The sequence below is a fragment of the Parasteatoda tepidariorum genome, chromosome 9, assembly GCF_982258835.1.
Source record: "Parasteatoda tepidariorum strain Cologne lab strain chromosome 9, Ptep-v5.0, whole genome shotgun sequence".
Classification (NCBI taxonomy): domain Eukaryota; kingdom Metazoa; phylum Arthropoda; class Arachnida; order Araneae; family Theridiidae; genus Parasteatoda; species Parasteatoda tepidariorum.
The window spans coordinates 83,721,958-83,962,653 of NC_141763.1; the positions used below are offsets into that span (position 1 = coordinate 83,721,958).

At 29.4% G+C, this 240,696-nt stretch overlaps 2 protein-coding genes across 13 annotated transcripts; both read left to right on the forward strand.

Annotated features, from left to right (window-relative positions):
- The first annotated feature begins 4,567 nt into the window (after positions 1-4,567).
- Positions 4,568-183,370, forward strand: fat-spondin (extracellular matrix protein f-spondin). Of its 11 annotated transcripts, none has more exons than XM_071186217.2 (18): positions 4,575-5,172; positions 136,926-137,047; positions 141,153-141,286; positions 142,409-142,482; positions 145,423-145,548; positions 146,530-146,681; positions 148,335-148,589; positions 150,379-150,601; positions 152,627-152,792; positions 155,399-155,585; positions 156,914-156,988; positions 158,718-158,913; positions 163,469-163,642; positions 166,156-166,248; positions 168,195-168,437; positions 170,894-170,917; positions 177,181-177,369; positions 181,531-181,557. In XM_071186217.2, exons 1-17 carry the CDS (start codon positions 4,929-4,931, stop codon positions 177,357-177,359), a joined length of 2,667 nt encoding a protein of 888 aa, XP_071042318.1. In that variant the 5' UTR covers positions 4,575-4,928; the 3' UTR covers positions 177,360-177,369; positions 181,531-181,557. The 11 variants fall into 11 exon arrangements, with proteins under 11 accessions (XP_071042323.1, XP_071042326.1, XP_071042318.1 ...); XM_071186220.2 differs by lacking the exon at positions 4,575-5,172 and adding an exon at positions 14,990-15,341; XM_071186219.2 differs by lacking the exon at positions 156,914-156,988.
- A 9,510-nt stretch (positions 183,371-192,880) lies between these two features.
- LOC107437897 (spondin-1) lies at positions 192,881-237,779 on the forward strand. Of its 2 annotated transcripts, none has more exons than XM_043045876.3 (16): positions 192,881-193,747; positions 202,028-202,137; positions 204,762-204,895; positions 207,837-207,910; positions 210,112-210,237; positions 211,470-211,621; positions 213,490-213,744; positions 215,504-215,750; positions 218,556-218,721; positions 221,721-221,916; positions 225,140-225,338; positions 227,322-227,495; positions 229,745-230,017; positions 231,109-231,132; positions 232,298-232,526; positions 237,592-237,779. In XM_043045876.3, exons 1-15 carry the CDS (start codon positions 193,519-193,521, stop codon positions 232,519-232,521), a joined length of 2,583 nt encoding a protein of 860 aa, XP_042901810.1. In that variant the 5' UTR covers positions 192,881-193,518; the 3' UTR covers positions 232,522-232,526; positions 237,592-237,779. The 2 variants fall into 2 exon arrangements, with proteins under 2 accessions (XP_042901810.1, XP_042901811.1); XM_043045877.3 differs by having other exon boundaries at positions 192,899-193,747; positions 215,504-215,735.
- Positions 237,780-240,696: the final 2,917 nt, after the last annotated feature.

The following is a 240,696-nucleotide window of genomic DNA, read 5'->3' on the forward strand; positions in this document are numbered from 1 at the left end:
AAAATAAGTAAATAAAGGAAAATAAATAAATAAATAAATGAATAAAAAATAAATAAAAATAAATAAAAAAAGGAAGAAAGAAATTGAAAATAAGTAAATAAAAATAAATGAATTTGTAAATAAGTAAATAAATTGAAAATAAATAAATAAATAATTCTTTTAGGTCGATTTAGAACATGTAAGACGACAACGTCTTGTGAAGTCAGAGTCAACGATGACAAATAAATAAATAAAGAAAAATGAAAAAATGGATAAATAAAAGAAATAAATTGATATAAATAAATAAATGAGAATAAATAAAATCAAATTAAAATAAATAAATGAAAATATACAAAAACAAATTAAAGTAAATGAATAAATAAATCAAAATAAATAATTAAATGAAAACAAACAAGTAAATAAAATGGAAATAAATAAAAATAACTGAATAATTTTCCGAGTTTGATTAAGAACATGCAAAACGAAAACGCACCCGCAATCACGAAAAAATTTATTAAGGTAAATAGATAAATTAAAAAATGAATAAGTATAAATAGTTACTAAATAAATAAATGAAAATAAGCAAGTTAATAATTAACCTTCGTCAACTTAGAAATTGTTTCCTCTGAAAAATTTCGAAATTGCTCAACTTTTAGTGGATCGTTTTTATGGGATCAATATATAAGGGAAATAAAATAAAAGGGAATGAGTAAACATTATCAGAGAATACAAATGAAGATTAAGAATCACCAGCTGAATGCTGAACAAGAAAAGATAAAACGATCTCATTAGAAATGTCTAATAGTATTTTCTGAAGCATATATTTTGGATATCCAAGGAAATCGCATCTGATCCTACAGTAACTGTTATTTTGAAAAGTTGGTTAAATAAGTCGGTTAGTTGTAAGTCATGATTCGATTGTTTTGTCAATTACTTATTGACTTTGTTTTTGTTTTACTTAAACAGTCTTGAATTAACGTTTTAACAGTTTTAAATAAATAAAATAATTGTAGAATCAAAAGACATCATGATTTTTCTTCCTGTAGCTGTTCCTAACAGTCTAATACAGTCGAACTAATAGAACTAACTATTCCTGTTGAAAAAAGTAAGAGAGCTTTTTTGAGATTTGTATTATGTAGGTAGGTACTTAACTTACGTCTCACTAGAGCTGTACAATGGGCTATTGGCGGCGGTCTGGGAAACAACATCCCTGAGGATGATTGAAGACATGCTATCGTACTTTTGATCCTCTGCTGACGGGATGGCTCCCCTGCTTTGGTAGCCCGATGACCTTCTCGAAGTCGAGCACTTTACGATAGAACAGTTAACCGCGGTCCCGACGCAGGCTGATCAAAGTGGTCACCCACCCGCTTACTGACCACAGCCAGTGATGCTTGACTTCGGTGTTCTATTGGGAACCGTGTCTTTACGATCAGTCCACTGCGGGACCAATCCCAGAGAGAGATTGTGGGGAATAATAATAATAATAATAATAATAATAATAATAATAATAATAATAATAATAATAATAATAATAATAATAATAATAATAATAATATTAATAATAATAATAATAATAATAATAATAATAATTGAAAAAAGCAGGAGAAAGAAGACAGTTAGGTGAAAGGAAAATTTGGTAAAAATATATGGGAAAAGTCTATGGGAAGAAAATCTATGGGAAGAAAAGTCTCTCTGAGTCTTGTAGAATCTGTGCTTAGACGGTTTCAAATGGTTATTGATGCTAAAGGAGGAAGGAGTAGCTACGGATTTATCTGTATAAATTTGTATAAAGAAAAGACTTCTTGAAATGTTCTTTAATTTCGAAATTTTATTTTTATTTACTTAAATAAATCAATTTTTAAAAGTCTCAAATTTTTTGTTCCATTCTCTAGTCTTGATAGATAATATTAAAAGGCAAATTTGATCTCTGAAATTTAAAAGTTCTATAGCGAACCTGGGGAATAGGCTAGAATTTATGTGTCTTATAACACTCTAAAGTTCTATACCAAATTTTGTTCCTCACAAATTTCAACTCATTCTTTTGAAAAAGTAAGTACTTTTACAGTTGAGATCGGAACGTTTAAAAGAACCCTCATAAAGAAACAGTTGCGCCCGGTCGTTATGGACCTTACGGGAGTCATGAAAGTTTTGTGTGGGATTTATGACTCCAAGTATTGGGTCATCAATGACTCTCTTCAGGGAATTTTGGAAAATAAAGGAATTTTTATATACCTTTGAAATAAAAAAAAAAAATCCCTTTAGTGTCATACACGTAAAATCGTCTCCTTTATACAACTCACTTTACGAACTAAAGTTTGAAATGAATTTATGAGAACAGGTTTGTTTTTAGATATAAATGCGAATTCAGTTTATTGACGAATTAAAACAACTTAATCAATTGAGTTAATTTTTCTAACTGTATGAGTTTTCAGCCGACCTATATTTGTATAATAACTAAGGGACACTGCCGTCTGCTCGCTTAGCTCACCAACCACTACAAATTCTTTACAAATATCTTTATTCCTTGAAGATAAATAAATTGCTGCATAAGAATTAAAAATATGCAATTAAAAGATCAAATTTATTATTTTATCAACACAGATATAGTTCAAGAGTCCATTTTAATAAAATTTAAATCTAATTATAATGATCAGTTATCATTAAAACTTCATCTTAATGCTTTTTTACATTCTTATTTGGTTTTTGATTGTTTTAAAAACTCTAAAACTCTCTCTCGCCCAGTCTCCCCCCACTACCTGATCCTACCCCTCTCTCCCCCATACATCCTGTGAAATCTTGAATTTATAAACTTCTCACTCAAATTCTTATCACGATATATTTTGTATTATTTAGAAATTACATTTGAAATAGATAACTCATAGAATTTCTCAGAGTATACAGGGTTATTCATAATTCCCTTCGGGGTTTCGAAGCGTTATAGTAAAAAAACGAAGACGAATATGGCAAAAAAGAACATATGAAATTATTCTGAAAATATTCAAGTTTTAATTTAAGCAGTTGCCGGTAGATGGCAGTAACATGTACCACTGAAGCCAGTTGTAGTAAAGAAAAATGGCGTTTACCGGTGGATGGAATTATGAATAACCCTGTATAATTATAGCTTTTAATGTGTTTAGACAGAGGATTTTTAAGTCTATTATTTTAACATGAAGTCGTAAAAAAAAAAGAAGAAAAAGTAAGAAAAAAAAGTAACAAGGTGAGAAAAAATGGAGGTAGTATAACAGATTAAGTACTGGCAGCTCCGCGTCAGGTTGTCCACCCAACCGGGACATCTTCTCCTGCACCCCAGAGCCCAAGGTCAAGAAAATTGAGATGGGCTCTATGGGCTGCCGAGCCACTGAATTTAGTATGACAGATTAACGAATGAGTAACGTATTTCTGGACGATTTGAAATTGATAAAACGCATGTCTTTCTTGTGTTAATTATTAAGTATCACTATATCTGAAATATTCTAAATTATTATGTTTACTCTGTTAATAGTATGTATTATTAAGTTAAGTAAAGCTTAACTGTATAGGTAAACTGCTCATTTTTAACCTATTATTTCTGTCTATTTCATGGCGAGAAAATAATTAATAAAATAATACATATTAATAAGAAATAATGCTCAAACTGTAAAATTAATATTAACTCCTTGAGGCAGATGAGACACTGGTGTCTCTTATACATAATTTTTTGCTGACGCTCTAATTACAAGCAAAATTATATTTTGATATTTTTTAATCATGAAAAACTGTCTAATGGTTACATAAAAAATTTGTTAGATTATCGGAATTATATTTATACCAGAAGTCCAAAAAAGCAGTTTTGAAAAATTTTCTTTGAATTCAAAATAAAAAAAAATTATCAATAATTGATTTTGTAAACTAAAGAAAATTCAATAATGAACAGCTGTTTATATTAGATCTAAATAACTGCAAATAAGTAAAAATTTGAAAAATTATTGTTTAGAAGTGAACAGTGTTCGGAAGATTTTACTTTTAACGCAGAAAAAGATACGGTTGTTTTATGCTGTATTTCATAACCATAAATTATTAAAATGCTAAATATAATATTTTTTCTCTTATTTTGACCTAAATTAATGCAAAATAATGAAAAAATATGAAAACTATGTCTGCGTCGAAGAGTTAAATGTTTTTTCTTTTAAAGATTTATTCCTTTTAAAGTTCAAATGGTGAAAATAATTTTAGTATCAACGTATATTATTATTTCACTCATATTTTTCATATTAAAACCACAATATTTCACTTATGACTGTCAAATTCTTGATTTGTAAAGAAAAAAAAATCTATCGATACCCCCTCTCCCCTCTCACACCTTATTTGTAAAATTGCTGCGTATCGGAAGAAAATTGGTCAATAATGATTTCTTTTCTATCCTCTTCCTAAGATTAAAAAGAGGTCCATGGAAAAGCTTTATTCTCTACAACGCCCTCTAGCGAGACTTATCACTCTCTGACAACTATCAACAAGCGAAGAAGAGGGGGGAGTGGCAAAAGTGACGCAACAACCTCTCATGGAACACCCTTTCTCCCCTATCCCTCACCTAACCCCTCATCCTCGTGTTCCGCAGACTCGACTCCTACATTACACCCATCACTCTGCCAGATTTCGTTCGGTTGGAAGGGAGAAAAATCGTCTGCTAAAGAATTTCCATAAGAACAATATCATTTCACCACGTGGTTTCGGACGCTGGTACTTGATATCCGCTTTGTGTTAATTGCAAGTTCCATAATTTTTAAATATTTATGGAACACGTATTTGGTTCGTTAATACAGATTAAGAAACAAATATAAACAAACTTTTGCAAACGATAAATATTTTCGTTTATTGTAAAATCGTTTGAATTGAATTGTTTTCATATAGTTGTTTGAAAGTTGCTGCCAGTGGAACAATTATAATTTATAAAAAAAAACTGCTGAATTATGCGGTGGATGTTTTTGAAAGTATTATTTATTTGTTTAGTGTTGTTGCAAGTCAAAACTATATTAACATCGGAATTGACTAGTGTTACAGACATTGAACCTAGAGTATTTCCTCAAAACTTTATAGGAAGGTGCAAAAGGACACCACCTGGTGTTACAATTCCAAAAGTACCAGGAGATAATGGGTTCTACATAAAAATATCAGGAAACCCAGTAAAGTATCAAGCAAATGAACTCTACACAGGTAAGTGCAGTTGTGTTTTACACATTATCAGAAAATACGGATTAAATTGTAATAAAATTGTCTTTCAACTTTTATAAAATGAAATGCGAACTGCTTATTTTGCTGAAATGTCTAGCCGTATATTATTAAATACAGTTTCATTAACCACTGTATTTGCTTATGTTAATGTATACTATGAAGGGCTTACATTATTAGATTATGAAGGGCTTACACTATAACATTATGAAGGGCTTACATTCGCAAGTAATGTTGCGTCAGATTTATTATTGTGAAGAAATTACCATCCACATATGTTATTCAGTAATTTTCTCTAAAATACTTAACTTTTACATTTATGAGCACTCTGGAGAATTCAAAATTGTATAATGATAAGCCACATATTCAAAATTGTCCTGGTGAACATTTTAGTGAAAAACACATCATTTTTTATGTGGGCCATAACATGCTTCCGCGTTTGCTGTTGTCTGATCGAAATTCTAAGTCCTGTGGATTACTTATCTTGTAGCAATATTAAGAAACTGTTTTGCATTTTAAAATGACCGAGTCCTTTTGTTTGTTAATTTAAATTCTTACAGTGATTGCGAGGCGAATGGCTGCCAATTTTTATTCGCCATTTATATTATCTAGTCTCCCAGTGTCCGGTGGTGACCGTTAGTTTTATCCCATATGTGGTGGTCGAATTTTTTTTGTTGTTGTTGAAATGAAATACTTTTCGTTTGTTTTTAGTGTGGCAGTCTGAACCCACCTCTAGTAGAACCAGCTATTCTAAGCAATGAACCAAGAAAACATTGTACACTGGGAAAAAAAAAGAAGAACGAATTGCCCTGAATAACTTTTGATTTAATGATCGGATCCAGGACTCAATGTTAATGGTTGAGGGGGGGTGACCTCAAATATGCTAATTAATTAACGCAGATGATTTTTAAGTTACAAAATCAGACAGAAAAACACAATTCCTCCGAATAAATATACCTTTTTTTCAATGGATTTGGTTTTCGGACCCTCAAAATGTAGGGGGTAGCCGCATTCTGGAAAATATGGTTACAATAGGTTTTTTTTCAGGGAAACAGTCCAAAGTTTAGACCCCTTAATTTTAATTCACCTATTTCACCATTTCTCGAGAAATTTTCAATCGAATTAAAAAAAACTTCGCAAAAAATTTATTATAACTGTTATAAAATTTGTTCTCTCAAAGATAATACTATGCGAAACAAAGATAAATAACTTTTAGTAAATATTTACTACTTTTTATCATTTTATGTAATAATGGTCGAAAACATTTTGAATTATAAGGTTTACAAAATTTTAACATCATTTTAAAGAATGCAATTTTAAATAAAAAAATAGAAAATTATAGTGAAATCGGTCGATAAGTTTCTGAGAAATGGAATTTAGAAAAAGTCGTATTTTTAAAATTTGATTTCTCAGGAACTATATAACCGATATCATTCAAATTTTGCATTTTTCCAATTGCATTACCGAAGATGATTTCTTACAATTAAACATTGCTTCACTATTAATAATTAAAATAATAAACATTTGCAAAAAGTTATGTTTTGCGTGGAGATCTCTTTGAATAAGCGAATTTTATATTTGAGTGCAAAGTGTTTTAAGTTTGCTTAATAAATTATCGAGACATGACGAAACACGAAAAAAGTAAAATTAACATTAAGGGGTCCAAACTTTCTCATCTCTCTCATATCTCCTCTATTGCGGCTACCTCGTATATATTTTAGGGGTCAGAAATACGAATCCGTCTAAGAAAAAGGTATGCTTAGTCAGAGAAAATTCATTTTGGTCTCTGATTTCGTAAGTTAAAATATTGTCTGCACTAATTAATTAGCATATTTGAGTCCTAGAATGTGAAGATTCGATCATTAGATTAAAAGTTACTTACAGTGATCAGTTTTTTATTTTGCGCACTGTACATTAGATATCATTTAAATATTACAGCAATTGAAGATATTTTAAAAAATACTGTTTCTTAACCTATAACTGAAATAAAAACTCAATATAATTTCAAATAATTCACCAATTTTCCCTCCGATTTGATTGATATTTTACTATAAAAGCAATTAGAAAGTTTAAAAATTAAATTTTGCAGACCATACTTCAAACTAGAGCCTTTTATAACAGCACAAACTAGTATTTTTTTATATTGATCCTCTTTTTTTTGCTATTTTTTACTTAAGTTAAAAAATTCTCAAGGAAACTATTTTGAAAACTTTAAAACATATTTGTATATTTTTGACCATAAAATTTAAAAGAGTGTAAATCTTAGATAAACCAGATTAATTTCAATTGAATATATTACTGAGTAGTTTATATAGCGTATTTCACCCTTTAATGCATGTATCAAAACTTTTCAATAATATTTTATGTATGAATGCTATATTATGCAGTAATGAGTAGAATTTTAACTTTTCTTTTAAAAAAAAATCCTGTCTGAAATGTTTTTTTCTTTTAATCAAAGTGTTTCAACGACCTTCAAATTTATCGATATTATTAAAAGATCAGAAAGCAATCAACATATAAAATTAAGTGAATTTCCTGTACGAAAAATATTTGCACATTTATACTTTCTAAAAGCATGCTAATTAGGATAGTAATTACACAAACTCGTTCTTTTTTTCCGGATGTATTCGCAAACTTTATGCATTGACAATATTAGTAAATTGTTGGCTCGAGCCAATAAATTAAATAATTATATCAAAAACTAACAATTTTTCTTCTTGAAAAAATATTCGAAATTATCAGACATTTTGAAAACAATATGAATGCGTGTAAAAGCAAATAAATGAATGATTATACAAGATGACTCTTTTCAGCTATGACTGTAGACATTGAATTGCAAACACTTCATGTTTTCTAAATGCGACAAATTACAAAAGCAATCCAATAAATTAATAACTATAAAAACTATTTTTGAAAACATTATGTGTCCTAAATGTTAGTCCCTTTTTAGTAATCAATTAATGATCATACAAACTTGTCCTTCTCTTCTAAATAGAATAATTAAAAAAAAAAAAAAAACTTCATGTCTCCGCAATATGATTGGGTTGTAATAGGAAGCCATTAAATTAATAATCATGTAAAATATCCTTTTAGTTCTTGGCGGACAAAATTTTGAAAACAAGATTCGTTCTAAATGTCAGCACATAGTTGAGTCCTTTATTATTAATTAGTTAATGATTTTACAAACTAGTCCTTCTCTTTTAAATGGAAGAATTTTTTAAAAAACTTTATGTGTCCTTAATATGATCATATTGTAATAAAAAGTTATTAAATTAATAATCATGTAAAATATCCTTTTAGTTCTTGGCGGACAAAATTTTGAAAACACGATTCGTACTAAATGTCAGCACATAGTTGAGTCTTTTATTATTAATTAGTTAATGATTTTACAAACTAGTCCTTCTCTTTTAAATGGAAGAATTTTTTAAAAAACTTTATGTGTCCTTAATATGATCATATTGTAATAAAAAGTTATTAAATTAATAATCATGTAAAATATCCTTTTAGTTCTTGGCGGACAAAATTTTGAAAACACGATTCGTACTAAATGTCAGCACATAGTTGAGTCTTTTATTATTAATTAGTTAATGATTTTACAAACTAGTCCTTCTCTTTTAAATGGAAGAATTTTTTAAAAAACTTTATGTGTCCTTAATATGATCATATTGTAATAAAAAGTTATTAAATTAATAATCATGTAAAATATCCTTTTAATTCTTGGCGGACAAAATTTTGAAAACACGATTCGTACTAAATGTCAGCACATAGTTGAGTCTTTTATTATTAATTAGTTAATGATTTTACAAACTAGTCCTTCTCTTTTAAATCGAAGAATTTTTTAAAAAACTTTATGTGTCCTTAATATGATCATATTGTAATAAAAAGTTATTAAATTAATAATCATGTAAAATATCCTTTTAGTTCTTGGCGGACAAAATTTTGAAAACACGATTCGTACTAAATGTCAGCACATAGTTGAGTCTTTTATTATTAATTAGTTAATGATTTTACAAACTAGTCCTTCTCTTTTAAATGGAAGAATTTTTTAAAAAACTTTATGTGTCCTTAATATGATCATATTGTAATAAAAAGTTATTAAATTAATAATCATGTAAAATATCCTTTTAGTTCTTGGCGGACAAAATTTTGAAAACACGATTCGTACTAAATGTCAGCACATAGTTGAGTCTTTTATTATTAATTAGTTAATGATTTTACAAACTAGTCCTTCTCTTTTAAATGGAAGAATTTTTTAAAAAACTTTATGTGTCCTTAATATGATCATATTGTAATAAAAAGTTATTAAATTAATAATCATGTAAAATATCCTTTTAGTTCTTGGCGGACAAAATTTTGAAAACACGATTCGTACTAAATGTCAGCACATAGTTGAGTCTTTTATTATTAATTAGTTAATGATTTTACAAACTAGTCCTTCTCTTTTAAATGGAAGAATTTTTTAAAAAACTTTATGTGTCCTTAATATGATCATATTGTAATAAAAAGTTATTAAATTAATAATCATGTAAAATATTCCATTACTTTTAGACGGACAAAATTTTGAAAACAAGATTCGTACTAAATGTTAGCACATAGTTGAGTCCTTTTATTACTAATTAGTTAATGATTATACAAACTAGTCCTTCTCCTTTAAATGGAAGAATTTTTTTAAAAAACTTTATGTGTCCTTAATATGATCGTATTGTAATAAGAAGTTATTAAATTAATAATTATGCAAAATATCCCATTACTTTTAGACGGACAAAATTTTGAAAACAAGATTCTTCCTAAATGTTAACAAACAGTTGAGTTCTTTTTTCGTTGATAAATATTTATGTAAAATTTAAAAAGCATTATCTTTGGTGTCATCATTAATAAAAGAGGCACGTGTTGTTGATGTCACGTGTTCGGATTTGTGTATAAACTACACACCTAAAAGTAAGCGCCGAGGAAAAAAATAACATAGATAATGATTATGTGTAATGGATTGAAAATAGAATGGCAAAAAAGACCAGCAACAAAGACAAAAAGATGAAAAAACCCCGGAATAACATGAAAAAAAAAGTGAGAAGCCTTAAAGTTTGCTTTCTAAAAATGAATTGAATAAGTAACGTGTGTCGACTTTTGTTGTAAATAGCTCAAACAGCTGCGTTTTTCAGTAAACAGTAAGTTTCATTCAGTTTTTCAGCAAACAGTAAGTACTACAGAAAGTATCTTTAACTGATATAAAAGTTAACCTTAATAACTTTTTCATTTCTTCTAATTTTTTTTTCTTTCAAGAAAGGTTATTTGATGATCATTTTTGTTAATTTTAAACGTGCACGTGAATCTATTTTATTGTCATAAAAATAGAAAATATATAGCGATTCTACCATTAATGAGTTTCATATTTGTAGATTCTAAATGCATGAATGTGAGTTTTAAAGGAATCAAGCAGTTCTAATACTTTTTTAAGCAACTTATTGTGTCATTTACACTTTCTCCAATTTTAGCAACTTTTCGAATTTAAAAATTGTTTTGAAAATTGGCTGTTATGGACTATAATGTGACATAAGTCCGTGTTACCCAGTTTTTAATTTTTAAAAAATATTTGAATCGATGAAAAATTGGAGTAAATGTAAATGACACCAAGAATTGCTTTTAACAAAAATTGTTAGAACTGTTTGATTTAAAGAAAAACTGGGTCACTTGTTTTCAAAGTCTGTATATAGGGAGGAATTGTCCTTACATGCATTTTTTTAAGAATTGAAACAACTATTTCAGAGTGCTTTGATATTTGCAAAAATGTCTTTTAAGGCGATATGAAAGTTATATTCTATACCTATATCTGCGTTTTTAGTTTATGTTTAAATTTGCATTTTTTGTATTTTTCAAAAAAGCATCCTTTATTAAAAGCTACGTAGTAACTTTGGTTTCACAAAATCCAAAAGAAACAGAAATGTAGAAATCTTTTAGTAATGATTTAAAAGTATTTCATTTGGCCTTTTATTTTCTCACCAGATATGTCACAGGGTAAAAATTGACAGAAAGAAGAAGATTATTTGACCTACATTTTGGTTTGTTTACATCTGGAAAATTCTGGAAGGATTTAAAACTTACAACCAAAAGATATCACGATGAAAAGCTTGGCTTATAGCTTGCATAGAGGGATAAATTAAAATTTTTAAATTGGAAATTAACTTAATGAAAGTAAAAATTTAAACATGAGTAATAGGTAAAATAAGGGAGGAAGAAAGAGAAAACGCATACTGAGCAACACTACAAGATATAATGATAAACTATAGTAATTGATAAACTATGTAATTTTTTAATACGTATTTAAATGAATACACATAAATTTTATTATTAAGAATAAAACATTGCAGTAGATATTTTTACAGTTCTATGATAATTAAGACCCATATATATGCCCCAGAAATACTTTCTTGCATGATAGTTTTTAAAAACAAAATTATGAAGAAAACCTTTTTGCATTTTCTTTAACACTCGTCCATTAACAGACTATTAGTAACTGGTTTTTATTCATATTTAAGTGAATAAAAATTTTCAATCTTGCAGTTTCTTCCAGAAATTCATATGAATCTTTTAATAATATTAATTTATTGTCAAATTTTTAATAATACTATTATTTTAAACGCTTGGATTATCGGTCACGCAGTATTGCCTTAAAACATTCCTTAAATCAAAGATTTCTACATTAGTTGTAATTCAGTCTATAAATTGAAACTTATGCTTTGAAACCTTTTTTGATGCACAAAAACATGCTATAAACATACTGTTTCTAGATCAAAATAGAAAGCAAATTTATGGTTTGATTATCTTAAATGGCAATGTGAGTTAAGCATCAGTTAGTTATCATGGTAATTCGCTCGATTTTTTGGCGACGCTCTAAAATATAACTATAGGTAAAAAAAAAAGTAGTAAATTAATTCCATGGGATCTAAGAAAGAAATTGTCAATCTTTTTTTTTTTTTTTTTAAAAATTGAGTATTGTTCAACTTTGGCACCCGAACAAATATTTTTATATCCTAAATAAATATGGATACTAATTTTATTAAAAACTTGGATACTAATAAACATAAAATACTAATTAGTCTAGGACTGAGAGTTACGAGAAAATCATTGCAAACATACTAAAGAATGGGATTTTACGTTTTTAAATGCGATTTTTGGCGATGATTTGAAAAAAGCGTCCTTCATTTGATCTCAGAAACATAAAATTTATCTAAAAGAAGCATTGAATTCATAAAATTATTAGAAAAGGTGTTTGAATATTATACTATTCATATTCTTAGCTTCATTGTTCTTGAAATGCTTATCCGCAGACATTAGTATTAAATTTATAGCATCAAATAGTTGCAGCCGAGGCAGTGACATTCAACCAAGTCTAGCTGAAGGTCTCGAATTCGCTCCCACATCTATAATTAAAGGGTAGATAATTACTATCGATATATTTCCATGCAATCATCGATGAATAATGGCAAATATCGTATATAGATCACAACTTTAAGAGAGTTTTCAAGCGATTGGTAGCAACAAGTAAGATATCGATATCTTTATTAAGATTAAAAATCTTGATTGTTGCGTAATGAATAAAAATTTATGTCGATTAAATAATTCTATTTGAAGAAATGGTTATTAATTGATTTATAAATATGGTGTTAAAATAAGTAATGCTGTTGAAGTGGTTAAGGAAATAATCTATATGGTAATACAGTTAATAATTTTAATTAAGTGGTTAATGAAGAAAAACATTATGATGATTAAATTATACATTTTAATAATGTAGACTTAGTAATAATTTTTACAGTGATTAAATTATTAAATTCTACAAAGTGTTTATATTAGAGGAATTTTTCGGCATGTAATATTTAATTTGGAAAATAAAAAAATGTATAATAGAAAGATTTTTATGGTGATTAAATAATTACTTTTGATGAAAAGAATAATAGAAAAATCTATCTAGTGAATAAATGTGAAAAATGGTGAATTGGTGATTTAGTTTGCTGTTTAATACAAGAACAATTATCGCTAGTATGTTGTGGAACTGTATATTGTCCATAAACTATCCTAAATTTTAGTAGAGATTAAGGGAAATCGGTTGGTCATATACCAATAATGCTAAAAATGACCTTTTTCAATGTATCTTTAAACTACTTCTGATATCAGTTTGAAATTTTTAGGGGATATTTGAGATTATATTAGTTGCATGCTGTGATAATGATTTGGAGCTAACAAGAGTAATTTCTGAGCAACAAAAGATTTTTACTCAAAAATAATATTTTTTTTTAAGGAATTAAATGTTTTCAGATCAAAGTTTTTTTTTTAAAATTTCTGCCGCAAATATGTATTAACTGTTATCACAGTGTAAACATGTATATTTAAATATCTTGTGAAAAAAACTGAAGTAATAATGATTAAATGCTGAGAAACAGTACATCGAAAATAGTCAGTTTTAGCATGTTTGGCATATGCCCTAATTAATTTTAAACTTTAATTAATTAATTTGAAACTTTGAGTAGTGAAAAACTAATTTTGCTCCTCATAAATAATAAGAAGAAAGATAGTTTCTAGGATATTTATTGCAATTTGTTTCGTAAATGTTGGTAAACCTATTGTTTGTTGGGACATTGAAGGAATAAATAGCCAAATAACGTTAAACTATGAGTCCTGAAAAATATTTTTCGCTCCATATAAGTAATCAATTCAAAGATTGTATTTTTCCATTTAAAATTAATAAATTTGTATACCTCATAACTCAATTTTTTTTACTTTTAATAAATAAAATTATAAAAAGTTAATAATTATGGGAAAATTAATACGTTTAAAAAGTTCTCGAGTAATGGCAAAATACAAATTGTAAAATGTAACATTCTTATCGTAAATCTTAATGTTCCTCTTAAGCCAACCGGTCTGTGTAGGGGGCAGGGAACTGTCCTTGCATCAGAAAGGTTCTGGGTTCTAATCCCGGGCAAGGCATGAATGTTCTTTCCTTCTCTGTACTATCTGTCCTCACTGTGGGAACGACATTGGCCCTCCTAATATGGTGCCCCTGAAAGAGAGGCCAACAAAAATCGCCCTGTATATGCCTGAATTGACGGATGTTAACACAGGTGGGCATTGGAAAAAATGTTCCTCCTAATGTAAAATTAACATTAAGAGGTCCAAACTTTCAACCGCTCTCCTGACTGAACAATTGGGACCATATTTCCCAGATTGCGGCTACTACCCATACGCATATATTTTGGGGGTAAGCAAATTCGTAAAAAAAGGTTTGCTTATTCAGAGAAAGTATGCTTTTGTGTGTGATTTCGTAATTTAAAACATCGTCAGCACTAATTAATTAGCATATCGACTTGACATAGACTCTCGAACCATTGAGATTGAGTTTAAGTATGTTAAGATCAGATGATGACAAGTTATTCTGAGTTTTCTGTTTTTTACGCTCTTTGATAATCCCGATTTAATTATACGGAGTGAAATATTTGAGGTTGTAATCCTTATGGCCATTAAAATATTAACATTAAATTTTAGGCAGATAAAAATATTTTTGTTGTATATAAATAAGTAAAAAAAAAAAAGGATTATAGTTTTAGGATGACAGCCAGAAATATTTGCCAGTTGGAATTGTTTTGTTCGTTAAATATTCCAGTCTTGGATCTGTATCAGAAATAGGGGCAATTATCTCTCATAAACGTCAAATAAAAAAAAAAGAATTTTTTTTTGATCCTACCGAAGAGGTTTATGTTCTTAATTTTTTTTTCCTTCGCAAGAACACGTCTTCAATTAGCTCGCAGTCTCAGTTTAGTATTAAAAATCTGCCCGGGGTGGTTGTCGAAAATAATTCTTTCCAGTAGAACAAAGGTCTTAAATAAGTTGTTGCTTCCGAAGTTTGGCCATGCACAGAAGTCCTGAAATGCAGCAAAGATTTTTGTCTTGGAATTTCCGATATGTGTTTTGCGTTTGGATCCTTTTTAGTGTTGTTTCCAGTATCGAAATGCCTGCTTCTGATAAACGGACACCACAGAATTATCCCGGAATGTGTCGAAGAGAACCGTTCGATGTAAACGTTCCAAGATCTCCAAATATTTTCAAATTTGAAATAAAAGTGTCCAACTACATTACGACTTATCACCCGGGAGAGACTTACGCGGGTAAGAAAATCTTTTGCAAGCATAATTTTTTAAATTCTAGTTAAAAGATGCTGCATTAATGCACTAAGCTTCGTTAAAATGATCGTTATTTAAGATGAGTTTTGGATTCGTTAGCTTTTAAGTAAAAATGTTGTGTAAAATCATTGATGCATTAAGCCTAGTTAAAACGAACATTATTTAAGATGAGTTTTGGATTCGTTCGCTTTTAAGTAAAAATGTTGTATAAAAGCATTAATGCATTAAGCTTAGTTAAAACGAACATTATTTAAGATGAGTTTTGGATTCGTTCGCTTTTAAGTAAAAATGTTGTGTAAAAGCATTAATGCATTAAGCTTAGTTAAAACGAACATTATTTAAGATGAGTTTTGGATTCGTTCGCTTTTAAGTAAAAATGTTGTGTAGAAGCATTAATGCATTAAGCTTAGTTAAAACGAACATTATTTAAGATGAGTTTTGGATTCGTTCGCTTTTAAGTAAAAATGTTGTGTAAAATCATTGATGCATTAAGCCTAGTTAAAACGAACATTATTTAAGATGAGTTTTGGATTCGTTCGCTTTTAAGTAAAAATGTTGTATAAAAGCATTAATGCATTAAGCTTAGTTAAAACGAACATTATTTAAGATGAGTTTTGGATTCGTTCGCTTTTAAGTAAAAATGTTGTGTAAAAGCATTAATGCATTAAGCTTAGTTAAAACGAACATTATTTAAGATGAGTTTTGGATTCGTTCGCTTTTAAGTAAAAATGTTGTGTAAAAGCATTAATGCATTAAGCTTAGTTAAAACGAACATTATTTAAGATGAGTTTTGGATTCGTTCGCTTTTAAGTAAAAATGTTGTGTAAAAGCATTAATGCATTAAGCTTAGTTAAAACGAACATTATTTAAGATGAGTTTTGGATTCGTTCGCTTTTAAGTAAAAATGTTGTGTAAAAGCATTAATGCATTAAGCTTAGTTAAAACGAACATTATTTAAGATGAGTTTTGGATTCGTTCGCTTTTAAGTAAAAATGTTGTGTAAAATCATTGATGCATTAAGCCTAGTTAAAACGAACATTATTTAAGATGAGTTTTGGATTCGTTCGCTTTTAAGTAAAAATGTTGTGTAAAAGCATTAATGCATTAAGCTTATTTAAAACGAACATTATTTAAGATGAGTTTTGGATTCACTCGCTTTTAAGTAAAAATGTTGTGTAAAAGAAAATTATGAGGGGAGAATATATGTACTTGAAAGTGTGTCAATGTAGAAACATTTAAATAGCTTTGTTATGTCTGATCTACTATAAGAAGATCTACTAAAACCAATACATACACTGCAAAAAATTCTGGATCAATTAATGGTAAAAAAGTACCGGTACTCATGGTGCCGGTACTTTTTATCATAGAATTGATTTTTACCGGAACATGTAACGGAACAAAATTTCTGATATACTGTAATTTTTACAATAATAATTATCCTAAATTCATTGAATCATTCTAATCAAAAGAGTTTTACGGTAGAAAATTCCGGCAAATTATTTTACAGTGAAAATGGATTTCATGGATGATGTATTCGGTACTTAATATCGTAATTTGATTTGGAATTTTTTACATTGTGTTTTCATTAATACTATCCGTTAAAAAAGGTTCCCAAAACTAATGAAAAGTGTACTTGTTGGCCGGCTAATGGGACATGGAACAATCATCAAGTTTTCGAGACAAAAATATCTTTGTTTGAAAAATTATTATAGGTTTATCAATAAAGTAGACTTTAAAAATACATTTACAATCTCATTCGCAATTTTTAACTAATTTGCTTATACGTTATACTTTTATTTAAATAAAATATTTCTTCAATAACTCTTAATTTATTTCTTTTAAATTTTATTTATTCTTTATATTATGATTTAATATATTGTCCTGTCGAATAATCATTCCGAAAAGTTTTTGTTGCGTGTCAGAGTAAAGCATCAAGAAGCATAATTTTTTTTAAAAAAATGCGCCAAAAGTGATTTTTAAATATTTTTTCAAACTCTGCTAAATCAAATTTTATACATCATGGCAATTTATATATTTACTATGAGTAGGTAGATAAATTTTTAAGATTGTTTTTGTTCAAATTTGAGATGCGATTAATAAATTTTCCATTTTTACATTGATAAATATATTTACACACTTTACGTCAAAATATAGGATAATATAGGATAAAAACAGGATATGTCAAAATAAATTTTTTAAATTGTCATATACATGGATTTGGCAAAATTTTGGCCACGCTTCTATTCTAACTCTATGCAAACAACATTTCTTTTAGAAGCAATTGTTTTGAAAGATTTTAGATGGCAAATCATGCTTGAAGCGTTTAGAAATATGTCATATTTACGCATGCAACATTTGGATCGAGCAAAATGAAGAGTGCAACTTAATAACTTCTTTTTAACTTTAGTACCAGTAATTTTGAAATCGTTCTATAAAATCACAACTTTTATATTAGAACGCTTTTATAATTATGGTAGTATTGAAAAAGGAAAAAATAAAGCTTTTAACTTCTTATACTCATTTTTGTCAATACAAATTTATCATTTGATTGATATTTTTCCAATTCTTGATAAGTAAAAATTATCAAGAATTTTATATCTGTTTTTAAAAATGTTATTAAGTTGAAAAAACCCCGTTAACCGTAGTGTAATTTTATAAAAGGATAAACATTTATTTACAATACAGATATATTTACCAAGAGAAGGAAAATTTGTTCTTTGTTATCAATTATTCAAAAATCAGTAAAGGCAGTTAACATCCATCACAACTGATACTAAATACCTCTGTACAAATGTTTTTATTTTGAATCAATTTAAGGGCATATAATAAATTTATGAAGCGTTGTGTACTTATTTCCTAAATTTTTACAGATAATTCATTTACATTTAATATGAACTTTCGTGATGCTTTTGGCTTAAATGAAAATAAGTGAATTATATGTAGATATTTCAGTTGGATTTATTTTAAATTTCAACTACACTTTGTGTTTAAAAGAAAATCTGCCAATTACACTCGGGTATTTTATTTAATTTTTTTTTTGAAATTTTTATTCTGAACTTTGGCTTTGTATTTAGTCTATGAATTGTATTTAGATAAGTAATTTATGTTTATTTAAGCTCAAATCAATTATTTTTGCTTTAAAGAAGAATAAGAGTCACTATTTCCTGCTAATTTTATAAATAGGTTTCCCGCTATCTCACTTTTCATCACTTCTCTTGATTATTTCAAGGAGATGAAAAATTGTTTTATGAATTTGTTTATCACATCCTTGCATTGATAAAATGCTTCTCACAATTATGCAATCAGAAAATCGGCTAAGTGTGTCGTTTCCTAATGTTCAAGTCTACGGAATTTCTACAATAAAAATATAACAAAATGAAATTGTTAATTTAGTACAATTTATAATCTATTAAAGTAGTATTATTTTTGTATCTTGATTTGACTTATGTCCTTTATTTAAAATATTAATTTATAATTTAAAAAATCATAAATGTTTTAGTAAATAATTCTATGGATTACAGTTTTTCGAACTAGTTTTCCAATTTTTAACTTAAACTTATTTTGGGGAATAAAACAAACATGTTGACTTCTTTTCACCTAAATTGTTTTGTTTTTGTGTTTTGTTGTTATTTAGACCAGTGTTTCCTAAACCTATGACTTCTGTGTACCCTTTCTTAATTTTTCGTAACGCTGTGTACCACTAATAAAAAAATGAATGTATTTTTCACAATAAAAAAATTGCTCAAAAGTTAAAAATCACAACTGACTGTTGATACCACTCATTATTAACTGGTAACTCTGCAAAAAATGGTGAATAGTAAAATACGTAATGGTTAATTTTCATTGCTAGCTTTATTTTTAAATAAAAGTTTTTGAAATTTTCGTTTGCTGCATGATATTTCGCACAAGAACGCGTACCCCCGCTAAACTGTTCCGCACTTTGGGAAACACTGATTTAGACCAATACTAACATTAAAGATAGGTATTTAAAATTTCAATTCCTCATTTAAGCACTTTTTTGGATTTTTCTTGTAGCAAAGTAATTAAAAAAAATTTTTTTTGAACATAAAAGAAAAAAAACGGAAATCTAAGCAGAAAACAAAATCTGGTACAGCTACCGTATTATATAGTAATGGCATTTATGGTTAGAAAGCACAATTCTAGTAATAAAATCAAAATATATATGGTATTTAAAATGCTCATTTGGTAATTTGTTCGTTCAAATTAAAGTTACTATTATCGCATATTTAGTTGAAAATACAAAACTGAAAGCATATTTAACAGATTAATTTGTTTTTCTGCAATCATCTAAGTTATTATGATAAAAATACCAAATTTTTAACCTATTTACTAAATTTTATCACATAATATTAAACCGTATTTTCTTGTTAATTTTGTTCAAAGTTATTAACGCTTCGATAAAAATTACCGAGCTTTTTGGTATTACCATAGATCCAGAAATACAATAAATTTTACCTTATTATACCATACTTTTTTCTCAGTTTAATAGTAAAAAAAGAAAAAGTAAAAATGGACAAAAGAAACGTCCAAGAGGTGTCTAACTTAGAAGACTATTTGTAGTTACACTTTTGCAAATCTAGCCTATTTTTTATGTAAAAAACAACGCAAAAACCGATCCTTGGAGGATCAATGTTGACAATAATGTTGTAATAATCAGTCGACAATAATGGGGCACAATATGAAAATGAAATCCCTCAAAAACTTTTTTTCTCATTCAATAACTCGTAGTTACGCTTTCGCAAATCATTAGTCTATTTTTTATTTGAAAAATAACGCAAAAACCGAGCCTCGGAGATGGCAGTTGACACTAATATGGCACAATATGAAACTGAACATGCAAAAGCATTTTCTTATTCAATAACTCGTAGTTACACTCTCGCAAATCACTAGTCTATTTTTTATTTGAAAAATAACACAAAAACTGAGCCCCGGAGATTGCAGTTGACACTAATATGGGACAGTACGAAAATGTACACGCAAACACTATTTTTTAATCCAATAACTCGTCGTTACAAATCACTAGTCCATTTTTTATTTGAAAAATAACGCAAGAATCGACCATTGGCGATTGTGACACTTATGGGGCATAATATGAAAATGTACACGCAAAAACAATTTTTTTCTTTCAATAACTGTATGAAAAGAATTTTTTTTCCTGATATATTTGATATATTTTAAAACAACTAATTTCGTCATTTTAATTACATAAATTTTTGTTTTGAACACATTTCTAAAATAAAATAAGCAGCGTTACGCTCTGTGAACTCAAAATTTTTCTTATTAAACCTTTTTTCAGAAGTAAAATGATATAGTTTTATGGAACACTTTCTTAGATTCTCTTCAACATTCTCTCTTCCAAAGAAACCTCCCCCCATCTCGCCGAAGTCATCCCTTTAATGTTACGTCTATTATTAGCGCAACATAATGCTCTCAAGTCATAAGGCCGTAAAGAAACAGAGGACTTTCTGAGTATTATTCTCTCTTGTGAATAAAATTATGAAGGCACAACAAATTATTTTCTGTTGTTTCATTCGCATTCTATTACGAGATGTGAGTAATTGGGAGGTGGTAGCCAAGCGCAATTGTTAATTCTGCCTTAGATCTAAATGACAAAAATATGTTGAATATTTATTATATATGAGAGTCAAGTTCAGCAAGGAAGCAGATAGATATAAATGTGGAATTTGATAAGGCATTTTATTGTTGTTATAAGAAGAAAATGAACAAAAATATGAATTAATAACAAGAATACCTTAAATTGCATAGTTCAGTTATGCTGTTGTATGTTTTTTTTATATTTTATCTTTATTACTCTTTTAAATTGCTCATCTTCTATATTCTCAAGGTATTTTTGCCCCGCAGTGGACTGATCGTTAAGACACGATTCCCAGCAGATCACCGAAGTCAAGCATCACTGGCTACGGTCAGTGTGCGGGTGGGTGACCACTTGGATCAGTTTGAGTAGGGACCGAGGGTGTGCGGTATTGGTCCTCGTTAAACTGTTCTACCGTAAAGTACTCTACTTCGCGTGCAGGTCGTCGGGCTACCGAAGCGGGGGTGCCATCCCCTCCTCAGAGGATCAAAATTGTGATGGCATGTCTTCGGATCATCCTCAGGGGTGTTCCCCAGACCGTCGCCAATAGCCCATCGTGCAGCTCCAGTGCGATGTAAATTAACTACAACTACAACAACAACTCAACGTATTTTTTAATGAAAAATACCCAAAACTTTTCCCCTTAAATATTCAAAAACGTTTTTCAACGAAATCTTCCTGCAGCGCAACACTATGTGCTTACTTTTAACCCTTTGACGCAGATGGGGCATCGGTGTCCTTTATATATATTTTTTTCTGACGATTTAATTGAAAGCAAAAATATATTTTGGCATTTTTTTATTACAAAAAACAGTCTTATAGTTGCGAAACAAAATCTGTTATTTTATCAGAATCAGGTACTTGCCCTTCAAGAAGAAGAAGATCATGGATATCCACACATGTGACCTATGAGATCAGCCCCAGCTGATCATTTCTTATTTCTTATCCGTCGTTGAACAGCCGACCCGATTTTTTGGGTTTACGACTACCAATGTTCAACTCGGTGGCCGTGAAATTTTGAACCTAATCCAGAACTCAAGAGAAGTATTGAGAAAAATTTGCTTCCGTGGAGGACTTTTTGATTGAACTAATCCTCATTTGCGTTACATGGAGAGGAAAACTACGAAAACCTCCCACGGTTAGCCTAACGGCAAGGGAACTCTAACCTATAATCTGTCTACCACTGAGGATATTTTATGTCAGCACTGTGGTCGGTGCAAGCCGGATGCTGAAAGCTGAACATTTAAGAGCAAAATGGCGTGTTGCCCTCATATATTAGAATGCTGATTAATGTGAGCTAAATTAAATGCAGGGCAGTATCGCACATCAAATTTGCTGAAATATAATTATTTCTCGTTTACGTCTTTTACTTAATTTAGACTTATTATTTTTATATATACTTTATTGTTACATTGATGCATTTTTGTTTTGTGTACCTGACAAATTCGATGTTAGTTTGTATATGTTTTACATAGCTCCGCTCCTCTCTTTGTGTTAAGTAAGAAATACATAGTGAAAAAATTGAAATATTTGTGAAAGGATCATTGTGAAAGAATATAGAATGTGTCACTGTTGAGAATTGATACTTGATAGGCTTGGGTTACTCAAAATAGAATGGAAAGAACAGCTGCAAACGTAAGCAAACGTCACTTTTCAACAACCAATCAGGATCAAGATACCCGCACTACGTCACTTGCAGATCTTCCATTATATTTGTACTAAAATGAAAAATCCAAAGAAGTGGTTCGAATTTTTTTCACTAATATTCAGAAATTTATCAATAGTTGAGTTTATAAATTAAAGAAATTTCAATGATGAATAATTGTTTCTCTTAGATCTAAATAGCTGCAAATAAATACAAATTTAAAAAATTATTGCTTGGAAGTGAACCATGTTTGTAAGATTTTATCTTAAACGGAGAAAAAGACATTGTTTTATGCTGTTTTTCCAAACCATAAATTTTTAATTTTTTTAAATATAATATATTTTACTTATATGGACCTAAATTAATGAAAAAAAAAGTGTGAAAAATATGTATAGTAAAAATTTTGCGTCAGAGGGTTAAGAAACAAGACATTTTGTGTAAGAGCATGATCTTATATTTCGCGTCAACTGCGAATAAAATTATTAAGGCACAGAGTCTTCTTTTCTGTTTTTTTAATTGCATCCTATTAATAAATATTTTACTGATGGTTGTGATATTTGTAAGTGAAAGTGTGCAATAGGATGTGGTAGCCACATTCAGTTGTTGATTTTGCCTTACTTCGAAGTGAGGAAGCGAAACATATATATTCATCCGCTTAAGAAATCTATATGTTAAATGAGAAATATTAATATGCTAATTAATTAGTGCAGACGATATTTTAAGTTACGAAATCAAACAGAAAACACGTGCCTTTTTTTCTACGGATTATGATACCTGACCCCAAAATATAAGTGGTAGTCCCAATGAGAATTGATATCAAAATAGAAAATTTATGCAGAATCGGTCGAATAGTTCCCGAGAAATTGAATTAAAATAAATTCAGATTCCAAATTCGATTTTTCAGTAACAACTCAACAGATTTCTTTCTCATTTCGTATTTTGTCATTGAAAATTACATTATTTAAAATGATATAAATATTCCTATAGATTACTATTATTATTCACGACTATTATTAAATAAAATAACAAAAAATAATACGCAATTTTTAAATTTTTTTTTTACATGGAATTTTCTTTGGATAAACTAATTTTATAATTATATGTATAAAAACGTTTTCAATTCGCTTAAAAAGTTACCGAGATATTGCGAAATACTCAAAAAGTAACATTAGCATTATAGGATACAAACTTTCGACGGCTTTCTTGATCAAATTGCTGGGATCATATTTCCCAGATCGAAGCTACCCCTTATAATTTGAGAGTCCTAAATCATAATTCTCTAATAAAAGGTATGATTATTAAGATAAATTACGTTTTGTGCTGGATTTAGTAACTTAACAAACTGTACTGACTAATTGGCATAATTTAGATGACCCCTTCGATCCATTAAGATTAAACCCTAATACGTGAAAATCCGATCACTCGTTCAAAAGTTATTCAGAGTGCTTCGTTTATCTTTTTGCGAACTGTACACCTTTTAGTAAATCTGCTGTAGTATATAAGTTTTGGAAACTCTAGAATTTTTTGAAATTGATAAAAAAATGATTAAAAATTTTAAATTAAAAATCTCAAAGTGTAGAAGTCTCTTGTTTTTTTTTGTTGTTATTTGTTGAAATGAGAAATAGCCTTAGGCTAAAACCATTTTTTGTGGTATTTATATTTTAATTAGTAATGCCATTACAAAGCTTATAATAAATGAACAAAACTTTTTTTTACATTGCTTAACTATTTATAGTCTATTTATTACTGTAAATTTTCCGAGCGCTTACTACCTCTTGATGTTATTTAGCATTCATATCAAAACATAAAAATAATTTAAATAATTCAATTATTATCTAATGCAAAATAAAATTTGTGCAAATATAATGTGAATTATTGCTAAGTTTTTATGTGTTAGGAGTAGCGGCAAATTACATCGACCCCCCTTATATTCAGTGGGATTAAAAATTGTCCCTATCTCCTTTAACCAGTTAGTTTTTCTCTGGTGTTTAACACCGAATTTTGACTGAAAAAAGTATCCGAAAAAATATTCATGAGTATCCGTCTAGAATATTCTTTTCCATAAAAAAATGCAAACGAAAGTATTGATTTCGAACATTTTACGCTTTCTTGTAATATATTCCATTTTTAGTTCCACACCTTCCCTTTTTTCCCCGCCGCGAAAACTCTTAACCATGCATGGAAATCGTAGATTCAAATCGCAAGGCCGAAAGTTGGAAGATAAAAATCGTCCCTTTTCTGGCTCGGTTAGGGAGCAAATTGGAATATTTTTCGCTTTTCGGTGGCTGACGAACGGTAAGATGGAAGTATTGATCCTAGCCTTTTCAGTAATGACGTAACGTCATTGGGGAAAAAGTTTTTGAGACCACGGTAAAAAACTTTTCCTTGTGGCCGTTAATTCTGACGTTTATACTCAAGTTACATTTTGTGTTTAATTTGTCTAGAAAAATGAGAGGATTTAGAGAAGAATAGGGAAAAATCAGACATTAAGCAAATGCGGTCTTGGTTTAAACTATTACCAACTCCTGTTTCTTCTTTATTCTTGTGGAAATGTTATTTTCAAGCCTTTCAGGAAAGAATTCTTCAGAAATAATTGGAGCAGTTGCTATTTTACCTTTAAAAAGGAATCGTTATCTATTTATATGATATACTATATATATTTTTTTGAAAAATTAGTAGTTGCTTCGTACCCTCGTAATTGCTTCGAATTCACCATTTTTTCCCTCAAATGTCAATATTTTCCTCAAAAACACATAAAATTTTGCTTTCAAATGTGTTTTTGTGCAGTTTATTTCTATCTTTATGTAAGAACTTTTTGTTAATACAGTTTTTTTTTTTGTTAACAGAGATCTATTTATTTGAATCGTAACTAAACAGACGATTACTTGGATTTGAAAAATAATCATCTGTATTTAAAAACAAAAAGAAAAGAAAGCTTATGAATACCGATTGCGTGACTAAATAATAACTAATTCTACTTATTGACGAAACTGAGAACGGTATTTTATTGCTCTTTATAAAGTTTCTTTTTAATTTTTATAAATTTCTGAGTAAATGTTGAGATTTACATCTGGGCAACACTTCCGGATCAAATTTTGGTATAAAGTACCGGCACTTAGGGTGCATCCAACGTAAAATCTATTTTACTGTAAAATCATAGAATCCCTCTTCCTAATTAAATATCACTTTGAAATTTGAGGCATAATATGTTACGGCAAAAATAGATTTTACGGTAATTATAACTGTAAAAACTATGGTATATTAGATTTTTTTGTTCCGTAACATGCTGTAACAAAAATGGATTATATGGTAAAAAGTACAGGTATTCTGAGTGCCGGCACATCTCACCGTAATTTGATCCGGATTTTTTTTTTTACAGTGTAATTTAATTTGCTTCTAAATTTAATTTGCTTCTAAATAATTTGCTTCTAAATTAATTTGCTTCTAAATTTTGAAATTAAATTACTTCTAAATTTTACTAGCGATGCTTATTTTCCTACTTCTTCTCTCACTCCCTAATTTTCCTGAGAAGTTTATCCTTTACAAAGTCAAAATCCAATCGTAAATTACAGGAAATGTTTCTGAATGAAAAGGATCAAAGGCGAAATCTGAATCTCCCTACCTATCATACTACGTACCATCTTCCTACCTAATAATAAGAGAGTTTTAAAATAGTTTTAATTGTACTGCTTCTCATTAGCTAACCAGCAGTTTTGTAATACTTTACCATTCGCACAGGAAAAAAGACAACGGTTTTAATCCTGCATTCCCCTTCGATGTGATATGAAACAAGGCAGAACCAGAATGATTTTAAAAATATAACCAGAACCTTTAAAATTATTTCTTTAACTCAAATAATTTAGTTGATAAATTGCTCGGCATTGGTTAAGAGATTTAAAATATTATACTGTCAAAATTTTGAACTATTTGTGGGTATTATTATTTTTAAACAATCCTTAGGGTATGAAAGTATAATATGAAGAAGTATGAATATCGACGTGCTAATGTCGAAATACTTTATCGTCAAATTATCGAATATATATACAACCGTGTTAGCGTCGAAATACTCAAGCTATGACTCGAAGGATGCGTGAGATGTGGGTGGGGAAATAGTACCAAAGAATATAGAAAGAAGTACATGTATGTACATTCTTATATACTTATATTCCTCTTATGTATATTCTTTGGTAGTACAGAACGTAAGGAATCCTTGGGATGAGTTTTCCAACTTAACTCACCAGATGAATGGAAATAATTTTAATACTTTTGCTGCTTATAATGCTGGAAGTCCCGTATTCTTCCTACTTAAGGTGGTTTTTGAGATTTAATGGGTGTCGGACAGATTTTAAACTATTACTAAAACTCAATACGTAAAGAATTTTGACAATATCACGGACATTTCTTAAAAATAGTTCAATCTGAAATTAAAATACTTCAGCACGGCCAATACCGCGAGTAACAGCTAGACGGGGAAAAATTTGGTTAATATATTGTTCAAAACCAATTAAGATGTTAGAATTAGAGGAGGGGTTGAAGAATTAGAATATTATAATACAGTTATGCTGTGCATTCGACTTGGTTACCTTTAACGTTTAAAGTCGGGATAATTTTGAAAAGGTGACAAGGCTGGTCGCTAAAGGCGGCCATTATTTTAAAATTTTCCTAATTTTCTTGAAGTTTTCAGACTATTAAGACTCTTTTACAATAGTTTCTCTCCTTAAATACTGAAAGAAATTTCAGTTTGGAATTTCAGGAATTTACCAAAATTATATCTTATAGTTACGCTCACATTACCTATTTGAAATTATCTTCTACTATTTCTCCGTAATTGAAGTAAATGATGGAAGCCAGATTTTTATTTAAGCCGAAAAAGCTAACAATTAACTACTCCCCTCAAACGATGCAAACACTTAAAATAAAGCTAAGATAGAACTATTGACCCCTTGACGTAAACTGCGGTGGTTTGGCGGCAAATTTTCCAATTAAGGCATCTTGGCTGATTTTATGTCACGGCAATTATCTTAATTTTATCCCACAAACACAATCACCCTGTCGTTAATGAGAGCCGAAAAATGTATAAAGAAAAAGCTAAAGGTGACAGCTGGAGTGCGTCTTACAAGAGCAGGCATTAATAACTTCTGTTACGGAACTCGTGCCGGCTTTCGTCTCTAATGCTACACGAATCGTCTGCCGTCTTCCTATAGAAAACCGATAGCTTAACAGCGTACAAAGTAGGTATTGACTTATCGGAAAACGTGTTTTTACTGAAAGCTGAAGAAAACCGTCTTTCCAGAGAATAGTTCAAGGGAGAATTCGTGCTGGTAATAAAAGCTATAATTTTTGCATTGACGCAACTGCGTCTTATGCTTTAGTAAATCTAGTCGTGAGTGTTTGTTTAGGGGGAAACTTTTGGTAAAACTTTATTGTTAGCAACTACATGAGCTTGCACAATTTGTAAGACAGCTATTTGTTAAAAGCTAAGATCATAATTGAAGTAGAGATAGCCAAAATTTCTGTTGGAAAAACAAATAATGCTTTTGTTGAAGAAGATTTGAGTGTATATAAGAACCATTTTAACGATATATTTTGCTATTTTATTTGCTATTTATTTATTTTTTCTTAAATTTTTTACTGCGATAAAAAAAAACTATATAATAGTTCCGATATCTGCTTCCACAGATTGAAGTGAGGGAAAAAAAAATCTTTCGAAAATTGAATTCAAATTTGTCCTATTTAAACCTACATTGCGTTAGCATAATAAAGTAGGACCAACCTTTTTCCCATTTCAGAAATTCTTTCATAAAGGAAGAGGGTATCTACATTTCATTCAGTTTTCCTTTTAACTATTATAAATTTTTATATTCGATTTAAAGAAAAAGCATATGTTATAATATATATATATATATATATATATATATATATATATATATATATATATATATATATATATATATATATAAAATTTCAGTACGAGTGACTAAGATTAATATTTAGTATTTAAAATAATTTTTTTCAACATGAAGTGGCACTGTTGAAATACTGATAATTTTTTTCAATATCAAGGGCAAAACCTCAAGAAAAGTACTGTTAAAACTATTTTTTTTAAAAAAACAAAACAGCCTTGTAATCTTCCTTTTTTGTTATATTCATAATCTGCTAAATTTTTAAGAAACTATCTTTATTGCTATTTTAAGCAAACAAATTTGTTTGTTAACGAAAAATACTACACTTAGGAAAGAATTTTATGTTATTTCACCTCTTTTATAGATTCAAATGTTTTGGAAATGTTTAAAATGTCTATAAATTTTTGTATAGTTAATTTTCTAAATTTTAAAAATTATGCAATTTTGTATTGAAATTTTTTTTAATATGAACAGATAGATCCCCAAAAATTTATCTATGATGAAATAACCAAAAGCTTTGAAATTCAAATTTCGAAGTGTTAAAGGTATATATAAGCATATAAACGATTATAATATTTAGATTTTAAAAAAATACTTCAAACAAGTCAGGTTTAACAAAAAGAATTTTTTCTTGTTACATTTATAATTTTTTGAATCAGAAAATCTAATATCTTAACAGCTAATCTTAACAAACAAATATGCCAAGATTTTGATAACAATCATAAACATTTTTATATATAATAAAAATATTCTTTTTAAGTACAGATTTCTATTAATAATTATTTTAATCTAATATAAAATTATCTTGCTTAAAATTTATATTTTTCTTAGCTTCAAACATGAACACAAAATTCCTACGTTAACAAAATAACTTTTAAGAAAACAGAGTTACAACATTCCTTTTTTTAAAAAAATATATTTATAATTCCCCTAACAATAAAAGCTTTTTTATCTTAATTGTCCTTCTTAACAAGCAAATGTGCTTATGCCAACGGAATATAGATAAACCTTCATATCAGACGATTTTTATTTCCTTTTTGCCAACTTTTATCCTTTCGGCTTTGATTCATTCCATTATTCCAAAGAAATCGAAAAAAAAATGTTTTTATATCTGGCAATTCATTCAAAACCTCTTCTCTAAATACAGAAGGGAATGGGTTAAGGCTAGGCGATAAAATCGTCGCAATCATAAAGACCAAAAGAGCTTTTATTATTCAACTATCATTACAATCCTAGAACATTTCTGGAGGAAAGCTAAGGCGAAATAGCTGTTGTGGTTCGATTAAACATAGAATGGAGGGTCGTAATTTCGAACTTTATAGATATCCATTTACAGTTAAGTAAACAGATGGCCGGATGTTTACGATTACTGCCACAGTTTGATATTGCAGAGGCCAGTCTTGGGCGAGTTTGGACTTCGCCATATTGAACTTGTCTAAATAGTTGTAGTTAGGGACGTCCAAGCCATATTTGAAAAGCCGAAATGACGATTTTCCGATATTAAAATGTAGGGATTAAATATTCATTTGTATTGAAAATTACGATAATGGTTTTCGAGAACTAGAAAGTTGGATATTAATGAGTTGTTTAATATTTATAATGTCACAACATAATGTGTATAGTTTTAGTTAGCATAAAATGATGTTTTGCCAGCGGCTATAATAATTGTTAGGGTTGGGGAGCTTATTTTATGATTATTTGGTAATCGGAGAAATATTAAAATGTTATTAACGTTAGGAAATGTTTCCCCTAAAGCTGCTGTCTTTGAAAGTTAAAATATAGGAGAAATTTACTGAGCTATTTTATTTCAGAAATATGATAAAAAAGATCTCTGAAATGTTTCCCAAAATTGAAATCGATTATTGCAAAATAGACGACCAAAAATTATTTTCAAGACTTTAAATTAAAACACCCTCGACACGCATTTTTTTAAGAAATGATATTATTTCACTAAAACATAGAAGAAGTTTAGAAATATCATTAACAGTAGAAAACGTTATAAAGCTATATTCCATGGGCGTCGTTGGAGGGGGGGGGGAGGAGGTGCGTAGATGGCTCCCTTAATAATTAGGAATCTCTTAAAAATCCCCTTAATATTTCAGATACATAAAGAAAATTTTCTTGAATTATAATCGATTTCAACTCATGAAAGGTAAAATCAAGAAAGAGATTAATCTTTCTGCAAATGTTTAGTAAATTAAAGAATAATGTGTTTTATGTGTGAAGTTTAAAGAGCTATGTGACTGTGTATTTATTTTAGTCCCTCTCAGAAATTGAAGGCCAATGAAGTCAATGCTATGGTCTTTCAAGTTGTTATCCTAAGACTATTGCTATTGGTATCTAAGGCTGATGTTTTCTGAAAACTATTGCTCACAATGCTATTGGTATCTAAGGCTGATGTTTTCTGAAAACTATTGCTCACAATGCTATTGGTATCTAAAACTGTTGTTTTCCTAAAACAATTGCTCATAATGATATTGGTATCCAAAGCTGTTGGTTTCCTAAAACTATTGCTCATAATGCTAATGATATCTGAAGTTGTTGTTTTTCCTAAAGTTGCTGTTTTTCAATGCAAGAGTTAGAAATTGCTATTACAGTTTTTCAAGAAATAGATTAAAACACATGCTTTTAAATTTGAAAAATTACAATGCATTTTTTGTAGAATATTTCACTACATAATAAAATTTTGCAATGAATTTGATTTACTTTATTAATCAATATTATTTTTGTAAAACAGTTTACTAAGTTTATTGTGAAATTTTTAGAAACATTATTTCTAGGAATTATTATTTCTATTCAGAAGTATTACCGTTTCCCACTGCTTGAAATTATTTGGTAAAATGGTAAAATAACAATTTATTTAATTGTTTTTTAACCATATTCAACCAAAACAGTCAAATATCCATAAATTAGATGGTATCCAAACTCTTAATTGTGAGAAAAACCAGTTACTAATTGCTTTCACCTAATGCTTTTAAAATACCAGAATTAAATCGCACTAACTATGTCTACCTCATAAAGACATTTAGTTTCACTCACTCAGCTGGTTTCATATTATAGCAGATAGGGCTAATCTGGTAATCTCATAACGGATAAAACAGGATTCAAGTCTCAGCGCTGACACCATAATATTTCCTCCATTCCTTTCAGCACGTGAAAAATTTACAGTGTCCCGTACTTCTCCATTTGTGACACTGGAGTCTGGACCATTAGAATACGATACTCTCATTCACGCATAGATGGCAGCACCATAAAGTCACTCAACAGAAAGAGTAAAGGGTTTCCCATTTCATAGTACATGTAAAACAACTAGAAATACTAAATAAAACACAACTCAACCACAACCTAACTCCAATATCCATCACTTAATGAAAAGCCTGGCTCTAATGTCCATTTAAATTTATATTTGGACGATTTTAAAATCATTCTAGATGTGAATGGTTAAAAAAATCGGCATAGTTTTGTATTCACGGTCTTTTAACCATACTAATTTTAAAAGGTTTCAAAACCCTAAAGGTAAAATATGTTTTTTACCGTAAACTTTAAGGTTAATTGGATGGACAGACTGCTACCGGTTGTTTTACAGTAATTTTAGAGTGAAAATTATAAGAGTGTACGTCTTGTTGTATTATTTATTCGATCGTCTGTTAAGTCCGAACGTCAAACGTTCGAATATATTTCCCAAATGGTTATAACTGATTTCCTCTAATGAGTGTTCGAGGCAGGAAACATCGAGAAGGACTGCCAATCGCGGCGTAGTCATAATCTAGAGCTTTCGTCATCTAAACAATCGCATGCATGATGGATGATTTTGAAGAAGTTAAGACTTCGCTAAATATGCATTGCAATTTGAAAAGACGTTCGTTAACTCTATTGTAGTTGCAGTAATGAGGTCATTGACTTTATAGACAAGAATAGAATCCATAGATTTATGCAGAAGAAATTTTATATGTATGATGTGCAATTTTAGAAGATTTATAAATTTTAATAAATTGTTTGCTAAATAATTTCTAAATTGTATGTAATCGGTGTTCTATTAAAGAAGAAACATTTTTTACATAACAATTTTTAAGGTTAATATAAAATTAAAAATTTTGCATAACTTCCAAAATGTTCCTATAAAATAATTTTAATTAAAAAAAAATACCTTGATTTTAATAACAAAGAATATTTTTTTCCAGTAAACAAATTCTACAATTACAGATTCTGAGGAAAAGATTCTATAAACCATTTTTTTAAAAATCATTTTCTAAATATGCGTTCAAACGTTTTGTTTTTGAATAAAGAAAGATTTTATGAAATATTTATTATAAATGATTGTATGCCAATATTTCATTGTTAATTTTTGACTTGATATTGTGTTTTCTTAATAATATTTGTTCTTATCTTCTATTAATTTTAAATTCGATTCAAAAGTTATCTTGTTTATCAATTACATTGAAACTAAATTAAGATACACAGTTAGAACAAATAAGGCAAGTTTGGAATTAAGAGTAATTAACCCCAAATTCAATTGTGTGAATTGCCTGTTTATTATAAGTATACGTTAACAAAACAAAGCAAAATATAATAACAAATAAGAATTAAAAAGTTCTTTTGCAAATTTAATTTTTGATAAAATTGAATTATGTGAAAGAGTTGTTTTTATCAATATATCCTGCTTAAAAATAACGCTTAATATTTACAATAATAATTATCATTGAAGTCTTTAAATTTATATTATAAACCATTCACAATTAATTATATATATAAATTATGTTTAATAATGGCTATTAAATAAATAATAAACTTAAAAATGTTTTCATTCACTCTAAATTATTAAACCGCACATTAAAAAAAATATTCGAATAGGTTTGGTTTTAAAATTCACTGTAGAGTTAGCTTGTTTACTTGCATCGATACAATAAATTCAAGTAAAATATTTGATAAAAATTATAAATTTCTGTCGCAAAATTATTTTCTTGAGACTATGTTCTTACTAACTTTATTTCGCGTTTCGTGTTCGAATTTAAATATTGACCATTTTCAAATTAGCTAAAAAGCTCAGCTTTTAACTGAGATTCCTAACCCAATGACAAGTTTTAATTGTTTTTTATACGATACAAGTAAAATTTTAGTTCGGTTATCAAAAAATCGAATTTATCGAATTTTTTAAAACGCTATTTAACTGGATGACAATACAAGTTCCCATAATTTTTTGAAGGATACAAGTTCAACCACTCTTCAATTAGCCATAGTACGTAATTTTTACGTAAAGTTCCATGTTGGATGACATAAAAAGCTGTAACCCTTCCTGATCTATAAAAAAAACATAGATCACTTTGTCACCAAATAGAATCTAACATCCATCATCAAATTTCCGATCATTTTCCGACGCACTAAAGAGCTCAAATTGTGACTGCACCTCTGTTCTCGACTAAAAGTTTCAACCGTTTCCTCACATATACAAGCAGAATTCATCCACATTATATCGTTTCCACAGATCTAATATTTTGGGTTTACGACTACAAAAGTTCAACTCCGTAGCCTTGTAATTTTGAACCCAATCCGGAAAACATGGGAACTCCTGGATATTGAGAGAAATTTGCTTTCGTGGAGGACTTCTTGATGGAACTAACCCGTATTGCGTTACATGGCATGGAACACCACAAAAATCTCTCACGGTTAGCCTGATGACAATGGGACTCTAACACATGATCCGTTTACCACTGAGGATATTTTACGTCAGCACTGTGGTAAGTGCGGAATTCGCATTGACCAACCATCGCTGGGATTCTAACCCAGTTTACCTCATTGGAAGTCGAACGTTCTATCCTTTGAGCCGTGGTGGCTTAGGGGATAAGCAGTTAGCAAAGCTTGAGAGAAGTTAGCAAAACTTTGCTTCAACCTAAGAGGGAGACTTAATGTAACTTTGGCTGACTGAAATTATTCTAATTAACGCTGCTTTAAATGTCGCAATTAAGACATATTTTATTGAACTTCCATGCTGTTTTATTGATACCAAGATTGATACTAATATACTACGAGAAAGATGGATGGCTCAGGGGTTGGAGCGTTCGCCTCCGAATAAAATGACCCAGGTTTGATTCCTAGCGGTGCCTGGTGGATACGAATTCTACGCCCGACTCGCATCGATCACAGTGCTGATGAAAAATATCCCAGTGACAAACGAATCATGTTTTAGAATCCCCTTGCAGTCGGTCTAACCGTGGGAGGCTTTCTTGGTTTTCCACTCCATGTAACACAAATGTAGATTAGTTCCATCAAAAGTCCTCTACGAAGGCTAAATTGTCTCAATGTTTGACCCGAGAGTATCCTTGTCTTCTGGATAGGCTTCAAAATTACAAGGCTACGGATTTGAACATCGATAGTCATAAACTCGGAATCAGGTAGGCTGCTCAAGATCGGTTACAAAATATAATATGAAATAAAATATGCAAGAGAGGTTCGATTATTAACGGCAATAAAAACTAATAAATAAAAATTGGAAAATTTTAAAGAAACTTTTTAAATTCAGAAAAAAAATTTTTTGTTCAGAAAAAAATTATTTCGTTAAATTTTTTTTGTTAAGAAAAAAAATAAGATTTAAAGAGAATTATGTATTCTAAGAGAGCGAGGTGTACTTTTAAACTATCCCTTAGAAACAATGTTCATTTAAAATTATTATTTTAATAATTTTGATATTAATAACACTAAAACTTTCAAGCACCATCCATAATTAATAAATAATTTTTCAGTGAATTTTGGTTAACAATTATGTATGTTGAATAAATAAGAAAACAAACAGAATTAGATTATTTAATTCCATAAGAAATAACAATATTAGTCTATGATATGAAATGTTTATGTTTACTACGAAGAATGATTTACGATAATCGAACCGTAATTACCATAAATCACGTGCACCAAAAAGAAAACGAATGTTTATTAAAATGGCATATGTACTTTCGGAAAATAAATTTTGTTTCAGAATTTCCTAATAAATTCTTATATATTAAGGCATGCTGTCCTACTTTATTTAAGGATATGGTTTTATTCGAGTTTAATTGTTTTTTTCCAGTTAATTAAAAAGAAAATGTTCTTTCTTTCCCCGCTAAACTACAACAAATAAAAAAAGTACCTAAATTCAAATCTTCTTATTTCTAATCATTAGGTATATGATTTAAAGGGGGAATTATTCTAAGATAATCCCTGTCGAATATTCTTTATGTGTCTTCTCCATAATGATGCACACAATTAGCAGAACTAGCAAAGGATTTAAAATTCCAATATTGTTTAATTTACAAAGCATTCATTAGTTGGCGGTTTTGGCGAGATTTTTACTCCCGCAACGTAATCAGCCATGAGCGGAGAATAAAACAAGCTAGTTAAAGAATCTCCATCAATTATTTGAAAGTAGTAATCAAGACTTATTCACTACCTAAGCTGGTGTCTAAATGTAATTGTGGCTGAAACTGAAGTTGGAAAACTGAAAGCGACCATTCCTTTTCATTCTCACACAACTCGTGCTAATTAAATTTATTCTAATTAACGTTGTTTTAAATGGAGCAATTAAGAAATATTTGATTAAATTTGCATAATTTTAACTTTTATATATAACGAGATTGATAGTGTTTTCAGCTTTGCTAGTTTATATTATTGATTGGGATTAAAATATTCTTTCGTCTGTTTGAAATCGCTTGCTTTGAACTGACAGTTGAAATAAATTCCTTTAAGAATAATATTTTTTCAATAAAAATATTCTTCAAAATACTTTTGTTCAATCATAATTAAAGACTAACTTTTGTCTATAAATAAAATAAAATCTTAATATGCTCTTATATATGTTCTAACAGATTCTTAGTTTAACGTATTCGCAAGTAAAATAAACAAATTTGCCTACTACAATAAAATTATACAGGTATTTACTCAACACTTCAGAAATTTGAAATTCATAGTTTGATTAGCATTTTTATGCTCTCATTTGTAACTTAATTTGTATTTGTAAGAAATTAATAATATTTGACTTTAAAAAAAAAACAAGCTTATGTGTTATGAATTTTTTACGTATTCTTATGGTAATGTAGGAACAAGCACATCATTACGCAGAGAATATTATTCAATGCAATTAAATACCATTGGACCATGCTACTCTAACCTTTGCTGCATCGGGCAAAACATTGTCGGAATCTTGCCGCGCATTTTTGGGACCTAGAGCATATAATTAATTTCAATATTGCCGAAATTCTTTCTACCTCTGCTATATCACTTCATCTTGTGGAATCTTGTTTCAGAACCAAAACCCCAGTCAAAATATACACATTCATCAGAGACTGCAAATTATTATTTAAGCAAAAAAAAAAAAAAAAAAAAAAACACTATCAAAATATTAAAAAAACTCTAATAAAGGCAAGATTGTAAGAACCTGTTTGATTATCAGAGCAATCAAAAAGTTATTAGGAATTATTAGAAAAAATTAAAGCGAGTATTAGCTACATTTTCATGTTAATAAATTGTACTGGTAATAATTTTTTCCATCCCGCCTTTCTCACAAGTATTTAGATACATTTCGATAGTGTTTTGGTTTCTTACTAGCTTTAATATTGATTAGTGACTTAAGGCAGTGTTTCCCAAAGTGTGATACGCGTACCCCCAGGGATATGGGAACAGTTTAGGGGGGGGGGGGTACGCTTTCTTATGCGAAATATCCTGCAACAAACGAAAATTTCAAATTTTTTTATTTAAGAACAAAACTAGCCATGAAAATTTACGATTACGTATTTTTCTATTGGTTATTTTTTTGCAGAGTTAACAGTTAATAATTAGTGGTGTCAACAGCTAGTTCTGATTTTTAACTTTTGTGCAATTTTTTTTATAGTAAAAAATACTTTAATTTTTTATTAGTGGTACACAGCGTTACGAAAAATTTGGAAAGGGTACACAAAAGTCATAAGTTTGGGAAACACTGACTTAAGGTATTTGACTAGAGGAAAAACATGAATTTGGGCAAAATTTTCGAAATTTAGTTTACTTTTAATTTAGAATACCTGTACTCTTAGTTTTCTAGAATTACTTTACATTTGTTTGTGCTCTTAATTACTTACAAAGTTTTTAGCAGTTTTTGTGCAAGGCGATAACAGTGGATAGACTAATGATTTTAAGTCTTTAAATGTTTTTTTTTTTAAATCTCAAAATGAGATTTTTTCACATTTTACACCTTCTTAAAGATGATATCTCATGTTGCTTTTAAAACAATTGTCTACACTTTTTCATGAGTGTTTATGATTACAGCACGCGTGTTTTGAACTGCAGACTAAAAGAAAAAAGTAGATTTTCATTCTTTATGCAAGTTTTTTTTCCACAGAGACAAATGCGGAATCTTTTAAAAATATCCTTTATTAACTTCACTTACCCCTAACCTAAAAGTATATGAAATTGCTTTTAAGATAATAGTTCAAAACAGAGTCAATAGCCTTCTAAATAAAGTACTCTAAAGGATTTTTTGCTTTAGGAGAGAGAATTTTTTACATATGCAAAAAAATCCTTTATTTTCACCTAAAAATGGCCATTTGAAGTAATAATAATAATTCTTTTGCTAGTTTCACAAGGCTTTACTCATGTTAAAACAAATAAACTAGTTTTTTTTTTAAAATTCTGTATTATTATTTAAAAAAAAGTTGTCGAAAGTAATCGTATTCCTTAAAAGTGCATACTTTTCTAACTTTATTTTTAGCAACCATTCTAAAAATACAACGCATTCACAATTATACATTATTTGGCAGATAATTTTTTTCTCAAAGAAATCATCTTCAAATCTACTGAAACAAATTAAATTAAAAGAAAAATCAGCGTCTATTATTTGAAATTCAGCTAAAGCAAAAGAGGATTAGTTTGGGCACCCCAGAACGTAATTGCTGTCTTAATTTTTCAAGAAAACGGGAATGTTCCCACTCCTTTTCCGCCCGAGAGTTGTTCTAATTAAATTTATTATAATTAAAGTTGTTTTAAATGATGCAATAATGAAATATTTGATTAAATTTGGACAGTTTAAACTGTTTTTCGTGACAAAAGCAAAAGAGATTTCATACCTTAATTCAGATGTCGAGTTAAAATTAATATGAAGAGCGTCTGTAATTAAAACGCATTTCGAAAACTCTGAAATAATTGAATCTAATCTGAATTAATGTAATGTTTTTTTTTTTGTGAACGTTTTTCTGGACTAAATTAGGAAAGAGTCATATGGTTAAATTAAGCTGCATTATGGGCACATAGATTGTTTTTATTTAATTCTTTATAAGATAAAAAATTATTGATTTTGCAAAAAAATACTTGAAATTAAACAAATTATTGCTAAAACAAATTAAAGAAATATCCACATTCGATTAATATCGTTTCAGACGCAAAAAATTTTACCAAATTATAAATTTTTGCATAATATAATTTGTCTAAAGTAGAACTCCTCTAGCACCCCTGGCTGACACTATGGTGACGAGGTATAACTATTTTAAGTAGGGGTATGGGCTCTTTAGGACAGGTTTTGGCTCGAATCGGCTAGAGAAAAGAAATCTTTTTCTTCGGTCTATTGTGTCAGCCCTAGAGTGAAGAGATGCTACCTTTTCTTAAATGCGCTATTCTAGTTTCCATAGCAGCAGACGGCCTCCAAATTTGTGGCGGGGGGAGTTTTTACCGTAGACAAACTAAACAATTTTTGCAAAAAAAGCTTGTAGTGGAAATTCAGTCCATTGTGTACACTCTCGATGCTATTGTGAAAGTCCATTTTTCTTAAGTTCGGGGCCATAGTGGTTGATCTCGGCAATGACAGAGTGGACAGATTGGCCAAAGACGCGACTCGCCTTGATAATGACCTTTCAAAGCCTTACCCGTAGTCAAGCTTGAAGCATGTAGCTTGCGAAAAAACTGTCCTGGACTGGAACACTGAATTCTTAGTGTGAGGAGGTGTTATGGACAATGTCAACCTTCATCTATGAAAAGGTACCCCATCATAGAATCAAGTTGAAATGTCTTATCTACTAGTGAATAGGGATTGTATTTTTGTAGTGGTAGGTACACTACAGTATCCACCAGAATTATAGCTGTGATAGAATTCGATGAACAGATACCACTAGTTGAGTCATTGCTGTTTTGTGAGAAGCCGTGAGAGCTGTATTAAGATCACCGTACTTTTTGAGTTCTGATCGTGAGAGCTGTATTAAGTTCACGGTCGTGGTCGCTCCTATGTTGCCTTTAGCAGTCGAGTGAATACTTTGTACGTTATGTGTGATCGAAACTGAGTAGAAACAGCACGAGGAAGTGGATAATGTCGCAGTCACAAGTAGCAAGTCAACTGTTCAATGTGGACCATCTATCGAAGTCGGTGTGTTCATATCGAAGTGGGCGTAACTGCCAAGGTAGGCGCGTTCACATCACGTCCGAAGGTCACCAATGTGGAGAGAGTTGATATCGACAATGTCAACCTTCATCTATGAAAAGGTACCCCACCATAGATGCAACTTAACATGTCTTATATGCTCAGTGATTCTCAACCACTGTGCCGCGGCACTTTTGTGTGCCGCCAAATTCTTAAAATGTGCCGCCAAATATTAGAAATGATGCAATAAAAATTATAATGCTTTTTTTTATAATGAGTAAAGTTTAAAATAAAGAAAAGTGTATATGTATATACTTTTCATAATTTTCCCACGCTTTAACAGCGTGAGCATCTTCGTCGGCGATTTTATTGTCTCTGACAATCTTAAAATAAGATGGAAGTGTTTAGCACACAATTTTAAAAAATGTTGTAAGAGCTGATCAATGAAGTAAGCTATGCAATTAGTAAGCAAACTAACAAAGAATAACTAAAAAAACAAATATATGAAAAACAAATTAAGAAAGGATAATTAACAAAAATTAAGCTAACAATTAATAATTAGCAAAAAAACTGGTCAACAAGAAATAAAAAAAAATAGTTAATAATTATAGAAAACAAGCTAACAATTTATAACTAGCAAAAAAATAAATAACTGTTACTAACTAATAAAAAATTGGTCGAAAGAAATAATTAATCACTTAATAAATGTAATTTTGTAGTGCATATTATTTTATTCCACATTCAAAATTATTATCACAAACTATTTAACACAGTGTAAAATAGGTAATTAAACAACTTTTAATCTAATTTTTTCATTGTGTGCCGTCAAATTTCGAAATCGTTAAAAGTGTGCCGCAACGAAAAAAAGGTTGAGAATCACTGTGCTAGTGAATAGAGATTGTATTTTTGTAGTGGTAGATACATTACACTTAGCTTCATCAAAATCTGTGCGGACTGAAGGATTTTTTCCACTATTTTTCTGTGGTTGAAGTGTCGGAAACTTTTTTCTGACTTTAAATTTACTGAGATTCTTACAGGACATGAAAATTTTAACAGTTACTTGTTTAGGTTTAGTTCAGTAATTTGTAATTTTTGTTTTTGTGGTCAGGATATTGGTACTGTTGAACACATAATACTGTAATTTATATTGAAGTCGAAGAAAAAGCTTAATGAAAGAACTGTGACACTAAGGGTCACCTATTTTTTCCTTGTTTATTAAATGCACTGATAATTTAATTATTTCGCGCAATTTTGTTAACAACTTAAACTTTCAATTTCGTTTTGTTTCTTTTTAATTTACATTTGTACATTGACCACTTACATCTGTAAGTGGTCTTAGTAGAGCATAAGGTGTTGTGTAATAACTTTAAATAAAAAAATTATAAATTTAGGAAAATACTATTTTCTTATCCCTCTATTTATTAATATCAAGCAGAAAATAATTTTTAACAATTCATTTAATAAAATTGGAAATTTTTGTTTGGATAGTTAAGGTAAATATTTAATATATTTTTTAAAAGGCTAGTCTTAAATACTAAATCTAAAATTTGAATGTCATCGGCTATGACAGTTTATGAAGTACAAACAGTTTATGAAGTACAAATTTTTAAGAACTCATACTTCAAAATTTTATTTTTCGTAAATTAGTTAAGAAACATTAAGAGTTCTAGAAAATGTTTCATCTGCTGAAAAACAGAGAAAATATGTTTTGGGTTTGGGTTTTGCTACTTAATTCAGAAATAGCGCTCTAACTATTCAAAATAATACAAATATATGCCATTTTATTTTCTCAAGCCTTTTCGAACATAAAATGCCACTAATTAGATCGACAGCTAGTAAGTATTAAATATGAATATAATTAACCATATCTCAGTAATTAAAGACAATGTGCGGATATTCTCTCTAAAATTATGTTTAATTTCAGTTTGAGAAAATATTGTCCTGCCTCTCAAAACTTTTGCAATTTTATCTTTTCGAGATAAGATTGTGAGAAAAAAGTTCGTACTTCCTTTTTCAATTACAGACCTAAGAACATTGAAAAAATTTATAGGATTTGTCTTTCCCGAAAAAAAAAATATTGTAAGAAATACACCGTAGAGAGATATACTGGAACTTTCGTTGTAGCTAACTTTTGTATGAAGCAAAAAAATTTCAATTTAAGGAACTTCTGGGCTTAGACTTTTAAGTTTTCTTATTCATTCTTCAGAAATATTATTTCGGTATCACCTAAATGAATTAAAAGTAAGGTTGTTGATTACGTCTTTTTTACAAGTTGCGGAAAAGTCATGGACATAAGATTTGAAATCATTTTCAATTTAATGTTACATAATTGTATTACAAAAATTCTTTTTTTAACGAACATTCATGTTCAATGTTAAAAATGTTAAGTAAAAGCATTCGTGTATAATATTAAGCATCATAAAGTCAAGAATAATTTTAAAATTGATATAAAATAACTATATCTACATTAGAATTTGTAAAAAAAATCAATAATGTATAATATTAAAAACCATAAAGATTTTACTTTTTTCATTCTTATGCATTAACGAATAATAAAAAAATTAAATCATGAAGCAATCGTTTATCAAAAAATCAGCAGTGGACTGATCGTTAAGACACGGTTCCCAGCAGATCACCGAAGTCAAGCATCACTGACTGCGGTCAGTGTGTGGGTGGATGACCCACTTGGATCAGCCTGCGTAGGGACCGAGGGTGTGCGGTATTGGTCCTCGTTAAACTGTGCTACCTTAAAGTGCTCGACTTCGCGTGCAGGTCGTTGGGCTACCGAAGCGGGGGTGCCATCCCCTCTGCAGAGGATCAAAATTGTGATGGCATGTCTTTGGATCATCCTCAGGGATGCTTCCCAGACCATCGCCAATAGCCCATTGTGCAGCTCTAGTGCGACGTAAATGAGCTACAACAACAACTTTATCAAAAAATCGCTGTTTAGATAATTTATATGAAGTGCTTAAAAAAGGAAAATAAACAATAAATAAATAAATCGCTCTGAATAATTTTTTGTTCTATTGGTTGGATTTGCCTTTAATTAAATGGTTTCCTAAGCAGATTTGTTGGCATTGGCAAGTAGCAATAAAGCAGCAAGAGCAACAAAAGCTTACGACCGAAAAAGAGAAGTAGGTCATGTAATATTTATGGAATTTCAGAACTTTGATACATTTGAAATCAATATGTTCGAAAAAGTTTCAGTTTTGAGAATTATATCTGAAAAATAATGTTTATAAAAGAAACAAGTTTTAAAATGAATGTATGAACAAGTTTTAAAATGAAATGAAGAGTTATTTAGATGGAATTAAATTATATACGTAAATCCTATTGTTTTTTCTTTCGATACGTACACCCACCTAACTAATGCATATTTTATACACTATGAATGCTTTGAAAAATATTTTAACTTCATTATTTAAATTTAAAAAATATATTCATGAAGAAAAAAAATATAATATACAATTTTTTCTGAAAACTAATTTTGAAGTTACCATTAAGTAAAGTTACAAATAAAGAAAGAAATAAGTAAAAAATCTCCCTAATCTACGCATTTATTAATTTCAATTTCAACAAATCCAAATCCTTTACAGTTGTGCAAATATTTCAGACTTTTGATTGCCTTTTTACAACGATGGATATTGAAAATTACAAATGAACTCTTTCATTAAATAAGACATGTTTTATTAAAATTTTCTTATAATTTCTTTTTCATTTTGAAGTACTGGTCTCTATAGTGAGTGGTGCTGGAATAAAAATATAATAATAAGCACTTCTAAATTTATATTTGAAAATCGTATCATTTTTCTAATCTGAATTGGCACAAAAGAAAAAACAGGAAATTTAGCGATATTAATTGAATTTGTAAGAAATCAGATAAAAATGAGAAATGAGCTATGAAATTCAGCGAAATCGTTTGAAAGAAATGATTATTGCTATCAGATTTTAATCAAATGTAAAAATGAATTAAATTACCTGTTATTAAGATGTAATACTTTTTGTTTTATTTTTTAAATGTTTTTCATTTTTAAAAAATAAAAAACGTTACCTGGTTTTGTACTAGGATATTATTTTTGTGAAAATGTTTAATTTATTTCATACAACGCACGCGAACTATTTTAAGGAGATAATTCTATAAAAATAAATTTAAGTATGCATATTTGTGTTTTCTTTAATAATGTTTGATCAAGTGTTTTACAAATTTTGATTTTTATTTCTTTTTTATTATTTTTTTCGAAGATTATTCTATAATGAATTGTATTTGTTGCATACCATATATAAATTTTTTTTTAAAAATAATTGATTGGTAAAATAAATCTGATTGATTTCCTTAGAACTCCCAATTTACTAAAAAAAATACATCATTATTTAGGCAGTTTTACTTTATTAGTTCAACATAAATATAGAGTTATCTGCAATAGGTGTGTTTAAATTTATGCATTGAACTTTGAAGATTAATTGAAATGTCTTCAAATCGTTGCTTACACAGGGTGTTCAAAAATAACTTTAAGAAAAAAGTTCTTAGAATTCCTTTCAAATGTGAATAAAAATAAGCAGGCACTTTTATTTTAAAAGAAATCTTAATAAAATTGCCGTACTGTATGGTAAAGACATTTCTAGCAACCCCTCCCCCATAATTTTGGTAATAAAATCCAAAACATGCGATATTTAAACCATTCATTTGGTACTTTTTTCGTTCATATGTTAAAGGGCTATTTGGTATTGTTTTTCAAAATTATAGTACTTATAACAACACATTTAGTAAAAAGAAACAAAACTGAAAAGTAAATTCTCCACGAATAAATGGTTTTCATGCCAAGGTCTGAGGTATAATGGAAAGGTCACCAAATTTTACCACATTTATTAAATTTTATCAGACATTATGCAACCATATTTTATTATTAATTTTACTAAAATTATTAGGACTTAATCTTGATAGTTCAAGGGAGTGACTTCAAATGCTAATTAATTAGTGTAGACAATTATTTAAATTACGAAATCAAACACAAAAGTCTACATTTTCTGAATAAAAATACCTTTTTTTTTAATGATTTGGATTTGGGTTGTATATGGGTAGTAGCCGTGATCGGGAAATATGAAAATATGGTAAATTTCAAATGATAAGGTATGCAAGTTTTTTTTAACATCATTTTAAAGAATGAACTAAATGCAAATTTGAGTAATATCTGTCGAATGGTTCCTGAGAAATCAAATTTTAAAAATACTACTTTTTTAAAATTTGATTTTTCTGGAACTATTCGACAAAGTATAAGTTATTCAAGGTGTACGGGTTTTTTGCGCCCTGTGCATTTAAAAAGTCAATAAGTTCGATGATTAAAGAAAACAATCTACCTTAAAAACACTTCACAAAGTAAGTTGATACTCAATACAAACTCATCAGATCATGCTTTATCTAATTAACATGATGTACTTATTAGGGAAGAAGAAAGAAAATTCTTTTCTTGCTCTTTCGGGAAGAAATATGAATTTCATATTCATATCTCAGAAACTTGTGAACTGATGTTAATTCGATTTAATTTTATTTTTAGTTTATTAGAATCGTGTAATGCATTATATATTTTTTTCATAATGTAAGTGACAAAACGTAATTTGTAATTTTAATAAAATAATTTAAACTGTATATTCGAAACAAGTTAATCATAGGTCACAAAACTTGAGTTTGTTACGCTATCAAATTGAGTATTGTATCAAAATTTGCTTATAGCTTTCTGAGATAATTTTACAGATTTCTGAAATGATTTTGCTTTTGTTTTCCTACATTTCTCTAATAAAGTTATAATTTTCTTAAATGCAATCATTACAATGCATGCAATCATTTTCTTTCAATAACGTTTATTTGGGAAATTATTATTTGTTCTTTTGTTTTTAATTCCCACTATATTTGGCATTATATGTCATCGAGATGCTTAACGGACGGTATTGTTGATCTCTTTTTCGTACGCACCATATAGGTAGATCAGCATCACTCCAATAGCAAAGAGCAGACAGCAGAGAGAGTGAAATTACATTCATTGAAGTGGGATTCGAATCCTGGAACTTTCTGACATAACTTAACTCTCTGATCACCATGCAGATCGGTCGGTGTTTTGGGAAATTATTAAACCATCCTAAAATTCAGTTCTTAACGTCAATTCTTTAAATGGACTTCTTTTTTAGAGGAATTCATTAAAAAATGATGATGTAATTGCTTATGTCAAATAATAATGACCAACAACAATATTATAAGTAGTATCAAATAATAATGTCGAATAATAATATTATATGTCAAATAATAATAATGAAGATTACATCTGAAAATCAACTCAATTCAGTTACTATTTTATTGTAAAATGCTTAGCAAAACTGAAGAATTATTTCAGAAAAAAATGAATTTCAGTTTTACAGTTTAGAACTATAATGGAAACTTAATGTTATTTCCGGGTGTAAGAAAAAAAATTAATTCAAAAATACTATAACATTAAATTGATGAAGAGTATTTTGATTTGCGTTTACCTTCACTTTGAGTTTTCTCAAAACCAAACTAATTTCTTTTTCTTCTGTTAACTAAGCTCTAAAACTACTAACCGTATTTATCTATAATAATTAACTTGGTTTAAAACAACTCTATAACATATTGTAATATTTTTAAAAGGAAGGGTTAAACCCAAGGGGCTCTCTCTTTATTACACTTTACGAAACTTTTACGTTATCTTTGTTTCAACGCCTGCGAGAGGTCAATGAGGGAAACCAAACAACTGTCTTCACTTCATTGACCCAGAAACTACTCAATTTTTTTCAGTTTGTTGCCATCGAAATTTCTCTATATTTTACTTTCTCTGGCGAAGTAATAAGATATGTAATCGTTTTAGAGCATCGTCGCGCAGACGATAAGATTAAAAAGACCAAGTCGTTTTTATTTTCTTTGTAAATAAAACGTTTTTGGTGCACTTGCAAAAAGTACTTAAAAAAGAGGAGATATTATTTGACTTTTTATTTATTAAGGAAATGATTTTATGAAAGTTTACTTTAAAAAAAAGTTTAATTATAAGTTTAATTAAAAAGACCAAGTCATTTTATTTTCTTTGTAAATCAAAAGTTTTTGGTGCGCTTGCTAAAAGTGCTTAAAAAAGAGGAGATATTATGCTTTCTTTATTTATTAAGGAAATGATTTTATAAAATATTACTTTCAAAAACAGTTTAATTATAAGAAATAATATTTTTTCATCTTTTATAATTTATTATTATTGCCATCGTTTCATAGCTATAGATAGTCAACAATATCCAAAATAATTAAATTATAATTATCCATTTTAATTTAATGAATATTATGCTATACAATTAGAAACTTTGAAGTCAGTTGACGACATTAATGAACAAATTTAGTAGAACCTTAGTGTGGTGCAAACTTAAGATCATATTAAACTTGAACCATATAAAGCCATATTGAACTTCAGTTATATAAAACTTCATTCTAGAAAAAAATTCTGAGATAATCACAGTACGGAATAGTAATACCATTTCTGGTAAAAAAACAACATAAATCTGGTTAATGAAACCCAAATAAACGGTATTTAAATTATTATTAATTTTTCTCGATAATTTTTTTGGCAATTTTTTCGTTCTTATAGTAACGGTATACTGGAAATTCTGGTGTATAAAACTAATGTTCTTATTATCACACACTTAGACAAAAATGCAAAACTGGAAAGTAAATTTTTCTCTAAACCATGCACTAAAGTATCATGTTTACCACTTTCATTAAAAATCATTGCTTGTCACAAAACTATACTTTATTGTTAATTTTACCAAAATCATTACCTAAGCGTTCCAGTAAAAATTGTCGACGTTTTTGGTGTTCATAGAAAAGCATGAACACGTTAAATTTTACCATACTCAGGTAGCTTTGATTGAACATTTTTCTCAGTGCAGGACAACTGAATCATTCAACATGAACAGATTTAAATCATTCAATCATTCATTTAAATCATTCAGCATGAACAGATTTAAATTAGCGCTTCATAAGCTAATAGTAACAATCAAACCACGTAAACAATTTAGAGGTCCAGATAACTTAGCACGCTTTTTGTTTTAATATTTAAGTAAAGCGCTGAAAAATGCTATAAGTTAAACCAATTTTCCTGAAATTATGCATTTTTTAATTTTAAGAAACAACGCGTTTTAAATGCTTAACTAGACGGAACGTGAAAAGTTTCAAAGAGGAAATAATCCCATTATTAATTAAATTTTTTTAAAGCACCCTAGCAAATTATGAAATTATGAAAATGAAAAAGTAGCAACAGTTACAATGTAAAATATTCCGATTCAAATTACCGTAAAAAAAATACCGGTACTCAGGTTTAACCGTAAAATCCTTTCTTATAGTAAAATTTTACAGAACAAGAATCTGATTTGTTGTAATTTTTACAACAATATTTACTGTAAAGTCATTGATTCACTGTAATTTAATAAATGCAGGAAAAATTACGGTGCAAAAATAGATTCTATGGAAAAATTAATATTACATATTTTGTATCCATGGTGTCAGTGCTTTTAACCGTAATTTTATCTATAATTTTTTACAGAGTGTATGCAAGTAATTGAAAAAACAACCAAAAAGAAAATAGTTTTTTTAGTTATGCACTGATTGTGTTCAGAAAGCGATATCCGATATTTTAATCCGATATTTTATGTTATCCGATATTTTAAGGAGAGTTAAAAAATTCTTGTAAAATTACCATACTGGATGATAAGAATATTTCTAGTAAAAAAAATTATAATTCTGGCTAATAAAAAAATGTACAGGATTTAAACCACTCCTGTGGGAATTTTTCCGCTCACATGGCAACAGTTTAAGGGAAATTCTGATTTAAAAAATTATAATTCTTATTACTACACATTTGGTAAAAAATACAAGGCTGAAAAGTAACATTTATCGAATAAATGGTTTTTAGGCCATGTATACTGAGGTTTTATAAAAAAAATTACGCCAAGTTTGCGAAATTTTATCTCATGTTATAGAACCATATTTCATTGTTAATTTTAGCAAAATCAATGCCAAAGCGCTTTGGTAAAAAATGCCTAGCTTCTTGGTGCTTCCACAGAGTTAGAAACACGGTAAATTTTACGATATTTTAGTAGTTTTGAACATGTTTCTTTTATCAGTACAAGTTCGAATTCAGAACTATTTTCAGCTTATTTTGTCATTCCTTTTCAGTTTCAAACTCTAAAAAAATACTTGAACTAATGAATAATTAATTAAGTAATGGGGTTATCTATGAAATAGTAGAAGAATCACAGAAAAAGTCAGTAAAGTAAATTCATTATACTAAATAAAGCAGATTTAAACCGAAATTCACTGTAAATGAAACAAAAAATATTAAAAGCAAAACTCACAGTAAATGAAACAAAAGATATTTACAGAAAACTTCGAAGTAACTAAAACAAAACAATGAAATATGCGCATTTTATCATCTTTTTGTGCTATTATGCTTTAATTAAAAAATCTAACTGTAAAATGAAAAATTAAATAAAAATGTTAATTGTTTAAACCTCAATCCCATTATTGGAAATTCCCGTCTTTCTCAGAAAAATCAGTTTAAAGCTCCATATTTTCATATTTCTGTTCAACTTGAAAAAGTTAAAAGGTGTACACATGGTCTCTATCTTAACACCATACTAAGGTTGTAAGAAATTCGAATGGTTTTGAGGGTTAAAGACATCTTTTTATTGATTTTGGTTAAATATAATTCTTAACTTAAGGTTAAAAAATTAATCATTTTCATCTAGTGAAATTATTATACTCTTTCTCAAATAAATAGTATACGAGTAAAAACATAAGGTTTATTTGCTGAGGTGCCAACTAAGTTATCTTATTGGAGTAAATTAAAAATCTAATTTTTGCTATTCCGTGAATCTCAAACGATTTTAATTACGATGATTAATTTCATTATTTTTCTAATTTTTCTCTCTTTATTACATAAGTTTCATAATTCCCTGCATTTAGTAACCTTTATTTATCATCATATCGTCTTTAATTTGCCTTAATATTATGTTTTTTTTCATAAATAAAATATAACCGAAATAAACAAAAATCTATCCCTTCTCAAATAAAAAGAATCAAAAATTAATTCCCTCAAGTATTATTGAGTTGAATTTATTTCACTATTCATGAATATCATCTCTTGAATCTTAGAATTTTCGATTTGCTTTGGCAAATGTATAATCATAAATTGTAAAAGTATTCCTTTTAAAGCAATTGTTATTAATGGAATTCAATGATGTTTATGATAATGTTAGTTTGCGTGGAATTATTTATTCAAAGAGAATGTTAAACCTAACGACGTTATCTTTAAAAAGGGTAATTTTCTATCCAGTCTTAAATCTGTAATTTGATCTTACGCAATTTGGATAACTTTCAAAATACGTTGAATAATTTAGTTTATTATTGATTTGATTTGATGTAGAATAAATTATTAGAAATATGTCCGAAACGCTAAATGAATTAATTTAGATGAGAAGAATCCTGATATCAGTAAATTAAGTTCAAAAATCAATCTCAATAAAATTTTTAAAAAAATCAATGTTACGTTATCTCTAAAAGGGTAACTTTTTATCGAGTCTTTAATAAGTTTATAATTTGATATTAAGTAATTTGGATGATTTTAAAAATACATGAAATCCTATATTTTATTATTGGTTTGATTTTATGTAGTATAAATTATTAAAGTTATGGTGCAAATGTTGAATGACTCCCATTAGTAGTGAATCGTGATATTATTTGTAAATTAAGTTAAATTATTCATAAATAGTTAAAATTCAATAATAGGTTATCTCAACGAGGACAATTTTTATCGAGTTTTAAATATACTTAGAATTTGATTTTAAGTAATTTGGATAATTTTCAAAATAAGCGAAATCCTATATTTTATTATCGATATGATTTTATTTCCTATAAATTATTACAATTATGGCGGAAGTGTTGTAATAATCATTTAAGTTGAGAATCATATATATTATTTGTAAATTAAGTTAAAAACATCCACGTGATAGATAGTTTTGAAAATTTAAATTATGTACATTATAACAGTAAATATAACAATTTTAAGAGTTACAATACAAGGAGATCATGCCATTTTTTGAAAATCAAAAAATTCACAAATGTTGAAGTTAATGAACTAAAATTCCATATTAGTGAAGGACTAATTTAAAATTAAAAAAAAAATATTTTTCCTCTTAGACAAAATTTTTTATTTTCGTTACTTTTTACTAACTCATAAACTCTAGTTATTTATTCTATTTTGAAAAACACTGAAAGGTATTTTCGACAGTTTCAGATAACAGTTGAGTATCCTTCTTCAAATGCTCTCAAAATACAATCGAGGGCAGGAGATTAGAAACTCTCTATATATTTATTGCAACCTCATCCATTCCAATCATCGCTAGATTGGCAGCTTAGCCTTCTCGGCCAAGTTTGATTGCCGAAAAAATCGAAAAGAATAATAATAAAAAAAAAGCAATCATTATATGCATGTCATAAATTTTTCTGGAAATCAAACGTGTTTTGATATTTTATACATCCGCCTTTCTCAATAGTGATCTATCAGATATAATAGTAGTACTCATTCTTTTTTCATCGAGTAAAAATAATTGTTACATTTGCATATATTTTTGGTATTTATTTGTTTCGGGTGGCATAAAAAATCGCCAACTTACTATTCAAACAATAGGTGTTTAGATAGGGCAAAATTAAAGCTATTAATCTGTCATAGGTCAACTAATTATAGCAAATGGTAATAAATAAATTGTTTGATAGTCGCCACCAGATCGCCTCTTTTTTCAACGAAATGGCTCATGTGAAACTCAATTATTATTAAAAAATTCGAAATCATTATGAATTTTTTTATAATATTCAAAAATTACTTTATACACTGTTTCTAAAATTTTTTCTTCATTTTAAAAATGAACCTTGTAATTTATCATATTTTGAGAAATGCTAAAAAATGCTTTACATCATTATTATCAGCAGTTTTTCTGACTCGCTTACAACATTCAATTTTTGCAAAAATGTCCGCTTGTATTATAAAGTGGCCACTGGTAAAACTGTTACAACTGGCTACGAAATAATGGCAAAATTTCCTAACGTTTCCCTGCATACTATTTCAGAGCCCGCTCTAAGCATTCGCCAGCGCGGCAAATGCGATAAAATCGCTTTGACAAATAAAATTGTGTTTTGGAGAAATTATTGTCGAATGATTTTTTCCACTGGAAAGAAAAATATATATTTAACTCGATCCACAAAATTACGTCAAAGTTAATTTTTCTAAACAAATCAGTATTTTTTATTCAATTACAGTAATTTTCGGCAGACAAATTAGAATTGGGTACAAATAATATAAGCCTGAAACAAACTACCGTAAAATAGATTTCTATGGCAAAAATATCAATCGTAAGAAATTGCTAAGATTTGCATTTGTCGAAGACTTTCGAAAATTGGCGAATACTTTTGAAATTTGGCTAATTTACTGCCTAATAACTTGAAATCCAGGTTCCTGCTATTGGTATTCTTGTAATAGTTATTGAGGTAATAGGACTCTAAAATAATATGGTTATACGTTTTTTTACTGCTCCTTGAAATTGACACTTACATTATTTTTTCATAAAAATGAGTTTTTGGGTGTTTGTGTTTTCATATAATTATTACATACCCATACTTTTTAAATAAGGAAAAAATTAAAATATTCATGCAGGTAAAATATGTTTGAAAGTGTTTTTAAATAAACTTAAAAATTTACAGCAATATATCCTGTCTAACCAAATACATACATCAAAGTTATTGATGTATCTGTATTTTTATGGAGAGATTTGAACAAATAATAAGTCGAACATAAAATATAAAGGAGGCATAAAAACTTAAGCTAGTGATTTATGAGTGAATAAAATAACGTTTCTTTGCGGCTATAAAACTCTACTTATTTCTTTAAATCAAGATGACGGTGAGAATTTCATACATAAAGCATGGAAATATTTCTTATTAAAAATTGGCTATAAAAATAATCTTTGTATAAAACCTCCAGAGAAAAATAACTCAGGAAGCTTTGACGTCAAAAACTTGTATGAAGTTATCTTTCTAGGTTGAAAAACTGAATTTTATTAACAAAATTTCATTTTTATATTGAATAAAGTATATGTGTCATTGTTACGCGTTCCTTCAAATATGATTTTTTAACTTACATTTACATGGAGAAAAAAATTCTGGTACTGTATGGTGATAATATTTCAGGTAAAAATAAAAAAAAATTACGGAATTTAAACAATTCATTTGGTAATTTTTCCTTTCATATAATAAAGGTTTACCATAAATTCTAGCTTTCAAAATAAATTATGGAACTCATTACCACACTTTTAGTAAAAAAATATATAAGTGGGAAATAAATTTTACCGAATAAAGAGTTTTTATGCCGTGCTTTAAGTTATCATGTTAAAAATACCGAACTTTACTTTTACCAATGTTTATGACAGATTATAAAACCATATTTTGTTGTTAGTTTTACCTTAATCTTTACCAAAGCACTCCGGTAAAATTTATCGATCATTTTGGAGTTCTCATAGAGCTAGAAACACGGTAAATTTAGCCATATTCTGGTAGTTTTGACCATACTTTTTTCTCAGAGCATGAATTAAATAGAATAGGAAAGATGTCTGCATCTTTTATTAGGGAAAGACATATCTTTAATTGCCCCGTAAATATATTTAAAACATTTAAGTTGGAACATTATTTTTAAGAAGGATTATGGCAAGATTATAGCATGCAGATTGAATGAAAATTTCTTAATATTTTAACAAATATGTAGAATGAATATTTTTGAAATTTGATTACTTTAATAATTAATCATTGGGTTATTTATGCTGATTTTTACCATGATTTTACTAGCTGTACATTAAATTTAAAATGTCAAACTAATTATGCAACAATGTTGCCAGATGCACAAAATAAAAGTAGCCATGTAATATTAATATTGTACATAATAAAATACGTAAACAAATTATAAATATAGGTTAAGGGGGAATAACGCACTAAAATTTTCAAAAAGCGAAGAAAAAAAACTGCATTTTTTGATAGGTTATTCTTATTAAATTATCGAATCAAAATGCCGAATTCGTTTTCTTATAAATGTGAAAGTTACAGCATAATATGCCGAGGGCGACGCGCGACGCAGGACAAGACATGAATTAACAAAGAAAGCTTTTTTTTAAAAAAATTTTTAAATTTCATATTTTATAACCGTCGTTGAACAGCCGACCCAATTTTGGGCTTACGACTACTAATGTTCAACTCCGAAGCCTTGTAATTTTGAACCAATCCAGAAGACAAGGAAACTCCTGAATCAGTACTCCCAGAGGCATGAGTTGTTATGGGAACAAGGAGGACTTTGTGACTCGACAGATTTAGCATGCATCTGTCACCATTTACTACACGGGGAGTCTTCGGCCGGTGGGGATCGAACCCACGACCTCTTGGACATGGGCCCAATGCCCTACCAACTAGGAGTAGTATATGGGGGGGGCTAGAGGACACTTTTGCCCTTTCCATATACTACTATTGATTTCCTATTTTTATATTAAAAAAAATTAAAATAGGCCTATATTTTACATTTTTTATGAAATATTAAAGAAAATCAGCATATTTAAAAATTCTTATTTTTATATTAATAATTTTTATTTTATTAAAACCTTATTGAAAATATCGTTTTTTATTTTACATGCTATCTCTCTTACAATCTTACGACTGGGAAAAATAAATCCCTGACTGTAATCTTATCCATTTATTTAAGAACATTTTACTACCTATAAATGGAAAGTATTGAAAAAGAGAGAAATAAAAAGTTGTTAGAGCAATTAAAAAATGATCTAAGATTAGTTAAACTACAATCAGAAATTAGGAAAAATAATGAAATAAAATTAGAAGAAGATATAGGAATACAAAAATCATTGGCCGATTTCCACGAACCTGTACTTCATCAAATGGAAAAACTAGAAACTTCTAGACAACAAAACTTGCTAGGTATAAAAGATGCTGTTGATAATTTATCTTTCACTATGAATGAGACCTATAGATCTTTACCTCAGATAGAGAATCAGTCAGAGGAAGATTATACTGAAGATGTAGGAAGTATGTTTTTAAAAATAGATATAGACAAAAATTTAGATAAAGAATTATTAGAAGAATTAGAATTTGAATTACCTTCAATAATGTGGAATAAAACTGATGAAGATATTGAAGAAGTTATTAAAAGGGCAAAAGCAAAAAGAGATCAATTTAAAAGAGAAAAAGGAAATGAAACCAAAAATAGAAATTTAACAAACAACAAAGATGAGTATCAGAAAAGGATTGATAATGCTGATTATAAAATGAATATGATGAAAAGATATTTAGAAGCTTTATCAGCTATTAAACAAGGTAGACATTACACAGGAAAAGGTTTAGAAGATAAACTGAATATCTTAGTTGATCTGACAGATAAAATTTGTAAAGGTTCTAAAAGTAAAAAATTGTATAATAAAACTGTAGATTTGTTGGATTTACTTTTAAGAGAGGGAACTATGACAAACGATCAGGTAAAGGAATACTATGGAAAATTTCTTAGTAAATAAATGTATATTGTGAAAAAGGTATACTTGAGCGACAGTCAGATTTCTAAATTGAAATCAGCTTATAAAAATGGTGAAGAACTTAGTTTACAAATAGATAAAAGTAAAACACCCAATTTTGATTTACATTTAACAGCTACACAAATTAACCAAATTGATAAAGGTAAAAGAATTAAAATATCAAAGACTCAACTGAAAAAGAATGGAGGGTTTTTACCATTTTTAGTACCTTTACTTTCTACTTTAGCATTAGGAGCAGCTAGTGGAGCAGCTGGTTGGGGTACTAAAAAAGTATTGGACAAAATTTCTGGATCAGGTAAAAAAAAAAAAACTTGTGGAAAGGGAGTCTATCAGCCATGGGAATATCCAACAAAATGATTGAAAACAATATGAAAAATGAAAAAGGATTTAGAGGTATATTTACTATAGATATGTTACCTAAAAAGATAAGAAAATTTGAAAACGGAATTATAAATTTAGATGTATCTACAGGTCCTGGAACTCATTGGGTTTGTTATTATAATGATCCAAAATATAATTTTGTTGAATATTTTGATCCTTTTGGAGAATATAAATATAACAATAGAATAATAAAAAATGATTTTCTTCCTCAAAACATACTAAGTTATTTAAATACTTCTGGAAAAGAAATTAGATATAACGATAGTTTTTTACAAAGTCCGAGTTCTGTAAGATGTGGTTTCTATTGTATGAAATATATAACTGAAAGAAATAAAAATAAATCTCCTATTGAAGTTTTATATTCATTTACTCAAGAACCTAGTAAATTAAATGAAAAAATTGTTCTTTATAAATGAAGTATATTATATTAGATTCGAAAAACGTAGATAAATCTGAAGATTTCACCATTGAGTATTCGAGACCTTTTCATTTTACAGAGATAGCTCTTCAGTCTTTTTCAATGTATATTTCATGGAATAATATTACGGAGAAAAACAATAAATTTTCATATTTTGATGGAGTCAAATGGACAGATTTCATTATTCCTCATGGTCATTACAATATAAGAGGTTTGAATCGTTATATGGTAAAATATTTTGGAAATGATTCACCTATATTATTTGGAATAATAGAAGAAAGACAAAGGTTTAGTATTAAACTTGAGAAGAATTATAAAATTGATTTATCTAAAAGTGAATTGTACAAAATTTTAGGATTCGAACCCAAAATATATGAAGAGGAAGAGCAAGAAGGTAAATTTATTGCGGATATAGCTAATGGTAATGATAATATTTATATTCACTGTGATATAGTGGATGGTGCTTATATAAATCAGTTTCAATCTCAAGTTATTTATTCTTTTACATCATCAAATCCTCCTGGAAGTTTATATGCTAAAGAATTTGATAAACTAATATTTTTTCCGGTTAAATCTGATTCTATTAATCGAATTAGAATGAGAATTACAAATCATAGAGGTGAACTAATTGATTTAAATAAACAAGAAGTACAGTACAAATTTATTGCTAAATAAATGAATAAACAAAGATTGTACAGAAAGAATAAAAAAATACAAGGAAGAGGCTTCTTTTCAGACCTTATAAGTCCTATTGTCGAAGATAAATCTAAGGAATTTGTAAGAGAAAAATTGAATGAAATATTTTCTAAAAATAAAAAACATGGTACTGGATTGAAATTTTTTATTCCTAAATAAATGGATAAAATTTACGATTTGAAAGACACTAGTTATTATTATAATAACGACGTTGAAAGTTTTGAATATAGAGAATTAAAAAGTGAAAATAGAAATAATATTCATGAAAATGCTACATATAATTTCTTTATCAATGATACAAATGCTAATATTTTATATTCTGCGGGATATCTGCAACAAGAATTAAAAATTGTAAAAGGAGATGGAGGTGTAATAAGTAATGAAAATGTTACTCTAGTGAATGGAGGAGGTCTCATTAATTCAAACAGGTTGATTATAGGAAATACTGAAGTTGAATCCACTATAAATTATAAAGCCATTATGAATCAAGTATTAGGGATGATACACTTCACCCCTGATTATTCAACATCGGAAGCTACTAACATGTTCTTTTATGTAGATACAACTGATTCTGTAGATAGAAACAATTTCAAATATAATGGAACTCTGATAGATACTACCAAAATAACTGATTTTTTTAAAAACCTTAAACTAAATGAAAGTTTTAACGAAGGATTTTCAAAAAGATGTAAATTTACTAAAAATAGTCAAACAGTAAAAATATGGATTCCTTTAAAGTATATATTTGATTTCTTTAACGAATATAAAAAAGTAATGACAGGTTTCCAAGTTAAAATAGAAATTCAAAGAAATGATAGTAAAAATATGTTGTATACAGATATTCAAAATCCAGATTTTAAGGTTCTTGTTGAAGATTTATCACTTTGGTTACCTTATGTTAGATTTAAAAATTCCGCATCTGTAAAATTCAATGAATTAAAATTATCAAATAGTCCTATAGAAATAAATTGGGATCATTATAACATTATCAAATCAAATGTATTTTATAAAAATTCCAGTGGGTCTTATTCTATTCCTGCTACATCTGATGAAGTTTTGAGTTTATATGTCATTCCTCAATATGAAGATAGAAATGAAAACATGAATCAAAATAATATGATGTTTGATCACTTGGATATGATAGAATGTTGGTTAATGATTAATAACATTAAAGTTCCCACTGTAAGTTATATGATGGACTTTAATAAAAATGATTATAATCGATTATATTATGCTCTTTTAGAATCAGGAATGAATAATATAAATTCTGAAACTGGTTGTATGATAAACTATTCAAATTTCAGTAAGTATCCTATAATTTGTTTCAACTTGGCAAACCATGAAAATTATACGAACTTGAGTAATTTAATGATTGAATTCAATTGGAGATTGAGAAATAATACTACTAAAAATTATGTTTTTTACTTTATTTTGAAAGAGAGAAACAAATGCTCCTTGAATATGTCAACTCAGGATATAAAAATGATTAAAACTCTGAAAACATAAAGGATTTTTTCTATTTTAATAAATGGCTGCTTATTATCCACTTTACGACAATGAAATAAAAGAAGGACCTTTAGGACCACCAGGTGTAGGATTTAAATTAACGAATGATGGTAATTATGATATGGAAAGTAAACTATTAAAAAATGTTTTACATCCTCAGGAAGATAATGATTCTTCAACTAAAAAATATGTAGATGATTTAAAAAATAAGTGTTTGATTCGTAATAACGGTTATTTTAATGCTAGAAATAAATGTATTAGAAATATAGCTACTCCTCTAGAGGACAATGATGCTTCAACTAAAAAATATGTCGATGACAAAAGTTTAATACATGATGAAAATAATTTTGATGCTAAAAATAAAATCATATCAAATGTAAAAGAACCTGAAAAAGAAGGCGATGTGGTTACCAAAAAACATCTTGATTATTATTGTATACTGTGGGATAAAATTAATAGAAGTTATTATGCTCACAACGAAAGAATATCGAGTGTTAAATGGCCCATAAATGATACTGACGTTGCCAATAAATATTACGTTGATAATAAAACTTTTTGCGCTACCACAGATAGACTTGTTCAGTTTACAGGTGTGGGTTACAAGACTTTTGAATTCAACGAAACTACTTCAAAACTTTTAGATTCAAACTTGAAATTATCACAAAACATGTATATGAAAATTACAATTTTTTTAGCCTGTGACAAAATGAATGAAAAGCCAAAAATACGTTTAGAAAAAGTGAAAGAAGTACTTCTTGATAAAGAGATAAATGTTAATGAAGATTCAATAACTATGTTTGCGTATGGAAAGTTAAATGAAGTTTTAACATTATCAGTGCTAACAGGAGGAGGTTGTAAATTAAAGCCTTATTTACATATTGAAAAGATAAATTTTTCTTCTTAATAAATGGCCAATGAAATTAATTGGAACGACTTTTCTAGAAAGAAACTTTCAGAAGATGTAATTATAAGTTTAGCAGATTATTTAAGATGGGAATATGTGTTTCAATTTTCTGAATTATCTGAAGTTTTAATCGAACGATATGTACAGCCAAATGATTGGTATATTATTTCTCAATATCAAAAACTCAATGAACCTTTTATTGAAAAACATGCCTCTGATGTAGATTGGGAAAAAATATGTAGATACCAAACCTTATCTATCCGTTTTATTGAGAGACATTTAGATAAAGTGACTTGGTATGAAATATCAAGATTCCAAAAATTGGATTTAAGATTTATAGAAAATTATTCTGACCGTTTAAATATGAATGTTGTATCTAGATATCAAAAATTATCAATGAACCTTATAAGAAAATTTCAAGATTATGTAAATTGGGATTATATTATACAATATCAAGATATTGATAAAGACTTTGTAATAGAATTTGTTTCTAAAATAGATTTCTGTCTTTTAATAAAAAATAAAAGTAATATATTACCAGAAGAATTTTATAATTCAAACAAAGAAAAGATAGTTTGTATACTTCTTGCTGAAATTTGTCATAATACACGAGTACCGCTATATGAACCATTAAAAGAATAAATTATTTAAAAAAAAATATTTTTATTTTAATAATAGTTTTTACTCGTAGTAGATTATTTTTTACTCGTAGTAGATTATTTTTTAATTAATAAATGTATTCTAAAATTGTAATTAAAGACTATAATGAACCAGATGAATTTAAAGATCCAAATCAACATCCTCTATTGCCTATACATCCCTTTAGATTAATCATAAATGGTTCTTCCAACAGTGGAAAATCAAACTTATTAATCAATTTAATTTATGACTATTTACACTTTGATAGACTTTACATGTGTACAAAAGACATATTTGAATCTAAGTATGAAAAATTACAAGAAAAATACATTCAATTTACAGATGTAGAATTAGAAGATATTCAAAAATGTAAAGGTTTAAAGAATAAAAAAGAAGTTTTGAAAGAATATAAAAAATTTAAAAAAGATCAAGTTTTGTTTTCTTCCAAACTAGATGATTTTATTACCGTAGATGACTTGGATCCTTCCTATATGAATTTAGTTGTATTTGATGATTGTATATGTGAAAAAGATCAACAATCTATAGAAGAATTTTTTATACGAGGAAGAAAGAAAAATACATCCCTTATCTATATAAGTCAGTACTATTATAAAATACCTATAACCATCAGAAGTAACAGCAATTATTTTATATTTTTCGATATGAAACAAAAAGAAATTAAACAAATAATACGAGAAATAGATGGTCAATTAACAAAAGAAGAATTTAATAAAATGTATAAGAACTGTATCAAAAAACCATATGATTTTTTAGTTTTAGATTTAGTCAATCCTAATATGAGGTACCGAAATAAAGAATTTATGTATATATAAATGGAAGAATATTTAGAGAAAAGAATTTTTATTCACAGAAAAAGTTATAATTTCTATCAAAAGATTAGTATCGCACTATCTATGAGTAAGTTTTTATTTAGTGCGTCTGGCTTATCTGGTTTTATTTTAATCCCTTTATCAGCTTTGAGTTTAGGAGCTGGTGTTATTGAAGTGGTTGACAGATCTTTAAATATATCCGAAAGAAAAGAAGAGTATAAATATACTTACAAATTTTATAAACAACTACTGAATTTGTTTAAAGCTAATACATTAACTGAAGAAGAAATTCATAAAAAAGAGGCTGATTTTATTCAAAGTTTGAAATATTTTCCTTTAGAGAAATACGTTAAAAAAACTCAATTGAATGGCTATAAATACATATAATTTTTTATTGCCTATAAATGACGTGTAAAAGTAATATATTCAAAGTTGGAAAATTAAGTAAAGACGGAAAGTTCAAATTTTGTTGTAAAGAATGTGGTCAAAAAGGATCTGGCTTTATCAATTCAACAATTAATAATTTACCCTTTGAAATGCATTTACCAGGACATCAATTTACAGGACCTGGAACACAATTATTACATGGAAAGAAAAGATTAAACGATGATTTAACATATAAAGAATGGAGTAAGCCCATTAACAGAGTAGATGAAATTGCATATAAACATGATGTTTGTTACCTTAAAAATAAAGATACTAAAACTAGAAATGATGTATGTGATAAAAATATGATAGAAGAGTTAAATACAATTCCAAATCCTACAATCAGGGAAAGAATAGAAAGAGGAATTGTTAAACCTATTATCAAAGCCAAAAGAACATTTGGTATGGGTATGATTTATTGTTTAAAATGTAAAAATTTTACTAATACTAAAGATGTTTATGAAGAAACTTCTAAAAATGGAAGATTGACGAGGAAAGGTATATGTGAAGTTTGTGGATCTAAAAAAAGTACTTTTTTAAAGAAAACGGGGTCATAAAAACAGTTTATTATGATCCCGAAAAAGGTTATTGTGGTATCAATGAATTAAAAAGAAAAACAGGTTTATCTCAAAAACAAATTACAGATTTTTTACATGAACAAGATGTTTATACTAGACATAAACCAATTATTCGTAAATTTAGAAGAAGGAGATGTTACGTTTCACATATTGATGATCAATGGCAAGCCGATTTATTATTTATAAAACCATTTAGTAAATATAATAGTGGAGTTAATTATATTTTAACAGTTATTGATATGTTTAGTAAATATGCTTGGGTTATTCCAATAAAAAGAAAAACAGGCGAAGAAGTATCAAATGCTTTCAAGTTAATATTTAAAGAACGAATTCCAGAGAAACTACAAACGGATAAAGGTACGGAATTTATAAATAAAGATACTCAAAAATTATTCAAAGATAATAATATTCACTGGTTTACTACTGAAAATGTTGAAATAAAATGTTCTATTGTTGAAAGATTTAATCAAACAATTAATGGAAAAATAAGAAAATATATGGCAGCAAATAATACAAATAAATACTTAGAAGTACTAGATAAATTAGTTTATAATTATAATAATTCTTATCATCGATCTATTAAAATGACACCTTCACAAGCCAGTCGGACAGAAAATGAAAGTATCGTATACAATAATTTATTTTCTAAAAAAGAAATAAAGAAACCAAAGTTTAAAATAGGCGATAAAGTTAGAATTTCAAAATATAAAGAAACATTTACCAGAGGTTATCATCCTACATTTACAGAAGAAATTTTTATCATATCTGAAGTATTGAAAACAGATCCTATAACTTATAGAGTGAAAGATTTAAATGGTGAAGAAATTAAAGGAACTTATTATGAAAAAGAATTAGTAAAATATAATAAGAAAAATGAAACATATAAGATTGAAAAAATAATAAGAAAGAAAGGAAATAAATTATTAGTGAAATGGGTTGGTTACCCTGAAGAATTTAATAGTTGGATAGATGAAAAAAATATTATTCTAATTTAGGAATCATTTTTAAATCTTTCAATATCATAATCTTTTAATTTTAAATGATTAAATTTAGTATAATATTTTCTTTTATTCTGTTAAATAAATTAATAGCATTCGGATTATATTGAATTTCATGAGCTATTTTTATCTAAATTTTAAATCTCGTATAGTTTTATTATATAAACCTCTAATAACATAATAATGATAATCAGAATCATTTTTATTCTTTTCTATTATTGTAAACATTGTTTTTCATTTTTTATTTTTAAGTCATTCATTTTAATTTTTATTATATCTAATTTCTTTTGAAGTTTATCATTATCATTAAATTTATTAGCATAATAATTAATTACAACATCGTTTACTTTTTTAGAAAATTCAGGTGAAATCCAACATTGTAATTAAATCCTTAGAAATCCCATTATATTTTAATTCTTCTACCTTTAATTTCATAGTCTCTAGAGGGCCCGAATTCGGGCCTTCTAGGAATTTAGTTAAATATAAAATTAACTCTTTAGATTCTTTGTTTTCTAACCACTTTTTAAATCTTTTACCTCCTGATTTACATAACTTAGAAGCATTGAAATATCCAGTATTTTTATCTATTATTAATTTAAAATCTCCAAACAATCCATAATAATAGCTATCTTTAATTTCGTAACTAAAGAGCTTATAAAGAAGATTATTATCAGATAAAAAAATCACACCACTCTGCGGTTAGAATCCCACGAAGCGGTCAATTTTTATCGCAAAGTGGCATGAAAAAAGTTTCTTCGATTTTCCTCCCGCTGATAAGGTCAGAGAGGAAAGTGTTTTAATTATTATTATGTAAATAAATGGAAAGTCATTATTTCGAAATATTTAATCAGATTAAAAGGAATAGCCATTCAAATTTAAAAATTACATTTGATAAGGAGGAAGAAAAATATTATTATGATACGAAAGACTTTGACCAATATTTAAAACAGAGATACAATTCGAGAATTAGTTTTTTTAAAAAGTTAAAAAGAAAATTGAACTTGATTTTTACAGTTGAAGCAGATGAAATGTTTTTAAACTTTTTAGATTATATGTATTTTAAAAAGAGTTTAAATTATAAATATTTTATGAAAAAGATATGTGATTATTATAATATTCCTAATAATATTAAGTTAGGTAGTCCGAAAAAACAAAACATTTATGATGAAATTTGGAATTCGTTTCTTAAAGAGACAGAAAAGTATTTATAAAAACTCCATTTAATAAATGGAAGATAAATTTTGTTGCGATTGTAAGACTTTGAAATCAGCTGACGAATTTTACAAATATAAAAAATATTTATTTAAAAGATGTATAGATTGTGATCTTAAAAGAAAATATATATATTATGAATGCGATTGTGGTAAAAATTATACTTATTCGCATAAACAAAGACATTTTAGAAGTAATTTTCATATAAAACGTATGAACTCCTTTTTATAAAAGTATTTATAAATTTTCTTCCTTATAAATGAGTAACATGACAAAGGAGTTCAAACACTTGAGTAATGTACTCTCAACTTTCAGTATTAAAAAACTAAGAGAATTGATAACTAAACTTAAAATTCCTGTCCTGACTGATAAGAGATTAAAATCAAATATTATTGAATCAGTAGTTTCTTATATCAAAAGTACAGGAAATTATAAATCTGTTTTATCAGATTATTTAGGATTAGATGCTACTAACTATTTAGATCGTAAGAGGAAAATATTTATAAATCATCCAGAAAGAAGAAAGAGAATCAAGAATTTATTTGATTCTTATAATTTAAAATATAAAGATGGTCAATTTATACCTAAAGAAGAAAAAAAATATAATAACTGAAACTAATTTAAATGCTTTGTATAGGCCTCAAAAAATAAAAGATAAGGTAAAAGTAGAGGTAAATCTTAAAAATTTCTTTAAACCAGATTATAAAATTATTGAATTCAGAGGTCAATATATTGAAAAATATAAAGTTTATAGAAAACAATATAGAGTGGCAGGATCTAAAATTTTACCTGAACAATATTATAATATTTTAAGAAATATATTTAAAAGGGCTATTGGAAATATTACAGGAAAAGTAGATGTAATTATACATAATCCTAAATTAAATGTACCTTTTCATGATAAAATGATGTCAACTAAAACTGCTTTTAATGAATACATTGATAAATTATCCAACCAAATTGAATATAAAGAACTCGATATAACAGAGTGTATATTTGATTTTAATGTCATCGAATTACCTCATGGTGGTAGACACAAGGCTTTAAAAATGTATTCTGAAACAGATCCAGCAAAAAAGAAAAGTATTTGTCAAATAAAAAATGATGATAATATATGTTTGGCTAGATCAATTGTAACAGCTTTAGCTATCCAAAATCCTGAACTGTTAAGTGATAAATTATGTACTGAAAAATTATCAAGTAATGAAATAATTTATATTAAAAAAGGTCGTGTTTTACAAAAAACATTAGCTATAAAATTACATGATGTATGTAAAATTCCTTTAGAAGTGTGTAGTTTAGAAGAAGTTAAAATATTTGAAAAATGTTTAGACATTCAGATCAATATAGTTTGTAGAGAAAATGGTAATGAAATTATATATAATGGTGATTATAAATCAACATGTATTTTTATATATAAGAATAGAAATCATTTCGATGTCATTACATCAATGACAGGATTTTTAGGTAAGAATAATTATTGTAATTATTGTAAAGTGGGTTATAAACGTTCAAATCAACATAAATGCCCTTTAAAATGTGATAGGTGTTTTGTTGAAGAATCTAATTGTGAAGGAGAGGAAATATTTTGTAAAAAATGTAATCGGAAATTCTTAGGAGAAAATTGTTTTGATAATCATAACAAGAAAAATTCAGAAGGTTTTACTGTTTGCAAATTACTATGGAAATGTCTAAAATGTAAAAGAAATATTAATAGAAATGAAAGGAAAACAGAAGAACATATATGTGGTGAATATCGTTGTAATAATTGTTGGAAATGGGTTATGAAAGGTCATGAGTGTTTCATGAAATATGAAAACAGTAAAGGAGGTGTATGTGAAGATAATTGTGTAAAAAATAAATGTAATAAAATAGATTGGTGTAAGAAATGTAAAACAGGAAAATACTTATTTTTTGATGTTGAAACCAAGCAAGATACAGGAATTCATGAAGTGAATCTAGTTATATGTCATGATTTTGATGGAAATGAAACAGAATTTAAAAATGAAAACGATTTTTGTGAATGGTTATTTAGCGAGGAACACGAAGGATATACAGTTATAGCTCATTATGGAAAAGGATTTGATTTTCAATTTTTAGCTAAATATTGTTTCAAAAAGCATATTAAAGTATTTACAATTTACCAAGGAAATAAACTAACATATATGAATGCTTATGGTTACTATATAAGATTTATTGATTCTATTAATTTTACAATGTGTGCACTTAAAAAATTTCCTAAAACATTTGGTTTAAATGAACTGGCCAAGGGTTATTTTCCTCATTTATTCAACAAACAAAAGAATCAAAATTATATTGGTAAATATCCAGATAAATATTACTATGGTTATAATTATATGGTTGATGAAGACAGGAAAAAATTTGATAAATGGTATGATTCCATTAAACATGAAACTTTTGATTTCCAAAAGGAATTTATAAAATACTGTAGATCTGATGTAGATATTTTAAGAAAAGGTTGTTTAGAATTAAGAAGATTATTCTTAGTAACTGTGAATATAGATCCGTTTAAATATGTAACTTTAGCTGGTCTATGTATGGCCATTTACAGAGATAAATTCTTGAAAGAAAACACAATAGCTATTGACGAAATTGTCATTCAAAAAGATCAGTGCAGTAAAAAATCAATAGCTTGGTTAGATTACATATCAAAAAAGGAAAATATTAATATACGCCATGCTTTGAATGGAGGAGAGAAAAAATTACAATTAGGTGAAAAATGTTATAAGGTAGATGGATTTTATAAAAATACAGTATTTCAATTTAATGGATGTTTCTGGCATGGATGTACCAAATGTTTCACTAGAACAAAAGTAAACACTGTTAATCAATTGCTCATGGAAGATTTATATAAACAAACTAAGAAGATCAATAAAAATATAATTGAAGCAGGTTATGAATTGGTAAATATCTGGGAGTGTGATTTTGATAATAATAAGGATATGAAAAATTACATGAAAAAAGAATGGAAGAGAGATTTTATAGAACCTTTGAATCCTAGAGATGCTTTTTATGGTGGAAGATGTGAACCTACCAAATTAAAATATGAAATGAAAAGTAATGAAAAAGGCAGATATATTGACGTATGTTCTTTATATCCTACTGTAAATTATTTTGATAACTATCCAGAAGGTCATCCAATCAAAATATTTAATCCTAAAAAATACGATGAAAATTGGTATGGATTAATAAAATGTAAAGTACTTCCACCTAGAAAATTATATCATCCAGTATTACCTTATAAAGAAGAAAAATTAATATTTTCATTATGTAGAACTTGTTCTGAAACAATAAAATGTAATCATTTCAAAACCACTTTAGAAAAGAAAAAATGTAAGCAGTGTTATGAGATAAGAAATTCTGAGTGTAAACACACTGATAACGAAAGATGTCTAATAGGAACGTGGACTACCGATGAGATCAGATTAGCTGTTAAAAAAGGATATAAAATATTGAATATATATGAGGTTTGGCATTTTGAAAATAAAACAAATGAATTGTTTAAAGAATATGTTAAAACGTTTTTAAAGATTAAACTAGAAACATGCGATAAATGGAAAAACAATTTCAAAAATGAAGAAGAATACAGACAAATAGTTAAAGAAAAATTAGATATAGAATTAGATAAAATTGAAGAAAATCCCGGTTTAAGATTTATAGCCAAGATATGTTTAAATTCTTTATGGGGTAAATTTGGTCAGAGAAATAACATGAAACAAACTGAATATGTGATGGAAATTGAAGATTTTTATAGAATTATTCTAAATGATACTATTAAAGATTTGAATATGAATTTTTTGAATGACGATTGTGTGGAAATGAGTTATAAAATGAAAGATATATTTGAAAAAAATAACTTCAATACTAATATATATATAGCTGCTTTTACAACTAGTTCTGCCAGAATTAGATTATATGAAATGTTAGATAAATTAGGAGATAAAGTACTTTATTATGATACAGATAGTGTAGTATATATAGACGACGGAACCAATAAAATTGAAACGGGATGCATGTTAGGAGAATGGACTGATGAATTGGGAAATGATAAATATATTACATCTTGGATAGCTGGAGCCTCTAAAGATTATGGGTATAAATTAAATGATAAATCTGTATATGGAAAAGTAAAAGGATTTAAAATGTCTTATCAGAGTGAAACCATATTAGACTTTGATAATAGGGCTAAAATAATAACAGGTGAAACAGATTATTTGGATGTAGAAATCAATCAGTTTAAAATCGAAAAAGATAGAAATATTTCAAGTATTAAAACAAATAAACGTTATACCTTTGGATACGATAAACGTAGACTTTTAGATAATTATGATACTGTACCTTTTGGCTTTTAAAAAAATGTTTCTTAATAAATGGATAAGATTACAGTCATCCTAAACATTCAGGGATTTATTTTTCCCAGTCGTAAGATTTTAAGAGAGATAGGATGGGTTCATTTAAATTTACCAATCGGTGAATATATTGGCGTATTTACACCTAATTGTGAATTGAATGATCAAGAATTGAAGATTGTACGTAAATGTACTTCAGAAGTACACGGATTAAGATTTAATAGAAATAAGAATAGTTTATGGATAAATCATCAAGACGTAAAAAATTATATAAATAACCTATATCAACTATATGGTGGTATATTTGCTTATAAAGGAGGTATTTTAGAAAAAGAGATATTAGATGAATTGAATATACCATCGATTGACATTGATGTACCTAAATGTACTAAAATTTTAGGACCTGGATGTTCGTTATACAAGTGTATGTATTATAGAAATTATATTACAAAAAATGTTCTTAAATAAATGGAAGAATTTAATGACCTCAAACGATTTCCTGAAACATACAAATTAAATGAACTCGAGATAGGTAAATATAATTTAATATCACTGAGAAAAATAAATACAAAATACGGTGACTCTATTATAGCTAGATTAGAAGTAGACAATGATGAGAAAGATTTTTATCTCTCGAAATGTCATGGTGAATTATCTGATAAAGCTATAAGAAAAATTAATAGTGGAAAATATATTTTTGATTTTAAAGGTAAAAATAAATATTACGATTATGAATTGCATGTAAAATAAAAAACGATATTTTCAATAAGGTTTTAATAAAATAAAAATTATTAATATAAAAATAAGAATTTTTAAATATGCTGATATTTCATAAAAAATGTAAAATATAGGCCTATTTTAATTTTTTTTAATATAAAAATAGGAAATCAATAGTAGTATATAGGGAAGGGCAAAAGTGTCCTCTAGCCCCCCCCATATACTACTACTAGGCTATCCCGCCCTCAGCATTTTTTTGATAACTTTAAACAAAATCATAATTATATATATTTAAATAATATTCACCCTTTATAAGGCCATAGCCTCACCTATGGTATGAGCGGTTAGCTGCTGATCAATTCAAAAAATTCAAATGCAATGAAGTACTTCATTTTGTTAACATAAATGGGAGTAAAAGTAAAGGTTTGCGTGAGGTAAAGAAGAGATGTTAACCCTGCTGGGCTATTTTTCACTCATGTGTCATGTGTTCGTTCATTTAGTCATTTCTATTCGAGTTTATTTGTAGTTTTGAAAAAAGCATTTATAAATTCGGTTATTTAGGCATAAAAAAAGTTTTCGGCAAATTCTTTACAGTAGATGAAAAATTAATGATTTCACCCACCTTCCCACTACAAAATAATGGTTCTAAAAATCAAAATAGTTTTAAATAAATTAAGGGCTTTATAAGTAGTAAGTAGTAGTAATTAAGTTGTCTTTTATAAATGAATCTTAATCCAAAACATATTATTGAAAGAAAAAAATGGCCTTATAACGAATTAATACAGCAAACAAATTAGGGAATAAAGTTTTAAGTTTAAACTTATTTGTTAAAATCTTTTTTTGCCTAACAAACTAAAATAGTTCGGTTATTTGAAATTATTTTTACATGGTTTATAAATATAAATAAGAAACACCAAAATATTTGGGACAATACTTTTGACTGAATTTTTTCAGCCGAATTCAGTCTATTTCAAAATAAATAAAAAATTGAAGTTTTCATACTGCTTTTTCTTCCTGTTCTGAGAAAACTTTTTAAAGTTACTGCATTAAATGTATTTTTCATTTTAAATTTGAACTGACAGAAAAACTTAACTTGAATCCTTAAGTAACTCAAAAAGTCAACTTTAATAATCTCAAATAGCATTTCTCCCAAGCATCAAGAACAAATGTGAACGGCATTATTTTTCTCGCCAATGACATCAAAAATTGATGCCAAATATCAACTTTTACATTTATTCCAATTTTTAGTTAAAGCTCACGTCAATTGAGGGGAAACTATATAAATGCCACATTAGCGAAACTCAGGAATGAAGGAAGAAAAGACAGAAATATCTTCCCTTGTCCGAGGGATTTTTCACGATTCTTCCAATCATTAGGAAGCATTTGGGAAAGGAAATTGCATTTTGGTTCTGTTTTTTCCCGTCCCAGTCATTTAGGAATGATCCTGATTTTCCGGGAGCACATTCTTCAGCTATAAGATGTTTCTGCAGTAATGGCCCTTTTTTTCCGGGAAAGAAGAAAAGAGGGAAATTTTGTACGAAAGGGACGTCTTGCACAATTGGAAGATCGCAGTTGATGCAATTGAGGTTCCTATCAACGATATTAAAATAGTTTTGTTAAGGAATTGTTATTTATTCAAACCATTGTTATTCTTCACTCTTTAATGAATTACTATACGTTTTGTTAAGTAACCATAAAGAAGTTTGTACACAGAAGTTGCAGTACATAATTGGAGAATTATAACTTTAAAAAAAGTACCGAAAAGTTAACTCCTTGCTAATTAATAAAGTTTATGTAATTTATTTTTATAAAATGAGAAATTTTTTTGCCTTGAACTAAAATTTCTAAAAGGTGATACGAGCTTCTTAGTTATAAAACGTTTTCGGCATCACATTGACAGTAAAAGTTTTTTTAACCGTTTTGATTTAATTTAAGCTTAGGAGATTTAACAGGATTTTTGGTTTAAAAATTCACAGTTTTAACATTTCCTATTTATTTAAAGCTTAACAATGGTAATAGTTCCCATTTAATTAAAGTTTGACCTTTTCTAAAATCGAAATTTTACTGCTATTATTTAATGAAAGCTTGTTAGAGATATTATAAGCTTGGTAGTTTAAAGAAATTTTCAGGATTTTATTGTCTCATTAGAAGTAAAATAATTCTAACAGTTTTCATTTAATTAAAACTTAACAGTAATAACAATTTATATTAAAGTAAAACTTAGCAGCCTTAATAGCCTTCGAGTTAAAGCTAAATAATTTTCGTTTTATTATGGCAAGAATGGACTATTAGAATGATTTTTATCTTCATTTTTGATGATAGATACTTTATTTTTGGTATGTTGGCTATGCATGTAAAACATAACTAAGGTACTAAGCTTCAAAAGAAAATATTAAAACATAATGAAGATAATTGTTAAAATGTACTTTTATTTACTTCTGTTTAAAAAAAGGATTCTTGCACTACAAACCTTTAAAAACAGATAATTTTTTTTATAAATTTGGTCACGAATTAGGTTTGAAACAAATATTACTTAAAATAATTTCAAAAATAAAAGTTTACGCACATAAAAAATAATAAAACTTTAAATTTTCATTAATTCCTTTTTTTTGAAAATTATCTTATTTTAAAAAGTTAATCAAAATCAGTCTCGTAATCAGTTAAGAAGTCAGACACAAAAACTTTTTATCACTAAATAAACAGATTTTTTCTCGTTGGATTTGGATATCTTATCCTCAAAATATTGGGGTAACGCAATCTGGGAATTATTATCCCAATAATTCCGCCAGGAGAGCAGTCGAAAGTTTATACACCTTAATATTACTTCGACTCATCTCAAGAACTTTTTAAGTGAAAACATTTTTGCCTTCAATTTTAAAACTTGTTGATCTAAAGATAATTTCAGGCAAATTTTTAATGATTATTAATTATTTTTATTGTTTTATTTAATATGAGTCAACAAATTTTGAATTGTAAGGCATACACGTTTTTACCTCGTGTTAAAAAAAGTTATATGGCGAAATACAAAATTTGAAAAAAAAAAAATAGGTTGTACAGTTTCTGAAAAATATTAATTTGAAAAAGTCGTACATTTAAAAGTAAAAAGTCGTTTTAAAGTTAATTTTCTGAAAGTTGACGGTGACTTTAATTTATATAGTTCTCGTCGTTCAAAATATAAATCCCTTAAATAATCTGACCAATGTGTCAGTTGTTTTCAATTTAATTTTTAATTGAGTGCATGTACTTCTTTATTCTCAGTGTTGTTGGTTGCTTGAATGTTTAATTTATGAATGTATCATATAACTTTCACGTATTGTGTTAGTTATTAGAATTATTCATCCTTCGACAGGTCAGTATTTTTCACATAGTGTCAAAAAGTTGAATATCATTCCCAATTAAAAAAAACGAATATATATTTAAAGTTAAACATGAAAAGTTTATCGAAATAAATACTTGAAATCTTAAAAAAATCTTTTCAAACGCTCTGAAATATCAAAATTCATTCATTGTTTCATTTTCATTTCATATTGCTTTCTTAAAAAGTTAATCCACAAAATTGATAAATTTCTATAAACGGGCAAACGTAACGTGATGTGTCAGAATTCTTATTTGTCTCGCTCTCAAAGTAACTATTGTAAATATATTTACGAAATGCATTATTTTTTTAACAAAAAAAAGAAGTTGGACACACTGTTCCTGAATAGTGCTTGGAGTCATTTTATTTTGTTAAAGTTTAAAGTTACCTTACCCTGGAGAAAACCGGATAGGTTCCATTTTCAAAGAGAACAACTAGAATCTGAAATGGGAAGAATAGGGAAAATACGTTATTTACTGATGGGCTTTGTTAAAACCTTTTCCCTATCATTTTATGAATAGAAAAGCCGAAAGGGATTTTTGAACTTCAAAGTTCGTGTGAAAAATTACATCTGGGATAAGGATTCGAATTCAGTGAGACATAAAAAACGGAAACCTTTTAAACTTTTTTGAGAAAAATGATTGAGTTCCAATGTTGGCTTATTGAAGTTCACTTATGTTTCCACTATGCGCAAAATAAGACAACTTATATTTGAATATAACTGTTAAATCTTTTAATAGATAATGAAATATCCAATTACATATGTTTACAATCTATTTCATTTTAGCTATGGACTTTCATGAAATACTTTGCATTTTAAGTTTAAATTTACGTATATTGAATGTCAATTTGTTTAATATTTTAACCTTTGCAAAACACATTAGGGTGAAGTAATTAAAAACTGTGTATAGTTTTTATTTCGTTTAACAATTTTGCTACTTCTTTGAATAAAACATATTATGTTAAAGTATAATATCTATGCACAATAAATGTTATTTTGCCTTGCTAAAAGACACTAGATTTTAATTGCAAAACTGTGTATATTTAACTGTAATCTTGTAAAGAGGATAGTAATTTTTGAAATTAATTTTCTTATTTTTTATATTACGCTGTTAGAATTTTTATTACAAAATTACGATAAAATAACTGGAAGCAGTCTGTCCATTCAAATTAACTGTTAAGTTAGTTAAACTGTTTTACCTTTATGGTTTTGAAACTGTTCAGAACTAGTATGGTTAAACAAATCATGAATACTGATCTAACATATTATCAGATAGAACCATATAACCTACTCGATAGAACCCTACGTGGTATATATTCTGATTCTGCAGTAATAACATATTTTCAGATAGAACCCTATACGGTACTCTAAGGAACCTTACATAGTATATTCCGATTTTATGGACCTAGCATCAGATAAGACCTTATCTGATAGAACCCTACATATTATCCGATTCTACAGGATCAAAATTGGATAAATATTAATGTATTATCTATAGAGGAGAATACAATACCACAACAAAGAATGATGACTGGTTAAGATGTGTATAATACAAGCAGCAGTTCAATGAAACAAGTACAAATTTTGAAAACCTTTTCCAAAAATGTGATAAATTTTTTCGAAAGTGATTGGTTAAATCTATATATTAGATTTTGTTTATTAGAGTCTTTTTACTTACTTTCTATTATAGAATACCTTATTTACATCTTATCGTAATTTGTATGATAATTGTATGAAATGTGTTATTTTCCAGAGCAAAATCGGTTGAATAGTGCCTGAAAAATTGAATTCGAAAAAAGTCAGATACTTAGAATTTGATTTCCAAGGAACTATTTGACCAATTTTGCTCAAATTTTGTATTTGGCCACGTAAATTTGTATTCTCGGAAATGATGTAAAAAGTGTATACCTTACAATTCAGATTTTTTCGATCATTATTAAATGAAATAATAAATATTTACTCAAAGTTTACTTTTTGCATGGAATAAATTTTGAATAAATGAATTTTATAGTTGTGGGTAAATTTTTTTTCAATTTGTTTAAAATGTTCTCGAGATATAGCGATATATGCGAAAAGTAAAATTAACCTGAATGAGTCCAAACTTAGGAGCGCTCTCCTGACACCAAACTATTGGGACCATATTTCCCAGATTGTGGCTACCCTTTATATTTTGGGGGTTTGAAATCCAAAAACGTCAAAAAAAGTATATTAATTCAATTCAGTATTTATACATTTTTGTGTCTGATTTTGTAACTTAAAATATCGTCTGCAGTTATAAATTAGCCTATTTGAGGTCACTCCTTCGAGCCATTTAAGATTAAGTTATAGAACGCGAAAATCCGATCATCGGATCAAAAGTTATCCAGAGTGTTTCGTTTATTTTTTTGCAAACTATACACCTTAAAGTAAATATGCTTTATTGCGGTTATCTTTCAGTGTTATACGTAGGTGTTTTTAATTAAATTTTCGCAATCCTTTTCACATTGCTCTTCTTTATTTTTCGTTTCAGTGTCAGAAGCTATTTATTCAAATACTTACATTCAGAGCATGTTAAATTTAGGGTCAGAATGTCTATTTACTAAAGAAATTACACATAATGTATTATGTTTTAAATGCGCTATTGTAACAAGTCTGAAAATTAAATATGATAAATTGCATATCTTATTAAATTATGTAAGATTTAATTTCAAATTATTTGCGCAGAAATCGTATATAAATTCTGAATTTAAATTTTTAATTGAGCTGATGAATCAAAATAACTGAGATACTGTCTGTTTGGGAAGGTCATTAATCACATCAGTTAAGAAAAGCAAATAATGAAAGTCAAATAATTGCTTTTTTTTAATTTGAAACTATTTGAAAACTAAATTTAACAATCTAACATTCGCAACTTTGAAAACTTAGCTCATGAATAAAATTAAATCAAATAACAGAAAAAAGTTTTAATATAGAATAAGAAAAAATTTATAAATAAAAGGTATATTTATAATTACAATTAATTTTTTTAACAATACTATCATTTTGTTTTTCAAGAATATATTTTGAATATTATTTTGATTTATCCATGAGTGATATTTTTTTCCTTCCGAATTATGTCTTTTTATCTTTTTATTTACAGTAAGATTTGTTTTAATTAAGATATGTTATCAAAGAATTTTGGAATAATTTATGATTGAATCTTTGAAAGAAAAAAAAGATGAGAAAAGTGTAAATAATGACATAAGAATGCTCGTTTCGCTAATTGCCCGTTTAACGTTTTAAAAGTTCAACTTATCATAACGCATAATACTTCCTTAAAATAACATAATCCAAAAATATTTTAAATTGTTTTGGGAAGAAATTAGGATAATAACTTTGAAGTAGCCTCGTCAAACATGTGTACCGAAATTGTACTGTAACAGGATATCATACTATCATAAATTACACCGTTAAATTTTCTCGAAAAAAGGTCAAATAACAGTTTATATAATTATTATTTTTTCTTATTCAATTAAAACAGTGAAATAATGGTAAAATGGTATTCAAACTGTTAATTTTGAGAAAATCTCGACTGTTTTCACCTTATACGGTTAAACAAACAACCAAATAGGCTCGATTTGTAAAGCCGTTTAATTCGTAGCTGCTTGAATCAGATTATTGCTGTCAATTTCTGGACCAACTGACGGGGGTTCGAATCCCAACATTTACACCACAATATTTCTTTCTTTCATTGAGAGTTTTCAGAGTCCTTCAATTTTCAATTGGTGACGCTGTACATTGGGAATCCGAAATTATGATTTAAGCATAGATGACAGCACCATCACAGAGCTGCTTAGCGAAAAAAAGAGTTGTATTTCCCATCTCACACTATTGATGACTCCATCCAATAAATTAATGTAATCGCATTCCATGGTTCGGTTTATAAAACACAACTCAACCACAACCTAATTATATTTAGCATTTTAATAACTCATGGTTATTAAATACAGCATGAAACACCGTTGTTCTTTCTGCGCTAAAGGTAAAATGTTTCAAACAAAGCTCACTTCCAAACAATAATTTTTCAAATTTGTAGTTATTTAGATCTAAGAGAAGCAGTTATTCGTCATTGAAATTTCTTTAACTTACAAATTCAATTATTCATAAATTTTTGGATATGAATTAAAAAAATAAATGAAACTACTTTTTTAGTTTTATATTTCAGTGCAAAATATAATTTTGATAATCTAATGCATTTCTTAATAACTATTAGACTGTTTTTTTTTTATAATTAAAAATTATCAATGTCAATTTTTACCTGTAATTCGAATGTCAGCAGGGCCGGATTAAGCGTAAGCGGGGCCCTAGGCCATTAAAATTTTTGGGGCCCTTAGATTAAATTTTTTCTCGTATGTTTTTTATATACAGGGTGTCCCAAAAGGTCGTTTACAAACTTAACATGCTGGTCTGTCATATCATGATGAACAAGATTTACATAGGAACTTGTGTCCGAAAATTAAAACTGAGACCACTAGAAGGCGATAAGTGCAGGTTTGGATGAGGAGAAAAAAAATGATATCGATAGCGGTGTTAATATGATTTTTATTATAAAACATCATTACATCACAGTAAATGCTCAAAATTCCTTCCATTCGCCACAGTGCACGTTTCACAGCGTCGGCGCATGGATTCACGAACCCGTTCAAATTGACCAGGAGTGTCATGGACACGTGCTGCCGCTTCCGCGATCCTGGCGATAAGATCCATGTCCGATGTTACAGGTGTCTCGTACACTATGGACTTCATGTGTCCCCACAGGTAGAAATCCAGGGGAGTCAGGTCGGGGGGTCGCGGCGGCCATGGGACTGGTCCGCCTCTACCAATCCAGAGATTAGGATAAATCCTATCGAGGTATTCTCGAACAGCGTAGCTAACGTGGGCAGGCGCTCCGGCTCCATCATGCTGAAACCAGATGTTTTAGCGTGTAGCGGCTGGAACGTCACCCATCAAATCCGGCAAAACTCTTTGTAAAAAAATGCGATAGGTATTTCCATCGAGGCGTTTAGGTAGAAGGTAATAGCCAATCAACATGTCACCGATAATACCAGCACAAACGTTTACGCTGAAACGTTGTTGATGTGCATGGGCACGTGTACATCTTGGATTTTCATGAGCCCATACGTGCATGTTGTGCAGGTTCACGACACCATCCCGTGTAAAGCAGGATTCATCAGAAAACAAAATCCATGATGGAAAATCTGGCTGTGCGACCCGCTGTTGCAAATACCAGCGGGAGAACGCAATGCGTTTGGGATAATCGTCAGCGCACAATGCCTGTACTTTTTGGAAGTGGTAAGGGTGTTGCATGTCATCGTGCAGTATGCGCATTATGGTGGAACGAGTAACACCCAAGACACGTTCGCCTTCTTTGCGGGTTGATGGCATACTCCTGTAGCACGGTTTCCTCTACGACAGGTGTGCGTGTGGCACGTTCTCAACCGATGTGGCTACGTGCTACGAAAGCACCTGATTCACATAATTTGCGGTGCAATCGTCCGAACAAAACATGACTTAGCTGACGTCTGTTTGGGAAGCGTTCAAGGTACGTCCGTGCCGCGGCCCGTCCATTTCCATCAGCGGCGCCGTATACGTAATGCACGTCGGCCATTTCTGCGTTACTAAACTCATTCATCTTTCTCCTTCAACGTCCACGCCTGAAATGATTGTTTTTCCCACTCTCCCGTTTTCGTGGCAATTATCGCCCTCTAGAGGTCGCAGTTTTAATTTTCGGACACAAGTTCCTATGTAAATCTTGTTCATCATGATATGACAGACCAGCATGTTAAGTTTGTAAACGACCTTTTGGGACACCCTGTATATTCAAATATAAAAATATTTATATATCTTTTCATTTAAGAAAGCATATTTAAAATAAAAATAAATAATAATAAATTAAATTTTACTTAATTTTATTAAATAAGAACTAAAAAATAATCATAAAATTTTGAAAAATTTGAAAAATCATTGCAATTCTTAATTTCTTGAAATTTATTTTTAAAAAATCCATTTTAAGGGGGCTCCTAATCACTGGGGGCCCCAGGTCATGGCCTAGTCTGGCCTAATGGGTAATCCGGCCCTGAGTGTCAGAAAAAAATTTATAAACAGAACACTGGTGTTCCACCTACATCTAATTGTTAATAAAGCGTTTAACAAATTTTCGAAATTAATTTAGTTAACCAATTCAAACCATTTCTAATCTTCTTTATTACACAACATTCTCCACAAGAGAACAGAATAAAAAAAAATCATCAGCTTCCCCCTCACCTTGAATTAGGAACCAAGAAGTGTCTATTGTCAAAGCATTCCTAGCAATTTTCTTCGACCATACCATTTACTTCCTTCACAATTTCCGTTTATTTTCACACTCATTCTCTGCATTAGCGTTTTTTTTTATATCAACTTTTTCACTTGTTCTATTTTTATGGTAATTTTTTTATGCTTTTCCGGAAGATTTATCATCCGATAGAATGGAGGATGAAATTCAATGTAATAGAAAAGCCAAAGTAAAAAAGAGGAGATCTTGAAAGGGATTCGAATTGCTGCATCGGGACTTTCAATGAGAATTAAGAAGATAGAGAATGTTGCACCCAGTTAATCAACTGCTTTGAAGGCAAGGTTACGGTTGAGGGTAGTAAAGTTGGAATGGCGGAAAGAAAATAAGTTTTTTTGTTCTGTTACTCTGGGGCGTAATGAAATAAAATAGTAAGACGGGTAAGATTTGTGAAGAAACCTTAAGATGAATTGCTTAGCATAATAAGAATTTATAAATTCCCCCTTATTCTTATTGAATTTACTTCATAAAGATAGCATGGATCGATGAAATTTTATTTCTTTATGGTCTTTCTTGAAAAATATGTTTTTTTCCCCTCGAATTCTTCATTTGCTTTTGAAATACATTTGACAAACCTGTGTTTTGGTTGGCATAGAATAGTTGACAGATAGATAATTCTTTAAACGTAGTAGAAATATTAGTATGCAAAACTAGCTACCGTAAAAATTGAATAAAGGTATGCAAGAACCTGAACAAAAAATGGTTTTTATTTATAGGTGTGTAAACCTTGTTTTTGCCATTGTTTTCATTATAGCTTAGTCCAGACTATCAATTGCAACATTTTTCTTGTGTTGAAAACTTAAAGATTAGGCCAACCTCCACCTTGAATAATGTATACAAACCTGGTTTCAGTGATGCTCGTAAAATCTGAAATAAGCCTTGAGAAGGTGATTTTATTTTCGGCTTTAGAATGTTCTCTAACTCTTGATTTTGCAAATGATGATTTATCCTCGATTTCAAGAGGTTTTTCTAGCCTTGTTTTGGAAAGGTAGATTTAATCTCGATCTCAAAGGCCTGTTTATGTTTATGCAAACTTAATAGCGCTTAAACTAGCACAGCAAAATATAATATTGTTTTCAATTTGCATGGTTTATCGGTTAATCACTTATAATCCTTTTTAACCCTTATGATGGAGGTTGTTGCTGACATTAAATTCAATCTTACACTGTAATCTAGGATTGATAAATGCAGGGAATTTTGAAACTCATGGGCAAATATTTAAGTGGTGATAGAAAACATATAAACAGTCAATTTTCACCATATAATACATGGGTGGCGAGCAAGCGGTGAACCCCTCCTAGGAGGTACCACTAAACAGATAGAAGAGGTACTAAATTAATTTGATGTAAATTTAACGAAGTGCACCGCACGTCACACGTGTAACGCCTGTATTACGGCTCTTTTGAACAGTTTCTGTAATTTTGCCCACATGCTGTCGATAAAAGTAATTTAGTACCTTTTCTAATCGTTTGGTGTTTCGTTCTTTCATGGGTCAGCAACGGATTCGTCTATGAGGTTCGCTGCATGCTATCCTCTCATGCATTATGTGGTAAAAAATGTTTTCTTAGATGTTTCCTATCACCCCTTAAATATTTGCCCATGAGTTTTGAAACACCCTGTATAAAGATGTCATGATATGATGATTGATCAAACCTAAGCACTCCATTCGGAATATTTTGATAGCTTCAAGATATCTCCTGTAGTTGGAATATGCCCTATAACTTCAAGATATCCCCTTTAGAAAGAAATAGCGTCTTCGTCAACAAATAAAATAAAAATTCTGTTATTCTGATTATAATTAATATGGATTGAAATTGATGTCCGGTATACCGGATGCCAGATCCAGTGGTCAAAGTATGAATGTCTTAGTGACATGAGTTATATCATAAAAAACTAATTTAAACTGATAGTTTATACTTTATAAAACAGGTTTCTTTTTTAAAAAAATTTCATTTACTTAATAATTTAAAAAGGAGTTGCAAAATTCTTAAAAAAATTTCTTTTCATAGTACCGTTCATAGTAATAGCTCATGAAGTGTATTACAGTCATATTAGGATCATAAACTGTTTAATTTTTTTTCTAATTTTCACCATGTGTCCCTTCTTTAAAATTTTCAAAATTATTTTAAATACAAAATTAAAAATAATAAAAAAAGGAATTACACTATTTCGTTTGAAAATAAGCACTTTCTTAAAAGTATGATTTAAACAAATAAATGAATAATGTCTATTATTCAAAATATGCATAAATAACTAAATATAATAATTGCTTTAACTACTAACTAAAATTTCGATAAAAAAAACATTCCTTAATGATCCTGTTTCATTTATCTGTTTCAATCATTCATTAATCATATAACGAACTCACTTTTTACTCACCGTTAACTCTGAAAACTTAATAAACTATTTCAGAATTAATTGTTCATATTTTTAATGCATTTCGTAATAACGTATAAGATAAAAATATAAAACTAAAATGTTTATCAGTTTGGTTTTTTTGGAGTTCTTTTAATGATTAAACTGTATCAATGAGAACAATTTCAAAAACTAGATCTTCTTTTATTTCCAAGTGAAACATTTCAGATAAAAAATAATCCACCAGTAGATTAAAAAACTTATTTTTATTTCCAGTTGCTTCTATTTAAATTTTTTATCCCCACAAAAACTATTTTACGCTTTTGCCAGAGTTAATGATCAAACTTTAACAACTTTTGTTTTTACTTCCGCATTCTGTAATTTTTTTTATTTCTTTTTTTAGTTAATTTTTAGTTCCTACACAAAAACATTAAAAGACAGAAGGTTTTTGTGATGCTTTTGTTTTTTTATTGTTCTTTATTTAAGAGCAGTGTAATTCTAAAACTAAAAAAAAATTATATGGAAAGAAATATCAACTCTTGTCAAAAATATGAGTTCATTTGAACTAAATTATGATGAAGTGGATACATCAAAAGTAATAATGATTGTGATTTGCGAACGAGTTTAAATTAGTTTTTTCAGATAGTTAGTTCTTTGTTTTTAAATTTCTTTTTTATTTAGAAAAAATGATACAAAGATGCGTCAATGCAAGATCAATATTAGTTATTTATGGTTTAATAAACCGGATATTAAAAGTCAATAAATTATTATGGGTCTTTTAATGATCAGATACAGGGACAAAATTCTTGAAACCCTTCTATACGAACTCATTTTTTCATATTTATCTGGAAATACTTTAAGAATTATTTTAAAACTTTAGAAGTGTTTAGGTTATAGTGCAATTTCTCATGCATATCATTAAAATTGAAAGATTTTAGAAGTTTGAGGAACCGAAAATATATTACGAATGAAAAAAAAAAGTATTTTTGAACACCCTATGCCAAAGAATCTAGCAATGAACTTGTAGCTTATATCAGTTACCGTGGTTATCATGCGCAATAATTGCTCAGAATTTCGTAAACCTAGTTTAAATATTCATTGAGATATCAACATCTTCACAAAAAAGTTTATTTTTTGCCTTATGTTTTCTTATTGTAACTGCAGAAATACTCACTAAAATTCAGCAAATATAATCTTAAATATACTTCAACATTTTTACAATGTGACATTATCAAAACTACCAGAATATGGTAAACTTTATTGTATTTTTGTCTTTTTGGGAACACCAAAAATCTCGGTAATATTTACCGAAGCACCTTGGTCATGATTTTGGTAAAATTCACAATAAACTACCACACTATATTACTACTATAAAACTTGATAAGTGCAGTAAAACTTGGTAATTTTATCATGATACCTTAGAGGGTGGCATAAAAAACCATTTATTTGGTTGAATTTACTTTTCAATTTCGTATTTTTTACTAAATGTGAGATAATAAGAACTATAATTTTGATTAGCAGAATTTTCAGCAAAGCGTTATGGTATGAATGGAAAAATTGCCAAATGAATGGTTTAAATAGACTGTTATTTTGGCTTCATTAACCAGAATTAAGGTTTATTTTTACCAGAAATGTTATTACCATACAATACGATAATTCTACCAGAAATTTTTCTCCGTGAATGAAAAAGATATACACACCTTTATATGATCTAAATTACTATTTAGATAGTATTTTCGTCTTTTTATTGACAAATATATATTTTTTTACAATTTTACAATGAGAATGAGAGATATTTGTTTTAAATTTTAACTTCTTTTGGCAATTCTAGGGAAAAGAATGCTGAAAGAGATTTTTTTCTAATATAGTTTTTTCTTTGTTTATTAACCATGTATCTTGCAATTTATTCTGTTTTTAATAATTTATTTAACAATAGTTTGTTCAGTAATTAATTTACTATTAACTGTTAAATCAATTATAAATAAAGTTTACTCAGTGTTTAATTGTTTGGGCATGTCAGTTTATTCGACTTTTTACATTCTACGCAACTATTAATAGTTTGTTCAGATTTTAACTGTTTATGGTTATTACGTGAAATGATTAAATTTGAAGTTTATGGTTTTAAGTGGTCATTAAATGAAGTTTATTGAATTAACTATTTATTCACTTATTAACGACTAATTCAGTTATTAACGATGTAACCAATAGTATGCTCACTCAAAATTAGTAGTTTATTTAATTGCAAGCAATTTATTCAGCTACTAGTTTACGACAGTTTATTCAGTTACTAGTTACTTGTTACAAAGTTTGGTAATTTTGGTGAGTAGTTACTTAGAGTTTTGCCACTTATTCAATTTGTAACATTTTAGACAATAGTTAACTCGGTATTTAACCGTTTATTCAGCTATTAACAGTTTAGTTAGTTTTTATTTAGTCTTTAATCTCTTATTTAGTTGCGAACACTTCCATTAATGGTTTATTAATTTGCGAATTTCCTTTCAACTGGTTTATTCAGTAGTTAATCGTTTTCAGGCTTTCCAATGAAACGCTAAAATAAGATTTGAAAAAATTTGATGCATTACACATTTTATATAACTTTGGAGTGAATTTATATTCAAATAAAAGACTTTAAACTATATTTCTATTGATAAAAGCTTTTAAAGTTCTATTCATTTCGATTAACTTTTATTCCAAAAAATTATCATTTTTCTAGGATAAATCTAAAGGAAGTAATATGTAATTTTGCGTGGTAACTTGAGAGCTAAAATATACTTTCGAGTCAAATTACTCCTTGGGGCATGCGACGCAATTTAGTATCCATTTTATGCAACTCATTTAAAAGTCCTTTATTTCTATTTTCATGGTAATTTTAAAAGTATTTCTTCGTTGCGGTCTACTGTGTCCGTTTTCTTTTCTTGATTCTAGCTTTATATTAACCTGCTCAGTATAAATAAATGCAGCAAGAAATATTTTACACTTCCGAATTTCTATTTTACTTCTATAAGTTATAATAGGATAAAGAAACACTGCCAGGGAGGTAGAAGTTTTAGGTACTCATACGTGGACCTCAGGTATTAAATAAGTAAAGAAATACAAATATTTCAAATGTTAAATTGCACCAAAAGTAGGAACTAACTTGCATATTTTTATATTATGGTCCATTTAAATACAGTGATGAAAAGGATTAATAATAATTTAAGAAAAAAATGAAAGAAACGAATATTTTTTTAAGAGCATTGCAAATTTGATTTAATTATCAGTTCCAAAACTATTTTAATCATGCAAACCACGCAAAATAAATATTTATTGACAAGTATCTGTATTTATTTATTTTGAGCAAAATAAATAATTATTGAAAAAATAAATGTATTCATCACTGTATTTTATTTAAATACAGAGAGTAATAGATTTAATAATAATTTAAAAAAAAATTGAAAAAAATAACGAATATTTTATAAGCGCATTGCAAATCTGATTTAAATATCAGTTAAAAAACTATATTAATCATGCAAACCACGCAAAATAAACAATTATTGAAAAGTATCTGACATGAAGTATAAAAATTTTGAATTCTTGGGGGTAAAATTACAAAATTATGTAAAAAATACAAAATTTAAAGCTATTAAAGGCATGTTCCTTCATAAAACAGGGAATTAAAATACACTTAAAAATGTTACTTAATCGATATAATCTCTCTAAATAGATATATTTTATATTGTTTTCATAATACTAAGAAATTTCACTTGCAAACTACCATGTCATAAGCTTCGCCACTCGATGACAAGGTACACATACGCTGACCTGCATGTTTTTGACTGTATTATTTTTGAATATTAAGTAACTAGAAAATTTAAAAGCTTCATACAAATCGCAGAACTACTAATTCAAAATAAAAAGAAATATTTTCAGAATAACTAAATTATATCACATTTCAAATTACTATCGTTTTCGAGCACGAGGATTTTGTGTCATTTTTCGAAAATCACTTCTGTTTATGTGGGATTCTATCCAAATAACTTACATTTTCTGCATATCTTGGAAACCCCAGAAAGCTTAAACGTCCACAAATATTTCAGTGAGCGTAAAACTATAAATTTTCATTTAACGTGGTTTTAAAAGCTAAGAAACTACGGTCCACCTATGTGGACCGAGGTGATAAAATGCATAAGCAAATTAGTCAAAAATATACTTCTTCTAAACTTATAAGTTTAAAATTTCAAATAGTTTAATTTTAATTGAAGTGAATTTGGGAAGAGTTACTCATCTTTACATCATTTTAGAAAGTGAAATATTAAAATAAAACAGGTTGCTTATAAGTTTACTCTATTACTGACATTTTATCTAACAACTATTTCAGTTATCATTCATTTATTAAATAATTTACTTACTTATAAATATGAGTGTTGAGTAATATTCCATAACTGAGCTAAAGCCTCATTTTTTTAATGATATCATGGTGTACTATTTAACTAAGAAAATTATTAAGTATAATTTGTTTAAGAAATAAATAATTTGTAAACGTGAATGAAGTTTATATCTGTCTCAAAAACAAATTAAATATTTTGAAACTTGCTACATAATTTAAAATTTTTCGGAAAAAATGATTAAATAACATATTATTTACGGTGATTTTACCATATTCAACCAAAACAGTCAAGTAACTATAAAAATAATATGGTATTCTAACAGTTATTAGTGAGAAAAAATCGCCGTTTCACGTAATACGGTTAAACAGCCAGAATTTTATTCACGTCAATTCGCATCCCAGTGGAAGCTGTTTGCTACGAATTCTGCTACCGGCTCACTGACCACAGTGCTGACTTAAAATATCCTCAGTGGTAAACGGATCATGGGTTAGAATTCCCCACCCTTCGGGCTTAACGAGGGAGGATTTTGTAGTTTTCCTCTTCATGCAACGCAAATGCAGATTAGTTCCTCCACGAAAGCTAGTTCTTGATCCAAGAGCTCCTTTGTTTTCTGAGTTGGGTTCGAAATTACAATGAAACGGAGTTGAACATTTATATGCGTAAACTCAGTATCAGGTCGGCTGTTCAGCGCCGGTTATGAAGCAAAATTAAACCATAATATGATTCTAAGTTCAACCACAACATTCTAGTTCAGCCATCGTACTTTTTAAATTTTATTTTTCGATATTAGGGTTTAACTGGAACGGAAGATGGCACATTTTAATACCCTTTTAAGTTTGCAAGAAATTTACATAGTATTATAGTCAAAGGTATAAATATTGATACCAGTAATGCTTAATTAATTGAAATAATTGACACTCATACTTATATAAGCAATTAAAATACTAATATAGGTACCTAATGTAGGATACTGATACCAGTAATGCTTAATTAATTAAGATAATTGACACTCACACTTATATTAGCAATTAAAATACTAATATAGATACCTAATATAGAATATTGATACCAGTAATGCTTAATTAGTTGATATAATTGACACTCACACTTATATAAGTAATTAAAATACAAATATAGGTACCTAATGTAGGATATTGATACCAGTAATGCTTAATTAATTAATATAATTGACACGCATACTTATATAAGTAATTAAAATAATAATATAGGTACCTAATATAGGATACTGATACCAGTAATGCTTAATTAATTGATATAATTGACACTCCTACTTATATAAGTAATTAAAGTAATAATATAATTATCTAATATAGGATACTGATACCAGTAATGCTTAATTAATTGATATAATTGACACTCACACTTATATAAGTAATTGAAATACTAATAATTTCTACCTAATGTAGGATACTGATACCAGTAATGCTTAATTTATTGAGATAATTGACACTTATACCTATATAAGTAATTAAAATACTAATACAGGTTCCTAATATAGGTATTAATAGTAATAATGCTTAATTAATTGAGATAATTGACGCTCATACTTCTCATATAAGTATAGAAAATGCTATTATAGGTACCTAATGTAGATATCTCAAATGTATGTGATAGGTTTTTACGGCTTTCTAAGCTAAGTTTCAAAAAAATCTTACTTCAATCTAAATATTCGTAATATCTTTAAAAGTTCCTAAACCTAATTGTTTTAATCTACAACAAACAAACCTTTGTATAGTTTCCAAGAATAAAATACAAGGAATTACTAAAGCATAGTATACTATGTATGAATTCAGTTTTGCATTTATTTCTTCATCCATCACTTCATATAAATCGAAAAAAAGAACATTTCAGGACGAAAAAAATATGTGTAGCCGGGGACATATCTTTGAGAACTCTATTTCGCACTTCATTTACCATATTTGGGTTCGCCCATTTTTCTTGCCTAAGAAGTAATGGAAACAGTAAAAAAAAAAAAAAAAAAAATGCCCGTAAAAGAAAAAGGTGAATAACGAATTATGACCAGGATTTCTGTTTTCAATTGCGGTAACAAATTAGATACGGAAATATTTTTTTGTGTGCATATTTGTAAACGATGGAGAAAATCGATGATTTATCTACATCCCAACGAAGAATATTTTGTCTGAATCCATTTGGTAAATAGGATGTATTCGGAGAAAATGGGTTTTCTAAAACTTAAGTTATGGAATTTATTGCATGCTTGTAACATTTATTGATTGTTCTTAGTTATTAACAATTTATAAATAATTTAAGGAGGAAAATAATATGGACTTTGTATGTGTTAATTGCGCAAAAATTAAATATATTTTTAATTTAAGGAGAAAGATGCTTTTAGTTTACCCGTTGTTTAATCAAATAATTAAAACCTTCATCTATTTTTATGGTTATAGCAATTTTAATTAAAATTATTAAAATCGGAGGCATTTTACATTTTAATTTTACTGTTACATAAATTCATTTTTTTTTAATATCCAGCTATTGCAATCGGTTTTACTTAAAAGGAGATACTTTGATTTCAATTTTAACTATTTCAAGAGCTATTGCCAAAGTTCTTTATGTGTTGATTTTTAGCGATAGTTTAAAATCTGCCGACTGCCATTTAATGACACAAACCACCATAAGTATGAGTTCGGTGCATTTTAGCAAAGTAGGCAACAAAAGTGTTAAAATTATTTCCACCTCTGTCGTGAGATAAGATAGAAAACTCACCCCAATGGTCCATCATCTGTATTACTTCCTCACTCACCTCTCGAGCCACAATTTGAGTAACGTATAATATATGCCTTATTGCGCGAAAAAGACAACCCCAAAAATATGAGATTCACCGTAACCTGGAGTATATGTTCTTGAGAACATATATTCCAGATTACGGTTACTTTAAGCTGGAGAGCAGTCGGAAGCTTGGACACGTTGAAAGTTTGAGCATACTAATTTCCCTTTTTGCGTATTGAAAAGTCAAAATTTTTTAATCTTTATTACAGAAATTCTTTATTTGAATTTTGCTACTTAAATTTGTTAATTTTTGGATTTTGAATTTAATTTTAATTTTTAATTTTAACTTCTCTTTAATTTTTACGATTTTGTCACGTAAGATCGATTCCCTTGAAAATTGTTTTGGATCTTGCTACTTACCTTCTCGCTCCCGTGAAAATCACGGGGTGAGGTTTCGCCCTCTATTTCTCGATCCCGTGATATTGACGGGCAGGAGTGTTCAGTAGTAACGCGCCAATAAGAATAAAACTAATTCATTTCTTTTGCCCGGAAAACATTTTATTTCTCATTTTACACACCAGATGGCAGTACCAAGATATTTTTAAGGTAATTGTAGATAGTTAGTTTATTTTAAACTAGATATCAGCAAACTAAGGTAAACAACGTTTAAGAGCACAAAAATATTATTATTATTATTATTATTATATCAGCACTAATCAAATACGTAATACAAATACAAAAGCCAAAAAATAGGCACTTTTATGACTTTTTTCTTAAAAATTAACCGATTGTTAAGGGTTAAGTCCGATTTTCTTCATTTTTTTGAGGAATTTGCAATTAAAAACTAATTAGAATAAATTGGTGTAAACATTTATGTTTCTCACAATTTAAATTTTTTTTATTAGCAAATTAAAAAATAAAAAATGATGAACAATCATGAAATTTTTTTTAAATTTTTTATTAGTGTATTAAATAATTGACTACAAAAAATGTTTTGAATCGCTTTAGTTCTAGAGATAAGGTGAAATAGAATAAAAAAGAATTTAACCTTAGGAAGCTCTAACTTTCGATAGCTGTCCTGCATAAGTTATTGGGATCATAATTTCTAATTTGAGACTTTCCCCTATAATTGAAAATCAAAAGTACATATCGGTCGAAATAAATATGTTTATTCAGATAAAATATTTTTTTGTGTCTGATTCCATAACTTAGAATCTTTAATAATTAATTAGTATATTTAAGGTTAGGCCCGAACACGATTAAGTTTTACTCAGTTGAGTAAAAGTTATCAAGGTGTTTGCTTTCATGTTTGAACACTGTTTCTGTTTTGAGATTTTAGTTTGAACTTAATTTGAGTTTTTAGCAAATTTAGTGATTAAAATATTCTATTTACTATAGCTTTATACAAGCACGTTTTCCATAAAGTTCTTTAAATTTTAATTAAATAAATTAAAAAAAATAAAATAAAGTATTCCTTTAGCTTCGTCAAGCTATAGATTTAGATTTGTTTGAGTTGAAAACTTTTAGACGTTACAGCAACCTACAGAAGTTAATTACTACCCGACCTAATATATCATTAAAAAATATTTGTAAGCAAATTTAATATTAGTAATTTAATATTTTTATCACTAATTATTTCTTATATAGCTTGCTGTCAAAGGAATAAAAAAATTTTACATTAAAAAATTTCGCTATTTAATTTTTTTTCTATAATGTTGAGAAAAAAAGAAAAATAGAAAAGTAATTTTCGATAGAATTCAAAGAAAGATAATTTTTCAATAATTTTTCTTTGCTTTATTTTATAAATTCCATTAAAAACTTATTTCACTACTCAAAAGTTCATATTTTATTTTAAACCATACATTTAGAAATAAAACATAAAAACTATATCTGAGTCATCACAATAACTGAAAATAATATCAAGCTTAAATTTACATAGTATTCAAACTAATAAACTATTCAAATAGAGCCAGAGGCTTTATTTTTCTTTGCTCTATTTTATAAATTCCAAAAAGCTTATCTTATTATATTAGTATATAAATGCAAAAAATAAATGGAAAAAAATGTTTGAAAAGGAAGATACCGAAGCAAAAAAAATTGTTACTGACTCTAAAAAGTATTTTCCCGAGTTAGAAACTTATTTAGTTAAGTAACAGACAACTTAAAAAACGCTCTCCTTTCAGTGTAAGCTTAGAGAATAAATCTAAAAATATAAGTATAATTTATAAATCTATATCCTGCCTGTCAAAAATGACAGTTTAATGCAGGTTTGCTCTTAAAAAATTCAAAAATTCTCAAAAAAGTTTGGGAGAAAAATATTAAATTTAATATTTACTGACTTAGCATAAGAGATAAATTTTTATGCAGCTTGCTTTTTGTAGGTTCGCAGGAAATGTTTTTATAACTTGTGATATTTATTTACCATTCGGTTAAATGATTATGTTTATGTTAAATGATTATGTTATTGTATTTTTTTTATAAAACTACTTAGTGTGAACTATACAATACAATTTGTAGTGAATGAAATTATTTTAAGAACGATAATATTTCTTTCAACAAAACTTTGATAAATTAAATTTTCTATTTAATTGAATATAACGTTTCTTAAAAATGATATTTTTTTCTGATGCAGTTTCATTAGCCGTGTTTTAATGTTTCTTAATTAATCAATTGCTGTATCAATAACCAATTAATGCACCTTAACTTTCTTACATTATTTATTCATTTTGTACATCATTAACTGTTTATAATTTAAACTGTACATAATTTAAAAATGGTCACAAACATTTCTTTTCAAATATATCTTGATGTTATAAATAAAGTAAACAAAGTTCAACAGTGCAATATACCACATTTCTTAAATATTGAAAGCACTAGCTGAAAAATTTAGAGCAAATCCATATAAAACGTGATACGTGAAGTTCGTATTTTAGAAGCAACTCATTTTTTTTCAAGCTATTTTTCATTTTAATTTGCAAGTTATGAGGGAAAAACTAATTTCAAAACGCATAAAAATTTCTTTTTAATTAAAGAATATATATAACAGCAGATATAATTTTTTTCTTTACCAAAGATATATTTGTTTTAACTTATCATTTAGCTGATAAAATGATAGGATTTTTGCCATTGCAGCTTGTCAAACTACATATTTAACGAAAATCCTTGAGTATATATTTTTGTTTGTTAATATTTGCTCATAATTGATAAATTTTTATTTTTCTTTCTTTTCTGTATTTGTACAGTAATATCTTTGTAAAACTCTGTATTAGGGCATCATTCTATTTCAAAAAAATTGACTACCTTGAATAACTTTTGATCTAATGATCGAATTTTCACGTTCTAGGACTCAATATTAATAGTTAAAGGGGAGAATTTAAATATGCTAATTAATCAATGCATATTTCGGGTACTTTTTACGCGAATTTTAAAATGTTTGCACACAATAATAAAATTTGTCTATCCAATGATAATTCCATGCAAAAAATAAGTTTTAATAAATATTTTTTTATTATTTTTTTTATTTAATAATTGTCTAAAATATTTTGAATTGTGAGATATATAATTTTTTACATCATTTTAAAGACTATTATTTTGCACGGCAAAGTACAAGATTTGAGTGAAATTGATCAAATAGTTTATGAAAACACGAATTTAAAAAAAGTAGTTTTAAGTAATATTTTCCATAAGTAAAAGTATTAATTTTTTTTTGTAATCTGGGGATTTAAAACTTCTTTTATCCTAAATCCCTTTTTTTGGATCGTTTGTACACGAAACAATAATTGGTTTAGCTACTTAAATCACTTTTACATTCGCTCCAATGTATGTTTTCAAGGAAAGTAGATATTAAATAGTAACAGTTGATTTTCAAATTTATGCTTTTTGCATATGGTTTCCACAGCAAGAATTCCCTACTAACTTAAATATTTTATAATTACTCTTTCCATTAAAAATAAATTTGGGAATCACTTTCTTATAAATCATTTATTTGAAATTAATATTTTAATAGTTTTCAAAATATCAATAGGTTATTAAAACATTAAAGTTTAATAACACAAATATGCAATTAAAAACGAATATATTGATTGCAGCCTAAAAATCGATTAATTTTTAGAGTTAATGGGACTCTTCAAAGCAATATGAAGTGCCAGGTATCGATTTAGAATGCTGAAAACGATGAAAGAAATATTGACTCTCCATTAGGTGAATAATTAATTGGTTTGGGGAATTTTCAATGAATAAAACTTATTTAAAAATCATTTAATTAAGAAAGTCTTTGAAAAAATACTCTTTAAATCTAATTTAATAAAAAATATATTATTTGAAGGTATAAAAATGTTTAATTTGAATTTTTATACTTTAAAAGTTTTATTATCTATTAAGAATAAGATAAAAAATCAGATATTTATTAATAATATATATTTATTAAGGGTATGCTATTTTTGCATTAACTAAAGGTTCCCGCTCTAATCAATAGAGAGAGATGTAAAATTTTAAGCTTCAAAACAAACCTTTATTTAAAAACTATTTTGCACTTAGATTTAGATCCCATGAATTTTAATCAGATGAATTATTTAAATGTAACAGAGCGGAATATGTAATTTATAATATTTGTTGTTTAAATAGTACATTAGTTGGATTTAATCTCTGATGATGGCTATCAAATTTTACCATTTGGTTGGTTTGTAAACCATTTTTTAGTTGTTGTTGCATCCTCTACGAACGATTGCACACTGAGAAAAAATTATGATAAATACAACCGGAATATGGTCCAATTTAACATTTTTTTAGTTCTATGCGAACACCAAAGAAAAAATAGTTAACTTTTATAGACGGACTGTCATTTTATCATGATCCTTAAAAACCATTTATTCGGTTAAATTTACTTTTCTGTTACGCTTTTTTAAAAATTTTTTATTTTTTTTTACTGAATGTGTGGTATTCAAAATTATAATTTTGCAAACTCAGATTTCCTGTAAACCATTACCATATGAACAGAAACTGTTATCATAAGAATGGTTTAAATATAAAATATTTTACTTTTACAAACTAAATGTATGTTACATTATCATTATATAGTTTGTAAATGTCATTACCATACAGTTCGTAATTTTTTCAGATTTTTTTTCTCTATGCATGAAATTCCATAGAAGACAATCAACTGTTAGTCGTTGACTGCATCCGTCGTTTAGTCATACAAGACACAGTCAAAAAGTAGGGTGATCAATCCCCGTCTGCCGAAAACTTCCCGTGTAGTGAATGGTGACTGGTGCACGTTAAATCTATCGGGTCCATGTTATCATAACGAATCAATACTTTTGGAGGCACTGAATTGGGGATTGATTTTTCTCTGGTTCAGGTCAAAAGTGCGACCTATGGATGAATGAATGGGTCGGCCCTATAAACGGACTGAGCCCTGTGTGTGGCTGAAGTTGTATCCTTGGCCATAGATGGCGCCACTGAAAAACAAGAAATGCTTCTTTGCCGTAAATTCGCTTCGTTTCGCCAAGCAGGTTTGCCAGTACTGGTATGTGGGATTAGAAACAACAAGACGAAGTCTGAAGGGGTCATATCAGGCGAGTACGGAAGGTAAGGTCCAACACGGCATTATTAGGTGTCGAAAGTAGAGGTTTTGCATTTTCAAGTAGCATCCCACATGTTAACGTAGCATATTGGTTCTGCGAAGTATTGGTGTTTAGGCCCCGAAGAAGATTCTTATTTAGAGAACCGAAACTATAGTATGTCCAATTCTGTACTTGATTTGTGCTTATTCACGTTTTTTTTCACTTTAGCCAACGTTGCGCAAAGTATACTCGTTCCTTTTAGACAGCATTACAGTTTAAGCAGAAATGTCATTATTATACAATACAGTAATTTTACCAGAAATCTTTTATCCTTGTATCATTTGTGTCTACGCTTCCAAGGAATACAGACAAGGACTACAGACATCCATACACTCCACTATATATTCCACTATACATTTCACTTTGCCCATGCCCTATTATGCATGTTTAATTGATTTTCCCTGATGCATCGTATATGGTTCCGTTTTAAAATTCATTGTGTAATCACCTTTAGGTCTCTAGTATTCCATTACATGCATTTCTTTGCTATTGAAGTGTTTAGCCGTTTTCAAGGAAATATTTTTACCACCCATATGTCTCAATTTTGAGCATTTTACTCGAGAGTTGAACTCCATGAAGCATTTATTCATGCAGTGCACAAAATAATAAACTGTCCAGCTTATGTTACCAATTAAGTTACCAATTTTTGCATAAAACCGTATTTCCCCTATGTATATTGGGACCATACCCGGCTACCCCCATTTATTTTAATGGGTCAGAAATCCAAATACGCCAAAAAAAAAAGGTTTTTGTGTCTGATTTCGTAACTAAAATATCGTCTGCGCTTATTAATTAGTAAATTTGAGATTACCCCCTCAATCCATCAAAATTGAGTCCCACAAAGTGATGAACCGATCATTAGATTAAAAATTATTCAGGGTGGTCCGTTTTTTATTTTGCCCAGAGTACAACATTCTTGGTGGCAGAATTATTTCAATAGCTCGAGTTATTTATTTTATTTTTACTATACTTTTAATAATACTTTTTACAATAAGAAGACTCTTTGTAACAATTGTTGTATATTAATTATGAAAATTCACAATTTTTTTTCGACTTTATAAAGCAATTAGCTCACATCGTAAAAATATTCGACTCATAATGGAAGAATGGTGAAGAAATAAGGAAAAAAAAACGGATCTAAATAATCTCATCTCTTTTAATTACCCCTATCATTACTCTAATCAGATTTTATTATCAAGATTCCTTTAAGACTTCTGATACAAAAATTACACTTTTTTCCCACTCGCTTAATGCTCGAGAACATTAGGATGAAAATCTAATTTAAGCTCTTAAAAGAACATATAGGGTTTTTCATCTTCGGCGAAAAGAACAGGTGCTGTTAACTTTGGAATGCGTTCAAGAAGTCATTCCAGAAAGTAATGATGGTCGGGGTATTATAAAATAATCTTCAAAAAGTCGAAAGAATGCGTCCGTATAAGAGTGGAAAAAGAACGATCCTAATTGCTGTTATTAGACGTGCAAAAGAAAACGAAAACAACCATCAGCGAATTTCGCGCCTTTTTGTTTGACGAGTTGAGCTGAGTTGTATGTAAAGGAATTCATTCAAAGATTTTTTTCCCTCTCTCTGCTGACTGGCTTTGTTCCAAGCACGTTGCTACCGTGAGTTATTCAAGTGTAAGTTGTTCTTGTAATTTGTCATTTCGAACACAGAGAGATTGGCTGATTTCCAAGTTAGTTCTGAATCAAGATTTTGAAATCAAGTTCACGGAACTATCAGTGACATTATTCGATATCAAGCGGGTGACAGCTCTATTTGTCTCACGTACATTTTGAATGACAAGGACACTGACTTCAATTAAAAGTGTTCATCCGTGAACATGCAAAAGTTTAATTTTAGATTTTTTAGCTAAAATTTAAACAAACAGAAGAATTTGAAAAGCCGGTCGCTTCTACCCTGGACTCCATGTAAATAGTATTGATATTTTGAATTCAGGTTAAAACAAGAACGATACTAAATTAATTGATACTTGAATTAAAGTTTTCTAGAAACTATGCCCGGTGTAGAAATAGCAGTCGTTCTCTGATTCAGGTCAAAATTACGATCTGTGGATGAATGAATGGATGGATGTATGAATGGGTCCGCCTTATAAACAGGTGTGACGTATGATTTGGCAGAAGTCGAATTCTTGGCCTTAGATGGCTCCACTGAAAAACAAGAATCGCACACTCTGTCTTAAATTTGCTCGGTTTCACCTAGCAGGCTTGCCCGTGTGGCAGGTGGCATTAGAACCAACCGACCAGAAATAGCAGTATTTTATTTACTTCGCACTAGAGCTGCGCATTAGGCAATTGGCAACGGCATGTGAAACATCCATGAAGATTATCTGAAGAGATTATCATTCTATTGTAGTTTCGATCTTCTAGTTTTCATTCTAGATTCAACACGAGTCGAGGAAACATTCTCGTCATACATTTAAGATTTCGCGTTTTGTCGCAAATCCCGTGATTTCGTGACGAAATGATTCTCAAAAGTAGTGAAATACAGTTCAAGATTGCTGAATCGTCAAAAGTGAGAGTTTTACATCTGAGAGTAAGCTTATGATGGTCTGGGTATACCGTGGTATATCCCGGGTATGCCGATACCGTGCATTCTCAACCCCAACGTTGGCTATTCAAAGAGGTCACTTACTATCTCACTGACCGCAGACAGTGATGCTTGACTCCAGTGTTCTACAGAAACCTTGTCTTTACAACCAGACCACTGCGGGGCAACGTAGAAATAAAAGTGAGACTAATAAGAAAAAATAACAATAAAAGAATTAGTCACTGGAACAGAGGGTTGTAGGTCCCGCACTTATCTAAAGAACATTAGTACCCAGAGGATGCTGATGCTTGTTATACCATGGGCCGGTCAAGGTATGTGCAACAGGTCCAGCTCGCATAAATATCTATGTGGTCTATGCCATTCCCAATGTGCAAAAAGTTTTATGATCTTAGTAGAGCTGTGCATTTTATTTTCATACTTCAATTATTATGCGTTATGTTTATGGTTGACATGGTTTATTTTAACTCATACAGGTACAAGAAAAGTAAATTTTAATTGCATGAATGTACAAATTTATTCAACTAACAGGTTTTGAAGAAAATAAACTTAAAATGATCGTTATCCTAATACAACGCACGGTGGTTCGAAGTACAACACCATATTGTCTTTTGGACCAATTTTACCTTTAAAACTTATTTTTGAAGTGCATGAAAGATTCAATACAATCACTAAAAAACTACATTGCAAAAGTTGAATTTAGTATATTCTTTCCTCGACGGAATTTTTTTCTCCTTCTACTAAAGAAAATGTTTTACAATTAATTATATGTAATGCATCAAAATATTTTTATTTTTGTAAAATTTGAAATTTTGGGCTTATATTTGCATTTTAATGAGATATTTTTATACTAGATATTAAAATTTCGTACACAGTGTATAATTATAGTATTATTCCTGAAACTGATTTTCAAAATGATGAAAATCGTGAAATTAATATGACACGTTCAGAACATTTTTTTCAAAATAAATAAGTAAATAAATAAAAGTACCAAAGGAGCTAAAGTACGAAAATGGAACCAAAAAAAAGTCAGAAGTGAGAAAAAACTATATTTCAACTATTTCGGCATTTAGAAGCTAATTGAAAGAAAATCCTTCCGCTTTCAATCTTGTGTCAAATTAGCATTTTTTTTTATTCTTTTCAAATGCCACCCTACTAACATACTTCAAGAATATCTCAAAGAGGAAAAAAAAACTTATTTTTTTCGTTTCGTGAAATACGTACTCATAAAAGCTAAGATATTTTTTTTTTTACGAAAAAGAAAGTTTAAATTTTTTTTTTCGAACGCTAACACCCGACTGATAAGGACACCACAAAAATAACTTTCACTGACTTCATTCCTATACTGAAGAAAAAAAAATATATTGAAAAAAAAATCTGTTTGCGAGCTCGAGATGTTAGAAGCGAATCACTTTCTCACAAAAGAAAGCAACGATAGAAACTCATATTTTCTTATTTCTTTTTGGCGATGCTAGCTTTTTTGAAAGTTTTATCGCTTCTTATAAATATTTCTTTTTTAAACCGGAAGTTAAATCGCTGCTTTAAAAAAGGAAGCTAAGTGTCAGAATAACATCGATTTACCTTTAATAGAGGTCGATGCTCGATTTGATGGGAGCGCCATTAAATGGCGTTTCAAGTTTCATATAAGAAAATGGGGCATAAAAACTAAACTTAATGTGCATAAAATTACAGTATGGATGCACAATTGCAAAAAGATAGCCATTGACACAACGTCGATAATGTTTCGAACAGGAAACTGAAAAACAATTTGCAAACAAACATTAAAAATAACTATGAGCAGGATTATTACAAAATTTAAAACGAAATTCCGTTTAGAATTAGAGAAAGAGAGAAGTTTGAATGGAACTCTGAAATTTGCTTATTACTTTTGTTTCGTAGAATGTCATAATAGTAACTGTTCTTATTTTTAAAACCAGCCGATAGTATCAAGGTTGTAAAAAACCCGAGATTTTTCAGAAAAAATCTTACCCACTGGGTTTTCTCAGATTTATTTCAGGGTTTTAGGTTTTTTTTTCCAGATTTAATTAAGGTTTTTTTAGGGTTTAATTATGGTTTATCCAAGGTTTGAAGTTTATTGAGTTAATAATTTTTTCTTGCGCATTTCGTAAAAAACGCGTATGTCTGTTGGACTTTATAAATGCCAATAGTTTTATTAATAACTTGCTGAATGCCCGTTCGTCACACGGGGTGAATAAAAAACAAGTAAAGTATCAATAAATCACAGTAGAGAAACACTACGAAATCATGCTCATAATTGAAAAGCACATAGTGACACAGTTAAAGAGCTTAATGGAAGAACCAGGTAAGTGATATTTTTTGGGGTATTAATGAATCACTGGTTTTGCCTTTCGTTAAATCTTAACACAACTAATCACATAAATTTTTATTATGCTAGTATGATTTTTTTTATTTCAAATTAGACAATAAGGTTTTATTTTTTAGGTAGTTAGGTTTTATTTAAAATTATGAACAATAAAGCGAGGAATTATTAGTCCCGTCTTCTGTTAAATTGGTAATAAAATTGTTAGGATACAACTTTTATTTTCATTCTGAAAATGTCACTTACCTGCTTCTTCCACCAAGTTTTTCAATTAATATGGCTAAAATAATTTAATTTTTTTATTTAATATTATTTGTTATAATTTACGGTGGCTTTACGTTACTGAAGTAAGTAAAACTTGTTTTTCTTCGGGTGATGTAAAATCTTTACTCTTCTGGATACTATACAGTCAACAAGGAATACATTTTTATGTTGGATTTATCAAATTTGACAGCTTATTAATTGACTTTAGTTAAATATTTTACAGCAATTTCCATTTTGTTGCGTATCGCACCTGCATCGTGAGCTATGAAAATATTACAAACATATGTGTTTAAATTTATTTTAAAGAAAAGAGTAAAGGATTGGAAATTCGCAATAATATGAATTATTTTATAATATATTGCTATTTTAACGTTATTATACTTTTTAGTATTATACTTATGCATATTCTTCTTCACTCCGAATCGGAGCATAGGGCTTCTATCATAGCTCTCCATCTCACACTATTTGTGGCCAGATATTATGCATCTCTCCATGTCTTTCCTATTGTTTTCAATTCTCTTATAATCGTCCTTCGACAAGTATTGTTAGGTTTTCTGTTTTATTGTTATTGTTTCGTTTTATTGTTAGGTTATTGTTAGGCTTTTTATTGGTCCGAGGGTCCTCTGTGTGTTTTACCTTAAATTTCTCAGGTTTACGTAGAACATTACCGATCAAATTCAATTTACTTTTTTAAATTTTCTGTTCAAATTTTTTTCGTTTTGCTTTTCTAAGGATTTCTTCATTATACATTTTAAAGAACTGCTTGATTCGTAAGGTTCTTCTTAAACTGTTGCTTATAAACACTTGAAGTGTTTTATTGTTATTTTTATTGCAGTGCGAAAGTTTCAAATCCATAGAGTTGAACAGGTTTGACATTAGCATTGAAAATTCTATTTTTTTTTTCAGAATTTATTTTGTAGCTGTCGTGAAACAGACGACCCTAGTTTGGGTTTATACCTGCAAGTATCAATTGAACTTCGGAATCCAATCCAGAATACAAGGGGACTCTTGGATCAAGTATTGGGAGAAATCTTGCCTTCGTGGAAGACTTTTTGGTGGAGCTAGCCAGTATTTGAGTCAAAACCTCGTAAAACCTCCCATGGTCAGCCTGATGGCTAGGGGAGTCTAACCCATGATCCATCCTTCTACCACTGAAGATATTTCACGTCAGCACTGTGGTTGGTACGAGCAGGGAGCGGAATTCGTATCAACCAGCCATCACTGGGATTCAAACCCGGATCATCTCATCGGAAGGCGAATGCTCTTTCCAACTGAGCCACCACATCCCTCTAGAAATTATTCAGAATAACGTAACTAGGTTCCTCCATCATAATATTTACTATACTATATACTATTATAATATTTTACGAACTATGGCATCGTTGTCCACTCGAAATATTAATAGTTTATTTGACAATAGGGTTGGTTAAACAAGGATGAATACCCAAAATACACTTCAATGCGTAATATATTTGAGGAAAAAAAGTTGAAGGAGTGCGTTTGGTAATCTAGAGTAGGTGTGATCCATTATTATTTTATCAAAACTTGCTCATGATTCACAACAGGCTATATTATGATTAAAAACTTTTGCTCATAATATAGCCTAGGTTAGTCAACAGATCATTTTGTGTCTTAGTGTATGATATTGAAAAACCACTCGCTGAGCAAAGGACTATAGCTAAACTACTCCCAGAGAACAAAATTCTGGTAAAATAACCGCACTGTGTGCTATTCATATTTCTGGTAAAGAAAAAAAAAACCATAATTTTGGCTAAAAAGACAACGCATGAGTTATTTAAACCATTCATTTGGTATTTTTCCTGGATAAATTCATATTGTAACAGTTAACCGGAAATTCTGGTTTTCAAAATTATAGTTCTTATTTACCTCGCATGGTTCTGATCTCTAAGGTATTAGGATAAAACTACCATATTAACTAACAAAGAGTATGGTAATAAAACTACATTTTATTCTTAATTTTACCAAAAGTCATTGCAAAAGCACTTCGGTATAAATTTCCCAGAATTTTGGTGTTGCCATTGAGCCAGAAACACGGTAAATTTTAACATATTTTGGTAGTTTTGACCATGCATTATTTCTCAGCGAATTGTTTTTTTTATTAATATTTATGCAGCTTTATTGGTAGCAGTTTCTTACAGCATGCCAGAGCATATACATCTATACGCATTTTAGAAAAAGATAGTTTAAAACGAACCCATTTAATAATTTAAATACGTTCTGTCTTTACTTTGCAGTTTAAATATATATTTTTTAATATTAATATCCTCAGAAGATACATAATACAAGCATATTAAAGGATTGTTTTTATATCTTACTTATCTATGCACAATTTTTTAAATGAAATATTAATTGAAATTTGCGGGAAAGATTATTTTTTTAGAAGAAACCTAAGTATTTTTAACCATAGCTGGAATTTCATTAACTTTTATTGATGGAGTTTTTCTACTAAATTCCAGACTTTTCTTTTCCTCCTTTTTTTGTTTCTTTAAAATTTTTAGGTGAAAGGTAATTCTGATAATGGGTGTGAGATTAAGTTAATTACTAAGGAACAACAAAAACTGTGTCGTTAGTAACAAATTTTTCTTTTGCAATGCTTTAAAGCGAATAAACACAGTTTTTATTGTTTTTTTTCTATTCAAACATTTTTCTTTACGAAATAAGAGCCTGAAGCGCTGATTAATATTTTTGTAAAACTTGATAATTTTTTGAGTAAGTCGTGAATGTTTCACACAATTTCTAATATCTTAAATAAAGTTTTTAAGTTTTGCTTCGTTTTTTTAAAACTTTCTTTAGGGAAAATTGCATACTTTTTGTCTTTTTTTTAGAAACTTGTAGAATGAAAAAATGAGAATATTTAGAACACTTACGAGAAATCAGAAAAATTCACACTATATTTTCAGTGCGATTTTTTGCTTGAGAAATATAAAAGCTTGGTTGTAAGCAATTTTTAAATCGTGTTAAATTCGAATCGACTGGAAATATTGTTTGAAGAATGAAAATTTTGTTCTTGATTGGAAATAATATTTGAAGAATGAAAAAATTGCTCTAAATTGGGAATAATATTTCAAGAATGAAAAATTAGCTTCGGTTTGAAATTCCGTTGAAAAAAAAGTTTTTTTGGTTGGAAATAATATTTGAAGAATAAAACATTAATTTGGTTGAAAATGATATTTGAAAAAAGAAAAATTAGTCACGCTTGGAAATAAGGCTGAAATAGTGAAAATTGAGCTTTATTGGAATCTTAGAATAACAAGCAAGAATGACAAGCAGTCAAAAAGGTAGAATTAAGTCATCAAATATTTGAAACAATTCTGTAAAATTCAATACACTCGCTTAATAGTGTTTTAGATATTAGTGCTTTTGCTGTTTTGGAAGTTTAATTCAGTTAAAATACTTATGAAAAAAATTATTCCATTAGCTTTAAAACGATGCCGACCGGACTGTGTGGGGTTCAGGGAACTGGCCTTGCAACAGAAAGGTTCTGTGTTCGAATCCCGGGCGAGGCATGGATGTTCTTTCGTTCCCTATACTATCGGTCCATACTGTTTGAGAAACGTTGGCCCACTTTATATAGTGCCCCTGAAAGAATGGCAAGCAAATCTGCTCTTCAGATGCCTTTATTGACGAAAGGTATTTCCCCAGGTGGAAAAAAAGCTTTAAAACTAAATTTAAAAAAGTTGCTTGTATCTCAAAATAAGTACATGTTACTAATATGTGAATAAAGTTTACTTACACGCTTAATAATCTGAGTCTTGGAGTTAATATTGACTAATATGTGAATGGATAAGGACTAGCTGAAAAAGACAGATTTTAAGTCCCGGTCTTATCTGGTTGCTCTTTGCAAAAATGGTATTTTAATTATAACCCATATATTACCACGGAAATAATCTTATAAATTTCACAGTTGTTTAAAAAATATGGCAAGAAAACTGTTTTACAAAGATGCGTTTAAGAAACTGTATTAAAAGTATTTATCGGAATTACCACGGGTGGTAGAAACGAATAATAACAAATTATAGTATTCGGCTAGATAATGGAAGAAAGTATAATGTTTTTTTAATAATAATAATAATATTACAGCTGTTTTTTATTTTAATAACTGTAGTTTACTATCATCAAAAATAAAAAAAACCTCTTGCTTTTGCGTAATTCTATAGAATTAAAATTTTTAGTTCTGTTTTTTTTTTTTTTTTTAATTTTAAGAACTGTAGATTACTGTCATTAAGAATAATTCTATAGTTTAGCACTTTTAAACTTTAGTTTTTTATTTTAAGAAAGGCAGTTTTAAGAACGACAGTTTTAAAATAAAAAAATGAAAAACCTTATTAAAAATAAAATACTTCTTAATTTTATGCAATTACATAGAATAAGCCTTTTTAGTTGGGTTTTCTTTTAGTTTAGGAACTGTAGTTTACTGTCAAAAAATCTTGTTTTTACATAATTCTATAGAATTAGCACTTTTAAAAGATTTTTATTTTATTTTAAGAACTGTAGTTTTAAAACAAAAAATATAAAAAAAATCACATTAAAAATTAAAAAAATACCCTCTTGTTTTTATGCAATTCTTTAGAATTAGCACCTTTATCTGCTGTTTCTTTATTTTAATAACTGTAGCTTATTGTCATTAAAAAAAAGCGGACATACATGTTGGATTTTAGTATTCTAGGTGACACAAAAATGAGACAATTTAAGATATTTGCTACCTTTAAAACATTTTCGAAAATGTAAAATCGAACAATTTTTTTTCCACATAAATTTGAAAAAAAAAAGGACAATGTATGGTGAATTTATAAATCAATTCTAATATTTAATTTCCAACATAATATTTTAAACTTTAATACCATAAACTACATACAATGGTAGATAAACCTAATATTTTAACCTAATAATCACTTCATGAAAGTTAAATGATCCTTCCAGTAGCTATACACATTGCAACTTCAATCCTATCAATCTACTGTAACTCGGAATCTCTTCAACTATATTAATCTATTTTTACCTTCGCTTCTCAGGTATCCAACTCAGCAGAAAAATTATTATAAATGACATATCAACCAAGAGCAGGGAACAACCAAAAATACTTATTCTCATCCTCTTTTTCTCCCCTTTTGTTACGTCTTTTCTACGGATTCATTTTTCATTTTTTTCCTTCTTTTCATATCACTTCAGTTGTCTTTTTAGGGAACAGATATCGTTTGAAGAGAAATTTATCGTTTGCTTTTTAGTCTCTTGTTTTTTTTTCCTTCCCAAATAAACTATTTCATATCTTTCGCCACCTTTAGTTTCAAGAGAGGAATTTAGTTGATTTCAGGTTACAAGATTCAGGTGATTTATTAAATTAAGTCAATTTTTTTTCTTTTACGAGATTACGAATAAAGAAAGAAGATTTTTTTTTTAACAAAAAAATCTTGTCGTCTGAAAAGAAGGTTTTCCTCTTTTTAATTCTCTTTTGTTTTGAAAATTTATTTTATATAGCAAACGATTAAATGTATTAGTCTGAAATATACGATACTATGTATACGATAATATGTATTAGTCTGAAATATACGATACTATGTATACGATAATATGTATTAGTCTGAAATATACGATACTATGTATACGATAATATGTATTAGTCTGAAATATACGATACTATGTATACGATAATATGTATTAGTCTGAAATTAACAGATTCTTTTTACAGTTCTTGAAATTGTATCGAATAAACAAAAATAAATTATACTCTGAATACATTAATATTTTGTTCTGAAATAAAATCCTTATAATTAAATAGTAATAGTAGTAATTTTTATAATTTTTATAATTATAATTAATAGTAGTAATTTTTAATGTTTTTGAACTTATTTGAGTAGAAATTGGTTATGTGCTCCTGTCAAGTATTTTGACATTATAATTTTTTTAGAAAAAACTTGGAAAACTGAAATAATTAATTTCATATTATATGACTCTTTTATACAAGTAAATTTTATCAAAGTAATTGAGATTTCAAGTTTTCCAACAAGGGGAAAAAATTTTAGTACAATTTCCGAACTGTACGGTTACGACATTTCTGTTAAAAAATACCATAATTCAGGTATTAAAAGCCAAAACATACAGTATTTAAACTATTCATTTCGTAAATTTTTTATTGATGGGATAACGATTTATAAAAAATTCTGTTTTTCAAAGTTATAATTCTTATTTCCTTACATTTAGTAAAAAATGCATAACTGATAAATAAATCTAACCCAACAATAGGTATAATGCTATGCTCTGAGGTATCATAAATACAATTACCAAATGTTATCATATTTTATAAAATTGCATTTTATTATTAATTTTAACGAAATCATTAAAAAATGCTTCGGTAAAAATTACCGGACATTTTGGTCTTCCCATAAGACCATAAACATTAAAAATTTTTCTATATTCTAGTAGTTTTGACTATACTTTCTTTCTTAGAGTAATAAAGATTATTGTTTAGAAAAACAGTAATCTTGGTTTCTCATTTTAAGTTTAACTTTTGTTAATGGCTTCGTATCGTCACAAATATTGGTGAACGGGGAAAATTTATTTAATTTTTAAATTTTATTAATTATTTAAATTTTAGAATTTTTACTCTCATATAAAGTATTTTTTTAATGTGTTTATTTCTTGAAAAATAAATATTTTTATCAGCATGAAACTTAATTTTATTGGTCCAATATTTTGTTAATTTTAGTTAACAGATTGGAAAAAATTCTACTCATTTATGCAATCATTATTGTTTTAGGTGCTTCTTGTCAAAATACCATTTCGAATTCTTCAAGTTTTAAAGTATAGTTATAATAAAATTTATAAATTGTAGTTTTCACAAAACTAATAAAATATAGTTCTAAAAAATTTAATGGAACGTAGGAAATATAGCCCTGATACTTAACAGAATGTAGTTCTTTAAATGCAATCAAATGTAGTTCTAAAATGCAATCAAGTGTAGTTCTAAAAAACTTAACGAAATATAGTTCTGATACTCAACAAAATATGGTTCGGAACGATTTAGTGAAGCGTAGTTTTGATAAACTTAATCTGTAGCTATGATAAATTTATAACTGTAATTCTCATAATTTAAACAAATTCCACCTTTCTACCGTGTTTTGATCTGGACACTTCAGTGTGTAATTCTACTATTCTTTTTGAAAATGAAGTTTAAAATTTTTATTAAACGGCATGAAATTGAAATATTTAAACACTTAAAAATGTATTACACCAAATCGACAAGGTATAACTAACTCATGCAAGTTTAGGACGGAAGATTATATTTTGTAAACGGAAATGAAAGAAGAAATTTAAAATGAGACATAATTTTTTCTTTTTAAGGATTTTTTGCAAATGTAACCTTATGTAAACTTTTTTTATGAAGTACTTTTTTTGGACCTAGAGTTATATTAAGTTTTGCTTAATCAAGCCATTCAAGTAAAGTCGAGCGAGATGGTATACTTTCTGAAAAACTGAAAACTATCATGAAAAAGCTTTATGTAAAGGATTATTTACAGTTTTATTCATTTGAAATATAAGAATTCTTGAATTTTTAACTTTTTTAATTCAGCTAAAATCATTTTCGTATCAAAGTAAAAAAAATTTTTTTTTAATTTTTCTCCAGATTTTTAAACTTTTTATGTTAAAACTTTTTTTTTTTAGAATGAGGTGACACAAATAAAGCGAGAGATGATTATAAAAGCAACTTTTGCTCTGAAACTACTCAATATATTTTTCTTAAAATAAATGTTGTTGATATTTAAAAAAGCTGGAAATTGAAGGTAGAGCATATGAAATACAAAGGTTTCTCAAATAAAAATTGAACACATATAGTAGCGCATGAATTGCAATAACAAGATAAGCAACACTCTTAAAGGTTATTAATTGAGTTGCAGAGGAGTGCACCGTATGCTGTGTATAGCTGATTAATCCATTCGCATGAGAGCATTTAAAGTGAATGTAATATCATACCAAGATGGATGTCTTCAGAGCAGAACAGCATGCTGTGGTGCAAATATTGGTGGCAGAAGCTAAACGTAATGGGAAATTAATAATAGAATGTTTGTTGTACATGGCGGAAACTGTCTGGGACCAATGCTTAATAAAATAATGTTTTGTGAAAGATGAACATCAATACTGAAACTGTGAAATTCTAAGGCAAGCAAGTATCATGATCTGTCAATAAGATGAATCGAGGTAATCGAAAAATGTACCTTCGTACAAAAAATGTACTGCTTCGTGTTATTCTATTCTGGCCTGCATCTTCCTAGTTTGATTTTGCACTCACTCTAAATACTATCATGTGAACTGGTTAGTCAGCCATTTGCAGTGGACTCCTCTTACCTTCCTCCATAACGCTAGATGGTGATGTCACTTGCAACTGTACATTGACTGCCACCTCACATGTTTAATTGTAATTTGGGCAACTTTTTTTATTAATGTAAAAAATAATCCACGTAACTAAATAAGCAGTTATCATTTTATAATTTCTGCCATTGATACTTGCATTAATTTGAAACAATATTTTAAAGATTTATTTTTCCCCTTTCATTTTAAGTGTGGGGTAAATTTTATGGAAATTTTTTTTTTTAATGAAAATAACTCACGTCATTAAATGAAGAGATGATTTAAATTATGGAAGTGAAAATCATTAGAGTTATTGTTATCTATGATGTGCCAAATGTAAACAGTTTCACATAAACTAATCAATATTAAAATTTATTTCCCTTTATTTTTTTTCATAATCCAAGTTCATTTTATGCTTAATACATACAGAAATTATCTGGCTGAATTCGGTGAGCTAATAAATAAACTGACCAATTAAGCTGAGATGATTGCATTAAAAAAATTACACTATCATTTCTCAGAGAAAAAGTTTTAGAAATCACACAAGGAGGAAAATCTAAACTAAAATCAATTTCTTTAGTCTGGGACAATGGTTGAATTAAAGATTCACTGCAGGAACTGTGAACTGAAAAACTTATAATTCTGATTATTTAAAAACGAAAGACTGAGAAAAAGTTATTCGAAACTCGATTTTTAAAGGTATAGGTGACCTTTAAATAAAAACAAACCGCCTCTGACCCTTCGGGGCAGATGGTATACCGGTGTTCTATATAGATATATTTTTGCTGACGTTCCAATTACAAGTTAATATATATTTTGGTATTTTTTAATTACAAAAAAACCGGCTAATAGTTGCTAAAAATATCTGTTAGAATATCGGAATTATATATTTTAATAAAACCCAAAATCCAAAATATAATATTTTTCACTTATATGAAGGTTAAATATGATATTTTTCACTTATTACAGGGTAAAATGTAATATTTTTCACTTATTTGATGGTTAAATATAACATTTTTCACTTATTTGAAGGTTAATATTTTTCACTTATTTGAAGGTTAATATTTTTCACTTATTTGCAAGCTAAATTCACAAATTCTTCACTTATTTGAAGGCTAAATTCACAAATTTTTCACTTATTTGAAGGTTTAGTATAATATTTTTCACTTATTTGAAGGTTTAGTGTATTATTTTTTACTTATTTTGACTTAAATCAGTACAAAATAAGGACTCAGTTACGGAAAATATGTTTCATGAAAATTTTGTGCCAGGGATACATGTAAGAAACTCCAGATACAATTAAGGTAAAAAAGTATCGGTACACTTTTTACCGTATTTATCCGCATTTAACAGTATTTTTTTAATGTTTTGTTAAAGTTAGAGGTACAGTGCATAATTTTTTTATAATGTCAGAGAAACATATTTCTTTAATCCTTAGATTATATCAAAAGCACTTTTTTCCTTAAGGAAAGAACTAACATTTATCCTATTCCAAACATCTTAAAAGTAAGAAAAAATTTACTATTACGTCTTCACCGAAAGAAAAAAAAAGAAAAAAAAATCGCTTCCTTATTTTACACGAGACTGACATTTACACAACTCTAATGGATTTTTCAACAAGTTAACTGAAAATGAGTACTTATTTTTTTCTTTTTCTGTTCCAGCGCCCCTTGCACGAAAGCAAACTTTCAGGTTCCTTTACTTAAATCGCATCAAGCTATTCATAAATCATTGTTTAACTTTCTCCAGAAATTTTTTCGACTTAGGCTGGAAGAAACACTTTTTCTTTTTTTCACAAACGCTACTTAAGTACACAAATGAAATAAATCAAATTACAAAGAATTTCGTTTAATTAGTAAGGCGAGGGAGTTTTATTCAAATTTATTCTATAGAATCTTAAAACATTTCAGATTTTTTTTTAATTTTGAGTATTATAAGTATTTTTTCTATTTATAAATTATACATTTCTCCCTGGGTATGACAATTCAAAAAACATGATTTTGATTGAGTTTTATTGCGTCACATTTCGAAATTTATGATGTACTTTTGATATTTTATGATGAAAATGCAGTTTTCAACTTGTTTGCATAACTGTGAAACAGCTTTATGACAAAAACATAAATAAATGAATAAAGTAAAAAAAGAATGATTCAAGGAAAAATAAATAAATATAAAAAAAATATAATATATAAAAAGTATTGAAGCAAACAAAAATAAATAAGTAAAAATATAGGAACATTCCAAGATAGTAACAAAACATAATAAATAAGTAAGTTGTAATTACTATAATGTTGGACCGTGGTTCTTTACAGACAATTTTATGATTTAAAAAGAATAAATAAAACCGAACAAATTGTGATTCATCTGACTTAAAAATACACTTTGATGATTTCCGAATTTCAGCGTAAGAAATTCTTTTAAATACAATTCATGCTCACACTAAACCAATAGAAGACTCCAGAGATCCCACTTTGGTTTGCAAACAACATCGGTATAAGTTTTAGATAGTTCTTCTTCCTAATTTTGTTTATCATTTTCAAGAGAAGAAACAAACTTACAAGAGTAATTTTGAATACATCAAACGGTCCGCAATGGTAAATATTAAGTTATTAATAATAAATTAGCACAAACAATTAAAAAGCAATTAGGTGAGAGTCGTGTAGCCCCGCTCACTTAAGGAGTATTGCTTATATTTCTGTATAATACTGAGTAATAATCAACATTTTTGTATGTTACTATTGTTTTATCATCTAATTAAATAATGCAAAAAGAATACACCAAAAAAAGAATAGTTAAACTTAAAAGAATAGAAATTTAAAAAAACATGTTTTCAGCTCTTTTTAAAATGTGTCGGGAAGCCCCGCCCAGTTACAAAAATTGTGTTTTTGGCTATTTTTTCTGGTGTAGATGAGAATGAGCAATGTATTGACAATAGATAAACCTCATTTATCATTTTTATCACAAAATTATTTTATTTATTACATATTTATATACCTTTAGTGAATTCTATCATTTAATGACAACAAATGTCATGCTTTTTATCATTATTAATGCATATTAATATATTATAATATTAATATATATTTATATTAAATATTTAACGAAAATAATTTAATTTAAGTAACAATAATTAATAACAATAGTTGTTTTTCAATATAAACTTATTTGGTTGATCTCTTCTTATAAACTTAATATAAAATACTTCTTATAAAATTACAAATTCACTTTGCATTTTGATTGCATTCAAATGCTTCTGTAGATTGACTCGTTCACAAATAAGTGAAAATAAATAAGTAAGCAAATAGCTTATCATAATATTTATGATTTCTTGATATTAAATTTAATTTGGATATATCAATTACATTTTAAAAATATTTAATTTTTCATTTTTAAATATATAAATTTATGTTTCATATAATATTAAAACACATATTTGTTGTTAAAAATGCATATAACATTCAAATTTTCAGCAATAAAATAATAATCTTTGCAACCGTACATTTATCGACGAAATAAAATTGGGCGGTGATACCCGACATTCATGTGAGCGGGGCTACCCGAAATCCAATTTTTTTGTAAATTTGTAATTACTTGAACAATTTTTTACATACAAACTTCTTTCTTTGTGCAAATTAAACTTAAGACTATATACTTTAATGCTGTATGTATAGAAAAAATTATTTTTTTAGTATTAAAATGAAGTTTAATCGAAACATTCAACCAATTTTTCTTAATTTCATGACTACTGTATTCAACATATTTTCAAAACTATCGTTTACCATTTTACCAGCTGCATAAATACTTGAAACTTTGAAAATAATCTTTTTTTAATATAACAATTAATGTTCGATGGCCCATTGACTTGAAAAAATAATCTATAGATATGAAATTGACAGTGGGCGGGGGTACCTGCTGGGCGGGGCCTCCCGACTCTCCCCTACGTGAAACCAAATTTACAAAACAACAGTGTATATAATATATATATATATATATATATATATATATATATATATATATATATATATATATATATATATATATATATATATATATATATATATATATATATATATATATATATATATATATATATATATATATATATATATATATATATATATATATATATATATAAGCAAGATTTGCAAGATTTTACAGTCATCATATATTTTATGAAACATGCAGGCTAAAAATTAAATTTGAAAGACATTTTCAATATCGTTAACAGTACCGTACATCTCGGTGTGTCAGTCGATTCGTTGCGTAAATCGACCCTATTTTTGATTAAGTGATAACGAATTTCTGGTATGTCGGGTTTGTAAGACAACAGCCACTAAAAAAGAAAATAAAAATTTCTAAAACTTAAAAAAAGAAAGAAACAATAAAAATTTTCAAGTCTACAAAATTGCCTCGAAATCAGAGTCATAATGGGATACCTACTAGTGACGTAGCAACTGTACGTTAGCCAATCCCGCCAAGTATCAATTCTCTCAAGTGGCACATTTTATATTCTTTCACAAAGACTTTAATTCTTTTACTAAATAAATTTCTTTCTTAACACAAGAACATCACGAAGACATGTAGAACATAATTATGCATCGAAGTTGCCTGGAACACAAAACAAAAATGTATAATAGGTTATAATAAAATACATAAATAAATAATAAATCAATGTGCGGTACGGCACTGTATTTTACTAAATTCATGTTAATTAACATTCCAACTTATGTGGAGAAATTTAGCTCGACTTTAACATGCCAGTTTGCTTAAAAATGATCAGCTGGTGCTGAAGTCGTATGTCACTTGTGTTTTTCTTCTTCTAAAAGTGCATGTACCCCATTGTGAAAAATATTTTGAAACAATATAAATTGTGAAACTATTTATAAATTTATAAATTGTGAAAACATTCCACATCAAAAACAACAAATCTCCGCCCTGCTGTTAGAGATGTTGTGAGTCAACTAATGCTAGATTCATTGCGATAGATGGATTCAAACGTTATTGTAATTTTTTTTAAAAGTGCGGAATTTCGAATTCTTTGGATGGGGATGAAGACTATTTTTTTAGGACTCAGTAAATGATGAAGTCGACTCCATTCCAGAGTGGAATCTGTAAGCTACACTGCTAACGTTATTGAATCCAACACAAATGATCTTCTACAAATCTTTAAATTTGCAGCTTTATGGTATGTTTGAAAGTTTTCATTGTGCACTTCTTTTAAAAAAAATTTTCCTTTAAATTATCTTATTTTCTTATTCTGAATGTTTCTTTCCGAACATAAATTAAAATATTGTTTTTAAAAATCTTTATAATGTAAAGAAAACTAGATGAGAAATATTGAAAATTAGTTGCTTATTGCTTATTAAAAATAGTTTCTGAATGAGGTAAATTGTCATTTTTGTTTATCTCATTGTTGCATCGATATTTTACGATGAACGAATTTTCAAATTTTCGGCTCGCACCGACAACAATGCTGACGTAGAATATACACAGTAATAGACGGATCATGGATTGGAGTCCCCTTGACGTTAGGCTAACCATGGGAGGTTTTCGTGGTTTTCCTTTTCATGTAGCGCAAATGTGGGTTAGTTCTTTCAAAAAGTCCTCCACTAAGACAAATTTCACCCAATACTTGAGCCAGGAGTCTCCTTGTCTTCTGGAATGTGTTCAAAATCACAAGTCTACGGAGCTGAATATTAGTAGTCGTAAACTTAAAATAGGGTTGGCTGTTCAATGATGGTTATAAAATAAAATAAAATAGTTAATATTCACATTTATTATAAGTACTTAAAAAATAAAATAAAAATTTCCTTCATTTATCCATATATTATTTTAAAAATTATAGTTTATTGTTTATGTTTGTATTTTAAAAGAAATAGCCGACCGGCCTGTGTAGGGGGCAGGGAACTGTCATTGCATCAGAAGGTTCTGGATTCGAATCCCGGGCAAGGCATGCATGTTTCTTTCTCTCTATCTGTGTTCTATGTCCTTTCTCCTTCGTGTGTGAATGTGACCCGCCCTATAAAACGGGTTGTGGTAGTGTGATGTGGCGACGCTGCTCCACCGACGTGCCTTCGCCACTGGTGCCCACTGGGTAGCGAAAAGAGAGTTAGCAGTTCTGGCACTTTCTGTGGCCAATGGACAACAGTTCCAAGTGCCCGCCATTAAAATTTTTTTTTAAAGAAATAGTGATTAATAAAATTTCTCTAAATGGGACGATCATTAAGATATTAAATAAAGCTCAAATTGGATAATTAGCACGGTATGGATGAAAAAAAGTCAATTCGATAAATTATTTTAAGGTCTAAATAAAAACCTAAACTGAGCAGTTAATTTAAATGAGAGGGAATTTTTTCATAAAAATAATAATTGACGAAATTCTTTTTCAGTTTCTTCATTCTTTAACTTGTGAAAAACTGCCCGTTATTAAAAATAGAAATTTTATTGTCGAAAGAATCCATTGAAACAGAAAACATGGAAACAACGAAAAAGAAAAAAAAAAAACAGATTTTATTGTCTATTTATAGCACATTCTAATATAAAATTTCGAAACTCAGTTTCGTATGCTTCTCAATTAATAAAAAATCGAACTTCAACAAAGTATAAAAGGCGATAAGAGCAATTAATTACTTTATCTTTTTTGAGGAAGTTGCTTCCTAGAATTTAATTAAACTAATTAACAAAATAATCAGTTCTGAAAACAGAGGTAAATTTCTTGAGACTTCGAAAAACTCGTGAAAATTGTTGTCGTTTTTGCTTCTATTATTTAAGAAACGTCTAATAAAAAAAAACTAAACATGCTTAAGTGAGGAAAAAAAGAATCACCTGAAAATTAGTCTTTAGTGTTAATACTCTTTATTGGGATTAAAAAAGCTATCAACGGCGCAGGAAATTGGAAAAAGACAATGAACTAATATTAGGTGTCTTTAATTTGGCGACGAAATATGCGAATTCTGGCGTAATCTAATAAATTGATTGGATTGCCGTTTTTTTCCTTTTAATTTTGTTAGCTTTTGTGAAGGAAACAATAAAACATATTACAGAGTATAATTAAAAAAATTAGTTTAAATAATTGTTTTTTTTCTTCTCTAGATTTTTAAAGCAAATTAAATGCTTTAGAAAGGAAATTAACATTTGATTTTTTAGCACTGACTTGATTACTACTTCGACTCATTTTAACTCATTTAAAAGTTAAATATAAAAAGCATGGTACTTTGGAAAAAAGAAGAAATAATGAGCTTGACTCAAGAATTTAAAATTGAATTGTTTAGATTGTGTAGATTGAATTAATTGTTTTTAAGAAATAATTAAAAAAATATGAATCATTTGACGATACAGTGAAAGACACTATAATAATTTTTATAGTTCTGTAAAAAATATCAACTTACGTAATTCGAAAATTTTGATCGTATTGAATCAAAATATCGTACAAGTTTGCAGTTTCCTTAACATGCCCCATGTTTAACCTTATCATCGCGCAACTCAAATCCTACTAAACTCAGAGCTTATTACAATTGTGTGCACGGAAACATATGCAATTATTAAATTTGCAACAAATCTGAATGAAGTTGTTGTTGTTTCGATTGATACTTATACAAGCCAACCTTCTTGCCATCTATTGCCCTTGCAAATTAAGTTAGGAGAGGGCGCCTTTCGTTTGACAAGAGAGCACCGCCATGGTGAAAGTGCGACTTATCTCAGAATTCACCGAATAGATGGCATCACTACTCATTCATGAGGCCACTTCCATAATTTAAACATTGATCTGAGAAGGAAGGAAATTTTCTTCAGATCCCTGTACACATGGTGCTGATTAGCGAATGACTAATGGACTTTCGATTCTACGGATTGTCTCAGCGGATTGTGGTATTTATTTATCCAAAACTTAAGCGTTATTCCAAATAATTAAGACATTGAGATTAAAATTCGGTAATATAAGTCACCAAAATTAAAATAAAATAATAAGATATTAACATCGTTATTTTTTAAACTTAACTTCTTGAAGAAATTCAATCAACTAAAATACAAACAGTTCATGTTTTGCTGTTAGATTGAGCCGAACTGGCGGGAAAAGAAGGTTTATAAAATAACAATGTTATTACCGTACTTTTTTATTTTAACTGTAATTTTAATGACTTGTTTTATTGAATTTTAACTGCAAGGTTTTAGTTATCTTGAGTTACAATTATGTTTTGATTAAATAATTACCACGCGACTTTTCAGGATCGAATCTCCTCCCCTCCAAACCAATGTCCAATGCTCTAAACGCCGGTCCCAGTTGCGTTATAGTATAGTTTGAGATACCATTATTAATTTTTTTATTACTAAATGGAGCTGTTTTTAGCTTGCTAATAGCTTTAGCCTATTAATAATAGCTGGTTAATAACTATTTTATTTTGGACACTGTACATTTTGCTTTTGCTTTAAAAGTTTTTAAGCGAATTGAAAAGTTTGTACACAGCACTTGAAAAAAAATTTTTTTTTGCTATTTTATATAATAACAGTAGAACAGGTATGTTTATGTAGAAAAGGACGTCGCATTATTTAAAATATCGTCTGCGCCAATTAATTAGCATGTTTCAGTTTAAGAGTTCGAACCATTAACATAGAGAAAATCATCTGCGATGGAGAGTGAGCAGCATTACCTTTAACATCAAGTATGCGAAAATTCGATTATTAGATCAAAAGTAATTAAGAATGTACCCTTTTTTATTTTGTGTATTGTTTATTTATTGTTTATTTATACATATGAAAATTATATGTTATAAAATAAAGACAAAAATTGCTGGGCTATATTCTGGCGTTGCTGCATAATGCATTTCCACCGCAAATCCTTTATCCGAAGCATAAAATTTGTCTTTTTGTCAATATGTCAAAATAACGACTTCAATCTATTAGTGGCTTTAATTCACGTGACTTTATTTCTTATCGCATTTTACTTAGAACTTGTGATATTTAATCAAATAAATTTTTTTTTAAATTTCTTAAAAACAATAATGAAAAAATTAAACTAAAGAGAAAGCATTGTTAAAAAAAATATCTTTCTTAAATATAAGTGGAGAGCAACATAAGGGAGCTTTCTTACGCCAATATGCTACTTATAACACTAAGAAAGTACTTTTCGTCAGAAAGTACTTTCTCTTCGCCGTTGGTTGAGAATTTCAATATCTGTCCCATCAATTTCTCGAAAAAGGTCACTCTTTAAAAGCGCAGGAGATGGAATACTCTAGGAGGAAAGTACTCCTATTTAGCGAGTTGGTCCTTCCTAAATTAATACTACCTCGCATACTTTGTGTTGTTTTAGGAGGGAAAGTCCTGCTCAATTTACGCTGTCAAAATCATGATTAATTTTCCAATTTGGCGAGAAAAGAATTAAGAAGTCAATCCGTCGCTTGGCTCTTTTGTTTTCCACTGAAAGGCGGTTGGCGGTATATATCATCGCTAAAAGGTGTTTTCCCTTTGATAAGGAAAAAAGAATGGCCTTTGTCTCAAAGGGAATTTTTAGGGATAAATTAAAACTGGAATTTAGTGCAGAATACAAACATCATAATTTTTCCTCCTTCAAGAAATTTTAAAGCGTAACTTAAAACTCTTATTGTTTTAACTAATTAAAAGTAAATTATAGCTTTTTAAATGAATTGAACCCTACAAAATGAATTGGAAAATTTAAATCTGTCTCGCAATTAATCATTTGTTAGGAACGAAAAATCCTTCCAACCGAGAATTATCTGGAAAATTATTTTCTACCCCGAATTCAAAATTTGAATTAAAATATTTTTTCTCTAAAATTTAACTATTATTTCCTTAAACTTTAAAACACTCTGTGAAACGCTAAAACTTATTTGTATTAATCATACTATTTTATTTCCACAAAATAAAAAATCAATGTTATTTAAAATGAATTAAATTGACTTTACGGGGAATAAGAATGTAATTGATCTTTAATTCAAAATAAAACAGTGTGCTAAATATTTTCAAATTTCTTTATAAAGTTTTATTACTAAAAGCATTACTTAGTTTGATTTATGAGTTTGCCTTGTGTGTTTTAAATTATAAAAAATATGTGTAAAGTTTCATGAACATTAAAAAGTCATTATTAAATTACAAATGCTATTTATGGTTGCAAAAGCAAAAATCCTCCTGTTCAACATTTAACATTTTTAATATCCTTCTTTTCTCCTCTTGAGTATCGTTATATTTATTTCTTTATGTGGCACCAAAAACTGCCGGTATTTCTCTATCTTAATTGGCAACACTATAACCATCTATAATAATTCATATTTTTAGGTATCTTGAGCAATAATTTAAGTAGCATTAAATATTTAGTTATACGTTAAGTATTTGTTAAGAATAATTTTGTTAGGTTGTCCTAAGGAATAGTTGAAGTAGCGTTAAATAATTAGTTATACGTAAGCATTTATTTAGAATAATTTTATATTTATACAGAAATAAAAAAATAGTAACGAAATAAATATTTAGATTTATTTTGGATGTCTAGAAGTTTTAAACATAAACGGTGCAATGTGTTGCATACTCTCAGACCAATTATTGCTGAAGGGGCTTGCCTTTTTCGAGCAATAGGATATGTATATAATACAATATAGTTCTGAATCGAGAGGTGCTTGAGGAAGTAGTACAGTACGTAATGGAGCATTGAGATGAATTTTCTAAATTTTCCAACGACATAGATAAAAATAATTTTAACGCATTTGCTGTCTACCATGTTGAAGTGTCCCCCAACTCATACTTATGATGGCTTGTATGATTTGATGGCTGCGAGGCAGATTTTAAGTTATTGCTAAAACCCAATGCATTGAATAATTAGATAATATCATGGACATCTCTTGAAAATAGTTAAAACTAATCATAGTATTTCCTTGCGGGTAACAGTTAGTTCTGTATTAAAATTACGTTGTTGTTGTTGACATGTGTTTAGGCAAAGGGGGTGCGATTGTTCTTGTTTTCCAGTGGCGCCATCTATGGAAAATAATTCGACTTCTTCCACACCATACGTCGCAGCCGTTTATACGGCGGACCCATTCATACATCCATTTATTCATCCACAGATCGTAATTTTGACCTGAATCAGAGAACGATCGATCTCCAATCCAGTACCCCCAGAGGTATTGATTTGTTATGGGAACATGGAGGACTTTTGCGACTCGACAGATTTAACGTGCATCAGTCACCTTACTACACGGGGAGTCTTCGGCCGGCGGGACTCCAGCCCAAGAACTCTCGGACATGGGCCCAGTGCCCTACCGACCAGGCTATCCCGGCCTTTAAAAATGCGTACTTCCTAAAATTAATATAATTGTTTTTTGTTAAGCATAATATTTAGAAAATGTTATCACTTATAACTTGATTCTTAAAAACTTCTTAATAAATAATTTGAAAAAAAAAAATCACATACGTTTTATTTTTCAATTATTTCGATCCAAACAACGCTTGGGAAAAACGCAATGGATCCTTTTCATAGTTTGTCCACTCTTGATATTTTTATTTTTATCATGCAAAATACAACACAAGTACAGCGAAAGGAAATACAACGCCTTTTCATAGAAAAAGCATTACTCAAGAATGCATTTTTGAATTGAAGTGCTTTAGGCAAAATACTGATTGGCCCAAATTTTCAAATTGATTAACAACGGCACTCATGTCTGGTGCATGTTAAATTCGTCGGAGTCACAAAGTATTTCAAGTTTCCATATCAAATCAGTACCTCTGGGGAATAGCCTCAGAAGTTTAGGAATCATGGGTTAGAGTCCCCCTACCGTCTAACTAACCATCGGAGTTTTTCGTAGTTTTCCTCTGCATTTAAAGCGAATGCTTGTTAATTCCACCAAAAAGTCCTCCACGAAGGCAAAATTTCCCCCAATACTTGATCCAGGAGTTCCTAGGAGTTTCGATTTGTCTTACATGGAGAGAAAGACCACGAAAACCTCCCGCTGTTAGTCTGACTGCAAGGGAACAACTGCCACAAACCTGCTTAAAATCAAGCAATTTTTCATGGGAGAGGGTACGTTTCTTGTTTTTTTAGTGGCACCATCTATGGCTAAAAAAAAGACTTCAGCCACACACAAGTCACAGTCGGTTTTACATGGAAAACCCATTCCCTCATCCACAGATCGTAATTTTGACCTGAACCAGAGAACGATCAATCACCAATTCAGTACCCCCTGAGGTATGGATTTATTATGGGAACTTGGAGGATTTTGTGACCCTGACTGATGTATCGCTCACCAGTCAAACTTTTATACAAGGGGTTTCTTTAATAGACAGGATCCGAAATCACATTCTCACGAACACGAGTCCAACGTCCTACCAACATCGCCATCCCGGCCCACGCAAAAGTATTCGGTTTCATTGCAGTTTAAAATTAGCCAGGTAAACAAGAAATTAATTGGATATTGGAATTAGGCTATGTTGGGCACTTCGTTACATCAGGTTGTGGTAGAATTGAGTATTTTCAAGAGATCCGTGGAATAGAGCTTAATGACTTCATATAATAAAGCCATACGAATGTGAGAGAAGAGAAATACTACACTTTTTGCGTTAAGAAACTTTGTGGTGGTAGTGAAAGAGAGCTTCGTATTCCAATAGTCCGGTGTCATCAACTGAGGAGTGCGGGATGCTGTAAACTCCTCATGTGTTAAAGAATTGGTTTAAATATTGTAGTTTCAACAATGGGTTTCGAAATTCCGTTCTGTCGTCAGGCGCTCCGTCTGACGTCCGTTCTGGCGTCAGCTTCAGTATGTTGTTGTTGTTTCGAATGGCACTTGCCACACGGGCAAGCCTGCTTGGTGAAACCGAGCACATTTTAAAGCAGAGTGTGCGTTTCTTGTTTTTCTATGGCAAAGAATTCGACTTCTGCCACACCATACGTCACACCCGTTTATAGGGCGGACCCATTCATACATCTATTCATTAATCCACAGATTGTAATTTTTGACCAGGTATTGATTTGTTATTGGAACAAGGAGGACTTTTGCGACTCGACAGATTTAACGTGCATCATTCACTTTACTACACGGGGAGTCTTCGGCCGGTGGGGTTCGAATCCACGAACTCTTAGACACGGGCCCAGTGCCCTTCCGACCAGGCTATCCTGGCCTAAGTAGTCCAGGCTATCCAAGCTTTAGTATGTACCTCGCTGTACGGAAATAAGTAACTTCACCAGGTGTTCCCCGGATACTTGTTACTCTCAGATTATTAGGCATCCGATGATGGAAGAAAAAATAATGAACTTATAAATCTTATCACGTGGCTTAGTTTCCAGCTTTCTAGGCTTTCTTAGTTTCGAACGAACGTTCATGTTCGCTTTATTTTCATTGTAACTGTATTGTGTGAAATGAGTCAAGTCGTCAAAGGAGTCAAGAGTACCGTCAGGCTAACCATCGATTATTTTCGTGGTTTTCCACTCCATCTAACTTAGTTCCATCAAAAAGTCCTCCACGAAGGCAAATTTCTCCCATTACTTTATCCTGGAGTTCCCTTGCCTTCTGAATTGGGTTCAAAATTACAAGGCTATGGAGTTGAACATTAGTAGTCGTGAATTCTCACAGTCGTAATCAATCGCTTTTAAGTATGAAGTAATGAATTTTCTTCTTTTAAAGTTTAGCATTTATTCTTCTGATTCTAAAAACGTAGTTAAACTTTACCGGATGAGGAATCTTAAATTTGTTTTCATTTTTATTTCCTTTTTTCTAATGTTATTTTTAAATGATTTATGTTTAAAGCCTCTTTTTTTGTAAACTACCATTAAGAGCGAATTCTTTTCATATAACTAACATCAAACTTCGATTATATACCACTTAACAAAACAAAAAATGTTTTACCGTATAATTTAACTTACTTAAAATATCTTTTAAATATTTAAATATTTGGAAACATTTATTTTAAGGGACGATAAAGGCTGAAGATATATTGTAATTGAAGTCTATGCAGATCTATTTTAATTTATTTAAACATATAAGAATAGTTGTCATATTTTTTTAGTATTATACTTCTACTACTTGTATTTAAATTTTATTTACTCAACATTATTAAGATTACTGCTTTATTTATGAATAATTCACACAGCACAAAAGTCAAATTTATGTTTGAAAATAGATCTTTTAAACAATCCCGTTAATAAAGAAAAATTTATAAATTAGAAGGCTCAAACCCCTGCTTGCTCTGCTCACCAATCCCAGTGGTGGCCTCTCATTCATTATTGTTATTTTCCCCTTTAATGTGTTTATATTTTTCAAAAAGAAAATATCATTTTGTTTGTAAAATATAAAATTATTTTAATTGTATGTAAAAACGTTTTGCAAATATCTTAATCTTTACTAAGTGAATGATTAATTGAATTTAAAAGAAAATCAAACAATTTGTAGGGTATCTACCACTACAAAATTACAATTACAATTCACTTGTATATAAGACGTTTTAAATCAAATCTATGACGGGGTACCTTTTCATAGATGAAGGTTGACATGGTCGATTACCACACTCCTCACATTGGTGACCCGGACGTGATGCGAACACGCCTACCTTGACAGAAACTCCCACTTCGAAATGAACACGCCTATCTTAACAGTAACGCCCACTTCGATCTGAAAACGCCTACTTCGATGGATGGTCCACACTGGACAGTTGACTTGCTACTTGTGACTGCTACATCGTCCACATCCTTTCGCTGTTACTACTCAGTCTCGATCACGCACAACATACGACGTATTCACTCGACTGCTAAAGGCAACATAGAGGCGACATTCTCACAAATACAGCATTAAATCAACTAGTGGCATACGTTCATCAAATTCTGTCACAGATATAATTCTTGTGGGGGAGTACTGTAGGGTAGCTACCACTATAAAATTACAATTACAAATCACATACTATATAAGATGTGTTAACTCGATTCTATGATGGGATACCTTTTCATAGATGAAGGTTGACATGGTCGATACCCCTCACACAATTGAAAAAAAAACGATTGCAGAATATGTGACACAATTAGAATAATTTAATGGAAATTGATTCTACTTGTTAACAGCCTATAAAATATACGATAACCTCTAAGGATGCATAACAGTTCAAATTGGAAGTTGTTTTTTCCTATTTTCTGACTTCTGTGTTTTTAAAAAATTTCAATGTAAGCAAATGTTTGATTTGCATCTATCTAATTTCATTCTCCTATTTTTTTAATTTTATTTAATCCCTTTTTTAACATCAAGTGACGCGCGAGCTCTTAAATTAAAAATATCGAGAGAGATAATTTTTTTTAAAATATTGGATAAATAATTTTTATTTGAAGTTAAAAAAAACATGAAAAACATTTAAGAAACAAAAAGCATTTACAACTGCAATAACATTCGAAAAAATTGGGATTTTGAAAACAACTCTTATTAAGTTTATAATTGAAAAAGCTCCTTTTAGGCAAGTCAAATTTCTACTAAAAATGACTTTTTTTTAAAACAAATTTATCAGTCCTGAACTAATAATTGTACTAATAATTTGTTCAGCAAAACAAAGTGTTAAAATACTAAGAATTAAAAAAAAAGCTTCTGTTACGCTTATGTTATTAAATTTCATGCCAAATTGCAATTTTGTAGTAGCATTTCCGCAGATCTGCCCACGTGGTATTTTTTTCCACCGGTTTAACAGTTATGAATTCTCAAACCTATAATCGAATGTTAATTTTTTATTATATTGAACTCCCTGTACATTTTTCAGCAAAAATTCATAATTTTAAATTTCTAACTATTATAGCTCTTACGTTTCAAAATAAAATGTAACGTAAAGTTGAACACACAAAACATCAGTGGAGGGTTTCACGTTCTTAACAAAAAGAGAAAATCCAAATATGTATTTACATATTTTTCTAAACAACCATTTTAAAATGCACATTTGCATTTCTATAAAAAAAAAAAATTTTCTTTTGTAAAACACATTCCATATTTTTCAAGCAATATATTAATTAAATTTAATTTTTACAAACCATTACTATTGCATTTTAGTAGTTTTTATTTTCGTGAAATATATTTCATACGAGTGCAAAGTAATATGATTATGGAAGTAGCTGAATGCGGTCTAAAATTGCACAGGTAATTACAACCTCCAACTACTTAAAAAAAAACGGTAATTGATTACTCCCCTTAGTATTAATTACCCATTTCTCTCAGTCTGTAAAGAACTTCTGATAAAGCAAAAATACATATGAAACAGCTAATAAATTCCTCATCTTTTTCTTAACAAACAACGCGTAATTTAGAGGGAAGTAATTTAACACAGCGGGTAAACGAGCAATGAATTTATCGCAAAACCATGCCACCACGGGCTTATTTCCATCGAGATTTAAGCACACCGTCGAATGGCACGGTTCAGGGAGTGAGGAGGTAAAGTGTTCGAAATCGAATTAAGCCTCAAGTTCGATGCGCAACTATTAAACTTTCCCTACATTCATTGAGAGGAAAATGGAGCGCATAAGCACGTTTCATGCAGATAATTTATCCATTTGGATGCTCTTAAATGTCCGTAATTGTTTGGATGCCATAAATTTTCGTCTTTCCAGATGGGATGTTAATAATTAAATTGATTTCTGTGATATCAAACTGTGTCCTGGATTATGATATATGATTCGCTGCTCTAGTCATTATATTGAACGCTATTTAGATGATTAATGGAATGTTATAGGAGGGAGTTATGATCGATTATTATTCTACGTATATAAAAAATGCTTAATTTTGTGGTTTGTTGATTAGAATTTGAAGAGTAAGTTTATTGCTTAATTATTAAAAATCCAAAGCTTTAGTCATTAAATTAATAAATCTCGAATTACAGGTACGTATATGTCATTCATTTATTTGCAATGTGTGAAATTAAATGGAAATATATATATTCTAATGAAAAATGTTTCGCATTGTAATCAGATGATTTTTCTTTATTTATTTTAATTATATTCATTTCATTCTTCATTATTAATTTTCATTATAATCACTTCATTCTTTAGTGTTTATTTTAATCTTATTTATTACGTTCTTGTTATTTTTTCCGTTAAGAATGAGGAATTCATTAATAAGGAAATTCATTATTTATTTTATTCATTAAATTCTTTATTATTTACTTCAATTATGTAAATAACTGTTTTCTAAACTTCTCAGTCTTATTAGAATCGGTAGATAATTAGGTAAATATGGGAAGAATTACTTAATCAGACTGAATTTACTTAGGCTTATTGAAATGAATCTTTAGAAATGCTATTTGCAAGAAGTCTTCATTAGTTTGGGGTAGTGCAAACCGTCTGAAATAAATTTAGTTACTTGAGGTTGAATGATAAATATCAGTTTGAGAGATAAATTTTCTAACTAGCCTAATAGTCTCTTGGGCTCGGGCAATATGCTTAAAACGTTCAACTTTATTAGAAAATGGTGCGAAATTTTGCTATCAGCCTAGCACATGTCAAAGAACCACTTACAGCTCTTGCATTTGAGCTATATTTTTCGGTTTCTTGAAAATAAGTTTCTACAATATGATATCGGAAGCGTATATTTAAGTAAGACAGAAAAAAGAAAAACGTTGCCAATTCTGATAAAACATTATCGAAGGTGATATTTTATTTCATAAGTTAACCGTTGTTGAACAGCCGATATAATTTTGAGTTCACTACTACCAATTTTCATCTTCGCAGCATTATATTTTTGAACCCAATCCAAAAGACAACGGATTTCCTGAATAATGTATTATGAGAAATTTACCATATTGGAAAACTTTCTGATGGAACTAACCCGCATTTGCGTAACTTGTATAGAAAAACCAAGTAAACCTCCCACGATCAGCCTGATGAAAAAATGACACTAATCCATGTTCCCTCGACCACTTAGGGTAATAGGAAGATATAAATAGGTATTAATAACAACTTCAATGAATATGTTATGGTAAAATGAATTAATCTGACTTTTAATAATAATAACTAACATTTATTAATAATAGAAATGTTTTTTCAGAAAAAGTATGCGCATTAATCCATAATCCGGTTATTATTATTAATTGCCAATTAAGTTTGGCCAGTAAGATTAATAAGGCTTATTTCATTGAAACTTCAACTGTAATATAGTATTTATGGGTCTATGTGCTGCTGCTGAGATAATAACAGATAATCTTTGTCTGAAATAATCTTTGAAAAGATTGGTAGAGATAAAAATATAAAGGATAACGCGTGAAAGTAAGACTTTTATTTATGTTTTAATTTAAAACAATAGCTTTAAAAGTTCAATTTTTGAATATCAAGATAACTCTTAATGAATAATATATTTTTCAAAAGTTTTGAATAAATAAATTTTAATATTTTTCCACAAATACAGATTTAATAAATTTTATTAAATCTATGTAATATATTGTAATCAATGCATTTACTTTAGTAAAATATATTCTATATATGTAACGTTTAAATTAATAAATCTGGCAATTAATAATAATAGCCTTCTGTTATTAATAACAGCAATCATCAAATGCTTCGAAAATTATTATATTGACCAAACTTTATTAATAATTATTAATAATAACTGCTAAGTGTGATAAATTCTGATAGATTATTCAACCGACAAATGACTTTCAACTAACTTTCAACCGACTTTCGTACATTGTTAGAATTTTCATTCTGAAATTGCGGTAAAAGTACCAAGAATAGTCTGTCCATACGATTATAACCATAAAGATTATATTTAGGAACATTTCTTTACGGTTTTTAAACCATTTATAACTGGTTCAGTTAAAAATCCGTGAATACAAAACTATACGGTTTTGTGACCTTTTACAGTTAGCATAGTTTTTAAACCATAAAAATAAAACTTAAATGGACATTTTTTGCTCTATAGGTGCTGCGCCATTTCTGCATGAATGATAGTTTCGTATTTTAATAGTCAAGAGTCACCAATTAAAAAGTGCAGGACACTAGAAACCTTTCATATATCGACTTAATGAAGGAAAATTTGTAGTATCAACACTGGGTTTCGAACCCCTGTACAGAGAGTCATGAGATTAATTAATTAGTCCTTTCTCATTGTGTACCCATCTGTCCGGAGCAAAATGGCTTCATGAGAAGGGCCTAGTTGACGTGAATATAATTGTGGTCGTTAAACCGTACTAGGCAAAAACAATCAATAACCATTTTTTTTTCTCACACTTGAATATCGTTTTTTTATGGTTATCTGACTGTTTTGATTGAATAAGGAAGAAAAAAAAATGAATAAATAGCTATTTAATTTTCACCTAGAAAATTTTAATAGTGTAGTTATTATTAATAATAACCAGTGGTTATTAATACTAACTGATTAATTGCATTAACTGTAATGCATATAAATTAAAAATCAATTCCCTACCTAGACTTTTAAAATTAGATCTCTTTAACTGAGCTGAGGGAATGTTATTTGGTATATTCCCTTGTCAACCGTCGTTGTTTCGATGGTCATTTCTTATCTTACCCTATACGGCATTCTTAAACACACTTTTCCTTTGGAAAATCCCTAATAAGGGGAAAGAGCTAAAAGAATCTCTCGAGCTAAATTAATTAAAGGTACTCTTGTTTGTTCAATAAGTCAGTTTACAGAATGTTATCGTTGCTTTGTTGCCCCGAATAGTGTTCTCCATTCCACAAACTTTGAACGTGACTTGGCGAAAATATTTTTACTTAAAAGAAATTCCGTTGATGTTTTATGCTTAAGTACTTGATGTTTACTCGTTAAATAGAATTCCTTAGAAATATGTTGTTCTTTTTTGATCGAAAATTGTTTACTGTATACTATAATTTCATTATATAAGTTATACTATGCTTGAGTATTGTGGCAAGCAAGTAATTTTTTATTATTTGTTTGTGGTGGACGATTCTACAATGTTTTGTTGTTGGTTCTTTGATATTAATTTCGACCATTTTTTCAAGATCTTAAACATAAAAATCTTTTTTTTCTATTAAAGGGAGGGAGTCATGGTGACTCAGGGGATAGAGTCATTTGCCTCCCAACAGGGCTTGAAAAAACTCAAAAATTTTACCCGTCCCTGAGGACGACTTGTCCAACAATGTACCCGTCCTCCTTTGAAACTAACCCGTTGCTTTCAAATAAATAAAAATATAATTTTCTCTTATTTATTACAAACATTTATATAAATTGCGCAATGAATTAGTAGTTACTAGGATTACAAATACTAGGATTACATTATACAGTAATAAAAGAAATACTAGGTTACTAAGAGTAAAACCTAGTATTTCTATTATGAAATAATTTATTTCTTTGATGAAATAATTTAAATAACAAAGGTTAAGTTATATGTCAATTATCATGTCAATTTATCCGATGGTACTGTGTTTTTTAAACGAATCAAATATGGCGCTTGCCAGTTCCATAATCAAGTCAATGATTTACAGAGGTTTCTGCACAGAAATCTGAAAGAGGTTTTCCATTTAGGTAGATGTTCATAATTGCGTTTAACGCTTCTTGTTTAAGACCAGTACGTAATGTGTTTTTTTGTAAGTTCATTGCTGAAAAGCCCCCTTTCAACCGCTGCAGTACTCCCAGACAGAGAAAACATCAATTCCACCATGCGCAGTATGTTGCTGTATTTCGAGATTAGAGGGTCATTTTAGAAGTGAGGCGCTAGACTCTTGTAAGATAACAAAAATTGAAAATGTATCACGAACATTAACGGGAAAATGGCCGTCCGCGCGGACGCTGGATTCGAGAAATTTGTCGTCCGCGGAGAATTTTTGACCGCCGAGGACGGGCGGTTTTTCGAGCCCTGCCTCCCAATGAGGTGACATGAAATCGAATCCCAGCTGTGCCGGGTTGATACGAATTCTATTCCCGCTCACACCATCAACAGTGCTGACGTTAATTGTCACTGGTCGATATATCATTGGTTAGAATCCTCTTGCCACCGGGTGAACCTTGAAGATTTTCGTAGTTTTCCTGATCATGTATTATAAATGCGGGTTAGTTCCATCAAAAAATCCTAAATGAAGACTAGTTTGTCCCAATGCTTGATCCAAGTGTTTTTCTGTCCTCTGGGTTTGGTTCAAAACGACAAGGCTACGGAGTAGAACGTTGATAGTCGTAAACTGATTCATTGATAGGCGTAAACATGAGTTGACTGTTCATTATCTGTCATAAAATATTAAGAGGAGGCGTAACACACTTTTAAAGTTTTGCTTGAAATGGGTGCTTTTTTCCTCCATTTTTAAAAGCTTTTTGTAGTAGCATACAATGGAAATGAGCAAAAAAATTTTAAAATTTTCAATGAGATATTTTAGTACAATTTTCAAGTTCAAAATATAAAAACAAAATGTTCTGAATATTTAAATATAACTGAAAATACTATGCTACACTATCAACTATTTTGGACAAAATATTCACGATTCAAATTGTATTCGAAATTAAAAATTTTGCTGCTTGATATCTTTAATTCAGAAATTAATTAGTAAGTGCATATTTCTTTGTTTGCGTTATTTCAATTTTTTAATTAGTGATAAAAATAGAAATATTTCTTCGGATTTCTTAAAAGCAAACTAAAGTGAAACTACTTACACGTACACAGGATTATTAATAATTCCTTGGTGAAGTTTCTGAGCAACATACTTAAAAAAGAGTTTATATAGAAAAGGACAATTAGACCTTGCATTAAATGAAATAACAATTGAAGTTGTATTTAGATAATTTACAGTTGTTCCATAAGTGAATCCTATGTTACACAGCATGCATCAATGTGATTGCACTTTAACTTACAGTCTTCTTTCAACATGGTAGTTTATCTGAATGAATCCATCTTATACGTGACACAATAATCATTATTTTTACGATAAAATTGTTTTAAAATTCTTTTTTTTTGTTGTCGTATGCCTGTTTAGGCAGTGAGGGTGCGATTGTTCCTGTTTTATAGTGGCGCCATCTATGGCCAGGAATTCGACCTCTGCCACGCCATTCGCCAAACCACAACCAGTTTATAGGGTAGGTCACATTCACACAGATTCACACACAAAGGGGAAAGGACATAGAACACACAGAGAGAGAAAGAAACGTCCATGCCTTGACCGGGATTTGAACATAGGACCCTTCTGATGCAAGGACAGTTCCCTGCCCCCTACACAGGTCGGTCAGCTTTAAAATTCTATTTTAATGTTATGATTAAATTTTATCTCGCAGCAAGTACTATTTTAAGATTATAAATTAAATCCAAACGCTTTCAGATACTGATAAGCAGTGCAAAGTAAAATTAAAAAGAAAACTATTATACTTCCGTAATTATTATAAGACCTACGCAATAGTTTACTTAGAATTTAGAATTAAGATATCTTAGTTCAAGGAAAAAAACGTGCAATCTGATGAATAATGATGATTTTATAAGGAAATCATCTAGTAAACTAAGCCTGTGATATTTTTCGCCTCTTATGTCTCCTAAAAATTAAACATGCTTTATTATCAACAAAGAATTTATGTTTTCATAATTTTCGATTACATAAAACGTAATTACATAATTACATAAAATTTTCGATTTTATTACTTGTGAGCTTTGTCTCCTGCTTGCTTCCCTCACTACCCCCTCTCTGCCTGCTTCTCAATAATTTTTGTTGATTGTTTGACAGAACACAGTCTTACAAGCAATTTATACCTAATCATAATCCATTAAAAATTTAATCTAGCTTATTTATAATTTTATAATTGTAAAATAGAAAATAAGGAAAAATTGTGCAATTACTTACTATTATTGCTTGCTATTAATGAATTCTCTTAATGATAAACGTGATATAATTGCTATTAGTGATAAACACTTATAGTTTTAATTCTTTACAGTCTGAATAAATTTCAGGATAAAAAACGTAATAATAATCGAGACTATTATTAAAAAGGGATGACAAAAAAATTGATAGCAAATAACATGAAATAAGGAATAAATAATTGATTGATTTGATATTGTTGTGAGTTTTCTATTTAATGAAAAAGCATGAAATGATAAGAAGACGACATTTTTTTATTTATTATATTCTTTTTCACCAGGAGATTTGATAAAAAATTCCTAATAATTCGTTTTGCTCGGTCAAATTACTCAAACAATTGTAAAAATTGTGCTGTAATTAGTCTTTATTGTTAAATAATGGTAAATAGATAATACTGATAAATAAAATTTACAAAAACTTGTATAATTTTTCAATCAATAATTCTTTATATCAAAAATTTTTAAAAAAAATTCTTTCTTAGGATAGATTTTCTAAAGTGTAAAACTTTAGAAATTACATAGGTTTTTTCTGATTAAAATAGCACAGAAGTTTAGGGAAATAAATATTTGAAACTAATTATTGATTATTTAAAATCATTTTATAATGCTTAAAGGGCATTCATAAAATTTAACTTAAAACCTACTTTTTTAATTTATATAATTTGAACATGTGATATATCCTTTGTCCAAACAATTCCAATTTTGTGATTTTAAAATGAATTGTTTTTATGTATATTTAAATATAAATTTTGATTTTTATTATTAAAAAATATAAAAGCATAATTTTTTTTCACAGGAATATTTTTTTAAAAAAATGCATAGGATATTTAATAAAAAATCAAAGTGAAGATATATCCTTTATTTGGAATACGCCCAATAGCATCATGATGCCATAGCTTCATTTGAAATATGCCCTATAACCACAAAATATCTCTTTTATTTGGAATATGCCTTGTAGTTTACAGATATCTCCATTAGTTGGAATATGCCCCATAACTTCGAGATATCTCTTTCATTTAGAATATGCTCCATAGCTTCAAGATTAATCCTTCATTTTGATTACGTCCTATAGCTTCGAGATTTCTCTTCTTTTTTTTGGAATATTCCTTATAACCTAAAGGTATCTGTTTCATTTGGAATATGCCCTAAAATTTTAAGGTATCTTCTACATTTGCAATATGTCCTATAGCTTCAAGATATATAATTTGGAATATTCATTATAGCTTCAAGATATCTATTTTATTTGGAATATACCCTATAGCTTCAAGATATTTCCTACAGTTGAAATATGCTCAAGGTATCTCCTTTAGAAAGCAATAGCATCTTCATCCTCAAATAAAGCGAATATCCTGTGATTCTGATGAAAATTATTTAAGTTACTATGGATTATAATTGATGTCCGGTATACTGGAAGCAAGATTAAGAGGGGTTAATAGCTAAGTAAAAGAACAAGTTAAAATTTCACTGAATAGTTTTTTTCCCTTTCATATTTTCCTCCATTTACATTAGTAGAAGAACATGGTAGAACTTCACTTAATATATTCTTCCACTTAAAAACTTAGTGTTAAAACACGCAAAATTTCATTAAATGTGTCCTACTATATTGAGGCATTTAACCCGTTGACTCAATGGGACACCGGTATCCCCTTTATCTATTTTTTTCTGACGTTTGAATTAAAAGCAAAAGTATATTTTGGTACTTTTTAATTTTAAAATACAGTCTAATGGTTTCTAAAAAATCTGTTAGATTATCGGAATTATGTTTGTAATAAAATATAAGGTCTGAAATTCATAAATCTGGTTTTCATGACCCCGACACAAGTGGAATTTACGTACAAAGAAAAGGACATTGAGAAAAATTAAAACAGATTGCAAAAAATCATGTACCTTCGAAAACATTTTGGAGTCAATGGAGTTAACCCCTAAGATCGACCAACCTCCGTTAACGAGCATTTTATTATGGAACAAAGAGTGGTTGCTAGCGAGAGGTTTCCCCGTATAATATTTTTCATTTATCTTGACCCAAATGAATACAAAATAGTGAAAAAAAGTATGAAAAATATGTTAAATAAAATCAAATTGCATCAAAGGGCTCAATTGATTTTTTACTAACTAATTTGAGTATTTTTAAGAATTTAATGAAGGAGATGAATCAGGAAAATGTCTCGAACAATGAATTTGATAAATGCATATATTTTTACACGAGATCACAATAATATAAAGAAGAAAAAAAATTGGATTTCTTCTAATAAAAAGCTTAAACGTTTCGTTCAAAAAAAGGATTAAGCTCTTCCTAGTATTAGTTCAAAGGCAAAAGCATTCCCATTTCTTTATGAACGGCGGCCACTTGAGAAAACGAATCGAACTCAGATATTAAATCGGTGGAGAAAATTCAGTGAAGTATTAAATGTTACAGAATTCTCGGTGCATAAAGTAAGGGATGACAGAAATCGAACCGTAAATGCTGGATACAGATGGGGATTTCATTTCCTTTATGTCCCTCGAGTGATTTAAGAAAAGAAGAAAAAAAAGTTCGATGAAAACTTCGTTCGATTGCAGTGTTTGCCCGAACGAACAGATGATTCGTTGAACGTAGAGAAGTATAGATATTCCCTCTTGGGGATTAATTTATATTTAATATTGTAAGTGTTTAAACGGAGGCTGTTTTTAAACTCTTGGTAGGTTAGTTTTGATTTCTTCAAGTAAAATATGGTAATGAAATAAATTAGGATTTGAATTTATCCGAATTTAGAATTACCTATAAATTGGAAATAACTTTAAACAAATTGAATCGAAAATCGATTCTGAAAATCTTTAGTCATAATTTATACCCTCTTGAAGATATTATATTTAATATTGTAAGTTTTTAGGCAAAGTCTGTTTTTAATTTTGGTTAGAAACAAGGCTGATTTTGAGTTCTTCAAGTAAAATATGGCAATGATATAAATTAGGGTTTGAATTTAGAATCACTAATAAATTGGAGTACAAAGAGATAGCTTTAACCAAATTGAATATTAAATCGATTTTGAAAACCTTGAGTCATAATTTATACCCTCCTGGGGATTAAATTATTTTAATATTGTAAGTGTTAAAACGGAGGCTGTTTTTAGATTTGGTTAGAAACAAGGTTGATTTTGAGTTCTTCAAGTGAAATATGGCAATGATATAAATTAAGTTTTGAATTTTAGTCGAATTTAAAATTACTTAAATTGGAGTACAAAGAGATAACTTTAAACAAATTGAGTATAAAATCAATTTTAAAAATCTTAAGTCATAATTTGTACCCTCTTGGGGATTAATTTATATTTAATATTGTAAGTATTTAAACAAAGGCTGTTTTTAAATTTGATTAGAAGCAAGGATGATTTTGAGTTCTTTCAGTAAAATATGGCAATGAAATAAATTAGGATTTGAATTTTTGGAAAAGTCACAATTACTTAGTAATTGGAGTACGAAGACTTAAATTTAAGCAAATTCAATATAGAATCGATTCTGAAAATCTTTAATCACAATAGAAAAATATAATCGAGACTCTCATTGCAATTTTATTATGCAAATTGTAGGAGATATTTGGCTTTTTCAATGCATTAAGGAGGTTAGATAAATGGAATTACTGCAGTCGATTAACGCGTCACTCACTCCTCAGATAAAGAGCCGAGGGTTGTGAGTTCGATATTTAATACTGACTAAGTTATCTAGCGTGTATATGCACCGAGGTGCATATTAAATCTCTCAAGCTCTGTCGTTGGTTGTGATGTGGAACTTTGGAGAGAGAGGTACCAGTTCAATCGCTGTTCACGTCACCGACCGGCCTGCCTACCATGGCTATTAAAAGAAAGAGAACTAAAAGTAGATATAGGTGCTTGTCCATGGTTTAGTGGTGTTAGCAGTTTACAGGAAATATAGCGAAATTGTCTAAATAAAATGGTAAGAATATGGGAGATGAAAACGGACATCGCAAAATAGAAAAGCTTTTACGTTCTACAGGTAAGCTGATCAAAGGGAGATATAAAATAAGTTTGACAAGAAAAAATACCATGTTGTGTTACCCTTGTTAATTTAAAAAGCTTAAACATTCTGAAAGATATAGCTATAAAATTTGTTTAAACAATTTTTAAAGTCATTTTTTAGAATGCTCTTTAATTTAGATGTGGTAATTTATTAATGTTTATGACTTCTTTAAACTTTTTTCTTTCAGCAATTTTTTTTTTGGTTTCGTAACTTAGAAAAATTGATAATTGAAAAATTGATTGATATCTTTCCTCTGAAACTGAAAAAATTTGCGAACGAAACAAGTTTAAATGATGTTAAAGTTATTTAATGGTTCCCCGAAGTCAGTATTGACGAGTGTCCGAAACATAAATTTTGAAGTGATTTTAGAAGAAAAAAAATGCAGATGATTTTACAAGTGTGTTGTGTTACAAGTGTGTTGAAATTACATCTTTGAAATTTGTGTCTTTGAACCTACATCTTTGAAATTTTGCTTCTATACTCTGAGAAAAAAAGTTTGTGTTAAACTAAAAGAATATGGTAAAATGTACCGTGTTTTTGGCTCTATGGTAACACCGAAAAGCTCGATAATTTTCATCTAAGTCCTTTGATAGTAATTTTGATAAAATTAGCAGTAAAATGTAGTTTTATAATATGAGATAAAATTGGTATTTGCGGTAAAATTTGGTAATGTTATCACGGTACCTAAAAACATGGCATAAACATCATTTATTCGGTTAGTTTACTCTTCAGTTTTGTATTTATTACTAAATGTTTGAGAACTATAATTTTGAAAACTAGATTTTCCTGAAAACCGTTATCGTATGAACGAAAAAAAATACACAGAATTAATGGTTTATATTATATATATTTCGCTTTTGTTAACAGGAATTATGGTTTATTTTTACCAGAAATGTCTTTACCATTCAATATGTTTTTTTACCAGAACTGTTTTCACTGTGTACGATTGCACTGTCTGTCCATTGTAAAAAGACGATTGAGAATCGAATCATGGATCAATGCTATTAATAAAAAAGTAAAAAATTCGCAGAAACACGTTTCAGGAAGTTCATTTTGATGAAAAGATGAAAAGAAAACTTCTTACTAATAAAGATTCTTCAGCACAAGAACATCCCCTCGCCAAAAAAAAAAAAAAAAAAAAAAAAAAAAAAAAAAAAAAAAAGAGGAAAGAAAAGAATACGACTTCTTAGGTTTACGTTTAATACGTTTCCTTACGATGGATGAACTATATTAAGCAGTATTTTGAAGGCTCCGTCGTAATATGAAATGTTGCTTTTTTCGGAATAATATGCAATTTTTATAACAGCTGTGAGTTTGCAATTGTTACTCAAGTTTACTGTTAGTTCAAGTTTAGCCCATCTAAAGCCAATCTATCTTTAGCCCATTTAAATTGAAGAACACCTTGTGTTTTACGTTTTAATGAAATAATATTATAACCCGTTTATATTTGATATTATTTAAATTTCAGCAATATCAATTTTTCATTTTCTTGGTCACAAGCAATACAAAAGCTGCTGCTGTGAAACATTACACCAGATAGTATGAAATCCTGTATTCACAAAATATAGTATATTAATATTTCTTAACAAATTTTTTTCTTATTAAATTTTTTAATTTCTCACAAAAGCAATGTATCAGTGTAGGATGGCAATGTGTAAAAACATTATGTAAAAACATTATGTAAATGTAGGGCGGGTATTTGTAGTTTGTTGTTCAAACAAAAAACAAAATCCCTTTCTGCCAAATTTACAATAAATTCTTGTAGAATATGCTTTTTTTAGAAGCTGGGAGCCCTAAAAATCTATTTAGATATAATATTCTCATTAACTAGTTAATTATTTTCACTTTACTTCTATATTATGTTTCCTGAAATGTATTAACAATTTACTAACAAAGGAGTTATTAATGAATAATAGAACTTTTATAATTCAAATAAAAATTTATAGTTATTTATTTTTTTAAAAATTTAAAATCTCTAACATTGCTACTTTTAAGAGGAATTGCGTTTTAGTTTATGGTGAAAATTCAAACTGTCTAGTTTTAAGGCTGTTTTTCGAAGTCTCCGTCGTATTATGAAATGATCCCTTTTTTTTCAAAAATATGATATTTTTATAACTGCCGTGAGTTTGCAACTGTTACTCATGACTGTTAGGACAAGTTTAGCCTATCCAAAGCCAGCACTGGTGTTTATTTGGAAAATTGCGCCAAAAGTTAATATGGAGAAAATAGTCACAATTTTGTGAAAATAAAAAACATTTGTGGTCTAATTTTTCAAAATTTAAAAACTTATCCAATGCTGCATTACTTGGATTCATAAAAATTTGCAAAAACTGAGAATAACGCAGTGATTTTGATAATTTTAATCTATGGAAAAATGCCACCAAATTGGTGATTTTTTAAAAAGTTTACTAATTTTTAAAATATTTAATTTATTTCTCTGAAATTCCAGATAATTCTTTAAGGCAAGATTATATATAGTTTAAAATCATCGCATTGCTTCAAGTATAAAGGCACTTAAACTATTTTTTTTTCATGGCGACAGAGCTTCGGAAAACAACATTAATAGCTAGATTTTGCGAAATTCTAACACGAACTATGAGTAAAACCTTTTTTCTTTTACAGTTACTCTGCAAGGATATAGTTCACAATTTGCTGTACAGAAGTTTATAGGTTTTATGCTAATAGTTGAACCTAAAGAAATAAGAAATGACATTGCTGCACGTCCGGATGTTGGTGCATTTCAAGTAAGGCTTATTTACTTCAAAATTTGTTTCTCCGCACTGTTAGAATTTTTATTCCAAAATTATGGCCATCCAATTAACCGTAAAGTTTACAGTAAATTTTATTTTTTACCTTTACTGTTTTTAAATCGTTTATAACTAGTATGGTTATAAAACCATCAATACGAAATTGTACTATTTTCTAACCATTTACAACCATAATGGTTTCAAAACTGCAAAAAAAAATTTTGCGTTGGGACTCGAACCTCTGTTCTTTCGATCATGAGACTGTCAGATTAGCTCTCTCGGTTCTAATATATACTCGGCTACAAGTGTCTCAGTGACTTCATTACGTGAGCTTAGTAGCAACGATAAAATTTTGGTTAACAGTATTTGGTCAAAATAGTTAATAAACGGTTTTTCTCACAGTTAACAGTTTGAATACCTGCTTATTTATGGTTATTTGGCTTTTCTTTATTTTAATATGGTATAATAACAATTAAATAAATTGTTATTGAACTATTTTTTTTTCGAGAAATTTCTAACAGTTTGATTAAAATATATTTATTTTTGTGTCAAATTTTATTAAAAATATGACTTTCAAGCGTAAACGGCGTTTAAACGTTTCGGCTTTTAAACGTTAATAAAATCTGTGGAATATCGAACCAAAATTCGAAAATTTAAATGAAATAATTTGCCTAAAAATGTATCTTTTAACAATACAAATAGCAAAAAACACAAGAACCTTAATTACTTCATAAAATAGCGAAAACTATTATTATAGTAGTTTATTTTTTGAAAGCATGCAAGTGATTTTTTAACACTTAAGCAAGTAAGTTTAATTGGTTCGCTAAAATGCGCAAAATAATAATAATAAAAAGAAGACGGAATGCTTTAAGCTTTCAGTGCAGATGGGATCGCAAATTTTTATTTGCATCCTTTTTTCTGAGTCTTCTAATACAAGTAAAAATATATTTCTGCATTTTTTAATTGTAAAAACACTCTAATAGTTCTTAAAAATATCTCTCAGATTATCTGAATTATATTTGCGCTAAAACATAAAATGAAAAAAAAAAGTAGATGGAATTTCTCCATTCATATTCGAAAATTTATCAATGATTGATTTTGCAAATTAAAGAAATTTTAAAAAGGAATAACTGTTTCTCTTTGATCTAAATAATTGCAAATAAATGCAAATTGGAAAGGAATAATTATAGTTTGGAAATAAGCCTTAAGAAAGAAAGGAGCACCAGTGTTCCTTGTTGTATTTAATAACCAATAATTATTAAGATGCTAAATATAATATTTTACCCTTATTTTGACCTAATTTGGATCAAAATAATGAAGAAAAAATGAAAAATATGTTTAATGAATATTCTGCGTCAAAGGGTTAGTAACTTTACATCTGATGTACGGATCTTTGCATATTAATATGAATTGCTAGTGTTTTGATAGACTTCAAAGATGCTAAATTCTGATGGCGATATTTAAATAAGAAAATCAAACAGAAAAACGCTCTTTTTTTAAAAAAAATTTTTTTAGTTGGATTTGAATTATTGACCTTCAAAATATAGGGGGTAACAGCAATCTAAAAAATATGGTCCCAACAGCTTGATTAGGGAAGTGGTCAATAAGCTGGTTGGTTGGTTCTAATACCACTTGCCACGCGGGCAAGCCTACTTGGTGAAACCGAGCAAATTAAGGCAGAGTGTGCGATTCTTGTTTTTTCAGTGGCGCCATCTATGGCCAACAATTCGACTTCTGCCACATCATACGTCACACCTATTTTATAAGGCTGACCCATTCATACATCCATCCATTCATCCACAGATCGTAATTTTGACCTGAATCAGAGAACAATCGGTCTCCAATCCAGTACCCCCAGAGGTTTTGATTTGTTATGGGAACATGGAGGTCTTTTGCAACTCGACAGATTTAACGCGCATCAGTCACTTTAGTACACGGGGAGTCTTCGGCTGGCGGGCTGCGAACCCACGAACTCTCGGACTTGGGCCCAGCGCCCTACCGACCAGGCTATCCCGGCCCCTGTCAATAAGTGTGGTTTTTAACGTTAATATCTACTTTTACGTATTTTGCCATATCTGTAGAATTATTTAAGAGCAACAAAAATTTTTTGAGGATCCAAAACATATTTCCATCTAAATATATATATATATATATATATATATATATATATATATATATATATATATTAATTTTCATTTAATAGCTTTATTATTTAATTTAATATTGGTTGAAAATCTTTTGACTTATAATGACTGTATTAACACGGTTATGTAAACAATTTTATACTTTGTAATTTTCGTGGATAAAATCCTAAATTTCAACGGGATCAGTTGAATAGCACAGAATTAAAATTTTAAAGTAAGACTTTCTTAAAATTTCCGTAGCCGGGAGAGCCTCGTTGGTAGGTTCTGTTGGTGCAGGAGGTTGTGGGTTCGATTCCCACCGGCCTAAGGCGGAGAGTCTTAGGCCGGGGGGTGTAGTAAATGGTGACCGGTGCAAGTTAATCGGTCCTCCATGTTCCCGTAACAAATTATACCTTTGGGGGTACTGAATTGGAGATTCATCGTTCTCTGGTTCAAGTCAAAATTACGATCTGTGGATGAATCAATGGATGTATGAATGAGTTCACTATATAAACGGGCTCAGAGGCGTAAGCGGCCGTAGTCTTACTCTTTGCCATATATTGCGGCACTGAAAAACAAGAAACACACCCCCCTGCCTTAAAAAATTCGATTGGTTTCAACAAACAGGCTTGTTGATATTGGATCATTAGTAACAACAACAGCAACAACAAATTTTTCTAATTCTGAATTTTTTTTGGTATTTTAGTCTAAATTTTGTATTTTGAAATTTAGAATTACGTTCCTTGAAAATAAGTAAAACTTCGTATGCCATGCTTTTTGACAGTTATTAGATGAGATAATAATAAAATAAAAAAAACGTTAAATATTTTTTGATATAAAATTATATCTGGCATGAAATTATTCAATCTTTTTTTTTTACAATTAAATGCAAATTCTTTTGATTTTCTTCAATAGTTTCACTAACATTGTAAAATCCATAAAAAGTTATCTTAACTTTAAAAAGAGGATCTACAATTTTGGCTCTTCGGCGGCCAAACTATTGTAACTATATCTTCATGACAGCTAATACCCCCGAATGAGAATCTCTATAAGAGAATTAAAAATATAAATTTGTCGCAAAAAAAGGTATGAGTGTTTATAAAGAGAAAGTACGCTTCTGTGTCTGATTTCTTGATTTGAAATATTGTCTGCACTTATTAATTAGCATATTTAAGGATATGTTTTTGAATTATTCATTTTTTAGCTCTGTGTGTGAAAATATTGTTATTAGATCAAATATTATTCAGGTATTTCGATTATTATTTTGCACCCTGTGTAGAAGAATAAATGTGGATATTTTAAGAACAAGAAAAAAGAAAAGAAAAAGACATTTGTTCATAAACAAGCATTTCATTAAAAAAAAAGCGTTTAAGATTTTCATAAAAGTTAAAATTTCGAAATGCTGGTTTTATCACATTAAAATACGATCGGAATTTCAAATCGTGTTTAAAAATTTGATTTTTTTTCGTTTTTTTTTCGTTTAATAAATAATAATTTCAAATAGATGAAACTCTAAATGTTGAAAGGGTAAAAATTCTCACATTTATTATATTCTATAAAAATATTTTCTAAATGCCTTACGAATTTTAACTAACTTACACGCAATTGCTAATTGATTAGGCATTACACGAAAAAAATTTGATATGCTTTATTTTTTCTAATGTAACAAAAATTTAAAAATTGAAATTAGAACATGACTATAAGTGAAATATGTCCTTCATGAAATCAATTTATCTTTTTAAAACAGAGTCAGTTTATTTAATGAAAAAACTTTTAAAAACTAAAGACAGGTTGTAAATAATATTTTGATTAATAATTTTTAACAGTATTCCGCAGATTGTGCTAAATTTTTAACGCAATTTTAGCATAGTGTTATTGAAAATAATGTTAATTTTTCGTTGTTTTTGAAAAAAAGTTTTTTATTTTTTATTTTCACTATTTTAGTATTTAATGACCTTAAGTGCTTTATTAAATTTCAGTTATTCGGGGATGCAATGTGTAAATATTCCGAAGAATGTCCAAATGCTATCGTCCATGCCTCCCTAATACCCAAACAAGATATACAAGTCATGTGGAGAGCGCCACCTGCTGGAACAGGTTGCGTTGTTTTTAAGTAAGTATGAGTATAATGATAATCAATTTAGATAAATAAATGATAATCAATTTAGTATTACCTGATTAAAAACTTTAAAAAAATTAAAAGACTTCTTTCTTTAATAATTTCTTTTAAATTATTACTGATTTAATAATTTAAATCCAATAAGAATATCTAAACATCGAAACAGTGTTTTTTTCATAATCGTCGCTGAAGAACCCACCCAATTTTGAGTTTACGACTACCAATGTTTATTTCTGTAGCTTTATAATTTTGAGCCAAATCCAGAAGACAAGGGAACTCCTGGATTAAACATTATGAGAAATTTGCCTCCGTGAAGGACTATTTGAAGGAACTAACCAACATTTACGTTAGATGGAGAGGATAACAACGAAAACCTCCCACGGTCAGCCAGATGGCTTGGGGACTCTAACCCATGCTTAGTCTACCACTGAGGATATTTCACGTTAGCACTGTGGTCGGTGCAAGCCGGGTGCGAAATTCGTTTCAACCAGCCATCACTGGGATTCGAATCCGGTTCACCTCATTGGAGAGCGAACGCTCTGTTCCCTGAGCCACCACGGCCTTACTGTGGTCGGTACTGTGTGGTCAGTACTGCGGTTGGGTGCAGAATTTGTATCGACCAGTCATTGAAGGTATTTGGACCCGGATTACTTCATTGGGAGAGCTCTAAACTACCAAATATAATTTTAGCTATTAAATCCTATAGAATAAGATGGTAGGGTCCCATCCATAGAAGGGATGATGGTGACCCAGTTAAGAAGCTGAGTTTTGGATCGCTTACAGACAATTATAAAAGGGGGAAGGCAAAGCACCAGATGGATTGTTTCTGCCGAGAAAGATCTCGAAAACATGGGGATCAATTAGTTGAGAAACCTTGTGTCTGATCGAGCCAGAAGGAGACGAGTTGTTGGGACGATTTCGGCTTGTTCTAGGCCATCATGCTGATGGAAGAAGAAGAAATATCTAATTAATAATCATAAAATATTATTTTGTAAAAAATTTTGGTTGATTAATCAAAATAATTATTAAAGAAAATTAACCTATAAAGCAATAAATAACCTATAAAGCAATTTGATTACTACAATAAATTTATTTTTGATAAATACTTTTTTTTAGAGCGACAGTACAAGAAAATAAAGAACTCTGGTATATGGATGAAGGAGGACTTCTTAGAGAGTTGTGTGAAGAAGGTATTTATGATTAAGAAATTTTGTAGGTTTATTGCTATGTTATAAATTTGAAGTGCTTAAAAAGCAATTAGTTTGTAAAATTCTTCTTACGAGCGATGTATGATAAATTACCGCATCCATCACCTCAGAGAAATATACTAAAGGTCTCCACTTTAATGCTAGAGCATATAAGAGAGCAGCTCGCTTTATTCCCATTTTTGCTCAAATAGTTTTTGTGCTCCTCTACGGTATCAAGCTAAACTACAATACTCTGTTGCAAGTTTAGAAAAAAACCATTATCCCTATGGGGATAACTAGTTTTTCATGGGGATAGTATCCATTTGGCATCTAAGTACATGCCAAATAGATGCCAAGCTCCCAGCACGAACCTACATCAACATCGCCAACTATTGAAATGGCGTTGCACAGTCTCCTCTTTCTATGCTTTCTTATTACAGTAGGGAACCGATTATCCGGAACGATCGGGACCATCGCTATTCCGGATAACTGATTTTTCCGGTTTTCCGAATCGCTACAAAAAGCCGTTTTTTTATAGTTAAACCAAACTAAAAAAAAAAAAAAAAATTGGAAATAATCATACAAATAAGAAAAAACGATGAAGTAATACACTAATGATTATTTCCAAAATGATGGTAAGGTAAAACAAGAAAGAAAAATCGTAAAATCTTATGAGGAAAAATTTTTTTTTTAAAGAATGGCGAGAAAATTTATTGAATTTCGTTCCGGTTTTTCGGTTTTCCGGTTTTCTGATTTCCGGATAACGGGTTCTGTGTTCTGTACAACAATTCACAAGTAATAAGAATTAGTATTAGTACCTAAAAATCGTAACAATTATACCTCTTTCTGCTTGCATTTAAATAAACTGATAAAAGAGTTATAAATAATGTTTCTTGCAGCCGATTTTCTTCTACAGCGAAACTAAAGTTAAAATTCTTTATCTCGCATTTGATTTGTTAAGAGCATGTGAACATAAGGTACGTCATCTTCAGTGGTCCAATCATACCCAATGCTCTTGCAATGTCATATAGATGTTTCTTTTTCAAGAACGTTACCCATGGAGTCCAGTAAGACCACGAAACTATAACCTTTTTTCAATAATTCTATGATATACATAGTATAAGATAGCACGGAATAAATTTCCGTCTGACGTGTTTAATTTTTAAAAGTTTTCATATTGTTTCGAAATCATATTTGTTAAATTTGCTAACGAAATAACATGGAAATATATGCAGTAGTGGATGATTACTTAGATCTTATACCGCAATGATTTTTTTCGCAACTTGCAACGGAATATAGTTAGATTGACGAGTTCATTGTTTTATTTTTATTATTTATAATGGAATTTATGAACTTTAATGAAATAGTTTGGTTGTTTGTTTTGTTCTAGTTCTTTTACATACTCAGATATTAATCATTTGAAGACAAAAATACATTCTGTCGAATAAATTGCAATTTATTTTAAGTGTAAGTTTTCTCAACTTTTATTTTTCCTTAAATTTATTTCAGTGGTGAATAAAACACATATTTATATGCATTTTATTCACCGTTAATCTTCTTAAAGTAACAGTAGAATAAATATAGAAAAGTGATATAAATGAAGAATTTATTCTTCTGTTCATTGTATAATTTATCACAGGAAAAAATGAAACGAACATGAGTAAATACCATTATAATTTATAAAATTTTTTTTCAAATAATTGAGCTAAATTCTTAGCTAAAAGATTAGTAATTTGAAAATTTTCTTTTATGTTTCTACACTAATGTACAATATTAGAAAAAAAAAACATTTTAACAAGCACACTAACAAAAATTCACGCATTTTTATTTTCATTCAAAAACTCTGGTTGTAATAAATAAATTGTAATAACCTTAGACAACCTATACAGAAAAGTATTATTCATTCATACGGCAAATATAATTTTGCAATAGTAAGAAAAATATTTATACTCAAAGGTCATAGACACTAAATTTCAAACCGTAGAGTATAAACTTTTCAAATCTTCTGTATCAACAAATTGATACTAGTTTTGCTCGAGTGTGCAGCGAGAAGAAACTTTAAGAATAGCGTCGTGATGATGTCAGCGATGATAGTTTCTTCAGACGGAGTGGAATTAATTCTGGTTCAATTCACCGACGCGCAGTAAAACTCTCAGTAAAAAAATTCACAGTAAAACTAACAAGTTAATAAGCTGCACTAAGTGAAAAAATTCCTTTGTTGCTATGATATTGGTACGTAATTTACGCTACGTTCTGATTTTTTTACCTAGCCAAGAGACATGAGAAAACTAAGCCCCTTAAACTATTGAGATGCTGGTTTAGTTTAAATATTAAGGTGTAACTTTTTTTTGAAGATTCTTTGTAAACATTTCTACATTATTTAACGTCTTGACAAGAAAATTAACGTTTCTTTAAGCAATAAACTGTTTATTTATTGTATAATATCATAATTCACTTCAGTAAAGTGTCAAGTAAAGCTCTCACAATTTTTAAAATCTAATTCTCTTCAAAAATAGTTGGTTATTTAATAGTATTTTTGCTTGTTATAGGTACCTTGAATACTTAAAAGTAATTTTGAAGGTCTGAAAAAGAATACATAACTTTAATTTGAAATTCCGCTGGAAGAAAACCTAGTCAATGGCTCTCTATTATGTAGAAGACAAAACGTTTGTTTCATTTTTTTTAAATTTAAATTCCGATTCTCAACCAATGTGAAACTATTACCCACATGTTATAACTCTCTAACTACGTAAATTACAGGAACACTGATTTCACATAACAAGTCTCTAATTAAGATAGTTTTTAACAGAAAACAATGTTTTTTGTAAACAACTTATAGGCATTTTTAAACTATTTAATAAATCCAATTTAACAAGTGTTACATTTAATGAATCAATTTTAAGATTTCTTTCTCTTCAATTAATACTGTTCAACTTCTTTTAGAGCAAGAGAATCAGGATGAGCAGCCTGAAATAATTGAAGATTGCTGTGCCTGCGATGAAGCGAAATATGAACTTACATTCGAGGGCTTATGGTCAAGACATACACACCCTAAAGATTTTCCAACAAGTAATTTCACCAGATTATTCGTAAATAATTTATTTCATCATTAAATATTATTCAAATAGTATATGATACTAAAAGAGGAAATCCATTTTATTTAACAAGGTTACCCTTTTTTTCCAACTTATTGTACATATAGGCTTCTTAAATTTATATTTTTTCAATTCTGCTTTCAGAAGAAAAAAATCTGTCTCGCGGATTTACCACTTTGTTTTTATTTAATGACATGCCGAATATATTTTTAAATTTTATGAGCATTAGATTCTTTTCTTGTTATCATTAAGCTTAGAAAAACTTACATTTTTATTTCAAATTGTTTTATTTATCAACTGCTAATTCATTAGTTCTTTATCTATTGCTTTCTCTATTTGAAATTTTTTTTATTTTTGAAAAAAGAATATTTTTTAGCTTTTTTTTAAAAAAAAAAGTTGAAAAAAACCTTTAAATGCGCCCTTAAAATTTGTTTGACATATAAATATTTTTCTTCACAGTTGGATTTCATCTAAGTATAAAGCATAACAAACACGCTTTGAGTCGGAGTTAATAGGATGGCATGGTTTTTAATCCTAATATCTTCTTAATCTCTTATAGTAGATACCTGTATAATCAATTTGAAGTCGACAGGCAATTTTCATAAAGCACTATTTCACGGTATAGTGTAAATGTTAAAAAAAAAAAAAAAATTTCCAGCAAAAAAAATCAACTTAGTTTTCAACAATTCAGTTTTAATGGTTTCATTATTTCTAAATATATTCCCAAATATAGTTTTGCCATGGTTAAATTGAATTGCACAAATTCTGCTTTTAAGGAGCCAGCTTTTTCTGGAATAACTGAAAGATAATTAAAGCAAATAAAATATAACATTAAGGCGGGTGCCATTTGAACATTTTTAAACAATAACTGATTTTTCGTTTGGTTTTCGAAATCCTTGGTTATAACTTACAGCTATAAAAATGATACTGTAATCAAGTTTTTTGTTATGTGCAGATGAATGGTTGACACATTTCTCGGATATTATTGGAGCTTCACACACTGGAGATTTTCGAATGTGGGAGTATGGTGGTGTCGCATCTGAAGGTGTCAAAGAAGTGGCGGAGCGTGGCATCACAAAACGACTCGAATCTGAACTTAAAACAGAGGTTAGTTCTCATCCTTTGTTCATTTGAATACATGGATTAGAATTTGAATTATACAAATGAATAGTTATCATTCTATTCAGATAATTTGTTATCCGGATTATTGAGGAATTGGACTAATATAATAAAAAAAAAATTTCGTAAGCAAAAAATGTTATTTGGTAAGTGCTAAAAATCTACAAAAGTGCAAATTAAACGATACTAAAGCTTAACTTTCAAATGCCTCGCGTGCACGAAGGTAGATTTCCATGCTTGATTTCTAGTCTTTCTTTCCTTCATCAACATCTATTAGCAAATCGATATACAAATAACTAATAAAGCTCATATATTTGAAATTTAATAATCAATATGCTGGTTTTTGAAAGAAGTGCACACAATTTGCAGGGAGCAATATCTTACGTTCACATTTATTATGATTAATTTGAAACAGAGCTCAATGTATAAAGTTTCCTCTAATGGTGGATTACAAAAAATGATTGTATAAAATACAATACAACAGCAATGGAAATAGCAATGAATTGCTAGCAAAATAATGATAATCAGCATACTTTAAAAAATTATTCCGGACCTCTCAATATCTCCTTGAGAGTGAAATAGCGAAGAGTACAGTGCAGAGATGCAAAAGTACTAATTTTATTCTTTCATCAGTGCTACATTCTCTATAAATTGAGCTGAAGATGCTGTTTATTTAATGCAAACGTTTTAATAAACAATTAAGACCTGTAAAACAAAAAATAGTGACAGATCTTTGCATGAAAATTATGGACACAAATTCACGCTGCACACTGTAAAGATTATTGAGCATCTGATCTCATAAAAAATTGCTGAGGTTTCACGCAAAATTTTTATTGCTTTAAATAATTCGCAAAGACACGACTAATGAAAATTATAGTCACAAATTCACGAAAATTCGGCTAAGTTTTCAAACATGTGATGTCATCAAAAATGTTGAACTCAATATTTTTGTTGCTTTAGAGAAGTTGTAACGACACGACGAATATAAAATATGGATACAAAGTCACGAAAATTCTGCTAAAATTACCAAGCACGTGATTTTATTAAAAATGTTGAGCTTTCACTCAATATTTTTATTGCTTTAAACAATTCGTAAAGACACAACTTATAAAAAATATGAGTACAAATTCAAGATGCACACTGCTGAAATTATTTAGAATCTAATGTCCCCAAAAATGTTGAGCTTCCACTCAAAATTTTTATTGCTTTAAATAATTTGTAGCGACACGACAAATAAAAAATATGGATACAAATTCAAGAAAATTCTGTTAAATGTATTAAGCACGTGAATCAAAAATGTTGAATTTTAATTAAATAATTTTATTGATAGAGAATTTGTAACGACACGATGCATAAAAAAATCTGAATACATATTCATGATACACACTGATAAAATTATTGAGCATCTGATGTCAGAGAAATGCTGGGTGGACATAGAAAGAAAACATAATCAAATTATCACTTTATTACTGTTGCCATAAACTTGTACGATAATACAATTCAACCAATAACAGCTAAATCCGAGGCTGTTGAGAGTAGCATAATAAAATGAGCATCAGGGGTGCTCTTTTTATGCAAACTAGTTACAGCTTTTTAAATGATGATATTTTTATTTAATTAAAATAAATGTTTCTTTTTCAGTCGAACAAGATAAGAACAATTATTAAAGCAAGAGGTCTCTGGTATCCTAATGCTCAAGGAAAAACATTCGCCGTCTTCAGAGTGGACAAGTTCCATCATCTCATGTCCCTGCTAACCATGCTGGGTCCGAGTCCGGACTGGATTGTGGGGGTCAGCGCATTGGAACTCTGCCTCAAGAACTGCTCCTGGGTCGCTGAGAAAGTCATGAACCTGTATCCTTGGGACGCGGGAACAGACAGCGGGATGACTTACATAGTATGAGACAATAAGTCATATTTTAATTTTTAGTCATATTGTAAAGTTAACGCTGCGACACGTTAAAAAGTACAGGTTTTTAAGAAATATTTTTTTAAAACATTAATATAGTAAGAGCTTGAAAATGTTTCTTTATCAAGCATTAAGTAAACTGTTTTTGTTAATTTTGTTTAACTTCTTTTTAAGCAAAAAAAAAAAAGGAAAGTAATTCGATTACTTTAAATCTATAAAGAATTATTTGGAAATAATTATATAAGAATTATAAAGAATTATAAAGAATTAGTATATTTATTAAATCTATAAAGAATTATACAAGAAATAAAAACATGAAGAAGTGAAATATTTATTGACAATAGATTTTGAATTAATACTGTTTCTTATTATATCTTGAGGGAATATATATTGTATGACTCTTTTGTTTTTATTGGGTCATTCCTTTCCAGAATTAAAAAAATCCATGCTCGGATGATTCATTAAAAATTTTCCATTTTGATTTTCACGATTTACTGATAAAATAGTAACGCCATAGAAACAAAAGAGCTCGATATTTATATATATGCTAGCGACATTGAGTCACAGGTAGGATTGATTTATATTTCTGCTTAGTATGAAGTTAGAACTAAAAGCTTCTTTCTGTTCCAAAAAAGATCGTTTGCATCACTCTATCAGTACTAAAAAATCGCTTTGTTCCTTCTCAAAATTTATATTTTTATCTATCCTTTTTTATTTTTGGAGCGATCATTCTTTCTATGAATCCATTTTTTGCTACACCATTAAAATCAAAAATGTGAAACATTGAACATTGTTAACACAATTGCGTAACAAAAAAAAACAGTTTATAGTTATTAAAATAGTTATATTGAGTTGTTTGGAAAGTAATTTTGATTTTTCCCTATGAAAATGAAAACCGGTTTTGTTTGAGGAAATAAATAGTTCATTGAATTGTATATTTTCCATTCTTCTAAATACCTTTTGCTATGTTTCGAATAGTCTAGTTTTTCTATATTTTAGTAGTTTGATTTAGTAGATTTTTGATTGGAAGTAGTTTGATTTGCAGCACATAAAGATGTTTTTCTGGCAAAAAACTGAATCAGGTGGCTTTTGACTTTCTCAGATGGAGAAAAGGATCATTTAAAAAATTTTTTTATAGAGTCGCAAGCAAATATTGTGAAATTACTCATTTCTCTTCCCCAGTGATGATGCCTTTCAAAAATTGATAATTTTCTTGACGTTTCAGAAGCAAATCCCAGATATCTAATACGATAACACAAATTTTTTCCCATGAACTGTCAAATTTAATCTAGCTGCGATCTTACGAGTTGTTATTAGCCAGTTAGCATCATTTATTGTTATTATTGAGACTTCATCATCCTAAACTGGCATAATGTATCTTCGTATATCTTAATCGAAGTTTTTCGGACCAGTTTTAGCGCTGGTGTACTGCCAGCACTACTTTTCAATACACATCGCATGATTTTTTTTTCTTGCTTGAACAGCATTTTTACATGTTCGATATAAAAACAAGTAAAATATGCTGCTTTTTCCCTTTCTACATTTGAAAGGGCACTAACCGAAAACTACTACTTAAAATCAATCGAACTTTTTCAGAAGTATATCAGCCTTCGCTTTCAACTTTTATAATGATTATACGACTTAGAAGTGAAATTGGCTGTGAAAATTACGCTAAAGTAATTTGTTTTAGAAAACACGAAATCATTTTCCGAACAATCCATGAGTTGTTGAGTCAATGATGTGACTTATTTTCTAATGCCGTGCTTTCTTATTTTAGAGCCAAAAGTTACCCACAGTTCCACAAGAAAAGATTCGTCGCATCACTTCATCAATGCCAAACAATCCCCTTTCACCTTTTTATGATTCATCTGGGACTCCAATGAAACCAGTCGCCAAACTCACTGTCACAAGACAAAGGGTCTATGACAAGGATTGTGGAGATTACGATCATCCCAGTACATCGACCACCTCTTACAGCAACGAAGATGAAGACGAGCGAAGTTCGTTAATTTTTAATCGTAAATTGTTTTTTTTATTGGTTAAGATTAGTTATTTATTTGCAAACAGCGTTTGTCAGAAGTCGAAATGAGTTATCCGTACTCATCGGCTATAAGGATCATGTATTGGTGACTGCTTTTCTGAGTTTGCTGCTAATACCAATATTGGCCAATACAAATTAAATATAGGCCGGGATAGCCTGGTCGGTAGGGCGCTGGGCCCATGTCCGACAGTTCATGGGTTCGAACGTCGCCTGCCGAAGACTTTGTAGTTGGTGACTGATGCACGTTAAAATTCTGTCCAGTCGAAAAGTCCTCCATGTTCCCAAAACAAATCAATACCTCTGGGGGTACTGGATTGGAGACCGATCGTTCTCTGATTCAGGTCAAAATTACGATCTATGGATGAATGAATGGATGTATGAATGGGTCCGTTTTATAAACAGGTGTGACGTATGACGTGGCAAAAGTCGAATTCTTGGCCATAGATGGCGCCACTGAAAAACAAGAATCGTACACTCTGACTTCAATTTGCTCGGTTCGACAGCTCGGTCCAAGCAGGCTTCGACAGCAGGCTTTTTCCAAGCAGGCTTTTTCCAAGCAGGCTTTTTCCAATTCGACAAATATTTATTATTTTTACATATTTCCGTTAACGAAACGAAATTTATCAACCCTCACAATAATATTGTGTTTAATATTCTCGATATCATCGTCTTCACATGGATCGTGATCTTATCAAAGCTGATATCTATCGTTATCGTCAATAAATGTGATACATTCGTATTTGATATACCTATGAGTGTATTGTTACATTCTGTTCGAAAAGAACATCGGATTCTCGCCAATACGGCTTCCACTGGTTTCCATGGAAACAGTACCGGTATATAATTGTCATAATTCCGTATTGTAGCTTATAACTTACTAGGTACAATTTATGTAATTACTGAAACTAATACCTACTTAAAAATGACAAATAAACAAGGTCATTTGACAAATTGCTGTTTTTTTATAATAATAAAGTATCCGGTGTTCCAAAATCGTCAATTTGAAAATTCAATTATAGAAGAAAGGAAGGAGATAAAAAGGCACGGTTTGTTGAATTTTGCTTAGAGAAGTATGTTTTCATAAGTTTCAAGTTTATTAATAGCTTTCACAAACAGATGGCGCTGTAAATTAATAAAAACAATCAAATGATACTTTCTGCTGCACATCAGACCATTCTTACAGAATTATTTACATGGGCGTATGTTAATATTTTCATCAGAAGGCTCTACGTTATTAGTGCAAATGTTGATTATTTCAAAAATATTGCCTTATAGTTTTTATTAGTTTAAATTACCATCTATTGGCAAACTTAGTAACTAATTTCGAAACTTTATGAGAATAAATATTTGGCTCCCTTAGAAAGAAACAAATCATACATTATCTTTGTTTTTAAAAGATTTTTTAAAATTTTTGGATTGCTTTTGATTGGCTCGTTTTTGGAGCATCCGTCAATGCCATCAGTGTCGTAAACAGATTTTGCTGGACATCAACACATAATTTCAAACTCGTTAATTTGCGTTGTTTCGACGTAATTTTATTACCACCACAATGAAAATGCCTTTTTATTTGGATAACTACTCAAAATTCACCATTTATAAGTTGTGCATTAAAGTTCATAAAGGCACTTTTCATAAACCGTTAACGTATTTATTTGAGTTCATAAATTTAATGCCTGAAAAAAAGTTTTTTATTCATTAAGTAATATCTAATCATTAAGTAATAATTAATATTTAATCATTAAGTAATAATTAATATTTAATCATTAAGTAATAATTAATATTTAGTAATTAAGAGTAAGTCTTATTCCCTGAGAATTATTATAAAACTAAACTTACTTGTGTAACACACCAAAGTTTTTTCATAGTATTACGTTAAATATTATCACAACAGGTAATCTATAAATGGTTATTTCCGCAGTTAAAAAAATAATTTATTCTTATATTAGTATCCATTGGTTCTGAAGTGATTTTAATTTAATTGCAGTGGAATGTAGAGTAACCGAATGGTCCGATTTCCAGCCCTGCAGTGTAACTTGTGGACAAGGTGTTAAAATGAGGTCAAGACAGTATTTGAATAAGCAAAAAGCAGACATGACCGGATGTACAGTCCCGCTTGTAGACAAAGAAATGTGCAATCCCTCATGTGTGGGGTAATGTTATTTATTTAGGTTAAATAGAAGTAGCAAGCTAGCTATCAGTTGTGCATGTTGTTCCTGGTTATCGATGTTCACAACTATAACTTAAAACTGTTCATACTGCTATAAGGGTTTCATATTCGTCTGACTAACTGTGTGGAACTTTTTGTGTTTAGCTTTCTTATCAAACACAAATGATGCTTAATTTCATTTAAAAGATACTTTCACGTCACTGCTTATTTTTCATACAGAAAATATTTGAAATTGTATAGGATTTTCAAGGTTCCTGACTTGAATTTAATAAAGAGTAATTTATGCCGTAGAATGGCAACCAAATGCACTGCTTGTGTCTCTACGTAAATAAATAAGACCGCTGCACTTTCAGAAAAAAAAACTCTCTCATTTGGTGATTCAGCAATCTTTCAGCTGTATTTCGTTAATTTTGAGAACCATCTCGTCATGAAATCACGTGATTTGTGACGAAACGCAAACTCTCAATTATAAGTCGAAAATGGTTCCTCAATTACGAAACCTCATTGTAGTACGTTGTGGGAGAATAACTAGAAGGACGAATGAAGACTAGACGATCGAACATAAAGTGTCGATAAGGCTGACCGGCTTGTATGATGGTCAAGGAATTGGCCTGCTACAGGGAAGATCCCGGGTTCAAATCTCGCTTGGGGCATTGGTGTAATTTATCTTTCAGTTTTCCGCGTGTTGTTGGGGCGATATCGATCCCCCTATATGGTGTCCACGATAAGGTGAATATTAGAAAAGTTAAATACAATTTGAATGACGAGTTTTTTTTTAATTTGGAAAAAAATTGAATGACGGAATTCGTTTCCTCGAAGAAGTGACGATCGTTATTTGGTAATTCTGACGAAATTTTTGCTCGGAGCATGTATTGAGAAACGGTTACGTCAAAAATGAAGAAAGTTTCGTGAAATTTAAGTATCCATTTTTTACAGTGTCTTAGAAAAATTTTCGCTTCGAGTGCTTAGCTCTCAGATAACGCAAAATCTCTTGGATGCAAAGTATGAAAGTTAGAAAAGTTTTGAAAAATACTTTTTTTGCAGCCACACACTCTTAAGTCTGAAACTAAAAATAATAATAATTTTTTTTATTAATGTCGGTTTAGAATAATTAAATTTAACGTTTTTGTTTTTCGGCTTGCTTTGTTGTTAAAATTAATTTTTTTATTGCCGAAAGTTTGCCAAAAAATTGGTATTTTTTTCCGATATTGATGCATCATGGCCCAACAGTTGTTATTAATTGAATAAATTTGGATTAATTTGACTAACTAGACTAACTAAATAAGCATTTCCGTAACACAAATAGTGTAATAATTGTAATTCAGAAATATTATGGAGCTGTTTAAGAGTTATGAAAATTTTGTCAAATAGTAAGGAGGGAGTAAAGGTCCTTAAAATATGTATCTAATTTCGAATGCGGACATAATTCGGTCAACGGCGTGAATCAAATTTGACTCAAATTTATGTAATTATTAAAGTGATGCTTTTTTTGTGCATTTTTCAAAAATTTTTTTTTAGAGTTCTTTTCGGTGCTTTTTTGAAAAAATTTTAATCAAATTCTTTTCAGCTTTATTTCTCCCAATGCTCTTTTTTTCCGTTAACCATTTGCAACTGTGCGGACGTTTAAGATATACAACACTAAAGTATACCTTAGATTAAGGACGAATTTTCAGTGTATATGGATTTTATGTGTGCTATATTTTGAACTAGCTATTTCTATATAGCATACTTCACCTGACTGTTTTCTTAGCTAATGATATGTTCGCGTGCACTCGATGCAATAGTAAATGGTTCTGTTGAAAGATAAATAGTTGGAGAAAAATATCTAAAAAACGGTGGTTGGCATATTTTGAATCAGATCATTTTAAATATTTCAAAAAAGTATGTATTGGATGATAAGATATCAGCAACTTTTTGAAATTTGTTTATCAGTCTTCTTTTACGAAATCAAGATAACCACATTTTAAGATTAATTTTAGTGGTTGTTCTGATGTATTCAAACGGTTGCCAAAAATAAAGCATAACCTTAACTGATTTGATAAGAAATTAATTTTATGTATCCCAACCAAAGTTTCACGCTGAGATTTTTATTAAATTTAATGTAATTTAATATTAAAAAAACCGAGTTTTACAAAAGTAAATAGATAAATATCTCTTTAAATTATTTTGATACAGTTTAAAACAATTCCGTATAGTAGTTTTTGGAATTTTTTAAACTGTATATATTCTATATATACTATGCATGAAATATATAAAGCTCACCATTAACAGACACAAATATATCGCATTTAAAAAAAAGACATTAAGAAATTTTTACATTAGTTTTGTGTTTTTCACGAAATTTTCACTTTGTAAAGTCTTTGTAAAGAGCGAAAAAGATAAATTTTTCGCCACATAGTGATATTGATTGAATTCTGCACAACATTAAAAATGCAGATTATTGAAAATTGTGTCCTTGTATGTTAAAATTTTAATTTAACTAAATCAAAATCTGTGCTATCTGTCAAGATTCATAGTTGAAACTTAGCACTACTGAAAAAAAATCTTAAAATTTTATACTTGATAAAAACGATATTTTAATGTTTACAGTGACGTAAGCTGCCGTACCACAGAATGGGGTGAATGGTCAGAATGCAGTGTCACGTGCGGCAAAGGTCTTCGAACAAGGAGCAGAAAATACTTGGACAACAGAGCGAGAAAAACATGTGCGTTGGAATTGATGGAAAAAGAGACATGCATGGGCATGAAACCAGTCTGCGAAGTCGAAGAAAAACATGTAAACAATATATATTGTATTATTTTAATTCTTTAACCATATTTAAATTTTCGAAAAAAAAAAGCATTTGCCTAATACTGAATCAATTTGCTTTTCTATTTATAAATAGAATATCAAACTGAATTTTTATTTTTGGTGTTTAATGCATCAACAACACTTAAAAGAAAATTTCGGATCAAATATGTGACGGCACGTAGGGTGCATCATCCATAAAATTCATTTTTTCCCTAATTCTTAGAGTGATCTTTACTTAATGAGAGGGATAAAGTGATTTCACGATTACAGTAAAAATTACGGTTTTTCAGATTTTTTGTTCCGTAACATGTTCCAATAAAAATGGCTTTTACTGTAAAAAATACCAGCATCGTGAGTGTCGGTACTTTTTTATCGTATTTCCATATTTACAGTAATTTTAATAGTATGTTTTTAAATGCTGTTGTATTCAATTTTGTGAAACATAATTTTTTGTACTATATAAATAAACATGCAATTTTTTTGCCATCACGATTTGTTTAAGTAGAATATTATGAAATTTACGGATAACAAAAGTTACTTGTGAAAGTTTAATAAAACTGTCTTGTTAAAAAATTCCCTTTCACTTGAAATTTATAGTTGCACAATTTGAAAATGCAATAAATTTGAGAAATAATAATGTAAAAAAATTTATTGTTTCACATAAAATAAAACATTTTACAGCTACAATTAATTCAAATTGAAGGGACAGTTTTTTTCCTAGTTCAATGATATGCATAATGAGCATAAATTTCAAAACATAAAAATATGGTCTGTCAGACTATGGAGCATGAAAATATGTGCAATTGCGTGATATTTGTTGGATCCTTTTCCATTTCTTTTCCTAATTATTATTGATCAGGATGATTACAACATTATCTATTTTATATTGTGCATTTTTCTCTATGCTATATATTTTTTAAGAAATAAATTGCTTCCTTTTTTAGGATAAAGTCCTCTCAATTTTACTTAATTTTTCAAAGCACTCAAACAAAGTTATAAGTTTAGAAAAGCAAGTATTAATAGGTTCCTGAAACTCATGTTCATTTTCAGTTACTATGTTTTAAATATATAAATAAATATAACATGCTTAATTGAGTAGTGCTTTGACCAATGTTAGTTAGTTAATAATGCCATAAAACTGATAACTTTAATATTGCTTAAGTAAAATAAATTTCAGTAATATTTCCTTTAAACTCAAAAATCTGGTTCAGATAAAATAGATACTGTACAATTTTTTTTATATGAATAAGTTATATTTTTTAAAGCAAATGTATAATACAAAACAATATGAATTATTTATGCCATATTTCCAGGTGATGAGAAAGAACAAAAAAGGTAAAAAACTGGAAGACTCAAAGCAAAATGAGCAAGCTGTTCTTTCAGAGCCAGTATGATTATTCAATGGTTTCTTAGTAGACCACCCGTTCACCAACTAACTAAAATAACCATTCTAGTTACTAACGAGCACGTATACTACAAAGAGAAAACTAACACTGGTTCTCCTAAACTGCATATGTATAAGTTGTTATATGATATCCGTTTTTAAGATTCATTTTCGTAACCTTCAATAAGATGAAATAATAAGAGGGAGATTTCTCACTTCTACGTTAGCTTTCGTACTCTCCCACACGTAAGAATTGAAGCAACTGCGCATGCTTGCGTTAATTTTAGATGCCACGTAGCTTTACGTTATGTTGGCGAAATTAACGCTACAAAGACAAAGCTACAAGCACGCTACTGTTTTTAGGTGTTAAATGTTGTTTTCTGTTTAAGCCGACCTTCAAACTAAAAATATGGACATGGAATTCGACTTTGAAGAAATGTATAGATGAAATTTAGAAATGAATCGTTCTATATCACTACAAACTTACCTGTGTAGTTTATAGCCAACTACTGTTAGTTATGGTTAGTTGTAGACCTCATTCAGATACCAAATTTCTTACATTTTCGATCACAAATCTAAATAATAAGCTGCATTCTTTATCGCTGAATTCATCAAAATTCACCAATTTTTTCTGCTCACAACCCCAGTTCTACGTTGAGCAAAGGATCTTGAGTCATGTGCCACAGCTTTGTAGAGATCGTCTACGTATATTGTAAATGTTTGTTTTGACTTTATGGTCAAAGTTAGAAGGATATTTCACTACGATAGTGTTTTGAACTTACGGGTTTTTGAAAAATCTTTTGTTTTCCCTTACGTAAGTTTGATATTTTTTCACTTCCTCACACACATTTCAGCAGACCTGACGCATGCGCACTGGAAGTGCGCTCTCAATTACTTACGTACCGGAGCGTATGGAAGCTAACGTAAATTTTCGAAATCTTTCTTTTGCCTAGATATATGACGTAGTAAACTAATATTTCATTGTCGGTATCGTTATTGAAACTGGGCGTACCATTATCAACATTAATTCCAGTAAATGAAAATGTGAAAGATGAATTTTCTAATTATTTTTCTTCTCCATTCAGTTGCTTCTGGAATTTAATTCAATTTTTATCCCGGTTTTTAAAGTTGTATTTAAGGTTGTAATTACGAAACACCCTTTATACTTAATGACAAAACTTTTATAATCTAAAAAATAAAGGCTATGTTATATATACCTAGTCTTTTAAGAAAAACCAATATGAACTATAACTTGATTAAAAAATTCAATCTCTTCAAAAATATGCAAAATTGAAATAACAATAGACATGTTTCAAGAGCTCAAAAATAGGCTATCATTATCAAGTATAGCCAGACGTGAATGAGAAGGGGAAAAAAGTAATTTAAAATAGAAAACATAAAGTTTCGAAAAAAAAGAGGAAACATAAAGGTGTGAAAAAAATAGAAAAAAAAAACATAGTATCCAAGAAAAGCCTCAGTTGCAAAAAGGAGCAAATCAGGATAAAATGTATTTCAATATGCTATGGAAAGGTAGTAAGAAACCAATGTCGTTAACAAGAGAAACAGCATTCATATGAACAAAATAATTCCTTCCATGAGCATATTTTATATAATTTACTCAATATAAACTATGTTTATATTATTTATATTTGCTATTAATCAATAAAATCACTAAATTGATTTCTTTGCGTTGACAATTTTTGATTATTTTTTTTCTAAAACTCTTGTTACAGCAAGATCCTAAATGCGCAGTGACCCACTGGTCGGAATGGTCACCATGCACAGTGACCTGTGGTAAAGGACTGAAAGTACGCACAAGATTGTACCTGAGTCCTGCAGCCCTCAGTATGTGTAATGTTGAACTCATGCAGAAAGCTCCCTGCACAGCTGACAAACCAGACTGCACCGTCAATCTGACAGAAGCAAAAAGTATGTAAGAATTCAGGAATGAATGAATACTTATTAAAGGCGTGTAAGATTTAATCGTGTTAAATAACTACTAATTATCTGAAGAAAAAAAACCGATATTAAGAATATTTCATTTTTACCTTTTGTTCAGGACTATAAATACTAACTGTACTGCTACCTTTTTATGTTCAAACGTAAAATGTATATTTACATGTTCAATATATGTGATTGAAATAAATATGATAATATGATAATTCAAGGTGTAAAATTTTGACTCATCGGCGTGCCTTTGGGGACTGAATATTTAAGGCTGGCGAGTAAGTGATGTCTTGTAAAATATTGTGTTTCAAATCAAACTACAATATTATCCCAAAGACGACCGGCCTGTGTAGGGGGCAGGGAACTGTCCTTGCGTCAGAAAGGTTCTGGTTTCGAATCCCGGGAAAGGCATGGATGTTTCTATCTCTCTATCTGTGTTCTATGTCCTTTATCCTTTGTGTGTGAATGTGACCCGTCCTATAAACGGGTTGTGGTAGTGCGACGTTGGCGAAGCTGCTCCACCGCCGTGGCTTCGCCACGGATGCCCACTGGGTAACGAAAAGTGAGTTAGCTGTTCTGGCACTTTCTGGGACCAATGGACAATAGTTCCTAGTTCCCGCCATTACAAAAACATTTCCCAAAGTTTTTTTGTAGTCTAAAGGGGAACAATAGTTTCAGATAAGAGCCGGGATAGCCTGATTGGTAGGGCACTGACCCCATGTCCAAGAGGTCGTGGGTTCGATCCCCACCTGCCGAAGACTCCCTGTGAAGTAAATGATGACTGATGTACGGTAAATCTGCCGAGTAGCAAAGTCCTCCATGTTCCCATAACAAATCAATACTTCTGGGGGTACTGATCCAGGAGTTTCCTTGTCTTCTGGATTAGTTCAAAATTACATGGCTACGGAGTTGAACATCAGTAGTCGTAAACCCAAAAATTGAGTAGGTTGTTCAACGTCGGATATAAAATATAAAATAGTTTTAGATTTTAGGAGGGAAGATATACATCACAGAAAGGCATTGCGTGTGTCTGATGTCATCTGATGTGTTACTATCTATGTGTATCTTTGACAGCCTTGTTGGCCTACCAGAAAAAGAAAAAGAAAACTCTTGATAAAGAAACTTTTCTTGTAATTAAACCCAATTCTCTTAAGTAAATAAGTGAGTGATATGTTGGCAGAATTCGAGTTTATGTTCTCTATCACTAATAACACTAGGAAGTGTAACAGTGGGGAGTGTTCAGCAAGTTTACTGAATTCACCCCAGTTGGGGATCAAATATATATGAAATTTGACCAGTTGGTGACCAATTATTTGATCAAATATATATTTTGTGTTATTCAACAGTTTTCAGCTTCTGTATTTTTTCATGGTTTTTTGGCCTCCAAAAATTTCTTAAAACAACATTTGTTAAAATGTTAAAAATGAAAACATTGAAAATATTGATGAGCAAAATGTTTACTTTAGCCTGCACCTTTAAGACGGAAATTTCAAGCACTGTGATAATTATCAATAAGTAATGGCAAGATAAGTTATTATAATAAGAGATAGAAACTATATATGATAGTTATCAGTTTTTCTCCTCATTGGTAACAGATCTGATGTTATTCTATGCTCTTCTGAAATTGCATATTAAAAGATAGCTAAAACTCAAAATAGCTCATTAAATTAGAACTCACAGTTTTTGAAACAACTATCGAAATGGCTAATTTTATGAAACTAATACAGAAATGACCAGGTAAATTTCTAATCAATTATAAGTTGAGGAAATTACCATATTGATGATTCTAATACTTCCATAATTACATAGAATTTACGATTTCTGATACTTTTTTTTTCTAAATTTATTGATAATATATAATATGTAGATTTCTTACAATATGCCATTACGTAATTATTTACCAAAATAATGAAAAAAGGTTCTTTGTAAAGAGTCTCAAATGATCGAAGCAAATTTACATTGAGAAAAGTTTTTTTTTATGGAATTGATTTTTTTTTACTATTACATAGAAATATTTTAATACAATAAACAATAAATGTCTTTTTGTCTAAAAATGCTTGTCACTATACGTTTTGTATTAAATGATAACTGCAACAACATAACGCCATTTCTTCGATTATGTTTCTTAAAAATCATTACCTTAAGTAAATACAAATATTAATTATATTAAACAAGCTCCCCAAGTTCTTACTTGAAACTTAAAGTTTTTTCTTAAAATGTAACTAAAAACAGTTCTGGATTAAAACTAGTTTTTTTTGTTTTGACAGAAAGACTAAATTTATTTTATGTTCCGAAAGGTGTGTCTTTGTAAAAAAAAAATCACTCCATAACCCCAAATCATTGTCTTGAAATATTCTTTTATTTCAAGGTTGGTTCGTTGTATGGAATGTTATGGCACAAGCGACAGAAGTAGCCATACTTCGCCAAAAGCTCGGTAAATTTCAAAAATTATGTGTGCACGATAAAGCATGTTTCTTCACTTTCAAATATTTGTTCCATTTTTCGGCAAAATTTTATTATTATTATTATTTTTTATTAGCACTGATAATTATAATGCACAGCGATATATAAGGAAATAGCATATAATAGGACATTTTATATTGGCGAAGGAAAAAGTAGATACAAATTCGCTCTATGAATTACTATCGCGATAACAAATTTGCATGCTAAACAGAATAAATTTTGCTTATAGTTTAAAATAGATTTTAAAATTTTATCTATCAGTTACAGGTAAGTAGATTTTATTTTCTATGCTTTAGTATATATATAATTCCTAATAGGCAATTCTTTTGACATGTTTGTTATCTTTTATTTCTATCAAAACAATGGACAATAAGGCAACGAAACGTTCCAATTAATATAATATAGCATAGCATTATTTAGGAATCGGCATGTGTCAGATAGCAGGAAGTTGAGTAATCATGATTTTAACTTACAAAATAAAACGCTCTCTTATGACGCCACTGGCAAGCTTTCATTTGAAAATATTTAGCAGTGGAAAAACGGCTTGGTTGTAGATGTGAACATCCTGCGTGTAAAAACAGTCTTTCCCCATAAAAACACTCTAGTACACTATCGTAAACGTATTTTTATGATACGTTTATTTAAAAACTGGGATTTTCATTTAAGTTTTACTGTAAATAGACCTTAGATTACATATCTTTGTTCAGTGTAGTTGATTATTAGTCACTAATAATAAGTGTAGACACTGTTGTTAAGTATCCTGAATATTAATTGTCATATTATTAATCAGGATATTTAATATTAGCTATCTATCCTAATATCAGGATATATGATATCCTGATATAATAATTAATAATAATATCACTATTTTATTACTAATTATATTATTATTTAAGACTGTATTAAATGTCTTTTTAGTGTCTTAAAAGTGTCCTGAGTAACTAGATTTCTCATTTTGAAAAAGGGAAACTTTGGGCAGTACAAGCGTCCAAGATTTTTTTACGAAATCAATACAGTTTTATAGTTTACAAAATATATTTTCTTATTTCTACCATTTTTATACTTAGCTTATTTTTGTAACCTTTTTCTATTGGATGAATCCTTTCATGCGTAAATAATACTTGTTAAAAAATTATGCTGGTCATGAAATTAAAAAAACAACATTTTAATTTTAAGATAAACTTACTGGTACTTAAAGCAGTTAAAAAAATGCTTTTTTTTAATCAATAATCCAATGTCACAAGACAGGGTAGTTACAAAAACGAAAATGTCTTAAGAGTTTGGCTTCGTAAAGCACATCCAACTTCAAAAAGATGTGTTTCAGCTGGTCTGAGAAGTAAAAGTGACCACATTGATGACCACACTATAATGATGACCACATTGCCTCCATCAAATCTTGATCAAGAAATTGCAGAGTCTAAACCTAAATGGCTAGATGAAAAACTAGCAATTGAGAAGTCCTAATTTATTTATTTTTTACCTTAAGCTATCGTTATCGTGAGAATTGGGTTTTTATGTTAAATTTATTGAAAACAATTTTAAAATGTTTATTTAATTATTATTACAATATTTTATAACCATATTAAATGTTGTAATTTGCCTTACTAGTTACTGTTAATTAGGTTCATGCAGATCATATTTACATCTTAAACAATAGAATGATCTATATTTATTCTCGTCAAATATATTGTCTTTACAATCCATAGCTGCTATATTTTTTTTATATTGTTGCTGTTTCTTATGACACTTGTTATGACACTTTGTCAAGCCATACATGGCAGCCATTTTCTTTTTTAATTAAGTAAGCAAAGTTCGCCTTTAATTTTACAAGAGAGTACCGCAATGGCGAAAGTACGTCTTAGGTTAAAATCTCCCAGGTAGATGGCAGCACCAGTCATTCTGATATTTTTAGTAACGAACAAAACAACTGGGGTAACCAGCTAGGAACCCAAATTAAGAAAATAATAAAATAAAGAAAGAGTGTGGGGTACGCAAATCAACATAAATATTTTAATTTATTCAATATTATTATATTATATATTTAATGTTTAACATGTTTTTTTTCTCTTTCCAGAAAATTGTATGCAGCCCAAAGAGGTAGGCCCATGTAGAGGTTATTTTCCGCGATGGTATTATGATGTTGGTAGAACCATGTGCCTGCAGTTCATCTATGGTGGATGCAGAGGCAATCGAAATAATTTCGAAAGGTACGCAGACTGTAACAGAATGTGCGAAACCATGTTAAGAGGTAATGTATTGCAATTTAATTATGTAAATTTTTGTATTTAATGACATTAACTAATTTCCTTTTCAATATATTGAACTAACTGAATAATAAGCGTAGATATTATAATTAATAATTCTTTAAAATCTCGATCTTAAAATTTGTTTCTTGCATAGATGTTTTAAAAATGAAATTTCTAATTTTCTAATCTAATTTTCTTTTTTTTATGTTGCCACTGCAAAACGTTTATAACAATACGAGATTTTATAGATTGGATATGTTTTGTGTAATGAACTATAAGTGGTGTATAAATGTTCAGAATTTAAAGCATCCGATTGCTTTTTTTCCTTGAAGGCTTGTTTTTTTGCATTTTTTTTTAAAAAGGCTTATTAAAATGTTAGTCTTTTATTTGTCTAATTAATAATATTTTTTTACAAAAAAGTTAAAAATTTATAAAATATTTTTTAAAATGAGGGGAAGTATGTGTCAACAAAAGAAAGATTTTAAATGTCACGCTAATAGCTCTGCAACATGTAGAAATATAATGTTTTTTTCTAGATCAACAATGTAATTACCCGTGTTTTGAACTGAAATCCTCATTTCAAAAAGGCAATATAATAAAACTATGTTTATTGTTCAATATTGAAACTGCGAATAAGAATGCTAAGTATTCTTCCCTTAAAATGTATAAAAGTAGCTAAGTAACACTCACATCTTAGCTTTAAGTTTAAAAGATCGCTAACATTAAACGAAATTTACATGCAAAATTTCAAAGAATTATATAATAAACGTTTTTTGTCATGTGTGTTAGCGTAAAGAAATTAATCAGCGTTCTTCTGAAAGAATTATCTGAAATGTAACAAAAAAAAAAAATAGATAACAAAAAATTAATAATTCGAAAAGTAATTTCTGAAAATGAAATTTATCTGTTTCAAAAAATATACTTTATTCAATAAAAAAAATTAAATTCTTTAGGCATAAAAAAAAACATTTAAGTTTCAGTTTTGGGAATTTTCTTCCATCGATCAGCATATGAAAAAACAATTGTAATTTTATTTCTTTAAATTGGAAATAAACATTTTAAAGGGTTTTTTAAAGGCAATGAACTGAAATAAAAATGGATAGTAAAAAAAAAATCATTTAAATTGCTGATTTTCGGATACTTATACCAATCGGATACTTTAAGCTAACAAATATTTCATTCCTTATTTTTTTTCTTTGAACTTTGTTCTCTACTTTTAAAAATGCTTTGCTCAATATTTTTATATTGAGACGCAAAGAAATTACTTCATGAAACATTTAATTTAATTTAATTTCAAGCTGTGAAACGAATCTGAAAACTTGTATGAACTTTCTATCTGTAGTGTGGATGGGTGTTGAATTTTAAATAAAGTTTAAATTGCATGTCACAGTTATTATTTATTCTGGATAAATAACACTATAATTTTAAAAACCTTAAAGCAGTTATATAATATTTTGAGTTTGAAATATTGTCTTCAGATAACCCATTTATTTCATAGTCCCATAATATATTTTCTTAAAAATCTTGCCATAACTTTATTTTGTAAAACAATGTACAAATAATAGTAGTTGAACAATTTTTTTTTCGTGATTAACATTAACTTAAGGCCTGGATTCTTAGGACAGGGCGGCGTTACGAAACGTCAGCTTGAAGCGAGCACTACCTCGTGATTGGTCAATTTGTGAGTTAGACAGCATACGTCATCGAACGCTCAGCTTGAACGACGACTGACGTCCGAATCAACTATAGTTGGATTACAACGTAACGTTAACGACCTAAGCAATGACGTACAGTATCCAACAGAGCATTGAATTTAGCCAAGATTTTGATTTTAACATTAAACATAGCTTCTTCTTTCTCTTCTTCATTTAGCTAAGCTATAATGTGTTATTTTTTTATACAAAGTCACTATTTGTTCATTAAAGCACTGCTCGACAATAACAAAATCAATACGAATTGAAACTAAATATTTGTTTATGCTATTAACGCATGCGCAATGCGAGATAATGTCTGCGTTGGACCGACTGCTTACGCTGAACTAACAGAACAGTATTTTGTTGGTGTCAGGGTAACGTCAACTTAACGCTGACGCCCTGATAAGGCACTTGTCTTAAGAAACCAGGCCTTTACTTTGGATAAAATGAAATGCCAGATTCTTACAAGGAAGTAATGAAAATTGCAAAATATCTGCTGCACTTAAAGAACATTATTTTTAGCAACGTCACATGACATAGAAGATTTAAGTTTACGAATAAACGTATTGATTGTGAATTTAATATACATTAAATTCTTGGCAAATATCAAAAGTTGTATTTCCTTCTTATTTAAAAATATGATTCATATTTTTATACGAGTTTTCAACTTACTCTTTAAAAGAACTTTAGAATAATTTAGGAAAAAAAATATTACAAAAATAAAGTTATTGGTTGGCCTATTTGAAACAACTTTAAAGGGGCCGTAACTCTCTTGTTTTAACTAACATTTACTGGTATCCCCCGCATGCTGCTTGATGCAGACTATGTCCGAGCTTCGCTGCCTCCTTCTGCTATAGCCTATGCCTACGCCATGAAGGACGCCAAAGTTCACCTGGAGAAAGGTCTTGTCTGTGGTCAGTTGTCCATTATAACCATTCTCTCTTCTTTTTTTCCTTCCTTTATTTTTCATTTGTCACCTCTTTTGCCTTATAGATAGTTCTTCCTTTTCCCCCATCTCTGATTTGTCCATTGAACTTTTTTAACTATTTTTGCCAAATGAATTGATATAAAAATGTTCATTTGAAATTCAATTTTCTATAATACAGTTTCTACTGTTCTTGATATGCTTTCAACATAATTATTATTATGTTTTTTTCCTTAATGATTAACAGGGTAATCTCGAAAGCGATGTTTTGGATTTATTTTGCATAACGAAATTCGGGATATTTTCGTTAGTATTGACATTAATATAAAGATTCAACGCTTCTCTATTTTCCTAAATAATCGCCAAATCAGTCGATGTACCTTCTTAAAAAGCGGCGAAAGTTTAAATACGCCCATGCCCTCCCAGCTACCTTCTATGTCACAACTTTATCTTTCATCACATCTAAGATATGAATCACTTCATAGCTATATGGGGAGCAAGTGATAGGCACTGAGGACTAAGTCCAAATTTTCCATTGAAACTCTTACAATGGAAAATTTGGATTTGGTCCGCCCTATCCTTAGTTTTCCGCTGGGACTTGGTCCTTGGTTTATTCGCCATGTGCCGTGCAACGGTTTGATGCGAGACGATTAGAATTTTTTTTAAATGCGCATTTAGGTTTTATTCGCATTTCACCGTATCTGTACAACACCTCCTAGAAGTATGAAGGCCTCAGCACGGATCAATTTTGTAGTCCGATGTGACGAAGTTAACTGCGCAGTTGATGAAAAATAAGAAAGATGTCATTACGTTCGGGGTACTAAGCTGCGCAGTGGTTGAAAATACGGCGTATGTCATTACGTTTGGACTACTAAATGATATTTATGGTAACCCGTGCAGAGGCCTACTCTTTTCTAGGAGGTGTTGATCTGTAGCGTTTATTGATGATCCAGCAGAAAGCATCAAAGTTGACTTAATCCGATTTAAAAAGATCTTGCTCAGACGATGAGGACTAAAACGAGGTCAATCACTTTCTAGAGCACATGGTAGAAAGCTGGTAGGACATGGGTGTACAACTCTTATAACTTTCACAAAAATGATTCTACCATTTTTGAAAGAAAATAGACAAACGTTTAACCCTCACAATTGTGTAAGCATTATTGAAATTAAACAATATCCATTTTTCTAAAAAAAAAAAATTTTGGGAGGATTTCTTTTACATATTATTTATTATTATTTATATTAAAGACATGTAAATATTATTAGTTACTTGTAATAAATTTTTAAAAATTAATATTTATTAGTTTGTTTTCAATTTGTGTTATTTTTATCATTTTGTTCCTCTAAAACTGTAATATGAAGAAACAAAACAATTCAAGCAGCTGGATCCCAACAATCGGTTTTACCATTAAATTAATCAATTTCTGTCAATTGATTAATAATGCGAAGTAATGTGCATTCCAGCTTTTTGACTGATTGTTTTAATTACTTTAACACTGTGGTACTAACATTTTGAAATTATCTATTCAATGATTAATATGAATATTCTTAGAAAACATTGAAGATTTTATCTGTTTTTATCAAAAATCTAACTTTTTAAATGTACTTTAAATTGCATAATTTTTTTATCAAAGTGCAACAGAAGACTTAAATAATAATTTGTTCTACATATGCATAAGTTGTATCCCTCAAAGATTATAATAACATTTTGTACTGACAATAAGTACGAAATGTTAATTTATTATCTTCTATTAATTGCTTGAATGTTAATCGAAGTAATATTAATCAATTAAATTATTCAAAGTTAAATTTTGTTGCTTCAACATTATATTCAAAAATTTTTAAATTATATGTTTTTACGTTCGCCATGCATTGTTTTTACTATGGATTGTTTTTATAACAAATATCAAGTATATATATTTAAAATACATTTAGCTCCATTGAGTGCTCTTACGCCCTTGTCAACATCACCAGCTTTGCCCATGGATAACAAGGATCAACCACCCGTCATAGATTGCGTTGTCACACCCTGGTCAGAATGGTCACCATGTTCCCATACGTGTGGCAACGGAAGAAAAGAGAGGAGGCGCATGATTAAGTTGAATCCAGAAAACGGTGGCAAGCCCTGTCCGTCAAAATTAGTTCAGAGAAGAAAGTGCAAAGATAATTTGCCCTGCTGTAAGTTTCTTGTGCATTTGGCTTTATCAGTAAATCTTTGAAATTTGTACATAATATGCCCCAGTTATGCGTACTATGTCGTACACCGACATGGCTGATGTTGTTGACATATGCCTGGTTAGGTAGAGGGGGTGCGATTGTTCTTGTTTTTTCAGTGGCGCCATCTGTGGTCCAGAATTCGACTTCTACCACACCATACGTCACACCCGTTTATAGAGCGGATCCATTCATGCATCAATTCATTCATCCACAGATCGTAATTTTGACCTGAATCAGAGAACGATCGATCTCCAATCCAGTACGCCCAGAGGTAACAGGGCTGAGGATTTGTTAAATAAAGGAAAACAGAACGGTATATAAATGTATGGATTGTTGCGTTCTCTTTAAAAAGTTTGAAATTTTTTTTTTTTTGTAATTTAATTTTGAAACTAGTTAAAGTATGATAATCTGTGGTGCTGTGCGCCGTGGTAACTCAAGGAATTGAGTGTTCCCCAGGTTCAAATCTAAGCGATGGTTGGTAGATATAAATTCTGCTTCAGGCTCGTATCGACCACAGTGCTGGCCTAAACTATCCTCAATGATAGACGAATCGTGGGTTAGAATCCCTCTGTTGTCAGGAAAACCGTGGGTTTATTTTTCATGTGACGCAAATGCGGGTCAGTTCCACCAAAAAGTCTTCGATAAAAGCCAATTTGTCTCAAAGCTTGATCTAGGAGTTCCCTTGTTTTTTGGATTGGGTTCAAAACTGCAAGGTTACAAAGCTGAACATTGCCTTTCGGCGGTGTCATGAAGTCGTTGAAATGGTTGTTACTTTGAAAACATCGTTTCAAGTTAATATTTGAATGTCAGTCAATAGCGCCATTTTAGATACCACAGTAATCAATGAAAAAATAAACGTGGGCAGCAAAAAAAAAAAAAAAAACTATAATAATTGAGATTTTTATATATTTGGTTTTTTTGTATGATAAGCTACATATTGGAATTTTTTTTTCTCGAAAATAATTTTTTTTATCAGTTTTCTAAAGTTCTATTTCAGTGACAATAGCATTAGCCATAGAAAAAAAATAGTTGTTAAATCACTTTTTTTAAAGCTATCATGAAATACATTGTTTTTTCAATTTCATGGCAGTTATGCTTTCAGTCGACTTGTTCAAAAAATTATAAACCATGGAATGAAGTGCTTTTTTCTCATTTCTTCCTTAGTTTTTCCTACACTAAGGAATTCAGAATCAAATTACGGGATAAAGTACCGTTACTTTGGGTACAACATTCATAAAATCCATTTTCCCGTAAAATATTGCATCGTAATTTTTGCAATACTGTTTAATTTGATTGATTCTTTGATTTTACGGTAATTACTACTTTAGAAATTTCGGAATATCATTTTTTTTTGTTCCGTAACATGTTTCGGTAGAAATGGATTTTGCTGTAAAAAGTAGTAGCGATCTGATTGCTGGTACTTTATACCGTAATTTGAAACGGATTTTTTAGTGTAGTTTGAGTGTAAAATGATGTGCAATAAAGAACACAACTGTATGTTATTCCAAGACATACAGTAGAAACAAAGCTCTTCACAACATTAGTATGTCACTTAAGTTAAATACTAAAATGTGTTGGTCAGAATAGCCTGGATGGTAGGACGATGGACTCTTGTTCGTGAGAACGGTAGTTCGAATCCAGCCGGCCGAAGCCTCACCGAATTAAATGGTGACTGGTGCATGTTAAATCTGTTGGGTCACAAAGTCCTTAATGTTCCCATATCAAATTATACCTTTGGGGGTAATAGATTGGAAATTGATCGTTCTCTGATTCAGGTCGAAATTGCGATCTGTGTGTGAATGAATAGTTGAGTATGAGTGGGTCCCCTCTATAAGCGGATTTGACGTTTGGAAATGGCTGAAGTCGAATTCTTGGCCATAGATGGAGCCACTGAAAAACAAGAACTATCGCACCCCCAGTGCCGTAACTGACGATGACATAATATCTTTTCTCTTTGTCTTTCTTCCAAGTCTACTAAAATATATTTTTAATGTAAATAATCCGTTTGTTTTCGTACGGTAAGTAGCGGCCCTTGGAACATTAGAGTTGAGAAGTTCAGTCAGATTAAATTTAAGTAATGATAAAAGAGCCTTTGCTACATGTCCTTGGTTATACATATTGGTTAGACATATCCTTGGTTTTATTCAGCCTCGGTTACATCTAAGTTCAAGACGCATAAGTTCATACAAGTCTTGGTTACATCTAAGTTACATATAAGTTCAGCCATGACATGACTAACTAACTTCAACTTTAATTTATATTACATTTTTTGCCTTTTGTATTGATATTATAATTGCTTCGAAATCTCAACTACGGTTCTTTTATTAATAAATTTCAAAGAAATATTTTCAGCTTACACTTTATTTACTTTTAATTCCAAAATAAAAATTTATAATTTAATATTTATTCTTTTCCAGCGGACAGATTGGGAAGTAAGGAAGGTAATATAAATTTGCTTTTATTATAGTTACTCAAAATATAAAATGATTAAAAACAACAGTTTTGTCTACTATAATATTATAATTGTCTCTTATTACTTTATATGTATTTTTATATCTCATTTATAAAGTAAACGTTTACTAATGATAAATATACCTTATGTGCTTGAATTAAAATCAGATGCAAATTCAATATCATCATATTTTAATGGGTAAAGAAAAATAAAATGTTAAGACAGATATTTTCAAATATTTCAGGAAAATATTTGAAAATCAGCCCTCTGAAGAAGGGGTATTGTTAATTGTTTACGTTTTAGATTGTTTTGATTTCATGATTTTAAATTAATTGTTTTAAAATATGCCTTCGAAATGAAATATAATTGCCTGCGACTTTGGGAGATATCTCTCAGCTTCCAGTTAACCTCCCGTTTTCGGAAAGTTGTACAAACCAGCGAGAAACACGCCACAAACAAAATGGAAATAATTTAAAGTTCTTGAATTGGCCTGGTACAATTTGATCCATGAAACGAAACTGGTCCGCAGACCGGAGATTGGAGACCACTGCTGTAAGCTGGAAACTAAGTAAAAGGCTTGATGTAAGAATGTAACTTTCGACAAAAAAGTGCTTCCCCGCATTTAAAAAATAATTAAACTATAATTTAATTTCAGAGTATTTAATTTCAGTTACAAATTTAATCATTATTTGTATAAACGAATTTTTTTTGTAACAGATTTCAGTTATAAATTGAGGCACATTGAAATGTTGTTGGCATGATTAAAACTAGGAACAGAAGAGTGCATTGTTTAAAAGCAGATTAGATTCGCAGCTCGTTTATTATTCTTCATATTATTTTAAACTATAGTAAATTTAAGCAAATTTTTGTTTTAATATTAAGTAAATTTCTATGATCGATGTGCCATGGTCAAAAAGTGCTATGGTTAATATTTTACGAGATGGCTCGAAAATTTTATTTTCGACTTTGTCATTTAATAACAGATTACAGATTAAATGAATTTTGTTATAAGCAAATAGTGAACCGTACTATCTCAGTGGCTAAAATTCAGAGTTGTCGTTGCGAGAAACTGGGTTCGATCCTAGGCAGGGGTTAAACCCTACCCAGTTTCAGATCGATGGGCACCACTCTGTCTGAGAAGTATAGGCGGCTAGGGCGCAATACTGACCATATAGCAACCACGTCGTTGGTCTCTACCATAATCCCGGATCCATTATGAAATGTGGTTAGAAGAATTCATTTGCTTGGAAACAGCTCGGAGGCATTTTTGTTTTGTTATTTATTTCTTGCATAGAATTTCGAATTTATTATAAAATGAAAAACAACTTTTATTTAAATAAAAGTTGGCATGGAGAGAGGTTATTGGATGCATCAGAGCCTTAAGTTCTGAAGAGAAAAAACATTTTAAGGAAAAAAGCGTAGTTTTCAGAAATTTAAGTTTTTTTTTTAAAATTTTATAACTTTAACAACTGTCAGGACAAATTGCTTAAGTAAAAGAATCATTTATTATATGCATAATCCGTGTCAAAAAATATCTATATAATTTTGAAGTGCAACAAACAACAAAATCATGCAAAATAAATTAAGAACCAAAAGTTTTAATTAAGTTGCGAATTAACAATTCATAAACAAACACTTTTCATTACGGTCCCAAGAAAATTTCCTGCAGCCTTTATACTAGTAGTTTCATCTTTCAAACTTTTTGTCACATTTTAACTCTTCTTCTTAAAAGATGCCTGCATGAGTGTTCTAAAATTTGCATTTCTGTAACATTCTTTTATTGCTACTAACAATTTGCTTCTGCTATTTAATGTACAAGTTCGGCTTTTAATTAATGAATACGAGAGTAGTTTTAAGCAAGTTAAAATGTCTGAAATGTTTTGATTAAAAACATAAAATTACGAAGTTTTCTTGGAAAGTGCATTTTGTGGAGAATTTTAAGAAAAAAAAGTAGCTGAGTATAAATAACAAAAAACTGTAACACACTGTTAATGAGTGCTATTTTTCCTAGAAATTTGACACTAATTAAACTTAAATCTTAACGTTGTTAGCATTTTTTGTTTTCAATTAAAGCAACTTTAATATCACAAATTTGTTTTGAGTGAATTCCGTCATAAGACAGACATTTTTTTAAAACTATTTTAATATCTTTCACCAAGCATATAGTAATATTGTATAGTTTTTTCAACTAAAAATTTTTTATGAGCTCTGAAATTTATGAAGTATATATATATATATATATATATATATATATATATATATATATATATATATATATATATATATATATATATATATATATATATATACATATATATATATACATATATATATATACATATATATATATATACATATATATATATATATACAGTGGGTGATCGGTTAACGAACAGATCGGTTAATGAACAAATCGGTTAACGAACACTTTCACGGAAGATTTTTGTGTTCGGTTAACGAACACATATTCGGACAACGAACACTTTCAAGAAAGATTTTTTGTGTTCGGACAACGAGCACATATTCGGATAATGAACAAAACGAATTCTAACGAACACTTCTCGGTCTGGATTAAAAAGTACTATTAAACGTTTGTTACATACAAAATAAGATCACTGAAAGGAGAAATATTTAAAGCATGCTTAGTATTGATAATTACTAAATGAAACTTGAATTAACAATGAATTTAAATTTAAAGGTCATTCATTAATTATTATTATAAAGCTTAAAACACTTATGGTTTACCACTCTGAGAATCCCAGAGCATTAAAAAAAATTCCATAATTAAGAACAAACTGCCAGTAATGTGGAGATCGAATCAGAGGGCATGGGTCACGCAGTATCTTTTCAAAGAATGGCTATTTGAAGTTTGTGCCCCGAGCATCAAGGACTACCTTGATACCAATGACTTGCCGTCGAAAACACTGCTGCTATTGGACAATGCACCAGGACATCCAAAGGATCTTGAAGATAATTTGCTGACAGACTTTCCCTGGCTGACAGTTTAGTTTTTACCTCCGAATACGACTTCGCTGATTCAGCCGATGGATCAGGAAGTTATTGCGGCTTTCAAGAAATTGTACACTCGCGCGCTGTTTCGTCGGTGTTTTGAAGCAAGCCAATTCTCCTCAACAATGACTTTAAAAAAGTTTGGGAAAGAAAAATTTAACATTCTTGAAGCTATTCGTATCATTCAAAAAGCGTGGTCAGAAGTCACACAGCGACAGTTGATTTCTGCTTGGCGGAAGCTGTGTCCATCCTTCGTTCAAGCAGACGGAGGTGATCAGGGAGACACCAGACACCCCTGAAATTATGGATGAAATTTTGACAACTGCTAGAGGTCTGGAATTGGAGGTGAACGAGGATGACATAGAAGAGCTCATAATGGAACATGTAGATTAACTGACGACAGAAGAACTCCAAGAAATTTTGAATGAAGGACACCAAGAAACACAGCGAAATGTGTCTCCTTCTGAACAAAAGGAAGACGAAAGAGGATACCAATGCCGACATCTGCCGTTAAAGATCTTTTAAAAAAGTGAGAGGATGTCAGAGCAATGGTCTTAGAATGGCACCCAAACTAAGCTGATGTCAGTAGGGTTGGGGATTTTTACAACGACAACGCTATTAATAACTTACGGAAAATCCTGAAAGAGAGAGAAAAGCAGACGACATTGGACATGTTCTTCAACGCCCCATAAGCAAAAAATGAAAAGGACTGATTAATATTCAAGACTATATGTATGTATTATTTTTTAAAAAACTTAATAAGAAATTATACATTTTCTTAAATTTAATTTTTAGGGTCTCCAGAACGAATTAATCGATTTCACATAGAAGTCTATGGTAAATCGATGATCGGTTAACGAACAATTCGGATAGCGAACATAGTCTTGGAACGGATTATGTTCGTTAACCGATCACCCACTGTATATATATATATATATATATATATATATATATATATATATATATATATATATATATATATATATATATATATATATATATGTATACGAGTGTTGTAAATTAAATAGTGGCAACTTAACCTTGAAACTCACAGAAGGGCTGGCATGCGTAAATAGGGTATGGGTGGGGTGAGGTGGCGCTGTTGTCGATGTGTAGAGTGCAAAAAACAGTCGATTTGCTTAGAAGGGTAGTTGTTGCGTGGCGTTAAAGTGAGGAGTTTCGTTTCCATCTCTCTAAAGCATGTTGTGAAAAGGCTTAATGACGGAAAAAGACGAGATGCTGGAACCCATCGTGCTAATGTCCTATACGGTAAAACATTTGCTCCACAGGCTTCCACTAATCCTCGATAGCATTCTGTTGCATTTTTGCCACGGGCAACCTCGATTGTAAGCCACGACCGCTGATCACCTTTGGAAAACATGCTTTAGAGTGATGGAAAAGAAACTCCTCACTTTAACGCCACACAACAACTACCCTTCTAAGCAAATCGACTTTTTTTTGCCCTCTACACATCGACAACAGTGCCACCTCACCGTTCCCATATCCAATTTGCGTATGCCCGTCCTTCTGTGAGTTTCAAGGTTAAGTTGCCACTATTTAATTTACAACCCTCGTATATATACATACATATATATATATATATATATATATATATATATATATATATATATATATATATATATATATATATATATATATATATATATATATATATATATATATATATATATATATATATATATATATATATATGATAAATGTTAAAATACCTTAAAGAGTGTCAAAAACAGCAATAACAAAATTCATTGATTTTGGTGTCTATTGTAGCCTTAAATGTATTAAAAGAAAAAAAAAAGAAAAATACCGTAACTTATATAAATTTTCTAAAATTTTTCATCTCCATATTCATTAAATTATTATTTTTTTAAATTTTATAATTTCCCGTTGTTTCAGAATATATTTAAGAAACAAATTTGTAAATGAGTACAGCAATTTTTCTGGCAAAAAAGAAGGAAAACAATGTTTTTTAAAAATAATCGATCTTGTCCGTAAGACTTTGAAATTAGTGTCTAGGAAATTTGACTTTGATATATTAGCACACATGAAAAAATATTCTGCACTGTTTAAAGAGTAAATTAATTAGCATTGTCCATAATTATATTTTAAAGGACCTCTAAATTTTATTTTAAGTCACATTTTCTATTGTTTTTTTATTAATTTCTTTTCGTGCTTAATTTATGATGCAATAATATTTGACTCTACATTACCTTTCAAAAGAGATAGGAAGTAAAGAGGTCACTTCATTAAAATGGGAAAAATAGCGTTTGACAATTTTTAGAACTTCTATCGAATTTTCCTCAAAATAAGCAACATGTGGTTTTGAGTCCGAAAATTAAAGCAAGTCATTTGCTTAGTTTTTTAGAATTTTTAAAATTAAATTTTCAGTACAGTTTATATTGATGAAAGCCAAATGTTAAAAAATTTTTATCAAGTAAATTGCACAAAACATAAATACTTGTAAAAAATCTGAAAACAGGAAATTTATACCATATAACTACATTTCAGAAACTGCTGATTGTAGAGTTGTATTGGCAAAAAAAATTGACAGAAAAAATTAATAACAGAAAATCTAAAATGACGTATGCTTTATATCTCAAATTTTGATCGTGTTCCAAAAAATTTTTTGTGTGCCAAAAATTTGAAACCAAAAGTTTAAAAATTTTTCGTGTACCAAAAGATGTTACTGAATAGAATAAAAATATATCTTAATTTTATTTGGGAAAGTAAAATAATGTTTCTTAAAAGCATGTTTAGAATTTTCCTTCTCCACCGTTTTCGATAGTTGCGTTCAACCGAGAAGTGAGAAGCTTTCTAAGAAAAAAACAGTATTAAAAAATTATTACGCACTTTAATTTGACTTAATTGTTATTTTGCCAAGGTTCAGGACAGAAAACGCTGTATATATATACTATATAAACTGATAATCATTAGTTTTCCTTGAGATATTTATCGATTGTCAATAAACTTAGTTTCAGAGTCGTTTTTTTTCATTCCCTTTTTTTCACAGTCATTTTTAAAGTTCAGTTTCAGAAAATGTAAAGTTTTAAAATGCATCCTAAAAATGAAATTAACGTATGGATTTATAATTTTCGGGAACTTACGGAAATAATATTGTCAATCAAACAATATTGAATAATAATATTGTCAATATTGCTTAAAACTACTCTCCAGCAAGCCAATATGTGCAGCATGCCAATAAAGCTAATTAATTCAATAACTTAGCCGTAGACTGTCTACTGAACCCATGGTCAGAATGGACACCCTGTTCCAAGTCGTGCGGTCAAGGTGGTACGCAACAGAGGACGAAGACGGTTAAAGTTCCGCCCAAGTACAATGGAGCGGCATGCGGTCCTAAGATTGAAAGGAAGTACTGCACACTACCGCCCTGCCCTATGCACTAATTTCACTAGGGTAGGTGATAGATTTAAAAAATTAAATAGAAAAAAAAACTTATATCTCTTTACACTTTTTTCTGTGAAAAGTTTGTAAAGGGTATCGACTTTGATGTAACTGTGTTAAAATTTGTCTGTACCAAGTTTCATTTTTTACGCACAAAACAGAATGAAATAAGAAATGTCCCTTTGAAATATTGAGGGTTTGGAATTAAAAGATGATTTAAAATTTAAAAGATGTTCGAGATGAGAATATTAAAGATATCATTAATAGTAAATCTTCCTCAATAGATGGCACCACTACTTGTAAATCACTTAATTTGCTCAGAACAGTTATATATGAATTAAGCTATGTTTAAACTTAATAAGAAAAAATATTATTTTTTTTGTCTGTCGAGCCACTAACTTGGGATTTTACAAATGCGTTTACATCGAAGAAAACTGTAACACTACTTTTACAGAAATCTTCTTTTTCAAAAATCTCTAATATTCCTTTCCTCCAATAATAAAAATTAATATATTTTTAATTGGTATGTGTTTAAAGATATAATGTATCTGATATATTCTACTTATTTTTATACGACACATAAAACAAATTAAACGAAAATGAAGCATCAGTATGTTTCACTATATTGTTGGAAGGCACCCGTCATTTTTGTCCATTAAACTGTATTAACATGATTCTTTATGGCAGTTCCTGAAATTTCAACTCGCTATTGGTTGCCGAAAATTTAGAATAGGCGTGTTGACGAGAACGTTTGGTCTTATAAAATATTTCACTTTAAATTACTACATTTTCCCCGAGTTTGCTGTAGACATATATTTAAATTGGTCCATACTTTAAGAAGGAGATTAAACTCAAAAATATACATCACAAATGTCTGAAACTTATATAGACAGGAACCTTTGTCATTGGATGTGTTAATACATCTGCATGTTTTTAGGCATCTTGGGTTTTTCTCACAAATAAAAAAAATGGGATAGAGGATACAATGAAATTTAATTAATCCAAAATCTCTTTAATGAACAAGTGAGAGTTGCGTTGGCTCAGGGGATAGAGAGCTCGACTCCCTATGAGGATTGACTCTCGATCCAAGTTCGAATCCCAGCAATGGCTTGTGATAAATATCTCGCTCCCAACCCGTACTGACACAGTACTAACGTAAAATAGCTATAGAGATCATGTGTTAGAACCCCCTTGCCGTCAGGACGATTTCGTGATTTTCGTCTTCAAGTGAAGCAAATGAGGGCTTCTCTTTTGACTTTTAATAATGTAAAATATATTTCATTTTAATATTTGCATCTCAGCCGCCCAAAATAAAAGCAAGGGAGTCTTGTCACTCATCCTTTATTTTAAAACCTAAAGTATTGTAAAGTAGAACTTCACTTAAGTAAAAGATAGTACGGTTACATAAAAATAAGAGGTTCGAAATTTGTCTTGAAATTACTGTTTTTGAAAGGAAACATGTTGTCTTAAAAAAGCTTGTTGGGAGTGAGTTGTTATCGACAATGTCAACCTTCATCTATGAAAAGGTACCCCATCATAGAATCTAGTTAACATGTCTTATATACTAGTGAATTGGAATTATATTTTTGTAGTGGTAGATACACTGCAGTACTCCTCCACCATAATGATAGAATTCGATGAGCAGACACCACTAGTTGATTCATTGCAGTTTTTGTGAAAAGCCGGGAGAGCTCTATTAAGATCCCCGTACTTTTTGAGTGCTGAATGTGAGGGGTGTATTAACTTCAGGGTCGTAGTCGCTTCTGTGTTGCCGTTAGCAGTCGAGTGTATGCAAGCCGACGTTGTGCGTGTTCGAGACGAGACTGAGTAGCAACAGTGCGAGGAGGTGGATAATGTCGCAGTCACAAGTAGCAAAGTCAACGGTTAAATGTGTAGCATCCATCGAAGTAGGCGTTTCCAGACAGAAGTGAGCGTTGCTGTCAAGATAGGCGTGATCATATCAAAGTGGGCATTACTGTCAAGATAGACGTGTTCATATGAAAGTGGGCGTTACTGACAAGATAGGCGTGTTTATAACAAAGTGGGCGCTACTGTCAAGATAGGCGTGTTCACATCATGTCCGAAGTTCACCAATGTGGGGAGAGTTGATATCGACAATGTCAAACTTCATCCATGAGAAGGTACCTCTCCATAGAATCGAGTTAACATGCCTTATATACTAGTGAATTGGAATTATATTTTTGTAGTGGTAGATATACTACACGCTCAAAACAATTGATTTTCTCAGAAATGAGAAAAATAAATGAAACTTAATGTCGGTCTCTATTGTTGAATGAATGGCTCAGTTCGGACGTTTTAATAGGCATTATTAATATTGCGTCTATGGAGTGATGGAAAACGGGTCTTTATGTAATAGTCGTTGGAATAGAAGGGTCGCTGGAATAATAGGGTCGTAAGAAAGAGCGTAGACCTTAATAAGCCGTGTTAAACGAAGTAGAATAACAAAATAGGGGGAACAAAATATGTTCTGAGCATGTGTAGTCCTTTTCATAGTTTGAATACTCAGGGTACCTTGTTTTATAAGAGTAGTTTATTGTTATTTATCATATCTCTTATGTTATGCTCACAATGTAATTTTAATGAAGTTTTCAACACTGCGGGAATGTTTTTTTTGTTTTGTTTTTAGTACATTTATCGTCTGAAATGTAATTAATCTGATCATTATGATGTTATTAATTCTCTTATGCCCTGTGACACTAACCTACTAAAGCATTTTTCTTAAAAATATTCCGTACTAATTTATAAGCATGCTATTTGTGTACTTTTAATGCTGATTCCTTTAATGCAAATTCTTCATAACTAATAAAAATAATCAATTTATTACACATACTACTTATATTATTATAAGTATTTAACTAATTTATTATTAGTATTTAATTAATTTATTATCAATGTATCATAACTCTTTGTAACACACAAAATATTTAATGTATATTTCTTATGTTACTATGAGTGCCATTATACCTATTTTAATATTAAATTATATTTGTAATTTTATCGTAATTTGCAATTATTCGAATTATTTAAGTTTTTTGTCAATTACGCTAGATATTTGAATATAAATGCTTCTTCAATATGATAAAACATCGCATCTAAAACATAGGAAATGAGAACACTATTGTTTATTTCCCTTATTAATAAAAATTTAGGCTTACAAATTTCCGATTTCCGCATTGCTAATGTATTTTTGTGGTTTGAGGCTTTGAATTTGTTGACTTCAAACTTATATCCAGTATTTTGCAATGAGCCAGGCTAATTAGAAATGTCCTCAGTATTTTTTTAATCTGCCTGATCTGGTTACTTACAATTAGTTCACATGCCTTTAGGCTTATCAGGACTAAAAACTTTTAATTCAGAATAACTTATGGTTGTTGCATTGAACATTGAATAAAGCTAGTTATAATAAGTGTTTACGCTGGTTATAATAAGTGTTACGCTAGTTATAATAAGTGTTTGGTATTTCTGGACTTATTACTTAGTAATAAGTCTTAAATAAATTAAGGTAATTTAAATAAATTAAGCTAATTAAATTATTGCTGATATATATTTTATTTCGTGTCTTAGAGGTATCTAGTCTAACTGCAACATGCCTAAAGATTTCAGGCAGATAAGAAAATGCTTGAGACTTTTTTTTAAATAAGTCACTGTAAAAACTTCCTGATAAAATTACGGTAAAAAGTACTCGCACTAAGATACCAGTGTTTTTCATAGTAAAATCCATTTTTACCGTACAAAAAAATCTCATGGGTTTATATGGGACAAAAAAACAACTGTACCTTAATTTTTACTGTAATATCTACTGAATCAGTGTACATATTACTGTAAAAGTTGCGGTATAAATGCTTTCAATAAAAATGGTTCTTACGGTAAAATGAATTTTATGGATGATGCACTCAGGGTGTCAGTAAATATTACAGTAAAATTTTTTTGTACTGTAAAAATGGATTTTACTATGAAAAACACTGAAAAGCACTGTAAAAACAAAGGACAGACACGGAAAAACACTGTGCAGCGGGAAAACACTGTAAAAAAATACGGATAAAATTTTATAAAAATTTTATGCGTATTTTTTTACTATCTGATGCAAAGTGCCGGATTATTCAGCTAGCCTACAACTTCTATATCTACTCATTAAAATGTTTAAATTTTCAGAAATGAAAGTTATGCCAGAAAGAAAAAGAATGCCCGTAAATTGACGCATCAGCCAATCAGATTTCTAGGGATAATCTGAGCCAGATGGTGCATAAAGAAGAACAACAAAGAAATTTTTGTGATTCATGTACATAACTACATTATTAATTATGTGTGTCGTAGTTTTACTGTTACCTCCCCTATCCTTCCCCCTTTACCTGAAATATAATTGGTTTCTTCATTAAGTATACAGCAGATTAATTTTTGAAAAAATAGATCTAAAAAAATCATAAAATAAAATATTAAAATTCTGTGCTTTCTATAAACTTTAAGTTTTAAAAAATAATCAATTTCAACATGGAAATATCTATTTTTAGAAATATATATTGTAAGATGATGATTATTATGTATTAAATCATTTGTGTTTCAAATTTTATGAAAGTGTTGAGCCTCAAATTGCAGTGTAAAAATTTCGATATACAAACTAAACAATTCATTAATTAATAAAATAAAAAACATATTTAGATATTTTACAAAAACAATAATTGAATACATGGATAAAAAATAGTATGATTCATTAAAAATTAAAAATATTACTACCGATAACTATTATTAAACTTGTTTAAAACCTATTTTAATACTTAAGGCTTTAAACTATCAATTTACTGTAATTTACTAAAAAATATTCATTTGTATATGGTAGAATGAATAAATTAACTGATTTAAAGTATCAAACTCATAATCAGTTTAAAATCTTAAGAACTAAAGAAAGCATAATTTACGATCTCATTGCAAAAATTACTAATCATTTTCTTTATTGTTGATTAAAATAAAATCATGTTTTATATTACTATAAAGCGTTGTTATATTTGAATACATATCAAAAATGGGAAATTACCCAATAACATATCCCTTATTGTATTAAGCATATCATATAATAGATAATCTGTACAAGATTATAATATATTATAATCCCTGCTCTTAACATATTTATTTAGGATTTTTGACTAAAAAATGAAATTAATCTGACCAATACATTGGAGGTCATAGTAGTTTCAAATTTTAAAACTGATTTAAATTTGTTTAATATAACATCCGCTGACGACAAATATATGCAATAAATTTTTGAATTGTCAAATAGTCGCTTGCCGGTCTAACTGCTCAAGCTACTGTTAATTTCTTTTCCAAAATACTACACATTTAAGACAAGGTTAGGTTAGTGTTTAAAAAATGCTGTTTTTTTTCTTTAAGAATGTGTTACTTTTAAGACTTGAAAAAAAATACAATTATATCTTAGCATTAACTGATAAGGTATCGTTCTTCCCAATTTATTTAAAAACTAAAAAGTTTAAATTTCAATACTAAATATTGCCTTTCAAATAACACAAAGTAATATTATATAAGAAGAATTGATTATCCTATAAACAAAAATTGGTTGCGTTAAAAGAATTCCTAGTTCTAATTTTGAAACTATGCAGAACTTATTGAAGCCTTATTTGTAACGTATATTTTATACTTGCGAAAAAAATATCAAAAATTAAATGTTAGCATTCTTGTGAGCATTCCTCATTAAAGTATATACAATCTTATGATAACATTGTTATGAATAAGTAAATATATAAGCAATGAAAGTTATAATCGCGTGTCAGTATAAAATTAATATAATTTATTTGTTTTAAATTTGCGCGTAAAACTAAATCAGTTACAGCAACGTTTAAATCATACTATTATATATTTCATGTTAAAACAGTCATTATCGTACATGTTTAATTGGAATATGTTTGCTTGAACATGAAGAAACTTTATCATAATATTGCGGTATGTTTTATTGAAATAAGTTTATTAAAACACGTAACAACATTATCATAACATTACTTCATTCTTACTTACAATTCCATCATTTAAGCATGTAACGACATTAGCATGCAATAATATTGCTGCATGTTTAATTAAAATATTGCATTTAAACATGTATCAATATTAACACACGATAATATCACTGTATGCTTTATTGAAATACGTTAATTAAAACATGTAAGCTGCATTCTCAATTGATGTACGTTCATTTAAAAATGTAACAACATTAGAATATGATAATATTGTTGCATATTTAATTAGAATGCGTTCATTATAACATGTAAAACCGTTATCATAAGATAATATTGCTGTAAGCTTAATTGAAATTTGTGTTTAATTAAAATTTATTATCACATGTTTAATTTATCAAATTTAAGTTATGTGTATTAATTTTTTAAGAAACTAGCTAATTAATACGAGAATCAAGACTCGAAAGTCACTTAAATCATTTCGATAATTTATTAATTTAATTCAACTCAGAAAAATATTTAATTCAAAAACAGACTACATCTGTATCCAAACTGAGTAAACGTAATTTATGATATTGTTTAATGACAAGAAAATAAAGTAAAGAGAATTAAATTATTTGACATGAAATGTTTTGATCTTTTTTTCAAATTAATAAATTGTTGAAGCCAAATGTCGCCAACCCAACCCTTGAAGTGTAAGTTACAGTATCTAGTTTTAATGATAGAAATTTTTTAATACTCTTTAGAATCTTAGAGTAATAAACGTGATGAAAATAAATACAACAACAAATGTCTTCCTGCAAATTACTGAAAGATTTATTTTTAATTGTTTAATTATTTTTGGAATGTTTATAACATTTCTGTCTGGTTGCATACGTTTATGTGAATGATCTTTTTTATAAATATGTTGCGTTTCTTACAAGGTGATGTTGTGAATATACTGTTCTATTTGTATAAAAATCTAAAACAATTTTAATGAAGGATATATATAATATTCCTTGAAACAAACTGCAAATTTTGCGAAAAAAAAGTGTTGCTTCTTCAAACTTTAAGGTGTTATGAATTTATAGAGTTTAACGAGAGTTTTCAATGATTACAGTTTCAAAATTGTTATACATAGTAGTTAATATTACATTAATGATTTTTTGATAACCAGCTTAAACATTTCTTTAAGCGCACTAAACACACCATTTGATTCTTCAAGAATTTGAAATTATTTCATTTTTGCATATAATAATACGTTCACAAAAAATTTTTATAATACATTTATAATTACAAACTCTAATGTTACATAATCATAAATTGCATTATTAATTATGCTATAAATATTTTGAAAAAAATTTAGTTTTATAAAGTACAAAGGGCTGTATAAAATTGGGCCATTCAAAATATATAAATAGGCTTAAGCTACATGCAACGTAATAAAGACAGCCAAGCATAGTTATTGTAAATAGGTTTATAATTTCAATATTTTCATATTTTGTTGTCATTATAAGCATTTTTGAGCAATTTTAATCCTATATATAAACATTTTTAAACAATTTGAATAGCAAATATTCTCAACCAAAAATATGCATTCGATTTTTAAAGCGTATAAGAGATTTAAATGGAAAACTAAAGCTTCTTAGTACAAATAGCAATTTTAAGGAAAATTAATTATCGAAACTGTTTTTTTTTTAACAAACTAAAATAATTTTGAAGAATCGAAATATGTGTCAAAAATTTAAAGTGCATTCTTTTTTCCTGTTTCAATTTCTTTCCGTAATATTTAGGAGAAATAACAAAAATGTTCGCATTTTTTTTTTACAATATTTTATCGATGTTTTTAAATAAATTAATAAACTTCAGTGCTAATAGCGTTATGCGTTTCATAATTTCTTTTTCATTATTTTTTTAAAACATTTGAATTCGCCAAATAAGTAAAACAATATCAGTTATAAATTACATTTTATAACATTAGGGAAAAATAAAATATTTTTAGAAGAAGATTATGCTTTTTATTCCATTTGTCTATGGAGTGAAAAATAATTAAGCTCCATTGTTTTTTTAAAATTCCATTGCATCATAATATTGTAGTTAAAATATATTTATACAATATGGAGTTTTTATCTATGCTGATAGATGCTTCAAATATTAATTATAACATGTTACATTTACCAATAAAAAATATTATTGTATAGAGTAAAAAAAATATGGTAAATTTTTCTGGTTAACGCTTTATTGCTAAAGCTTTATTGGTAATCAGTTCATTTTTTGTATTGGTATTTTTTTATTTCAACAAAATTTCTTTTTTTTATTTGTTCCTTAAACTGTTTTTGATGATATTTTATTTAAATATATGTGAATACCATATCCAAAGTTGCAACCATGTCTTCCTCGGTTTTTCGATCAAAACTGTTATTGTTTATATGGTAGAATAATAAAGTTCTATCTTAGATTTTACTCTGAATTCTTTCTTTTTAAACTACACTAATGTTTGTGAATGAAAATTGCAACACTGTGATTGAAGTTTCAGAAATTAATCATATTTACACAACATATCAATGTCAGTAGTACAAACAATACCAGCGTAATCACTTTATAATTCTAATGTTAGTTTGTATTGTATTTTTTGTAAATTTGGTTCAACTGTCATAGTCTCCTCGTGGTGTTGCAATTTTTTAAAAAAATGAGGGTAAAATTAACTAAAGCATCACACAATACAGTAAAATTACATTTATTATACAATATAATAAAAATCTACATATTATACAACATTAATATACATATCCCCAACATTTTGGGGGATTGTAAAATATATTTCCTATACTCTGTTGCAAGTTAAGAAAAAAACATTATCCTTATGAAAAAAGCCTGCCCTCATCAAATGTAAACCAAACCTATGCCAAGCTCTCTGCACGAACGAATATCAACATCACCAACTCTTGAAGCGAAGTTTCACAGCCTTCGTCTTGTTTTCTTTTTAAATCGTGTGAAATAAGGAAGACAAATATTATTGAATAATCAATTAACAAGTTGCTAAAATTAATAAAAATGATGTCCAAAAATTTTAACAAATCTACGCCTTTCTGTTCGCATTTAAAGAAACTGATGAGAGAATAATAAATATTGCTTGTTGCAGATGATTTTCTTCTATAACGAAACAAAAGATAAAATTCATTATCTCGGATTTGATTTGTTAACGGTCAGATTAGTTAAAGGTAATTTCATTAGTCAGCATAAGACGCGCCATTCTTCGTGGTCCAATCAAATCCAATGTTCTCGCAACGTCATATAGCTGTTTCTTTTTCTAGAAGGAAGGTTCTCCTTATTTATTCAAATATGTCACCACGTCAGGGATTCCAGAAAGACTACTGAACTATAAATTTTTTCTTACAATTCTATGCTGTATGATGTAAAAGATGGCACGATAGATTCTATGATGCAAAATATAGCATGAATTAAATTTCTGTCTTGCGTGTTTAACTTTGAAAAGCTTTCAGATTGTTTTGAAAGCATATTTGCATAATTTGGCAACGAAATAAAACGGAACTATGTGCATTTGTGGATGATTACTCGAATCCTGTTCCGCAATGGTCTTTTCTTAACTTGAAACGGCGAATAGTGGTTGTGAATTAGGGCAAAACTCCTTAACACGAAAAATCCTTAATGCACACTAAATATAATAATAATAAACAACATAATAGCTATTATGTTTTAATTGTAGTTTCATATTGGATGCCTCATGTCAGAAAAATTTCTCCCTATATATTTTGAAGATAAACTGAAAACTTTGCCCTAATCTCCCTCAAAAAACTTGATAAAATAAAATAATAATTAAAAGAAATTATTAATAAGAAAAAAATAGTAAAGAAAATTATTTAAAGAAATCTACGGCTATTTAATGTGTAATGTAGTATATTTCAGTATCGCTCGGATAATTTTTTTTGCATTATATAGCGAACAGGGTAACATCATTTTAAGCGAACTGGGAGCTGATTTTTTAAGAAAAACAAGAGCTGGAAGTTGCTTTGGAAAAAGAAGAAAAAAACGTATTATATTACATATTCAAGCTAACTAAACTGCTCTAGAAATTACGTCTTCAGTAAATACAAAAAAGAAGAGCTGGGAAACCCGGTAAAGGACTACTTATTTGAAAACAATCAACTTTTTGAAGAGGAATAATATTTGAATTTATTCCTCTTCAAAAAGTCATAGTTGTTTTGAGCATAATTTTGCCATTGAAATAAAATATCTGTCAAAGAATTATAAAGTATATACCTAGTGTGATAATCCTTAAAATGTCTGCTAATTTAAGTTTTTACGTGGTAAACTTTTGAACTAGTCGCAAATACTGAGTGGCACCGTAAAATATTCTGAATGAAACTACGGTAAAAAATACTGACATTCAGGGTCCAGGTATTTTTTTTCCCGTAAAATCCATTTTTACCAGAAAATGTTAGGGAATAAAAATTATTATATAACCATAATTTTTACAGTAATAATTACCATAAATTACTGAGTTACTGTAACTAAATAAACATTACTGTAAACAGTAATTTTTACAGTAATAATTACCATAAATTACTGAATTACTGTAATTAAATAAACATTGCTGTTAAAATTACGGTATTTTACAGACAAAACTAAGGTCTGGTAAAAATGAATTTTACGGTTACTGTAAAATTAATTTTCACCAGAAAGTGTTACGGAATAAAAATCTAATATGCCGTAATTTTTACAGTAATAAATACCGTAAAATTATTGAATTACTCCAGCTAAATTAATATTGCCGTAAAAATTGCTGTATATTTTACCGGTCAAAATGGATTTTGTTGTAAAAACAAATTTTACGGTAAAATGGATTTTATGGATGACTGTAGGTACATTATACCGTAACTTGATCTGGAATTTTTCACAATGTGGTAGGTAAGTTCCTGCCTATTATTTAAATCATTTATGATATTATTTTTCAATAAAAATTAGCAACTATAATTAATCAAAAACGTATTCTATCTCTTGTTATTTACAACTTCAATCCAACGTTCACCACGATTTTCAATACTTCTAGGGTAGAAACCAGCCGGTTTCAATTCGTTTTATTCGCGCTTCAATGAAGAATAGACAGCCAGAAAGAGGTGCGTTGTTGACGTGCAAATTTTATATTTTTAAACTTGGCATACCAATTACGAATGGTTCTTTCAGCTTTAGAAGTCACTCTATACAGAGCACAAATGTCACGAGCAGCTTTTAAGCCCTTAGGCTGCAAACAAAAGGAAAATAGGACTCGGAAATGCTCTTTTTTCTAAACTTGACTTGAACTGAAAATTATCTAAACCAAACTCGAAAAGAAGCAAAATATAGATTTCTGTTGAACGAAGCAATCTCATTCGAATGATTTAAAGCATCAGGCCAAAAATATTTAATGACATGAAGGATGTATAAAAATGTACAGTGAAAAATATTCCGGATAAAATTAAAGTATAAATTACTGGCACTTGTTGTGCATCATTTGTGAACTCCATTTTACCGTCTAATCAATTTTTATTAGAAAATTATTATACCATAATTTTTACAGCAATATTTATTTAATTAAAACTATTCAAAGGCTTTTGTGGTAATTATTACTATAAAAATTACTGTATATCAGAATTTAGTTCCGTAACATGTTCCGGGAGGATATTTTTTGCGTACTTTTATCCAGAATTTTTTAGAGTAGGAACTTAACTTCAAACCCACCGGTATGTCAACGGTTTTCAGTTTATTAAAAAAAAATAATAATAAAAGATCCGCAATTTAAAGATAACAAATAATAAATAAATAAAATCAGAACACGAACGTAGAGTGTCAATAAAGTATCAAATGCATAAGTAAATTATTGTTAAAGATAAACGCAATAAAATATTTATTGCGTTTATCTTTTAACATATACTAGAAACTTTTGAAGTTGAATAAGTCTCTTCAGTTTCTTAAAGAAAAAGATTTAACAACCCCGAAAACAATGGCGAATGTGACAGCAATTTTTAAGAATTTAAAATAATTTTGCTTAATACTTCCTATAATTCGGGTTAATTGTAAAATTTTAACTACGCGAGTTTTCAAAATTGGATAACTCAGAATCATTCGACCGATTTCGTTCAAATTTTGGATTCTGTAATTAAAAATTGTGCAATTTATAGTAATGAGAATATTTGTATGCCTCACAATTCAAAAGTTTTTCAACTCCTTTTAATAAAAATAATTTTTAAAAAAAATCAATAAATAATTTTTAAAAATCAAGTATGAAAATGATAATCATTAATCGGAAACGAAAAACCATTTAAATTGATCTATTACATGACAATTAAATTGGTCAATTACTATTAATTATAGTGGCGTAAATAATATTCCTGCAAAACCCCGCGGATGTCAGAGGGCGCGCAATCCAGATATTAACCATTACATGAGGGAGGTGCCAAACTCTTGATGTGCCACCCGCGGTAGCTCCTGAACATAATAAAATTAATCATTAATTTTTTTTTAAAAAATAAAATAAATTATATACTTGATAATTATTAATTGCTCATTAAAGTTTTGATCCGCCAAATCTAAATCAATGCTATTTTTCGATCTCTTTTTTTCGGTGGATTTAAAAATGGTGTAATACTGATGGTTGGTGTAATAAAATGGTATAATACTGAGGTGGTTTTCACTTTTTTCAGTTTTTAGTTTCTAAACGTCTTTAAAATTCTAATGTTTTTATTACAACAAAAGTATAATGCGTATATTTCGAATTTTGGTAATCACTTTTGAAGCTCTTTATTTGAGTTTATCCAAGTGACTTCATAGTTAATCTATGTGATTTCATAGTTAATCCATGGGATTTCATAGTTAATCCAAGTGATTTCATGGTTAATCTAAGTTATTTCACAGTTAATCCATGTGATTTCATAGTTAATCCATGTGATTTCATAGTTAATCCATGTGATTTCATAGTTAATCTAAGTTATTACATAGTTAATCCATGTGATTTCATAGTTAATCTAAGTTATTTCATAGTTAATTCATGTGATTTCATAGTTGATCCAAGTAATTTCATAGTTAACCCAAGTGACTTCATAATTAATCTAAGTTATTTCATAGTTAATCTATGTGATTTCATAGTTTATCCATGTGATTTCATAGTTAATCCATGTGATTTCATAGTTAAGCTAAGTTATTTCATAGTTAATCTAAGTTATTTCATAATTAATCTAAGTTATTTCATAGTTAATCCATGTAGTTTCATAGTTAATCCATGTGATTTTATAGTTAATCTATGTGATTTCATAGTTAATTTAAGTTATTTCATAGTTAATCCATGTGATTTCATAGTTAATCCATGGGATTTCATAGTTAATCCATTTGATTTCAAGGTTAATCTAAGTTATTTCATAGTTAATCCATGTGATTTCATAGTTAATCTAAGTTATTTCATAGTTAATCCATGTGATTTCATAGTTAATCTAAGTTATTTCATAGTTAATCCATGTGATTTCATAGTTAATCGAAGTGACTTTTCCATCGTTATACCTCGATCGTTCGATGGAGGTTATAGTCGGATTTCCACGTGTTTCTTAAAATACCGATTTTTTAATACGATATTACAACGACTCGCGATTTTCGAATCGTGCAAATAGTAATCACTTTTGACGTGCTTTATCTGTGTCAATTTTATCCTAAATTCAAGCTATTTTTCTATCGTTTTCGGCGCTACGCATTCCCACATTAATTAATATGTATTAATACGACACTTAAATCTTGCATTTATATGGGCACTTTATTTGTGCCGATTAATTTGCAAATCAAAGATATACTTATTATAATACTATCATCAGCCATTGCTAAGCTTTTCCATGGGGTTTAACGTGAAATTCGAATGTGGGTTTTTAAACTGTTTACCGTTTTTGAACTTTGTTTTTAATTTTTTGTAGCTTAAAATAGTGCTTAGCTATTTTAAGAATTAACATTCATTAAAATGCCTTGTAATTCACTAAATATAAATGTTTATTAAAATGTTTTTTTTTCTGTGCACCCTTATTTTTCTAAGGGGTAAGTACCCTGATTACGTATACTCTTTCCCTTAAAAGAAGTACTGCCTTCCCCTTTGTCAGTTACACTGTAACCACAAATGATGAATTAGGTTAGAAATAAGGTTAAAAATATACTGAATTGAATCCCAACTTAATAATTTATTTAATTTTGTGCTATAACGTTTTGAGATATATGTTTTGTTTCATTTTAAACTAGTTTAGACCCTATGCAATTTATTTTATTCAAATACTTAATTTGCATTTATACTGCTGAATAAAATAGTTATTTTTTTCTTTTATTCAAGAACATGAAAGCTAATTTGTTTTAAATATTTAAAAAAAAACTTTTGTAATAAAAAAAAATCTCTTTTGCCCCATCTTATTATTTTTTTTTTTTTTTGATGAAAAAAAATTATTTTGAAAAGCATCAGTTTGGCTTTCTTCAGTTTTAAATAAATTTTAATATTTAAAAGAATTTAATTTTATACAAATATATACTAAATTGACTGATAAAAAAGAAAAAAGAATTAATTAAAAGAATTATGAAAACAAAAAAGTTATAATAATTTAACGAAAATTAATTTCATGCTAATATATTACTAAATTGACTAATAAAGAAAACTGAGTCTAAAACACTGATGTTTACATTAAAACTAACAAAATGCAGTCAATATATCTTAAACTTGGGCACGTAGCCCTTTATTCAAAAAGGTAGTGCAAATATATGAATTTCAACATTTTTTTTCTTTCTTCAGATATTTTTTAACTCATTTTCCAAATTATAATAATCTTTTACTAAATTTTGAATATAATTCTTGGAAGATAGTGAGTAATTTCCTCGTATTATTACGTTAAATTTCATTTAAATATCGTTAGTCAATAAGTGCATACAATGTCCCAATTTAGTGCCTTTTTTAAAAAAAATTCCGACTTTCCATCTTAATTATTATTTCTTTATAAGTTAATAGTAAAATAATTTTAAATAAAATATATAAATTAATATAAATTTAAATAAATGAATAATTTTAAATTTTCGAATGCCTTTTTTATAGTGTTCTTGTTTCATATTATAAGTTTAAAATTTTTTTTGTTAAGTCTAATGGCGCATTTATAAATCTTGCAGAAGGGGGCAAAAAAAATCTATCTAAGCCACTGATTAATGAGATAAACTAAAATAATCAAATTAAAAAATATGCTTATCAAATTAGAGTGTTTCTTTTTTTTATCGTACAAACTTTGACGAAGAAATTAGAATTTAAAATTTTGAAGAATTAAAATTCCTAATTTAAGAAAGATTAAATGTTAAAAAAAATTGCAGAAAATAAATTACGTAAGAAATGTTCGAAACAGCTGCGTATATTTTAAGTTCTAAAATTATAATCATTACTCGGAAGCGGAAACTGATTTAAATTGGTCAATTACACGGGTTGTAATTTGATACGAACTCATCTTGACGACACTTCATACTTATCAACTAATTAATCACATGGAGTTGCATTTGATGTTCTATGTTCTAATTTGAAAAGTTTATCTGTTTTGAGGCTTATGATATTGCGTAAGCAATGGTCTTGAAAGTGTTCTCTCTTATTCTAAAAACAAACTCTCACATTTATGTTGATAGGTTCCAGTTAGTAAAGAGATAACTTTCTAGATGGCCGTGAATTCATTTTAGATGTAATCGTCTGCTTTTGAACACATCGGACGAAAAAATAAGATCAAATAAAAAAGCTCTCTTCTTTTGAATATATTTTCTTTGAAAAGAGAGAAATGTTGTGTTTTAATAGTGATTTGTGAATATTATTTTTGATAAATAAGTGTTAGCGAGATGTGAAAAAAGTAGTAATTTTTTATTATAAATCGTTTACAACTGATCATCGGAATTAAATTAATTGTGTTATCGTTTGAATTTAAGTTTTGAATATTTTGAATCGTCTGAAATCGCAAAAGAGGATTCAAGTTAAATGCAAATGCATTTAATTTTTTCATTTTATCCAATTTTTGAAATATCTAAATTTTCCTAGTCGATAGTATAGCAGACGATTAAAAAAAAGTTGAATAATTTTGTGTTTGTGACATTAGAACGGTATTATTTATTTATTTTCATCGAAAACTGTCGTCTTCTCTGTATATTATTCCAAGAGAAAGTGATAAGTATGAAGAGTTCAGTAGTATACTTGGTATTTGTACAACTTATCTATTATGTGGTTTCCGAAAATTCAGTATCAGATGTTGAACCTCGTATGATACCTCAAAACTATCCATCCAGATGTCGGAAAACAAACTTTGGTTCAGAATCACCAAGAACAACATCAACAGAAAACGGTTTTTATATAAAAATATCTGGCAAACCTACCAAATATCAACCAAATGAACAATATACAAGTAAGTAGTCTGAAAATATATTAATGCGCAATCTATTTATTATATATTAATATAACTGGCATGTGTACTCTATAAAAAAGTCCGAATAAAATTACAGAACAAAGTAATGGCTCTTGCGGTGCATCAGCTGTAAAATTCATTTTACCGTAAAATGTGTTTTTGCCATAATATATTATACCGTAATTTTGACATTAATATTTAATAATAATAATTAATAGTAATTTATTTGGTGCGATTCAGTGATTTTACAGTAATTATCACTGTAAATATTAAGGTATACCAGATATTTTGCTCCGCAACAATTTCGGGTAAAAATGTACTGGCACCTTGAGTGCCGGTAGTTTAATACGCATTTTTTTAAATAATTAAATTTCATATTAAAAATTAATTATTATAATTATTATATTGCATTATAAATACAAAAATCTAAAATTCTTAAATATGCTATGTTTTAATTATACATTAATATATCTGGTATACTTTTAAACATCTAATTTTATAAAAAAAATTATTTTATTCTTTTTTTTAAAAAAAAATTAAGCATAGAAACATTGTAATATTAGTCAGAGTATTATTAAAATAGGTTTAATTTAGCATAATTTTTTAAGAAATTAAAAAATATATATATTCTATTAAATAACCTATATTATATATCATTGGTGTATATTTTAAGAAGCTTACTTTGTTTTGCTAAATTAAGTTTCGCAATTTCGTTATAATTTTTTTTTTCAGAAGTGTAATTTTGCCCTAGTTTTAAGTCATCAACAATAAAACTATTAGTACTATTGAAATATAATTAATAGTTAGTGAGCTAAAACATTTGTGTATTTTCATATATTATCAGCATGTTAGGATATCTTTTCTTACAAATAAAATTTGTTTGCTTGATTAACTGACGCTTTTAAAGGTAAAATTGTTTAGGGAATTTTTATGTTTCTGTCATCTACTTGGAAAGCGGTCTTTTAAAAAATCAATCTAAAAATAGTTTCAAAATGTCTGAAAACAGTTTGAAAGAATCTTAAAAGAATAAAAAAAAGTGTTTAAAAAGGAATGTAAAAAGAGAATCGAAAAGAATTATAAAATGAATCAAAAAAGGTGTTTAAAAAAGTAAAAAGGGAAGAATATTTAAAAGAATCTAAAAACAACTAAATAAGTGTTTAAAAAGAATATAAAAAATGCAGATTCTTAAACAATTTTAGAAGAATCTTAAAGTGTTTAAAAGGAATAAAAAAAGAATGTGAAAGGATCTATAAAGTGTTTAAAAGGAATAAAAAAAGAATGTGAAAGGATCTATAAAGTGTTAAAAAAAAAGAATCTGAAAAGTGTTTAAAAAGAATATGAATAGGAAGAACCTAAAAGAATCTGAAAAGTGTCTAAAAAGAGCCTAAAAAAGAAAAAATTTAAAAGAATCGAAAAAGTGTTTAAAAGGAATATAAAAAAATTAAAATCTAAAAGAATCTAAAAAAAATCTATGAAGTATTACAATTCTCAACTTTTTTTCTTTATTCTTCAAAGCACTCAAGATGTCTGTTATTTTTCGAAAAATATGGATCACACGATTCCACGAAACACTTGAAAAATAATTCTAGTTACACAATTTAAAAAACTTAGTTGACATCATTGGCAAATGAACTTACATTAAGTATTTTGAAGGGGAAATTTACAAGAAATAATGCCTAGTTTTTTTTAAATCTAGTAGTAAAGGTGACGGTACAACAAATTCTTTTGATGCTACTTATTTATAATACCGAAATAATTATGTAAATTGATAGTTTTTTTTTCCTTTTTCGAACATAATTTCATTATTTTTTATTGAACATCAGGTAATACATGAAATTCCGAATGCCTAATATCTTGAATTATTTAACAGTTATTTAATAAAAAAGTGTTTTATAACTCCATGAAGGTGACAAGTTTTACATTTAATGTTTTTATAATCAAAATAATGCAATGTTAAACCTTGAATAACTGATTACTAAAGAGTAATGTTTAGACGTTTCTCTTGCATATGAGAGGGGGGGGGGAATTATATGCCTTGTAATTATTATTTGTTTCAAGGCCAAATTTATGTACCTTCAAAACTTATTTGATCTATTCAGGACGCAATATTCGTACTGTTAGCACTTGAATACGGTGACAAAACGACAAGCTTTATAAGAAAAGTCGTAATAGCTCAAGGAATAGAGCACTCGACTCCGATTAAGAGTTAGCTCGTAACCCGCGTTCGAATCCCATTAACGGCTGGTCGGCGGAAAATGTTTCCAACTTGCGCTGAACATAATGCGGTCATAAAATATCCACAGTGATCATGAGTTGGAATCCCATTGGAGTCAGGCTAATCGTGGGAGGATTTCGTGTTTTTTATCTCCATGTAACGCAAATGTAGGTAAGTTCTATCAAAAGGTGACACCAATGTGGGATCTAGTATTTACCTTGTCTTTGGGGGTAGGTTCAAAATTATAAGGTTATGGAGTTAAATTGTTATAGTCATGAACTCAAAATTGGTTGGCTGTTCGACGCTGGTTATAACTTTCTTCCACTGAAAACTTTTAAATTTTAAGAACTGACAGTTATGGAGCTAAATGAGATTAGAATAGAACTTCTAAAATAAATCCCATATATATATATATATATATATATATATATATATATATATATATATATATATATATATATATATATATATATATATATATATATATATATATATATATATATATATATATATATATATATATATATATATATATATATATATATATATATATATATATATATATATATATATATATATATATATATATATGGGTAATTCTCACAAAAACAGTCATTTTCATGTCCCCAGTATATTTTATGTTTGTTTTACAGCTTACAAAAAAAAAAAAAAAAAAAATTCAGGGAAAGTGTCCTTCGGAATGCAAGCTAACAAAAAAATAAAAATAAAATTATCAATTTTTTTTATATTTATTTTAGGTAATTAAAATATACCAATATGTCATTCCCTCACTTGTCCCCACTGCTAATTTAAAAAAAGAAAAAAATTGTTTCTGAAATAATTTTTTTTTTTTTACAAATTCGTGTTTTTTATTTTAGAATACTGAAATATAAAATTCAAAAAATCAATTTTATATTTAATTTCTGATAAAAATATTAACACAGCACTATTTTAAACTTTGTCCCCAGTGTTTCGCGTCATTCCCTCACAACTATGTTCTTATCACCTGCAATCTTCTCAGAATAAAAATATTTTAATAAAAACTTCAGAAATTAACAACTGGCATCATAGAACAAAATTGCAGTATGTTTCCATCTTCAACTTAAAGAAGCTTTGCTGTGGAATAAATTTGAATGAATCAAACCAGGTAAATTTTTTTACATTTGTCATTCCCTCATGTCATTTTTCAGAGTAAAATAAAATACAACTTCATCGAGAAAGTGGATAATTATATGTTGCTTTCTTGCATGAATATAATTGTATGTGATTGACTTCAGAAATTAATTAGGCCTAACTGTTATTTTTAAATTTTATTGAATTCGTCATTCCCTCACTAGTGTATAAAGTGAGGGAATGACGCTGAAGTGAGGGAATGATTCCAGATGAGTATATTATCAAATTTTTTTTTGTTCAATCGTGCCAGCCAATTTTATTTCCCAAACCTGTAAAAAGTATTAAATATATAAGACTAAATTATAATAAATATTAGATATACTTAGTATGTTATTTTCAAACTTTAGGTAGATGTAACTTAGATAAAAACATGTATTAAAATAAAATATCATTCCCTCACTATTAGTGTCATTCCCTCACTTTTTAAATAGTGAAAATAATTAATTTACTTATTAATTAATTTGAAAAATAAATTAAAAAATTAATAAATTAATTTATTAAACTAATTAATTTATTTATTAAATTAATTAATTAATTATTAATTATTATAAATTAATTAATTATAAATTATTTAAAAAATTAATTAATTTAAATATTAAGTATAATTTATAGGATATATACTTTCTTTATAATGCCATTACATATTTCGATTAATATAAAAAGTTTCAGAGCTTTTTATTCACTTTACGTTTTTGGGATTTTATGAACTGAAAAATGAAAGTTTTCGTGAGAATGACCCATATATATATATATATATATATATATATATATATATATATATATATATATATATATATATATATATATATATATATATATATATATATACAGGGTGTCCCAAAAGGTCGTTTACAAACTTAACATGCTGGTCTGTCATGTCATGATGAACAAGATTTACATAGGAACTTGTGTCCGAAAATTAAAACTGCGACGACGTTGAAGGAGAAGGATGAATGAGTTTAGTAACGCAGAAATGGCCGACATGCATTACGTATACGGCGCCGCTGATGGAAATGGACGAGCCGTGGCACGGACGTACCTTCAGCGCTTCCCAAACAGACGTCAGCCAAGTCATGTTTTGTTTGAACGATTGCACCGCAGATTATGTGAATCAGGTGCTTTCGTAGCACGAAGCCACATCGGTCGAGAACGTGCTACACGTTCACCTGTAGTAGAGGAAACCGTGCTACAGGAGTATGCCATCAACCCGCAAAGAAGTCTCCGAGAAGGCGAACGTGTCTTGGGTGTAGCTCGTTCCACCATAATGCGCATACTGCACGATGACATGCAACACCCTTACCACTTCCAAAAAGTACAGACATTGTGCGCTGACGATTATCCCAAACGCATTGCATTCTCACGCTGGTATTTGCAACAGCGGGTCACACAGCCAGATTTCCCATCATGGATTTTGTTTTCTGATGAATCCTGCTTTACACGAGATGGTTTCGTGAACCTGCACAACATGCACGTATGGGCGCATGAAAACCCAAGATGCACACGTGCCCATGCACATCAACAACGTTTCAGCGTAAACGTTTGGGCTGGTATTATCGATGACATGTTGATTGGCCCTTACCTTCTACCTGAACGCCTCGAAGGAAATACCTATCGCATTTTTTTAGAAAGAGTTTTGCCGGATCTGATGGATGATGTTCCAGCCGCTACACGCCGAAACATCTGATTTCAGCATGATGGAACGCCTGCCCACTTTAGCTACGCTGTTCGAGAATACCTCGATAGGATTTATCCTAATCGCTGGATTGGTAGAGGCGGACCAGTCCCATGGCCGCCGCGATCTCCCGACCTGACTCTCCTGGATTTCTACCTGTGTCTCGTACACATGAAGTCCATAGTGTACGAGACACCTGTAACATCGGACATGGATCTTATCGCCAGGATCGCGGAAGCAGCAGCACGTGTCCGTGACACTCCTGGCCAATTTGAACGGGTTCGTGAATCCATGCGCCGACGCTGTGAAACGTGCATTGTGGCGAATGGAAGGAATTTTGAGCATTTGCTGTGATGTAATAATGTTTTATAATAAAAATCATATTAACACCGCTATCGACATCATTTTTTTTCTCCTCATCCAAACCTGCACTTATCGCCCTCTAGCGGTCTCAGTTTTAATTTTCGGACACAAATTCCTATGTAAATCTTGTTCATCATGATATGACAGACCAGCATGTTAAGCTTGTAAACGACCTTTTGGGACACCCTGTATATATATATATATATATATATATATATATATATATATATATATATACAGGGTGTTTATAAAGTCCCGAACCCATTTTGATGTTTAATAACTTATAAAATAAAAAAGATAGATTAAAATTAATAACATAAATGGTTAGATAGACGCAAAAAGTTTCATGACCTTTGTCAATGAACTTCCACGTGTGCCCCCTTCGTCGCACGGAGAATATCAAGTCAACAGTGAATTTCACGCCAGGTAGCGGCAAGTATGTCGGCATCCACAGAGGCTATTGCGGTTGTAATTCTGGCTTTTAGGTCATCAATGTTCGACACGATCCTCCTGTAAACATTGTCCTATATGAAAAAAGAAAAGAAAAAAAAAGAATAGAAGAAAAAAGTCCAGCGGCTTTATATCAGGTGATCTGGGTGGCCAAGGAATTGGACCTCCTTGCCCTCTTCTGGTGTTGGAAATACGAAGTTTTCCAACATGTCTAACAACATGTAAAACCAACATGTAAAAAATTTACTATAATACTTTTATTTTACATAAATAAATAAAAGAATAATAATTACAATTATTTGTAAAATTGTATGTTCCCACTGTTTTAAATATAAAGTAAGACTTTTTTCCTGAGTAAAAATACTGTACAGTGCGGAAAAAAACGACCACCTTGAGCAATTCTTCCTCTAATGTTCGGATTTTCACATTCTAGCACTCATTCTTATTGGTTTGAGGGGTGAAATATGCTAATCAATTAATGCGGATGATATTTTAAGTTACGAAATCTTTCGCAAAAACGTACTTTCTCTAAACAAACACACCTCATTTTCTAACGGATTCGGACTTCTGACTCAAAAAATATAGGGGTAGCTGCAATTTGGGAAATATACGAGTAGTTCCAACAGTTTGGTTAAGAAAGCAATCCAAAGTTGGGACACCTTAATCTAAATTTTATTTTTTGCGCTTTTCCAAAGCTTTTATCCAAAGATAATTCCATGCAAAAAAAGTTTTAGTAAGTATTTATTGTTTTTTATTATATTAAATAATAGTCTGAAAAATTAAAGGATTACACTTCTCTGCGCCATTTTAAAGTGTGTAATTTTACATGCCAAGATACAAAATTTGAGCATAATCAGTTGATTGTTACTGCGAAATCGAATTTTATAGAAATTGTGAAAAGTTCCCGAGATATGGTGAAATACGCAAAAAAAAGTTAACGTTAGGGGGTCCAAACTTTGGATAGCACTCCTGACCGTACTATAGAGTTTATATTTCTGAAATGGCGGCAACTCCCTGCATTTTGGAGGTCAAAAATCTGAATCCGTTGAAAAAAAAATATGTTTATTCATAGAAAGTACGTTTTTGTGTCTGATTGCGTAGCTTAAAATATCATCTGATCAATTAGCATGTTTGAGATCACCCCCTAAAGTCACTAAGATTGAGTCCTAAAACGTGAAGATCTGATCATTAGATCAAAAGCAAATATGACTGATCCATTTTTATTTTTTTTTTTGCGTACTGTCGAAAATAAGTTGCCATAAGAAAATTGAGGAAAAGCTAAAAAAATGAACTCATTTCTAGACCGATTTGTAACTTTTTTTTAATCATTTCAAACTTCATTAAAAGATGATGCTTTGATAGACTATGACATCATACGTTTCACCATAACAGCATATCAAGGGAATCATCAGCTGTCAAATGAAGTTGATGTTTATTTCTTCAAGAAGCACGTGTAATATTTAGTGCGTGGTCACTTACACGAGGAAGAAAATATTTTGGTTATTTTTATTCATTTTTCTTTATTATAATTTCCTTACATGGGATAAGGAAGTGTGCAAGTAATTTCTAAAAATTATAATTTTAATAATGGCAAAACACCGATCACTTTAGGTCATTTCTTTAACAAATAAATCAGTTATAATTAGTTACAAAACAAACACTGAGATACCTGAGAAGAACTTTTTAAATGTATGGGGAAATAATAATATAAACATTAAATTCCCTGTTTTGTTTTCAATTATTTTATTCAACCTAAAATTGCACTTGATTTTATATTAAGTTCTTAATGTTTTCATATAAAAAACGCTTTCTTAAGGGTTAAGGAATAACAAAAAAAATATGAAATACTATAAAAAAATTCGATTATAAAATTTCAATTTTTTTTAAATTTACGATTGTTTTTTTATATTACTTCCAACTTAATTTATTATATTATTTTCAACAAAAAATTAATGAAACATGTCTTAACTATTCCTTTTTCTCCGAAAATTAAAGAATAAAAATATAAGAAAATAGTTAAAAAAATCATAAATACAGTTCTTTTCAAAATAAAATGGATCTAGTAAGCAAGGATCTAGCAAAGTTGCAGAAATCTACTTGTAATATGCATAATTTAATAACAAAGTGAATTTATACAAAAATTTTATATTTTTTGGCCCATACAACAATAATTTCTACCAAAATTCTAAGCCTGGAGAAGCGTAACATTATAATTAGATGAAAATACATTAAACCTAGACAAAAATAGACATTAGACAAAAATACTACATATAATTCTATTTCTTTTATATAAAATCAGAAAACAGTTTGTGCTAGTTAGTGAATAAATCCCATAAGGTTATTTGCCAGCATTTTATTATATAACTTTAATAAGGTAGAATCAAGAATTGACATTTCTGTTTTTTAGTTACACTTCGAGGAAAACCAGGAAAGAAATTTCAAGGATTTCTACTGATGGTAGAACCCAAAGAAATTCAAAATGATATTTCTATGAGACAAGATGTGGGGTCGTTCCAAGTAATGTTTATTCCTATAATTTGTAAGATACTCAATTATTGTAATATAGATGAGAAAAACAATAAGTTTCATTTATTGCGCGCATAAGATGCAAGTAAATAGAGCTCTTAAAATAAGTTCAAAATGAAGATAAAACAAAGGAAAACTACAGACATATGAAAAAAAGGGGAGAAAGGGGAAAAGTTTTACGAAAATTACCACAAATAAATAAAATAGAACACAATAAGTAAAAATAACACGTAAAAACAGAAAATAAAAAACAGAATATAACGTAATCTATAAGGCTAGCAGCGAATTCAAATGAACTTATATGAGCGAAAAATTGTTCAAGAATGATTTAAAATATTTTCGTAACAAGATTGCCAGATTGCAAAATATGAAAGCAAAAGCGCAAATTGAGCGTAACTAGAGGAATTTTTTTCTAAATGCATTCTTACTGCATTAATGATGTGCGTTTGATTTGTTAGTTACCTACGAAATTAGTAATTTTCAGGCAAATTCGTGGTTATAATTATTTACTAAATTTTTTTTTACTTAATTTATACAATTCTTCCACGTGCAAATTCATTTCGGGCAAATCCGTGGCTAGAAGTATTTACTAAAAAAATTTTTCTTTGTTAATTTATATAATTTTTCCTTGTGCAAATCCATTTTGGGCAAACTCATGGGTAAAATTACTTAATAATAAATTTTTTTGTGAATTTTTACAATCTTTCCATGCGCAAATCCATTTCGGGCAAATCCGTGACTAAAATTATTTACTAAAAAGATTTCTTTGCTAATTTTTATAATTTTTCTGTGCAAATTCATTTCGGGCAAATCCGTGGCTAAAATTATGTGTAAAACAGGCAATTCATGTTTCTTTCTCTTTTCTATTTTATATTTTTTTCTTGAATAAATACTTATTTTCTAAAATTACTTATTGTCAACTTCTTTAATTTATCCAGTATAATATTACCTTGCGCACATCCATTTTCGGGCCCATCCTAGGTAACTAACAAATCAAACGCGCTTCAATAATGCAGTAAGAACGCACTTTAAGACAAAACTCCTCCAGTTACGCTCAATTTGCGATTTTGTTTTCATATTTTGCAATCTGGCAATCTTGTTACGAAAATATTTTAAATCATTCTTGAAAAATTTCCCGTTCATTTGAATTCGCTGCTCACTTTATAGATTATGTTTTATTCTGTTTTTTATTTTCTGTTTTCATGTGTTAATTTTACTTAATGTGTTCTATTTTATTTATTTGTTGTAATTTTTGTAAAAATTTTTTGAGTGCTCCTCACACTACTGTATTGTTATATTTTGCTTTGGCTATATTGATACAATATTAGAAAGCCCTCTTTTTTTTGCTGATATAATCGTGTGGGCTGATGAAAAGATTATATCTTTTATTTTCCGGATTTTTTAAAAAATATTTATCTTTTTCTTTTTTATTTTTTCCTGATTTTTATTATTATTTTTTTTCTCCAGTTTTTTGTTATTTTTATTATTATTTTTCTTTCTCCCCCTATTTTCACATGTCTGTAATTTTCCTTTGTTTTATCTTCATTTTGAACTTATTTTATGAGTTCTATTTACTTGCAGCTTACGCGCAATAAATGAAACTTATTGTTTTTCTTAATTTTCGTCGCGTTTTTTTGTATTTATTTATTTTGCTTTTGTATTTATATATATATATATATATATATATATATATATATATATATATATATAATAACTATAAATTGATTTTGAATTCTTTTTTTAAAAGCATAGGCAGATGCTAATTTAATTCATGACATGATATATGTGATATATGTACTTTTGTGTTAAATATCATAAAATCATATATTTATATTTAATAAATATTTATATTTAGCAAATAATTTAAAACTTTTCTCTCTAATAGTTTAAATAATATAAAAAAGAAAATAGGAATTTTTTTGAATATTGACAACCAGTTTAAACCTAGACAATCGATTTTGAGTTTTAATTTTGGCAGAGTATTTTTGAATCTTTAACAATTATCATGGAAGCCTTATAAAAGAATATCAAATCTTATTATATGTATTGACATGCGTTCAATGTCAGCGTATCAAAACTTGCATTCCTCAATTTTCAAAAAATTATGTTACATACATTAAATATATGTACAAAAAAGAACATTTTTTGCGTCTGAATTACAATAATTATTATTATTATTATTATTTTTGAAAAAAGCTTTAATGCATTTTCAGTTTTAATCACACAAATTTTTTTCAATATTCTTACATTAATTTTCACACTGTTGGCATTTCCGGCAAAATTAAATTCCTAGTGCACTTTAGCATCCAAATAAAGTCCCTGTGCTGCCATCTAGTGTGGCAGAAACTAGACGTCCAAATTAACATGACCAACGGTATCTCACCCATTGCGGTGGACCTGAAAGAGTGGATACCACCTCTGGAGAACGCACTAGGCCTGCTCATCGGCAAGACCGATTGTGCAGCGCATTGGAAATAAAAAATATTAATTTTCACGAAACTTTAAAACTAATTATTTAAATTGTTGTTTACTTCTTGACATGGTTCATGTTCACATTGAAGAGCGATAAACTAAATAAGTATTTTTTTTTTCAACAAAAAAAACTTTTTTGGCAGCTTTTTGGAGATGTAGTGAGTAAATATTCTGAAGAATGTCCAAATACGATCGTGAATGCATCTAAGATAATGAAAAGTGAAATCCAGGTAATGTGGAGAGCTCCACCAGCAGGGACAGGATGCGTTGTATTTAGGTAAGTTTTACTGTTACTTTACTTTTACTTATTGCGAACAGTCCATTTCGGACTACTTGTGGCAAAAATGTAATAAATAAATAAGAAGTTGTCCAACTTAAAATGAATACTTCGTAAGAAAATACGCATTTAAAATGCGAACTGTTAATTTAATAATACAGCATATATCCAAATACAACATCCTAAATACTAAATACAACAGTACTTCCTATACTAAGTGCAATACTAAATACAATACTAAACACTAAATACTTCAATTCTAAATACAAAATTTATTCAAATTATGGATATGTGACTAAAATTTTGCTACCTGAGTGATTAAATAAAATTATATTGTCAACAAAAATGAAAATATCATATTTAGAATCCATATTAAGAATAAAATCCATCTTAATATATTAAGAATAAATTAAGAATAAATGAAAATCCATATTAAGAATAAATTCAATCTCTTTTGATATACAGTGGAAAAAAAACTCTTGTATTACGTAAAATTTCCTACAATGTTGTCTGAGATTATCCGTATGCTACGGAAAGAAAACTGGTTGACAGAAGTTTTCTGTAACAAAACACTACAGAAAATATTTGTACTCACCAGATATATTTAATAGGTCAGGATACGGCAGAGAAATTTGGCATGGAGGTAGCTGTATAGCTTCTAGTCTGCATTGTGATACATATTTTTAAAAATTTTAATGCATCTTTTAATTATTCCATTATTTTTCGCGATTTTTGAGGTATGGAAAACAAGCATGGAATCGTCCTGGAAATTTTATTTCAGTTCCCTCGTCGTTAAAATATCACGCGTCTCCCCTGATATGAAGCCAGCACCTCGACAGCCGCAAATGTACGGCATCTGGTTCAATATATCAAATTATTTGTTGCCTCTTCGATACCAATGTCCTTAATATTAAAAAATAAAAAAAAATACCTGTACCCAACAGATACAATATGCGCCAATAGTTACAGAGTTTTCTTGTTAACAGAAGTAATGTCTCGTTTGACAGATTACGATGTAGTTTAACAGCATATTTCTGTAGTTTTTGTAGAACAGAAACTTTCTGTCGGAAAGTTACAAATTATGTTTTTAACAGAAGCATTTTGCTGTGTAAGACTCCATTGGACTCTTTACTGCCGCGATTCATTGAATAAATAACTGTTTAATTTGTATAAAATACTTCAAAAAAGTATATATTAAAATATTGCTCATTCCATGATTTAATAATACAGCTCATTTAACTAAAGGATTGATCTGAAATTGGATTGCTGCTTGATTTAAAAAAATTGCGACCAGCAAAAATAGCAAAGTGTAAAAAAAAATACATATTTAGAGTTCATATTATAAAAAAATTCCAGGTTTAAGATTGCTTTAGTATAATGCGATATATTCAAAATACCTTTCCTTGAATATTAGGAATAACCAGTGAAATATTAAGTTGAAATAAATTAAAAAACAAAATGTAAATTTAAACTTATTATGCTTAGATGGTTTTCCAATTTTTTTTTAAATAAGGCTAAAAAGAGTTTAGAAAATAACAAAGCAATTGTCTTCATTTATCAAGCTATTAAATCATACAAATTTTACGATTTGAATGAAAGGACAGAATGGAAATTTCATTCAATTTTTTTTAGTATTTTTAACACATTAAGATATGTAAATATTAATGTTAAAATAAATATTTAAATATGTATTTACTATTTTTTTTATATAAATAAAGCTCGCTGTTTGAAAATCATGAATCATAATAAAATTGTTGCATGGCAAATAATATTATTCAATCATTATTTCAATATGAATATTAATTCCTTTATTAAATAAAAAATTGACTTCCATTTTAGCAATCATTAGCAAACTCTCATAAATATGAACATTTGTAATTAAATAAATATTACATTTCCATTATCAATGTTGAATAATAAGTGAATTGAATGATGATCACTGTTTAATCTGTGACTGTTTAACAATCACTGGTATTTTTGTTTAACAATTGCTCAACGGGATACCTGCAAGTGACGTAGTGTGGCTATCACAATCCTGATTGGTTTTTGAAACGTGGTATTATCAATTGTTCGTTTCATTCTATTTCGAGTACGCCAAGCTTGTCAAGCATTAATTCTCTGAAGTGACACAGTCTATATTCCTTTAAAAAGATTTCAATTCTCGCACTATATATTTCTTACTTATACAAAAATAGGCACGAAGTCCTGTAGTACATAAACAAATTAATCATGCATCGAAGTTGCCAGGTACACAAATCAAAAAATGATTATATCACGGTTACAATAAAGTACAGAAACAATAATGAATTCCAGTTAAGTAAAAGATGTAGACAAGGAAGAATTATATTTCAATAAATTCGATGCGCGATACGACGTTGCATTTAATTAACTTCACGTTAATTAACATTTTAACTAATGTAGCTCAACTTTAACACACCATTTTGCTTAGAAGAGATCTGTTGGCGCTGACGTGATAAGTCACATCAGTGGATATCTGTGGTCTTCTTCTTTTAGAAGTACAAGTACCCATATTTAAATTTAAGAGAGTATGTGCACGCAATTCGACTTTCTGCAAATTCCTTAAATACAATTTTTTCAGTGAAAAAGTACAAGTATTTTAGAAAAAGTTTTTTAAAAATAGTAAACAAACGGTTGAAGCTCAGTGCCACGCCTACCGAAATTGAAACTATACGATGGATTGCGCTTAATGCATTTTATTTTTCGAGATTTAAATCTCTTTTTATTATCAGTCATTATTTTGTTCTTCTCTTCCCACCATTGTTCATGACGACTAAGAATATTCAAAGTTAGTATATACTGGAAAGCAAAAGTAATTGTACTTGTTACCAATATTATACAGTTACAATTTCTTATTTATAAATAGAAAATTAATTTTGTTTTATGAAAAGTAATTAATTGGTCCCATAAATTTTATTTTCAGAGCGATTGTTCAAGAAAATAAAGATTCTTGGTACATGGATGAAGGTCGCCTAGTGCAAATATTATGTGAAGAAGGTATTGAACTCAATTTGTTAAGCTTTTTAGTTTTAAATTCGTTACCGAAATTAGAGAAATACCGTGAATGTGTTCTAAACAAAATGAACATAAATTTATTGTTTATATTATTCAATTAAATAAGATCGTTAGGTGCAATTTCCATTTACTCTATAATCAACTATTTTTCCTCTGAATTCATGGAAATAACAACAAAAAACTTTAATTCCTTTACTAGAGAGATTTTGCAGTCCTTTTCATCCAGTTAATTTAGTATTTTTCACTTCAGCCAAGATTCACTCTGCCTAATCTCAATCGAACTGCAATTACTTAGCGCTTGCTCAGTGTTGATGTAGTTAAGAGGAAGGTAAATGCCAACCAGATATTATTCAATTTTTGGATCCAAGTATGCATGAACTAACGTTTGAACTTTTTCTCTTTACTAATTGTGAGAACCACATTATTCCCTTGACCTGTTTACTAGACCAACTGCAATTACTAACGTTTCCCTTTTAGCATGAGATTTAAAAGTTCATCGGGAATTATTTGCAAAATTATCTCTAGCTTTTGAGAGCGAAACTCTTCGATTTTGTTGCTTTCCATGCAATGATTACTTAGTAAAATTTTATTTTGTTTTTTGCTTCGGCATGCCCGTTTATTTCCCCTACTCATATATATATATATATATATATATATATATATATATATATATATATATATATATATATATATATATATATATATATATATATATATATATATATATGCAGCAAAATAAATAAATACAAAACAACACGAAGAAAAATAAGAAAAATGATAAGTTTAATTTATTGTGCATAAGCTGCAAGTAAACAGAACTCATTAGATAAGTTCAAAATGAAGATAAAACAAAGGAAAATTACAGACATATGAAGAAAAAAAAGGGGGGGTAAAGAAAAATAATAATATTAAAAAAATTACAAACAACTGGGGGGGGGGGGGAAAGGATAAAAAAAAATTTAAAAATCCGGAAAATAAAAGATATAATCTTTTCAACAGCCCACACGATTATATCCGCGAAAAAGATTTCGTTCTGATATTGTATCAATATGGCCAAAGCAAAATATATCATTACAATAGTATGAGGAGCACTCAAAAATTTTTTTTGCAAGAATTTTTGTAAAATATTTTTTTTGAGTGATCCTCACACTATTATATTGATATTATATTCACACTATTATAGTCACTATTATATTGTCACACTATTATATTCGCACTATTTTATTGTCCCATTGGCCTCTTAATGCCAGAACTGCTACTCTCTTCTCGTTACTCAGTGGGCACCTGTGGCGAAGCCACGGGGGTGAGCAGCGTCGCCCACGTCACACAACCACAAACCGTTTATAGGGCGGGTCACATTCACACAATCACACAAAGGAGAAAGAACATAGAACACAGAGAGAAAGAAACATCCATGCCTTGAGCAGGATTCGACTATCGGCTCCGCAGTCAGGCACGCTAACCACTCGGCCACCTGGTTGACATATACATAAATATATATATATATGTGTGTGTGTGTTTGTTTGATGTTTTTAGAACATATATTTTTAAATGAGAGAGTGATCACATTCACATCAACTATCCGGAATCGATTTACAATAGTACCTAGCGAAAACAATATGATTTAAACGTATTATCTAGATTTGATTTTTTCCCCACTTAAATCGTAATAAAGAATTGATTTACAAGAAACAATTTAGCAAAAATTTGTAATAGGAACTGTAAAATAGAACATAGTTCCGTATATTTCTAAAGAAATTATTACCAAATTATTAAATGTAGGTAATCGATTCAGAAGCTTTTTTAATGTTGAGGATTAGGCCGCCATGTGACCAAAGATTATTCTTTTATATGATTATAAACATATGTTAGCCTGAAAGCTAACGCTATCGTTCATCATTTAATTTAAAGCTACTTAGTAATTTTTTTTAAAAAAAATTGAATCACTATGATTATCATAACTGTGAATGTTTCTCAATCCATGCAAAAGGAAAAAAAAAATTTAATTAATCATTCGTCACTCATCAGTCAATAAACAACTCAATTTGGTTTAATCTTCAACAATAAGTTGATAAAGTTATGATTTGTTCTTTGAGTAGATGACTACAAATATTTTAAATATTTGTATTTTCATTTGATTTTTGTTGACTTGAAATGTAACTAAAAAACATTTTGCATTTTAGAACAAGAGAACCAAGACGAGCAACCAGAAATACTACAGGAGTGTTGTGCATGCGAAGAAGCAAAATATGAACTCTCTTTTCAAGGCATGTGGTCTCGACATACGCACCCGAAAAATTTTCCTGATTGTAAGTTACAATAAGCTAAATAATTCATAAAAACTTCTGGAAATGTTTAAATAAGAGAATAAATGAATTGCATGCTTTATAAAAAAAGCTTATCCAATAGAGTGTGGATGATTACCTCTTACCGAGTTACATTACACCCAGTTTTTTTTCCTATACCCGCCTGTGGAATGACCTACGTCATACAGGCATCTGAAGGGCTGACTTGTCCGCCACTTTTCCCGAGGGGCCAACGTTGACTCCACAGTAAGGACAGATGGTACAGAGAATGAAAGCGCATCCATGCCTTGTCTGGGATTCGAATCCAGAATCTTTCTGATGCAAGGCCAGTTCCCTGACCCAAACACAAGCCAGTCGGCACAGTACACACAGTTGTTTTCCCTATAAAACTGGGAGTGCAATTTAACATGCTGTCCATTGCAATAAATTCTTCTTCAGCCCAAGATCGCCTTAAACAGTTTACCTCATCTAGATAAATTCGATGCTATATTTCTCCATTTTTTAACTCCTAAGTCCTTTAACTACTTCTCTACTCTGTCTAATCATCTTATTGAAGGTCTTCCTCCTTTTCTTTTTCCCTCTTGTGTTTGGAAAGTGATGTTTTTAACGGGATTTTCCTCGTTATACCGAATTGCATGTCCTTCCCACCTTATTTCTGAGACCATGATCATTTTTACTATGTTAGGTTCTCTGTGTATTGATTGAACTTCATAGTTGTAACGGTTTCTAGGTTCTGTTCTTTCTTACTGCAACAAAATATTTTCTTAATATTCTCTCGAAAGTCATCCGTTTCTCTTCGTCTGCTTTGTTAATTGCCCAGCATTCGCTGCTATATAAAACTATTGGTCTTGTACAACAGTATCTTTGTTTCACACTTCAAGTATTTAGAACTGAACTAGTTTCTCAATTGAAGATAAAATCTATTAGCCATATTGGTTCTATTTTCGATTTAAATTTTTATGTTCTTCTTATTATTATTTACTATTGTGACAAAATATTTAAATTGAGCTACTTGTTCAAACTCATATTCACTAATTTTAAGAGGCTGCAGATTTGTGATTCTGTTTGTTATTGACGTGAAAATATCACTGTATGCTGAACTATAAAGTAAATATATTTACTATCTATATGTTCCCTGATCTTTAGAATTTAATGAGTTAAAAATATCCATTATGTAATGTAACAATTAATATTATTGAGCATTGCTTTCTTAACCTGATTTGTTTCTTTAACAGATGAATGGACAACGCATTTTTCTGATCTTATTGGAGTGTCTCATGCCAATGGGTTTCGTATGTGGGAGTATGGCTTGAAGGCATCAGAGGGTGTCCAGGAATTGGCTGAAAAGGGGGCCACAAAGCGTCTAGAATCAGAATTAAAAAATCATGTAATTATGGTCATTTTATGATGTATCACATAAAACTGTCCATTAATTCTTTTAAAATAGGTTATTTAACCATTAGAAGAGTCCTTTTTATTGAAGAAATCTAGCAATAATAAACTGAAGGATTGCATAATTGTAAGAGGACAATACCATGTGTCCAAAATCTCGTAAACACGATCATTAGTATATCGTTTCATGTTAACATAATTATGTTTTGAAGCAATTTCGAAAACAATGTAACGAGTAAACAAAGTAACGCCGAAACAAAAGAACTTTATAATATATGATACATTATCATGGCACAAGATGCATTATCATGATACATGATGCATCATTATGATACATTATCAGGATACATGTTGCATTATTATGATACATTATCATGATACGCGATGCATTATCCAAAGAGCTTCAATATACATGATTCGTTCAGATATATTTCATGTTATCGCAATAATATTAAGGCTCATCAGTTTAAATAATATTTATACAAATACTCTCCATGAAATAGAAATCAAGTCATGTAGAATGTATATAAAAGAACTAATGCTATTTAATTATAATTAATAACTAATTTAAAACAAATTTTTAAGTTATAATAATGTATTAATTAATTACCATTCAATAAATAATTTTAAAAAAAATTATCAATTAGTTTAATTATAGTTAAAAATATAGAATAATTAAAAAGTTAATTAACCCCTTAACGATCGGTAATTTTTGAAGAAAACGGTCATAAAAGTGCCTATTTTGCCGTATACACGTAGTGCTGACATCTAGTTTAAAATAAACTAACTATCTACAATTACCTTAAAAATATCCTGGTACTGCCATCTGGAGTGTAAAACGAGAAATAAAATGTTTTCCAGGCAAAAGAGATGAATTAGTTTTATTCTTACTGGAGCGTTACTACTGAACACTCCAGCCCGGAACTTTCACGGGAGCGAGAAATAAAGGGCGAAACCTCACCCCGTCATTTACACGGGAGCGAGAAGGAAGGGGTTAAATGTCGAACCGTATCACACATCGAATTTGTTCAAATATAATCCTTTTTCAGCTACTTCTTCTACTTAACTTTGATTTAATATTTGTTCATGTATTTCATTGTAACAGTGATATATTTTGGTTTTGTGTACCTGGCAACTCCAATGCATAAGTTTGCTCATGTTCTATTGGCTACGTGTCTATCTTTGCGTTAAGTTTTTGTGTAAATATATAGTGAAAGGATTGAAATTTTTTTTAAAGAATCTTTATGAAAAAAATAATGACTATCTTATTTAAGAGGGCTGAGTTTACTCGAAATAGAATTGAAAGAACTGTTTTGAACGTAAACAAACGCCACGTTTCAACAACAAATCAGGATCGACATACCCACACTACGTCACCTGCGGGCATCTCATTGTAGTTTTTGTCCTAAGAGTACCAGATTTAAAATAATGTGATTTTTTAAGAATAAAAATTATGAAACTCCTATTTGTCATCTGTCACTTACCAAGAAGTAATTTTTTTAAAATTATTTTGTTTCTGAGAGCAGTGTTATCAATAATTCGAAAAATTATGTCAGGTTAGTAGTTGAACAGTAGCTTTCGGTATAAATAAATAAATAAAAACTGCGAAAGTTCTCATGTTTTACTGTTGATACTTATAGTTATGTATATATCACAATTAATTATGCTTAACTTACATAGTGTTCCCAGGCGTGACGTTCATCACCAGAAATAAAACTCGGTATATTTCATGGATACTAATTATCCAATTTGTCCTAAATTTTGTTTCATACTTAAAGGAGCAACCCAAATGCGTGTGGGAAGTTAAAAAAATTTAAACAATAAAAACTCTTACCACATTATTAATAACAATTTCATTTTCAGTCTGACAGTATACGAACCATCATCAAGACGCGAGGATTGTGGTACCCAAACACACGTGGCAAGACTTTCGCCGTGTTTCGTGTTGACAGACGCAACCATCTGATATCCATACTGACAAAACTTGCTCCAAGTCCAGACTGGATTGTGGGAGTCAGCGCCTTGGAGCTGTGCCTCAAGAATTGCTCATGGGTTGCAGAAAGAGTTATGAACCTGTACCCTTGGGATGCAGGGACAGACAGTGGAATCAATTACGATGTAAGAATTGGTTAACTAACACAGCTTTTTAAATAAATAATTGAGAATTGTCTCACTCAATGAAGCAAAACAATGGTAATAAAGCACAAATAAAGGTACAGAAATAGACATACTATAGTTTCGGTTCAATGCACGAACATAAATATAAGCACATGTAAAGTGGTTCATCCAATAAGGAAATATGAACAAGCTTGAATAAGGTATTATATAAAAAAAATGAGGTAATAAACAGGTAACTCGTATGTTTCATGCATTGATGTGGGTTTTGGGGAGAATTTCCATATCGTCAAAAACATCTTGCTGCTATATTATATTTTTCAAATATTTGTAAATCTTAAATTTTTTTAAATTTTTATTTTTTTGCATATACTGTTAATCTAATGTTTAACTTTTAACTGTATTTTTATCTCTTTAGTGTGACATAACCTCTGTAATCTCTGTTTAACTATCAGCGTCATTTATTTTATTGATGACGATGTATTAAGGTGACAGCGAAACATAAATTTTTTTAAATAAAATTTTACAATTTCTGATATTTAGATGTTGTTTATAACATTTTATATTATCACAAAGATCAATAAAATTACTCCCGTAATATTATAAAGTTACATTTTCTGCCTTGTTAAACTTGTTTCTACTTTCAATTTGCGCTCAGACATTAAGGAACGATTTTGTTTATTGAATTGAAACTATAGTATGTCCATGTTTTCATCGTTATTTGTGCTTTATTCACGTTGTTTTACCTAATCCTTACGTAGCACTAAGGATAAGTATTTCAATTGGGTCAGTTCCAAAGCACGGAGCTCGATCCAGATTGTTCTGAAGGTACTATTCGAAAACAAACCATAAAAATTCAGCTGTTTTCATCTTAAGAGAAAAGTAGAGGTATTTTTCCTTGTCTTTTTGTTATAGATAAACGATTTTGTATGGAATTCAAATGTTTTGAAAACAAGATTTTCGCCTGAATACAAAATGCTGCACCGACATTATTTTTTGTCACTTTCTCATCAAAATCAAAATTAATATAAATTATTCATTGAGAAAGTGAGAACGTGATCGGTACATTTAAGGAAGAATGATCAAAACACATTCAGTAGGTATGTTTCCATAGTAAGTTGAAATCATTGGATTGTATTTTATTCTTTAAGATTTTAATTTTCTTGTTGCAATTAAATTTTCTGAAAGTAATATTTGAAATATTGAGGAAAGATTTGTTTTTAAATAAAGAATGACAGCGTCAAGTGAAAATTATGAGTAGAATCAATCACAAATCAACAGTTAAACAATTAGGTACGGTTAAGCATTAAACCATAATGTTCTCAAAAAATGAAGAGATTTAAAGCGAGCTCCAAAAACCCCATTTCGTGAAATAGACCCTCTGTTTTACCATACCAGCCATTTATCCAAATGATGAAGCTTTACAAATAGCAGGTGATAACGAAATGCGTATAGAGTTTAATAAAATTTTACCATTTTTTCATATTTCTAAACTTTTTTTTATTTATTTTTTATATTGTCAAAAAGAATTACTCTCATAATTTTATAAAGTTACACTTGCTTGTCTCTTTACTTTTCTACTAATCATTTTGTGTTGAGTCACTAAAGAAATGTCTTGTTTATTGAACCTATTATCGAAATTACAGTATGTCCATTTCCGTATCCTTATTTGTGCTTTATTCACATTTGTGCACAAATTATACAACCTACCCTATTACTTTAAATTGTCTCAATGTGTAATTATTACTTTCTTTCCCCTTAGGGTCCTAAATCTCCAAGTATACCTCAAGATAGAATTCGAAGGATCACTTCGTCAACTCCGAACAATCCTTTATCCCCTTTCTACGATATATCCGGTGTTCAAATGAAACCGGTGGCCATTCTCTCCGTGACGCGGCAGAGGTTGTATGAAAGGCAGAAGTCGAACGGTAACACAGAAGACGGCTGTTTCGACGATGACGTTACCACACCAATTTATCCATATAGCAATGATGGTATAGATGATAGGAGTGAGATAATATTCTTCTTATTAATTTGATGCACAGGGTGCACCGTAAACACCACTCTTAACATTTATTTATGGAATTCTTATCAAAAATGAAAATAAGGAAATTTACTTATCTGGGGGGGAGCACAAATTTAGGTTTAGGACAGAAAAAAAGGGAATAACAGTAGAGGAGGGTGGATGTAAAAATCCGCAAGACAAGTTAAATTCCAGGAAGAAGCATAGAGGGGTTGAAACACGATTATTGGAAATCCCTTAAAGTTTGAACCTCCAATCAATTGATACTTGCAGCATCAGTCTTCCAGGAAGATGTCAAAAGCGTTTTTGTTTTTGTATTGCTTTAATATTAATTTGTGACTAAGAATATACTGTTCGTCTAAGATAGGTACTCTGACCACCACTAAGTCTACGGCAGTCTGTTTCTTTCACTGAAACCAGTCCTAAGGAGGCACCCCGTATCCCTACTTGAAATAATCATACCTCGTTACCATAGTTACCGCCACAGCTCCAGACGGATGTCTGTCAGAGTACCTATCGTAGACAAACAGTAAATGCTTTCTTGTTTTCAATTTTGATAAGGAATAAAAAAAAATTAGATAGACGTTGGTCCTTACAGCACACCTTGTAAAGTAGAAGATCTCAGTGATAAGACATGTTATGTAATATTTTTAGAATCTAAAAAATTTTTCCTTGAATTGTATTGAAAAAGTAAGCAGCTGTTTTCCAAACAACATTTAAAAACTTCTTTTATGTGCAGATTTTTCACACACAAAACATGCATGGTAAGTTGAAAATAATTTTGATTACCTATGCTCCCTGGAGAGTTTTCGTTTAGGAGAATCGAATAATAATTTTTACCACTGTACTATAATGTATGCGCTTAAGAATTGTATAAAAACAACTATCCAGTTCTTATGGTTAAAGACACAGAGTTTTTAAATGTTGAAATTGTTGAACTTCCCTTTTCATCCAAAAATCATAAAAAACTTTGAATGAAGTTGGAGCACGAAAACAACGGTGCTAAGTAAAGATAAGAGTGTTCAGTGAATCTTTAAGTGTCAGTTGTACTAAACGCCCTCTGGTGACATTTGGGAAGAAAATTATACCATAGTTATTTTCATCAGCATCTCTACACTGATGCATGTCTACACTTTTCATGTATCTGAACACCTAAAGTGGTAGCAAGTAGTTTACACGAAAGTAATGATTCACTAAGTGTTCCACTACACTGAAACTAAAAATAGTTCCTGGTTTAGTGAAGAATCTAGACGTTATTTTTTCACTACTTGGTGCCAAGTAGCCGCCGCGACGTTTGTTCTTCAGTAAGACTAAAATTTATAATAAAAGCTAGTTTCATATACAGTAAAGTAACATATATATGCGATACAATAAAGCAAGAATCATAAACTTAGGAGATGCACATATACAATATTATTTACAATAAAATTTGTTTATTAATCAAGCTTTCACGTAGCACAAAGAGGATGTTTCTATGAATTCGAACTAAGTGAAACAAAACCGAAGTGAATAGAGGCTAAATATTGTGAAATTACATTATGTAATTGACAGATTTAAGTGGATCTTCTTATGAAAGCATAGATATCTTTATCATACAACTAAAATCATGCATGATTTCATAACAGTTTATCAAATAAATCCTGACAAGAAGATTAAAATTGCTAGGCTAACAATCGACCATAATCAATCCTTTTTATCAGTTAAGATGATTGAATCTTAGTTGGCATTAAAAAAGCTATGGCATAATCAATTTGTTAAATCAATCCAACAAGACGATTTAAATTGTTTGGAAAAAAATGAATTATGAACTTGCAACAGTTAAGCCTAGTTAGGCTTAACTGTTAGTTAGGTTTAATATCGAAAATTAGAAGAAAAGCTCATAGCTTCATAAATGAAATTGAAGAAGTAAACTCACTCATTATGTTTTGTTGAAGTCTTGTGTAATTGATTTAATCACTTAAAATACAAATAACCTCACATTTACCTTTATTTTCTAAAATTTACGGTGCATTAAAAAAAACAATACATCATCCAGCCTGTTCCCAATCAATAATAGAGCAAATGTATTTGATACGTTGAAAGTTTTATCAACTATTGGTGTCTAGATTTCACTAACCCCTTTAAAATGTAAATGAACACTCAATTAGATTTTAACTTGATATAATGCACAATTTTTTGAATTTTTCAATACCATATTTGAACAGGTATTACACTACAGTTTTTACAGAGAAGATGAATAGCAGTGTTAAAAACTGCAATAAACTCCTTCCAACTCGTTCTGGATCGTAAACAATTTACTGATATCCCAAGCACATTATGAATAAGCGTGAGATTGCTGTGTGGTTCTTCAACTGTAAAGTGATAAGATTTAAATTCAATTCTTTAACCTGTGTATGAAAGCTTGATTTGGTACTAACTTGAAATAAAGTGTTCCTTTAGATTTTTGGGTTGTTCAACACCATATTTGGAGAGATATTACACAATATTTTTTACACTGCAACTTTTACTTTAACCGTAAGAACTGAATATCCTTTATTAACACCATTTTTGAATGAATAACTTATAATAATTTTATGAAAATTTTATTCTATTTTCCTAAGCAAAACATCAATGGATCAAATGCTGGCAGGGTTATCTTTTGATACTTTATACTTACCGCTAACCTACTTAGGGCTTAAAACTTTTTAAATATGGAAAATTAACTATATTCAGAAGGTTACTTGATAAGTTTTTTTCAATTTACTCTTCAATTATATGGTATAATTAAAAAATTATTGATTTTTTCTCCCAGCCGAATGTCGAGTTAGTGACTGGACGGACTTTCAACCATGCAGTGTTTCTTGCGGTCAAGGCAACAAATTGCGAACACGCAAATATGAGAATAAACAGAAAGCCAATGAAGCTAAATGTAAAGTACAGCTTGTAGAAAGAGAAATGTGCTATCAGTCTTGTCCAGGGTGGGTATCAGTATTAGAAGTATTTTCATCATAAAATCCAATTGAAAAATCGTTGTAAAAAAAAGTTAATCTTAAGATTAACTTTTTTACTGTCTTCATAAGAATATGAAACACTTCACTGTAATTAATGTAACCAGTGGTCGAGGAAACTACATTATTGTTGTAGTTTGCCACAACTACTTTGTTACAAATTTAAGTGACTGCAGCTACTTTTTATTAAATCTAGTTAGTGCAAACTATTTTCAAAATTCGTAACTATTATACTACTTTAAGGATATGAACTTTGCTGGGGAACTTAATTTTCAACGATGTTTAAAATGGTTTTGAATAAAATATTGACTTATATTAAACATGAAAAGTTTTAAAGAAATATTTTTTGATGTTTAATATTCTTCAGTTTGTTATTCTAAAATATTTGTTTCAAATTTTTTCATTTGGATTTAACATTTTTATGCCTTTTTCGACAGTGAATATTTAATTCAGGAAATGCTAGAAAATTATCAAAAATTTTCAATTTTGTTAAGTGTTTAATGCTTTATTAATTTCTCTAACAAACTAAGCTTATCAAAAATGTGTTCTCTTCGATTGTGATAATATGTATGTTTCACACTTGTACATTTGCAATTGAAAGTGTGATCAAAGTGATGAATTAGATATTATTCATAATGGCTAGTTTACACATCAGTTATACCTAATTCTTATTGCATAATTCTTTTGAACCCTCAGTCACAGAGGTATCTTCATTGCGTCCATAGTCAGACCCATGAAAATATGTACCCTTCAGATTCGAAAAATTAGTCAAATAAGAACGTTTCTTCATTAAACTAAAGTTAAATATAGTTACCAAAAATCACAATAAACTATTGTTTTTTTTGTAGCGTTTTATTTGCTAGAGTACTTTTTTTAAAGAGTAGCACACTGCCCTACAAAGTACGAAAGAAAAGTAGCAACAACAATAGTTTCACTACTTGTAGTGCACTATTCCAGACCACTGATTTTAACCCTACACTGCGTATTAGTCCTGGACCTTAGCGTTTACCGAATTATTTTTTGCCTATCTAATCAGTAGTTTGCCTGCATTGAGAAAAACGAGTTCTTTTCCCCATATTCAATGAGAAGTAGTAAATGGAATTTTGCCCAGATTTTCAACGTTTGGAGAACTTTAAAAAAGACGATACTTTCTTTTGTCTGTAGGACTGCCCATGATCAATTTGGAAAATAAAAGATTAATTGATGTAAATAAATCTTAAAATATATATTGCAATTTTATTTTATTATTAATTACAATTTTCATATTTATTCTATCATTTATTAAAAATTTTTGATTAAAATGATTTTCGTTTGAATAAATAAAAAACTATGGTCTTTAATGAATTTAATTCGCCGCGAATAATATATTTAGCTACCATAACAATCGTCCATTTTTATTATTTTGTTTTCCAAGTGATAGCTTATAACAGTTCGTGGTACTGGTAGTAAATAAGAGAAAAATCTGGCGAATAAAATAAATTAAACGAAACAATAAATAAAATAATATAAGCAAATCAATAAACCCCTTAATCGATATGATAAGGAATTGATTATTTTTGTAAGATTGTATTAGTGAATCAGATTCCCAGCAAAAGGCGTATGAACTAATGAGCTGCTTTTGAATAAGCGTATTGGGAAATCGAGAGTTCATCGAATGAGCGCATTAATGAGTTATCAATTCACTAAACAGATATCGTATAGTCTAGCAATCACGAGACGAGCTCACAGCCAGATATCTTTTAGAGAGGGTTTCACCTCCTAATTTGGCTGGTTGATTTCTTTTTTTTTAAGATAAAGCGGAAACTTTCATTTAGCTTATTGAGACCGGAAATAAATGTATGAGCAGTTCAGAATTTGTTTTCGGGGTTAGAAAATTTTTATGAACGATTAGAACATTTTTATGAACAGAAATCAAATGCTGTGAACTCTCTCTACAACGATATCCGATGCAGCAATAACTTCCTCTTTTATGGTGTTCCGCTGTCGTGGAGATTTTGAAAAATATATAGCAATATAGCAATCTATATATAGCAATATAGCGATATTTCGTAGAGCACTAATTATTGTAATAATCATAAATTTTGCATTAATAATTAATTTTGCACTAATTAGCGCTGATAATTAATTCTTTAGAGCACTAATAATTTTCTCCAAAAAAATTTCCACGTTTTTTTTTCTTCATTGTGGTGCTTTGGTTTTCAAGTACAATAAATATTTATTATTTTATTATCGTTTGTCATTTTCTCTCGGTAAAATTGAACTTAGCATAAAAAAAATGAACAAACAAGCAAAAATTCGGGATTTCTTTGAATAGAAGCGGTTTTTTGGTATGTAAATAATTTTAATATTTATTTTACGATTTTTGAAATATTTAGCTTCTATTAACACTGGACAAATTTATTTATTACTGATAATAAATAAATAAAAATTAAGTAGTACATATTTATCATTAAAATTTGAAGAAAAAATATGTGTTCTTAAAACATATAGGCCCTGGATATAACAATATGTCTTTCCGCAACAATAATTTATTTGGTCCCCAAAATATTGTTATAATAAACAAGGTTTTGATAAATTAATGGAAGAAATTGAAACCTTTGCCTCGCCAAATTATCTAGGTTCTCGATATAGCAATATGTATTTCTGCAACAATGTTATTTAGACCCAAAAATACTTTTGTGTCAAGGTTTTAATATATTAATAGAAAAAAATAATTATCTTAATGCTTCCTCAAATTCTGTAAGCTTTCGATACAACAATGCATTTTTCAACAACAAAACCTAATTCGGTCCCCAAAATATCGAGATAAATGCATTAATGGTAGAAAATTGAGACTTTAATGCCTTCTTAAAATACGTAGGCTCTGCATATAGCAATATAACCTTTTACAACAATAAATTATTTGGTCTCCAAAATACTGTTGCAACGAGGTATTAATAAGTGTTCTAATGGAAAATAATCTGTTGCAGGGGAAACGTCAGTTGCCGTACTACTGAGTGGGGTGAGTGGTCTGAATGCAGCTCCACTTGTGGTAAGGGCATTCAGCAAAGAAGCAGAAAGTATCTTGACAACAATGCCAAGAAGATGTGTGCAGTTGATAATATGCAAAAGAGGACTTGCGATGGAATTGTTCCATTTTGCGATGAGGAGGATGATATTGATGAGGTTAGTTAATTTCCTAATACAGAAGAACTCCAACTGTCCGGACCAAACACGATCCGGATAACGAAAAATCCGGAATATTGGATTAAACATTTCAAAAACTGCTACAAGAACGTATTTAAGTAACTTCCCTTCAAACCTTTCAAAGGCTTAGGATTAGTGCCTGTTATACCATATTTTCAATAGCGTGTTTAAAATGATAAATTTTTTTTCTTCAAATTCCATTAACAACCTGTTCCTTTATTAGAAACTACTATTCACCCCAGGGTTTAAGCTGAGTCTAAAAATTCATTAGCAAAAAAGCTAAAATCTGAAAAAAAGTTTTAGCAAAATGCTAAAATGCCATTAGGCTTATAAAATTACTTTATGTCAAACAAGTACTGTAAGTTATCTGACAAAGAATAGCTTAATGTACAAGAATATCAAAAAGAATACCTATAACAAAAAAAAAACACATTTATTATTTATCAAAACATTTTGGTTTATAATTAACAATCTTCCTTTCTTTCATGTTTGCCCATTTTACAAATGCTTCTTGAAAGTTAAATGCACTTTCAGGGCCCTCAATATTAATCATTAACAAATTGTTTACATGGTTGATTAACAACCTGTTTCGAATATTAGTTTTAATCAAATTAAGGCAGCTAAAGCCCCTTTCACAGTCAACAGTGTGCATGGGTATTGTTGCACAATACTCTATAACAGAAGTTATTAATGGGTACTGTTCAGACACATCATTGGTATATAAAAATAAAAGTAATTCATTAAATGACATGTTTTTACATCGTTGCATTAAGATGTGTTTAGTTAGTCTTGTGGTTAGTTTATTTTTCTTTTCTTCTCGGTGAAACTCATATATTCTAGCCATTTTTGTTGATCGCTATGCTTCATCTCGTTTGATCTCGTTTTTTTCGTGAACGCTAGCGTCATGGTTCTTCTTGCGAAAGATAATTAGATTTTTTCTCCTTCTTGTTTGATCAAGTTTTTTTCATGGATGTTAGCGTCATGGTTTTTCGCGGAAGCTTTTTAAATGGAATTTAGTAAAATCCTTTAGCAAAAATGCGAAAATGCTTTGTTGAATTTTAGCATTTTTGAGGGGTCTTTTCGCATTTTGCGAAAAAAGCTACCGTAGCGGAAACCCTGATTCACCCACCTTGAAAGAGCGTGAGCTTTTTTCAAGGACGCCGTAGAACAAAAGAAGCCATTTTTTGACCCATTTCGGACATTCTAAAAATAAAAATAAAAAGGCATTTTCTCAATTTTTTTTAAAGACAGTGTAAAAAACACATGGTCTTTGAATAATCAGAATAATTGGACAATCTGGTAAATCTGCGTTCAGATAAACTGTGCTTTACTGTACAACTATCTATCAGGTAGATATTAAAATAACTTCGTCGACATATTGCCTTATAGATAATACCTTTGAGAGTATGGAATCATGATCAATGCTTTCAAGAATGATGTTTAAAATGATTGGATGCCTCTCACGGTTACAAAGACAAAAATTAGAAATTTTCAAATGTCCATACCAGCTTTTTTTATCACAGTATAAACTTAAAATGGAGTTAGAACGATATTTTTAGCACAAGAAATTCAGACGCTAGGCCTTTGCCAGTCCTGTCATTTTCAGCGACCACTAACGAGATGAGAGTTTGATAAAAACCTTTATAGACAAAGAGGAAATTAAAGACATAATAAGGGGGCCATATCGAAAATTTATAAATAATAAAAACCTTCTTAGTAATTTCTGTTCTGTGAATTTTCTGTAATTACTGAAACAATAAACACGAGAGCTACGCAGTCGTTTTTAAAATCATTCGTTAGAGCCTAAATCACAATGCCTGAGTAGAAAATTTATTCGGATCATACAATTGTTTTTTTTTCTTCCAGAGGGTCAAATGTTGGAAAGTTATTGTGTTACATAAATTAATTAAAAATATTAAAATGACTTATAATTATAATTATTTCATATTTTACAGATTAGCTATAAAATAAAAATAAAAACATTTGCATAAAATAATTATAAATTAATTTGTTAAGAGGGTGAGATACCATTATTGATACTGATGAGAATGAGATGCTTGCAAGTGACGTAGTGTGGATATCTTGATCCTGATTGGTTGTTGAAACGCGAGATTTGTTTACTTTAGCAACTGTTCTGTCCATTCTATTTCAAGTAAGACTTACACGTCAAGTATCGATTCTCTTAAGTTACTCATTCTGCGTTCTTTCACAACGATTTCAATTCTTCCACCATATATTTCCTATTTAACACGAAGACAGCCACGAACTAAACTAATTATGCATCGAAGTTGCCAGGTACACATAACGGAAATATATCATGGTTACAATAAAATACATAAACAAATGATAAATCCAAGTTAAGTAAAATGCATAGACTAGAAAGAATAATATTGCAACAAATTCGAGGTACGATACGGTGCTGTATAAAATTTTTTTTCACGTTAATTAACATTCTAAATTAGGCAGAGAAGCTTAGCTCAACTTTAGCATGCCATTTTACTTAGAAGCGATCAGCTGACGTTGACGTCATAGGTCACATGTGTGGGTTTTTGTGATCTTCTTCTTGAAGTGCAAATACCCGATTGCCGTGTTGTACTTGTAAATGTCAACCCGTTGATTACACTCTTTCACTTTGAAATGAAACGTGTGTGGGTATCCGAGAGCTTCTGCTTGAAGCGCAAGTACCCAAGTGAGAAAAAAAAAAGTTTAATAGCGTATGAACCATTGGCAAGATTCTGCTTAAACTTGGCGATTGAGTGGTCAAATTGGGATTTGTATTTTGGTTGTGACTAGGTTACTATTTGCTTTTCAGCGAAAATGTCGATACATACAGCATTTCTAAGCGTATATCTTCCATCAAGGTCAACTGTACACTTGCTGAATTTTGCTATTCGTCTGAGAAATAGCATGTTACACTCGAACATCTGTGATTGCTTGTTAAACTAGCATACAATTTTTGAAAAACATAGTTTCTGAAAAAAATTCATTTTTCATTTTATATAGTTCAGTAATTTTGACCTGTACCGCTTAAGTTCGGAAGCTGTTTACGTGCACATAATATAACTAACCTGCACATCAACCGAACATGCCATCTTATAACATAGATTATGAAATCATCACTATGGCTTTTTTAGAATCTATTATTTTATTTACACGCTAATAATATAATGAAATATGTTTGTAACGAAAAATTTTATTACAGGAGGACGATCCAATATGCACTGTTACTCAGTGGTCAGAGTGGTCACCTTGTTCAGTGACCTGTGGTAGGGGTGTGACAGTCAGAACTCGTCTCTACCTTGATGTGGAAGCCCTTAATCTGTGTAGGGAAGAATTGAACCAAAAAACTCAGTGTAAAGCGGAAAAAGAAGACTGTGCTATTTCCTTAATTGAAGCTAAGCGTTAGTATTAAGCATATTTTTTAAAAAATTATTATCTTTCTGTTCGACAAAGTTTATTTTTTTTATGGTATTTGACGGTTAGCCTGATGCAAGCGAAAAGTCGCCAAGACCCTGACCCAGACCAAGAGGGTAGTTCAGGCCAACTTCTTTTTTTTTTTACTTTTTAGAGGTATAAAAATTTCAAATATAAAAATAAAAAAATCTACATAAAAAATAGTACTTTTAAAAACCACGTTTTTGTAGTGGAGAATAATAATTGAAAAATAAAGATTTGAAAAACGAAAAACGTGGGGCGCATGAAATACATAACAGTAATGTTATATTAGTGTGTGTATGTGTATCTGTAATTGTAATTGCATCTGAATTGAATGTGGATGTAGAATATGTTTGTGTATTTGCATGTGTGTGTGGCTGTGCATGTGCATGAGTAATAAAATGTGTATATGTATGTGTATATGTGCTTTTATGTATTTCATGCACCCCATGTTTTTCGTTTTTCAAATTTTAATTTTTTGATTATTATTCTCCACTATAAAAGCGTGATTTTTAGAAATAAAATTTTTGATTTTGATTTTTTTTTGTACTCACTTCCAAAATCTCAAATTTTTCACTCACTATACACAAAACTTTTCAACTGCAACGCGACACTAATTTGAAATAATCGAATCGACAACAAAAGACAATCGCGAAAATACTAATATTTAATTTTAATTTTATTTCACTTTGTATGTCTTCTTTCTCTTCATTTTCATGCATTGTTATCCAGTTCTGAACTATGTGCCAAATTTGAAGTCTGTAGCTAACCGGGAAATTAGTTTAAAATCGATTACAAAATTCCACCCGAACGGACATATACGAAGGCAATAAGTTAATATAAACGTGGTAATAAATAAAAATATGTGAATTCCCTTGCGCCCACCTAACCGAAAAGTACCTTTAATGTCTGTGAAACTTGACTCATCAGATTTGAAGCAGCCCATCAGAGCAATTATTTGCAAAATAAAGATACGTAAGAATAATTTTTTAAAATAATAATACTGAACGGGATTAGAATCTCAATATATGTGCGAAAAAATTTATTTTATGTCAGGATCCAACTTAAAAAGACGCTATTTGTACGCGAGATAATATCTATTCCTTATACATTGGTAACTAAAAATTTAAACCATAGAAAAAGTGAGTTCATGTTAACCCAGAGTAAGGCGTAAAGTTTCAAATGCAGAATTTTTTTTTCTTCTAAATATCCAAATAGAAACAATTTATGGCAGATTTTTTCAAGATAACACAGGGGAGAAGTAATCCTGCCGTAATTTGTTTCCCCATTGATATTTTGAAAAAGAATTTTCAGAAACTTCATGGTTTATTCTGGTTTCACGTAAACTCTCTTTTCCCTTTTCTTGAATTTGAAACTACCATTGGAGGTGAAGCAGAATTTGCCGTGAAAATATTCTCTCGTGGTATAGTGTTTTTCTTGACATATGGTTTTTCGATGCTCTGCTGCCAAGAAAAAAGCCACAATTGAAATGCCTTATATTTGAAGCAGAATGATGATTGTATTATATAGTCGTAAAGAATTTTCTGGGTCTTAGTACGGACAAATAACTTTATTTTAAAAGTTATATAACTTTTTTTAAAAATTTCCGATTCAGCGACATTTTTCCACGTGAATGAAAATTATCAAACTCACTGCTTCATTCTCAGTTTTTTTCGCATTTTTATGAGCCCAAATAATGCAGCTTCGGAGTAGGTTTTTAAATATTAAAAATTTAGACCACAAACGTTTTTCATTTCCACAAAACTGTGGCTTTTTTCCATTTGGACATTTTGCGCCATTTTCCGAATAAGCACCCTTAATATTAGCGATTATTTGAATAAACCATTGCATTTAATCTGCTACTTTGATTATAAATAAAGCAGCCTTCATATTCATTTGCTTTACAGATGGCTATAGGAATTACTAATTTTGTTTAATTGTCTTTTTAGAAAACTGTATGATGCCGAAAGAAATAGGTCCATGCAGAGGATACTTTCCTCGGTGGTACTACGATGTGAATCGTAAGGGTTGCCAACAGTTTATTTACGGTGGGTGCAGAGGCAATAAAAACAACTTCGAGAGGTACAATGAATGCAGTAGAATCTGTGAAAGGCTTGACACAGGTACATTGAATATTAATTACTAAACTCTATTGAATTAATTATCCCAGAAAAAGGACAGATAATTTGAAAAATAATTTTTCAAATAAATGAAGAAGATAGAAATGTACTCCTTGTAACTCTTTGCGAAAGAAACAAGATTTTATTATCAGTAAGTAACTATGTTGCAAAGTTCGTCAGCAGATGATTGCAGAATTGCCTATTATTTTTTGTCCTTTAGACTGCGATTTTTAATTTAAAATGTTCAAATACGAACCAAACAGGCAAGTTGAAATGGATTTTTCTTGTATTAAAAGTGCCACTTTTGAATTGTGTTTATTTTAAGATTAATCCTTATAACTTCATAATTATAACTCGAATCTTATTTAATTCAAGTCAGTATAAAAAATTTCTTTGGCTAACGTACCTTACTAGTTCAGATAACCCCTAGATAGAAAAGTAAAAAATGTACCTTAGTCAAGACAAAAATAGTGCATTTTATACATAAAAACCCTAGTAACATTTGAACTATACATTGCATAGCAGCAAAATAATTTTGGACCCTCATTCAACCAGTAATTACAAATCTTGGCTTAATAAGGGTTCAAAGGGCCTATGTATTTCCGATATGGGACCCATATAGAATCGTCCGATTCACCCGATATTTTACTGCTACTTTACAACTAATATCGGCCCTATATAGAATTGTCCGATTCACCCGATATTTTACTGCTACTTTACAACTAATATCGGCCCTATATAGAATTGTCAGATTCACCCGATATTTTACTGCTACTTTACAACTAATATCGGCCCTATACAGAATTGTCAGATTCACCCGATATTTTATAATCATTATTCAGCTAATATAAGTCTTTTATTGGCACTATATTGGTCGATAATGGCACGGCATAGGACCAATATTTAAAAATCTATAGACTTCTCAATATGGGTTCCTCGGAGCATGTTCATATACGACCCATATTGAACCAATTTTGAGCCCAACATGGGCCAAGGTAAAATTGTTGCTGGGGTTCTATTGACTGGTGTACAATCTAACTCGGTTTAACATAAAAACATACAGGGGAAACAATGCTTTATGTGTTTAGAAAGCAACAGCAGATGAAAAAAAAAAAATTATAAATATAAAATTTTACTTTTTGTACATAAAACCCATTGGTTTGAAAACGATATCATTCAATTCAGTGTGAAAAAAATATTGGCGATCGAAATGGGCTGCAGGTGGCTCAGAGCAGAACTCTCTATCTAAGAAACACTTCGTATGTTTTTCCCATTACCATGTGGATAGTCATAGAAGAAGTGCATTACTTTCTGACTTGATTTTCAAATATATTTGACATTTTAAGTTAGGAAACTATATGGAACTGAAAACTACATTAAACATCGATCTAAAAGAAAGCATTATGGAAATTTTGGAAAATATTTTTGACAATTAAATACGAAAAATTATTATGAAATTTGAAAATATCGTAGTACATTCCCATACAACTGAAAAGAGGAAAAGAAAGGAAGAGGGTCAAGTTCTTCAACCCAGGGACCCTACCATGAGCTAACGGTAATGGAACGGGGATTCCCGGAACTGTGAAAGTTTGGTTCCATGAACGATAAGATGGTGTATTCAAGCAATGTGATCGCGAATATCGGAAACAATGCCTCCTTTGTCAGTCTCGAAGAAATTTAATTCTCCCTCTTGATATCTTGATATCCCTAAAATAAAAGGAAAAAAAGACAAAAAAGGAAAGGAAAAAAAGACAACAGAGTCAAGTTGGGGAGAAGGGAAATGCTCCACCATTAACTTTAGCATTATCATTACCATTGCCCTCAGTTGAGTATTTACTTACTTTTTTATTACTGCATGACCTAATATTACCGACGATTTGAAATATCAATGAAAGTAAATCAGAGGAAGACAAACTTGTAAGATTATCAGCGCCTTAGTAAGAAATTTATACGTTTATGCTTATCAATCTTCAAAATTAGTAACAAAGTTCACCAACAGATGGCTCCGCTACTCCAGAATTTACTTTCACTAGAGGCGTCATCTGTTGTCGAGATTTCTAACTAATTTTGAAACTTAATGGTAATAAATGTCCCTTTTCCTAACTAGCAACTGGCCATATATTTCTCTCATAATCCGTTTTAACTTATTTATTTCTTAAAACCGTAGCTCTATAACTTTTCGACTTTAACTGTAGATTTTGAAAATGAATGCTTGACAAATGAATTATTTCTCTAATTTTTTGTTCTTAAAGTGCGCCAAGAAGATATTCTACCAATACCCTTACCATCACCCTCTCCACTACCCTCAGTTGAGTCAACGGCAATATCTTACGCCGGACCTATACCTGGTGCAGCAGTGGACTGTGTTATTAGTGAGTGGTCAGAATGGGGTTCGTGTACTGCTACTTGTGGTACTGGTCGTAAAGAAAGGAAACGATTCATTATCAGAAATCCAGATAATGGCGGAGAATTATGTCCAACAAAAATGGTTCAGAAGAGGAAATGCAAAGATAATCCACCTTGCAGTAAGTATCTTATTAACTTGCAATTAGTTACTTATAAAGTTACTAAAATTATCAACAGCACTTAGTTGAGAGAACCAAGGCCTACAAAAGGCTGTTGTGTGTACGAAGAAGAAGAAATTTATCTAAAGTAAAAGAAAAAGAACCTCACAGAATAAATACTGATAAATTCATAAAACTTACTTTTTTTAATTTGAAAAAAAGGCAATTTCGCTGTTACTGCTTACATTGTATATAATGCAGAAATAGATTATTAAAATTAATATATTTTTTATTCTAAAATCATTTTCTTTACTCTAATATTAATTGAACTTTAAATAAGTTGAAAACTAACAATAACAGGTATGCTATTAATTTCAGAGTCGGTAAATGAGAAATATATTGTTAATTTCAGTTATTAATAAGAAATACATTAATAATTATGGAATATAATTACAAATGCATGATAATAAATTAGACTACATATTGAAAACAGCCTCATATGTTTTTAGAATAGCAGCTCAAATTTGGAATTATCTTCATTTTGAGAATTTTCTTTGGCTGGTGGATATACATATAGTTCTAAATGTTCCGTAACTGTCAATAACCTATTGCAACATTTATAAAAAATTATAGGTAAATAAGTCGTGATTTCGACTATTTATATTGAAAACAACATTTTTCTCTTTCATAATTTTGAAACATTATTTCAATAAAATAGTTAAGATAATAGTATTTTACTAAAATGTTTTCATAAGAGTGACCAAATATTATTAAGTCAGTTTATACTATTAATCAACTGAGCTCACAAGTTTGCTTGTTCATACATGTCACAGTGCGTATTGTGTCACACTCGACATACCATGCTGTAAGATTTTATATTTTGACCATAATCAATTCAATATTTTGATACAATAATCTTAAAAATAATAAACTATTGAATACTTCAATAAAATTTCCTTGTTCTTTTTCCAGAACTTTACTGTATTTATTTCCTTTTAAAAAATGTTTTTAATTGAATTTTTTTTATAAAAGTAACAGAAATTAAAATGAGCAAAAGAAATTTTTTTTGTAGCGGGTATCCTTATATTTATTATTATTTTTTTATGTTACAGATGAGGAAATGGCTAACGAAGAAGGTAAGAACATGTTTAGTTCCCCATTAAAAATTTCCTTATATGTATATACCTATACAAGGAGTTTTTCTTACCATACGATAACTTTACCTTTCTTCAAATCATTTTAGGATTATTTTCCGTACTAGCATCTATTTTTATAAGAGTAGGCCACTCTAGTTTTAAGCATTTTTACACTTATATGTGATTTCAATATGTAAGACTTTTAGGGTAAAGATAGTTTCATACTTTCTTTCATAATAAGACACCAGAGGTCAAGCTCCCTAACCTCCCAATAAGCTGACTCAGTTTCGAAACCCAGAAATGACTGCTCGATAAGTATTATGTTCTTTACTCGCGCCGACATATTGCTATCATTAAATATCCATCGATTAGTGCTAGTACAGATTTACTTAGTAAATTCCACTGTGAAAACTTGCTTCCATTTCGTAGAAATCTGTTGTTACAAGACATTTTCGTCGTAATTTTTACAGATCAGTAGTGTCAAACTTTATTTACTTCGTACTAGAACTGCACAATGGGATATTACGAGAGTCTAGGAAGCATTCCTAAGGATGAGCCGAAAACATGTCATCTCAGTTCTTCCACAGAGGGGATAGCTTTTCCGCTTTGGTTTGGTAACCCGACAACCTGCGAGCGAAGTCGAGTGCTTTATGGTACAGCAGTTACTAGGACCGATGCTACGCACCCTCTGTCTCTTTGCAGGAGGCTACCTACCCATTCATTGATCGCAACCAGTGACTCTAGACTTCAGTGATCTACAGGGACATATTTTACGATCACTGTGTCACTGGGGGATCGAAAAAATGTTCTTGTATGGTAAAAAAATCATTGTGGCTACAAATTTACTTCGTAAGTTTTACAGTTTTGTACAACAAACCCAGCTGCCAGTTTATAACCGTAAGTTTTAAGAGATTCTTGTCAGTTTATAAAAATTACTTTTGCAGTGTTCTTCTCAGTGTATAAAAATGACTCTTCCAGTGTTTTTTACTGTGTATAAAAATGATTTTTACGGTGCGTAAAAACTACTTTTACAGTGCTTATTACAGTGGATAAAAATTACTTTTGCAGTGTGTGAAAATGACTTCTACAATGATTTTTACTGTGTTTAAAAATTAATTTTACAGTGTTTATTTGCAGTATATAAAAATGATTTTTGTCTTTCCAGCATATCCTGCAAAGCACGCAGGATTCATGGAGGCGTTATACAGGCCAGTCCTTGACTGTCGATACAGTGCCTGGTCAGATTGGACACCGTGCTCACAAACTTGTGGGCGAGAAGTACAATATAGGGCGAAAACGATACTGAATTACCCAAGTGACGGTGATTCCCAATGTAAACCAAAAATTGAAAGACATTTTTGCGATTTGCCACCTTGTCCACCTTCATAGCATGCGTAAGTCATTTGAGAACAAAAGCTCAAATGTTTTTTTCTTTTTTTTTTTTTCTTTTTTTTAAGAAAAATAGTCCAGTTTTGACTGTTTATAAATAATTACATGAACAAAAAATTTTTTGTTTCATGCATGAAAAAAAAATCCTCAAACAGCTGTTTCTGACTTTGACTATTTTTAGCGTGGTTTTCTTTATTAGAGGTGGCTCAAAAAGTACGTAAGCACGTAAGGGGAAAAAAGATCTGAGACTTGTTTACATTTGCTGAGAGGAGAAGAGGGAAATGATGTCCATTTCACCCCCTTTTCTAATGGGGGTGAAATGGAGGAATGAAGTTGTCGATTGGTTTACTTATAACGATCTTCGCTAAGATTAATAAGACAAAACTATTCACCCCATACCCCTATTCGAAGTGACCTTTCCTCGTAACCATAGTACCCACCACGACGCGAGGCGGGTGTCTTGAGGAGTTCTCTTGAAAGCCGTACTATAATGCTCACGTTAAATGCCAAAAGTTCTTATTTTCCTTTTTTTATACGTAAAAAATAGCAAAAAATCTGAAAAAAAACTTACATTGTAAATAAAAGTTAAATTAGGGAAAGAAACGAACAATAATTTCTTGAAAGAGTTTCAGAGATAAACAGTTTTGACCACAGATAGAATCCACAAAATATCGCTAAAGAATACTTTCTCAAAACTTTATTAAAACAACAAAAACGAACACTTTGTTTCATAATTTTTTATTTGAATTTAATCACAAAATTTAATTACTACAGTATAAGTACTGGTTAAAGTAAAAATCAAGGGTGGGTAATACCACTTTCTTATTAAGACATGGGTGCAGTCTTATAATTTGCTTATTTTTGTAATAGGAGAGGAGAGAATTAAGTAAAAAAATGCTTACGTAGTATTTGAAGGGTCCGTCTGCATTATTTTCCAAGAAAAAAGGTAGGTAATTTACGAGTTGCTGACAACTATATTTCTATGAAACATTATTTTTGTGCCTGACCCCGGAAAAAAATATTTATAGATTTCGTCTGTAAATATTGTGCAAATTTAGTACAAAAAATCTTTCAGGGAAAAGTTGATAAAGAAATTCTATTTTTATATTTGAAACCAGCACACGAAATGTAATCGAAATAATTGTATAAACAGCTGCCAATAAGTAGAATTTTTTTTTTTCGTTGAAAATGTGAAAATAGAAAATTTCGCAACTTAGCTACTCTTAATCTGTATAAGTAGAGCAGATAAAGAACAAAAATATTCGCACATTGGAAATCAGCACATCAGATATGGTCAAAATAAGTTTAAATTATGTATTTATCTGTGTTATTTTTCTCTCCAATGGCAGTTTCTCAAATTTTCATTTAATGCATAACATATCGCAATTTAAGCTTATATTGATCTTTAATTTAAAATTAATAGCGAAATAAATCTTAGTTTAATAAACACAATATTAATTAACTAAATACAATAGCATACGGTAATGTTTAAAGAAGTGAAATCTCAAACTAAGTTGTAAAACTACGTTAATTCTTTGTTTTAATAAAAATAATGAACCAGTAAGTATAAAATCTAACACACCTGATACGAGTTAAAGAAATCACGTTTGTGTAATATCTGCTTTTTATTAAAAATTTTCAAATTTTAGTACACAATTTTAAAACTAATTAAATTTTAACTTCCACCCTTTCAATTTCTATTTGAAAGGAATAAAAATAATTTCTATTTTGATCAGAGGAGACTTAAACGATAATAAATTCAGGGTAAAATAGGAGAAACTATGTTGGTTTTTAAATATATAGTGATTTTTTGTAATTGTTTTCCATTTTTTAAAAAGAATTACATAATTTGTTTTTTTTAACCACTAATGATGTAAATACGGAAAACGTTACGGTACAGTAAACGGTAAAGTATGATGTAAGTTAAAAATTCCAATTGAAGCTAAATATAATAAAGCAGTGATCAGTTATTGCATTTTAAAACACGACATATTATATAACGATAAAAAATTTAAAAAAAAATATTGCGGTAAAAAATTTTTAAGAAATTACTTACTAGAAAAACTAAATCTACCCTCTACTTACTAGGAAAATTGATTGTTTCCGCTACCTAATAGAATATGCACCCTCTATTGGCTAGAAAAACTGAATGTATCCGCTACTTACTAGGGTGTGCACATTTTACTTGTTAGAAAAACTGAATGTACCCGTGACTTACTAAAATATGCACCCGCTACCTTCACGCTACAGAGAAATGCGTGCCATCTGTTTATTTGTTTATTGATGCAACATACATATACAGGCTTGTTTGCTCAGTTAAAGCTTATAAACCTTTGTCAAGTAGGACTACAGATAGAGAAGGACAGCACAATGATACACCCAAGGTTACAGCGGGATTCGATTCCGCTACCTCCCCGCTTCGCACAGCGCTTGACGATACCGCTCGGTCAGGAAGACATTCAGTTTATTTACTTTTAACCCATGTGTAGGCTTGTGTGCTCATTAGTTATGATGACTTATGAGCTCTTGTCAAGTAGAAAAAACAAATAGCACAAGTCAGTGAAAAACATCTCAAGGATGAATCCAGGGTTATAACAGGATTTGACCCATTACCACCAAACTACAGAGCGTTTGACTTTAAGACGAGACTGCTTGGTCAAGAAAACCCCATAGCTATCATTTTCGGAGGCCAAATTAATTTTTTTCACACATATATAGATAGCGCCAAATAATACTGCACACCCTCGGCCCCTTCTCAGGCTGATCAAAACTGCCATCCACCCGCGTTCTGACGACTGCCACTCATGCTTGACTTTGGTGATCTACTGGGAAGGGAACAATGTCAAGTTTTGAGGTGACCGAAGGTTTTGGACTAAACCTGAAAGTAACTAGTTCGTGCCCACAATTTTATTTTTCCAGTAAAACATGGTGGGAATGTAATTGTCAAGTCTCCATTGACTTTCATGGTCAAAGTATGAAGACCATATGCTCTCTTTTATACACCTAAGCGTGAGAAGTTGGTAATTTGACCAGGTGCTTCGAAGATTCTGTTTCTCTCACTCCATGGATTATTACTAGTGTAATATAAGCCATTATTTTTGAAAGTGCATATTTTTATAACGGTTAGCTTTATGGTTAGCGTTTGAAGGAATTTAAAAATATTATCAAAAATTAGTCAACTTGAGGGATGATAATTTATTATGATTAAATTTTAAAATGCAATAATGGTTATTGGAAAAGTTTTAAAAAAAGCGATTTTTAACTCCAAATCAATTTGACCCTGTTTAAGCTATAATATTTTATAAGAAATAAAAACAAGAGGAAAATTAGGACCATATTTTTTGCAAATTAGCTTTAATAAAACGGATTTTTAACGTAAAAAATGCTAATCAAATTTTGACACGTAAAGATTAATTTTATTTACAATCTCAGTCCATGGCAAATAGGCAGTAAGTAAGACAGTAAACTCATCATATCTCTGTACTCCTCAATTTTTATTGGACTTGACGTTTTATACTGAGGTAACATCGTGATCTTGTTCGGATATTTTAATTTATTATTTTTTGATAATTTTCTTTGATGAAAATTATATTAGTTGACTTACATGTACGTACACAGTTGATGGATATAAGAAACACGAACCTACTGAAGGATTTGCTAAAGAATGGTACTGTACTGTACTTTTATTTACGTCGCACTAGAGCTGCACAATGGGCTTTTGGCGACCCTCTGGAAAACATTCATGACGATGTTTTACAGACAGTATACACACTTCACATCCCGTTTTACAGGCAGGACACATTCACACACCATCCATCCATCTGCTGATCGTAATTTTAATCTGAAACAGAGCATGATCAATCTCGGATCCAGTACCCTTAATGTATTGATTTGTTATGGGTACTTGGAGGATTTGTGACCCCGACAGATTTAGCGTACATCAGCCACTGTTTTGTACGCGGGCAATTTTTTCGGCTTGCGGGAATCGAAGTCATGATCTCTCGGACATGGGTCCAACTGGCTAGGCTATTCCGGCTTTTGCGGAAAAAGGCTGAACCTAATTAGTTAAATGATTTCGGAATATGCTTGGGCCCGATAAGTGGCAAACTTTCAATGCGCATGCCCACATTGACGCTTATTCTCCGACAGTGTTGCCTAACGAGCAGTAATTTGAAAAAGCAAACCGAAAGTAGTTATAACTTTGGCTATTAGACTCAATCCCCTTTTAAAAAAAAGTGACCCATGACCTCTCGGACATGGGTCCAACGTCCAACTGGCTAGGCTAGTCCGGCTTTTGCGAAAAAAGGCTGAACCTAATAAGTTAAATGATTTCGGAATATGCTTGGGCCCGATAAGTGGCAAACTTTCAATGCGCATGCCCACATTGACGCTTATTCTCCGACAGTGTTGCCTAACGAGCTGTAATTTGAAAAAGCAAACCGAAAGTAGTTATAGCTTTGGTTATTAGATTAATCCCCTTAAATAAAAAGTGTTTTTGCAATTTTGGACGAAACAAATTTGTTTATTTTACCTACAAGTAGTACTCTTTTCAATGTATGGTTATAAATATAAATTGCTCTTGCTAAATTGGTATTTACACATTTTTTTTCCGAAAGTGGACTTATTCCACAGTTTTTTTACTTATTCCATTTCACAGCTTGTTGCGAATTTCTGCCTTACCAACAGAGGGTGGTTCAACAACCATGCGCAAAACAACCAGTCATGCATAATAATTATGACTTGTGTGACAGGCAGCGGATAGGAATGGAATTCTTATGGGGAAGTCTAACAAATATCACACCATCATTATTGTTCGTTTTCATTGTTTTACATTATTAAATTTGATTTTTATTAAACATGGCCTTGTATTCATAGTTTTCTACACTGAACCATTTTTCAAAACGGCTCATATGAGCATAAACATATCTGCTTCATTTAAAGATGTGTGAAAAAAATAATAATCGGAAATAAAGAACTAATATAACATTTGTAGGAATATTATGTCTGTATATTATTTTTATCTAGTTATTACAAATTAAATAAATATATTTTCTATTATTATATTTTCAGGTTGAAAGAAAATTCATTCTTATTTAAATAAGTATTTCGCATTGCATGCTCTGAAGATGTCTACGTGTATGGTTTTAATTTGTTGAAATATGTAAAGACTATCTTTGGAAAAATGGATGCTTTATAATCGAATTTCAGAACTGTTACTGCTATTTATTGTGTAATAAAAGATGTTGCTTACCCTGCTATTCTTACTTCATGTCTTCATTTAACTCATCAGAGCATAAACAGACTTAATAATTGTGAATTAATTGTTAGAAGCCAACAAATAATTAAAATTTCATCTGGAGATCAATGGTGCAAGGTTCCTTGCAAGCTCCCACTCACTAACCCTCAAACTTTTCTTCACAAACAGGACTACACAAACACTACTACTGTCCACTATATCACTGGTACTGGTCAAAATTTCCTAGTTTTGTCCTATAATTTATACTGATTCGCCGAAAATCTCCAATGTTTGGCGAAGACATAGCAAGTATATTCTAGTAGCGGTCGTTACGGTACATCTTATTAGTTTATCCAGACGCTAAATTGCATGAAAATGTGGCTGACAAATAATTGTGGGCAGTCTTTTAATTATGGGTAAGTTTTTTAAAAGTTCAAAATCAAAAAAACTTGCTTTTGGAGAGTAGCTAGTTGTAATGTTTTAATAGTCAGAAAACTGCATGAGAATGTGACATAAAAATATCTTACGAATAACTCGCTCAACCTATGTTGCATTGTAATCAAAACATCCACATTCCGTTAAACAAAAGATAGTTTTTTTAAAATGCAAAATCAAAAATCTTTGCTTAAGGAGAGCGGCCAGTTGTATCATTTTTAACAGTGGAAGCTTTTTGAAATATGTGGCCATTTTTTTAAAAAATTGAGAATTTCAAACTATAAAAGTAATGGTACTTTTCCGTTTCGCAGGCGTAGGAATACAACTCGTTCTTGAATTTTTCCAAAGATAAATATTGTTCTTTGCAAAAAAAGGGGAAAAAAGTTGTAACTATAATGAAGAAATTATATTTATAAGACTACTTTTAAATATTATAGGCATAAACTAAAAATTAAAAAAAAATGACGTGAAATGAGCTTGAACTCGAATGAAAGCTTTGAAAATCAAATTCAATCCCCCTGAAATTTTGAACCATCGTAAAATTACCTGAACATTCCAGGGATGATTACAGATTTCCCGCGTAATAAATAATACGAGAAGTTTAATGCTGTTTTTTTCGAAGGCTTCGTCGTCACATGAAATGATGCTTTTTTTGCGAATAATATGCTATTTTCTTAACTACTGTGAGTTTGCAACAGTTACTCATGACCGTTAGGAGAAATTTAACGTATGTAAAGCCAGCGCTTTTTATGCTTTACCTGAAAATAGCGCAAAATGTCAACGCGGAGAAAAGCCACTGTTTTGTTCAAATAAAAAGCGTTTGTGGTTTAATTTTTTTAATATTTGAAAACTTACTTTAATGCAGCAATATTTGGGCTCATAAAACTTTTCAAAAACTGAGAATAAAGCAGTGATTTTGATGATAATTTTCTTCTGGCTGGAAAAATATCGCCAAATTGGTGATTTCGGAAAAAAGGGCGTTAACTGTTAAAATATTTAAGTTATTCGTCTGTTCTAAAGAACAGAAAAGTCGTTACAGCAAGATGATATATATAGTTTAAAATCATCGTTTTGCTTCAAGTGTAAGGTACTTAAACAGTGGCTTTTCTTTTTTTATTTTCCTTGGCGACGGAGCTTCGACAAACCAAAGTAATGAGTTATATATTAAATGTTAAAGCAAGCGTATGAGGAGCGTTTTTGTCTAAAAAAAGTGACGATTGATTGTTTAACAAATAAATTTTCAATCTCCATTTTTTATACGCTTTGCGGGTGTGGGGACCGTTAATTATGCATTGCATTTGAGACAGCAAATATCCATTTTAGCAGTAAAAAATTACAAAATCTAGCGAATCACCACTGAAGAATACAGGACTGAAATCATCAAAGCCTGTGTGATTGCTGAACGAAACAGAGAAGGGATGAGAATCAATTATTTTACAAACACTCAAAGTTTAATGAGGTGATTAAATGGATTTACATTTTTTTCCCGTCATCACTTCTTCCCTAATGGTTTGACAGAATTCTAAATTATTTTTTTTTATTATTCTTTTAAATATCAATTGTGACCCCTAGTACGTATATCAAAAGTATGCATAAACGGTGGTCATGAAAGTACATTCTGCAATTGAGTTATTATTCCTATTGTGTTAATTAAAATGAAGGGTTTTATAATATTTGTGTAAAATAAATAAAATCGCATGAATTTGAAGGAAATCCATTAGAGTTTTATTCTAAATAATATTGTGTGTAAAATTCGCACACCCAAAAACTAATTGTAGCTTTCAATGTCAAAAGAGGGTCTGTAACATTTTTACGAAAATAAGTTGTTTTTTTTTGGTTTTGGAATATCAATAACCGATTATCGAATACCGAGTAATTTTCCAGACTGCCTAAAGAAGAAAATCCAACAATTTGGAGGCAGTTGAAACAATTTTTCCACAATTAACAGATTTTTTTTGTTGTTTTTTCTCAAAAGGGCAGATTTGTAACATACCCCTTTTAATATTGACTGTTTCAATTGAGGTCACATAGTAACATCGAAGTATAAATTCTAATGAGAATTATTTGAAGCTTGTGTGAGATAACTAAGAGAATGCGAAAACATTCATATTCTTTTTTTCCGTTATGACTCATTAATTTTTTATTATTACTTACTTTAGAAGCATTTAAAAAATTTTATTTCCACGAAAAGATTCACCTGCTCAACTTATTTTGACATACAAAGATAAATAGAAGAAATTATGTATTGATTATCTTTCAATACACTTTTCAATACATTTTTTCAATACACTTCCCCTACTCTGCAATATAATCGTATCCTTTCTTTTTTTTCTGCTTTTATGATTATTAGAAAAAATAACTTAGACACATAAGTATGATTTTTTTAAATTTTAGACAAGGCTTTAATATACGCATAGTAGGCATATAAATACATGCGTAAATAGATCAAATATACATTTATATGTTTATTATCAAAACTATTAAGATTTATAATTAATTTTTTT

Excerpts from the sequence above, each read along its gene's own strand:
- LOC107437897 (XM_043045876.3), top strand. The coding sequence starts at position 193,519 with ATGAAGAGTTCAGTAGTATACTTGGTATTTGTACAACTTATCTATTAT. Across the intron at positions 215,751-218,555 it reads TGATGGTATAGATGATAGGA|CCGAATGTCGAGTTAGTGAC; the intron begins GTGAGATAATAT and ends TTTTTCTCCCAG. Across the intron at positions 221,917-225,139 it reads AGGAGGATGATATTGATGAG|GAGGACGATCCAATATGCAC; the intron begins GTTAGTTAATTT and ends ATTTTATTACAG.
- fat-spondin (XM_071186220.2), top strand. The coding sequence starts at position 15,086 with ATGCACAGAAGTCCTGAAATGCAGCAAAGATTTTTGTCTTGGAATTTC. Across the intron at positions 141,287-142,408 it reads ACAGGTTGCGTTGTTTTTAA|AGCGACAGTACAAGAAAATA; the intron begins GTAAGTATGAGT and ends ACTTTTTTTTAG. Across the intron at positions 145,549-146,529 it reads CCCTAAAGATTTTCCAACAA|ATGAATGGTTGACACATTTC; the intron begins GTAATTTCACCA and ends TGTTATGTGCAG.